The 288358-nt window shown below is 39.8% G+C and overlaps 20 protein-coding genes across 27 annotated transcripts in view; 11 read left to right on the top strand and 9 right to left on the bottom strand.

Annotated features, from left to right (window-relative positions):
- The window catches only part of med1 (mediator complex subunit 1), a 10241-nt gene extending 6086 nt beyond the window's left edge, over positions 1-4155 (top strand). The window contains exon 16 of the mRNA XM_046854275.1: positions 1-4155. This exon is cut by the window's left edge and continues 282 nt beyond it. Within this exon, the coding sequence (XP_046710231.1) occupies positions 1-3445 (3445 nt within the window). The 3' untranslated portion in view covers positions 3446-4155.
- Positions 4156-14026: 9871 nt separating this feature from the next.
- On the top strand, positions 14027-59852 carry LOC124389422 (SH3 and cysteine-rich domain-containing protein 2-like). Its single transcript, XM_046854866.1, has 11 exons — positions 14027-14450; positions 29780-30137; positions 32359-32453; positions 39679-39763; positions 39847-39959; positions 40074-40143; positions 40340-40395; positions 42621-42709; positions 43050-43101; positions 53029-53166; positions 57408-59852. Exons 1-11 carry the CDS (start codon positions 14361-14363, stop codon positions 57504-57506), a joined length of 1245 nt encoding a protein of 414 aa, XP_046710822.1. The 5' UTR covers positions 14027-14360; the 3' UTR covers positions 57507-59852.
- A 16973-nt stretch (positions 59853-76825) lies between these two features.
- On the bottom strand, positions 76826-79680 carry LOC124388344 (60S ribosomal protein L19-like). Its single transcript, XM_046852878.1, is given in 6 exon segments — positions 76826-76993; positions 77565-77675; positions 78249-78368; positions 78450-78576; positions 78672-78778; positions 79573-79680. Coding segments are annotated over 6 exon segments (627 nt in total). The 5' UTR covers positions 79611-79680; the 3' UTR covers positions 76826-76869.
- A 2128-nt stretch (positions 79681-81808) lies between these two features.
- Positions 81809-83797, bottom strand: LOC124388389 (zinc finger protein 500-like). Its single transcript, XM_046852954.1, has 2 exons — positions 83123-83797; positions 81809-83047 (listed from the first exon to the last, which is right to left on the bottom strand). Exons 1-2 carry the CDS (start codon positions 83301-83303, stop codon positions 82212-82214), a joined length of 1017 nt encoding a protein of 338 aa, XP_046708910.1. The 5' UTR covers positions 83304-83797; the 3' UTR covers positions 81809-82211.
- A 4338-nt stretch (positions 83798-88135) lies between these two features.
- Positions 88136-94740, bottom strand: pkmyt1 (protein kinase, membrane associated tyrosine/threonine 1). The gene is given in 9 exon segments (XM_046854575.1): positions 88136-88625; positions 88749-88975; positions 90124-90296; positions 90492-90598; positions 91074-91177; positions 91180-91358; positions 91465-91702; positions 93077-93443; positions 94387-94740. Coding segments are annotated over 8 exon segments (1629 nt in total). The 5' UTR covers positions 93440-93443; positions 94387-94740; the 3' UTR covers positions 88136-88387.
- A 3475-nt stretch (positions 94741-98215) lies between these two features.
- On the top strand, positions 98216-103041 carry LOC124389241 (elongin-B). The gene is made up of 4 exons (XM_046854576.1): positions 98216-98314; positions 100560-100694; positions 102491-102599; positions 102759-103041. Exons 1-4 carry the CDS (start codon positions 98312-98314, stop codon positions 102869-102871), a joined length of 360 nt encoding a protein of 119 aa, XP_046710532.1. The 5' UTR covers positions 98216-98311; the 3' UTR covers positions 102872-103041.
- Positions 103042-107251: 4210 nt separating this feature from the next.
- On the top strand, positions 107252-119924 carry LOC124389066 (transforming growth factor beta-1-induced transcript 1 protein-like). Of its 2 annotated transcripts, XM_046854292.1 has the most exons (12): positions 107252-108025; positions 110777-110827; positions 111739-111896; positions 113061-113116; positions 113214-113347; positions 114065-114146; positions 115218-115302; positions 115386-115562; positions 116029-116202; positions 116285-116366; positions 116485-116633; positions 118043-119924. In XM_046854292.1, the coding sequence occupies exons 1-12, from the start codon at positions 108013-108015 to the stop codon at positions 118307-118309; spliced, it is 1428 nt and encodes a 475-aa protein (XP_046710248.1). In that variant the 5' UTR covers positions 107252-108012; the 3' UTR covers positions 118310-119924. The 2 variants fall into 2 exon arrangements, with proteins under 2 accessions (XP_046710248.1, XP_046710249.1); XM_046854293.1 differs by lacking the exon at positions 110777-110827 and having other exon boundaries at positions 107821-108025.
- A 1813-nt stretch (positions 119925-121737) lies between these two features.
- On the top strand, positions 121738-132639 carry patl2 (PAT1 homolog 2). The gene is made up of 18 exons (XM_046853234.1): positions 121738-121877; positions 125165-125327; positions 125449-125714; positions 127596-127661; positions 127818-127865; positions 127938-128117; positions 128209-128342; positions 128753-128827; positions 128953-129076; positions 130292-130412; positions 130498-130592; positions 130679-130732; positions 131005-131147; positions 131238-131394; positions 131698-131838; positions 132076-132173; positions 132301-132441; positions 132590-132639. Exons 1-18 carry the CDS (start codon positions 121857-121859, stop codon positions 132621-132623), a joined length of 2061 nt encoding a protein of 686 aa, XP_046709190.1. The 5' UTR covers positions 121738-121856; the 3' UTR covers positions 132624-132639.
- Positions 132640-145377: 12738 nt separating this feature from the next.
- Positions 145378-159913, top strand: cmn (calymmin). The gene is made up of 30 exons (XM_046853816.1): positions 145378-145381; positions 146301-146351; positions 146445-146501; positions 147390-147428; positions 147520-147570; positions 147863-147913; positions 148193-148240; positions 148333-148374; positions 148469-148513; positions 148692-148730; positions 149116-149874; positions 150356-150403; positions 150498-150554; positions 151095-151127; positions 151222-151260; positions 152989-153045; positions 153150-153215; positions 153302-153364; positions 153446-153511; positions 154445-154540; positions 154617-154676; positions 154749-154799; positions 154964-155035; positions 155770-155835; positions 156304-156357; positions 156515-156571; positions 156743-156781; positions 158640-158804; positions 159050-159103; positions 159411-159913. The coding sequence occupies exons 1-29, from the start codon at positions 145378-145380 to the stop codon at positions 159094-159096; spliced, it is 2322 nt and encodes a 773-aa protein (XP_046709772.1). The 3' UTR covers positions 159097-159103; positions 159411-159913.
- A 1325-nt stretch (positions 159914-161238) lies between these two features.
- Positions 161239-166906, top strand: paqr4b (progestin and adipoQ receptor family member IVb). Of its 2 annotated transcripts, XM_046854467.1 has the most exons (4): positions 161239-161655; positions 161755-161852; positions 163806-164024; positions 165267-166906. In XM_046854467.1, exons 1-4 carry the CDS (start codon positions 161606-161608, stop codon positions 165698-165700), a joined length of 801 nt encoding a protein of 266 aa, XP_046710423.1. In that variant the 5' UTR covers positions 161239-161605; the 3' UTR covers positions 165701-166906. The 2 variants fall into 2 exon arrangements, with proteins under 2 accessions (XP_046710423.1, XP_046710422.1); XM_046854466.1 differs by having other exon boundaries at positions 161241-161852.
- On the bottom strand, positions 166829-173532 carry pelo (pelota mRNA surveillance and ribosome rescue factor). The gene is made up of 13 exons (XM_046854464.1): positions 173032-173532; positions 171687-171779; positions 171458-171608; positions 170629-170719; positions 170372-170535; positions 169413-169473; positions 169135-169296; positions 168267-168313; positions 168097-168170; positions 167926-167997; positions 167738-167812; positions 167435-167466; positions 166829-167304 (listed from the first exon to the last, which is right to left on the bottom strand). Exons 1-13 carry the CDS (start codon positions 173070-173072, stop codon positions 167210-167212), a joined length of 1158 nt encoding a protein of 385 aa, XP_046710420.1. The 5' UTR covers positions 173073-173532; the 3' UTR covers positions 166829-167209.
- A 2406-nt stretch (positions 173533-175938) lies between these two features.
- ppp1cab (protein phosphatase 1, catalytic subunit, alpha isozyme b) lies at positions 175939-181497 on the top strand. Its single transcript, XM_046854323.1, has 7 exons — positions 175939-176301; positions 177288-177419; positions 177753-177983; positions 178723-178827; positions 179629-179852; positions 179977-180111; positions 180650-181497. The coding sequence occupies exons 1-7, from the start codon at positions 176247-176249 to the stop codon at positions 180764-180766; spliced, it is 999 nt and encodes a 332-aa protein (XP_046710279.1). The 5' UTR covers positions 175939-176246; the 3' UTR covers positions 180767-181497.
- A 10779-nt stretch (positions 181498-192276) lies between these two features.
- Positions 192277-205049, top strand: atp2a1l (ATPase sarcoplasmic/endoplasmic reticulum Ca2+ transporting 1, like). Of its 2 annotated transcripts, XM_046853699.1 has the most exons (24): positions 192277-192558; positions 193476-193493; positions 193705-193787; positions 195277-195381; positions 195471-195609; positions 196443-196523; positions 196646-196731; positions 197060-197357; positions 198067-198233; positions 198509-198597; positions 198894-198996; positions 199204-199335; positions 199436-199552; positions 199641-199859; positions 200487-200598; positions 201200-201423; positions 201503-201723; positions 201838-202040; positions 202445-202530; positions 202645-202778; positions 203420-203537; positions 203675-203792; positions 203986-204028; positions 204731-205049. In XM_046853699.1, exons 1-23 carry the CDS (start codon positions 192441-192443, stop codon positions 203988-203990), a joined length of 2976 nt encoding a protein of 991 aa, XP_046709655.1. In that variant the 5' UTR covers positions 192277-192440; the 3' UTR covers positions 203991-204028; positions 204731-205049. The 2 variants fall into 2 exon arrangements, with proteins under 2 accessions (XP_046709655.1, XP_046709654.1); XM_046853698.1 differs by lacking the exon at positions 203986-204028.
- Positions 205050-207189: 2140 nt separating this feature from the next.
- On the bottom strand, positions 207190-221372 carry sult1st6 (sulfotransferase family 1, cytosolic sulfotransferase 6). 2 transcript variants are annotated; one of them, XM_046853701.1, is made up of 7 exons: positions 221127-221372; positions 210912-211040; positions 209672-209769; positions 209335-209461; positions 209145-209239; positions 207655-207835; positions 207190-207568 (listed from the first exon to the last, which is right to left on the bottom strand). In XM_046853701.1, the coding sequence occupies exons 1-7, from the start codon at positions 221314-221316 to the stop codon at positions 207456-207458; spliced, it is 933 nt and encodes a 310-aa protein (XP_046709657.1). In that variant the 5' UTR covers positions 221317-221372; the 3' UTR covers positions 207190-207455. The 2 variants fall into 2 exon arrangements, with proteins under 2 accessions (XP_046709657.1, XP_046709656.1); XM_046853700.1 differs by lacking the exon at positions 221127-221372 and adding an exon at positions 217144-217476.
- A 16672-nt stretch (positions 221373-238044) lies between these two features.
- LOC124389030 (dynein assembly factor with WDR repeat domains 1-like) lies at positions 238045-244986 on the bottom strand. 2 transcript variants are annotated; one of them, XM_046854228.1, is made up of 12 exons: positions 244891-244986; positions 244066-244346; positions 243317-243401; positions 243058-243187; positions 242016-242241; positions 241762-241870; positions 241496-241527; positions 240320-240419; positions 239954-240019; positions 239781-239873; positions 238292-238436; positions 238045-238064 (listed from the first exon to the last, which is right to left on the bottom strand). In XM_046854228.1, exons 1-11 carry the CDS (start codon positions 244900-244902, stop codon positions 238308-238310), a joined length of 1263 nt encoding a protein of 420 aa, XP_046710184.1. In that variant the 5' UTR covers positions 244903-244986; the 3' UTR covers positions 238045-238064; positions 238292-238307. The 2 variants fall into 2 exon arrangements, with proteins under 2 accessions (XP_046710184.1, XP_046710183.1); XM_046854227.1 differs by lacking the exon at positions 238045-238064 and having other exon boundaries at positions 238085-238436.
- A 1536-nt stretch (positions 244987-246522) lies between these two features.
- Positions 246523-254625, top strand: LOC124388359 (tectonic-3-like). Its single transcript, XM_046852906.1, has 14 exons — positions 246523-247034; positions 247488-247602; positions 247723-247823; positions 249269-249384; positions 251256-251364; positions 251474-251586; positions 251701-251739; positions 251845-251919; positions 252066-252185; positions 252663-252758; positions 253276-253370; positions 253469-253616; positions 254062-254199; positions 254283-254625. Exons 1-14 carry the CDS (start codon positions 246725-246727, stop codon positions 254433-254435), a joined length of 1728 nt encoding a protein of 575 aa, XP_046708862.1. The 5' UTR covers positions 246523-246724; the 3' UTR covers positions 254436-254625.
- A 225-nt stretch (positions 254626-254850) lies between these two features.
- On the bottom strand, positions 254851-259257 carry mto1 (mitochondrial tRNA translation optimization 1). The gene is made up of 13 exons (XM_046853970.1): positions 259135-259257; positions 258746-258975; positions 258424-258623; positions 258194-258311; positions 257811-258109; positions 257607-257719; positions 257336-257526; positions 257075-257205; positions 256770-256974; positions 255744-255915; positions 255528-255637; positions 255170-255327; positions 254851-255065 (listed from the first exon to the last, which is right to left on the bottom strand). The coding sequence occupies exons 2-13, from the start codon at positions 258939-258941 to the stop codon at positions 254940-254942; spliced, it is 2019 nt and encodes a 672-aa protein (XP_046709926.1). The 5' UTR covers positions 258942-258975; positions 259135-259257; the 3' UTR covers positions 254851-254939.
- A 386-nt stretch (positions 259258-259643) lies between these two features.
- LOC124388884 (protein ADP-ribosylarginine hydrolase-like) lies at positions 259644-263822 on the bottom strand. Its single transcript, XM_046853975.1, is given in 9 exon segments — positions 259644-260212; positions 260620-260834; positions 261037-261172; positions 261175-261302; positions 261381-261486; positions 261568-261666; positions 261778-261886; positions 262163-262277; positions 263435-263822. Coding segments are annotated over 9 exon segments (1065 nt in total). The 5' UTR covers positions 263443-263822; the 3' UTR covers positions 259644-260063.
- Positions 263823-264635: 813 nt separating this feature from the next.
- Positions 264636-274536, bottom strand: LOC124388883 (protein ADP-ribosylarginine hydrolase-like). 3 transcript variants are annotated; one of them, XM_046853971.1, is made up of 8 exons: positions 274359-274536; positions 271050-271155; positions 268866-268974; positions 268687-268785; positions 268503-268608; positions 268149-268415; positions 267844-268058; positions 264636-264949 (listed from the first exon to the last, which is right to left on the bottom strand). In XM_046853971.1, the coding sequence occupies exons 1-8, from the start codon at positions 274394-274396 to the stop codon at positions 264801-264803; spliced, it is 1089 nt and encodes a 362-aa protein (XP_046709927.1). In that variant the 5' UTR covers positions 274397-274536; the 3' UTR covers positions 264636-264800. The 3 variants fall into 3 exon arrangements, with proteins under 3 accessions (XP_046709927.1, XP_046709928.1, XP_046709930.1); XM_046853972.1 differs by lacking the exon at positions 274359-274536 and adding an exon at positions 271703-271760; XM_046853974.1 differs by lacking the exons at positions 267844-268058; positions 268149-268415; positions 268503-268608; ... (2 more) ...; positions 271050-271155; positions 274359-274536 and adding exons at positions 266070-266284; positions 266375-266641; positions 266724-266829; positions 266908-267006; positions 267087-267385.
- A 7777-nt stretch (positions 274537-282313) lies between these two features.
- LOC124389183 (double C2-like domain-containing protein alpha) overlaps positions 282314-288358 on the top strand; it is a 43485-nt gene continuing 37440 nt past the window's right edge. The window contains exon 1 of the mRNA XM_046854496.1: positions 282314-282764. The gene's annotated coding sequence lies outside the window, so the exon portion shown is untranslated. The remainder of the gene's footprint in view (positions 282765-288358) is intronic.

The following is a 288358-nucleotide window of genomic DNA, read 5'->3' as shown; positions in this document are numbered from 1 at the left end:
TTTCAACATGAGCCACCAAGGAGGTTCAGTTGGGGACACTATGGGACAGCAACAGCAGCAGCTCCCACCACAGCACGGCCACGGTTCAGATGACTTTAGCAAAGTGACTCAGAACCCAATACTCACCAGCCTTCTTAAAATAACAGGTAGTGTAGGTTCTAGCCCCACTACTCAGAGCTCTGCTGGCTCACAGCCACACCAGACCCCTCCACCGACCACCTCGCCTGCCAGCAATACCAAAAACCATCCCATGCTAATGAACTTGTTGAAGGACAACCCCTCGCAGGACTTTGCTGCTTTATATGGGAGCAGCCCTCTGGAGAGACAAAACTCTTCTGGTTCTCCTCGCACAGACAGCCAAGGTCAGCCGTGTCCCGGAGGAGGCACCAAAGGCAAGAAGAAGCGACCAAGGGGCACCGATAAGGGTGTTATGGGACCCGGGGGAGGTATGGGAATGAAACCGCAATCCCAGCAACAGCAAATGGGGAGCCTAATCCAGCAGCACCATCACACACACCCTCCCACTGAAGACGACTTTCATCGTGAGCTCTTTTCTATGGATGTTGACACGTCTCAAAATCCTATATTTGATGTCAATCTTCCAGGTGATGGGTTGGACACTCCTCACAGTATCACCCCAGCTCCAAGCCAATGTGGAACCCCACCATCAGGCCCCGGAATGTCGTACCACCCCCAATCACACGTCCAGTCTCAGAGTCAAGCTCAGTCACAGCCATCAGGCTCTTTACCTCGGATGGTGCGCCTCTCGAGCTCTGAAAGTATTGGTCCTGACATTAATGACATTCTGTCTGATATTCCTGATCCAGCCACCAAAGGGTGTGGGCAGCATCACATGGGTGGGGAAGAAGGAGGTTCTCTAGACACTCCATTAAGGGATTCCTCTAGCTCAGGCCAGGGTAGTGCCGTATTCGAAGCTGATCTGTTTAATGCCAACAGCAATGAAAACACCTACACTGATCCAGCAGATCTGTTAGCAGAGGCCACTACTGCAGCTACACCAAATAGTGATGCCTCCTCAAGTAATTTCTTTCCAGACACAGACTTCAATCCTGAGTTACTGCCTGGTCAGGGCACCTTCTCACATACGAGCTATTTTGACAGTTCACCCAGTCCAGAGCAGGATCTTGACCTGGTGAAGAGTTTCAGTGGGGGAAGTCAGCAGAATACACCGTCGGGAACGCCTCAGAATCCAACTTCGCACGGCAGGAACACACCCGATGCCTCCCTAAAGGACCCTTTTGATGTTAGCATGGTTTTTAGTGGAGGAGGGAAACCTTTGCTGGGCCCAGGGCCAGATTTGAGTGATTCACATGGAGGTGGTGGACAGAGTCCACTGACGATGGGTATCGCAGGACTTGGCAGTGACTTTAAAAGTAGTGAAGTAAAGGTCAAACAGCAGCAGATGAGACCGAAGGAAGATAACAGTGGAGGTAACTCTGGAATGGGGATAGGAGGATCAGGCTCTTCCGAAGGAAAGCAGATGAAGCGTAGTCGTACACCTTCTAGTGAGGGAAAATCAAAAGAAAAACCACCTAAGCGTAAAAAGCTCGATCCAGAAGGCAAGTCTCCTTCACACAGCTCTGGGGGTCGGCCCTATACCCCTCCAAGTGGGAGTGTCAGTTCTGGTGGTTCAATGAGCGGAGGTGGATCCAAATCTCCGGGTAGCTCAGGTCGTTCTCAGACTCCACCAGGAGGTGCTACCCCACCTATACCTAAAATCACAATACAAATACCAAAAACCTTAACTGGTGGCAAAACGTCTTCTCATGGTGGTTATACTTCAAGCAGTTCAGCAGCTGGAAGTACTGGTGGTACCGGTGGCTCGAGCAGCAGTAAAAGCCACCATTCCCACTCCTCTTCATCTTCAGGAAAAATAAAGACTAGCAAGATGGAAGGCTCCATGGGTCAAGGTAACAGTTCTAAGCCACCAGGTGCAGGAGGAAGTGGGAGTGGCATGAACCCACAGTCCAAGAGCTCTTCTCTCGGCATGGGTTCAGGCAAACCAGGCTCTTCTCCAATCACTAAACATGGTATGTCAGGTTCAGGTAGCAGTGGCAGCAGTGGAGCAGTCAGTGGGAATAAAATGAGGCCCCAAGGAGGTAAGCCTCCTGGATCACTGATAAATCCTAGCATTAAGCCAAACATTTCTCCTTCACACTCTCGGGCTGGGAGTTCTGACAAACTTTCCTCTCCGATGAAACATCAGCAAGGAACGGTTCCAGGAACGCCACCATCCTCAAAAGCTAAGTCACCAATTGGTTCTGGAAGTGGGAGTTCAGGGGGGTCAAAATCTTCTGGTGGTGGGATGAGTTCCCAGAAACAGTTAGGAAGTGGTTCTTCTTCTGGTTCTTCCTCTTCTTCCACTTCATCTGCCAGCTCCGCTTCATCAGGCTCTATGTCATTTTCTTCTGGTGGTCAATCACAATATGGGGGTAGTGGGGGTGGTGGAGGAGGAGGTGGAGGGGGTGGAGGGAACAACCCTAATGCCAAAGGAAAGTCTCCTAGCCGAAACAAAAAACCTTCCCTGACAGCAGTCATAGACAAGCTTAAGAGTGTGGGAAGCGGTGGCGTCGGTGGAGAGGAGTGTGAAGGCGGAGGAGGTGGTGGTGGTCCTGGTAGCAATACAGCGAGTGGAGGTGGGGGGGTACCTCCAAATGTTGGTCCTCCAAAACGAGACAAGGTTGAAAAAGAAGGAAAATCCAAGGGAACTCTTTCATCTGGAAATTCGGGCGATAAAAAGATGATGGATCCTAAAAGTAGTGGAGTGAGCAGCACTGGTGTGGCTAAGATTATCATAAGCAAACCTGATGGTGGTTCTCCAAGCATCAAGTCCAAAGTAACTCTTCAGAAGCCTGGTGACGGATCAGCAGAAGCTTCAATGCGCCCCCAGCTTTCAGGCTTGAAAGCGTCACCTCTTTTCAGTGGCTCAACACCAAAGCATGACCGCAGTTCCCCCAGCCACAGCCGCTCGCCCGGATACACCCCTCTCTTTCAGGACAGTGAGAGCGAGTCGGGTAGCAGTTCAGTGGCAGAGAAATCGCATCAGAACAGCACCAGCTCCGACGACGATCAGAGCATGAGGCCAATCCAGCCACCACAGGACTACATGTCGGTCAGCCTGGGTGAGAAACACAAGAAGCACAAAAAAGAAAAGAAAAAGCAGAAAGAACGGGAGAGGGAGCGGGAGCGGGAAAGGGACCGGGATCGAGAGAAGGAGAAGAAGAAATCAACAATGTCCTGTGGTCCCTCTTCACATCCAATAAAGGCAGACAGCTGGTCCAGGTCTCCTCTGTCTTCAGAACCCTCCATGTCTTTGCTCAGCTCTGAACGTGTCTCTCGACCGAGTCCTGTGTACATGCACACTGAGGATGACGACCTCATGGACTCTGCTCTGACAGGCTCCAACTTAGAACCGTTCAAATAGAAGGAACCCACGGGTATTTTTTACCTTTTTTCTTTTTTTTTCGCATGATGTTTTGGCACCTGAAGGTTCTGCAGTTTAAATGTTGAATTTTTTAAAGACTTTTAATGAAGTCAGATGGTGACACTCCATCTGTCCACACATGCAAAATAATACATTATGCATTATTGAATTGCCGCTGATTACGAATGCAAAAATAATCCCCCCCCTCCCAACCCCACCTTCCAAACAGTGGCGGTAAAAGTCCAGCATATCTATTATCTAAATTATTTCTCCTGATAGATCGCATTTTAATTTTTCTGCCGTATGATGACAGTGTAAAAAAAAAAAAAAAAAAAAAAGTGTCTTCATCCTTTGTTACGCCTTTTTATAAGCGCTTTTATTTTATTGGACATTTTAATAGTGTTTATTCAGTTTTATCCTGTAGTTTTAGACTTCGTAGAGGAGTGTAAGAAGCAGATTTCCTTATTCATGTGTAAATACTTAGTCATTTTACACGATCGAAATAAACTCCGTGAATTAAACTTACATTTTTATGTATGAGAAGTGTGGCGTTTTTGAAAGCGTTTACAAATATCACCAACAGGGGTCACTACTGAGCTATATTTGTATTATTTGTTAAATATATAAAGTACACAAGCATAAAAACCTGAAAAATCTCTACAGCGTTTATAATCTCTTTTTAATAAATAAATAAATTATAATTGTCACTATTTTGGTCAATTCCATTTTCATAGAGCCTGATGCATGTTCATCCTGCAATTATTTATATATTTTAATTTCATACAAATAAAAGAATTGTACTTATTGAAAACCTCTACAAGGCATATCTTTATATCATTATCACCTTCCAGGAATTAACAATTTCTTTGTGCCTCTGTATCCCCCCCACACACACACACACACACAGCCTCATCTGTGTGTTATTAAATGTTTATTGCACATTATTTCATTGCTGAATGACCCCCTGAAGATGAAAACTTCTTTAATGCTGTAATTAAAATAACTCTGCTCTCTGAGGGGTTTTATTTTCCGGTCCTGCCTTCATCCTCGTGTATGAAAGCACACGCCACATAGAGACATTTGAAGTGTGTTGGTGAGGATAAGTGCTGCACGATATTGACGCACTCAATTGTACAACTTTAGATAATAAAATAACACAATTTTGCATTTATTTGAAAACACAAAACCTGTTCCAGCATGGCGATGCCCCTGTGCACAAAGTTGAGCTCCTTGAAGATCTGGTATACATGTTTTGGAGAGGAAGGTCTTGCTGCTATAGAGCTCTAAACTCATCTCTACTGAACACCTTTGGGATGAATGTGAACGCTGACTGCACCTCAGGTCTCCTCACCTTCATCAGTACCTGCCTTTCATAACACTCTTGTGGCTGATAAACACAAATATCCATAAGCATAGTCTACTACATCTTTCCAGAAGAGTGGAGGGAATTATAAGAGAGAAGTGGGACTAAATGTGGAATGTGATGCTCAAAAATCACATGCTATACTAATGACCAGGTGACCCAATACTTTTTAAGTTTACACAGCAAAGGAAACATTCAATTCTGTTCAATTCCATAATTATATAAACTATAAAGTTGGAAAGTATAGGTTTAGTGCATATTATTTTGTACCTCACAAGTTTATCCCTAATAATGAAGTCAGCGGTAAGAAAAAAATAGAATGAGAAAGAAACCTTGAGAGGAACCAGACTCTAAAGAAAACCCGTCCTCATCTGGGTGGTCATCATTGTTGAGGTGCAGTTCAGTGATGGTTGCTGGATACCTGAACTGAACAACAATAATGTACACATTAAATTAATTTACGAATTCTTGCTAACATTTATATTGTGTTGGGGTCCAATTTGACTTTATGATGTGTAGATCTAAATTTCAGTAAATTCTAAAATTTGAATGGGGGGGGGGGATTTTGGAGGTATGTTCTAATATCAGTCTATTATATGCAGATAACAAATACCCATTGTCTTTACTAGAACAAATATAATGAGTGAATTTAAACAGTTTTAAATGGTAAACAAGTGATATATTTATTTAAAAAACATGTTTACTTGGTTATCAATGCATTAGTTAGCTATGAGGTGAAAATCAATATTTGATGATAATCATTGCTCTTAGAGCATTTCGGGCTGAATTAAATCACAGGGTCCAATTTGACCTGCTAATATATATATATATATATATATATACATTTTTGTTACTCGCGAGGGTCATTGAACGCAACCCCCCGAGTATCAAGGTTGCACTGTATATATATAATATTCTTAGCAAGCAAATTTAAGCGAACATTGCTAGCGATACAAATCGATTCCACATCTATCACAACTCGAGCAGATAAATACAGAAGTCCTAAGAAGCCACGAAATTACGAAACTCACAACCTCCTTCTCGAGTAGCGGACACTTACGCATGAGTTACTCAGTTTACAGAAAATACACAGAAAAATGAAGTACTGATTACGAGAAAATCGTCATGATGAGGAGAAAACTACTTTTGTTATGGTGAGAAAATGAGAAAATAAAAATGAGGAAAATAAAATAAATAATAATAATAATAAATAATTATAATAATTATTATTATTATTAATAATAATAATAATAATAATAATAATAATAATAATAATCATAATAATAATAAATAAAAAAGAGAAAATGTTTTGGTGAGAAAATGACGTTGCGATCATGAGAACACAGCTCTTGTTATGTCCAGATCGTGAGAAAATTAGCTCGTGATCACGAGAAAACAAGAGAATGATCTTTAACGATCGTCGCATGGCCTCTTAGGACTTCTGTAAATAAGAGATCTGAGTGACTGAGGGAGTCAAATGAGTGGCAGGAATTCAGTCAAGTTGAAAAGTTTACATGAAGAAATAAACACAAGCGTAACACAATAAAAGTCTATATTCTTAGCATCATACATCATTTCCTGTTTGTACTTTTTTAAATCAAGCAGCAACATATACACTGTTCCAAAGCAAATTTTCACCTGTAGAATAAACCTGTGTGTGTCATGAGGCCTTACTGGATGGGATTTAGTTTGTTTTCTATCTCCCACACACACACACTTGAACGTCAGGGAGTTGATCAGCTTAGCAAAAGAAGCAGTCTTGTGTTAAGTCACACACAATCAGTTGTGTGTGTGTGTGTGTGTGTGTGTGTGTGTGTGTGTGTGAGCAGGCGGGTGGTGGATTAGGCTCTTAGCTCAGCACTGAAATCACCTGATCTCCACTTTTCTGTCAAATTTGCATAAATCTTTTATTCCCTCTCTCTCTCTCTCTCTCTCTCTCACACACAATCACACACTCACACTCTTTGTCTACTCTTTTCTTTTTTTCTCTTAGCTTGTTAGTCTCTCCGTCAATCTTCCTTTGTCTTTATTCTCTCTGTCAGAAAGTGAGGGCATGTGAAGGAGGAATATTTTGCTCTGCCGCGTTCGATTGTGTACCTACGAAAAGCCTCGAATGTGCCGGAGAGGAACAAAGTGGTTAAAGCGGTAATCAGCTCGTCCCGATCACCGAGTGGACTCGCTTTAACACCGCGCTGGATTAATTCTGACATTTCCCTCCAAACCGCTTTTTAACACGAGCCCCAGGGTCTGATTCGCGATGATGTGCGTGCGCTGAAAATAAACGCTGATTAGCGTGACCCGTATCCGAAATGTCCAATTAATCAGATGGCATGAGAACAAACAAAGAGCAAAAGTGGTGCTCGTTTCAAAAGGCTCTCTCCTCTCAGCCGCACAAACCCAAATCACAATTTACATTTTAAACGAACGTGTGCCATGAACAGCTTGTATCATTCGCTTTGTGTTCATTCCTTCGGGTTTTTTCACTCATTGTAACCCCATGGTTACTGTTTACTCATTTCAATAATCTATTATATCGTATGCTTATACATTCCTAGATTCTTCTCTTCACCTTATACAGCGATCAGGTATAACATTATGTCCGCGATCCAAGTCCAGGAATGGACATAAATCCAGGAATGTATAAGCATAAGACATAAAAGATCATGAAATGAATCTTTCTTAGTTTGTAAACAAGAACTTTAAGCCCTTATGTATAATTGCGTACTAAATCAGTGCAACTCTCACCAATTTCTGCTCAGTCCAACGTGATCATCTGCCCGGCTACTTTCATTCAACATCGGCTAACCGGCTCCAACTCACACTTCCTCAGGTACACATCAAGCCCTCCAACCACATCTGTTTTAAATCTGCACTTGCTTTCTGCCTTCTTCTGCACACATGAACTTTAATGAACTCATTCTGGTCTGCTTCTGGATAGTGTTCTTTTCATTTGGAGGCCACTTTGTGCAGCTTGGGACGGTTTCTCATCAACGCCTTGGGTGATTCCATGAAATTCCGGAGTAAGAACGGGCGCTTTGAGGATGGATTTGGACTGTAGTTAATTTTAACAGTCTCCTACACTGACTCAGGACTTCATTTTGCTTCTGATCATCATCACTGCACCTCAACATCGTATATCTGTAATAAATGGACTTTCAGTGCCACCCAGATGAGGATAGGTTTCCTCTTGAGTCTGGTTCCTCTCAAGGTTTCTTCCTTATGCCGTCTCGGGGAGTTTTTCCTTCACCACAGTTGCCACCGGCTCGTTCATCAGGGACAAACTTACACTTCTAAAGAACATATTCATTTTTATCACCACATTATCTGTGTAAAGCTGTTTTGAGACAATGTTCATTGTTAAAAGCGCTATACAAATAAACATGAATTGAATTAAACTCTAATAATTGCCGGGTGTTGCTTTGCTTGACAGGGACAGAAAGTATGCACCTGCCACCCAATGCCATTAATCCATCCTTAACTATCTGCCATTAGTATGGTTGATTTACTGATATCCTGCCTCGCTGAAATGATAGAGCCTAATCAACTAAGAGCTGTGACATGGGTATCAGTCTTGTGAGAAGATATTAAACACAAATATATGCGATATTCAATGCATTTGGGATGATTATGAAATCATTTCTTTCTACTTGCGTCATGTACTTCAAAGTAACTTTCCAAATTCCTAATGAATGTGTGCGTGAAGGTTTTATGAAGAAAAGTATATGTAACCTATATGCCTGAGAAGACAGCAGTGAAATTACCCACCGCATCTTGTGGTCTTATAATAGCTCATGCGAGAGTAATTGGTATAATCACACACTCAAAGGGTTTTTTTTGTTTTCGCCATGTGATATCTGAATAAGGGTAATGATACACTGCTTTTCTGCATCCAATCCAAAAGCGACTGGACAGGGAAAGAATATACGAGAAAATACAGAGAATAAAAACAGAACCGTTTCCTTTTTTCCAAATAATTACTAACAAGACTCTTTTATTAGATGTTTCTTGGGATTACTTGAATGAACGCTTTCTAAAACGTCTTTAAACACGACTTAACAGATGAATATTCTGGGCTTCTTTAGTGGTGTATTGAGTATTAGTGCTGTATTAGCAGTTTATAATTGCACTGTTGAATTCTGGTTGCTGATTGGTCCGAGTTTTCTCTAACAGCTGCTCACAGGTTTATATGAATGTGCTCGTTCTGATACTTTATAACAAAGAATCGTCTCCAGAAGAAAGGTCTTTGTGCTTCTTTGCAACATGACACACTTTTTGTCATTTTAAATTTGAGAGAGCAAAATACTAGTAATACTAATAAAACTATTGAACGTTGTTTTAAGAAACTAATACAACATTGAATGGAATTATAATTGGGTAAAAAGCATGTGTTTTTTTGGAGGTGGAGGTGAGAGCTGGTGATCTTGCCTGCTGGATTTTGCTGCAAAAAGCAGATCAGTATATATATAAAAATAATAATAATTTATATATACATTTATACATATATTTATACATTTAAGCAAGGTGGTGGTAGCATCAGGTCTGGGGCTGCATGAGTGCTGCTGGTTCTAGGGAGCTGCGAGTCATTGAGGGAAACATGTACTGTGACGTTCTAAAGCAGAACATGATGCCATCTCTTCAGAAACCGGACCGAACTGCAGTTTTCCAACATGACAACAACACCAAACGCCAAGAGGACCACTGCCCTGCTGAAGCTGAAGATGAAGCTGAAGAAGTGGCCAAGTATGTCTCCAGACCTGCACCCTATTGAGCACCTGTGGGGATCCTCAAGCGGAAAGTGGAGAAGCACCATGTGTCTAACATCCAGCAGCTCAGAGATGTCATTATAAAGGAGTGGAAGAGGATCCCAGCAACAACCTGTGAATTCCATGTCCAGGAGGATTAAGGCAGTGCTACATAACAATGGTGTTCAAACACAATATTCACACTTTGGACACACTTTTTCTACATGTTCACTTACTGTGTACTCACTTTTGTTGCCAGATATTTTGATAAAAATGTCTGTATGTTGGGTTATTTTTAGAGGACAGTAAATCAGTACCGCTATAGTACCGAAGAAATAATAAAATGGTTGCTGAAATGTGAGGGATGTGTAAAACATATAATTGCCCCATATTGTCCCACAGACAGACAGACAGACAGACAGACAGACAGACAGACAGACAGACAGACAGACAGATAGACAGATAGATAGATAGATAGATAGATAGATAGATAGATAGATAGATAGATAGATAGATAGATAGATAGATAGATAGATAGATAGATAGATAAATACAGTGAGAAAAATAATTATTTGAACACCCTGCTATTTTGCAAGTTCTCCCACTTAGAAATCATGGAGGGGTCTGTCTACGTTGTCATCGTAGGTGCATGTCCACTGTGAGAGACATAATCTAAGAAAAAAAATCCAGAAATCACAATATATGATTTTTAAACTATTTATTTGTATGATACAGCTGCAAATAAGTATTTGAACACCTGTCTATCAGCTAGAATTCTGACCCTCAAAGACCTGTTAGTCTGCCTTTAAAATGTCCACCTCCACTACATTTATTATCCTAAATTAGATGCACCTGTTTGAGGTCGTTAGCTGCATAAAGACACCTGTCCACCCCATACAATCAGTAAGAATCCAACTACTAACATGGCCAAGACCAAAGAGCTGTCCAAAGACACTAGAGACAAAATTGTACACCTCCACAAGGCTGGAAAGGGCTACGGGAAATTGCCAAGCAGCTTGGTGAAAAAGGTCCACTGTTGGAGCAATCATTAGAAAATGGAAGAAGCTAAACATGACTGTCAATCTCCTCGGACTGGGGCTCCATGCAAGATCTCACCGTGGGGTCTCAATGATCCTAAGGAAGGTGAGAAATCAGCCCAGAACTACACGGGAGGAGCTGGTCAATGACCTGAAAAGAGCTGGGACCACCGCTTCCAAGGTTACTGTTGGTAATACACTAAGACGTCATGGTTTGAAATCATGCATGGCACGGAAGGTTCCCCTGCTTAAACCAGCACATGTCCAGGCACGTCTTAAGTTTGCCAATGACCATTTGGATGATCCAGAGGAGTCATGGGAGAAAGTCATGTGGTCAGATGAGACCAAAATAGAACTTTTGGGTCATAATTCCACTAAACGTGTTTGGAGGAAGAAGAATGATGAGTACCATCCCAAGAACACCATCCCTACTGTGAAGCATGGGGTGGTAGCATCATGCTTTGGGGTGTTTTTCTGCACATGGGACAGGGCGACTGCACTGTATTAAGGAGAGGATGACCGGGGCCATGTATTGCGAGATTTTGGGAACAACCTCCTTCCCTCAGTTAGAGCATTGAAGATGGGTCGAGGCTGGGTCTTCCAACATGACAATGACCAAGCACACAGCCAGGATAACCAAGGAGTGGCTCGGTAAGAAGCATATCAAGGTTCTGGCGTGGCCTAGCCAGTCTCCAGACCTAAACCCAATAGAGAATCTTTGGAGGGAGCTCAAACTCCGTGTTTCTCAGCGACAGGCCAGAAACCTGACTGATCTAGAGAAGATCTGTGTGGAGGAGTGGGCCAAAATCCCTCCTGCAGTGTGTGCAAACCTGGTGAAAACTACAGGAAACGTTTGACCTCTGTAATTGCAAACAAAGGCTACTGTACCAAATATTAACATTGACTTTCTCAGGTGTTCAAATACTTATTTGCAGCTGTATCATACAAATAAATAGTTACAAAATCATACAGTGTGATTTCTGGATTTTTTTTTTTTAGATTATGTCTCTCACAGTGGACATGCACCTACGATGACAATTTCAGACCCCTCCATGAGTTCTAAGTGGAAGAACTTGCAAAATAGCAGGGTGTTCAAATACTTATTTTCCTCACTGTAGATAGATAGATAGATGGATGGATGGAAATTGTTTTCTTTTAATCTTCACCCCTAATCTACAAAGAAAACAAACCTGTTCTTCTGACTTCATCGCTTTTTTTTTATTATTATTTTACCTGTGAGGCCTTGTGGGTGTAGAAACATCTCAGCTACAATCAAGAGAAATTGGAGGCACCTGAGCTGCTGTAATTATTATGTGTTTATAATACTTATTTACATATGATATGTACAGACATTTCTCGAATGCAGTTTTTACCTGGTCACTATGGGGTACTGAGTGTAGATTGAGGAGAAAAAAATGATTGTAGCATCGGGATTCTATCAGACAACAAAATTGAAAACAACAAAACATTTATACCTATATTTCTACATTTAAGCATGGTGGTGGTAGCATCACGGTCTGGGGCTGAATGAGTGCTGCTGGTTCTGGGGAGCTGCGAGTCATTGAGGGAAACATGGATTCCAACATGTACTGTGATGTTCTGAAGCAGAACATGATGCCATCTCTTCAGAAACCAGGCAGAACTGCAGTTTTCCAACATGACAACGACCCCAAACACACTGCCCTGCTGAAGCTGAAGATGAAGATGAGGGATTGGCCAAATATGTCTTATTAATAATAAACGTAGCATCAGGATTCTATCAGACATAAAATGAAAACAACAAAACATTCAAAGTGATGGGGGTCTGACTACTTTCTGAAGAGAGAGAGAGAGAGAGAGAGAGAGTAAAATCTCAGACGAACACATCACGGCATTACACCCCATGACATATTACACCTTTTCAGTGACGTCACCACGCCCCTGCTGATTGCGTCCAATTACCGGTGAGGCTGCGAGCTGAAAGTTCTGAGAGATGCAGAAGAGCGCGTGCGTGTGTGTGTGTGTGTGTGTGTGTGTGTGTGTGTGTGTGTGTGTGTGTGTGTGTGTGTGTGTGTGTTTTAACCGTAAAAGATTTTGGCCTTTCGTCTCCCGTGAAAAGATGGAATATTAAAGAAAAAGGAGAACAGGGAAACGTCGTCCTCGCGTGCCCACACCGAAGCATTTAAGAGACACGTTTGTCTTTCTTGCGTTCAGAGTGACTTTTTTTTTCTTATTACGGACTTCACGGATCTTGAAACGAGGCTCGCGCGCACGGCACGGTGACGTTAGGGAGGGCGCGTCAGAGAGCGCGCGCGCGGGTCTGTCTGCTGCACGCCTCCGAAGAGGAGGACTGCACTCACGGGTCGCGTGCTGAGCAGGGAGGAGGACGGAAGGAAGGAAGGATGACGGAAAATGGCGAGAAGGAGAACGAACCGCATCAGCGGGACTTGCAGCGCTCACCGGGTTCCGGTACGATCCGGCCCGAGTCCAAGGTTAGCAGAGCGCGAGCTTCCATTCACGCATGCACACGCACACGCGCGCGCACATACTCAGACGTGTGGATGCGCGCGCGGTGCCAAAACGCGACAGGTTCTCAGTGTGTTTATTGCAGAACAAGGTGGTGATTTTTTTCATCTAGTTCACTGAAGGTGTGGCTGATTTGATCATTCAGGATCAGAATATTATCGATATCAATATGATCAATATTGTAGCAAAGACTAGAACAAATCAGAATTCATTAATAATTTCCCAAAGCAGCTTTCCAGGGAAAACATATATCAAAATGTATAACTTTGGTGTCTATAAGTTTGTTTCTTATAAGTGCATCCCTTTATGAGCAGCTGTGGCATGGAAAGAAGAACTCTTTGAGATGGTATGAGAAAGAAACCTTAAGAGGAACCAGACTCAAAAGGGAATCCATCCTTATCTTGGTGCCTCCGAACGACAAGTCATTACAGTTCCAGCGTTGTTGAGATGTACGGATCAGTGATGGGCGCTTACATGCAAAACTGTTCATGGAAACTGCGGTCCTGAGCAGATCAGTGTGGAGCTTCACAGAATCAGATGTGTGTGAGCTCTGCTTTTGTGTAGTGTAAATGCATGCACCTCTTGACTTGATCTCAAACATCTTCGTTGTATAAAAAAAACAACAACCTAAAAATTGCCCATCCTGCTTTCACACACTTTGTGCAGACATTGTGAGATAATCGTGTGTATGTGGTGTATTTTAATGAATAGACTGTGTGGTTTGGGACACGCCCACATCAGAGGAGCATCACATAGTGAATAGGCTGTGTGTTTGTGTTTGTGTGTGTGTGTGTGTGTGTGTGTGTGTGTGTGTGTGTGTGTGTGTGTGTGTGTGTGTGTGTGTTTGTGTGTGCTTGAGTACGCACATCGTATTGTTTTGTGCAGCATCGTGTTTCATGTGTGTTTGTGTTTGTGTGTGTGTGTGTGTGTGTGTGTGTGTGTTTTAACCGTAAAAGATTTTGGCCTTTCGTCTCCCGTGAAAAGATGGAATATTAAAGAAAAAGGAGAACAGGGAAACGTCGTCCTCGCGTGCCCACACCGAAGCATTTAAGAGACACGTTTGTCTTTCTTGCGTTCAGAGTGACTTTTTTTTTTCTTATTACGGACTTCACGGATCTTGAAACGAGGCTCGCGCGCACGGCACGGTGACGTTAGGGAGGGCGCGTCAGAGAGCGCGCGCGCGGGTCTGTCTGCTGCACGCCTCCGAAGAGGAGGACTGCACTCACGGGTCGCGTGCTGAGCAGGGAGGAGGACGGAAGGAAGGAAGGATGACGGAAAATGGCGAGAAGGAGAACGAACCGCATCAGCGGGACTTGCAGCGCTCACCGGGTTCCGGTACGATCCGGCCCGAGTCCAAGGTTAGCAGAGCGCGAGCTTCCATTCACGCATGCACACGCACACGCGCGCGCACATACTCAGACGTGTGGATGCGCGCGCGGTGCCAAAACGCGACAGGTTCTCAGTGTGTTTATTGCAGAACAAGGTGGTGATTTTTTTCATCTAGTTCACTGAAGGTGTGGCTGATTTGATCATTCAGGATCAGAATATTATCGATATCAATATGATCAATATTGTAGCAAAGACTAGAACAAATCAGAATTCATTAATAATTTCCCAAAGCAGCTTTCCAGGGAAAACATATATCAAAATGTATAACTTTGGTGTCTATAAGTTTGTTTCTTATAAGTGCATCCCTTTATGAGCAGCTGTGGCATGGAAAGAAGAACTCTTTGAGATGGTATGAGAAAGAAACCTTAAGAGGAACCAGACTCAAAAGGGAATCCATCCTTATCTTGGTGCCTCCGAACGACAAGTCATTACAGTTCCAGCGTTGTTGAGATGTACGGATCAGTGATGGGCGCTTACATGCAAAACTGTTCATGGAAACTGCGGTCCTGAGCAGATCAGTGTGGAGCTTCACAGAATCAGCTCTGCTTTTGTGTAGTGTAAATGCATGCACCTCTTGACTTGATCTCAAACATCTTCGTTGTATAAAAAAAACAACAACCTAAAAATTGCCCATCCTGCTTTCACACACTTTGTGCAGACATTGTGAGATAATCGTGTGTATGTGGTGTATTTTAATGAATAGACTGTGTGGTTTGGGACACGCCCACATCAGAGGAGCATCACATAGTGAATAGGCTGTGTGTTTGTGTTTGTGTGTGTGTGTGTGTGTGTGTGTGTGTGTGTGTGTGTGTGTGTGTGTGTGTGTGTGTGTGTGTGTGTGTGTGTGTGTGTTTGTGTGTGCTTGAGTACGCACATCGTATTGTTTTGTGCAGCATCGTGTTTCATGTGTGTGTTTGTGTTTGTGTGTGTGTGTGTGTGTGTGTGTGTGTGTGGGTGTTTGTGTGTGCGAGAGAGAGAGAGAGAGAGAGAGAGAGAGAACCAAAGTGTGTGTGTATCAGTGGTAAAATGGATGACCCCATCAGATAACACATGTCGCGGTTTGATTCAATACATCTGCGCTGCACACTTTGTGACATTTACACACACACACACACACACACACACACACACACACACACACACACACATTATTCATGAATCAGTTGTGCCTGATTCGTGTGTTTATTTATTCTACACACAAGTTTAATGAATCATCAACTCATTTGGCACAATGCAGGAGGCTTTTAGAAAAGAAAAAAAACGTGTAAAAGATGGAATAATTGTCATGATTCTCCAGTTTGTGTAGATGGTACATGTGGTACATTTGTTATATTTTATTTACCACATTTTTACAATTTAATCAATGTTGTCATTGAATGAAGTAAAAGGTTCCACAAGCGCTCCTCCACATCTCCAGCTCCTGATATTTAAAACGTCTTTATCATCTATTCCCAGATTCTAATGCGACTTCAAATGAGAGCTTTAGTAAAGGCTAGTTTTTGTGCTAGCATAAAGGCTAATATTGACCTAGCAAGGTACTACAAGCTGTGATTTTTCTGGAAAAGCGGAACTTTAAGATTCCTCCTTCTTCATTTTTCTACTTTAAAGCACCAATTCAACTGAGAGCAAAACAGCCCCAGAGCATAATACAACCACCACCATGCTTGACAGTAGGTACAGTACAGTGTTCTTAGGTGTAAAGGCTTCACCAAACCTTTAGTAGTGTACAAACATTTTTATCAAGTGTGAAGAAATTCTGTGAGTGAGAATGCTTTTAAAAAATATGTTTTTTATTGTTTTTTTTTTTATTGTTCAATTGTTTATTTTTTATCAATTTACAAAATGCAAAGTGAGTGAACAGGAGAACGGGTGTGACCACTTTTTGGCTTTCAGTTCTTACAGTTGTGCACTTTGTACACTTGCATACAAGCCAGGGATTTTGTAGGATCAGCGTCAGGTGTGGTCTAGTGGTTAGGATGTGACGCTCTCACCGCTGTGGCCCGGGTTCGATCCCCGGTCAGGGAACCAACCCCAGCCATTAGGGTTGCACAAGCCAGTGCACTCTTAGTGCCGGTCCCAAGCCCGGATAAATGGGGAGGGTTGCGTTAGGAAGGGCATCCAGCGTAAAAACATGTGCCAAATGATCCGCTGTGGCGAGCCCTAATGGGAGAAGCCGAAAGAAAGAAAGTTTTTTTAGAGTCAGGTGAATGAACAACCATTCATACCAAGCCGTTAAAACACAGTCATTAACTGAAACAGAAACAGCTGTGTAGGAGTTCAAGTTCAAACTGGGTAAGGAGCAGCCAAACTCTACAGAGGTGAGTTTGTGGAAGAGAGTTTCATGTCACAGGTCCTACACCAGGGCAAGACGGCGCACAACTGCGCACAGCTGCAAGCTGCAAGACTTTGCATCACCAAAGTGTCTCTCAGGCAAAGATTTCAAAGCAGACTGGGGTTTCAGGATGTGCTGATCAAGTTCTATAAAGAAGGACAAATTTCCAGCAGTGCCATTAGCAAAGAACTGGCAGAAACCAGTGAGACCCAGATACACCAATTTACTGTTTGGAGAAGTCTGGCAAGAAGTGGTCTTCATGGAAGATTTTGGCCAAAAAGCCATACATCCGACATGGAGACAAGGCTGTGAATGAAAACGTTGGAACTGAGGTGCAGAAAAAAGGCAGCAGGTTCTCTAGACTGATGAGTTGAAATCTGAAATATGTGTTTGTAGCAGGAGGCAGTTTGTTTGCCAAAGTACTGCGGCACAATAATGAATATCTGCCCGAAACAGTGAAGCATGGTGGAGGTTTCCTACATGTTTGGGGCTGCAAATGGAGTTGGAGATTTAGTCAGAATGAATGGTGTCCGGCTGAGAAATGCCGGCAGATACATATACATCATGCAGTAGAATCATACAATCATTCCACCAGGGACCAAACATACAGCCAAGGTCATCACCAACAATCTTAAGCATAGAGTCTGAGCACCTCTAAAACATTATAGAGGAGACAATTGTAAGGCTATTCTATGCCAAACAAGGTCCTACTTATTTCCATGTTTCTAACTATGTGAACCCTGTAGGACCTTGTTTAGCATAGAATGGCCATACAATTATCTCCTCTATAATGTTTTGGAGGTGTTCAGATGTGTGCACATATAAGAGAAAAATGTAAATATGTGTGTATGTCTACAGTTGGGTTTATAACATTGCTTCCAGATTGTAAGGAATTGTATGTTTTCAAAGGGTTCACATTGTGATTATTAGCATCTTCTCGCACATAAGATGGTAGCCACCAGGGTAGCCTTGTTTTTCAGTCTCAAGTTCATCGTCTGACTTTGTTAGGAACATTAGGATGCTTGGCTTTTATCCCTCCATAATGGCACTTTTTTTGCTATAAGTGATTAATAACTACGACAAAACGTGCACATTTTTACACACCTCGACCTTCTGATTGGTTGAGATATGGCTAGTTCTTGACTCTGCTCGATCTACCAGGTCTATAGATGCTGGACTGATGTGAAACTGGCATGCACATATCTCTCCCCAAGTGTCTTGGATGCCCAACAGCCGCTATCAGTTCAAATCACACAGCTGGCAAATTACCACCCTAACACTACCATCCCAACACTCCTATCATTATTCTGGGTGATTTCAACTACACAACTTCTCCAAGGTACTTCCAACTGGAGATCACTTCTAGCGTACAATAAAAGATGTTTATAATGTTGTAGCTATATCAGAGTATCAGTGTATATATTGTGGATATGTTAATCTAATGTAAACCTACCTAAACCAATCCACCTCCTAATACCATCATTACGAGTCCATAGCTAAAGAAACCATCAATATAATACAATTCTCATACAGTGAGAATAAATGCCATTACTATACAACTTTATAAACTCTTTATCTCTACTAAAGCAAGAATCTCAATGAACACAATTCGCAGAGTCTCCTTTCACTGCAGCCACGTTGTTGCTAGCAGAAGCCTCGTAAAATGATCCCTGCATTTTTTTTGTGCATTTTTTCAGTGCATTACGGTTCTCCTGGGGACCTCACGATGTCGTGTAAACGTCCTTGTAAGCGTATCTGCAACCAAATCAATATTTTTTTATCTCACTGTCAGCCACGGTGGAATGAAAAAAACAGACCATCCAAAGGGAGCGAAAAAGCCGACGTGTTCGGACTCCTTTTGGTGACCAAATCTCAGACTGACTGGTTAAATCCACAGCTTCAAGCAGTATAAATTTTAATCTAACAACAGCCTGCGCTGTTGATTTCTGCTGGACTTAACCGCGATACGTGATGTGACGGCTACAATCTAATTGGATAGAAACTGTAACTGAAACTGAAAATTGGTGGGGACAGAAGCAGTGCCCAAATTTCCTGAAAAATGCCGCAAATTCCTAAGAGAAATGCACTGAAATGAAGACTACTGGGGATAATGAACACATAATAATGAATAAAAATACATTAAAACGTAAGTTAGTGATTTTGATAGAGTTCAGGCCGGCAAAGAAGGCATTGTTGACCCACCACTGCTTAACTATCAGCCTTCCAATCGATCAGCAAAGGTGCCCCCAGAAAACGACATGCTTTCTGCTCTATTATTCTCGATTTCTACTCCCAATTGCAATGGTCCCATTATAAAACTACAGAAAAGTTGGCACCACCATAGCATTTTACAACATGTAAGTAATTTCCCAGAGAAACTCGTTGGCCATTGATTACACCACTCTAGAGGAGTAAACGTGGATCGGTACGCGATAGCTATCCATGGCTCTATACCCTACACACATCACGCATAGAGGATCAGCTGCAGTGATTGCTAGCAAGAAGAGATTTTTGAGAGAGAACGATTTCAGTGCAGCATCCTGTGGACTCACAATGAATGGACTTAACTCGAGATTGAGGTCCCATGCTGGGATCTCGGAGAAGCACAGTGGGTGAAGGCACTATGCAGAAATGCTGTGACACCTTGATAGTGAGTGCCTAGTGAGACGCCATGCATAGTGCTATAATGCAACAATGACTCCTAGACAGATGTTGCAGAGGAGTAAGGTATCATCGCTGAAATCTGTCCAGTGTCCCATCAACGGTGGAGAAAGAAATATGCACAGTAGAACATGAGGCCAGCTACTAGAGCAGAGGCGTGTCTATCGATTATTTTAGTAATCAAATATTCTACCGATTTTTCTTTATTAAAAGCACAGTAGTAAATAAGTGCATTTAATTGCAATATTACATTAAATTGCAAATACAAATATATAAATAATAAAAAAATTCATAAATATAAAAATACATTTCAGATTACTCCTCCCCCCAAAAAAGTGAACGCACTATACTGAGTTTTTTCTCATGTTTACGCTTGAAATGATCCCAAACTATGGAAATCTTTGTCGTTTTCTCTGGCCTGAAAAAAAAAAAAATTAGCCAAAATTTTGACTATTTTTCTCGCAGTTCTCGAGTTTATTTCTTCTGAAACATTATGAAACAACATGTTGTCGGCCTGAAGTTGGAAGCTGTTGGAGTATGAACATGAACCTCTGCTTCCTCTGTCATGTTCCGTCTCCTCCAGAGTTCTTTCAAGGGATTTCAGCTCGGAATTGCGAGAAATAAAGTCGGAATTGCGAGAAAAAAAATCCTCTCAGAATTCCACGAAAAAAGTCATAATTAGGCTAATTTTTTATGTGCCGGAAACGAGCTTCCATACAAACATCTCCCTTTTCCAGAGCGCTCCAGAGTTTAGTGGGTGGTGCGTCAGTAATTAGGGTCCGTCGGGAAACAGGCTCAGCCCTTAGAGCCGTTAGAGACGAGAGAAAGATAGTCAACTGTAAGTTGTTTTAGGACACCACTTCGAGGTGTGAACACTACAGGACAAATTCACAGTCTTTACATTTCCACTGCATTATTGTGAATTAATCTTAGCGACTGCCGATTTGACCATCATATCTTTAGTTAAGTGAACTAGAAGATGGCAGTGTCTCAGACCAGGTAGGAATAATTTGAGGGCTAGACAGAGTGTCCTCATTTCCAGCTGATTGATGTGTTCTATCGTCACACTGGGGCTTCAATTGCCTTTTGTGCCTGAAGCACACAACATCACACTACAGAGTACTCTCTCTGATGGGGTTCCAGGTGGACCAATTTATGGAGAAAATCCTCGCTTTTACTATTCAGAGGTGATCGAGCTGCGTACATACAAGATCAGGCTAACATTTTGAGCGGTGAAGTAAATAACACTGATTATCCCTTTATAATGGCACCTGTTAGTGGGATGTATTAGGCAGCAAGTGAGCATTTCCTCAAAGTCAATATATTAAAAGAAGGAAAAATTGGCAAGTGCTATGATTTCTACATGGGCTAGACGACTGGGTCCAAAACTGCAGATGTTGACGCACCTAGGGAGCGAAGATTTGCTGAAAGCATTCGTGTTCTGGAGCAATCCAACAGCAATAGATCCAGTGTAATAGAATGTTTTTGTCAGTGGACTACTTAAAGGTGATTGAGTTCTATTTTCTGGGATTTTTCTGGCTGAAGAGCAGCAATTTCTACACCACAATCAGACTGAACTCGATGACACAAACCAAATAGACACTTCAACTAATCAGACTGCACTTTAAAGTGATACTGCAACGTAAAAAGGATATTTTCATTCAAACTAAAGCCTAACACCGTTTTCCATTCGAAACACATGTATGGTGGAAATGCAATTTCAGCGCAACACATTTTCACATAAACCCTGCATTCCAAACTTTCAAGATTGGTGGACTCCTGCGATTTTGTATTGCGTATAAAGACCGATAGGAGATCGAAACGTTCGGTTTTATGGAAAACAAAAAAAACAAAAAAAACCCAGTGTTGCATAAACAAATACAGTACATAAACAAATTGTATATTATACAATATATTATAGAATATTATATATTTTGACATTCACATCCACTGCTTATTTTCCACCAGGTATTTGAAAAAGTTTTGAATATGGAAAGTGTGAAAGTCTAGTTTGTTAAATGGCACAGTTTCTAAAAAAATTATTTTGGAAGAATATAATTCATTTACATTCAAAGGTTCAGAGATTGTACATAAAAAAAATGTTTCCTATTAATATTAATACGATTCAATATGACGGAGTATAAAATAATCATTGAATTCACAATATGCAGTGAGTCAGTATGATAATGGATGTTCTCCAGGCTTCACCAGTTTATTAATTATTGTTAATGTGATAAAACAGTCGTCACGGTCGCTATCGTGCAGTGATGAAACCACGGCGAGCGTTTTTTTGTTTTGTTCGCATCGCAGTTTTTGGAGACTGAATGACAGCAGAAAGACAGAGAGAGAGCGATTGGAGTGATATTCTCTGTTCCCCTGCGACTGGGTGACATTTCATGTCCTTTATTAAGCTTTTCTTTTCTTCCCTGATGTTTTCCTCCATGTTGCAGCATATCTTTTTTTTTTTCATGAATCTGGTGACAGTGATGATGAAGAAATCCGACTGTAGCTCCAGGGAAAATAAATCTAAACTAATCAAATCAGATGTCTCTCCATGAGGGTGGGGGGTGGTGGTGTGGGGGGTTTGCAGGCTTGATGGGAGATTTTATTGTCTGGTTTATGACAAACATTTACATTTAACATTTTGGAAACTAAACTCAGTTCTCTCTTATTCTATGGTCTTTTCTCCACATGCAGGTTGTGTGTTTTCGGTGGAATTACTAAATCTCTAAAACTACTTTCCATATTTAATTCCTCACTTATCTTTTTTTTCCTACACAAGCCTTAATCAAAAAATACACAAATACGAAAATACTTACAGAAAAAACACAATCCTTAATGGAAAATAATGAAAGAAATAAAATTTTTAGCTTGAGAATGACAACATGAGGCCGTCACATACAGAAATTTGGGTGATTTCTTTATTTTTGTTCCCGGTATGCAAAAAAACATGGTGTACATTTAACCTTTTATTAAAACAAATTATGTTATACAATTACAAAGATTTTTATCAATGGACATTGTCCACAAAGCAGCTTCATAGAAATATGATTACAATAAACCAGTGGCAGGTTGTGAATTTGGTACCTGGGCCTTCAGTGGGGACGTACCCGACCTAATCCCACCCTCTTAATACCCCCACTATCATGTCGCAATTATAGAAACCATCAATACAATACAAAAACGCAATATAACAACACATGGCATTACAGAGAGAGAGGCATTTCACATATGGAGGGTGAATACCATTTTACTAAAGCAAGAAACCCAGTTAAGACTCCAAACCTCTACGCTACAACCACAACTGTGCACCTACAACATCTGGAGCAGTTCAGAATCAATATTTGTCTAATAACCTGACAAAAACATTTAAAATGTAAATAAAATTCAATCTACTCCCCAGAAATGAAGACTCATAATGTGCAGCGCCCCTCAGAGGCTGTAATCCAGTGGTACCGCTCGTATTCACTGGTCTGGAAGTGGAGAACAAACCCTTTCCCGGGCTAGCTTTGAGGTTCGCCTATGTCCGAGACCAATCTAGGGGTAAAAAAAAGTCTAACTCTGATGTATTAATGTGTGCAGATCGCTATGATTCCTACTGACCAAAAAATCAGAGGACGGAAAAATGCTGACGCTATACTGGCCCAGCTAGCTGCCCTGTGAGGCGAATTTGAAATCTGATTGGTTAAAGAAACAGAGCTATTTCTTATAAAGACTAAGGTAAAAAGGCCAGCAGTACAGACTTTGAAGGCCCTGGGCAGATGACGTGGCAGCACATAGAGGCTGAAATCTGATTGGACAAAAAAATCTAACATCCACATACACGTACTGGAAGCAGTGCAGCCAAGAGAAATGCTACAAAATAAAGAGAATAAACTGTTAATAATAATTAGAAATTAGAAATTAATACAATTTCATGAAACAAATATTAGAATTTAGGTTGTAAATGTAGGTCAGTGCTTCTGATAGTGTTTAGGTCAGCAGAGAAGGCTTTGCAGGCCCTGACTGCCCACCACTGCAATAAACTACTTTTACTGCTACTACATTTTATATTTAGAAATGTATCCCTATAAGTTTTAACCCTAATGAGCAAGCCTGGGGCAATGGTGGGAAGGAAAACCTCTCGGATTTCGGATGAGGAGAAAACCTCTCGAAAGCATATATTTATGGAACTAATATCATTGTAACTCCATTCCCATTCTTTAGTCATCCAAAAATCGGTTCGAAGATGCCGACCCCACATCGATCCCAGGGCATCTAGATGTTGTGTCCCACCTCATGAAGATTTCGGACATCGGACTTTAAGGATAAACATCCTCTTAATCAATACTCAGAAATAGCGTTCTACATCATCAAACATGTAAAGGCTCTGGCATGGACGAGTTGGTGTTGAATCTATAATGATCTCAGATGTTGAGCTAATGTATGGGTTGCTCAGGAGCTCTCGGTTCCACAACTTCAACTGTAGAAAGGTCATTACTCATAATCCCACACTCTCTCCAGTTTTTGATGTCACCCACATGAGAATGGGTTTTTTTAAGGTTTCTTCCTCGTTCTTTCTAAGTACGTGTTTCCTTGCCACAGACAAACCTTTAAATATCGGTAAATTTTGTTCTATAATTCTTTCATGCTGTAAATCTGATCTGTAAAGTCTATTGTGAAAAGCGCTATAGAAATAAAATGTAATTAAATTCTATTGAATTCTATTCCAAATTACAATCCTAGTCTAGTTTATTTGTTCAAAAAAGTTGTTGATGCGTTTTTGTTAATAAAAATAAAAATATATATTTTCCCACAGGAAAGTGAAAAATGCTAAGTGATTTATTGCTAACTAAAACATATCAGCTCCCTGTTGTGTTGTTTTTTTAACACGGTGCTCTGGGCACACAGTGACGAGTCTGATGTTGGTAGATGAGTTTGAGGATGGACATGTTGAGGACAAAGATCTCTCTCTCTCTTTCTCCTTCTGTCTCTCTCTTTCACACACACACACACACACACACACACACACACACACACACACACACACACCTGTCAGCCCAGATTACTGTAACTGATGGTGATGTTTCAACTGAGATAGATGTAACCAGCACTGACAGAGACACAGAGCGTGATGACGTCCATTACACACTGATATTAATGTTCACCTGCCACACAGGTCATTTTACAGGTGTACACTTATAGACTTTAGCCCATTTGTTACGCTCACAAACTGTAAAGGGAGCGCCACCAGCGCTGTCGCTGATCCACGCCACCCTTCACATGCAGGAATTTACACATGATGTTGGTCTGTATAGTAAGTAGATGAAGGTAATAAAACTAGGACCAGGATTAAGGTTAGGGTTCTACTTAGGGTTGGGTTAGGGATATGACTAGGGTTTTAGGTGTTCGTTTAGGTCGGGGTTAGGATTTTGGTTAGGGTTAAGGTTTGGTTAGGAGTTGGGTTTTTGGGTTAGGATTTAGTGCTAGGATTGGGGTTAGGTACGGTGGCCGAGAACTTATCATTGGACAAGACACCTGTCAGTCAAGATATACAGGTGAGTGACAGGTGTCTCGTCCAATGATCTGTAAGTTTCCAATCACAAACTACCTCCCTTTTCCGGTTTGTCTGAATCGTTGCACAAAACACATTAACAAATCCAAAAACACAACGACAAATCCGACAAACCGGAAAAGGTAGGTAGTTTGTGAATGAAAACTCACAGATCATTGTGTTTTTGGATTTGTTAGTGTTTTCTAATTTGTTAATTTGTTTTTGGATTTGTTGATGTGTTTTTGGATTTGTTAATGTGTTTTGCACTTCTCGGCCACCTTAATTAGGGGTTAGGAGCCGTATTAGGGGTTGGGTTAGGGGTTTTGAGTTAGGATTTGGGTTTGGGTTAAGGGTTAAGGAAGGGATTAGAGGTTGGGGTGGGGTTAAGGAGTTGGGATTAGGATTGGGTTAGAGGTTGTATTTGAGTTAGGAGAGGGATTAGAGGTTGGGGTGGGGTTAAGGGGTTTGGATTCGGATTTGATTCGAGGTTTGAGGTTGGATTTGGGTTAGGATTATGGGTTAGAAAAGGATTAGAGGTTGGGGTGGGGTTAAGGGGTTGAGTTAGGGGTTGGATTAAGTTTAGGAGTAGGATTAAAGTTTGGGTTGGGGTTGTGGGTTGAGTTCGGGGTTTGGAGTTAGGGTTTGGGTTAGGAGTAGGATTAAGGGTTGGGTTGGGGTTGTGGGTTGAGTTCAGGGTTTGGAGTTAGGTTTTGTGTTAGGAGTAGGATTAAGGGTTGGGGTTAGGGGTTGAGTTAGGGCTTAGAATTTGGGTTAGAGTTATGGGTTAGGAGTGGGATTAGGAGTTGGGTTGGGGATAAAGTTGAGTTAGAGGTTGGGGTTAGGATTTGGTTTAGGGTAAAGGTTTAAAAGTGGGATTAGGAGTTGGGTTGGGTTTAGTTTTGGGTTAGGGGTTTGGAGTTAGGATTTGGATTAGGTTTATGGATTAGAAGCAGAACTAGGGCTTGGGTTGGGGTTAGAGGTTGAGTTAGGGCTTTGGGGTTAGAGGTTGGTTAGAGTTAGGAGTAGGATTAGGAGTTGGGTTTGGTTTAGGTTTAAATTAGGGGTTGAGTTTGGATTAGGATTAGTATTTCGGTTAGGGTTATTGTTTAGTTGGGGTTCAGTTTAGGGTCAAGGTGCTTTCCTTCTTAGTTTTGAAGTTTCTTTCATGCGTCTTATCTAAACCTAAATGATCATTATGCTAATAAGGTAAATTTGAATATGTTTTTTAGCTCTTATATTAGCTCATGGCTGTTTTACTTTCATTTCCATGAGGAGAGTAAGTGTAATGTCAGTGCTCTACCCCTGCTCGTTCCCTTCACTGCTCCACTGTGTAAAGACTTTGAATAGATTTACATAAGCTCTATCTTAATTATTCATTGTGTCTTTTTAGTGCAGAACTACAAACAACACGTTTGGGACTTTTAACTTATTTGGATTGCGTTTAAAATAATTTTGGTGATCTTAACTTAGCTGGCTACCTTGAGTGGGATCGAATTTGCTCATCAAAGTTCCACGGCGTAAGTAATGTGCTCATATTAGAAATTCTCAGCGGAGACATCGGCGCGTGGTTGTGTCTCAGCTGTGAGAAATCGCAAGTCAGCCACTTTGGTTTGTGTGCACACGCTGAAGGATTCTTACATTCGTCCTACTTTTAGTTTCTCCTCATCAAAATGCGAAGGCTTGTTTAAGGTGGAACCATAGGAATCGTAGACCCCTTAATTATACAAAGAAAAGCACAATTAGTGAATTTTTCGGCCATATGCATTTTAGCCATCTGGGTGATGATGTCAGTTTTTTAACATTGGTGTCTGAGATATAAAGAGAGAGAGAGAGAGAGAGAGAGTGTGTGTGTGTGTTTGTGTGTGTGTGTGTGTGTGTGTGTGTGTGTGTGTGTGTGTGTGCACGCCCATTAAACCAACAGTCTGAAATTCCAGGTGCTGCATTGACTTTACGCTAAAAACCTCCCGCTGTTTTAATATTACAGGATCGGATTAAAGTGGATTAAACCTTCAGTTTATTACGACACTCTTCACACCCTCTTCTATGTGTGTGTGTGTATGTGTGTGTGTGTGTGTGTGTGTGTGTGTGTGTGTATGTGTATGTCCATGTATTTGTGATTTAAAAAGCTCGCCACAGAATCCATAATTTATCTGTGCATCTCCAATGCTATTTTTAGAGTCTCTGCTTCAAAAGCAGCTGCAACAAGAGTGAGTGTGTGTGTGTGTGTGTGTGCATGGGCATATGAGCTTGGAATAATTGTTCTGGTTTTAAAATAACAGTAATGGAATTATGCTTTGCAACTCGTTTTCAGTTTGCTTTCCGTCTCACGCTGTCACTATATAAGACGAATTAGTGCCCAGGGTGCACTGGACACACACACACACACACACACACACACACACACACACACACACACAACACACAACACATTCATCAAATGATATGTACAGTGCAGCACAAGTGTGTCAGAATAAGCCTAAAAATAGTTTTTCACCAGGTTACACCATGTTCGTTCTAATAATTTCACCCAGTGGTAGTATACATAAAGCAGGAGTTTTTTCTCTGAGATAAATTTTTCCTTTAAATGTATTTTTGATGCCTCCTAATGCTAGATTAGTTTATTCTTTTGTTTCTGCATCATACAGACAAAATATGCATTGCTTCTGAAAGAGATATATCGTCTATTAAAAGAGCATTTCTACTATCATGAGATTTTCACACATTCATTGCTATTGAAATCAAAATATTTACTTAGTTATGCATATGCATTTGGTTGCTGGGTGAAACTAACAAATAATTAGGCTCCATTAATAACTAGAGGTTCACCGATAGTGGATTTTACCAACACTGATAGTTGGGTTGGAGCGTACTTGCCAATAAGCAATTAATCAACAGATAGTTTTTAAAATGAATATTGGATAAAAAAATGTTTAAATAACACCCTGTGTAAAGTAGTATTGAACTTTATTACAAAAAAAAGTACTGAATCATGAAAATGTGCTAAAATATATTCATTAATGAATATATTAATTATTAAATATCATTATATAATATCAAGATCTAGTATAATTTATAATATCAATCTAATTATATATAATTAGCAAATTATAAATAATAAATATAATATAAAGCTCTCCTTGCAGCACGCAGTCTCACATGTAAAAACAAACAGAATGTGGCATCTGTGGTTCGCCTCTAGAGGCTCGTGTAATGACAGCGGTATGGATTTTTGCAGATAGCCGATAGTTCCAGCGGTGAGAAATTTTTGTTTGAAAGCCAAACTTAATTATGAAATACAGATATGATATGAGTAAAAAATATATATTTACAATCACAGTTTTAAAATACTTCTCTGACATTGTTAAGAAAGCCGTTCCAAACTTGTGGGGGGTGGTGGTGGGGGCATAGTTCAGGGACATAGAGAAAGAAAGAGCAGGCCTGGAACAGAGCCATGTAGAACCGTTAAACTTGATTTTTGAAGGCACTGTTAACATCTGCAAACACATAGCAATTAGACAGATAAGACCTGAGCCAGAAAAAGCTATTCCCTTAAGCATGGGGGTCCAACTCTGTAAAAATGTCCAGCAGCTGGTCATTTACTACTTTAACCACACACAGAAAAATCTATGTACATTTGAACATTTGTACCTACTTGTTTGTACCAGTAAAAGAACATTTATGCACCACTAGTGGTTTAAAATTGCATCCTGTTCATACATCCATTGACGCAAACCATCAGCGAAATGCTATGGAAAAATTTCAGGATGTAATTTTAAACTATACCAGGACAAGTGTGTTCGTAAAGCATGTTTTTTATGATAAGAAAAGTCGAGAGAAAGTGTAATTACATGGTTTTGGTTCACTATGGATGGGAATATAATCCATCATTGAATCAGCACATAAAACTCAACAATGGTGACTATTAACAAACAAACGTTCATGCCGCAATGCATGCTGGGCACCAGAATAGTACAAAACACCCAGCATGCATTGCAGCACGAGTGAATTATGCAGCAGAACGTTCTTACTATTATCTTTATTCGCTTTTATTTGGGTTTTTGTTTGTTTTGTTGTGATTTTTTTATTAGATGTTTTTTGTGATGTTCAGATCTGGTTTTTGTTTTCTGTTTTTTGATCGTCATCGTCCCTCAAACTCTGATTGCTGATGTCTGTTTAGTTCTGCCACAGTTCAAAGTTTTTATTGTGCTTGGTGTTATTATAACTAATTACAACGACCAAAGAAAAAAACGTTCTTGAAACTTGAAAAAGCTTGAAACGTTCAAGGTTCAAGTGAATATTAGCTTTTAAACAAATGGCATTTGGCCAATTTAAGTGCAGTCGGTTTCTACAAATAATGAGTTAATTCGAATTCAGTTTTGCTGTATTTTTACAGTAAAATGCCGTCAGGTAGATAACGGTAAATAACTATAAAATTAATAAACAGTAAATTACTGGCAACTGCAGCTGCCAGTGTTTTTCCGTTAATTTACAGGACATTTTTTTTCACAGTGGGGTCGCATACATGTTTTTTTAGAACAAGAAACCAACAAGAAGATACAAAAATGTACCAATGTTCGGAGGTACATTGCTGTACCCTGGAGTGAGAAAGCTTTTGTACTTTTTTTTAGCTACAATCCTGTACCTTGATATTTTTTTTCTGTGTCATTACTGTGATGAGGTCCGAACACTAACTGAAAGATTTCATGAATGCGATTTCTATTCTCTCTCTCTTTCTCTCCCTGTGTCCTTCTCTTTCTTTGTCTCTTCTGCAGCTCCAGAGACTGAAGCGCTCACTATCATTGAAGTCAATGATGAGGAGCAAAAGCGTTGAGAACTTCTTCCAACGATCAAACATCGAGACCCCACTCCCAGAGAGTATCTTCACTACTGAGGCTCCACCCTCCATCATTGAGACTCCCTTTTGTGACTGCTCTTTGACCCTCGACAGGTCCCCGTCCATCAGTCCGAACCTATCCCTCTCTTCGCGTTCACCTTCGTCAAGTCCATCGCTGTCAATTAACTCCAACACTCCTCCCCCTCCTCAGCCTCGCTCACAGAAGACGCACTGTTTCTTGGAATACATGTTTCGCCGACCGACTGTCTGCCAGCAGTGCAAGCTAATGATAACAGGTATTTGCTAAATATATTCCTTTGAGTCTTTGCAGTCAGCAATTAGTCATTAAATGTCATCATGAAAATCGATACAAATTTTACACTATGATCTCACTGAGTGATATACAATTCAACTTTACTTTCAGTAAAATTAGCTTTTGGGATATTTAACAATACAACAAATGTATCACCCATACATGATATTATCACAATATTTGATGTTCGTTCAAATTATATTACCAGACCAAGATTTTCTTCTGTGTTTAGCTTTTCATTTCCTATTATTTACAACAAGAAATGTTCAACTTTTGATTCAACTTCAACTTGAAATTCAACTTGATTTCTGTAAAGCTGCTTTGAAACAATGTCTGTTGTGAAAAGCGCTATAGAAATGAACTTGACTTGACTTGAAACTTGACTTGAACTTTGAACATGGGACCTTTTAATTGACCCACCGATTGTCAGTGATCTTGCAACGTGTGACTGCCAGGTATTTATTGTTTTTAAATCCACATGAAAATTATAAAGCTGTCTATGGGAGGAACGCAAATCATTTTAAAAGTGGGAAAGTTAATCGGAGTAGTTGCACAAGCATTACCTATACAACAGTTTTGAACATCCTGAAATAAGAAACCACTGGTGTACTAGTAATCAGACCACTAAAAGATCAACCAACATTATGGTCACTGTGAAGAAAAACCCAGAAAACAGCCATCAGTGGTTTGCCAACAACCTCCACAGGACAGGGGTGAAGGTTTCACAAACCACAATTGGACTTCAAGAGCAAAAATATAAAGGCCATACCACAAGATTTAATAAAAAGGGCAGATTGGAAATACAGAGAAAGGTCACAGTGGAACTAAGATCAATCTGTACCGAAGTATTGGAAAGGCCAAAGTGTGGAGAGGGAAAGGATCTGCTCATGATCCGAAACAAACAACACCATGTTTGAAGCATGGTGGAGGTAGTGTCATGGCTTGAGCTTGCATGGCTGTTTCTGGAACAGATATACTTATCTTTATTAATGATGAAAGCCATAATCGTATCTGCAGAATGAATTCAGAGGTTTACAGAAACATTGCAGCCGGCGAATGACCCATGACTTTTATCAGGTGAAAAAAGTGGAAGGTTTGGGACTGGCTAGGTCAATCACTAGACCTGAACTCAATTAAGCAACATTCCACTTTCTAAAGAGGAGAACGAAGAGAGAACGTAAAAAAACGTGCGCTCGCTTTTTTTTTATTATCATCATGTCCATTGTCATAATAAAGCTTATTGACAGCTCAATTGTCTATTGCAATTTTGTATTAAATAAAGAGGTTGGGTTGCAAGTAGGGGAAAAAGATCTTTACTGCACAATCTTATGTAAAACATTTTTATTATGAAATTGTACATACATTTTCTTATGAATTTCACTTCTGAGGAGACTGTCAGAGGTGAGAAAATCAAAAAAACACTTCTAGCGATGACGTTTTTACCGGACTATAAGCCGCTACTTTTTTGAACCCCGCAGCTTAAACAACGAAGCGGCTTATTTATGAATTTTTCCTGGGTTTTTTCCGGTTTCACAAACTTCAAGCCAAAAAAACTGAGAGACATAACATTAGACCAATGAAATTTCCGAACGGAAACGAAAAAACGCACCTCACCTGTGTTCTGAGCTGCACAGCATCGGGAGAAAAAACGTTTTTTTTTAAACGCACGACGATGCCAAAAGAAAAACTCCAGAGAGAAATAGTTGTGAAAGTTCAACAGCAGGCAAAACATTTAGAGAGGAATAAATGATGAAGAAACTCCAGACTCACCACAACACAACACACGTGACCTCATTTGTGCGATTTTTTTTGAAGTAGTTGAAAAGAAGGTTTTGGATTCATGATCATTGTAATAGAAATCAATCAGTGTTTGAGTCATTAATATCATTCTATTAATAGATCAGTGTGCTGAGAGTCACATTCGAGTCTTTTCATATCAACTGAGGTGATTAAAGAGTCGTGTCAAAAATGATAATAGAAACATTACAGCCGTAATAAATCAGTACTTTGGATAATTAAGTAAAAGTAAAATTTGAAGGCAAATACTTTTACTTAAGTGAAAGTTTAAAGGGAAACTTTTACTGTTACTGGAGTCAACACACATCTCTCTCTCTCTCTCTCTCTCTCTCTCTCTCTCTCTCTCTCTCTCTCTCTTTCACTCTATTTTTTTTTCAATTCTATTTTCTCTTTCGGTCTTCCTCTAGGGAACTCAAAGCAGGGTTTGCGCTGCAAGACGTGTAAAATAGCAGCCCATCTGTGGTGCTTATCTGAACTTTCACAGCAGGTGTGCAATGGAAAGGTGGGTTTTTATCTTTCTTTCTTTCTTTCTTTCTTTCTTTCTTTCTTTCTTTCTTTCTTTCTTTCTTTCTTTCTTTCTTTCTTTCTTTCTTTCTTTCTTTCCATCGCATTTACTAAAGTCTTATTAGTTCCTCGTGGACCAGAAGCACCAGGATGATGTGATGTGTTTTATCTAATAGTTATTTATATATCTATTATATAAATATCTATTAAATAAATATATATGTGTGTGTCTGTGTGTGTGTGTGTGTGTGTGTGTGTGTGTGTGTGTGTGTGTGTGTGTGTGTAATTTATTTCAGTAGCTCAGTGTATTGTTAAAAATGTATATAAATGTATTTTCCAGCGTTTATAGAAACCCAAAAACAAGCAGGCACTTCAATTTTCTGCTTAACATTTATTAAACGTGTCTTGTGGGGAATTGATGAACACACACACACACACACACACACACACACACACACACACACACACACACACACACACACACACACACACACACACACACACACACACACACTGACCTTATCAGCATCTTCAGTTCTGTGCTTTGACAGTGAATCATCCTCCAAAGTGGTTTACTCCACTCTCTCTTTCTCTCTCTCTCTCTCTCTCTCTCTCTCTCTCTCTCTCTCTCTCTCTCTCTCTCTCTCTCTCTCTCTCACACACACACACACACACACACACACACACACACACACACACACACCAGTCATGCATAAAAGAGTCTATTTTTCTGTCTCTTTTGCATTGATACCCCCATCCCCAAGTGCAATTAATAACAGCATTCTGCTTCCAAATCACACTCCTTTTCCAGACTACACCAGTGTTTTATTTGTCTTCGGGAATCCCAGTTTAGACTGCAGCAACCAATGTGTGTGTGTGCGTGTGTCCTCGAAGACTTATCAGACTTCATTAGGAGTCAGAGGACAAATGCTAACAGACAAACTTGGTTAACAAACGGAATCCAGTTTTCAATGCACGGACTTTTGTTTCGCGTGTCAGAGAACACCTTCTGCCCAAACTGTGTCCCGAATCAACAATCTGGGATTAAAGAATAACATTGATACGAATATATTTGAGTGATTCAAGGGTAAAAATAATAAATAAAGACTACCCCAGTGTGGCAAAGGGCCTTGCTCAAGAGCCCAACAGTGGCAGATTTACAATTCTGAAGCCCCCAGTAACCCAGAGCCTTAATCCAGGGGTCCACAAACTATGGACCGTGAGGTGAATACGGCCCACACACACATTTAGAGCATATCCCTGTGAACAAAAAAATGTTTTAAAAAATTTGAAATATATATATTTTACTCATATCATATTTGTATTTGATAATAAAGGCTAATAATGACTTTCAAACAAAAATCTAGAGGCAAATTTTGACCAAAATAATATATACCGATAGTTTTTCCGGGTTCAGGTCTGCTGTAGTTACAAGATCGACCTTTAGAGACGAATCACTGATGCTACATGCTGTTTTTAAACGTAGGACTGCGCGCTGCACGGAGAGCGTTCTTATTATAATTCTATGAATATATTCATATTTATTTTCTTTAGCACATGTTTTTTCTGGTAATAAACGTCAGTACTATTTTACATGGAGTGATATGTTGTTTTTTTTTGTCCAGATCAGTTGATTACCATCAGCAAGTACGATCCAAACTTGCTATCAGTAAAATCCACTATTGGTCGACGGCTAGTTATTGACATAATAATTTATTAGATTCACCCACCAACCACATGCATATGCATAAATAATTAAATGTTTGGATTTCAATAACAATGAATATAAATCATTTTTATTTTATAGTAATAACACTCTTTTAAAAGGTAATAAATCTCTTGAGAAGTAACGTTCATTTGTCTGTACGGTGCAAAACAAGATAAAAAAACCAAACCAGTATAATACTGGAAGTCACTCTGGCCCTTGTCAACAATTTTTGGGGACCCCTGCCTTAAAAATTGACCTATCACTTACCCATAATGCTCTGGGCTCTGATGTGATTTCCTGGTTGGATTTACATAAAGCTGTTTAAGTGAACTGCGTTTTTTTTTTTTCTCTCATTTGAATGTTTTCTTGTCCAGTTTGCCAAATTCATCTTGCAGTGTAACAGCTTCCAGGGCGCTTGCAGACATGAACACGGAGCGATTCACTTTCAACCAAGAATCACCGCATAAAAAGTACTCAGCTAACCCATAATCTTTTAAACGAACGAGAAGAAGTGAGCGAAAGAGTGGTGGGGAAAAAAGGAATAACATTATGGTGCGAGCTTGTGCTTGAGAACGACAGACAGGTTCAGGATGGACGGCTGATAATGAGGCTCTTTTTATCCTGTTTTTTTTTTCCCCCTTCGAGCAGTTTGTCCACTCTTTATCTCTCTCCCTCTCTCTTTCTCTCTCTCTCTTTCTCTCTCTCTGTCTGTCCTTTCTCTCCTTGTCTCATTATCAGCACAGAGTGTCTCCAGTATCGCTTGTAATTCACAGATGGCCCACATTCATAAATTAACATGTCCGATTGTATCAAATTAAAGAAATGTGTTTATTCCCCGGGAGGCAATTAGTTGTGAAACTGCAGAAGTGCAGAGGGGGAAGAAATATACAGTTGCACACATCTGTCCATATTCATGACAAGAAAGATACATAGACACATACATGGGCGTAAATGTCATTTAACAGTTGGGGGGGGGGACAATAAATATTACATTTCTCATGAGCAATTTTTAAAGGGGGACACAAAAAATACAGTCAAATTGTACTTCCAATATAAAGACACAGTGTCCCCACAGTGAAAAACTTTGTTTCTATCATTATTATTGTAGCATGGAGACAGCGTCAATTACAATGGTAATTCAAACTGCTTTACATAAATAAAGTAAAACTATCATAAAAAATAATCACAACAATAAAAACAAGGAATTAAAAAAATGTTTAACAGTTTATTTTAAATTAATTAAGACACTTAAGAACAGAATAGAAATTGATTATACAAAAAAAATACAGTGGGGTCAGTTCGGACGTAGCACAGTGCTCATTTAGTAAATGCACAGATAAACAATATGCTAATTGTGTGTTAATGTTAAATTAACATTATACCAAGTGACTCAAAATAAAACACTGCATGTGAAACGGCTTTGGTGTGTTAGTGTCAGTGCACTATGCTACAAGCTATTGTAAACAAGCTAACGTTCACTAGATAAGTCATATTTTAATCGCTAATAGAGCAGATTCATGGAAAATTACATCGCTAATCAGCATTTTTGCTGCAACTAATTTATGAATGAGTCTGCATCAACTAGATTAAAGAGAATAAAATCCCCTAGTTAATGTAGTTGAACATTAATTGGGCCGCAGACACACACCTGACTCGTGTGTGTAGAGCAGGTGAGATGAACTGAGAAAGCAGGCAGTGGGTCATACCACTGTGAGGAAGGGGAGGGGGGAACTCAACTGTTTATAAATGCATTTTTTGCGTTTTCTTTCTACTTACACAATTATTTTAGGTATACATAAATATATTTACATATAATAGAGAATACATATAATGGAGAGTGCGATTTTTTTAAATATTCTTTTTGGGGGGGGACAACCCTCGACATGTCCCCTCCTCCCCCCCGGGATTTACGCCCATGGACACATATACATATCCCATTATTCACTGTCACTTTACACACACATACACACACTGACAATTTTCTTTCTATCGAATCGCCAGTTGCACTCGTTTTTTTTTTTTTTTTTATGTAGCATCATCTTTCAGTTGTATTTATTTATGTGCGTTGCAATTATTTAATTTTATTCAGGTTTTTTTTTTATTTGGTTGTATTTCCGTCACAGGATCAATAAATATATCCTACATTTTTCTTCTTAAAATGTGTAAAATACAAAGAAAAATAAATAAATACATAAATAAATAAATAAATAAGTGAAATGCTGGTAGTTTCGGTGGTTTTCAATCTGTCCAATCAGAATCTGGAATTCGACAATACGATATGGACAAATGTTTGTGGACACCTGACCTCCATCTACATCTGAGATGATGTTCCACAACTTTTTTAGTGCGTTTGTGGAGATTACAGGGGTGTAAATAAATTTAGGTAGTGATGTAGAGAAGTTCAGGAGGTCTGGGGGTGCAGTCAGCGTTCACCTTCTATCCTATATATCAGGAGATCTTCCACTCATATGTTCATGGAACAGGTTTGGATCTCCAAGTCCAAATTGTACAGCATCCACAGACATTTGTTGAAGATGTTTCTGCATGAGGATTATAATGAGCTCAGACCTTCTAGAAACATCTCTCTCACAGTATTTTTCGCTCCCAAGCTTCTGCACTTTTTTTTCTGGCTGTCTCAGCACTTACACACTATTGCTGACCTCATGGCTTTTTTTTTCTCTGCGCTTCATCCCTCATGGATGTTATTTTAAACAAGAGACACCGAACCCTACAGCTGCCTTCCATTTTAACTCACTGACGTTTGGACTTTTTGCTTCTCTCTCTTTTTCTCTCTTCCCCCACTTTTTTTTTTTACACCAAATAATTTCACACTGTTTATAAAAGCTGCTGAGTAAGCATGTGGTTGTGCCGAAAATCCAGTGTGTGAGTGTTTCTGCATGAGTGGACACTGCTGTCGCTTCTCACCACAGGTTTATTTATTTCATTTATTTCATTGTATGTTTTTTTGTATTATTAGTGTGGTGTTTTTGATGGTCAAGGCTTTTGTGAACTTCGTCATTACCCGTATATACGGTACACGTTTAATCCTTTGGGGGTAGAGAGCTTAAGGGGCGGGGCCTCAGGGAACAAATGACTGGAGATAAAAATGTCCATGTTGAGTTGGTCATTCCAAGTAAAGTGCTGAGGGGAAAAATATACGGTTGCACACATCTGTCCATATTCAGGACAAGAAAGATACATATACACATATACATATCCCATTATTCACTGTCACTTTACACACACATACACACACTGACAATTTTCTTTTTTATTTTTACGTTTAGTCCTTTGGGGGTGGAGCCTAAGGGCGGGATTCAGGGAACAAATGACTGGGGGAAAAAATGTCCATGTTGAGCTGGTAATTCCAATTAAAGTGCAGAGTGGGGAAAAATATAGGATTGCACACATCTGTCCATTTTCATGACTGTCCATATTCGAGGAAATTTCTTTCTTTTTCTTTACACTAAAATCCTTTGGGGGGTGGAGCCTAAGGGGCGGGGCCTTAGGGAACAAATGACTGGGGGAAAAATGTCCGTGTTGAGTTGGTAATTCCAAGTAAAAAACAATGGACATGGTCCCAAAGCAGCTTTACTTAAAGATAAAAAGGTTATAAAATGTATACGTTTAGTGCCTAAGTTTATCTCTAATGAATGAGCCAGTGGTGACTGGTGAGAAGAAAACTTCCTGAGATGGTATGAGGAAGAAACCTTGAGAGGAACCAGACTCTATAAGGGAACCCATCTTCAACTGGGTGGCTCCGAATGTCCATTACAGTTTTTATTTTAGAGCTTAAATTTCGGCCCTTAACATTTGTAACAGACTGTTGATATTAAATACAAACCAAATACCTCCTCATAGTTTTTGAGTTGCTCAGTAACTCAAAAACGATGAGGTACTATGAATTATTTACAAGAAAGTAAGTGAATGTAATTCTACTTAAGTAGCTTTTTCACGTATCTGTACTTTGCTTAAGTATTTCTATTTGGGGAGACTTTTACTTTAACTTTATTCCATTTCAAAGTCAAATATTTGACTTTTTACTTCACTACATTTTGTGAAATTAGTCGTTCCTTTTTATTTATGAGGATAAAAACGTAACTGGTCAAACACGCAACAATCCACCAATCAGGGATTTTTTGTAATTGTTTTGATTGGCGCTTGGTGCATCTACTGACCTTATATGTCATTATGTGACCTTATTTACGTCATTTTTGAAGTAGTTGAAAGAAGGTTTTGGGCTCATGCTCATTGTAATAAAAACCAATCAGTGTTTGAGTCATTAATATCATTCTAATAATAGATCAGTGTGCTGAGAGTCACATTAGAGTCAACTGAGTTGATGAAGCAAAGAGTCTTGTGACAATAATAATTATTGAAACATTACAGCCGTAATAAATCATAGCGCTTTGGATACTTAAGTACATTTGATGGCAAATACTATGGTTCTGTTACATAAGTGAAAGTTTAAAGAAGCACTTGTTATAAGCACGATTGCAAAAAAGTTGGGACACTTTACAAATTGTGAATAAAAAAAACAATGCAATAATTTACAAATCTCATAAACTTATATTTTATTCACAATAGAATATAGAAACATATCAAATGTTAAAAGTGAGACATTTTGAAATGTCATGCCAAATATTGGCTCATTTTAGATTTAATGAGAGCTACACATTCCAAAAAAAGTTGGGACAGGTAGCAATAAGAGGTTAAATGTACATATAAGGAACAGCTGGAGGACCAATTTGCAATTTATTAGGTCAATTGGCAACATGATTGGGTATAAAAAGAGCCTCTCAGAGTGGCAGTGTCTCTTAGAAGTCAAGATGGGAAGAAGATCACCAACTCTGATGGTATGAGGTTGCATGAGTGTGTGTGGCATGGGCAGCTTACACATCTGGGAAGGCACCATCAATGCTGAAAGGTATATCCAATTTCTAGAACCACATATGCTCCCATCCAGACGTCGTTTCTTTCAGGGAAGACCTTGCATTTTCCAACATGACAATGCCAGACCACATACTGCTTCAATTACAACATAATAGAAGAAGGATCCGAGTACTGAAATGGCCAGCCTGCAGTCCAGATCTTTCACCCATAGAAAACATGTGGAGCATCTAAAAGAGGAAGATGCGAAGACCTAAGACAGTTAAGCAACGACAAGCCTGTATTAGACAATAATGGGACAACATTCCTATTCCTAAACTTGAGCAACTTGTCATGTTTAATTCGACAGAGAGAGAGAGAGAGAGAGAGAGAGAGAGAGAGAAGGATTATTAAGTATCCTTAGATAAGTACAGTATACGTAAGTATTATCTGGCAGCTATCAAACCCCTAAATAAAACATGAAAGTATACAATTTTCAACATATATTAATGTATTCATTATGCTGCCAAACATCGACACACTGAGATCCCGCATTTATTATTGATTTTTTTCTCTTTCTTCATCATTCTGTCACTTCTCATCCCTCAACGCTTCTCTCCGTTATCTGTTTGTTTTTTTTTGTCAGTCGGGGGCGTTCAAGCGGAACTTCAGCTCTCCGCTGCTCACTAACGAGATGTTTACCGTCGTTAAGGAAGCCCCGCCCACTCAAGGTGAGAGCTGTCCGCCTCCTGATGCCCCTTTCTTCTCGACTGATCTCTTGTGCACAGTAACACGTTATTATGTATGTGTGTAGAACAGGGAAAAGGCACAGTGGATCCAGTGTATGAAGCCCTGCGCTACGGGACGTCTCTCGCACAACTGAGCCGGTCAACTTTCACCAGCATCGCTGAGTCGCCATTTCAACAGGTCAGGCTCCTCTTCAAACCCAGCATGAGGGAGCAATAAGAGTTTTATAGTGTTGTTGATATAATTTTTTTAAATAAAGCATTCTCGGTGTAATGTCTGTCTCTCGGGTTCCAGACTGAAGAAGAACAGGAGAAGCTGGACAGTGAATCCGTTGCTGAAGAAGAGTGCACTGCTGAATCGGAGGGTACGGCGATGATGTGTGTTAGTCACTTAGGGCTACTTTTACACAGAGAAAACTTTTACCACATTGAAATTTGTCTCTTTCTATTTACTGTCTCTCCCGCTTTCTCTCTCTCTCTCTCTCTCTCTCTCTCTCTCTCTCTCTGTCTGAGTCTCCATCTCTGTCTTTCCTGTCTTCATTTTTTTCTCTTACTTTGTAGTGGTGTCTTTGGCTGAGAGTGAGAAGAGTGAAACAGAGGACAAGCAGAGTTTACAGGTAACACATTTTTTCTGTTTACAGTCTTTTATTTACAGTGGTGTGAAAAAGTGTTTGCCCTCTTCCTGAGTTCCCTTTTTTTTGCATGTTTGTCACACTTTAATGCATCAGATCATCAAACTAATTTAAATATTAGTCAAGGAGAACACACGTAAACACAACATGCAGTTTTTAAATGCAGGTTTTTATTATTGATGGAAAACAAAATCCAAAACTACATGGCCTTGTGTGAAAAAGTGTTTGCCCCCTAAACATAACTGGTTGGGCCACACTTAGCAGCAACAACCGCAATCAAGCGTTTGTGATAACTTGCACTGAGTCTGTTACTGCGCTGTGGAGGAGTTTTGCTCCACTCATCTATGCAGAATTGTAATTCAGACTCATCGGTGGGTTTTCGAGCATGAACCGCCTTTTTAAGGTCACGCCACAAGTGCAACAAACCTGCAAATAAAAAAGAACTCAGGAAGGGGTGCAAACACTTTTTCACACCACTGAACAAAAGTATTAGGACACCTGACTTTTCCAGTCATATGTGGTTTTCTTCTCCAACTGTTACCACAAAGGCACCCAATTGTACACAATGTCTCTGAATGCTGTAGCATTAAATGTTTCCCTGAACAAGGAGACTCAAACATGTTCCAGCGTCACAATGCCTCTGTGCACAAATCCAGCTGCTTTACATATTTGAAGTGGATCAAGATCTTGCAGCTATGACTTCAGTCCTATTGAACGACTTTGGGATCCATTGGATCGCTGGCTGCACCCCAGTCCTCCTCACCTACATTAATACCTGCCTTTACTAAGGCCTTGGTAGCTAAATATAACCACAGTCTTTATGTCACCCAAATGAGGATGGGTTCCCCTTTCGAGTCTGGTTCCTCTCAAGGTTTCTTCCTTATAACATAAAGGAGTTTGTCCTTGCCACAGTCTGCTGCTCATCATGGATAAATACACACCATTCACCTTAACTGTTAAATTCTGTAAAGCTGCTTTGATACAATGTCTGTTGTGAAAAGCGCTATAGAAATAAACTTGACTTGACTAAACGAATAACATGCAAATCTCCACAAGCATACTTCAAAATCTAGTTGAGGAGGTTATGATAACTGCAAAAAGTGACTAAACGTGGAATGATGTGATCAAAAAGCACATTCCAACATTCCAAGCTTATATTCAGGTGTCACCTTTTGGCAATACAGTGTATATACAGTGTACATTCAATCAATTCATTCTTTTTTCTTTGCATTTAATATATTTTTCATTGACCGTTAAAATGTATTCTGGTGTTTTACAAAACCATGCAAAATATTCTGAAGTATTTACTATACTTGCTATTAGTTGCTATTACATTTATGGAACCATTGTCTTTTTTTTTCAGTCGTATCAGTTTCAGAGAGTGCCAAATGCCTTTTGATGCGTGTTTAATCGGGAACACTTGAGCAACAGTATTGTACAGTATTTTTAGAACACCAGAACAGTGACGGGTTTAATGTAATAAAAACAGCACTGGACAGCGTTTTGATAAGTAAAGGTGTGTTGTTGGATTTACAAAGAGCTGTCAATCAAACACGCTGAACAGCAGGACTATGAAGCCACGTCGAGCTGATCGTTCTCAGATAAGATTAGATAGATAGATAGATAGATAGATAGATAGATAGATAGATAGATAGATAGATAGATAGATAGATAGATAGATAGATAGATAGATAGATTAGAGACTCTAAGAAAAGGTTTGTTTGGAGAGAGCACGCAGTCAGGATTGTCTGTTCTACAAAGAAAACATGGACGTACAGGGGAAAAAAAGGAAGGAAGCTCTTGAAATCTTGTGCATCACCAGGAATCAACAGTCCTATCAATTCTTCTCAGAGCATTACTTTTGGGTAAAATTTTGTCCATCTTCTCCAACACCACCCGCCGGATGATAAACTGGATTCAGGACCTGCTGCGCACGAAGGCGTCAAATTCGATTTCGGACTTTCCTCAGCTGTTACTCATCGGCCCGCTGAATTTGTTGCTTGTCGTATTCTTTGTGGCTGCACGATTCATCACGGAGAACATCAAACATGCTGAAAAAAATCGGAGCGTCTAAGAAAATGGCGTCATTGACCCACAACGCGAGCGAGATGTAGGGAGTGTCGCAGATCAGGGCTGAAATCTTGTAGTGTGCATACAAGCAAATATATATATGTATGTGTGTGTGTTTGTGTTTGTGTTTGTGTTTGCAGCCCCCCAGGCGACTTGGGCTTCGCGCCATTCACACCTATGTGGTGTTGTACAAGTTCCTGCCTCAGGAGAAAAACGACCTTGAGCTCCAGTAAGTAACGAGTGTGTGTTTGCGCTTGTGCGGATTTGTTTTTTCCACTCTCGGTTACATAAACACACAAACACACACATTCTCATTATCAAGTCTCACTGCAGTATGAAATATTGATGAGCGAATAAAAAAGTGACTAAAGCAAAAATTGCTTGATTCTTTTATTTATTCTTTTTAAATACCATCCACAGTTAGGTCCATATGTATTCGGACAGCGAAAAATGCCGTAATTGTTGCTGAGTACACCACCACAATTGTTTTTCGTGGTGTCCAGAGGCATTGTTTTAGTTTTTCTACATTTTATTTATTTGTTTGTTTTCCTCTCTGTGTTTGTCTAAAGGCCGGGCGATCGGGTTCAAGTAATCGATGACTCGAACGAGGACTGGTGGAAGGTGAGAGCAGCTCGTTAGCGCACAAACGATACCGAAATACAACACATACAGTGCGGAAGAAGGTCTTCTGGTAGAGACAAAAAAATACATCACATTTGGCTTCAGTTTGTTGCATATAAACAGAGTCCGATAACAATAGAAGACCAGCTGTTTCCACACTTTTAGCAAGCACCGTATAGAAACGTATAGAACGTGTCAATCTGAAATTGATTGTTATTTAAGTTTATTAAGTACATAAACATGGATTTATTTGTTCATTAATGAACAGTATCATCCCTATAAAGTTCTTAAATAATTTTGTGCTGAGTCAGCTTATGTTGAAATTTTGTTCAGGTTTTCTCCAAATCGAATTCGCACCGTTTATTAACTCGAAAAATGGGTTTTAATAATCAAATCAGTCAGAATTTTTTTCAAGATTTAATCATAAAAGGAAATAGAATTAAGGATAAAAAAGAAAGGTAGATAAATAAAAAGTATAAACTGTTTAAAATATATGAATATAAATAAATAATTATATATATATATATATATATATATATATACACATGAATGAGTATGGCAGATATTGGAAGTACAAATTAAAGTGATTTAGTGATTGTCCATGTGCAGTGTGGTGTGATATAATGTGGCACTGTCCTGTTTAAGTCCAGAGTTAAAGTGTCATAGTGCAAAAAAAGTTGTGCGGAAATGACTGACGATGGAGAAAGAGGTCCACTACTAGATCCTGGGTGTTTCCTGGTTTAAACTCAGATTGGCCTGTGGGAAGAAGCTCCTCTTCATTCTCTCTGTGTTTGCTTTCAAGGAGCGGAAGCGATTCCCTGAACGCAACAAATAAAATAGTCCTTTGTTGGGATGTTTTAATAATTAAAAATTGTGATAATTCACCCATGATGGTGATTTATTCATGTAATGAAAATACTAAGATGCTTTACAAAGAAGCTTTTAAATAGGATTGCCGTGTGTTCCTATGAATAAGACTTTAGAACTGGAAAATCCTTAAACTTACAAACTCTTGGCATTCCGCAGTGTGACGTGAGCATGACGTGAGCATGACGTGAGGATTTACGCCGTATCTCTAGGGGCGTAAATGGATTAAAGCAAAGACAATAGGCCACTTGGCCTCGCTCCCTGAGCTCGATTCATTTCCTCAACTCACTCGTTGAGAATCTTTTCAAATCATTTCCATATTCGCCTCAATTCAAGTAACACTCATGATCATGTGACTGAAATAAGTTTCATGATATCATGGGTCTAACTCATATTTTCACTTTGAGTCCATTCTGTGAGATTTTTGGGTTGTTGTGTATCAGTGTACTGGACTGGGATCCTTAAAAGCAGCAAAAGTAGTGACTAAACTCCTAACTGTCAAAAGAGGGTCTTGTACACCAGCAGGGGCAACAAGAAACCAAATGGGATGCTATACTGGAGAATTCAAGCTTTAAATGTAGACTTGAGGTGAATCAATGGCCAGGTAATATATCTCGCTAACCCTGGTACCTGAGTAATTTCAGTTCTTAGCATGTGGTTTAGTCTATAAGGAGGTTAGTGGCTTTTCTTTCCTCTTTTTATATATGTTGGTTTCCAAACCATAGTCAATAACTCTTTGATGTAGCTTCATGGATTCCATCTTCATGTCCTCAATGTAGAATTAGGTCATCTTCTTGCTAGCAGGCAGCCTTTGTTGTTCACATGTTTTGCCTGGATCTGATGTCTGTGCCTTCTCAGAGGTTCTCAGTAATGTGAAGTGACTTCAAGTCTGGCTCTATCATGTTTCTGCAGATCTTCCCGAATAACTATGTTCTCTTTGTATCCATCCAGCTTGAGTGCTCATCCGAGACACGTTCATGGTCGTTTTCTTGGTGGTCACCTGTCTTGCCACTGAATATAAATATGTCAGCATGCTGCTAAAATCCGAGCCTCTGTTTTTCACTCATATTCCATCACTGCTGCACTTCGAGTCCTTCCCAGGATGAAAGAGCATAATGGACTAAAACAGCACTTTATGAAAAAGGAATGAATGGTTTTTTCCTCTTTAATGGAAGAAAAACATCGAAGTGCTGAGTCTCACTGAAACAAACAACACACTGAGTTATTTCCTCCCACGGCTTCCTTCTTCTCGCATAATCTCCCTATAAAACAATATCTGACACAGTTTCATTCTATGAGGCGTTTTTTAAAATAGGTAGACTCGCAACAGATTTGCTGATTAGGCAGTTATCTGTTTTACTGATATGTTTGGGTTTGTTATGCATGTGAGGTCTATTTCTGTTTCTTTTTTTCTTTTTTTTTAGCTCAATGTATGAAAGAAAACACGCAGAATACGTCCTCTAACCCAAACCTTACTAATGTAATATAGAGGAAAGGGGTGTGGCTTCTGGTACCAGGGGTGGTGGAGATTCTGTTATCAGAATCAGAATCAGAATCAGAATCAGAATCAGGTTTATTGGCCAAGTGTGTTGACACACACAAGGAATTTGGTTCCAGCTGTTTGTTACTCTCAAAAGTACAGACATAAATAAAAACCTATACATGACAAAACAGACACAACAAGACAAAAACAGACTATACAAGACAATACAGACAATACAGACAATATGAGACAGTATAGACAGTGTGGGTAATAAATAGGGATACAGACCAGTAATGTACATAAAGTGTGGGAGTGCATGGTAGTGCAAATGACAGTATTGTGTGCCAGGTATGATGAGAGAGGTTACTATAAAACTTTGTACAGTATATAGAAGCAATAGTGTGTGCAACATATACAGATAATGTGATGAGTGACAGTTCTGTGACAGTTCTGTGCAGTACTCATAGATATGAGCATGGAATTTAATTATGGTCAGTTGTTAGTGAGGGTGATTGCTTGGGGAAAGAAACTGTTCCTGTGTCTGGCAGTCTTAGTGAACAAAGTTCTGTAGCGCCTGCCAGAAGGGAGGAGCTGAAAGATGTTGTGTCCAGGGTGTGAAGGGTCATTAATGATTTTTCCTGCCCGGTTTCTGGTTCTTGTATGGTACAAGTCCTGGAGAGTGGGCAGGGGGCACCAATGATTTTTCAGCTGTTTTAACAGTTTTCTGCAGTCTGTTTCTGTCCTGTTTTGTTGCTGCTCCAAACCAGATGGTGATTGATGAGCACAGGACAGATTCAATGACTGCAGTGTAGAACTGTATCAACAGCTCCTGTGGCAGACTGTACTTCCTTAATTGCCTTAGAAAGTACATCCTCTGCTGGGCCTTTTTCAGAATTGAGTTTATGTTTGATTCCCATTTCAGGTCTTGGGAAATGGTAGTGCCCAGAAACTTGAAGTTCTCCACAGGTGACACAGGAATGTTGGATATTGTGAGGGGGAGTAGTGTTGAAGGATGTTTCCTAAAGTCCACTATCATCTCCACAGTTTTGAGTGTGTTTAGCTCAAGGTTGTTCTGACTGCACCATAGCACCAGCTGCTTCACCTCCTGCTTATATGCAGACTCGTCACCATCTTGGATTAGTCCAATGAGCGTGGTGTCATCTGCAAATTTCAGGAGTTTGACAGTTGGGTCACTTGATATGCAGTCATTCGTATAAAGGGAGAATAGCAGTGGGGAAAGGACACACCCCTGAGGAGCACCAGTGCTGACTGTCTGAATACCGGAGGTAACACCTCCCAGTCTCACCTGTTGTTTCCTGCCTGTCAGGAAGCTGGTGATCCATTGACAGATGGCAGGGGGTATAGTAAGGTTTATTTAATGTCCTTCCCTGCCATTCATCTGCCTTTTTATTTAGGGGGGAAAAGACTTTCTGCTTGCATATTGCTGAGTGTTAACTTATTAATACTACTATTAATAATAATAATAATCAAAATAATGTTCATATGTTTAATAAAAATGTGTTTATACTGTATGTTTAGTGTATATAGCAGAGTCAGTTTGATTGACCAGGGAAAGTGGTTGCTCACTGGTTAACGCTCTGGTTTACTGATTCAAAGGTCGGAGTTTAAGCCCCAGTACCGCTGAGGTGCGACCCTTGGGGCCCCTGAGCAAGGCCCTTAACCCTCAGTGCTCTTACTTTTTTTCTTTTTGGGCATTTTTTTGAATGAGGATAGAAAAAGAGGAAATTGTATTGAGTATAGTGTACATTATATATATACAGCTCTGGAAAAAAATTAGAGACCACTGCAAAATAATCAGTTTCTTATGTTTTTTTTCTTACAGGTTCATGTGTTGTTGAGAGGAACAATTTTGTTTAATTTTTTAACTGCTGACAAGATTTTTCCAAAATTCAAAATATAACTATTGTTATTTAAAGTGTACATTTAATGGAAATGACAACACATCAAAATAACCCAGGTCGTGTCTCCGTCTAACCGGGATCAGAGAAGATGACCATACTCTAATCTGCTACAGTTCAATTCCTGTGGTCTTTTGCAAACTTCAGCATTGCTGTACTTTGCTTTTCACTGATGAAGGTTTTTTCAGGTTTTGTATGACTGCAGCCCTGCGTGTAGACGCCTGTTTTGAACCATTGCTGTGCACTTCACCCCAGTCTCAGTTTGCCACTGTTGTTGAAGGTCACTCGAGGTCAGCCTACGGTTCTTGATCGACATTCGAATAGGTTTGCGGTCATCTCACCTTGTTTTCGGCCTCTTCCAGGCTGTAGATTTGTTGTTCTCAGTGTCTGTTGCTTGATCTTGTTTTTGTGAATTGGCGCCATTGAAATATGAAGGATAGAAGCTACTTGATGCTCACTGAATCGTTGTGCCAGTGAAGCTAGCCTTTTTTTTTTTCACGCAAAATTTTTCTTTTTACTGTTTTTGGCAGGTTCAGTGGTTATTTCTACATTTCTAATTACCTGTGAAAGACTTCTAGCACTTTTTGACCATCCAATTGGTCACATTGCAAGAGGAGAGTGTTGATTACAGCAGTGTTTTTTTGATACTTTTCCCCCATTAAATAGGATTAGATTCAGGTGATCACCAAATCAATACCTCATTAAGTAGAATGAGGTGTGCTTGTGTAGAAATCAAACAAAGGTCGACATGGAATGCTTGTCCTACTGATGAGAAGTGCTAAATTGCCGTGGTCTTTTTTTTTTTTTTTTTCAGATGTGTGTATATATATATATATATATATATATACACACACATACAATATTTCCAAAAATGTTGGGTCACCTGACCTTTTCTGCTATATGTGGTTCTTTTCCTAATTGTTACCACAAATCTGTAGGCATTCAATTGTACAGGACGTCTTTATATGTGCTATAATAAAATTTCCACCTTACTTGAACTTGGAAACCCAAAACCTGTTCCAGCATGGCGATGCCCCTGTGCACAAAGTGAGCTCCTTGAAGATCTGGTTTACATGTTTTGGAGAGGAAGATCTCCTGCTATAGAGCTCTGATCTCATCTCTACTGAACACCTTTGGGATGAATGTGAACGCTGACTGCACCTCAGGTCTCCTCACCTACATCAGTACCTGCCTTCATAACACCCTTGTGGCTGATGAACACCAATATCCATAAGCAAAATTTGGTGGAACATCTTCCAGAAGAGTGGAGGGAATTATAAGAGAGAATTGGGACTAAATGTGAAATGCGATGCTCAAAAATCACATGCTATACTAATGACCAGGTGACCCAATACTTTTGACGATATAGTGTGTATATATATATATATATATAATATATATATATATATATATATATATATATATATATATATATATATATATATATATATATATATATATATATATATTATAATCTTTAATAGAGGTTACATCCTGTTTTCATTTCGGCACCTTTTGCTATTGTTTCAGACCGGATTCGAATACTGTCTGAAGTAACGTGAAATGGATTTTCACATACATGTGGAATTAGCATGGTCTGGTTAGCATAGACATTCGAAATAAAGTCCACCACACTGGCAAAAAATTGAGACAGAGGAGTGAACGAATATTACTTTGTTTTCCAAATGCTGTTTTTTCTTTTCTCGCTCAACCCTCAGACATCATTCGCCGCATGCTGTGTAAAGAACAGTTTTCCTTTTATTTCTCTCTCTCTCACACACTCTCTCTCTCTCTCTCTTCTTCTTCTAGCACTCTCTCTCCCCCATTTCCTTTCTTGCTCCATCTTTCTCTATCATTCGTTGGCCACATGATGGGAGATTGAAAAAAAGGACAAATAAAGTGTTCTGCCAGCAATAGACTTCACATACAAACTCACACACACACACACACACACACACACACACATACACAAGAACAGAAAGTAGCAACCCCCGATGAAGAGCTGGAGCAGAAGATAGAAGAAGAACACAGAAAAATGAAATGGTTAGTAAAAATATCACAGGAAGGCTCAAGAATTTCTCATCAGCACCCAAATTACCAACATCAAAGAGATGGAAGTTACAACCTACGTAGTACCAGAATTGTCAATCCGACGCTGAACCTTAGACGACCTGAGGAACAATAACCAGAATGTCTGCTGAAACCTGAGAGAGGTTGCAGTAGACCGTGTGCCTGCATGCAAAATAATAGGCAATATTTTTCTTGTATGAGGTTGGAGAAAGTTGGGGAAGGAATCAGTGTGTGATGGAACACTAAAGAAGAACTTGGTCCTGTCAGAAAACAGAAAGAAGATCAGCTCCCACTTGAATAAATAACAACAATCGAGAGAACTGCTTTAACTATCAGAAGACTTTTTAGTGGTGTACAACAGACTTTAATACTTTGCGATCTTTCTCGCTAACAGAACACTGTTTGTGAGGTAACAGGGTCGGAGAGCGGTGTCACAGCACCACAGTCGGCATGGGCTCTGCCAGAACTGTGCCAGAAGGAGGAGAAAACTGGACAACAACAATGTGTTGACCTCGATGCTGTGACAGTTCACAGGTCTAGGAGAAAAAATCACCAAACAGAGAGATCCACATTAGAACGGTGGATTTCTGTCTGGGATGGACATGAGCCAGTGTTTTCGTTTGACCAGTTATTTATTCTCATAAATAAAAAGGAACAATGCCAGGGCCATTAGCAGACATGATTGAAAAAAGCTACAGGAATCCATTAGTATTGATCACAGCAGGTGTAAACACTGCTTGCTACACATATACACAGTTCTAGGTCTTTTGATTTCCGTTTGAACGTTGAATTCAGACTACTGCCACCTGCTGGGAGAGTTATGTTCTCTCGTTCAAACGCAAACAGGCTAGTTCTAGTGAATTATTAGCTAGATTTTTTTTGCCCTGAGGAGGCGACACGAGGCGACTTTCCTCAGAGCTAGTTTGGATCGAAGGACCACTTGCACTATGGATATGGCATCACCTTTAGGCTAATGGTAGCTTAGTGGTTTAAACTCTGGGTTACTGATAGTAAGGTTGAGGTTCAAGCCCATGTATAGCTAAGCAGCCACTATTCTGAAGAAGAAAGAAGAAAGAACTTCACTGTGCTGTAAGGTAAACCCCCTATTCCCCTTCCCTATTCAGTTGGAGTGTTTACAGAGGTGACTACCTCCAGGATTTGGGGAGGTTATAGATCAGATATGTCTGGAGCAGACCAACAGAGTTTTTCTTCACTCTCCATCTCTGCAATAGTTTTTTTTTTATTCAATAATCTTTCAGAACCCCAAAGCTGACAGACAAAACACCTCGGAAAAGGCTTTGTTTTCTCTCCGTGTTAAGGTCAGCTATTCAAGCTGGTGGCCTTCTATCTGGTGCCAGGTTCTTCCCCAGGAGTCTGCTGGAAGTCTTTGTAGAAACCTCCCGATAGAGAAATGATCATCGGATAAGTCGAGCATGAGGCCGTAAGAGAAGTGTAGCTATAACACGTCTGTTCTCTGCTCACTTATTCCTAGGATGTGATCGACCAGCATGATATTCATGACAGCATGGGTGACGAAATTGAGAGAAATTCGGATAAATAGGCTTGTTCAGTTTTACGGGCCAAAATGTTCAGCTGCTCGGAATAAAGCACACGTAATTTTCTACCAAACCAGGCCTAACTAGCCACCTGGCCCACACGGAGAAATCAATTGAAAGGCAGTGGGATGCTGAATCCTAAACTAATGCTTAGAACCTTCTCTTTTATTTAAAGGAAACACTCATTAGTTTTTTTTTTGTGCAATTTCATCTTGAGCATTTCAATAAGGAAAGTATTCGCTTCCCCAAATGGCACTTCAAGGACTTTTCCACACACTCGTTTTGTTTGCGCTGATGATGAAGGGCAGAGTTTTATTTATCTCCTGACTCAGACCGGAATGAAATTTTCGCACAGGCTTTTCAGTTTAATCACGTATTTTCTTTCCTCGCACACTATTTCCCGATATTATATACGCAACAGGGCAGTGACAGATATGAACACATGGAATAAAAACAACACGATCCAATTAAATGCAAACACAAATATAAATAGGAGGTGCAACATGTGTTGTTTTGTTTTACTTCATGTGATGTAGGTTTGGTTCTGTTCTACTCTGTGGTGTTCTACTCTGTGGTGTTTTATTCTGTGGTGTTTTATTCTGTTGTGTTTTTTTTCTGTTCCGTTATTTTCTGTTCTGTTTTGCTCTCTTCACTTATGCTCTGTTCTGTTCTGTTGTGTTTTATTCTATTCTACTTTCAGTTTGAGCCATTCCCATATAAACTTTCCCAGAATGCTTTTAAAAGATCATTCTCCGTCATCTCCGACAAAAAAATAGATCTTTCTGGAAATTCATAAATGAATAAGCTGATAAAACCTTACCTCCATTTTGACTTTTTGAATTTCTTCTGAGCTTTTGGAAATCAAATTAACCCCAAAACTGAAGTGAATCTGATAAAAACCTGCGTATTAGGTGTCTATATTTGTTGTCTCTAAGCAACAGTTTGTTTATTTGGGAATAATGTACATTATTAGCTTGTTGGGGGTATTAATGGTTATGATGGTGTGCTTTAAACCCCCAGTATTAAAGCCGCTGTGCTTGAATTAAACACAACGTTAAAATCAGCACTTCATTCTGATGATTTCTAAATCTTATAATATCGTATTTTATTGCGTGGCGATGCACGTAGGAAAAGCTAGAATCATAAACAAAGTACAAAAAAAAAAAAGGGTTGGCAAACGACAAAGAAAATAGCTTTCAAACTAATACTTTGCAGTGAGTGAGTTTGTTATTGGAAACAGGTGCGACTAATTAATACAAGGGTGTATGTTGGGAGTCCGGTAGTTTTGACCTCACAGTTTTGTATCAAGAAAAAAAAATTTAGTAATGACAAAGTCAAAAGAAATATAATTTTAGAAGGTTAAACCAAAATATGAATTTACATTTCCTGCAGTGATTTCAGGTCGATGGTCCCTGACCCACCCAGCATGCTGAGTTTCCCATTAACAACCCAATTTGGGTCACATTGATTCGACTTTTTGGGCCAGCAAGCGAAACCCAGCACCTGTAACAATAAAAAAAAATCTGATTCCTTTGATTAATTTTAACGCACAATTTCTTTTTAAACATTCTCTGAATTCTTAAATACAGTTACGCTTGAATATGTTTTTTCATGATGTTTTCCTCCGTGCTTTACAAAACCTCCAGACGTTTTTTTGGCCGTTCCGAAAAGCCGCACACGCACGTCTTGAAAATCCCGAATATACTTAACATGCATTTTAAACTCGGTGCGACTTCGCACTGTTTCTCTCCTGCGTGTCTGTTGCTCGATGGCAACCGATAAACACAGGAGAATTTCACCTGCCTGCATGTTTTGCCCGTTCCGAAAGAAAAAAAAAAATTCTCAAAATAATCCTAGTGAATGGAAATAAAAGATCAAACTGATCTTTTGACCTTGTGTGATGCATATTTAATTTGTGTTGTGACTCATACAATGTAGAGAACAAAAAAAATCTCTGAACCTTGGTGGTGGAGGTTGCTATGGTGACTGTTTCACTTGATCCTGTGTGTGTGTGTGTGTGTGTGTGTGTCAGGGGAAGAGTCGAGACAAAGTCGGATTTTTCCCCGCTAACTTTGTGCAGCGGGTGCGTCCTGGAGAACGAGTATGGAAGGTCATGGAGGGTTTCCATGGCGACCGCGAAAAAGGTCAGATGACCGTCAAAGAGTTACAGGTGAGTTGTGTTTCTTTTAGCCTCTGCACTTTTCTTCATTGCACATGATTTATTTTGGTTGGTGACTAAAACAACACATTCAAACACCTGGCCGTAACATTTGTGTTTTTTTTAGTTCCTGTTTGCTATTATAATAAGCTCCACTCTTCTGGGAAGATGTTTCACCAGATTTTATATTCAGAGCTCTATAGCAGGAGATCTTCCACTACAGCCCATGTATAGCATATCTTTATGGAGCTGGCTTTGTGCACAGGTGCATGGTCATGCTAGGTTTGGGTCTCCAAGTTCAGTTGAAGTGGAAATTGCGTGCTAATACATTCTAAGATGTTTAATACAATCGGGTGACGCAGCATGACCTTCGAGATAACAGTTTGGGGAAGAACCACATATTACTGGAAAAATCAGGTGTCCCAATACTTTTGTCCACAGAGTCTAAATAGAACATTTGGCATATTTGTAAAATAGTGACACTTAAGAAACTAACAGCTCAGAAAATCTGCTGGTCCCAGAGATACAGATTCGCTGGTTGAGACGAAATCAAACAATAGATTTTAAAGAATCGAATGCAATCGAATTATTTCTACACTTGTTTTTCTTTCTTTTTGTGTGTTCTATCTTGTAAGCACACATCAGTATCATGCTGCCATTACAGCTCTGTGGTTAATGACACACTCTCATATATGGGCATTGAGACAGTAATTGCATCCTATTTTCGAAGATCAACATTTGTCTTGTGAGATGCAAAGCGTTTAGGCAGAATCTCACAGACATCATGTGATTATCATGGAGACGTTCCAGTCTGTCAGAATGGCTTACAGTGAAACTGACCACCAGTCCAATATCAGTGATGTGTCCATTTGTGTACAGTAATGAACAATCATTAAAAAAAAATGTCCAATACTGACAACCATACAGCTGAACAGATGGATGGATGGATGGATGGATGGATGGATGGATGGATGGATAATATATAAATTAATGGATAATTAATAAATAGCTACATGGATGGATGAATAAATAAATGGATGATGGATAGATAAATGGATAAATGGATGGATGGATGGATGGATGGTTCATAGATAGATAGATAGATAGATAGATAGATAGATGGATGGATGGATGGATGGATGGATGGATGGATGGATGGATGGATGGATGGATGGATCATAAATAGATAGATATATAGATATGGATGGATGGATGGATGGATGGATGGATCATAAATAGATAGATATATAGATATATAGATATGGATGGATGGATGGATCATAAATAGATAGATATATAGAGATGGATGGATGGATGGATGGATGGTTCATAAATAGATAAATAGGATGGATGGATGGTTCATAAATAGATAGATAAATAAATATGGATGGATGGATGGATGGATGGATGGATGGATGGATGGATGGATGGATGGATCATAAATAGATAGATATATAGAGATGGATGGATGGATGGATGGATGGATGGATGGATGGATGGATGGTTCATAAATAGATAAATAGGATGGATGGATGGCTTATAAATAGATAGATAAATAGATATGGATGGATGGATGGATGGATGGATGGATGATAAATAGATAAATAGGATGGATGGATGGTTTATAAATAGATAGATAAATAGATATGGATGGATGGATGGATGGATGGATGGATGGATGGATGGATGGATGGATGGTTCATAAATAGATAGATAGATAGATAGATAGATGATAGATAGATAGATAGATAGATAGATAGATAGATAGATAGATAGATGATAGATAGATAGATGGATGGATAGATAGATAGATGATAGATAGATAGATAGATAGATAGATAGATAGATAGATAGATAGATAGATGGATAGATGGATAGATGGATGGTTGATAAATAGATAACAAATAAATTGAGACGATGTTAATTGTGAAAAACGCTGTATCCTTGAACTTGAAAAATAAAATAGGTTGGACGAATGGACATGAGTAGATGGATGAATAAATGGATGGATGAACATCTGATGGATGGACTTTATTGATCTTAAAGAGGAAAAAATAGTATCAATCACGTATCACTATGCTGGTCATTTTCTCCTATATCACCCCTGATCCATGTTAGTGTGTATTTCTGATCATGAATCTCGACATCCTGAGATTTTCTATTTGTGCAGTTCAATTTAAAGCTGCAGAATTCAGGATTTGAAAATGTCACACTCTCACGAAGTAAAAATGTTATTGCCAGTCCCGACATGTCTCCACAAGGCAGAGTAATCTTACAGACATGGTTTCTGCGTAACATACATTCAGGGAGATGTCTCGGCTGTATGTCTGTAGCCTTCCTAAACAATAATGATGCCAGTGGTGAGCATGGTTTCATTCTTAGTATACAAACTCCAACATAATCTTTAGATAAATTGTATAATTGTGTAACAGTTGTTTTTCTGCCCACCTCAGGTTACATCATCTTTCTTTGATTTCCATTCCCACAATCCTTCCTTGAACCTGCTCTATAGTTTTTCCACAGTTGCTTTGTAGCGTTTCTCGGATCATCCGCAATCTTGGGAAAGTGCATTTCTCAAAACAGTTTGTACACACAGCAAAACACAACGGACCACTCGCCTGCGCTTTTTGCAAAATCCTTCAAAGTCTCTCTCAAAGTACATATTTGTGTCAATGAACATCTCATTGCCACCAGAACAACAAGTCTCTTTGTTGTACACGAGATACAGTCCAAGGACAGAAAATGCACAAGGCTGAATTTCTTCTTTGTGGCATCCATGAATTTCAAGTCAAGTCAAGTTTATTTCTATTGCGATTTTTACAACAGACATTGTCTCAAAGCAGCTTTACAGAAATCAACAGTGAAGGTGAATGGTGTGTATTTATCCCTGATGAGCAGCCGTGGAGACTGCGGCAAGGAAAACTCCCTTAGATGTAATGAGGAAGAAACCTTGAGAGGAACCAGACTTAAAAGGGGAACCCATCCTCATTTGGGTGACATCAAGTGTGTGATTATAGTCTTTAAACAATACAGAACACTGGAGAGTGAGAACTAACATGAGCACTGGAGTGTGTGATTATGAGTGATATTCTTTCTACAGTTTTATACAGACAGTTGAGATTATGGAACCAGGAACTTCTGAGCAACTCATAAAATAGCTCAACATTTGCGATCATCAAAGATTTCAACAGTACAAATGTACACACACTTTAAGTGCACTGTACTAGGGTTCGTACGTTTCTTGGTTGTATATCCATTTGCAGAAATTGTAGTTCAGTGTTTTGCTGTCTGCATGAGAGTCATGAGATTAACCCTTGACCTAATTTAGAGAACCTGTTGATCATTGGTTGATTTGATGCCTTACACTCGCCTTCATTAGTGACAACTGGTTCAACCCTTTTGCGTTCAATGACTTATGCGATGAACTGAAGTTTTGGGGGTTAAAACTATTCAGGTGAGAACCAGTATAATATTTTGTGATCAACAGGAACATAAACTACTGATCATGTAGGAAACAGCAGGAAACAGTACACGATCAATTGTGTGAGCATTCGCAATTTGAACAAAAACGACGAGAAACCGTTTTTATTTCGACTAGTGACATTTTCGACTCTGTGGAGGCCTCAGCCGTCTTCTATGGTGTGGTCTGTTGGTGCAGCAGCATCGCAACTGCAGACAGGAAGAGACTGGAAAAGCTAATTAGGAATTCCAGCTCAGTCCTGGGGTTTCCCCTGGACACTGTACAAGAGGTGAGAGAAATGAGGATGGTAGATAAACGATCATCATTACTGCAGAACGACTCTCACCCCCTGAATGAAACAGTTTCATCTTTAAGCAGCTTCTTCAGTGACATACTGTTACATCCTAAGTGTCTGAATGAGCGATAAAGAAGGTCTTTTCTCCCTGCTGCTATCTTATCTTATCTTACTACACGTTGTAGTTTTTCGAATTTCACTTCTGATCTAAGAAACGCTCGAGAACATCTGTAAGAGAATAAAACACCCAACAGCAACAGACACGTTTATTTTTATTTTTTTTCCACCTACTTCATGTGCTTGGCCCAAATCCTAGACAAAACAAATCCAGTTTGTTGTACACAAATGCCACAACCCCTCCAGCAAGACATTCCTGATGAATTCTACACTGTTGAGCGAATACAGAGAGATTACGATCACAAAAAGGTCTTATCTGAAGTAAGAAAGAGAATGAAGGAGGTCAAGTGTTTGATGAAATCTGCACTTGTTCTGTTGCAGATCTGCGTGGGGAAAGCAGAGGAAACAGACGGCTTTTTCAAACTGACCAGCGGGAAGAAGAGAGGACTCGTATCTTCGAAGTGTGTAGTGGAGATATGAACAACACACACACAAATACAACGACGGCAGGGACACACTCTCACACACCAGCAAGCATCTCGAAATGGGAAGGGAATCTGCTTCTATCACTTCTTTTCACACACCTTTGAGAACGAGACTTAATGGAAACCACGTCTGACCTCTGATCTCAGACACACCGGTGGACCAGTGGAACTGTTTCGGTTTGGATGATGTTGTACATGTCTGCTGTGTGTGTGTGTGTGTGTGTGTGTGTGTGTGTGTGTGTGTGTGTGTGTGTGTGTGTTCCTTTAAACATTATAGTAGCAAACAGGATCCGTGGAGGTTGGAGAAGCTTGTTTTTTACTATTCTAAAGTTAATTGGAGGAAAAAAATGGAAAGAAATGGATTAGTTTTAAGCCACGCCCACTTGGATTAGAACCGTTTCGCGTGCCGTGCCGTGTGTTACTTCACGAGGTACTAATACGAAACACGCGAGGCATAAATCCTGAGAAGTGACGTATTTCCATGTGTAGTTTATTAGAGACAGTATAAGTGCTATCACTCTGAGACACACCATCGATGCGCCTGCTGCTAACGTTTTAACGCCATGCCTGCTTAACTTTTGTGTTTGCATTTTTCTACATGGTGAACACTTTCTCATATTGGATCACAGTGTGATTTGAGACACGGTGTGATATTGAACTAAAAACGGGAGAATAAACTTTGCACGAACGTTGAAATATGGCAGCATGAGCTTAATTTCCATATAAACACATTTGGAGGATTGTTGGATTCAAATTTAATGCTAGTAGCTTGAGTTCAGTTATTAGCAGTAAGGCAGTAAGTGGTCAAAATAATCTAGTTTTCTAAGTGAAAATGGCTCCTTTTCCATTCAGAAAATCGATTTTATAGCCCATTTAACAGAGCATGACAGCTGGCCTCAGGTAGATTTTTCTAGAATTGAAGTCATTTACAAGTTGTAGAGTATGTTAGGGTTATTTGTTGTTAGTTTTTGAGGTTCTTATTTTATAGTTCATTTTGTTTGCTAACTGCAAAATTGCAAAAAGTGGATTACGAATAGAAGAGCAAAATCTCGGTTTGGGCAAAACTCCCATACAAAGCATGTAACTAGGTTCAATGAAACAACAATGTAGTAGAGCTAGCTAGTTTTGCACGCTAGCTGCATAGTTCGTAGCTTCGCAAAATACATTCGCAATACCGTCTTCCTGAATACTATAACGGCATGGCATGAAATGTTTTCTTGCTGTCGCTGCGAATTTTTTGAGTTCGAACACATCAGTCCCTCCACCCATTTCACATAGCTATTACCCAGCTCCACCCACTTCAGGCTGCTAAAAGCTACTCTATTCACTTTTGGCTGCCACAAACTGCTCCACCCACTTTTGGCTGCCACAAACTGCTCCACCCACTTCAGGCTGCCACCAACTGCTCCACCCACTTTTGGCTGCCACAAACTGCTCCACCCACTTCAGGCTGCCACCAACTGCTCCACCCACTTTAGGCTGCCAAAAACTGCTATATTCACTTTTGGCTGCCACAAACTGCTCTACCCACTTCAGGCTGCCACAATGTGCTCCACCCACTTTAGGCTGCCACCAAATGTTCCCACATTACACACCCATTTCCAAGCTCCGCACAGCCACATGGGACATTCGCAAAATACTTTTGCTCTTTCTAATATTTAAGCAGCGATGCAATAAACACATTTTCTCCTTCAATTTTTCTCTTGAAGGTAACAATTATGTTAACTCATAACTACTCAAAACTACTACTTAGTTAATCTACCCCAACTTATGAAAAAGAAAAAATTCATAGCTATTTAACTACTTAAAAACTCATAGTGACTCACCCCATTTGAATTAGAGCTGTTCAAGAAAATTGATCAACACCTTACGACCAATCAGAATTCAGCAGTGATGTGGTGTTACGTTTGAGAAATGATGATATTCTTGGTTTGATTTGGATTTTTTTGGATGTTCACCTTTAAGAATTTGAAGTTTGATATGTCACTTTTTGTTTTTTTTCTCTCTTGATTACTGTTTCAACAATTATCACTGTACCTTGAATGGAAAACCTGCAGAACTGAAGAAGAAACCATCACACTAAATGTCCCTTGGTTGTACGAATTGTGGGGTTTTTTATACACACTGTCTCTGACTCATTCCTGTAGTTCTTACTCCTCCTTCTTTTCTTTTTAAACAGTTCAGGCAGAAAGGACACTCTGATCCACGCCAATACAAAAACAATGACCGGGTGTCTATACTCTGTTCTATATAATGTATATATGTAGTTATATGTATATTTCATCCTGATTTCCTGAATGTCTGTTCTCTACACTATTAAAGAAAAATGCAAGAAAAGAAATACACCAGCGATGCTATTATTTCCCATCAGCATTGTGTGTTTAATGCAAGTAAATCATTTATTAATTTATTCATCTCTCCATGTCTTACTGTGGGAGTCCCAGATGATCAGTTGTTACCCTTGGAAAGGTGCACAGATGGTTTGTAGTGATTCCCAGGGGCAGCTGATTTATTCCGACACACTTCCAGATTGCTGAGCTCCTCACCCTGTGACAGCAAGGAAATCCAGCAATCCTGTGGAGGATCTTCATTTCTGTGTCTGTGTATGCACTGACACTTACACAGCCATATGTACACCTATATTATTTCTGTGCTTCGTGATGTATAAATTCCTAGGCATGGAAAGGGCACGTCAGACCGAGGCAGTGGTGCATGGCCAGAAAACGCTCCAAATTTAGACGAACAGAGCGGCACTCATGCACAACATTAGCATTAGAGATGATGGAAAAATTCTCATTTTCATATTGATAGTATGAACATGATAATGGACAAGTTTTAATCAGTATTGTTCATAGTCAATGTATTCATGAGATGTTGAAAAAGGGAAAGCACATTTTCATCTGCTTCTGCCACTTTACTCAGCCACCAGTTAATCTGCATACTTCACTCAGACATTAGTTGCTCCACCTAGCGACCAGTTTCTCCACCTTCTCCACCCTGTTTCTAGTTGCTCCACCCACTTTACTAATCTACCAGTTGCTTTTTTACGGATTTCCGCTTCACCCAGACATCTCACAGCTCAGACCCCTTCATTAAGACACCAGTTACTCCACCAATTTCTTTCAGTCACCCGGTTCTCCATCCACTTCATACAGTCACCAGATGCTCCATCCGATTCACCCAGCCACCGTTTTCTCCATCCACTAAATTCAGGATACAGTTGCTCCATCCACTTCATGTAGTCACCAGTTACTCAACCCACTTCTCTGAGCCATCTCCCAGCTCAGACCCCTTAACTCAACCACCAGTTGCACCACCAACTTCTCTCATCCACCAGTTGCTCCATCCACTTCATCCAGCCATCTCCCAGCTCAGACCCCTTCACTGAGCTACCAGTTGCACCATCTGCTTCACTCAACCACCAGTTGCTCCATCCACTTTAGTTGACCACCAGTTGCTCTACCTACTTCATTCAGCCAACAGTTTCTCCATCCAATTTAGCCAACCACCAGTTACTCCACCTATTACACTCAGCTGCCGGTTTCTCCATCCACCTTACTCAACTACCAGTAACTCAGTACCCACTTCACCAGCCATCTCCCATCTCAGACTTCACTCAGCCACCAAAGGCTTCACCTGCTTCACTCAACCTTCAGTTGCTCTGCCCTCTTTAAACTATTGACTGAGCTCACTTCAGTCATCCATTGGCTAACTCCACCTACTTTATTTAGCCATATTTAGGCCCCACCCACTTCACATACATTACTAGGCCCTGCCCACTTAGCTACTGGTTGCTGTACCCTCTGGTCTTAATTATTTTCTGCATGCTGTTGAATCACTGTGCATTTTAATGTTCTGAAAGATCAGTTGAACATGCGCGCACACACACACACACACACACACACACACACACACAGATTTATTAGTGTGAATCTTCACATCAAACCTGGGCTCACATCTTCACACACACTATTCTTATAACACAACCTTCTGATATCACACATTGCAACTAGAAAACAACTGTCCATTTTGAATTCCTCTCAAACTAAACATCTGGCTGCCATAAAACCTCGGCCACACAGAAGGACACACACACACACACACACACACACACATGCTCACACACCGATTCATAAATAACACCATTTCCATCAAGAATTTATTCTGGAAACAAAAAAAGTATTCATTACACTCAATCTTGGACCTGATGTGATGAGCAACACCATAAACACCTTAAACTCATTTCTGGTGTGATGTGAGTGGTGTGTGAGTGTGTGATGTTGGCAATCACAGTTTGCCTCTTCATTAGCTAAATGTAGCGGTGACCTTAATTACACTATTAGTCCTTTAATTAGATTCAAGTTCTGATTCAGACTTCACTTGGGAGGTTTCTCCTCTTTGTGCTTGTCAGTAATTCATCATTGTGTATGTGTGTGTGTGTGTGCTATAAAGACAGAAACGTTTTTCCCTTCTGTTGCTTTATTTTCCTTCGGCATCGCATCTGAACAATGAGATAAATATCTAACAAAAATAATGGATAACAAGGTAATTGACACAGTACAGGTGCACACAGTAAGGAAGAAATCAATGACGAGACAGGAGAAAAGACAAGACTGGAACCAAAAACTGTTCATAAATATGTATTAAATAACTTCCTGTAGTCTCTTTTCTTCATTTCATAGCATTTATTTTGGGTGCATGGCTGTAAGTAGTGTCTATTTACATGGAAATTTCCATCCAATCAGATTTCAGCCATAAGATCAGGTGTTGCTGAGGTCAAAGGAATCTGCTTGAAGGCCTTCAATATGATTTCGACCATCTAGAAGGCATCCAGAAACGTCCTTTGTTTGGATGGTCAAAGAGCGCACCAGTCAGACTCGCAACTTGCATCCGTAGCAAACTGCACAAGCTCAAAAATATTCATGTGGATTCAATAGTGGAGGAGAAATTGATTTAGTCACAAGGACATTAAAAAGACGGACTTTTCAAGAAAAGATGGACATCGTGAGGAAAGGTCGGCCCAAAACAGTTAAGCTTTTGCAAAAATTGCTTTTATTTCAAATCCCTAGGAAAACCGTAACGCACAGAAAACCCATCATGACGTATGCATGCGGTACAGCTGCTGCAGTAAATGGAGACTTGTTGAATTGTGTTCATTGGGTTTCTCAATAGCAACAGCATTCATTCTACGTGCATAAGATTCCTCTGTTATACTGCATTTCTGTGTAGTATTGATGGTTTTTAAGGCCATGTCATCGTAATGATGGCATCACTAGGTGTTCAATTTTTAGCCTGGTGCTGTATATACTGTATATTTAGCTAATTACTCTAATTAGCCATTTGCATTACTAACTCGTAATTAGCTACTAGTATTTCTAACTATTGTAACTAACTAGCTATTGGACAGCCTCCAACACTCCAGTCCAGTTGGTGGCAGTGAGACACAATTTAGCAGTTTGTCAAGATACATTTTTATTATGAGTGTTTTTTTGTTTTGTTTCAGTTCCACTTTATTTTCCTTGAATGGAGGATGGAGTCTAGGTTTGGGTGGTTCCATGAAATTCCGGAGTAAGAACGAGAGCTTTGAGGATGGATTAGATTGTAGTTAATGTCAACAGTCTGCTACACTGACTCAGGACTACAGTTTGCTTTTGATCACATCACTGCACCCCGCAACATCGTATATCTGCAATAAATGGACATTCAGTGCAACCCAAATGAGGATGAGGTATGCTTTACATGGGTTGGAGTGGAAGATCCCCTGCTATAGAGCTCTGACTTCAACCCTGTTGAACATACCTGACTTTACTAACACTCTTGTGGCAGAATGAGCACAAAAAAAGTATGAGTCACTTTTAGGTGGAGTTTTCTGAGTACCAATAACACACTGGGTTACAAAGGTAGCCTGATAAACCTCCTTGTTATTTTCCAGACAGCCTGAGTGACCCAGGTGGCCCTGTCTGTCTTCCACTTAAGCAGAAACACAGCTACATATGTAACCTTCTGTTTTACTTCCTGTTGTTTCAGACTTCAGGGGAAGTATCACTGATGAGGAACGGCATTGTCCTCACCACGTCTGCAGCTCACTGTGGCTATAGCACACATATAGTTCTTGTTTTTGACCTTTAGGCTGTTCATGTGAAACCATCCCCATCTAGGAGAGTGGTCTCCAAGAAATGAGAACTCCATCTAGATCCAGGTAGATCCGAAAAAGAAGAGGAAAGGGAAAGGTTGCTGGTACCTCAGGACTATGTTTAAGTGTAACTGTCACCCAGCTACTGGCCATATCTGAATATAAGTGCACATTTCAAGTCAAGTCAAGAGGCTTTTATTGTCATTTGTACTATACACAGTTGTACACGGTACACAGTAAAAACTAGACAACGTTCCTCCGGAACCCTAAACAACATGGAGCTACAACACAACACAAAGCTACATAAAGTGCATCGAGTGCAACCTAGTGCAAACAGTGCAGACAAAAAACAGTACAGACAGACAGTGCAGACAGACAACACAAGACAAGACAAAAAATAAATAAATATATATATATATATATATATATATATATATATATATATATATATATATATATATATATATATATATATATATAGCGCCGACCAGTAAACCTAAAAACTATACCCGGGAGTGAGTATACCATAACAATGTAGTGCAAAAACAGCAGCAGTCAAGAGGTGCAAAGACAGCATGTAAACAGTATAATAAAGTGAAAGGTGCAAAAACAGCAGTAAGAGAGTGGTACGGTCAAGTATGAATAATAATAAATAAATAAATAAATGGTGGTGGAATGGATTGAGATGGGTAATGAGTGTGTGTTAAGTGTTTAGTCCAGGTTGTACAGTTTGGTAACACACATTTGAGTGAGTGTGTGTGTGAGTGAGTGTGTGTGAGTTCCATTTCAGTTCTGTGTGTTGAGAAGCCTGATGGCTTGAGGAAAGAAACTGTTGCACAGTCTTGTTGTGAAGGCCGAATGCTTGAACCGTTTTCCTGATGGTAGGAGTGTAAAAGTGTGTGTGAGGTGTGTGTGATCGTCCACAATGCTGTTTGCTTTGCGGATGCAGCGTGTGGTGTAAATGTCCATGATAGAGGGGAGAGAGACTCCGATGATCTTCTCAGCTGTTCTTATCCTCTGTAGGGTCTTGCGATCCAAGACGGTGCAGTTCCCAAACCAGGCAGTGATGCAGCTGCTCAAGATGCTCTCAATGGTCCCTCTGTAGAACATGGTCAGGATGGGGGGAGGGAGATGGGCTTTTCTCAGCCTTCTCAGGAAGTAGAGACGCTGCTGGGCTTTCTTCGTGATGGAGCTGGTGCTGAGTGACCAGGTGAGGTTGTCTGCCAGATGAACACCAAGGAATTTGGTGCTCTTGACGATCTCCACTGAGGAGATCATCACATCAATAATCAGTGGAGATTGGTCGCTCTGTGCTCTCCTGAAGTCCACAACCATCTCTTTGGTTTTGTCAACGTTCAGAGACAGGTTGTTAGCTCCACACCAGGCTGTTAACTGTTGCACCTTCTCTCTGTATGCTGACTCGTCGTTCTTGCTGATTAGACCCACCACGCTCATGTCATCTGCAAACTTGACGATGTGATTCGAGCTGTGCATTGCTACACAGTCATGAGTCAGCAAAGTGAACAGCAGTGGACTGAGCACACAGCCCTGGGGGGCCCCAGTGCTCAGTGTGGTAGTGCTGGAGATGCTGTTCCCGATCCGGACTGACTGAGGTCTCCCAGTCAGGAAGTCCAGGATCCAGTTACAGAGGGAGGTGTTCAGGCCCAGTAGGCTTAACTTCTCAATCAGGTGCTGAAGAATGATTGTGTTGAATGCTGAGCTGAAGTCAATAAACAGCATTTGTACATATGAGTCCTTGTTGTCCAGGTGGGTGAGGGCCAGATGGAGGGTTGTGGAGATGGCATCGTCCGTGGAACGGTTCGGACGATACGCAAACTGCATGGGGTCCAGGGAGGGTGGAAGCTGGATCTTAATGTGCCTCATGACGAGCCTCTCGAAGCACTTCATCACAATGGGTGTGAGCGCGACGGGACGATAGTCATTGAGGCAGGAGACAGTAGATTTCTTCGGCACGGGAACAATGGTCGTTGTCTTGAAGCATGTGGGAACCACGTTACTGCTCAGGAGATGTTGAAGATGTCAGTAAAGACACCCGCTAGCTGTTCTGCACATTCCCTGAGCACTCTGCCAGGAATGTTGTCTGGTTCAGCAGACTTCCGTGGGTTAATTCTGCATAAAGTTTTCCTCACTTCAGCTGTGGTTAGGCAGAGCACCTGGTCAGTGGGAGGAGGGGTGGTCTTCCTTGCCTTCACGTTGTTCTGTACCTCAAACCGGGCATTGGTTGCAGCCTCTGTAAACATGTCCCAGTCAGTGCACTGACTAAAATGGTCTACACATAACAGTCACAAACTCCACTAGCGATGAGCAATAGCATGGGACAAGCACAGAGTTCTTACACCATTCCGTGTTGATATAAACAAACACGCCACCACCGCGAGTCTTACCGCACAGAGCTGCGTTTCTGTCGGCTCGAAACACGGTTAGCCCGTCTAGCTGGATGGCGGCTTCCGGAACTCTGTCGCTAAGCCACGTCTCCGTGAAAACAAAGACGCAGCAGTCTCTAAACTCTCGCCATGTGGTTCGCTGGAGTCGGATGTAATCCAGTTTATTGTCCAGGGAGCAGACATTTGAAAGAAAAATGGACGGGAGAGCCAGCCGGCTAGGGTTAGCATTTAGCCTAGCACGGACACCCGCCCGCTTGCACCGCTTCCGCGTCCTCGAGCAGCGCTTCCGACGTCCCCTCTCCTGGCCACCGGCACCAGGTGACACCAAGGTCTGGGGGCCTGGCTTTTGTGGCGGAGGTCGCAGCAAGCTAAGGTCGCGAAGGTTATTGATAACATAATCATGCAGATTATTGGTTGCATGATGCCTGTACCGTAGTAGTGTCTGGTGTTCGTACATATGAACACAGCTGACTCTGGTGTCCATGTATTGTGGAAGGTCGAGCTAAATATGGGGAAAGCACTATTTTTGGATCCGGAGAGGCCGCTGCGAGCTACTGCCGCGCCGCCATCTTGGATCAACCAAGATCATCCAAACTCATCCAAACTCATCCAAACTCATCGATGTTGAGTATATTTTTTAGAACAATTTTAACAACATCTATAGAACCCAGAGCAGTAAACATCTATGAATGCGAACAAATGTCACGCCATGCCTTTCTTACCATAAAACCTTTGTAAAATTTCTTAAAAGTATGTGTGCAGTTTCCCAGAAGACCAACCCTTTTTTATAACCCGACCACCCCCCCCCCACACCACCACCACCCACCCAGCTTATGTTGCTCTTCTTTTTTGTGAGAAAAACAAACAAACATCTGTTCGTCTCTTGTCTCCAAAGCCTAAAGTGTCACATGGGAAATAATAGTTAAATTTTTTTGTTCACGGCAAAAAAAAGAAGGAAAAGCCATGACCCCATTTTTTTGTTGTTGTGTTCTGTTTTCTTTGGAGTCAGTAACCTAGGATTCATCGAATCAACGTGCGTACAGCTTTAAAAAGAATTAGCGTTTTATACTTACAGCAGCTGGTTTCCATTTAATAGGCGTTTTGTGAGAAAACGGCATCGATTACTTCAGAGGCATTATCATAAAGCCTGCCTGATGTCACCAAATAGTGAAGTTTTCACTGTTTTGTCTACCGAATTTCCACAGTGAACAACCTCCAGATGTCACATGAAAGTACAAAGACTGTGAGTCTGTAACATGCGTAATTAAACCATGGCATTTGTCTAAACTTATGGAGAAGTTGGTGAGTTTTTCCTGTCAGAAACCTTTGGGAGATCTTTGGAAGTTTGAATCCTGATGCATAATTGGCCACAACTAGCCAGTAGAGGCAGGATTCAAGTGCGTATAGCATGTGTTTTACCAAAAACAATGGACAACAGAGTAATTGACACAGTACAGGTGCAAACAGTAAGGATGAAATGGATGACAAGACGGGCAAAGACAGGACTAAAGCGATTCGCTAAGAATTATATAATGACATCATACGTTTTGATGTTTACATTAAAGTTGTGGGTGTGTTTTAGCACATGTATGTGGAAGACACTAGATCCTCAAACCGAGCAGTTTCACATGCCTCAGAAAAAGTCAAATCTGTTAGCTTTTCACCACCTGTTTGTTTGATGGGTGGGGATTGGGTTAAAAACAGGGAAAAATTTTAAATGTAATACTTACATTTTTAGAACCATTGCAGGAAAGTAATAAAAAATGACAATGAAACCTGGTGAAATTCAATTATAAACTGTAGTGATGTAGTTGTGGTTGAGATTGGTTCTGGGTTTCCCAGGGTTCTTGGGGAGGTCAGGCTTTGGGTTACTTAAAAAACAAACAACTTGGGTTTAAAACAAATCCAGATAATAAAGATATATAGGGTATTAAAACAGATACAGGTAGAGCGGCACTGTGTGACTTCCCACAGATATAAATCAGTTTTGCTTCGCTGTTATTATCGGTCGCCCTTGACTTATTAAAAAAGTCTACCTTTATAACTGTAATCCTTAGAAATGTCGAAATAACAGCCTGTGTACAGTTGCTGTTACTCATCATGACTCAATAAATGTAATGAATGGCTGATTGTCGCTTCCTTTTTTTTATTACCTCGCAACCTTTTTCCTCTTCGTCCTCTTCATCATGACTTGATGTGGTTTCCTTCCCTCTTTACCTCCTGCTGTTTTCCATTAAAGGTAAATATTTCCCAGAAGAGGAGCGGGCTCTGGGTGGAAGCGTCTCATTGCAGTATGAATTTTTTATATCTATATGGAGTTGCAGCATTAAAACTGGCACACGCTTGAAAGGCTGAGAAGAAATATATATATATATATATTTATATACATATTTAAAACAGATATTCAACTCCAATCCATGTAAAGCAGATTTTCATGGAGCTGGTTTTGTGTACAGAGGCATTGCCATGCTGGAACAGGTTTGGGTCTCCTTGCTGGATGAAGTTATTTGATGCTTCCACATCCAAAGGCATCCTTGTTTGCCTTTAATGTTGAAGTAACAGTTTGGGGAAGAACCACATTAGTCAGGTGTCCCAACACTTTTGTCCATAAAGTGTATATTTTTTATATATACTGTATATATAATTTTTTATAAAAACGCATATTTGCGTAAACGATGTATTTCGAAGACTACATAAAAGCTACATGAACGATGCTACATTAACATTTAAAAACCTAATCCGATATGAATAGGGCTTAAGACCCTTTAAATCAAAAAGTACAGTATATACTTTAAAATGCCAAGTCTGAAGCTGACGGACGTTCAAATCATTCTCGTGGAGGAACGTGAAGATTGAACGCTAACAGTTCAGCAAGAGCATCTTTTAGCTCGTTATTTTCAAGGGTTATTATGCAAATTAATTCAAAGTGCAGAAACCCCGCCGTGTATCTCCGCAGTGTAGTGAGCGCACACTCCTCCAAGATGTGGTTCAGCTCTTTAAAATAGAAACGCAGAAATATCAAAGTGTTAAAGCTGTGAGAACTGCTTCAGCACACGCAAAGTAGAACGAAGGTTTCGCACGTTCTGATTGGTTTAAGCTGAAAGCTTAAATATGACCTTATAGTCCGTCCACATCAAGCTTTAATGTGTCCTGAGTGGGGTTGCAAAGGGAAATTTCCGGGAAATTTTCAGAATCTTTCTGGGAACTTTCCATGGCAACTTCATCTGGGAAATTTTGGAAATATTCCAAGTTCCGAAAAATTCCAACAGGAATCTATGGGAATTTATAGGAATTAATTAGAAATTTTGGGTAAATGTATATAAAATCTATCATATACAAAATATAAATATACACATTGCATTAGAGCTCACACACAACACAAAAACGGTTTCAACATAAATGTATGTAATATTTAATTTATATCAAATTTACACGAATATTTACCAAGATGGACATTTTTTTGCATCAATTTATTCATTAATTCCCAGATAGTCCCGTTAATTCCCATGGAAAGTTTCCATGATTATTCTGACCATTTATGGCCATTCTTATTTGAGTGCTCAGGTTTATTCTTACAGAATTGATTGTTGCTTGAGGATTCTTGTGTAACACTGAGAGATTTTGTGGGTTACATTCACACAATATCATTCAATATTCAAACCTTCCATCATCCAAGTCACTTAGAGGACATTTTGTTTCTCTTCATGATATTTTGAAGAACACTGAAACTGAAGCTCTTGACCCGTATCTGCATGATTAAATGCATCGCTCCGCTGTGTCACGAGGACTAATTGGATACTTGCATGAATGTGCAGGTGTTCCTAATCACGTGCATTGGCTCTGGGCTTGAGTTACGTGTCAGCAATGAGCTAGTGGAGTTATTACACGCTGGACGTTTTCATTTCTGCATTTGATTGTATTCAGCGGAAAAAATAGGGAGCGCATTCCCTCGAGTGATGTTTCGTCTGTTTAACTGTTTACTATTAATGAAATCCCCAGGAGATGGACTCTCTCTCTCTCTCTTTCTCTCTTTCTCTCTTTACCTCTCTCCTCTCTCTTTTTACGTAATTCCCACAGGATCTTTCTTGGCTTTCATGTGCATTTCCAGTAAAGCAAACACACACACTCCCAGCTGTTTACTGAAGTCTCACTGCTCTTTCTGGAGAAAGGTTGGGGGGAATCTTCTTAGCTGGGGGGAAGTCAAGGTCAGTTAGCGTTCTAAAATCAGATTCAGCATCTGCGATGAAGCCGAGACGGGCCTCTCGGCGTATTTGCATCTTTATGACGCAGTTAATAGCGCGAGCGCCCCAAACACAGAGACAGTAATATTATTGTCTGCAAATCATCCCCTGAAAGCCCTGACGCAATAAACCTAGAGAGACGTATGAAGCTTTAATGACCTCGAGAGCTCTGTTATATGTGCAGACAGAATTGTGATGAATAAAAAATAATGTTACCCAAAACTACACTGTTTTCCCCCTTTTTCCTTCAGCCCTTCAGAAGAGCTATCAAAGACTCCTGTGAAAATCTGTGAATCTGTGAAAAGACTGTGTCTACAAATTGTGGAACAATTTAGAAGAATGTTTCTATATCATCATTTACATCATTTACAGTACAAAATATTATCAAAAGCCTGGAGAAATTTCTCCAAGGGACAAGGGTGAAAGTCAATATTGGATTCTGCATTTAAATCCATCATGATTCCGTGAGGAATATCACTGCATGGGCTCGTTAACAACACCAGAAATCAATGTCTGCGTTTGCCGTGCCATCCACAAATGCAGGTTAGAGCTCCATCATGCAAAGAAGGCGGCATGCGTGAATATTTTCCAGAAACGGCACCACTTTTTTTGGGCCAAAGTTCATTTAAAATGTATTGAAACAAAGTAGAAAACTGTTCTGTGGTCAGACGAATCAAGTTTTCATTTCCTTTGGAAACCATGAACACCAAGTTCTCCAGACTAAAGAGAAGAGGACCGTCTGGCTTTTTATCAGCCGCATCCCTGGTGGTATTGGAATGCATTAGTGCCTGTGGAATGGGCAGCAAGACTTTATCAATGATAAATGGTAAATACTGGTTTTAGACCTTGCATATTTGAGCAAAATAATGCTAACCACGTACTGCATCTATTACAACAGCATGACTTTGTAGTAGTAGAGTCTGCTGGCTGAAATGGTCTGTCTGCAGTCTGGATTTTTCACTATTTAAAAACATTTGGCACATCATAAAACAAAAAACACAGCAAAGGACACCCATAACTGTTGAGCAGCTGGAATCCTGTATCAGACACATATGGGACAAGGTTTCTCTCCCTAAAAATGTTTACCATTGGCCAAGGGCTATGTTTTATAATTGTGTAGAATCTATAATTGTGTTGTTTTCTGTCTTTATATATATGGGAACTTAGAGACCAGTTTTTTTGAGACCTGTTACAGCCATCAAATTTAAAATGACCTTATTTTTTTATTAAAATGGTATTTATTCTCAGTTCAAACATTTAATATGTTTATGAGATTTTTAATAAAGTAGAATTTTTTGATAGAGACTGCAGAGAGCACCCCCTTTCTCTTTTCTTTGTTTTACAAAAGCACAGTTTGTTGTTATTGAGTTTAAACAAATAAATGTAGACCCTTTACAGATTTGCATAATGTATTGCTCTCATCTGTACGATCCAAAAAGTCGTTTCGGCGTTATGAGGAAAAATGCTACAAAACGCGCTGGTGAGTTTGTCGACCCCAGAGGGTTAATTGTGTGAATCAGAACAGATTTTGGTGCTGATTTAAGACCCGGCGCATCAGTAAAACAAGTGTTTACTGATTAAAAATAATTTTTCGGTGGAGTTTATTTAATTGTTCACATCTAAGTAAAGTAAGGACTAAACGTGTGTTGCGCTTTTAATTTCGCCTCTTCTATATTTATTTATATCTTTAATAGAAAATAATCAAGCAGAAATTTTTATAAATTAGTGGCGTTAAAATAAATTTGCGTTATTGACTTGTTAATTTTGACAGCCCTAATTAATATATTAATACAAAACAAATTTAAAACTTTGTTACCTAATAAATGTATCCAGTCTGAACATCCACCATAAAGAACACAAGCAGCGAAAAGATGATCTGGAATCAAAATACTGATACCAGAAAAATCTACTTAAGTAGAGTAACAAAGTAATTCAATTCAATTCAATTCATTTTTATTTGTATAGCGCTTTTAACAATGAACATTGTCTCAAAGCAGCTTTACACAGATAATGTGGTGATTAAAAGTAAATATGTTCTTTGTAAGTATGTTTGTCCCTGATGAGCAACTGTGGCAAGGAAAAACTCCCCGAGATGGCATAAGGAAGAAACCTTGAGAGGAACCAGACTCAAGAGGGAACCCATCCTCATCTGGGTTGCACCAAATGTCCATTTGAAGCAGATATACAATGTTGCGGGGTACAGTGATGATGATCAGAAGCAAACTGTATTCCTGAGTCAGTGTAGCAGACTGTTGACATTAACTACAGTCCAATCCGTCCTCAAAGCACCCGTTCTACTCCGGAATTACATGGAACCACCCAAGGTGTTGATGAGAGACCGTCCCAAGCTGCACAGAAGTGTGAAGATCCACGGAGGGGAGAGGGGCAGGAACAGTGGTCACTGGAGCCTCAGGAGCATGTTTAACTCGACCGAGAGAGAGAGAGAGAGAGAGAGAAGAGGGTGACAGGAAGAGAAGGATATGGATTATTAAGTGTCCCTATTGGTGTATGAAAGTTAATGTCACTGTGCAGTTTGGACTCCGGCAAGACTCGCTATGGCAGCAAAACTAAAAGGGAGAACCAGAAAGTAACACAGACATGAGGGATCTCTGGGATAAGAGACGACCCACCACACCACCGTCAACAAACCTGAGTGAGCGTGTGAATGTGAGGGGCGACAGCATACAAATATCCCAGTTCACCAAACACTTTATATCCATGTTCCCTCCAGATCTGAGCCTTTAAAAAGTCTACTGATAAAAGGTTTGACTAAATAAATAAGTTTTCAACCTCGACTTGAACACTGAGACTGTCTGAGTCCCGAACACTGGTTGGAAGGCTGTTCCATAACTGTGGGGCTTTATAAGAAAGATCTGCCCCTGCTGTAGTCTTCATTATTTGAGGAACCAACAGATAGCCAGCACCTTTTGATCTAAGTAGGCGTGGAGGATCATACTGGTACAGAAGTTCACTCAGATACTGTGGTGCGAGACCGTTAAGTGCTTTATACGTCAGTAGTAATATTTTATAATCAATGCGCGATTTGATTGGGAGCCAGTGTAGACTGATTAAAACAGGGGTGATGTGGTCATATTTCCTAGATCTAGTGAGGACTCTTGCTGCTGCATTCTGAACTAACTGAAGCTTATTTCTGCACTTACTCCATCACCCAGACAGTAAAGCGTTACAGTAGTCTAATCTAGAAGTAACAAAAGCATTAACTAGTTTTTCTGCATCCTGTAACGACATCATATTTCTAATTTTAGCAATATTTCTGAGGTGAAAGAAGGTATTTGTACTTCATTACTTCCCACCTCTGCCGATCTTCACTATCGTGAGTTACTGTATATATACATAGAATATGGATAATGTGGATATAATTATCCGCCATAAAAATGGTGAAAGAGAGAGACAGTGACTCAAACCATGTCCACACTAATACATTTTTGTTTAAAAACACATCTTTTTCTCTTCATTTTGGCCTTCAACCCACCAGGATGGCGTTTTTTTATTCAGCGAAAACGTAGCTTTTTTGTAAAACACTTTAAAATAAATTTTAAAAGCTGTTTTCTTGTCACATTGCAGACTGTGAAAATGGAGGCTTTCTTAGTAAAAGGTGCCTTCCAATGGCGTTGCCACAGAGCTTCAAAGAAATGGAATATTAAATAAAAAGCAGGCGGAAATGATTTTACGTTTTAGATAAAAACGCCATTCTCAAAATTCGGCGTTACGAAAGAAAAAGAAAAAAAAGGTGCTTTATTCTTCTCACATGTACTTTCACAGTACAGTCAAATTCTTTCTTCGCATATTTCAGAGATGTTAAGAATCTGGGGTCAGAGCGTAGTCAGGTATGATACAGCGCCCCAGGAGAACTGAGGGTTAAGGGTTTTGCTGAGGGGCCCAAAAGTGCCATCTTGGCAATACCAGGGATTGAAACTCGCCCCTTCCGATCAGTAATCCAAAGCTTTAACCACTGAGCAACCACATCAACTTAAAGGTGATTTATTCAAATCTGGTCGTGAGACTCGAGAATTATAGAGGAACATTCCTGACTATATTCCATTCATATATAAATGTTTTGCTTAATATTATTAATACATTTGAATAAGAAAATCATTTATTTATATATCATGCTGCAGAGGTACCGGGCCAGTGATCCTGTCCCTTTCTTTATCTGCCTAAATCATCTCAAAACCCCACCTATGGATGCAGTTCTCTTCATTTAAAGACCACATTGAATAGCTGAGGAGGGTTCCACAAGGATGAATTTGGACTGTAATTAATATAAAGTCTGCTACAATGGATTGGGACCAGAGGTTGCAGTTAATTGCGTACCACCGCACGTCTTAACAGTGATGGAACTGTACTGAACAGATATTTGGTGCCACCCAGATGAGGATGAACCTAGTCTGGTTCCTCTCAAGGTTTCTTCATCATGCCATCTCAGGGAGTTTTTCCCCTGCCAGTCACCACTGGGTCTCTCATTAGGGATTAACTTATAAGCACAATACTTACAGTATACATTTCAACTTTTTAACATATTATCTATGTGAAGCTTTGGGATGATGTCCACTATTAAAAGCCCATACAAAGAAAATTGAACTGAATAGTTTTGCTGCCCACTAGTGGCTTCACTGTGTAACTACCGCTTGTGTTAAACTCCACATTAAAATTTGCATCGATTCTCTTTTAAATACATTTATCAAATACCTTTTCCTCGACAAAATTTACAATTTACAGTCGTGTGTTTTCCCTTGTTGTATTTTTTTTTTTTGCTTAGGTCTTGACATTTGTCTTGATTTAATTTTCTTTTTTACTTTTAAGACAAAACAGTATGTGACTGTGTATACTGTTTTGTCTTAGAAGTAAAAAAATAAAATTGAATCAGGATAAATGTCAAGACCTAAGCAGAAATTATAAAACCGTAACCTTTTGTCACTAAATGATCTGCTATTGGCCTCTGATCAGGGTTTTGTCTCTTTACTTGTTTTGCTCGACCTTAGTACAGCTTTTAACACCATTGATCATCATTTTCTCTTTGTTAGACTTGAAAATGTTGTTGGAACAAAGGGAACAGATCTCTCTTGGCTCAGGTCTTATTTGATTGATCGCAGAGTTCTCCACACTCTCTGATGTGAAGTTTGGTGTTCTGCAAGAATCTGTCTTGGGCCCACTGCTTTTCTCTTTATATATGCTGCCTCTTGGTGAAATTATACATAAACATGGTATTCTTTACCATTGCTATGCTGATGATACACAGTTGTAAGTTTCGGCAAAGCCAGATGAAAGAGATCAGCTTTAAAATGTGTGTAAAGGACATTAGACAGTAGATGCTTGACACCTTTCTTCTGTTCAACTTTTACTAGGACCACATGCAGCTAGAAGTAAACTTTCCAATTATGTAACGTCTCTGGATGGTGTTTCTGTCTCAGTGTGTACAGCACTCAAAGACCTTGGTGTGATTATTGACTCGAGTGTTTCCTTTGAGGCTCATGTGAATAATATTACTATTATTACTATTAATACTATTAGATCAAGGATCACCTTCTTTCACCTAAAATTAGAAATAGGTTTGTACAGGATGCAGAAAAACTAGTTGATGCTTTTGTTACATCGAGATTAGACTACTGTAAAGACCGGGCCGTCTCATATCCCAGAGATCCTTCATGCCAGTGTCCTCAACTTTTATACAATAAGGATATGTAATAATCCTTTTGCTTCTATCGGGTTGAGTTAACCATGCTCCTGAGGTACCAGTGACTACTGATCCTGCCCGCTTTGTCCCGGCCTGTTGAAGTTTCTCATCAACAGCCTGGAGATCTATGAAATTACGGAGTAAGAACGGGAGCTTTGAGGATGGATTTGGACTGTAGTTATTGTGATGTCTGCTACACTTACTCAAGACTGCAGTTTGCATCTAATCATAGACATTCAGCACCACCCAGATGAGGATTAGGTTAACTCTATAAAGTCTGGTTCCTCTCAAGGTTTCTTTAATATGAGTATTTCCTTGTACAGTCACCAACAGCTTGTTCATTAGGGACAAACTTAGACTGAATAAGATGTTCATGTGCATCACATCATCTGCGCAAAGGCACTTTGAGACAATGTTCGTTGTTAAACACGCAATAGAAATAAAAATGAATCGAATTTCCACAGCAAGACTAAATTTGTTCTAACTTTCTAAACCAATTATGTTCGAAAACTGGTTACACATCCATTCACTCCAATATATTTTACATGAATATTCTATTCCACCATTTCAATCAAAATATTTACCAACCAATCAAAGGGTAATTTTTAATTGGCTGATCTGCTACATGATCAGTTTGTAGCAAAACAAAGGCCCTAGTTGATGTAATGACCAGGTCATTTTAACAGCCATTAATTGCACTACACTTTCAAGACATGATCCGAGACCTTACCCTGTTTCTACATCAAACATGGAAAAAACATTCATTATCCACACTCATGACAAAAGATAAATGTAGGAGGTTTGGATTTGATAAATAAATGAAGGTCAGACAGAAAGGTGTTACTTTTCTGAGGGGTTTATTAGCATGAACAATGTATGGAGGTTTATTTCTTTGCCTCCTCATCCTTGGACAGGTTCTTGATGATCTCTTCCTTCTTGGCCTGCAGTCGCTCTTCACGGCGCTTACGTGCCTCGCGAGTCTTTGAGCGACGAGCCTCGGCCTGGTCACTACACAGAGATGGGAAAAAACATTAACATGTGTTCGAAACATTTCCTAACATTTAATTTCCCCCCCAAGAGACAAAGAGCCTCACGTCTCAGCCCTCATCTTACTGTGGATCACGTGACAGTTTTTACTACTTACACTGTTACAATACTACAGGTTACAGAAACCAGGGCAAGACAGTCACTTGAGTGACAAATGGACAGAACACAACCATAATAATGAGTTAAGGAGGCTCCAAGAAACAGACTGATCAGATCTTTTCTGATTGGTAAATAATAAATAAAAAAAAAACTATAAATCCAGGCTGTGCACGGCGTAGACACAATGGCATTACTGCTAAAACACAGCTCACTGATTTACACACAGGTGGAGGTGAAATTTAAAGATCTCAAACATCAAGAAAATTTGCACACTGACTGTCATTATATAAAGAAACTATTTGATAAACCCGACACGTTTTGTTAGATCAGCAGGTCTGATGTGAACAGTGAAGGGGTGAAAATTGTTGTCCAAGTCATTTTAATACTCGTTCTTGTGACACAGCCTGAGATTGGACAGTACGGCGCTACTTACGAGAGAAGCTTCTTGCGGGCTCGGTCAGCCTTCAGCTTGTGGATGTGCTCCATGAGGATGCGCTTGTTCTTGAACACATTACCCTTAGCCCTCAGGTACAGGCTGTGGTACCTGCACACAGGAGACATTTACATTAACAAACATGGACAGAGGCTTAGGCAGCAACACGGTGCTTTAAAAAAAAAAATCCTGCTTCAAATTAACAATCCCAAAGTCCCATTAGATCAAAGCAACGGGTTTTTCCTCGACTTGGCGGCACAATTGATATTCATCACAGCAAAGATCTTCCAATAAGAACAAAGTGCAGCAGTAAAGAACAGAAATGCTGTTTATGATTCAGTACAGAAACAAAAGGACTGTCTGCTGTAACTTGTATAATGTAAAGAGGATGTAATTTGTTCGGTTACACTGTTCTGAAACACTTCTGGTTTTGCCACATTATTTTATAGTACTGCGAGTTGTTTTATTTGCAGGCATATCAAAATACATATTTCTTCGCTTAGCCGTGCATCGCAACACAACCTTTAATACGCAGAAAAAATATTTACGCCGACTTCAACCAATCACGGGTACAACCTTAGTCTGGAAAGAAAAATAAAGCTGTAAATTATAACCTGAAATAAGGATTTTAGACACACGTAAACCCAAAACGGCCTCAACGTGAGCGTAAAAACAAATCCGTACATGTGCCTGTCGATCTTCTTGGACTCCCTGTAGCGACGCAGCAGACGGCGCAGGATTCTCATACGCCGCATCCAGCAAAGCTTCTCAGGCATACGAGCGTTCGCTGTACCCTTCTCTTACCTGCAGAAAAACAAACGTCTCGGTTACAGAACATTCCACGTAAAGCGGTCACACGTTCGTCCTACTAATCAGCGAAAGGACGCACCGATGCCCATGTGGCGACCCTTGCGTCTCGCCAGGGTGTTTTTGCGGCAGCGGGCGCGAGAGTGGACCGTGACGGGCTTCTTGATGATGAGACCATCTTTTACCAGTTTCCTGATCGCCTGACCTGCAACACACACACACACACACACGCACATTACAGGAAAACTTGTCACTCCTCTGCTCTATAGATCTAGATCCAACAACCGAAACCCGACTCACGAGAGTTGGCGTTGGCGATCTCATTGGTTTCGTTGGGATCGAGCCAGACCTTCTTTTTGCCACAGCGCAAGACGCTGGAGGCCAAGCGCTTCTGGAGCCTGAGCATGCTGAGAAACACACACACACACACACACACAGAGGGGTGTATTAGAAAAGGCAAATCACGTTTATTTATATAATCTGAACAACAACAAATATAATGAAGAAAATAAAGCAGGCAATTGACACGTCCAATGACTTTCCTAAACACCCTGTTTCTCATCATGACCATTAAGAAACATTATAATGCTTCATATAGTCAGTAATACTAGAATAAGTGTTTATTTCTAATACGTGCGGTTACTGTGGTTAATTCTGGTGTAAGATTTTCAAAATAATATACAATAGACATTACGTGCAATTTACTCTTTATATTGGAGTTTTTGAGCACATTTAAGACTTTCAGGTGAACGTGGGGGAAAACACTTTCCTCGCACGGCTAAGCGTCATGACTTCATGCTAGCTAGCAAACAGAAGCTAACGTGGCTAGTTCCAAAAAAATACGTTTCTAAATGTGGACGCTGTTCAGGTTTATTAAATGATAAAATGCTTTAAATGAATCTCAAAACCACTTCACAAGTCGATTTTTAAAGCAAATTTCGCCTCAGGAAACACCGCCAGGTCTCTGACAGGAATGCCGCTAGTTGGCGTTCAGCTCGAGCCACGATACAACTCGAGGCCTGCGGGTGCGAACCACCATTTTTTTATTATTTAAACCCTTTTTCCGGGCAAAACTCTGTTCGGTGTCAGAATCAATACACAATGAATCTAACCTTCATATTTTACACCAACTTCTGTGTTAAAGTGCCGTTTTGAACGTATTTGTGAAGGTTTTGAGCGGGAGCGGGTCGCAGCTCCTTACCTCATGGCTGCAGATCTTAGAGAGAAAGGAAGGAGCATGGGCTCCGGAGCCTACCATTATAACAGACAGGCACACTCATGAGAAGGGGAACGACACTGGAAATCATGCGGAAAGATCAAAACGCGAAAAGAATTGTATTAATGATTTCGTTTGAGGTTATTAAAGAGTAAAATGTGTCGATATGTTGGATAACATTACGTAATATGTTGCATTTTGGACCGCAATTCAATAGTCGTACCCCCTATTTTCGGTTATAGTGGTACGTTCTGAAAAGTCTCGCGAGGGGACCGGATGAAGAAAGTTATTGCCGACAGGGGGCGCTTTGTGCTGGAGCTCATCAGTACACAGCTAATAAATAATAATATAATAAATTAAAATAAATTATAGAATTAGAAATATGCGACTATGCATTACTGTCTATCAATTCGATCATACTTCTAAAGTTTTAATGTAATGTTACTAATGTAAGGATTCTAGAATACAGCTATATAAGATTACATTTATCTCAAAATGTTCTTTGGGGACCAATAAATTCCATCCATCCATCCATCCATCCATCCATCCATCCATCCATCCATCTATCCATCGATCTATTCAATCTATCTAGACAGACAGATAGATAGATAGATAGATAGATAGATAGATAGATAGATAGATAGATAGATAGATATCTACAGTATCTATCTATCTATCTATCTATCTATCTATCTATCTATCTATCTATCTATCTGTCTATCTGTCTGTCTGTCTGTCTGTCTGTCTGTCTAAAAATCATGTGAGGAACTGTAGCCTCAGGTTGTTTCTCTATTTTTTTATGAGTAAAAAGAAGATTTGAAAAAAAGTGATCCATTAAAATCTTTTCCTGCTTTTTCGAACATGGAAGCTCATGGAAGGTCTGTCTGTCTGTTTATCTATCTATCTATCTATCTATCTATCTATCTATCTATCTATCTATCTATCTATCTATCTGTCTGTCTGTCTGTCTGTCTGTCTGTCTGTCTGTCTGTCTATCTATCTATCTATCTGTCTGTCTGTCTGTGTGAATGCGAGAAGAAAAGTCCTATTCAGTCTCAACACCAGACTCAGTTTTACAGCATCATGTGATCTGAACATGTAAAGTTTCGGTGTCTTTAGCTGAAGATAAAAAATCATGTGAGGAACCGTTGGCTTCGTGAGGAACATTTGCCTCAGGTTGTTTCTCTATTTTTTTATGGGTAAAAAGAAGATTAGAAAAAAATTATCCATTAAAATCTTTTCCTGCTTTTTGGAACAATGTTAGAAGCTCATGGAAGGTCAATATCTTGGCTGGTGTGCTGGTGGTGGTTTGTCTTCATCTGCAACAAACAAGGAAGTCTATAGAGTCTATAGAGAGACTGATTTCATTTTAAAACCCTGTATCCCCAGCAGGAATCCATCCCCATCAAGCATTAACAGCATGAACTTCTTCAGCAGTTTGAGCTACAGGGGGTCGTCTGTTGGATCGGACCACACGGACCAGCCTTCGATCCACACGTGCATCGACGAGCCACGATCCTGGCGCCGGTTCACCACTGTTCCTTCCTTGGAGCACTTTTGATACACACAGAGCGCTGCAGACCAGGAACATCTCACAAGAGCTGCAGTTTTAGAGACGCTCTGACCCAGACGTCTAGACGTCACGATTTGCCTAATACACAGCATCCCACCCACTAACAAGTTCCATGATGAGGAGATCTCATAATGTTGTGATCATCGTTCAGCACTTCAATGACTTCCTCATGGTTTTGCTCTGTTTGTCCTGAGAGCTTCATAGATGCTGATAAATACAGTGGATATAAAAAGTCTACACACCCTGAGAAAAATTGGAGGTTTTTAAAAAATATAAAGACAGAAAGAACAACTGTTGTTACACCTTTAATGAAGAGCTTCCAACAAACAGAAATCCAGATGTTTATTGAAAATATTGGAAATACATAAAAACCTACAACACATTGATTGCATTAGGCCTGTATTCAAATGGCATTCAGCTGCCATCACTTAAAGTGCAAGCGATCTCATGTTTTGAAGTCCACGCATTAGGGGCCTTGCTCAAGGGCCCCACAGCGGCAGCTTGGTTATGCCTTACCTACCTGATCACCTGCTCCGACCCTTAATAAAACGTCATCAGATTATCGTGGTGTTGAGGAGTAAAAAACTGAGAGTCACAGAATACAGATTGACATGGCAGAGGTAGAGCTGTAACTTCCTGGAGACTGAACAGGAAAAGAACATCTGGCTTTATTTCAGCTTTTTCCGCACTGAAAATACACGCATTAGCATCATATTTTTTTCCCATCGGCAGCCGATTCATACACATTTTGCGAAAGCAATCCCACCGGTTATTGTAAGAATCTCCTCAGCCGCCATACTGAAACGTGAGCGTTCTAATATCTGTGAGGGTACGGCGGTGTATCGTGTAAAATCACCCACATTCCGTTTTTTGTTTGTGAAAACAAAAATTTATTATTAAATCACTATATATTTATATAAAAACAAAGAAACATTTCTTTTTCTTTCATGATGTGGTTGTGATCTGAAGGAAAGAAAAACAAAACATACGTCGTGCATCTCGTGTCATGATCAGGTACAGTTTTAGGTCCAAATATAAAAGCGCCTCGATTCTAGATTAAATTAGCCCCCAGACTCTGAGCGATGTGGGTCTGCTGGTGTTTTCTGTAATTGCTCGAGTGACTGAAGCGTTTCCCGCAAGTGGCGCAAGCGTACGGTTTCTCTCCCGTGTGGTAGCGCTGATGGATCTTCAGGTACCCGGATTGACTGAAGCGTTTCCCACACAGGGTGCACAGGTACGGCTTCTCGCCCGTGTGCACGCGCTTGTGCTTCTTAAAGTCCCCGGCGTGGCTGAAGGTGCGGCCGCAGAGCCCGCAGCAGAATCGCTTCTCCGCCCGCCGCATTCGGAAACCACACCCAGTCCGGCGGTACGACAAACCATTCAGCAGCTCGTCGTGTCTCGTATCGGCGCCATCCAAAACCGCGCCGAGCTGCTCCATGTCCTCCGTCATTAGTCTCTGTAAGGAACCGTTCAGCACGAACGGGGCGATGGAGCAGGACGGTGCCGCGCTCTGCGTCATCGACGTCTGGTCCGTTTGGAAAACGAACGTCTGGGAGGCGTAATCGTGATAACGATCACTATCGTCTTCAGTTTTAATCGCGCTCGGTAGGAAATCCAGAGGTCCCTGCTTTGGCGATGGGGCGTCCTGGGTGATGTAATCCGACACCGAAAATTCGGCTTGGGCCCCGAAATGCGCCGGAGCGGCCTGGAGTTTCGGCTCCGGCGCTTCTGGCTGAGACGAACGCGCAATCTGAGAAACCGCAGGACTCGAGTCGGGTCCGTGTCGGTCCCGTAGCGCCTCCTTCTGAGGGACGTCGTCCCGCCCGTTAAACAAAGAATCCGATTCGGTCCACTTCGCTACGTTGTGACTAACGACTTCCTCTGCGCCTGTAAAAGAGTAAAATAAAAGGACGCTCAGAACTTATCACTTGCCAATGGGATATTTCTGTCACTCGTTCTCACCTAAAGGCCTCGCGGACGTGAGCTCCTGCAGCCTTCGCCTCAGTCTCTCGTTCTCCCTCTGTGTCCGAGCCGTTTTCTCCTGATACTCGGACACCGTCTCCCTCACGGCCTCCAGCACCTCCTGCACCGCCGCCGTCAGTAGCTTGCTGACCCGAGCGTTCAGACGCTCCACCTTCGACATGGCCGGAAAAAAAGCGAAACTCACACGGCGATAACAATAATTCACGATTTCACACGGTACCGGCGATGACGTCACTGGATCAGCGATTTTTTTATCGAATCGAAACTCGTCTGACGGGTTTGCTTTCCTGAGTGATCTATTAGGTAACAATTAATCGTTAATATTTTATAGCATAAATCTTCTCACATTTATATTACAAAATTACCGAAGCTCTCTGGAGGTCCAAACGAGTCTAAATCCGGCTATTGTTGCGAGCTAGCAACTAACAAGCTAGCTAGCGTTTTCTGGCTAAATTGATATCGAATCTAAATTATTAAAATATCTAGGAGTTATTTTAGCTTCTCCAGACACCCATGGTGCTAATTCTCTTTTTATTTTAGTAATATATTTCTCTAAACTTTCATCCAAATCACCGTACTAAATTGTCTTCCAGCTAAAACACCATCTCCGGCTAAAGTCAACAGCCCACAGGCCGTATTCTAAAAAGGTCCGCTTTAAATATGTAGTGAACTACTATATAATTGTTTTAGTGCCCCACAGTGCGCATGCTTGAGGATTAACGACTGCCATTTGGGATACGGCCTCTCTCTGGTCGCGTTCAACAGGACTCCGTGTTGCCTCTAAAGCCGGCGCGGGTTGCCAGATCGTTCCGAATGCAATTGTTTCTGAAACGAGTTGCCAGCGCATGCAATACGGTTATACCAACAATCACCGAGTGTTTTATTCTGCTTATACCACAGCGATTGTTTACGAATTACAATTATGTTTCATTTGTTAATGAACGATAAGTCATACCTTTTCATACCTGCCTTATATGGTTGGAATGACAATAAAAGTTGACTTGACCTGATATTTACGATGCTATCGCAACAATATCCGATCACCGAAATCTCTCTTTCTCTTTGGAAAAAGTGTGAACTTGTAATAACTTCTAATTCCTGCTGAAAAAAAAAAAAGAAAATGTCTTTCAACCTGCCACCGATCTCTCGAAATAATTTTAAGACAACTTACAGCTATGGGGTTAAGGGTCTTGCTCAGGGTCCCAGGAGTGGCAGCTTGGTGTGGCTGGGAATCGAACTCACAACCTTCCGATCCAAAGTTCACAACCATTACTCTTCCTCGGTTTGGTCTAACCACCAAACTAGACATTAGAATACTATAGAGAATAGTCTGGGGTGCTGAGAAGATTCCTAGTGCTCTTCTGCTTGCTCTTCACAATATCACAGTGGACGTCATACACCAAGCTCACCACATCTTTGAGCAGCAAAACCCCTTCTACCCCACCAGTCAATCCACGTCATGGACATGTAACTTATTTGATTGAAACTGATCATGTACATTCAGGTGCAATATAACTTGTACATCAATATTCTTTTTTCTATTATATTACATCACATACACTTCCACAATTTCTCAGATCTTCCACTAGATACTAAAAGTTTTCTCTCCCAAAAGTTTTTAAGTCCGGTTTTTCAGATATACCAGTACCATTGAAACGTTTGGACTCGTCTTTTCCTTCAGTGCTTTTTCTTTATTTTGTAATATTTTCAACATTAATACTGAAAACATCCAAACTATGAAAAAAAAATGTAGGAAAACTATGTGGTAAATAACTTGCATCCATTCATCAAGTTCATAATTCAGTCACCTGGAATGGTTTTCAGTTTACAGGTGTGCTTTAGACCATCAGTTGTCTTATGCAGAGGAAAGGGTGAGTACACAGTCAATAGTCCTATCAGTGCTACTACAACTACTGTAGAAAGCCATGTTATGGCAAGAAACACTCGGTAAAGAGAAAAGACAGTTTTATTAATGAAGGTTGTAAAAAAAAAAAATCAAGAACTTTAAATGTGTCCCCAAGTGCAGTCTCACGAGGAGACAGTCTCTCAAAGACCGGAAAGGAAGTACCAGGAAAGGAAGATTAACAAAAGGTAGCAAAATTAACAGGGAATAAAAGCACTGTGCTAACATGCACACCATCATTAGGTAGTAATGATTTCATGAACTTTTTTAATAATAAAATTAAAAACATCAGGCAAGAAATCCAGACAATTAATATAAATCCAAATTATTTTACAAGTAACCCTGTAGACAGCAGCGTAATTAAAGCAGACAATCAACTACAAAGCTTCACTACTATTCATGTGAATGACTTATTTTCATTAATTTCCTCATCAAATTTATCAACCTGCATTCTCGATCCCTTGCCTACAAGTTTCTTTAAACAGATAGCTCCACAAATAATTGAACCTGTTTTAAAAATAATAAACTCTTCCATTAGCACTGGTTATGTACCAAAATCCTTCAAACTGGCAGTTATCCACCCCCTTATTAAGAAACCTGACCTTGACCCATGTCAGCTGTCCAACTACAGACCAATATCAAATCTCTCCTTTATATCCAAAATTTTAGAAAAGGTTGTAGCACAGCAGTTATGCTCACACCTGCTTACGAATAACATTTTTGAAATATATCAGTCAGGATTTCAGAGTCATCCGTAAATGGTGAGTTCTCCACACTCTATGAGGTAAAGTTTGGTGTTCCTCAAGGATCTGTCTTAGGCCCACTGCTTTTCACTTTATATATGCTGCCTCTTCGTGAAATTATTCATAAAAAATGGGATTCGCTTCCATTGCTATGCTGATGATACACAGCTGTATATTTCAGCAAAGCCAGATAAGAGAGATCAGCTTAACAATGTTGAGAAGTGTGTAAAGGAAATTAGACAGTGGATGCTTAATAACTTTCTTCTGCTCAACTCAGATAAGACGGATGTACTTTTACTAGGACCACATGCAGCTAGAAGTAAACTTTCCGATTACGTAGCATCTCTGGATGGTGTTTCTGTTTCAGCATGTACGGCTGTCAAAGACCTTGGTGTTATTATTGACCCGAGTCTTTCCTTTGAGTCTCACTTGAATAATATCACCAGGATCGCCTTCTTTCACCTTAGAAATATTGCTAAAATTAGAAATATGATGTCGTTACAGGATGCAGAAAACTAGTTCATGCTTTTGTTACTTCCAGATTAGACTACTGTAACGCTTTACTGTCTGGGTGTTCGAGTAAGTGCATAAATAAGCTTCAGTTAGTCCAGAATGCAGCAGCAAGGGTCCTCACTAGATCTAGGAAATATGAGCACATCACCCCTGTTTTAATCAGTCTACACTGCTCCCAATCAAATCTCGCATTGATTATAAAATACTACTACTGACCTATAAAGCACTTAACGGTCTCGCACCACAGTATCTGAGTGAACTTCTGTACCAGTATGATCCTCCACGCCTACTTAGATCAAAAGGGGCAGGCTATCTGTTGGTTCCTCAAATAATGAAGACTACAGCAGGGGGCAGATCTTTCTCTTATAAAGCCCCACAGTTATGGAACAGCCTTCCAACCAGTGTTCGGGACTCGGACACAGTCTCAGTGTTCAAGTCGAGGTTGAAAATGTATTTATTTAGTCAAGCCTTTTATCAGTAGATTTTTTAAAGGCTCAGATCTGGAGGAACATGGATATAAAGTGTTTGGTGAACTGGGATATTTGTATGCTGTCGTCCCCTCACATTCACACGTTCACTCAGGTTTGTTGACGGTGGTGTGGTGGGTCGTCTCTTATCCCAGAGATCCCTCATGTCTGTGTTACTTTCTGGTTCTCCCTTTTAGTTATGCTGCCATAGCGAGTCTTGCCGGTGTCCAAACTGCACAGTGACATTAACTTTCATACAACAATAAGGACACTTAATAATCCATATCCTTCTCTTCCTGTCACCCTCTTCTCTCTCTCTCTCTCTCGGTCGAGTTTAACATGTTCCTGAGGCTCCAGTGATCACTGCTCCTGCCCCTCTCCCCTCCGTGGATCTTCCCACTTCATCCAGGCCTGCCTCTGGATAGTGTTCTCTTCTGAGTGACTGGAGGCCACTCTGTGCAGCTTGGGACGGTTTCTCATCAACGCCTTGGGTGGTTCCATGTAATTCCGGAGTAGAACGGGCGCTTTAAGGATGGATTGGACTGTAGTTAATGTCAACTGTCTCCTACACTGACTCAGAATACAGTTTCGTCTCTGATCATCATCGCTGTACCCCACAACATTGTATATCTGCTTCAAATGGACATTCGGTGCAACCCAGATGAGGATGGGTTCCCTCGAGTCTGGTTCATCTCAAGGTTTCTTCCTTATGCCACATTGGGGAGTTTTTCCTTGCCACAGTTGCTCATCAGGGACAAACTTACTTACAAAGAACATATTTACTTTTAATCACCACATTATCTGTGTAAAGCTGCTTTGAGACAATGTTCATTGTTAAAAGCGCTATACATATAAAAATGAATTGAATTGAAGACCAAGAGCTACCTCTGCTGCAGAATATAATTATTAGAATAGTCTCAGAAACCAATTTTGGGTTTAATATATAATTCTTTAAGTGTTCTTTTATAGTTTGGATGTCTTTACTATTAATGTACAATGTTAAAAATAATTAACACTGAAGTTGTGTCCAAACTGGTACTGTACATTAATTTCTATACCTTCATTTTAACAAACATTTTATTTGTTTTAATAAACAATTATAGGGTCCTGGGTTTACTCCTGAATAACGTGAGCAAGAGAGAATAATGAAAGAATAAAAAATGAGGGTTGTCAAGTTGCTTTCGCTTCAATCATACACAGGGTCTTATATTTAGGGCTAATTGGACGACTCCTTTGATAATTACCATAAAGACTTACATAAAGTGAAGCTGCTTCTGTTGATGGTTGTGTATTGTGTTCCAGAATTGCCTGAGTGTGTGTTTTGTTGTTTTGGTAAAGCAGGGGTTAAAAAAAAAAAAAGCACACATGAGCACAATTTGATCTTTAGTCATCAACAGCTCCACAAAAGATATACAAGTTTTAACACAATCATTACACATTAACAGAATAATAATAATAAAAAAAAATCAGAGCAACATTAAATGCATTGCACTATTCTGACATGTTATACAACACAATCTTAATTTCTTAAAGTCTTAAAAAAATAGAAAACACAAAGTCTAAAATGCCACAACGGAAATGTTTGTAGTTTTTAGAACTTAATACAACAGGTGTTTTTTTACGGCTCGCTCTCAAGTGAAGATTCGTCAAAGAGCGTGAGCAGGTTTTTGGGCTCGAAGCTGCGTTCCGAGTGTTTAGTGGAACTCAGGTAGATGGGACTGAGCCGGGGCGAGTGTGTGTTTAAGGAGGAGGTTTTTGAGGGAGTGTGTAAGGAGGAGGTGTGCGAGGGTGTGTGTGCGGGGCTGAAGGTCGGGAGCGGTGTGGAGGTGCTTCCTGCTGAGAATGTGGCCTGAAGTCTGATGAGACCGAAAAAGAAAAACCAGAATTGAACATAATGATCATGTTTTATTACTTTAAATTAGCTTCAGTGAGAAATCAGTACTGGAGGTATTAATTCTTTAATTCTGTGCATTCCATACCTGTGTGTGTGTGATGAAGGTGAGTGTTCCAGCCCCTGGGGTCCTGACAGTAACACTGGGTCATCACTGGCTGAGTCAAACAAAGAGTTGCTGTGTTGCAGGACGCTGAGGTCACCGTCTACGTCCAAGGGATCCCGAGGCGGCGTATGGGGTGCAGGAGGGTCACAACGAGGAATCAGGGGAAGATTGAGGGAAGAGAGCAGGCCGAAGAGTGCAGAGAAAACAAACTGAAAGAGAGACAGAAAAAAATTACTATGGAGCTGATGATAATCAGGAATTATCTAATAATCATCGTCTCTATACGTGGAAAGAATGTACGACATGGGTCTTCACCCGGGGGTTCTGCGGTGGTACTGCAGGGGTCCGTTAATTAATGTTAAATCTCAAATAATATTTTGTAAAAAAAATTTGCGTAAAAACAAAGATAAAATATTTAATTAAATATTTTTGTTGTTGTTTTGAAAACGTTGCAGACCCCTGATGTGAGACTCTGATGTACTGCTGGAAACAAAGAGATTAAAAGAAAAAAAAATAGTACATGTACACAGACACACAGAAAAATAAACTTGGAATTAAATAGATGACAGTCAGACACTATATGGACAAACATAATGGAACATCTGACTTTTCCAGCCATATGTGGTTCCAAACTGTTGCAACAATAAAAATAAAGGAGGGACACAATTGTATAGGATGTCTGTCTTCAACTAGGAGACCCAAAGCTGCTCCAGCATGATGATGCCCCATTGCAAAAAGCTAACTCTGTTAAGACACTAATGACAAAATGCTTTGCAGGATTTGGAGTGAAGCTCTCTTGATATAAAGCACTGACCTGGACCCCAGGCCTTCTCACCTCACCTACATCAGTACCTGAATTTACCCTGGTACCAGTATCACCCTGGTACCTGGTTGAGCACAAATCTCCACAAACACACTCTAAAATCTAGTGCAACATACCATTCTAAGGGTCAGGTGTCCACAAACATTTGTCTACATAGTGTATAAATAAAAATTATAGATTATTAATAAATTTGAGAAAAAGCGCAAAAAATAAAAATAAACGCAAACAACAAGGGCGTGAAGAGGGAATGTACACACACTGGTCATTATTGCTGAAGAAAGCTATATGAATCTGTCAGTAATGATCGCGACAGGTGTAAACGCTGCTCGCTTTATATGTTCACACTTCTAGCTCTTCCGGCTTCCAGCTGTCAGATATAGACTACTGCCACCTGCTGGTATGGGGAGTTCTGTTCTCTCTCCAAGGCCAAAATTGGTCGACCTCTTGAGAAAAATAAATAAATAAATACTCTTGTGTTGTCTGAGTGATAAAAGCTCCTAGTATGAGACAGAAAGAGATAGGAAGCAAACGCACCTGGCTGAGGGTAAGAAGAGACAGCCAGCTCTCTTTTAGACAGAGGGATAGTTGGCGTCTCCACCTGTGTTTGCGGATAGAAGGCAGAGACAGAAGCTGCTCCACTGTCGCTCTGTCTCTGGGCTCTGGAGCCAACATTAGCCTGAGGACACACTGCAGCTCTGGGGACAGAGCTAAACACACACACAAACACAGACACACACACACACACACAAACACGACCCGTTGTTAACATTTGACATATTAACTAAAAGTGCCACAGAAAATGTCTACCATAGTACAATAAAAATTTCAATTTAAACCATTTCTGAAAAAAAATCAAGTATTAGTTATGTATTGTTTCATGTGCGAGGAAAAACCAGACAAACCATTAGTGAATTCTGAGGGTAAGTAGCCTTTTCTGAGTTGCTGCCACCCCTCTCCTCCTTTTGGAACCTCTAGATCACACGCCAGCTCCAGGATGGACACGCCCAGGCTAATGAGAAAATAAACACATTCATTTATAAAAATAAAAAAAGAATCAATTTAATTAATGCAATCCACTTTCTTTTTTTTTTTATATAAAATAGGCACAAATTAAATTGATTCAATAAAAAAGAACAAATGGGAAAAAATGGGACCCCAATTAAAGATAAAGATATGTTCTCCTTATTTCAGCATACTTTAACAAATGTGTTCATTCCTTCCATCCTTAAGTTCTGTAAAGCTGCTTTGAGACCATGTCCGTTGTGAAAAGCTCTATAGGAATAAACTTGAACTTTTATTCATTCACTCACTGAATATGTGGAAGTGTCAGGAATTTTGTCAGATGTCAGATTTGAACTGTCACACACGTAAACAGGATTGCATTCGGTAGATGTCACCGAACCGAAAGCCCTGTACCCAAATGGTTGGGTATGAAGACGTGTATCGTTACACCCCTATCACATATGTGGAAGTGAGAAACTGACCTGAAGATGTCCGCTGCAGCTCCGTATTCTCCCCTGAGCAACTCCGGAGCCATGTAGCATGGATCTCCTTCCTGTGCATCCACCTTCTCCCTCGTGCCATCACTCGATCCTTCCCCGTCTCTCTGTCCAGCTCCAGCAGCAAACCGAAGTCACCCAGTTTGAGTCGTCCAGAGCGCGTGAGGAACACGTTAGCCGGTTTCAGGTCGAGGTGGGCAAACCCTTGTGAGTGGAGGTGACTCAGAGCAGACAGCAGGTCACAGAGGTAATCCCACGCACACAGCTCACCTACACACAGATGCACCAACAAAGATGAAGAATCACGAGATGATTTCTATTACTGAATTAACACTGGTCAATGGCAGGATGTTTGGGGTCACAGTTAGTGAGTAACCTGCTGTCGTGGTCTGTGTTTCGGCATGCAGCAGCAGACTTGTGCAGCACAGCTCAGTCTGGATGTAGAGCCGCTCCGCCTCCTCCCAGGCAGCGCAGAAGCACAGCACGAAAGGATGAGGATGCAGACGTTCGTGATTCAGGGCCTCCCGGACGCAACGTGCTCGCTCGGTATCACCACGGAAACGCTGGGCTGAACGCTTCACTGCATACTCGCGCCCATCGATGACGCTACGCACCTGAAGCACAAACCAACACCGACCAGGTAGTCAATAAGCCTCAATGATCTAACAGTGAGAAGGTTAATAAAAAAAAGTGCACATCGTAAACCCGATCAGCCAAAAGTGTTCTGATATCAGTGCATCACAAGGCAAATTGTCCAAAATATATAATTTATTAATGGCACACTGCGTACTATTGACTCAGTCTTGCAATTAGTGTTTGGGACTCAGACACAGTCTCAGCATTCAAGCCTATGTTTAAAACATATTTATTGTTTTTTGTCAATAGGTTTTATTGAAGGTAAAAGAAACAGATCTGAAGAGATCCTGGTTGAGTATTTTGGTGTGATATTTGGATGCTGCCCCCCATGTCAACTGGACATCACTCTGTGCAGCCGAGGATGGTTACACATGAACATGATTATAAGATCATAACATAATTAATATTAACAGTTTACTACTATGGCTGAGGAACTGCAGTTTCCATAAACAGTTCTGCATTTAAGAGCCCATCACTGAACAGTACACCTCAGCAAAGAACTAAAATTCCCTCTATTACGGACATTTATACCACACACTGCATCTGCAAAGCAAGTTGCATTGTGGACGACCCCAAACACCCCTCTCACTCACACACACACACACACACACACACACACACACACACACACACACACACACTCACCTCACTCACTCACCTCACTCACTCACCTGTGTTATTGAGCTGCTTCAAACCTGAACTCAAACACATTCATTTTAATTTACACACATCCATGTCTTGAGCAACACCCATTTTATATATTTTTTAAATTATAACTGTTTACATGCTGTTTTGCACATAAACTTGATTGTTTATTTATTTATTCATTATATAATTCTCTTAAGCACATTGTACTGTATAACACATTATACAGTAGGTTTACAGGTGGCGCTATTTTTTGTTTTGTGTGTCTGTCCTACACAGTGTTGTCTGCACTGATTTCACACGGTGCTCTATGTTGTGTGATGTAGCTTTATGCTGCTTTATGAAGCACAAGGGTTCTGGAGGAACGTTGTCTCATTTCACTGTGTACTACATCAGAAATATATGATTGAAATGACAAAAAAAGCTTCTTGACTTGACTAATGAACGGACAATTTGTGTCACCCAGATGAGGATGGGTTCCCTTTTGTGTCTGGATCCTCTACGAATTTCTCAAGGTGTTTTTCATGCCCGAGGTCACCACTGAATCACTCGTTAGGGATAAACTTGCGTATAAATAAAAATATTTATAGCCTTTTTTTTCCTCTGTAAAGCTGCTTGGTCCACTGTTAAAAGCTAAATGCTATAAATGTAAAAGTGCTCCACAAATCAACCTGAAGTTAGAAGGGAGACACCGCACAATCTTTTACCTTGTAAACCTCGCCGAATGAACCGTGCCCGATGAGGCCGAGGTTGACGAAGCATTGGCTGAAAAAGGACTGGGGCTTGCTCGGGTCGTAGACGGAAACAGGCGGTGGATTTTCAATCAGAGCGCGAGACAGGGGCGCCCAGGGGGACCGGCGCTGGGGGAAGACTCTGCTCAGGGGTGGACAGCCTTTAGACGGCGGCCGAGGAGGAAGTTGTCGAGAGGGAGAGTTGGATGACGAGGAGTGAGAGGACGAGGAGAACGGGAGACGACGCTTCTTCAGGGAGAAAGACTGCTCGGCGTGGGAGAAGTGGACAGGAAGTGGGAGCGGCGTGCCCAGTGGTTTGGCTTCCTCACCCAGAGCCATGGATCTGAAACATCACAGCAGATTTATAGTTAGGAATTCAATGCCATGCAAAATAAAATAGATTATAAATGTAGACTTGGGATAAAAGTTTTTGATCTTTGGTCATTATTTTATAGTTTATATATATATTTTTAAATAATAGTCATCCGTGGGGGGCCACCAGGGCCAGAACGGCCTTCTCTTCTTTCTCTGGCCTAAACTCAGAATCAAAATCACTGACTGACTTATTATTTCCAATAATCTTCTAATTTTATAACATATCTCTCTCCTGCAAGTCTATTTAAGTTCTATCCAAGGCCATGAGTCCTTTAGAATCAACAGTGCAGGTGCCTGTGGCTAAAGTACATGTTGAAGCTTAACCAATCAGATTTGGAGTTTGTGACTCTGGGCCCATTTAACATCTACATATTCTTGCCTTTGATTGGATGATCAAAAACCGCACGTGGGAATTTAACAGCTTAGTTTTTTATTCCACAATGGCTGACAGTGGAGAAGAAAGTGACACTTATATGATGGACTTTTAAAAAAATAATCACTGGACATCGTGAGAAAAGGTCATCCAGAGGTTTTCAGAACAGTTGTTAGGCTTTCTTTATGGACCATTTATACTTTTGCATTTTCAGCCTTGTAGATGTCATGAGGTTCATCTTGATGCTTCAGCTACAGATGATGCATGTAGGTGGTGCAGTTGTGGCTGCAGTAAAATGAGACTTGTTGAATTGTGTTCGTCATAATGATGGTATTAAATAAGCGGATCGATTCAAAAATTGATTTAGTGTGAACTCCACTGATATTAACACAATTTATCAACACATGAGAAACCAGGTCACGTGACCCGCCCAGTGACCCAAACGTCAAATAGAGTCAAGGGACTCTTTCAACAGCATCTGTTTCAAAGGTTAACATTATAATATCGTGTAAAAAACATTTACAAATCAAACACTTACCACAACACAGGGAGAAAACACTGTTAGTAGTTCTCGTTATCGCCACCGCAGCTAGCTAGCTAAGCGTCCAAGAGTCCTCAAAGCTGCTCGTCATCCATGTCCACAACCCAGCTGACAAAACGCTCATTCTGACTAACACACACGGCTATTAGCCATTCATTACACCTCATTTAATAACAGTCATAATGCGTTATTTAATAGACGGCTTAGAGACGCTGCTTAGCTTAGCGTTACCTCAAATAAACATAACTCAAATGCTAACTTGCTAATTTTCCGGTCTGTTTTTTTCTCCGCGCTCGCGCCCCAAACAAGTTTCGAAATTCTCCACCACGCGCCCAAAAACAGGCGGTGACGCAACACTTCCGGGAGGACGAACGGGTTGGACTGGAAAATCGGGTTGCCAGATTGGGAGCTTTAAATACTCAGTGTGTGAAACAAATTTTTCAAACAAAATAAAATACGATTTTATTTGTAAAATGTTATATTGTTTACAACGTATCTGCTGATAGGGATGATTAAAAACATTACTATTGTTATTATTGTTGTTGTTATTAAGCATTTAAAATAAAAACCTTTATTGAGTTATTGGCCAATTAAAAGCAACATAGACTAAATACAGGTTAAATATCTGGCAACCCTGTCAATTACACAACAGAGTGAGAGAAATCTGGAACATACAGTATTTTTAATATTTTGTGTTTAGTATTTGTAATATAAGTATCTATTTAGACATTATAACATATCTTCTTCTTCTTTCGGCTGCTCACATTAGGGGTCGCCACAGCGGATCATCCGTCTCCATACCCCCCTTTCCTCTACATCTGCCTTTTTCACACCAACTACCTGCATGTATTCCCTCACCACATCCATGCACCTCCTCCTTGGCCTTCCTCTTTTCCTTATTCCTGGTGGCACCATACTCAGCATTCTTCTACCAATATAATTTATGTCCCTCCTCTGCACATGTCCAAACCATCTCAATCTCGTCTCCCTCACCTTTTCACCAAAACGTCCAACATGTGCTGTCCCTCTAATAAACTCATTTCTAATCCTGTCTCTCGTCACTCCCAAAACCTCAACATCTTCAGCTCTGCTACCTCCAGCTCCACCTCCTGTCTTCTACTCAATGCCACTGTCTCTAATCCATACATCTCAGGTCTCACTACAGTCCTATAAACTTTCCCTTTCACTCTCACAGATACTCTTCTATCACAAATCACTCCTATCACACTTCTCCACCTACTCCACCCTGCCTGCACTCTTTTCCTTACTTCTCTAACACACTCTCTATTATTTTACACTGTTGACCCCAGGTACCTGAACTCCTCCACCTTCTCCACCTCTTCTCCCTGCAACCGCACCACTCCACTGCCCTCCCTCTCATTCACACACATTTACTCTGTCTTACTCCTACTGACTTTCATTCCCTTCTCTCCAGCACATATCTCCACCTCTCCAGGCTCTTCTCAACCTGCTCACTACTCTCACCACTAATCAAAATATCAAGACATTATAACATTTATTTTTTTAATAAAACAAATGTGTATATATATATATATATATATATATATATATATATATATATATATATATATATTCAACATATAATAATAATAATAATAATAATTATTATTATTATTCATTTAATAATTTATTAATTTATATATAAATGTATATATACAGTGCCATTGAAAAGAGTGAAAACTCATGATGAAACTTATGGTTTCTGAGACACACATGCATGTTCCATTTGTTTAAATGCAACACCTTAAGTAACCTAGTTTGACCAAATGTATACAGATCTTCTTCCTATTCCTCTTCTTCCTCTTTCGGCTTCTCCCATTAAGGGTCTCCACAGCGGCTCATCCGTCTCCAGCACGTACCTCCACTTCTCTCCAGCACGTACCTCCACCTCCCCAGCCTCTTCTCAACCTGCTTCCTTCTCTCACCACAAATCACAATATCATCCGCAAACATCATAGTCCACGGAGACCCCTGTCTGACCTCGTCTGTTAACCTGTCCATCACCACTGCAAACAGAAAAGGGCTCAGAGCCGATCCTTAATGCAGTCCAATCTCCACCTCGATCTTACTGCACACTTTAATGCTGTCACACTGTCCTCATACATGTCCTGCACCACCCTCACATACTTCTCTGACACACCTGCCTTCCTCATACAATACCACAATTCCTCTCTCCACCCTGTCGTACGCTTTCTCTAAATCCATGTAACTCCTTCTGACCTTCTCTATACTTCTCCATCAACATTCTCAAAGCAAATAATGCATCTGTGGTGCTTTTCCTCTGCATGAAACCATACTGTTGCTCACAGATGGTCACCTCTTCTCTCAGCCTGGCTTCCAGTACTCTTTCTCATAACTTCATGGTATGACTGATTAACTTAATTCCACTGTAGTTACTGCGGGTCTCCGCATCTCCTTTTAAACAAATAATGTGGTGATAAAGATTGAATAAAATTATAAGTGTATGTTTGTCCCTGATGAACAAGTCGGTGGCGACAGTGGTGAAGGAAAAACTCCCAGAGATGGCATAAGGAAGAAACCTTGAGAGGAACCGGACTCAAGAGGAAACCCATCCTCATCTTTGTTACACCAAATGTCCATTTATTACAGATAAACGATGTTGAGGTGCAGTGATGGTGATCAGATGCGAACTGTATTCCTGAGTCAGTGTAGCAGACTGTTGACATTAATTACAGTCCAAATCCAAAGAGTTCCTGTTCTTACTCTGTAATTTTATGGATCCCCATGGTGTTGATGAAAAACCATCACCAGCTGCACAGGGGGCAAGAACAGTGGTCACTGGAACCTCAGGAGCATGTTTAACTCGACCAAGAGAGAGAGAGAGAGAGAGAGAGAGAGAGAGATGACAGGAAGAGAAGAATATGGATTATTTTGTGTCTTTATTGGTGTATGAAAGTTAATATCACTGTGCAGTGAGACTCCAGCAAGACTCGCTATGGCAGCAGAACTAAAAGGGAGAACCAGAAGGTAACACAGACATAAAGATCTCTGGGATAAGATACGACCCACCACACCACCGTCAACAAACCTGAGTGAACGTGTAAAAGTGAGGGGACGACAGCATACAAATATCCCAGTTCACCAAACACTCTATATCCATGCGCTCTCCAGATCTGAGCCTTTACCTCAGAAAAATCTACTGCTAAAAGACTTGACCAAATAAATACGTTTTCAACCTCGACTTGAACACTGAGACTGTGTCTGAGTCCCGAACACTGATTGGAAGGTTGTTCCATAACTGTGGGGTTTATAAGAGAAAGATTTGCCCCCTGCTGTAGTCTTCATTATTTGAGGTACCAACTAATAGCCTGCACCTTTTGATCTAAGTAGGCGTAAAGGATCATACTGGTACAGAAGTTCACTCAGATACCGCTAAGTTTCTTTATACGTCAGTAGTAGTATTTTATAAACATTGCAAGATTTAATTGGGAGCAGTGTAGATGATTAAAATAGGGGTGATGTTAAAAGCGCTATATAATTCAAACTGAATTGAATTGAATTGAATATATTGTGTAAAAGTATCGACAGATTTCTGAGTGAAGTGAGCACACAGCCATTTTCTCTTGTGTCTCTGATACAACTGAAATCTACATTATTCTATTTATGAAACGTCAGAATGCATGACGTCATTACTCCGAACATAGAATATTCCTGGCACTTTTGTAAGATGACACTTTACAGAAAAAAAATCATAAATGCTTATTTGGTCTAATTTACTGTAAATTTTATTATTGTTTATTTCCGTATAAATGACCATAAACAGACAAAAATTAATCGATTTCAGAATCCAGGGGACGCGCGTAAATAACGTCATGCAGCCGCGGTGCATTGTGGGATTGCGGAGGAGTGGGGCGGTGAATGGTACAACACAACTTCAGAAATGGTAAGTAAAAACGTAACGTGAAGCAAAATATATTATCAAAACGAACTCTGGTTTGGATTTATATCTTTTTTAGATGTCGTTTTTAAGTATTCATGGACCTTAAAAAATCAAATAAATAAATCTTACCCGTTCATATAAATCACAAAGATTGGCGTTTGTTGCTTTCACGATGGGCCGTATCCTAAATTCCGTGGTAATCCCTACACTGTGTTGCTTAATAGGGCTGTTAAAGCTATGGCCTTCTCTTTTTATGTAGTGCACTAAATGTCGAGTAAAGAGCGATTTGGGATGTAGCCACACGGAGATGGCTGAAAGGCTACAGGCTCATTAGCTTTCTGTGTTTTCTGGTGTTCATAGAAACGCGGTTTGGATTTGAAACACCGACATTTTGAATAAAATAAAATAGTTTCCTTTATTTATGTTTTTATTGCCGATAAACGACTTATTGTATTTGTATTTGTAGTGTTTCTTGATCATCGCCAGGGCCGCTTTAGCCTAAAGCTAACGGGGGGCTTTTCCTACAATACTGAGGCTTCTGAATAAAATTTAATAAATTAATTAATAACAATAATAATAATAATAATAATAATAATAATAATTGCACCTAAAAAGTTTTACATGGTTAATTGTAGGTCATTGCTGTCAGGCTTTTTTTTAATGATTTATAAAAGCACAATGTAAGTAATATTTATAAATAGAAATTAATTACAGAAAAATAAGTGGCAAACTTTAAAAGAAATCATGAATAATAAAGTTTAAAAATATATAGTAATTAAAAAAGAAGCATTAACAGGCTTGTCTTGAAAGAAGACATTAAAACGTTGATGAAGTTAATAAAATCCAGTGGTTTTTGTTTTCTAGAATGTTCCTGATCTTCTCCAGAACAATGAACAATGTTCCTTAAAAAACCAGAGGTGATTATGGGGGTCAAAAGTTCACACCTTCTCCTTCGGTGGTCTTTCTATAATTCTGATTTCCAACATTGTACGTTAATACGTACGACATCCAAGAGCACGTTTTGAGTTATATAGTCAATAAAAGTGTTAAATAACACAGCGTATATTTTATGTTTTCAGTTCTCCAAAGTTCCACCTTTTAAATGGACACATTTGACATGTTCTTGGCATTCTCTGATTTAGTCACCCAAAATGGTTTTCCATCAATCTTGAGCGAATTCCCAGAGGTGTTGAGTACTTGTTGGCTGCTTTTCTTTCGATCTTCGGTCCAGCTTATCCCATCCATCTCGGTTGGATTTAGACCAGATGATCATGGGGCCAGGTCATCTGTTGCAGCACTCAATCACTCTCCATCTTGAACAAATAGCGCTTAGATACCTTGGAGCTCTGTCCGGGCTCATTGTCCTGGTGGGAAAACATAATGAAGGTCCCACTAAGTGCAAATGTACCTACAAAATGCTCCTCAATTTTGACTCAATCACCAACAGTGTTGCAATCAAAGCCCCCTTACATCCTCACACTTCATTCTCCATGGATCACAGAGGGAACCACACATTCGGGAACCAACCGCTGACAAACAGCCAGTGGTTTGGAACAAAGAAAATCTAATTTGTTCTCATCAGACCAAAGGGCAGTTTTACACTGGTCTAATGTCAATTACTTGTGTTTCTTGGCCCAAGCAAGTCTCTTCTGCATGTTGTTCTTCCAAAGTACCCCTGTGATCAATTAAACTCTAACAAGCATTTATGTAAATTGGTTGTTTCTGGGGTTGGTCATTTGAATGAACGTATTTCTTGCAGAGGTAGCTCTTGGTTGGTTTTGTTTCCTGTTTCGAGTTTTAATTCTTATAGTAATAAGTCTCTTTTCTATTTTCTTAACCGAGTGCCATAATATGGATTTGTACAGCAGTTGTAGTAGTAGCACTAATGCACTCTAGTACCACTATTGACTAGTTACAGTTTCTACTTCACACGACAAATGGCACATGAAGCAGGTAAGAAATCTTTGCAACAGGGAATTTGGAAATTGTCAGAGCACCAGATGTTTAATTTACCATCTGCACCACAGGGCTCTTGTCATGCACTTCACTGACCCCTAGCTAAGATTACTGAGCTGCTGTAGTTCAGATGGACCGGGGTAAGATGTTTCTCGAATGTAGCTTGTTTGAATCAGTCCAGATCTCGCTGCTTAGAAGCTGTTCCATGGGAATGTTCAAGTGTTTTTACCAAAAACCTGTGATTGTTTCCCTGTGTAGCTTGCCTAATTGAATCAGGATTATTTCTTCACAGGACGTGTTTTTGATGATCCGGCGTCATAAGACGACCATCTTCACCGACGCCAAGGAGTCCACAACTGTTTATGAGCTCAAGCGCATCGTCGAAGGCATCCTGAAGAGACCGCCTGAGGACCAGAGGCTTTACAAGGTATATTTACTTTTTAATGCTTTTTAATCCGGCTGTGAGATGGCGGAGAAGGAAAGATTCTGGAGTGAGTTAGATGAAGTGGTAGAAGGTGTACCTAGAAATGAACGATTGGTGATTAGGGCAGACTTTAATGGGCATGTAGGTGAAGGGAACAGAGGTGATGAGGAGGTGATGGGTAGGTATGGTTTTAAGGAGAGGAATGTGGAAGGGCAGATTTTGGTAAAAGGATGGAAATGGCAGTGGTGAAATACGTATTTTAAGAAGAATCATCATGGAGTATTAGAGTGGAGGAAGGTGCTATGTTCTATGCAGGAGATGCAACCTGGAGGAGATTAGAGACTGTAAGGTGTTGGCGGGGGACAGTGTAGCTAGACAGCATTGGATAGTGGTCTGTAGGATGGTTTTGGAGGTGAAGAAGAAGAGTAGGACAGTGAGGACTAAGAGAGGTGGAAACTGAAGGAGGAAAAGTGTAGTGTGAGATTCAGGGAAGAGGTCAGACAGGGGCTTGTTGGTGGTGAAGAGGTGCTGGATGATTGGGGAACTACTGCAAATGTGATAAGGGAGACAGAAAGGTACTTGTTGTCACATCTGGAAATAGAAAGGAAGAGAGAGAGACGTGGTGGAATGAGGAAGTGCAGGAGAGCATACCTTTTTTACATTTATACTGATTGTCCAGGCAGAGGGACCGAGCTGGGAAGGATGTGCTGCAAGTTAGAGCAATAAAGGATGGAAATGGAAATGTGTTGAGTAGTGAGGAGAGTGTGTTGAGAAGATGGAGGGAGTATTTTGAGCAGCTGATGAATGAGGAAAATGAGAGAGAGAGAGAGAGAGAGAGAAGCTTGGATGATGTGGAGATGGTAAAGCAGGAAGTGTATTAAATTAGTAAGGAGGAAGTGAGTGCAGCGATTAAGAGGATGAAGAATGGAAAGTCGGTTGGACCAGATGACATACCGGTTGAAGCATGGAGATGGCAGTGGAGTTTTTAACCAGATTGTTTAACAAGATTCTGGAAAGTGAGAAGATGCCTGAGGAATGGAGAAGGAGTGTGCTGGTACTGATCTTTAAGAATAAGGGAGATGTGCAGACCTGCAGTAACTACAGGGGAATTAAGTTGATCAGTCACACCATGAAGTTATGGGAAAGAGTAGTGGAAGCCAGGCTGAGAGAAGAGGTGACCATCTGTGAGCAACAGTATGGTTTCATGCCAAGAAAGAGCACCACAGACGCATTATTTGCTTTGAGAATGTTGATTGAGAAGTATAGAGAAGGTCAGAAGAGGTGGAGAAGGTGGAGGAGCTCAGGTACCTGGGATCAACAGTGCAAAGTAATGGAGAGTGTGTTAGAGAAGTGAAGAAAAGAGTGCAGGCAGAGTGGAGTGGGTGGAGAAGAGTGAGAGCAGGAGTGATTTGTGATAGAAGAGTATCTGCGAGAGTGAAAGGGAATATGGACGATTATGGGGCAGATCTTTACACGCCCCTTAATATTTGCCCCCGTTCTCTAATATTTGCCTCACACTTGTTAAAATTAGCCACACACATATTAGCAATGGCAGTACTTTCATTATTATCAGTATACTCATGACTATTCAGTATTGGGTCTTTTTAATATTCAATGCACACTCATTAATATTCAATGCACAATGATATACCGTTTAAAAACGTGTTGGGTTTAAGACGTGGTCCTGTGTGGGATTGGGACTTAATAATAACGGAAAAAGACAATCCGCCTGTTGGTAAATAATTAGTTTTAACTGTGTGTGTGTGTGTGTGTGTGTGTGTGTGTGTGTGTGTTTACAGGATGATCAGCTGCTAGATGACGGTAAAACACTGGGAGATTGTGGTTTCACTAATCAGACGGCCAGACCTCAGGCTCCTGCTACAGTCGGACTCGCCTTTCGAATTAATGGTGGGTGTCATTCAGCACGACGTTACCCCTTGTTCTGTATCTAGACAATGAAAGATAATGAGCTCATGTACAATGCTGAAGCTAAACAAAAAACACTGTGTGTGTGTGTGTGTGTGTGTGTGTGTGTGTGTGTGTGTGTGTGTGTGTGCGCGCACGCAGACGATGCATTCGAGCAGCTCCAAGTGGATCCTTTCTCGAATCCTCCTGAGCTTCCTGACGTGATGAAGCCTCAGGACTCGGGCAGCACGGCCAACGAGCAGTCGGTGCAGTAAAACATGAAAGAAAGAGAAAAAAAAAACGCCAGAGGAGAAGGAGAAATCTGCCGCTCCGCTACCAGGGAGTTCCACCCAGACTGAACACTCAGAAGGGGTTAGGGGTTTCAGAAACCAAAAACAGGACACAGTCGACACCCCTCAACACACTCCCACCTCCCCTATTCCACCCCCCAAAAACACACACACACACACACACACACACACACACACACACACACACACACAAACACAAACATGATTATCATTAGCTTATTAAATTTCCTTGTTAACTCTGGACTGACTCTCATTTCCACCTCACTTGTTTTTGCAGGTTTTGACGTTTGCGTTGTTAGTGTTCATAAAAAAAAAAAAAAAAGAAAGCGGCTCTTGTGTTTTGCAGTAAGACAGATCGTCACGTTCGAGGGAGACGCATGCAGGAATTGCAGCATATTTGTTACTCGAGCCTGCATCCATAGTGCATTATGTAATTTATCTTCTTTTTTTTTTTTCTTTCTTTTTTTTTTTTTTATTATGAATTAAGCAACCCTTTTAGGCACTGATATTAAAGATCTGAATTTTACATCTTTTCGAGTATTCCCTTTATTTTTCCTGTTGAATATTTGTTTGATAAATATTTCGTTTTGTGATTCAATATAGTGTGGATTCATTAATAATCCATATAAACCAGGTGAGTTCCTGAACACTAATCCATACCTCTTTAATTCCTGGAGTTTCTGACAGCAATCAAATCCCTTATATGATTACTGATCGGTGAAATCTCTACAGAAGACTTTAAGCACGGAGCGTTGATGAGACGCTCAGCCGCAGGAAGACATTTGAACGCTGTAAATGTCTCCAATATGGCCGTATGTCCATCAGCAACAATCTCGATTCCTGTGAACATTCCTGAAACCACAATATTTGCCATTTAAATCATATAAATAAACGGGATGGTGTCAAAAATGCAGCTTCCACTCCTTTTTGTTCTTTTATAACCTCAAAGTAATGGTTTGACTTAAACACCCGTTTATATCTAGAAAAGACTAATAAATGTTGGAATAAAGAGAACAGCTGTCTCCTGATCAGGCTCAGGTCTGACGATACTATTAGTGATGATACAGTTGTATATTTCAGCAAAGCCAGATGAGAGAGAGATCATCTTAAAAATGTTGTGTGTGAAGAACATTAGACAGTGGATGCTTGATAACTTCTTTCTGCTCAACTCCGATAAGACGGAAATGCCTTTACCAGGACCACATGCAGCCTGAAGTAAACTTTCCAATTATGTAGCATCTCTGGATGGTCTTTTTGTCTTGGTGTGTACGACAGTCAAAGACCTTGGTGTGATTATTGACCCGAGTCTTTTCTTTGAGGCTCATGTAAATAATATTTCTTTCACCTTAGAAATATTGCAAAAATTTGAAATATGATGATCCAGGATGCAGAAAAATTAGTTCATGCTTTTGTTTCTTCTAGATTAGACTACTGTAACGCTTTACTGTCTGGGTGATGGAGTAAGTGCATTAATAATCTTCAGTTAGTTCAGAATGCAGCAACAAGAGTCCTCACTAGATCTAGAAAATCTGACCACATCACCCCTGTTTTAATCATTTAATCATTACCGAAAGGGTGCAGGCTATTTGTTGGTACCTCAAAAATGAAGACTACAGCAGAGGGCAGATCTTCCTCTCATAAATCTCAGTCTCGGTGTTCAAGTCGAGGCTAAAAATGTTTTTTTTTAATTAAGCCTTTTATCAGAAGGTTTTTTAGGCAAAGATCAGAAGGGATCATTGATATATAGTGTTTGGTGAAGTGCATTTGATCACTGCAGATCTCAACGTTGTTTATCTGTAATAAATATACAATCGGTGCCACCCAGATGAGGATGAGTTCCCTCTTGGGTCTTAGTTCCTCTCAAGGTTTCTTCCTTATGTCATCTCGGGGGAACATGGACAAACACACCTATAAAGAAGAATCTTATTCTTTCATTCTTTCCACTCTATGAAGTTTAATTTGCTCTGCTCAGATTTCTGCAGAAGTTCTGAAATGATTCTTTTCCATACTTCTCACCAAATGCTTTGCGCTTCCTTTGGACATGTCGTTCGACATTTTTTATTGTTGTTTGCCAATTTCTTACCACATATCAAACATCCCCGCTGGCCAGCATCGTTGTTCGTGAAAGTTCCTATTTATTTATGCACAGTTAGTTTGTGAGAGCAGAGGTCTGTACCTCGGTATCAGCAGGTCAAGGTGTGGGGGGTACGTAACATTAAAATAAAATAAAATTAATATATTTAAAAAATTTTGTTGGCTACCAGTTTATTTGTTGGAATGGAATTTGTTTATGAATTTTCTTAGGGCACAGTAGAGGCATCCCGACTGCTAACACTGACACCTAATTGACTATTTAAATGAAGTAGCAAAAGACCAGCAAAGTGAAACAACACTGTGTCTGGCTAAAGATGCTGAGGGTAGAGATGAGTTTTGATGAATTCTGACTGAAAAGCTTTTGGAAAGTTGAATAAATTGTAGACAAAAGCATGTAAAGTGGTTTGACTTGAATTCTGAGATTGTATTCAGCTTGCTAGACAATATGCATAAAGTCCACAGGGCAACCCCAATCCAGACACTGACCTTCATGGAGGTGTAAGTTCCCTGGTAGGTTAGTAAAACAAGGAATGATCTCTCTGCCCTTGAATATATAGTCAAGAGAAGATCAACCACTCCAAAGTTTTCAACACTGTGAACAGGAAGCTCTTAAGAAATATGCTAAAGGCACATCATTGTGTGTGAACATGGTTTGCTATTCACAAATGCACTTCAAAACTCTATCATACAAAGAAGAAGCCATATGTGAACATGATCCAAAAACGCTGTCGTCTTTTTAACTGAGCCGCAATGGAAAACTTTTATAGTCAGACGATTGAAGATTTGAAATTCTTTTTGAAAACCATGTGCCACCGCATCCTCTGGACTAAAGGGGTGAAGGACCACCTGGCTTGTTATTAGTGCTCAGTTCAAAAGCCTGCATCTCTGATAGTATGGGGCATTCATTATTGCCTATAGAAGGGCAGCTTCAGCATGGTAGAAAAGTCCGGGGGTTGAACTGGCCTGCCTGTTGTCCAGATCTTTAACCAACTGAAAACATTTGACACATTGTAAAATGACAAATATAACAAAGAAGACCCAGGACTGTTGAGCAGCTAGAATCCTGTAATAGGCACAAATGGGACCATTTCTCTCCTGAAACTCTAACAACTGGTCTCCTGCAGTTCTGTCTTTATTTAGTATCCCAACTTTTTATTAGAATTGTAATTACTGAACAAATAATTTGATTAATTGAAAAAAAGATATTTCCATACATTTGTTCAGTAAGAGTGAGCTGAGCTGTAGTCTATTCCATGAACACTGGGTGTGAAGGTGAATATTTTACCACCACTGTCTCCAGCTGATGTTTTATATCCAAACACTGTCACCCAGTAAAACATTCCAAACTCCACACCAACATTTACCTGACTTTTTTGGGGCCACTGTGGTCAAATTCGAGCCACTGAATAAAAGCGTCTTAGTTGAGCACCCCCATGTTAGGGATTACCAGGCACCCTTGAGCTAACATAATGTTTCATAATGTTATATTAAGATAAGTTAACATATGATGGGTTTAAGATCTGTTTTTATTTTAATTAACCACAGGAGCCTCCACATCTGGCGACAATGCAGCCACATCATTTTGCTCTTCGAGTCCAAATCTTAAAATTGGAGGAAGAGGGAAAAGAAGAAGAAGAAGAAGAAGGATAGAAAAAGATGCAGACAATGAAGGAGTAGAAGAAGAGAAGAAGAAGATGTAGATGAATAGAAAGAAAAGAAGAATGAGAGGAAGAAGAAGAGGATGTAGAAGAGGAAGAAGAGGAAGAAGGTTAAGAGAAAGAAAAGGAGAAAGAAAATTAAGACACTTAAGAAGGGTTAAGAAAAAGAGAAGAAGAACAAATGGACGAAAAGGACAAAGAAGAAGAGGAAGGAGAAAATGAGAAGGATGAGAAAGAGGAAAAAAGAGGAAGAAGGATAGGAAGATGCAGACGATGAAAGAGTAGAAGAAGAGAAAGAAAAGAAGAATGAGTGGAAGAAGAAGGGATGTAGAAGAGTAAGAAGTTTAAGGGAAGAAAAGAGGAAGAAATAAAGACACTATGAAGGGTTAAGAAAGAAGAGAAGAAGAAAAAATGGATGAAGAGGACAAAGAAGAAGAGGAAAAAGAAGAGTATAAAGGAAAGGAAGATAAAGAAGGGGATGAATATGAAGAAGAGGAGGAAGAAGATGAAGAGGGAAAATCCGGATGATGAAGAAGAAAAGAAGAAGAGGATGAAGAAATAGAGAAAGAAGAAGAAGAGGAAGCCTTTCACACTTTAGACTGATCTTCACGCTTTATAATGGAAACACAATGCTATTAAGGAAACGCCATTTTCCTGCAGCTGCATGCTAATTTAATGATCTTCTCATGATGATCTGAATATATTTCAGGTTATTGTTTAGAGATCTTCGCTTTATTTACAGACTGAAGCCAGTTTTCTGATCTAATATTCATTTCTGCAGTACAGGCGGTGACTGAGGCACTTTTTCTGCCCCAAATATGGGCTTGGAATGTGCGCCATGACGTAGCCAGACAAAGGGGCGGGGCCACATGTCATTAGACCACGCCCTCTACCTCCGTCTCCCCGCCCCCGTCCGGAGGCTCCGCAAAGGGACCCTAGAAACCGGAAGTGGTCGCATTTTTGTCTTTAATTAGGAAATGTACAGGCGCAGTTAAATTGTCAGTTTGTTTCTACGTACTCATGGTAATATTTTCTGTGAGTTTTGAGTAAATCTCTAACATCCCTCGGTTCTGTTTAATGGAGTGGACGTGGATGTGTATTAGAGCGCAGCCTCATTCCCCTGCTGGAGCCCTTGCAACAGGATAAAAGGGCGGGGATTCAACAGGGGGAGGGGAAACAGACCACGCCCACCGTGTCCACAGCAGCCGCGCGTGCCGCCTGGGAATAACGGTACAAAGCCGTAGGAGTCGCGCGCGCGCGATCCGTCATAGGATTTAACGTTGGGGGAAAAAAAAGCGGAAATACGCCATTTTTAATTTTTTATCATTTTATTTTTGACTCTAAAGAGGGAAGATGGATGATCTGGGTACGTACTCGCGTTTTTTAATTCATTCATTAGTTTAATTGTTATTTTTATTCCCGCAGTCGGGTTTGGCATCCAGAATGATGATGAAGAAGGGAGGAAGGAGTGAAAAGAAAGAAAGAGAGAAATAGAGAGAGAGAGAGAGAGAGAGAGAGAGAGAGACAGAACAATAATTATATGTTTAGGAATCCGGGTCGTGTCTCATTTCATTCTTTTCTTATCCCATATAAACACGAGAGGACGCGGTGCGCGCCCCCGTCCTGCCTGCGTACGCGCGCCTCAAAGAACCGTCCGGGGACACCGTCGTGCGCGCGCCGGGCCAGGACGGTGGTCCACCGCGTCCACTCGACTCCTGGGAAGTTTCGTGCACTATGTAGGGTGTGACATCCCTTTACAACTCTACACACTGTACATGATGGACCTGTCCCAAACCACGCTAGCCTTTTATAGGCAACGTACAGTACATCATTAATCAACTCCAGATGGGCTTGTCCCAAATCACACATTTTGTTCACTAGCTGTTCTGGGATTTTTCATGTACTTGATGTCAGAGTGCATTATGTAGGAGACAGGGTGACATTTTGGACATGATGTCCACTAATATAATGTGCACTACATCCCTGGACCTGGTTATTCGATTCTGCTCCTTACTTATTCTGCTCACTATGTAGTGTACTACAAATTCATTTACTTTTGTGTAGTGCACTATTTCTGAACGAAGCATCCTAGGAAGTGTGTATGTTGAGTGCACAGATATTTATGGCCCTATGTAGACCCCTAAATCTACCGTTAGGAAGTTTCATACATGCTGCTATTTGTGGTTCAGCCTCAGAAGTGCCCTAACAAGGGCCCCTATGTCCTCAATAGTGCACTTTATAGTGCATTTTCTCTGTAGTACGCAGAAGGGAGAAGCTTTTATTTTATATGCTATGTAATGTTTAAAGGTTTAGTAGGAAGTGATTTGGGACACAGCCTTGTGTATGTGGTAATTACAGCTCTAGGTTTGGAATGTGTGTGTGTGTGTGTGTGTGTGTGTGTGTGTGTGTACAAGGGGAAGCAGGAGGGTGGAGGGACACGCCACATCGCCTGTGTGCCCTTCTGAGCTACATGACCACACACACACACACACACACACACACACAGAAAGAGATGGAGGTTTTACAGCCACATGGTGATGAGGTCATTTTAGAGATTAAGAGTAGAAACCTATTGCTGTTTATATGTGTGTGTGTGTGTGTGTGTGTGTGTGTGTGTGTGTGTGTGTGTGTGTGAGTGTTTTGAGAGAGACAGGAAAAAATGCTTACTAAGCACGGTGAGTCGTGAACCACACACATCTGGTTTAGATTGGGACTGAGTTTGCTTTTTTTTTACTCTATGTGTGTGTGTGTGTATGTGTGTGTGTGTGTGTGTGTGTGTGTGTGTGTGTGTGTGTGTGTGTATCACGCCAGCGGAGTACGCAGCTCTAAATATGGTCAAGTCCTACGGACAAGAATTTTAGCTCCTTATATGAGCACATTAGTGAGTGGTGTTAGTGTGTGTGTGTGTGTGTGTGTGTGTGTGTGTGTGTGTGTGTGTGTGTGTGTGTGAATCATCACACGGCTTGATGCCAAACACACTTGAGTTAACTGCGTTTGCTGTCTGTGGATGTCACACAACTGGACAAAACATCCAAACTGCAGTGTCTAATTCAATGGTCATTGGTTCCTACTCCCTATCTAGTGAACTCACATTGAGAACTGATTTGTGATTGTCCATCCAATCCTTTTCCATTTTGTCTGGACGTATCCCGATCCATGCAGATGATTTACTGTACAGGGCACACAAACATCATCAGTTCAGCATGGTTCTGTTCCAATCCACACAAAATATTCACCACATTATGCAGAAAGACACCATCATTAGTCCAGTTTGGGTGTGTTCCAATCCACATGACCAATTCACCTCTAGGGCACAAAGACACCATCATTAGTCCAGTTTGGGTGTGTTCCAATCCACATGACCAATTCACCTCTAGGGCACAAAGACACCATCATTAGTCCAGTTTGTGTGTTCCAATCCACATGACCAATTCACCTCTAGGGCACAAAGACACCATCATTAGTCCAGTTTGGGTGTGTTCCAATTCACATGACCAATTTGCCACATAGGGCACAAAGACACCATCATTATTCCAGTTTGGGTGTGTTCCAATTCACATAACCAGTTCACCACATAGGGCACAAAGACCATCATCAGTCCAGTGTGGTTCTGTTCCAATCCACAGAAAATATTCACCACAATATGCAGAAAGACACCATAATTAGTCCAGTTTGGGTGTGTTCCAATCCACATGACCAATTTACCACACAGGGAACAAAGACACCATCATTAGTCAAGTGTGGGTGTGTTCCAATCCACACAACTAATTCACCTCTAGAGCACAAAGACACTATCATCTGTCCACCATCATCGGTCACATCCACATGACCACACCAGTCCACTGGGGACATGTTCCAAACCACTAACCCAATTCACTATATAGGCATCATCATTAGGCCTCTCTTGATTAGATGTGTCCCAATCCATCCACACCATCATCCACACAATGGTCGGTTTGGGAGCAGACTCTTACTGCTCAGTTCCCATCACCACATTAGAGAAAGTTGCATAGGAAGCAATTCTGCACTATCAGGCATCCGCCACTCTTTTCCTTCTGCCTGCTGCTTTCGGTTTGATTCTCCTCTCTGTGTGTGTGTGTGTGTGTGTGTGTCGTAGGGGAGCCTGACTCGTCTAACTACCCTCTCAGCCCTCGTATTGTCGTGTTTGGTATGTAACTGTCAACCTGTCAATCTTTCTCCTTTTTGATGTGCATCTGCTTCTTCCATTTCTCTCTTTTCTATCTCCCAGCATGCACCGCTTCGTCGACTCCAGCAGCGGCTTGTCTGTAGCGTGGACGAGTTGAACGTCCTGCTTTTAATAAAACTGGGACGGAATTGAGTCCGATTTTTTAATCAGAAACGTCTCTAATTGTAAAATATGTCGCAAAGATTGGAAAGGGGAAAGGGGGAGTTTCTGGAGATTTGGATGACGTACACATGTCAGAAATGCGTGTGCACCACGGTGACAGTTTTCCCGCACAAAGGCATTCACCTTTTCAATCTGGCAACCCTGGCTGCTGTCTGAGAGCTGGATTGATCCTCAAGTGCATAAGGCATATGGCAATAATGATGTGTCATGTGACACCAAAACCTACGGCCACGAGTCGCTGCTTGGAAAAACACTTTATTTCACAAAACAACAACAACAATAATAACAATAATATCTCACGAACACCGAGCTTCTCTCCACTTATTCTCACAAACACCGTTCTAGCAGCTTTATATCAATTGTGTTTCGTCCATGTGTCAGTCATTTCCACTGGAAAGCCTGGACTGTTCAAAAATGTTTACACTTTATTTTTAATCTCACTCTTTTCTCACAAAATATCACAATCTTTGAGGATTTCTAATCATTTCTGTTCTAGAAAACAGAAGGTTTCAGGTTGCACCTTCAGGCATCTCCGATTCATTTCATCTTTTATTGTTTCACCTTTATTTTGTGTCCACTAGAGGGCGCCATTGCTCATTGGAACTAATTCCTAATTGAAGTAAAGAAAACTTTTTAGAATTTTTTTTTCTTTCTCTCACTGTGTGTGTGTGTGTGTGTGTGTGTGTGTGTGTGTGTGTGTGTGTTTGTAGATGCTCTCCTGGCAGATCTGGAGAGCTCGGCTTCTCCTCTCGCACGCTGCCCAGTCCTGTTGACCTCTGAGCCCCCGGTGAACTCTGACCCCTCACCCACGTGCAATCAAGACTCCGCTCAGAAACGACCTCCTCCACCTGCATACACACCTCAACAGGTCAGAGACGGACACACACACACACACACACACACACACAAAATAACACAGACAAACACACACACATGCACACAGAACCACACACATACATGCATTAACACACACACACACACACACACACACACACACAAACACATACACAAACACAAAACCAAATAGACACACACACACACATACACACACACACACACACACTAAACCACACACAAAACCACACACATACATGCATTAACACACACACACACAATAACACACACGCACACACACAATAACACACGCACAAAACAACACATATAACCACATACACACACACACACACACACACACACACACACACACACACACACACACACACACACACAAAACCACACACATACATGCATTAACACACACAAACACACACAAAACAACACATACACAAACACAAAACCAAATAGACACACACACACACACACACACACACAAAACAACACATACACAAACACAAGACAACATAGACACACACATGCACACAAAACCACACACATACATGCATTCACACAAACACACACATAATAACACACATGCACAAAACAACACATAACCACATACACACACACACACACACACACACACACACACACACACACACAAACACACACACAAAACAACACATAACCACATACACACACACACACACACTAAACCACACACAAAACCACACATACATGCATTAACACACACACATACACACACACACACACACACACACACACACACACACACACACAAAACAACACATTCACACACATATACACAAAACAACACTGCAGACCGACCGACAGACAGACAGACACACACACGCATATATGCACACAAAACCACAAACACAAAACATGCACAGACACAAACAACCACACACACATACCCAAAATCATGCAAAACCATACACACACACACACGCATGCATAAAAAAAACACACAAAACAACACTTACCCACACAACCACACGTGCATACAAAACCAGACACACACACACACACACACACACACACACACACACACACACACACACACACATTTTATGATCTTTTGTATTTTTAATGAATATCTCAGCACCTGTTTGTTTGTTTGTAGTTGACTGTGTGTGTGTGTGTGTGTGTGTGTGTGTGTGTGTGTGTGTAGACAGTCTCAGCTGCGATGAAGTCGAACGGCTCTCAGACCCCTGACAAGCTTTACAGGTGGGGTGATGTGAGCATCTGGAGCACATCGTGATACATTTCACATGAACTTCGGAGTTTCACTCTGTGACTTTGTTCTCGGTGTTTTGTCCCTCAGCACGGTGTGTAAACCTCGTTCTACTCGCTCTCCTGATCCGCCTGCGTTTTCCTCCTCATCAGTGTTGGGGGGAGGACTGAGCGAACTGGACCACCTGCTGCAGGAGCTCAATGCCACCCAGTTTAACATCACCGGTGTGTGTGTGTGTGTGTGTGTGTGTGTGTGTGTGTGTGCATGTTTGTGTGTGTGCGCATTAATGTGTTGTGTGTGGTTTGATGTTGTGTGTGTGTTTGTAGTTTTTATTTGTGCATGTGGATATGTTTTGTGTGCATATGGGTGTGCATGAATGTGTTTTTTGTGTGTGTGTATGTAGTTTTGTCTGTTAGTGCATTTGTTTTGTTTGTGTGTATATGTGTGTATGTGTGTTTGTGTGTGTGTCTTTGTGTGTGGTTCAGTGTTCACTGTGTGTGGTTTGGGGTGTGTTGTTTTGGGTGCATGTATGGGTTTCGGTATGTGTGAAAGTAGGTGTCAATGGTTTAAGTGTGTTTTTGTTCATATGTTGTTTCGGTGTGTGTGTGTGTGTGTTTATTTTGTGTGTTGTTCCATGTTGTGTGTAAATTGTTGTTTGTGTGGTTTTGTATGCATGGTTTTGTGTGTGTGTTGTGTTGTTTTCTGTGTGAGTGTGAGTGTGTGTGCGTTGTGTTGTGTTGTTTTCTGTGTGTGCAAACAAACAGCGTCATTTTTATCCGTTTAGAGTTACTTTTATTGTTATCAGGGATTTAAGTTGAGGTTGCGTTCATCCTATTGAAACCTCAAGTTTGGGATATTACACTGTGTGTGTGTGTGTGTGTGTGTGTGTGTGTGTGTGTGTGTGTGTGTGTCCTGTCCCACACTGATTGTCTGTCTCTTAGATGAAATTCTGGCTCAGTTCCCAACGAGTAAGAAGGAGAACAAGGACAAGGAGAAATCCGGAAAGTCTCCTCCCACCACTGGGTGTGTTCTCTTCTCTTTCTTCTACCGTCTCACAGACTTTAAATTACAGCTCTAAAGCAGTGAACATTCATACTTCAGCCATCTTGTTTTGTAAAACACACTCGGGAACAGAAGAATAAAGGGGGGGTTGTGACATCACAAACAAGATGGCTGACATTTTATAAATAAGATAATTGTGAATCGCTCTGGATAAGTACCATAAATATAAATGTAAACATAAGCATTATGGCTGATGTCGAAATATAGCGTGTAGCAAGGGTTCAAAAAAAGAACTATCGCAGCATTGTAGCACGTTGCACACTTAGAACGTAACCCCCAGTTCTAAAAATCCGCCAATTTTGTACGCACCCCCCGCAGCCCCAATGGTACCATAGTGAATTAATCTAAAAATTGCCACTTTACATGCGTATTGTCAACAATTATTTATTCAAATCAAGACTGTCTTGTAAAACAAAGTAATAATGCAAAAAACAAAAATCGTTATTTTTCTGCTTCTCAAAATACTTGTTGCACCAAAAAACCTTATTGACTGGATTTCGTCATCACTGAACACTGAAAGATAGTCAACATCAGAAATGGAAATTAAACATATACAAAAAAAAAGGCATAAATACTTTGTATAAAAAAATAATAATGATACTGGATGAAAAAAGCGTACCGACTTTATACTGCAGTCTTATTATTTGTTATTAGGTTGTAAATAAACGTGTTGGCGTTGATGTAAAACAAGCATTTAGAATAAATACTACCGAAGTCCTTTAGTGTGATTATTAAGCATTTTTTAACTCGCTAACCTCAAAACGTAAGCGAATTACAGCTAAAATAAAGTCTCGAAAGATACAAGTCCACAAATGATGTCTCTAAAAGAAATTAAGCTCAATTTGCAGGAAAAAGAACTTTACTAAGTAAAAAAGATCAATTATCTAAAAACTTTGAAATTCTAAAAATCTTCTTTAAATAAGATCGATAAGATTTTTATGGCTAGAAATAAGATTAGTCTTGATAAGTCTTGACCGGGTGAGAAGTTTCACAGTGTAATCAGCAACATTTCTGCTTCGAATATGTGTTTAGGTCCGGGAAACCCTCCGCAACCTCAGCCACCTTGGAACTGGACAAACTGATGGCATCTCTGTCGGATTTCCGCGTGCAGAGCGTGGTGCGTAGCTCAGTGACCGTATCGTAAGCGTATCAGTTAAAGCATGACGTTATGCCCTGACTCTGCCCATCCTCTATTACTAGCCGGCAGCTCAGGCCAATCCCGCGCCTCTGCAGCAACCCGTGTCCCCGCCCCCGGCGTCCTCCGGAGGTTCCCTGGACAGCATGCTGGGCCTCCTCCAGTCAGATCTGAGCAGGCAGGGAGTGTCCACTTCATCCAAGGGAAACTGCTCTGCCTGCCAGAAACTGATCGTGGGACAGGTGAAGTTATGCTCACGTCCACGCTAATGCTAGAATGATTTTTGCTCATGCTAAGTGCTTTATAAGATAATATACACATATGCTCTGGGGGAAGGAATACCTTATTGTCGGACTTTTGCTCAAAAGTTCACCACTAAGCTGCCACTGCTGGGCCCCTGAGACAGACCCTTAAGGCCTCAAATGCACAGTCGTATGAATATGTGTAAATAAATGTAAATGTAAATTGGCTCAAAACAGGTAGTCTTTGGTTGATTTGGTGTTTTAAGAACAATTTTACTAAAACAGAGTAAAAGACTCCTGAGTAGGCTTGGCCATGTCTGGACGATATTTTCAAGTTACGATGGTGTCATTGTGGCGCATCTCCATCGTAAGTCGGGGACTAGCTGTAAAATATTCCAAATTAGCTTGCATGTGGTGACTATCAAACTAAATACAGACATTAACCTGCTTAATCTGTGCCCTGTAGGTGGTGACGGCACTGGGGAGGGTGTGGCACCCCGAACACTTCGTGTGTTACGAGTGTGAATGTGAACTGGGCAACCGCAACTTCTTTGAGAAGGACGGGCATCCGTACTGCGAGCCGGATTACTTCAGCCTGTACTCGCCTCACTGTGCGCACTGCAACAAACCCATTCTGAACGTGAGGCAACCTCTTGCTTCTCTTTCATCTAAAACATAAAACACGTTTACAAGTGTTCACGAGGTTTGTTTTCGGTGTGTAGAAAATGGTCACTGCGCTGGATAAGAACTGGCATCCTGAGTGCTTCTGCTGTGTCAAGTGCAGCCGGACGTTCGGAGACGAAGGTATTTACAATTCTCAAAATAATCCTGTGTCCTGATTGGCTGAAAGCATTTGTTAGCGAGTGCAGGTTTTTTAGTACAATTGTAAAATCTTCAAACATTCCCTGTGTCCTCCTCTCAGGCTTCCATGACCGTGAGGGACAGCAGTACTGTCAGCAGTGTTTCCTGGCCATGTTTGCGTCACGCTGTGAAGGCTGCTCTCAGCCCATCGTGGAGAATTACATCTCCGCTCTCAACGCCCTCTGGCACCCTCAGTGCTTCGTCTGCAGGGTGAGCTGTGTTGAGTCATGCACATTATCCAAAAGTGGATCTAGTCTTTTCACTTTGAAGGCGTTCTTACACAAATTCTAAACAGACCCTTTAAAGCTTTTGCATTTAAACCTCAGGCAACGTCATGCTTTAACCAGTATTATAATGATCAAATAAATATGCATTGTCTTCATTTATTATACAAATATTTGATTTGATGTTGTAAAACAGTTTTTCTTATCAAGCGGATCGCATTTTGGTTTATTTTACCTGATCTACATAATGGAATGTAATATAATGTAAAGTAATTAAAAATAAAAAGGCTAAATATTTGTTAAATTTTTTATTGTTTGAAATAGATTTACAAAAGAAATCCCTGCCCCCTTTATGTTATATATAAAAATAAATAAAGAATTCTTTTATAATTTTCATTCTTTTATCACTTTATAATTCATTTATTGAAGGAATTTCTTTTAAATTCGTCTTTCTTTTCTTTCCTTTTAATTGGTAAAATAGTTGATTATTAGAGTAGAGATGCACAAACGTGGGCCAAACCTGTGACGAGCTCTGACTTGGCCCACCCTGTCAAAAAAAAGAAGGTTAAAAATGCAACAAAAAAAGTTTTTCAGCCTGACGAACTTGAATAAGTTTGTACCTGAGAAGTAAACTGACTCTGATCCACATAATATCCTGAATTTGTCAGTTAATCAGCTTCAGCCCAATTTGAATAAAGAAAAACCTTCTGAACGGTGAGGAGCAGCTCTCGTTAGCGGTCACTTATATTATAATTATAATCCTGTATTGTATTATAGCTCAAAGAACTGTTAGAAATTGAATTGTACTGTGAATGGGATTTTTCATTGACTATAAATCTTATTAAACAAGAAAACTTTGGAAAGAAACCTTCGTTAGTTACGCGGATTACAGTCATGTTTTCAAAGAAATTATTTTTAATAATAAAATTATTAATGAGGGGAAACATGGCAGGTTTCATTCTAATGTTACGTATACTAGAATTCATAATTTTGCCCCAAACCCCTTTTTTTTTGGCCTTTCCTACATCCTGAACCAGAAAACAGTGAATTCAATAAAAGGAACTATAAATCTAAAATAAGATAAAATTAACTCAATCAAATGAAAGTGGTAGAAACAAATGTTTTTATTTTCAATAACAAAAAGTCACTTTTGAAGCAGGTGCTTAAGTTTTAAAAGATAAACGTTGTAACGTAATAAACGTTGTTTGGGGACAGTTTCATGTTAAATGTTCAAAGATGTCAAACGTTTATTCTTCAATTGCTGACATTTTATTGGGTAAAACTGTAGGTTTGTATGCTATTAATTTTAAATAATTTCAACATCCTTTCATAATAAATTATTTCATTTAAAAAAAACATCAACAATGTAATTTTTTTCTTCTCCGTTTTCTTCAGGAGTGTTTCAGCCCTTTTGTGAACGGAAGCTTCTTCGAGCACGAGGGTCAGCCGCTGTGTGAGGCGCACTATCACCAGTCTCGCGGCAGCGTGTGTCAGGCGTGTCAGCAGCCCATCGTCGGACGCTGCGTCACCGCCATGGGCGCCAAGTTCCACCCGCAGCACCTGGTGTGTCAGTTCTGCCTTAAACCTCTGAGCAAAGGCTGCTTCAAGGAGCAGGACAACAAGCCGTACTGCCACCCGTGTTTCCTCAAGCTCTTCGGCTGAACTTGGACCGGAGGGGGGGTGTCCAGTACATTCCACAAAAACACAGGAGGCTTTACAGAATCAATATACTTATCTCGCATCTTTTGTCCTTATTTAAAATAAGTTGTGCAAAAGAACCAAAAAAATAAGTGCAGTTTTATAAAGTGTTGTGCTATCCACGTTTTTTTTTTGTACGATAAAGAACTCATTCAGAAAGAAGCAATCTATATTTCCACGCTCCAGACAGAATGAAGACATTCACATGCAACAGCTCGAAGCAACAACATATTGCTGCCCGTGGACTAAATTTCTTTAGTGTTTGATGATAATTTGAGTCATTTTGGGATTTTAGCCCAATTTTTTTTTCCTTGTAGAATTTACCAACACATCTGATTGTTCTGCCAGGTTCTTCCCATTTTCAGCAACATTGTGCCTTTACATTAATAGCCAATGTCGAGCATGCGGCCGGTAACGTATCGGTAACGTATCAGTAACGTTTAATGTCCCGTCAATGTCCCGCATGATTTATTTCCATTTTTTTCACACTATCATGTTGAACTATTGGCGTGCCTGTAGATTTTCATTTAAAAATTAGGGAATGTAGGATTTAACCCCCATAAACACACACACACACACACACACACACACACACACACACACACACATTTTATTCAATACAGGGAACATTCCTGATATGGACAGAGGACTAAGCCAGGAAGCATGTGGCCGAGGTTACATTGTGCGGCATTTTTTACGGCAGCGGTTCACCCGTTAAATCACCATTACCTGATTAGCCTTGATTCAAAAGCATGACAACACTGTGACCTCATAAGCTAACCTACTTAGCTAGCTGTTTATTAAAGCTAAATGGATAGATCAATAGATACATACAAATTTATCATCATTGCCTACTTCAGGTACACAAATACAGTATGCAGTTTAGCATCTACCTGAAACGCAAATAATAGCACTTCTGGTAGATGCTAAACTGCGTTTTGTTATGAGCTAACCTGCCCAGCTAGCTAGCTAGAAGAAATCTAGCTTCATAGAAATAGCGAAATTAAATCAGATGAAGTTTACTAACGCCAGGTCTTGCCTCAAATGACGTTAACTTTTCCTCGAGACGAACGACATTCTCGGCACATATCTACCCTCAAGGCCAAAGTGTTTTCTTTTCCTTGAAAGAGCAAATAAGTCACTAATCGGTCGCTGACAATCACCAGCTCTCTCGTTCCGCCTTTTACAGAATAAAAAAAAGCTCGTTTGCATAAATAATTTCCAAAGATCCTTTATTATTATTATTATTTTAATTATTATTATTATTTTTTTTTACTATTTGGATCAAAGTTTCATTCGGTTTCTGAAAGTAAAAAAAATCCGAGAAACAATAAATGATTTTAGTTTAATATATTTGCTTTAAGTAGCTTACAGTCACTGCTATCGCATATGTGGTTACACATATTTGTATGTATTTTTTATCCAAAAAAAAAATTGTCATTACTGCCAAAGATTTATTGTAAAAGATGTTTACACTTATGCAGTCTTCATAATCAGATAAGCTGTTGGTGTATTTGTGTGTCTCTGCTCTTCCTGCCACACAATGAAGACGACAATAAACACTTTCCTTTGTAATGAACTAGTCTCTGTACAATCCTTTCATTGTTCAACCATCATGAGTTCTCAGAAAACCCAGGTTTCATTTTTATATCATTTATTGATTGTTTTTAAAATTATGATTTATTTTATGTAGCTTACAGTCACTGCTATTCCATATGTGGTTATACATCTATATTTCACACCTATCTTAGATAAAATGAATAGATTTATATACCAAATATCATATTTACTAAGGATTTATTGTAAAAGATGGTATGCATCTTCTTAATCAGATAAGCGCAACATTTTCCTTTGTAATGAGCTTATGTACAATAAAGTTCAATCATCTTTATTTTGTAGAAAATTCCAGGTTTTACATAAATATAAATGTTTTATGTGGTTAGGGATTCGCATCTTGATGCATAGCCGACGCGATGACGCGTTAAAGATACGTACAGTACGACGCAGCTACCAATGCAATGCGATACGATTCACTCCTATGACACAATGCGATTTACTGCAGTAAGATGCGGTGGAAAAATGATGATGCTCTGCAATTCAATATGGTACTGATCAGTGTTGTGCTCCTTACTAAGAAATAGTAACCAGTTACAGTTACTTGTTACTTCCTTTAAAAAGTAACTCAGTTACTTTGTTGATTACTTACACCAAAAAAATAATGCGTTTCTGTTAAAAGTAACTTTTTAGTAACTTTTTAAAAAGAACGTTCTTTAATGTTCTCATTAATGCCCTTTTATGCGTTATGGTCTACAAACACAAAACTGACTTAAACACAGTCATTTTTAAACACTATTTTATTAAAGTCAGACCAACACAAACTGAATATATCACAAGGATTTCTGAAATAAATAACAAAACAAGCTGAATAATATATTCACAATCAAAAACTAAAGTGGCTTCTGCTGTTGTGTTGAGCTCCTAAAAATGTTCCTTTCACAGCTGAAGTATGAAAACTATCAACAATGTAGAACAGAACACCAGGTTAGCTTCTAGCTTCTAGCTCCTCAGGCATGGAGTTTCTGGAGGAGCTTCAACAGATTGGAGTTGCTGTTTATCGCAGTAGATACGAGCTTCGAACCAGAAAGACACAGCTTACATTTGACTAAAACGTTTTTGTCTTTATGCTCAATTAAAGTGAAATAATGAGCATATTTCCACTTTGAGAAACTCGTCTTGCTCTTGCCTCGTCATTACTGCCGCACAGACCTGAATAAACGGAGACACGCCCACAGCGGGTCTTCCTTGTGTTTACAGTGGTTCATCCAGCAACCCTACAATGCGACGCTGCTGTAAACAGGTCAGACTGTAGTCTACACTTCAGCCCAAATTCATTCATTTATAAAAGTAACAGGTAACGCACCATACGGTAACAAAGTTACTTTATTTAAAAAGTAACGCATTACAGTATTAGTTACTGTCAAAAGTAAATGTTACTGCCCAACACTGGTACCAATAGTTCGCTTTGATTTTTGTGGTTCAGTCAGACAGAAAATCATCAATTTACTTAAGTGCCTTCTGCCTTCTAACTCATGACCCCTTTCACAAACAGGACTTTATAATGCAAATAAATTATGAAAATAAAACCAAACGTTTTTTCCATGTTCAGTCTGCAGGAAGACACAGATCTACCTCTGCCATGTTAATCTGCATTCTAAGTGACTCTTAGGACACGCCTCCTCTCCATACGTCATATTCACGTAGAGAAACCCGCTCGAGAGCAGTTTAGCAACGAGAAATCGATCTACACATCAAAATATTGGTCACGTTTTCAATAATAAAGCTATAGCGCATCTACTAATAACTATGTATAAATAAATCGTTGTTTTACATATGCAAATATGTGGTCTGGCGATAAGCCCCGCCCCTCCAGGTGTCCGCGTTTATAAGGGCGTTAATGAGCTCGCGAACATGTCGGAGAATTTAGCAGCGTGGATTCACATATTTAAGGCAAATGAGTGACTCGGAGAAACCGGTAAGCAGATTCTGGTTTATTTCCACACTGCACCAAGACTAATCCGCTTTATTTGATCACTTCCGGTCGCGTTTGAGTCGACTAATCAGGGAGTCTCGGCTCCTTTCAATGAGTCGGCTCAATTGTCACCCCAAGGAGTCGACTCTTTCCATTCCAACTCGACTCCCTATTTTGTGGGACGCACGTTTTTTCGAATAACCGTAAACATGTTTTTTTTCCTATTAACCAATCATACAACATGTTGATCCAAAACACCGAAAAGACGCCCTGAAAATAGTTTGCAGGGATGGTCTCCATACACGTGTGACATGTTTGGTCACGTGACTTTCCGGTGTCCAGCGCAGAGACCAGGTGAAGGCAGATGCCGAGAAGACCGACACTGAACTGGTAGCTGAAAAAAACTCTTAAAAGATCTCACTGGTTTCTCTTAGAAGAAAGAGACGACAAGCGATGGTCCAACAGACAGTTTTCTTTTATTTTCCGTTCACTTTTGCACGCCGCTTTCCTTTTCCTCGTACCCGCGCCGGGACACGCGCACACTCGCGGTAACGCGCATCTCTCCTCGAGTGTGCGCGCCTTCACACACTATAATTTCTTACAAATTTTGGATGCACTCCCGCAACCCTTATGGTACCTTTTTAGTGAATTCATCTAGACATTGTTACTTTAATACAATGTGTGTTTTTTAAAAATGTATGAAATTTGTAAGTGAAAAGTTTAAAATGTTATTCCTAACGTTCCCGAAGATAATCCACAACTTGGTCAGTTAGGTTCCATGATGAGAACCTGCAAATCTTTCCGAACTGCGAGTTATCGGGGGTTGACTGTACCGAAATATCGACCTCAATAATCGCAACATTTTCCCCAAATCGTGCAACCCTATTTTGAAAGAATTGAAAATGTATGATGAGGCAACTTTATAGTTCTTATTGTCTTAATATAATATAACTGGTGTATGATTGGTTTCTATTAATATCAATGGCTACATTTGACACATTTTGTATCAGCGTGCATGAGTGAACAATGAATAAGTCCAATACACTAGACAAAACCTCAATATCTCAGTCTCACCTCCCTCACCTTGTCTCCAAAACGTCCTACATGCGATGTCCCTCTAATAAACTCATTTCTAATCCTGTCCATCATCACTCCCAATGAAAACCTCAACATCTTCAGCTCTGCTACCTCCAGCTCCACCTCCTGTCTTTTACTCAATGCCACTGTCTCTAATCCATACAACATCTCAGGCCTCACCACAGTCCTATAAACTTTCCCTTTCACTCTCACAGATACTCTTCTATCACATTTACACACATGTACTCTGTCTCACTCCTACTGACTTTCATTCCCCTTCTCTCCAGCGCATGCCTCCACCTCTCCAGGCTCTTCTCCACCTGCTCCCTACTCTCACCACAAATCACAATATTATACACAAACATCATAGTCCAAGGAGACTCCTGTCTGACCTCATCTGTCAACCTGTCCATTACCCCCTACAAACAGCAAAGGGCTTCAAGCTGATCCTTGATGCAGACCAACCTCCACCTTAAACCAGTATGTTGTTCCTACTGCACACTTCACTGCTGTCACACTGTCCTCATACATGTCCTGCACCACCCTCCCATACTTCTGACACACCTGACTTCCTCATACAATACCACAACTCCTCTCTCCACCCTGTCGTACGCTTTCTCTAAATCCACAAAAAATGCAACTCCTTCTGACCTTCTCTATACTTCTCAATCAACATTCATAAAGCAAATAATGTGTCTGTGGTGCTCTTCAGCATGAATCCATACTGTTTAACAGATGGTCACCTCTTCTCTCAGCCTGGCTTCCACTACTGTTTCCCATAACTTCATGGTGTGACTGATCAACTTTATTCCCCTGTAGTTACTGCAGGTCTGCACATCTCCCTTATTCTTAAAGATCAGTACCAGCTCACTCCTTCTCCATTCCTCAGGCATCTTCTCACCTGCCAAAATTTTGTTTAACAATCTGGTTAAAAACTCCACTGCATCTCTCCTAAACATCTCCATGCATCTACCGGTATGTCATCTGGTCCAACCGACTTTCCATTCTTCATCCTATTAATCGCTGCACTCACTTCCTTCTTACTAATTGTATCCACTTCCTGCTTCACCAACTCCACATCATCCAACCTTCTCTCCCATTTTGCTCATTCAGCAGCTGCTCAAAATACTTTTACACATAAATACAACACACTCTCCTCACTACTCAACACATTTCCATCTCCATCCTTTATTGCTTTAACTTGCAGCACATCCTTCCCAGCTCGGTCCCTCTGCCTGGCCAATCGCTACAAATCCTTTTCTCCTTCCTTAGTGCCCAACATCTCATACGGCTCCTCATGGCTTTCCCTTGGCTTTCGCCACATCCCTCTTTACCTGCTGCCGCATCTCCTTGTACTCCTTCCTACTTTTCTTATCACTCTGTCGATCCTCCTTCTTACCTCCAAAACCATCCTACAGATGACCATTAGATGTTGTCTATCTACACTGTCCCCTGCCAACACCTTACAGTCTCCAATCTCCTTCAGGTTGCCTCTCCCACATGGAACATACCTGTGTGCACCTTCCTCCACTCTTATACGTCACCCTATGATCCTCCTTCTTCTTAAAATACATGTTCGTCACTGCCATGTCCATCCTTTTATCAAAATCTACCATCTGCCCTTCCATGTTCCTCTCCTTAAAGCCATGCATCCTCATCACCTCTGTTTCCATCACCTACATGCCCATTTGAAGTCTGCCACAATTCCTTCAGGATCACCCCTACACCATTTCTCTTTCCATCCACACCATGACAAAACGGTTTAAATACCTCCAATGTTCCTGCTCTTACTCCCTTTTTACTTAGTCTCCTGCGCAAACAACATATCTACCTTTTTCCTCTTCATCATATCGGCTACCTCTCTCCTTTTACCAGTCATAGTACCAACATTTAAAATGCCAACTCTAACCTCCACTCTCCTACACGTCTCCTTTCCCTGCTGTCTCTGTGGACGTCTTCCTCCTTCGGGCAACAGTAGCCCAATTTCCACCCAACCTTCCCTATTTATCCGGGCTTGGGACCAGCACTAAGAGTGCACTAGATTGTGCAAGCCTAATGGCTTGTTATGAAGATGCTGGATGTAAACTAGCTCATGTCTAAAACATTTGTGCTTCAAATTTCACTGAAACAGTGTTGTTTGGATCAAAACTTCATTGTAGGTTTAGGTTATTCTTCAGTTCTTGATTAAGGTGCAGATATCGTTTGCTTTTCAGGAGGAGAAAGGGGACTTTGTCCCTGAGCCCAGCTGGCCCGAAAATGGAGATCAGTGGAGCGATGCAGAAGATGCAGGTGACCTGGAGGAATCTGGACTTATTCAAGACATGGTGGAAGAGGACGAGGAGATCGACTTGTACAATGAAGAGACCTTTGGATTAGGTCGAGTGCCATCACTTGTGTGTTGTGCTCCAAAGCAGAGCGATGCACTTTTCTCTTAAATAGTGCCTACGGTTGGATGTGAAATATACATAACATTTTAACTTTTCTGACTTTTCTGTAGACCTAAATGCTGAAGATCTGGAGACTGATCCTGTTGATCTTCTTTTAATGAATGGAAACCAACCCTCCTCACCTCATCCACCATCACCACATGAGACTACCCCAATCCATCAATCATCTCCTCCCAGCCCTCAAGTCAAAATCGAACGACAGATTCCCACAATCCTGAGTGAGAACTTCCGCAGCCGAAGGGAGCGTGTTTGTAAGGGGCAGCTGCTGGATGACCCGGCAGTGATGAGGACCGTGGAAGGTCCACCCAGTCTCAAGGTTTGGCTTGGTTTTTGTTCTGTTAGAAGGAAGTTTTCCTGTCAGTGTTGTGTGTCTGGGTCAAGACTTTAAACCGGATTGTTTTTAAGTTTTGCGAAAGACAAATAATTTGTTTTGTCTGTTAGTATCGTACACTGAGGTATAATTACAAGCATTTTATACGCGTAAAGGCTTTTCTTGACCCAGACATTAAGTTTATGCAAAGAGTCAATATTTGCACTCTTTGACTCTTCTTTTTCAAGACCTGCAATTTCACCCTGGCATGCTGTCAACTTCTGGGCAACATCATGACTGATTCTTGCATAATCAATGCTTTAATTTAGTCAGAAGGGCTTTTTGGTCCACCTGCCTCTTGAGGATTGACAAAGTTCTTAATTAGAAGGTCTGGGGAGTTTCCTCACCATGGACTCAGTTTCAATTACTTATTTTTTGTTCCCTGAGCCACTTGTCACTTTTGCCTTCTTGCAAGGTGTACCATCATGCTGGAAATATCACTGAGGTTTTTAATCACTTGGCTTCTTTGCTGCTCTCTCGACACCAGGCCGTCCTCCAAAAGTCTTTGCCTCAATGCCTGCTGCCATTCCTGAGCAAGATCTGCACTGGTGGTGCACTGATATCGCAGCTGAATCAACTGTGGGTGACGGTCCTGGCACTTGCTGGACCTGTGCAAAGCATTGATGACTGCATGCGTTTCCTTTTAGGTAACCATGGTTAACAGAGGGAAAAACCAACGATTTAAAGCACCACCCTCTCAAAGTTTCCAGTCTGTTATTCTAACTCATTCAGCATGACACTGATCTCCAGCCTTGTCCTCATCAACACTCTCACCTGAAATGCAGTAGAAATTTGCATTTTTTTTTAATACATTTATTTTTATAGCAAAGGGAGACTTTGCATTTGCCTACATAAAAAGTGCAGATTTTGTAAACAAAAAAAATCGCTCAAAACTATTGGCCACAGCGGTACATCTCATGGAAGTAGTGCACAGATAACCAGCTACACCATATTGCCAAAGGTTTGAAGACACCTGACCTTTCCTGCCATATGTGGTTCTTTTCAAAATTCTTACCACAAAGCTGTGTGAAAAAAGTGAGCTGCATGAAGATCTGGTTTACATGCTTTGTAGAGGAAGATCTTCCTGCTATGTTGACCTGATCTCAACCTTGCTGAACACATTTGGGATGAATGTGAACACTGACTGCACCCTAGGCTTTCTCACCTTCATCAGTACCAGACTTTACTAACACCCTTGTGGCCGATGAACACGCATGTCCTCAAGCACACTTTAAAATCTGAGTGGACGAAAATATGGAATGCGAAGCTCAAAAAGCACACCATACTTGGGGCCAGATGCCCGTAAACTTTTGGCAAGTGTACACCAAATCAACCCAACTATTAACAAGCCCATTCCTCGACTTCCAGTTTGAATCCAGACACGACCAGATCATATATACAAGATGCGGTGTTGGACGCTCCCCCCCCACATGTCATCACTGCAAAACAAACATGACCACAAAACACACATTAATGGATGGCGAAGTACATTTTGTAGGAATCTTTCAAAATGTATTACCAAAGAAAACACTAGAATATTTACACAACATTAAACTGAAGAACTTTGTATAACCACTGAACTTTGCTGTAGTCAAAACTCTGCAAGGCTATATCATACCCACCTTGATCCTGCCATGAATAAGGGGCACCGATGCCAGCATGGCTTTAAAAACAAACCAACAAACAAACATGCCGAAGCTTCCATGATTTTTACAGTGCTTTATAAGGACTTCTGTTTTCCATGATGTAGTATTTTAATGCTTTTGGAGTTTGAATATTGAAGGTCCTGAAATACAGATTTATACTGTGTTATTGTTTATGGTTCAGAGTTTGGACAGCGCTATCGTGGACTGTGGACGAAGTTCAGGCTGGGGGGATCTCAACGCAAACACGGTTAGCTGCTTCCTTTTCCCATTTTTTTTAAATTTGTGATGTTTCCAGCCCTATGTATTCCCATAATCGCAAAAAACTTTTTCTTTGAAAATATTGGCAACATAAAAAAAATTGAAGTCTGGTCCTGTCTCATTTATTTATTTATTTTAAACACAGTGGATGATGTCACCTTACGGCCCAACGAGACAGACGCCGCTCTTACAAGTAGGAATGTTAAATGCCCCTCTATGAATTGCCCACCTTCTATTCCCGTTCTGAATGTATTACTCCGAATAGGACAAAGCCATTGTGCGAGTGATCGACAGGTCGTCCCGTGGCAGGATGCCGTTCACGTCACCTGCTTTGCGGTCCCCATTGCAGAGGCCTCTCCCTCAGCAGGTGCCCATGTGCCCGGTAATGCCCAGAACTCCATTACACCCTCAGAGTCCATTCTCCATTAAACAGCACTTCAACCAGGTGAACAAAATCGCCCATGTTTTGTATCCTCGCTACAGTAGCTGTGTATGTTGAGTGATTTTGTTCTACTCCTATTGTTTTCTTCTTTCAGCCAGCTATTTATCTCTCACCATCCACGCCACGCTTCCATTCACCCAAAATGATGCCACTCCAGTTTGGACCAAACTCTCCTCGGCCTGGCCCCTGTTTCAGCCCTTTACCCAGTCCGCTCCCTCAGAGATTCAGGTTTGATGTCTGCGCTGGTTCGTTTTTACACAAATTGGCTAATGTATACACACCGATCAGGCATAACATTCTGACATTTATGCATTTATTTTTGTAATCATGGCACCTGTTAGTAAGTGGGATTTATTACTGTAATGACGACAGTCAGAGCGTCTCCAAAACTGCAGCTCTTGTTGGTTGTTCCTGGTCTGCAGCCGTCAGTATCCATCAAAATCACTCCAAGGAAGGAACAGTGGTGAACGGGCGACAGGGTTGAAGGCCTACTGAAGAATTTAATTGAATCAGGACTGTTTTTAGCAGCAAACGGGGGACCACCACAATATTAGTCGGGTGGTCATAATGTTATGCCTAAACGAGAATATTTGAATTACAATCAATTGATGCAATCGAGTGCGCTCTTCGACCTTTAGATTCCCAGTCCTGGCGACGCAGCTCCATCCACAGCACAAGAGATTGCTGAGTCGGCGTCCGCAAGGCTTTCGGCGGTAGGATGCTCTCTTTACACTCAGCAGAACACATCGTTTAACTACTACTGTCGTCAGTATTGATGGTAAAGATTAAATGCTAATTGCAAGCAAAAAAAGTGTTTTGCTAAATCTGACTTGAACAGAAAGCCAAAAGACTGGGATCATTACGCTGAGCTTATGTCCACCAAAGAGAAGGAGTGGATCATTAAGCTGCAGATGATCCAGCTACAAAGTGAGAACCCACATCAGGATGATTATTACTACCAGGTATGTTCCCCCCCTAACCCAGGGGTCTTCAACATTTTTCAGGTCTTTAGGCGATAGAGACATGGGGCAGGGACCCCTGATACAAAATGTGTCAAATGTAGAGCTAATATTAATAGAAACCACTCATATTATGCCAGTTGTATTATGTTACGACAATTAGCAAGCATAAGCATATATATTTTGCAATTAAAATCTATTAAGGTTTTTTTTTTTTTTTTTTTTTTTTAAATAAATTTGCATTTTCACTTTCCTTTCACCATCAGGTGCGCTGTTATACATTTTATATAAATTCTAGCTTTAATTTGAATAGTTATGTAATTATATATTTAAAATAAACGTGTTATAACTACAGGTCGACCTATTGCAGATTTTACAGATGGCCAGATTGGCTCGTACTTGCCGATAACTGATTAATCAAGGTTTTTAAACTGGATTAAAAAAAGATATAAATCCATGTAAAAAATTAAAAATAAAGCACTGAATCATGAGTGTGCTAAATGAAATAAATATGAATATAATTTATATATTATAGGACTGTTTATTAATGAATACAATCAAGAAATATAGTATAGGGCACTTTATGCATCTGAGAGTCTCGCATGTAAAAACAAACAGCATGTATTGTCGGTGATTCGCCTCTAGAGGCCGCTGTAGTAACGACGCCGGGAGAAACTACCGGTACGGATTTTTGACGCTGGCCAATAGTTCCAGCGATCAACCATCGGTGCCTCGACCTCTGATAACTAAGGGAAATGTTAGCTTGAAAGCCAAACTTTTTCAAATACAGATATTATCTGAGTCAAACGTATTAAAAAATTCAATTTTCAAAATACGGCCCGGCGTTGTTTAGAGGGCCGATCCAAATGTGGGGGACCCCTGCTCTAATTGGTCATGTCTGGAATTGGTTAAGTGCTAACCAGTGGGTGTGTGTATACATATGAGGTGACTGCTCCTGTGCCCTTGCTTAGATAAATCTTTGACTAAAGCACCTTACAAATCCTGAAAACTTCTTTAGTGTTGGAAGTGTGACTTGTTTTTGGATCATGCTTGCCCTTCATGAGTTGTTGGTGTGTGTGTTCTGGCACAAGATCAGTTTGGTTAAGTGATTCTAGTGGAAAAGGCTCTCATGTTGAGGATTCTTCTGGAGAAGATGGTCCTTAAAGGGGTGGGTGTGTGTGTGTGTGTGTGTGTGTGTGTGTGTGTGTGTGTGTGTAGGAGTACTACCGGAGACTGGAGGCCAAATTGGCCGAGGAAGAAATGCTGGGTGATCGCGCCAAGAGGGAACCACCTAAACTCACTACGCCATATGTCAACAAAACCGTATCATACACTCCAGGTTTGTGCTTAAGAATTAGCATGCTAATACAGCGCAAGCGTGAAGCTAATCTATAGACGCGGTTTCCATGTTCTGCACGTCCTAGTGGTTCACATCGAAGGCTCGCTCGGTCAAGTCGCCGTTTCTACGTGTTACTCACCTCGTCGGGCCATTGACGCAGTCCATGGGCACACGGGGGAGGTGAGGGGGAAGACCTCCATAAAGGGTTGAATGTACCAATTGTAACGTTTCTGAATCACGTCATCTTTATTTTATTCGTTTACTAGGAACAGAAGGACACCAGACAACAGAGACTCGAGGTGCTGAACACCATTGAGAAGGTGAAGTGTAATTGTGTTTATCTGATTTGGCCATAAATGAGCCGCATGCGAAATTTCTGGACAACTTGCTCCAGAAGAATCCTTGGATCATCTTGATTTACTGCTAGACCCTTTTACAAGCCTGCTGTTTTTCTGATTAAATTCTGGTGTAATTCCCTGAACCTGCGGAGGTCTGCTGGATGCAGATCTCCTCCAGGTTGTGGTTGGGAGGTGGATGACTAGCTCAGCAGCTTTGTCATGTGTAATTCTGCTCTTTCATGTGTCCTGCTCAGTGCTACATCATTTTATTGGGGGTGGAGGAAGCCCAGAGGATGAAGGCTAGTGTTTCGGACGAGGCCGAGAGGCAGAGAAGGCTGAAGACCGTTCAGAGGGGTGTGGAGCAGATCAGCAGCCAGCTACGCAACCCCAACTCTTTGTACGAGTCGCATGTTTGCCTTGTTTCCTTTGTAAAAAATAAAAACACAAAATTGATCTCTATGTAGTTTACTCTCAATTTTTTTTAAAGGGAGTCTGCAGAAGAGTTTCTTCCATGTCTCTTGGTTTCCAAAGGAAAAAAACTGTTGGCAAGGCTCCTTCCATTTCTATCCCACGATGCATCTCTGCAGGTTCTAAGAGCGATCACGACACACCTGCCGGCACTGATGAGCCGAGACGTCGATGAGGTCTGAAGCTTTCAGTTAATCATCTAGTTTAACGAGTTCTCCAGTGATGTAACCTTTCTATAGTGCGCTTTTCGAGCCGGATGCACTTTCACGTACTGTATAAAGTGTGTTACTCATCACACACTCCAGGGCTCATGATATTTCTCACTCTCCAGTGTGGTTTTATGATTATGAGGACTGGTTTCCTTTAGGACCTTGAGAGGAACAAGACTTCTTCCTCATACCATTTAAGGGACCCTTGCCACAGTCTCCCTACGCTTGGTCATGGATTTTTTGTTTTAATTTAAAATGTTTTTTCCTCAGGCCCTTCCTGTCCTCTATCCGTCTCTCCGAGCCGTGATCGGAACGTTGACCTTCACCCAGCTGGTCGGCATTCTCCGTGACTTCACCGCAGCTATACCTGACTCGAAAGACTCTCGCTTAACGCTGGCCTGCCAAAACAAGGTGTATATGTTTCCTTTCATCTTTATTTTTATTTTCTTTCTTTAAAATCTCCCTTTTCAGCAGGAGTCCTTTCAGCCTGCTCTGGGTTGATGTGCTTTTACACTCTAGTTCCTATAGAACCAATCATACGTTCGAAAAAGTGCATCAAAATAAACGTTTGGACCTGCTGTGACACAATGAAGATATTAAAACCTTTGCAAAAAAACAAAGTTGATTTTATTTATTTTTCCCCCCAAGTTTGGTCTGTCGTTGCTGTACGTGCTGCTATCACAAGGCGAGCGACTCCTGACCTCAGACGTTCCGATGGAACCAAGCATTGGCGATTTTGAGACCTGGTAAGGCTTTGGGAGAGTTTTTGGGACGGTCCATATATACTCCAAATATGGGTTGGGTCAATTACGGTCAATTAATTAAAGACTTTGACAGTTCAGCCTTGTGTTGACTTATGTTCCTCTTTGTTAGGACTGACACCGTTTTTCACGTGGCACGGCAGCTCTCGCACTCGTCCCTCATCGAGCCGCTCTGCTTACCCTCCAATCTGCTCACGCTGTTCTGTCGCTATTTGGACAAACGCACCGTACAGCAGCTCAAGAACAACATGGAGTAAGTTCATTCCTGGATGATGCACGCTTGCTCAATACATTTCATCGGAGACCCCTTCCTAGTTTTTTTTTATATGATGTTCAGAAAAGCAATAAACCTTTACTGATTTTTATTTTTTTTTGTTTGTTTGTTTTTTTTCCCATCCCAGGTCTTCAACTGGATATCTGGCTGTGGGTTCCTGAGAGGAAATGTCCTTATGACTTGTTTCTTTTCTCTTTTTGTTTTCAATTTCTTTTTCTCATGATCCTTTTTTTTTTTTTTTTTTTTTTAAGCCCCTTTGTAGAGAAACTCCTCACATTCCTCATCAGTTACATCTGCTGCCAGCAGATGGCGATCTTCTACTTACATTTTCTGCATTTTCCCCACACTTGCATGAGGTTAAAAAAAAAAGAAAGGAAAGATTCTGCTTTTTTTTTTTTTTTTTTTTTCTTTCCCCAGTGAAAATTATCTGGATGAATTTAAGTTTCACAACTTTGGGTTCTTTCTTAAAGGGGAAAAAAAAGTTTCTTTAATTTAGGAGAGATTCATTTTCACATTTTGTAATGTACGTTTCCAGCACTGTGCAGTTAATTTTATTTATTGTATCTTTATTTCATCATTTAACGTGATGTTTAAGCACTGTTGTATAGCATCTACAAAATGCAAAAAAAGAATAAATGCAATTCTGAAAAATGGACTCCTTTTTAAAACGCATATTTATTTGTAACACACTTTTCAATTTAAACAATTGAGCAAGTGCTTGGACTAAAGTTTTCGGCTGGCGGGATGTAATTTGATGGAGAATCCCTTGTTCATTTCGACTCCATTTGCCCTGTGAGTGTCAAAGTAGACACAATGTCGATGAGGTTTATCCACTCCTATTCTTAAAATTGTTTTTAAATAAATGCTGACAACTTTTTTTTTTTTTTTTTTTCTTCTTCTTCTATAAAATTTGATTGTGCGTCATAGGTGATTTCCAATCAGAGGTGTTTAATTAAGGCTTACAAGGCATTGTATTTTGATTAGAAGTCTAATTTTTAAAGTTCAACAAAAATTTGAGGCGAAATCTCAGACTGCCCTTTGATTGTGGTCTAAACATTTGTTACGCTAGAACTCCTGAGGCTTCTTATGGCCCCCATATGAATGCCTGGTGTTCTGGTTTGGACTCCACATTCCTGGAGTGATGGAAATGGAAGAATCTGCTTCATTCGTTCATTAAGTCTGTGAATAATCGGTCAGCATTCACCTTCTTGTACTAAAATAAATTTTATATATATATATATATATATATATATATATATATATATATATATATATATATATATATATATAACTATAGTGTCAGAACATTAGGACCAGGCCATGGAACATTTCTAGTTGTGTGTCTTCATAAACTTTATCATCACTAAGGTCTTACGTAGTGATGGGGCTTCAGACTCTATCCTGGGACCATTGGTATGAATTGGGAATACAAAGTGACTATGATCTAGGATTCCAACCAGGGTAGCGCTCCCTGGATTATACTCCGGGCTGATCTATAACATGCGAGACCCAAACACACCATGTGCAAGGGAGTAGCAATTTAATCAAGTATGTAGATCTGGACATCTTGTCAGGGGACTGGAAAGTAGCTTGATGTGCAGCAGTTTAACCAAACCACCTTAAATGCTCCCCAACCATCCCTATTCCATTCCATCATTCGTCTCTTTTACAATGTTCTGCCTGTGTATGTGTGTGTGCTTCTCCAGATGGTACGTATAGATTGTACAGTTGGCAGACAGAACCAATATTGTCTCCTGAGATGAGTAAAGATGCCAGAATGGACTCTTGCAACAAGTTATGTGGGGAATGTTTAACTAGAAGGGGGCCGAGAGTATGGAATTCAGACACTAAATCTAAAGCAAAGTCTCCGTTTTAAGAATAAATGCGTAATTCTATACCCCACGTGTTCGTATTGCGTTCATGGATTTTTAACATGTATGTAAACCATCACTAACGTTCTGAAAGAACCCATCTATTATTTCTCTCTGTACTTCTTTGTGACCAGTTGTAGCGAATAATGTTTGTTTGTAGCCTGATGTTAACAGCGGCCACTACATTAGAGTTTGTGTTACAGGCGAGGAATTTATGTTCTGTGGTTTCTCAGGAACATGACAAGCTGTTCTTTTGTTTTATTAACTTGGAGAGGGGGGAAGCAGACATGAGGTAAATAGAATAAACAAGACTAGTTAAGAATTAATTGCAAGAGGGTAAAATGGTACTTAGCGTTCTTAATATGTTTATTAGCAATAGAGTGGGGAAAAAGGGTCAAATTTTAAGTTAAATATGGGTTACTTTAGTTATGGAACAATAGATATATTGTTTGTGATGTTACATATGTATCGGTATAAAATACCAGCAGTGTTTGCCTTCCTACACACAACACATAAGCAAGGTAGCCTAGACTAACATGCTGAACTAGCATATGGCTAACATGCTGAATTAGCATAGGCTCTCTCGAGATGTACAAATTACCATAGATTTGTATATCTAAAGTTGAAGGAAACCTGACTAAGATCCGTATGTATTTTGTAAACATCCCAATTCACATTTAGCCCCTGTTAGCATTCATTATAACCTCCACTCTTCCTGAAACATGTTCCACTTGAGTTTTGGATTGTTCCTGAGGCGATTTGTGCTCGTTTAACCACAACAGCATTAGTAAAGTCAGGTACTGATGGAGGAATTGGGTGTAGTCAGGATTTTCATCTTTTCACAATAGGGTGCTCTATAGCAGGAGCTCTTCATGAAACTGGCTTTGTGCCACAGGAGAATCATCATGCTGGCATAGATTTGGGCCTCCCAGTTCAAGTAATGGGAAAATTTCATGCTACTGCATCCAAATACAATCGCGTGCCTCCAATTTTGTGGCAACAGCTTGGGAAAGAACCACATATTGTGGAAAAGGCAGGTGTCCCAATACTTTAGTTTATAGAGGGAGGGGGTGTGTGGTTTTATATATGTATATAAATTGGTCAGCTGTGTTGGGGAATGTGGAGTAAGTTCTACAGCGTTGGTGCGAGGCTGGTAAAAATACCTAGCCACCAGCATCTTGGTACGAAAGTGTTTGCAGGGGCCAAGAGAAGGAAAGGAAAGAAGGATGTTTACACTGTGGTGATGTTGTTGAAGTGTAGAATAAAGATGTGACCTCATTTTTCTTTTCTTTCCGCTACCTGGAAAAACTATGTAGCCAAACATAACTGTCAGGAAAACTAGGAACTGAGACTAGCTTGTGGTGAAAATGCTAATTGAGCTTTAAATTCCCCCTCCACCAAGAACCTGTTAGCTGACAGAGCTAGGCATTAAATAAATGAATAAATAAATGATATAAATATAAATTAAACAAATGATTGATATTTGGTATCAATAAAGCTCCAATTGAGTACAGCTGTCAAGATAGAAATGCTAGCTGAGCTTGTGGATTTAGCGACTAGTTTGATTTCTGTACTGTACCATTTTTGTGTTCAAACGCTAAGCTAACATCCCGTCAACCATGTTCAAATGTACTTCTCGTGCAGTTGGTTTTGGAAATTTTTTGTTTATACATTCACAGCTAGTGAATAGCATGCTAGTTTAGTCAGAAAAAAATGGGGGAAAAAAAAAGAATTTTTTTTACTTCAGAATATTGGAGTAAAAAATATAACATTTTAAAGCAGTAAAATATCACCAATTTTTGCTCACAAAGGAAATAAAAATGACAGCTATGTGAAAAAAAATGTTTGTTTCAAATGTGACTTAATAGGTTATTTGCTAGCTTTATTTGTGGATTGGATTAGCAAAGAAAGCTGACTTTGTTGGTCGAGGAATTGCGTTTGCCACATAACTAACCTGGCTGATTTCTCTCGGGGATAGAACGATAGACCAAATAAAATTAGAATTGTTATTTATGGAGTTTTATGTTGAAATAATGAAATGTATTAATGAAAATATAATGATTAATTATAAAATGAAGTAAAATGTTAATACAGTACAGTACTGTATACATAGGCATTTTAGTAAAATACAGTAATCCCCCGTTTATCGCGGTTTTTCGTTTTTCGCGGGCGGTTTTGGAACGCACCCACCGCGATAAACGGGGGATTACTGTATTTCACTATTTTTGAAAGGTGTATATGACAGGATTTAAAGGAACTGCAGTATAAATTATACTGAAGTAGCCGTTTTTGCTTATTCAAATACTAGATCTCGCCACAAAATATCACTTACGTTCTCGACGTCGTCTTTTACCTAAAAAAAAAAGAATAAAGTTTTGCTTTTTTGAGTGTCAGTTGAATCTTATTGGCCGAATCATATCTGAATTGCTGATTAAAAAAAAAAAATTCTGCAGACATTGAGTAGAAAATATTGAGCTCTACCTAGACCGACTTCCGTTTATTTTTTTTGACTGTGCTTGGCATTTCACAGGATTACAGAATGTGTGTGTGTGTGTGTGTGTGTGTGTGTGGGAGGTCTGCATGCATGATAAATGTTCACATACACATGTTCGTGTGTCGTCATCTTTTTTTTTTTTTTTGTGCTCGGATGTATATGTGTGTTTAAACGCAAAATACACTTCGGGGAGAAACCTTACTCTGTGGTAACAATTTGGTGACCAGTGTTGTGTGATGGGGGGCTTTCGGAGAGTTAGATAATTATATCGAGATGCTTTTTAAGGCACTAATGAGGAATATGGTGGAAAAAAACCTCCTGAATGCTGCTGTAGTCATCTCATTTAATCTCATTTGCAAAAGTATCCACCAGCTCGGCCGTTTAAATGCGATTTGGTACAATCTGAAACAATATGATATTTATATAGATATATAATACTTTTCTATTAACCGTGGACTACAATGATTCAAACTGTTACATGTTTTCTGCGATATCCTGAAGCCCAACTCAAATCGAGCGCCAGGCCTCAGGGAGGTCAAAGGGGTCGCTCTTAACTCCCCTTGACCTCGCTTTACTTCGCAGGTTTGGTTGCAGGATGTGGAATGTCAGTCCAAAGTGAGATGTCTTCCTCTTTCACGTCAGCTTGAATAAGTTCATGGAAACACGACTGTTGGACTTTAAAAAAAAATTTTTTTGCATTTATTTATGTGAAACGACACATTTGCTTGATTTATTCATTGGTGGCGCATATGAATCGTTTCTATTTGTTTACTGATTTCTTTGCATGTAGCTTAAAACGATGCTCATTTTCAGTTAAAGACCCACTTCAGGCCACTTCATTGATGACCTCTGGGTGTTTGCACGGTTTAACAAAGCTATTAGCGTGCGAGTGATGTATGTTCGCGTTGACCTAGTGTCTGTCTGCGAGGTGGCTTTTCAAAGAAATTCCGGTGTCTGGCTTTGCTTCCATTTATCTTTTTGATTCATGAAAAGATACCAAAAAATGTCATAGCTTTACCTTCAAGTACCGACACTGGAGACTCCTTCCATAACTGCTAAATAATCTCTTTACTGAATATCAATAAAGGAATGAAAGAGATGCTACTATTAAATACTGGTTCAGACATCGAATCCAACCTTCAGACCAATCGGAATTCTGAATTCGTGTGTGTGTTGAGTGCAACGGTGAAGAGAAGTGAGGAGGAGCTTATGACTGTGATCAGGATCGGTTATAAAGGTGCCGAGGAGCTCGTCTCGGTCTCTGTCTCTCCGTCTCTGTGCTCTGTAAGGATGCTGGGAGGAGCGCTTCTCAGAACGGCGCTACTGGTTTGGTTGGCTGAGCCGACGCTTCAGGGGGGAACAGGTAGGTCAAACGCGTGCACACACTCATACTGTAAGTAACTACACAATACTATTGTTATTCTGCTTGACATTTGAGTTTAGAAGATGCAGACATTTAGGAGAAGTTGTAGTATGAAGTACTTTTTCAGTGACTGCCACCTGATACACTTATAAGAAGAATCCTTGGAGCAATGAGAGTTAAGGGCCTTGCTCAAGGGCCCAACAGTGGCAGATTGGTGGTGCAGGAGCCTAAACCCCTGACATTTCGATCAGTAACCGAGAGCCTTAACTAATGATCTTCCACTTCCTATTAACACACATTATTGAGTCTGCAGTGTGTGTGTTATTGAGTCACATAAGTGTGTGTTTTCATTGTTCATTTATATGCATGTTTATATATAACCTTTCTTTAATTCCATTTCATACATATCGGTTTGGAAATTAGTTTTGGTTCTATGCGCGTACTTTTACACTCTTGATCAAAAAAAGATCGAAAATGTTCTGAAATTCCTGTTGAAAGTGAAATTTTTATTCTGAAAATTTACAGGCGACAAACTACAGCATTTCAGGATTTGAAAATGCTGCATTCTGATTTCGGAAGTAAATTTTGAAGCAGAATTTGTTTCGAAACTTAAAGTCTAATAATGAAAATATTATCCTGAATTCAACCTTGCAATATTTGTGTTTTAATACAGTTCTCATCTCAGGGATTATTGTTTTAAGACGAAATAATAAAAATTTATTTACTTTGGCTTCTATTATCCAGAATGAGAATTTGAAACCTTATGAAATACCATTTAATGAAATTTGGGCTAGATTGAAAAAGTGTCAGTGAATCAGGATTGAAAAATTTTGCCTTTTGGATCTACCAATAAAGTCCTGCAGTCTAAATTGATTAAACACACACTTGGGTGCAATCATTTAAATAACAGATTATTCTGGATTAAACATGTTCTCTGTCTGAGATATCGATCTACCTCTCGAATCTTAGGTTTTGAAGTCTGAATTTTAATAGTGGTTTGTGAAACAAGCTCTCCTTCCATGTCTTTCTTTGCTGAAGGTTTCCCAGTGCCTGTCCAAATCTGACATTCAACTGTGAGAATGAAATTTTATTGCTTGTACACAGTCGCTCCATTGATGAACTTTTCCTCCTCCGTCTCAAACCCCGTGTGTGCCAGTGAGCATCCAGGACTAGACAGAAACGCAGCACCATGTGTCTGTTGTTGCATAATTAACCCATGATTGCAAATTAGTGTCCCGCAGTGCAATAAACCCAGGACTGTTTTGTGAATCGGGTTCCTGTTCGAAGCAGTCGTTCATTTAAGAGAAGTGTAGCTGGAAATTTACACATCTGACAAGAAAATTGCTCTTATTTCCGAAGAAATCTTCTTAATGGAGTTCTTTTTATTGTTGACTTGAAAACCACTCTTTTCTAAGGTCCAGTAATCAGTTAGATTCCACTGAAAGATTCTAAACAAGTGAAGGGTTTAGTTTCAAATCTTATGGAAAGTTTTACATTAGGAATAAAACACCTGTCTTTGGATGCGGTAGCATTACATTTCCCTTTACCCAGACCTGTTCCAGAATGACCATTCCCCTGTGCCCAAAGCTCTGAAGATCTGCTTTACATGGTTTTGAGTTGAAGATCAATGTTGTACTGCTCAGACCTCAATCCTATTGGGAAGAATTGGAACACTGACTGCACTGCAGGTCTTTTCACCTTACCTACATTAGTACCTGACTTTTCTAATGCACTTGTTGTTGAATGAATCTCAATAAGCACATTCCAAAGTCTAGTGGAACATCTTCCAAAAAGAGTGGAGATTATATATAATTACATACCAATCTTATGGTCAACTTTTGTCCATATTGTCTATGTCATATAATTTACGTTTGGATGGTACTGTCTTGTTCTTGCTAAATTGGTCCATGAAACATGAACCCTATAGGATGAATAATACCTATAAGTGTTATAGATCCTTCTATCTATTAATAAATAAACATGATCATATTGCAACCAGTTTTCTTCTGGTCTTTGGGATTCAAACTTACACTTTACAAATGATTGCGTCAACATTTATTGGTTGCACCACTCTGTGGAGATCCTGCACAAATAAAATCACACAAGTGATGCTTTTAGATTTATAAGTGGTGGGAAAACATTTATTATAAAGCAGATTTCAACAACAACCCCAAGTACAATGAAAAAACTCCACATAAAAACGTGACTATACTTAAAAGTGTAGGATGTGGATAAAGGCATTTATTGTGCATTGTGCAGGCATCATATATCGTTTCTAAAAAAATAACGAATTTCCAAATTAAATACTGAGTATGCACTTGTGTAATGATAATCTCCTTCATTATTAACTGGAAATATTCCAGGAAAATCAAATGACCGGCATTTTCACTTGCAGCTTCATATTAGATTTTTGTTGTGTTCAATTAGCTTTCCAAACAAAACCAGTAATAAATCTTAAATATTATCATCAATAGATGGCCATTGATAGATATAATGTTATTTTGATCTGTAACATATACTGAGCACAGTAAATAAATGTATTGTGATTTTTGAAAAATAATTTTATCTTTAATAATTATCATCTGCTGTATTTTAGGTTACAACACTCAAAATGGTGCTTTCGGCCAAATGTTAATGCAATCCAAAGGTAACATCAACCTCTTTAAAAGCAAAACTTAAAATCAAAACCATGTACAGTATGAAAAAAAAGGATCTTATGTAAAAAGAAAAAGTTATTTTTTGCTTTAGGATATGGTCTCGGTGTGCAGAATGCCAAAGCTTACCAACCCAACATTAAAGCACAAGGTAAGAAACAAAACCCTCCCCCTTATTTATAACAAAGTACAACATTTTTCATCTAGCTTTTATCACATAAAATAATTAAAATAAAACTATTGCTAGCTAGAAAGTTCTACATGCTGCATAATAGCTTAAGTTAAATTAGCTAGCTAATTCAAGCCGCAGTAACAGCTTCAAATACAGCTATGATTTTAATCCAAATAGTAAAGGAATTTTTTTAGCTTACTATTGTTAAAGTATTCCTAATTCTTAAACCTGTTTTGTCTGGCAAATTATATACATATTTGAAATATACTAAACAGGATTAGCTTTTTATTTTCAAGAACAAATATATAAATTAGGAAATATCTGTTCATTCATAAAAAATCTGTTCTATTATTAAAATTTCTTATTTTTGGTGCATTTTTTATTTATTTATATCAATATAATTTAGTTCACTTTCTGGAATTTAATGAGATTTTTATCAATTGTTTTCATTTTGATGTTTATTTTAGGTATATTTCTTGAATAATTTATGAAATGAAAAAAGCATCTTATAAAATAAAAATAGGTTACTAAAAATGTAAAAGCTAAAATAAGCATATAAAAGCTAAAATAAGCATAAAATAAGCATTTTTGTGTTTTTCTTCTTTATCAGGTTATGGACCTGCAGCTCTGCAGCCCAATGGAAATGGAGACAAAGGTCAATTTATGTTAATTCGGAAGTTTATACTGATGTGTTTTTGTCTGAAAGATCTCTTTGAATGTATTTTTAAAGATTATGATGCTAAAAAAGGCAGAAAACCCATCTCGATTAGTTCAGTTCAATTTTAGTTTGCTATTTTTTATAGCATTTTTAACAAATGAAAATTTTTAGAAACAAATATCTTTTCTGAGAGTTTAGGGCTTTTGTGAATTTGTGCCAAAAATGTAAGTAATGAAATTGTATTTAGCAGGTCCTCATAAAGGGTATGGTGCTGGGAATGGAAATGCTGCTCTCGGGAATGGAAATGGTGCCAAACTAATGGTAAATCTAAACATGGCCGAATACAAAACACTGAACCAGAAAGAAAATAGAAATTAAAATGTAACATAGAATTTTGAAACTATAAGTAAACGAGACTTATAGCTCTAATTTAGAAAATCTCATATTTAAAGGTAGTATTCAAGATTCACATTTATTTCTATAGCATTTTGCACAATAAGTCAAAACAGTTTATATACCTTATATAGAACAACATTTTTTTTAATATAAGTGAATAGTGTGTTTTTATCCCTGATGAGCAGCCATGGCGACTGTGGCAGGAAAAAAACTCCCTTAGATGTTATGAGGAAGAAACCTTGAGAGGAACCAGACTCAAAAGGGGAACCCATCCTCATTTGGGGTGATATCAAGAGTGTGATTATAAATCTTAAAACACTGGAGAGTGACAACTAACATGAGCACTGGAGTGTGAGATTATGAGTGATGTCCACTCTACAGTCTTATACAGTCAGTTGAATTTATGGAACCAGGAACTACTAAACAACTCATAAAATAGCTCAACATGTGAGATATAAGTCTCATGCCAAAACCTTCAAACGTTCAAAGAGGTCCAATGTCCAAACTCTACATGAAGTGGGATCCAAATGGCGCTGGTACAGATGGTCTGGATGGTTCGGGATGTTTGCGGGGTCGCCATCTACTTATTTGAAGGTCATGAGGTGGGACGCTTCTAGTGGACTTTACTATTCTAGGAACTACTAGAAGTCCAGAGTTTTGAGATCTCAAAGAGCGTGATGGATTGTAGCGTGTTATAAGACTAAATAGATACATGGGAGATAAACCATTTAGAGCTTTGAGATTAAGAAGCAATAGAAAATAATAGAATATATAAAACAAACTGGTTTTATTTTGGGATTTTGACACTTTTTGCTGGAAGATTTGAAGTAATAAAACAAATGTATTCGTCAGGTCCATTTAAAGGGTACGGTGCTGGGAATGGAAATGCTGCTCTCGGAAATGGAGCCAAACCTAATGGTGAATATAAACACAATTCTTTTTTTGTTTTGTTCGGTTTAAATTCTTTCTTGTTTAGTTTTATTCGATTTTCAACAGATTTCCATTTGAAAATAGATTTCTATGAGTTAATTTCAACATTTTTGATTGTAATGTAGTGTATGCATGTCTATGTTTACACTATATGGACAAAAGTTTCTGGACACCTAGTCGTGTGTGCTCGTTAAACATTCCGTTCCACATTTAGTCCCCGTTTGCTGTTACCTACACTTTGAGATGACGTTCCACTCTGTGTATCCGGAAAGTATTCACAGCGCTTCACTTTTTCCACATCCAACTTGATGGAGCTTGAAAGGTTCTGCAATGAAGAATGGGAGAATCTGCCCAAAAAATAGGTGTACCAAGCATCGTAGCATCAAACTGTAAAAGAATTGAGGCTGTGATTGGTGCTAAAGGAGCTTCATCAAAGTAGAGGCTGTGAGAACTTATGTACATGTGATTAATACATATGCAAAGATTTCACACAAACTTCTTTCACCTTGTCATTATGGGGTATTGTTTGTCAAATTTCGAGGAAAATAATGAATTAAATCCATTTTAGAATAAGTCTGTAACAAAATGTGAATAAATTAAAGCTTTTACCACTTTATGGATGCACTGGAGGTGAGGAGGTGACGAGGCCTGGGGTGCCGTCAGTGTTCACGTTCATCTCAAAGGTGTTCAGTAGGTTTGAGTTCAGAGCTTTGTAGCAGAAGATCTTCCACTTCAACCTTCCACTTCAACCTAGTTCAACTCCTAGTTCAACTAAAGGGATAATTAAATGCTATCGAAGACGTCCTACAATTATGTGCCTGTAACTTTGTGGTTACTGTTTGGTAAAGAACCACATACGGCTGAAAATCAGATGTCCAAATACTTTTGTCCCTATAGTTTATATGTGATATGTTTTATTAACATATGCATGAGTGTAAAATATTAAATAGTTCATATTTTTATTTAACTTGATCAGAAGTCTTCATACTAAACAATAAAATGATGTTTATCAGGTAAATATAAAGGCTATGGCGTGAGACCTGCTTCTCTCGGAAATGGAAACGGAGTCAAACTGAATGGTAAAATATAAAAATGTTTAAAATTCATACCCATTCTGGGGATAGAAATTGAAATGGGAATGTAGATGTATTTTCTGTACCCGTTCCTACATTAAGTGGGCATGATGATACCACGTGGCTGCTACGTTTTAGCATTTTTTTTTTTTCAAATTGTAGTATTTTGTGTATCGTGTGTTTGCTTTACATAATAATTCATATGTACATGAATAATAAATGAGATGGCTCGATATTGTGTGGTTTTAAGGCATAGCTTCATATTCAGTGCAAGTTGTACGTATTCGACCTAATGCAAATTTCTAAAGCCCCGAGTGTCTACTTTAATATATTCACTTTCAAACTCTACTGTGGTGTGTAATCAATATATATATATTTTTTAAATTGAATTAAAAAAATCCTATTTTTTTTCTAAACTTTGTCAAAAAATGGGGCTGATTATAAAACGTACAAATTTGTCAGTTAAAAAAAAAAAAGAGAAATTATTGAATTATATGTTAAGAAGCTGATTTTCTATTTTCAGGCTTTGGTACATATCTAGGAAATGGAGGTAATTAACGTTTTAATTATTAATCTTAATATAATGAACTCAATAAAGGTCACCATTTTTTATTTCATTATTTTTTATTTTCACCAGGCTATGGAGCTTCACCCTTTACATCCAATGGCCAGCAAGCCAAGCCAATGCCAAACGGTAGCACTGTCCCATTACATCACATTTCCTCACGCTGTAAGATGTATGATTACGCTACACTTGAACACCATTCAACAACTTTGTTTATAATTTGTTTGTACAGGATACAGACCTGCGCCTGCATCTTCTAAAGGACAGGGGTCCAAACCCAATGGTAAATTACAACTGTATTTATTAAACATAATATTTTTATATATATATATATATATATATATATATATATTAGACTTTTTAAATGGAAAACAAGTGGAGACAATGTTAGGGCCTGCTTTTCTGCCCAACACCGCATCAATTCATCTCAGGAAAACCAGTTACAATCCTGCCCAGTTGCCAGAGGGATTTTGAGCGATTCCTCTTGCAGAACAATGATCAGGTCAATATGTGTTGCTGCGGGGTGGAACATGTTTCTCCCTCCTCTAGAACACCAACTGGTGACTATGCAGGCCATGGGAATTATCTTTTTGTTCACTCTATCACCTTTCTTGCTGTGAGTATTGGTGCAGTATCATGGCACCGCCTTCAGGGTACAATATTTAAACCATTGGATGAAAATGGTCCTCCAAAATAGTTTTGTAGCCTTTGGTAGTGATGAGCCCATCTAGCATAAGCCATGGGTAAAGGGAATACTATAACATTGTCCACAGTACAAGATTAGCAAGTCTGATACCCATGAATCCAACGAGTGACCAAATGATTGGCTATTGCATCCTGACCATGAATATTGGCCTTGTGAAGCTCCTGATGAACAGGATTGGTGGAAACAGGGAAGTGGTATGCCAACATTACCCTAGATACCCTGGCTGTCGATACACTACAAATACTTGCTGTTGTGGTCACAGAAAAGTCAACAAGACGTCCACCAACAAACTGAACTCTGATGTCTCTTATTATGTGGTGTGGATTGCAATATTTTCTGTACAGCTGAGCTATTGCTCTGCTAATTCAACCTTCACACCCTGCTCTTACTTTGTACTACATTGGCCAATGTTTCAGATTTATTGTCCAACTCCTGTGTTTGTGTGTGTGTTTGTTTTTATTTAATATTTTTTTTTAAATTAGCACCAGGCTATGGAGCATCACCTTTTACATCCAATGGCCAGCAAGCAAAGCCAATGGCAAAAGGTAAAACTTCTGTCTATTTTGTGTGTGTGTGTGTGTATATATATATATATATATATATATATATATATATATATAATTCTTAACCTTATTTTCATACTTCATAGTTATACTTATATTTTATATTCTTTTTAAATGTTGGACAAATTTCACGACACTCTGTATGAATGTGTATGTGACATAAAATTTGAAGGTGAATTTTTTAACACTGTCCCATTACATCCCCCTTTCTCATATTACATCATCATGTAGCATAATGTGGCATTACATTACAATGTTCGACATTTAACAAAAGTCCTCAACTTTGAAACTCTCATTTTAGTGCCGAGCTAATAATTCAATATTACCTAAACAAATTGAAAATAGAAGATTTTTGAAAAATGCTCTAACAATTCTATCTTTATATGACCGCAGGTTATGGATCCAAGCCAAATAAGCCTGGATATGGAGCACAACCTTCCTATGGTATGTTGGGTATTAATTATATATATTATTCGACTAAATAAAATAAAATAAATTGTTACAATAAACATCAGGTTGCCTTGTTCACGTTTTTAGGTGGACTTGGAGCAGGGATGAGAATGTCACCTCAACTGGCCAACACAGGAAGAGCAGGTGAACAAAGTAGCCTGTTAAACATCAGGGGTCTTCAACATTTTTCAGGTCAAAGACCACTTAGTTGATGGAGACATGGGGCAGGGACCACCCCCCAAATACAAAATGTGTCAAACGTAGCCACTGATATTAATAGCAACCAATTGTATTACACCAGTTATATAATGTTAAGACAATGTTGTACAAGCACCATTGTCTATATATTTACATATATTTAAATATATATAAATATATTTCAAAAGATTTGTGCATCATAACAAACATCTATTTAGCAATTTAAATCACAATTGATGAAGTTGTTCACAGATGTTTTTAATACTTTCTTTTACTATCAGGTGGACTGTTCTACATTTACATGAGCATCAGCTTTAAGTTGCAGTAATAAAGCTCTGCAGTAATTAGAATATTTACACATTTAAATATTTTGTCTTTGATGTTTTTTAAGATTTGTAAAAAACAAATGTGTGATTCAACATTAATTAGCGAACACCTTAAAATATATTACACTAAAATGATAGTAATTGATTTTAATTGTAAATAAAGGTAATTACATAGAATTGATTTGCAGGCTATGTGAAAGGCAATGGATTTGGCCAAGCAGATTCGTCATTCTCAGGTGAGTTTAAATCTTTTGTGTTAAAAAATATATATAGAATTGTACAGATTCGATGCAATTATGCGATCACATTTCCCCATGTCAACTCACTGTGTAGATATAAATCCAAATTAATATAATATTGGAATATTAACAATGTGCCCAGGTTACAGAAACAGACCTGCTGCTTATCCCCAAGCTGGAGCCTATGGCGGTATGCCACATTTTAGCTTTATGGAATATAAACGCATGCTGTAAAATGTCCTGAAAGTTATTCTAATTATCTGTTGTAGGTGGAGGATACAAGGACGGAGCAAAAGCTACTAAAACCGGTAAAGACTTTTAGTCTAATATCTATTAAAAAAACTTATACTCTATAATAAACAGTGTGTCACTTCCTGCGTTTTATCAATATTGTTTCAGGGTATGGTGGTGGAAAATTGGTACAGAGTGGCCAACCAGCCAAGCCTAATGGTACAAAGGTTTTATTCTAATAGTAATATATATATATACTTTAAAAAAGTAGTCCTTTTCCTTTCATACTTCTTATCCATTCATTATTCATAACTCGGAATGCAACTGACAAGCTTATTTGATTCAATTTCAGTTACATTATATTTGTATAAGCATTTTGAACAATGTATATTATACATAGTATATAGAATTGATTTCCTGTAGTAAGAAGCATACGTTTTATTTAAAAAAAACAGAATATTTTATATTTCATTTTTTTATTTTATTGCTTATTTTTGATTTGATTTTAAAGGCTATGGTCCAGGCATCGGTGGTCAGAACGGACAGGGAGCAAAACCCGCAGGTAAAGCTGGAACAATATTTACTTTAAATTTCATGAATATTTCTATGTGTAAAATAAGGACAAAAATGTGGGTTCCTATTGCATTGTTAATCTGTAAAGTAATTCAGACACATTTATCCATATCGTCTTCTCAACATCTTGTTCTCAGGATACGGAGGCATGACGGGACCAAAGCAGGTAAATTACACCCAAATTCGGCAAAAGTTTCTGGAATTCACAACTGTAATATAACGTAATTTTCATCTTGTCACTGATGCGATTGGATGTTTGGGTTAACAGGGTATGGGGGATATCCCAACGGAGGTGGATTTAAGGGGCTGAAACCAGGTAAAAGAAAAAGTCTCTATCCCCATTTAAAAATATTGTTTTCTTGGAGCAGTTTTCATATTCGATCTTGTCTTATTTTATCATTACGCTAGCTTACAGCAGTTTGCCTACAGGGTACCGACAAAGACCCAATGGTAAATGTCACATTGACAATTTTTTTACAAAAAATAAATTGTACTGACTTTTAATACTAGTAGAACAGACTGATCTAATCTGGTATCTTCACAGGGTATGGAGGTTATCCCAATGGGGGTGCTAAACCACCTAAACCAGGTAACCTGGATATGAAAGGTTCCAATTAATTTGAAAAGCTCTGGTGGGAAACACTACGGAGGTCTCCCAAATAAAAAAAAATAATAAAAGAAGTGTGCACTTGTTTAAGAAAATTTTCTCAAATAATCAAAATTGAGTATTTCCAATCTACATTATGCATTCTTATTGTGTTTCCCAGGTTATGGTGTTCCTGCTGGTGTCCTGAACATTAAAGCTGGTAATTTATAATTCATGTATTTATTGTTATTGGACATTGTTGGGTCTGTGAGTTTAAGAAATACTAATTATGATAAGAGAGTCTGTTTATGTCAACCATGTTGTATTGCATGTGTGGTTTCATAAATGATGAATTCTTGTATTCCCTATGGTATAGTAGCATATATGTTCTACTACTCCCAACACGTTCGGTCTAAACCATGTTAAGGATAAGTTACTTCATAGTAACCAGCCTTTTTGTTCATTTATTTATAGCTGCATTATTGTCAAAGCTCATGTATAGAGAATTCCAACATTGTAAAACACCATAAGTTACCCAAGAACTTGGAAAACACTTTATAGATATCTTTTAAGTTTGTGGTATTGTGGTCTATTTGAACTTCTAGGAAATGGTCATATAACCAATGGAAATGAAAAAGGACCCAAAGGGAAAAGCCTTGGCTCCGAAGTCCACGGTCTTCCACTAGTGTCAGGGTACAACAAAGGAGTTGTCCAGCCTGCTGAACCTGAGCCTACTGTTGGAGTCCCTACCGCATTGCAACCAACCAATGGAAATCCATTCCAAAGATGGAAAGGCCCAAAACCTCATGTTCCCCAAGGCTACCCTTCTAATCCAATAATGCCTGAGCAGGTTCCAGTGATTCCACAGAATAAAGCACCAAAACCTGCACAATATATCGGACAAGGACAAGTTCCCATCCAAGAGCTTAGCCTCATTCCTCAGGTTAAAGGCCCAAAGCCATTTGGCCAATTAGGTCAAGAAATTCTTCAAGGAAATCCTCAGACACCAATTAATCCAGCTTTACTTCCAATTGTTCAACAAGAGAAAACCCCAAAGCCAATTGCCCAAGTTCCGCAGCCTGTTGCACCAGCATATCCACAAAATAATGGACCAAAGCCAGTTGCTGTACAACCAGCTGTTCCACAAGCTAATGCTCCAAAACCGACTGCTCCAGTGCAGCTTCCAGTGATCACTCAAGCCAAAGGCCCCAAACCTGTTGCTCCATTTTCGGAGATTCTACAAACAAAAGGTCCTAAACCTGTAGCACCAGAACCAGTAGCACCACAAACAGTGGTTCCTTCACTTGCCCTTGAACCAACCCCTGCTATGCCTCAGATGAAGGGTCCAAATGTTGCAAATCCTGGTATGTTCTGCATGTTAAAGGTCTAAAAAAAATGGTTCTTTAAGAGTATTTCAAAGTTAGATACAAACCAATTAAATCACAGAGGCCATTCTTTTGCTAGCGTTTAAATTATACTAATTACTTTTTTTTCTACATTTAGACTCTTGCAAGGTTTTTACTCTTGGGTTACTTACTTGCTCTATCTGTATCTTCAGTTCTGGTCAGGTTTTGAGCGTACATCTTTGCTCACAACATAAATTGAAATATGATAAACACTTATATTGATTGCACATAGTCTGTTAGCTGGTTGTGGGTTATATTGGACATTTTTGGTGCCTAACTGGTGATGTTCAAGTGCATGGGGTTGATCCACGCTGTATATTCAAAACCTGATCAATCCATATTTAAGCTCAGAATTTCGAATGATACATTTTATACAAATTCACAATAATGAAAGAGAAACAGATTATTAATGCTACCCGATTTGAATGAATGAATGTAGATTGTGGACTTGGCGTATCTGGACAGTGGACTAAGCTGCCCAGTCCTGGTAAAACACTGTTCTTTATATATATTTTGTTTGTACTTGTATTTCATTGCAGTAAACTTTGTATTTTTCTCTAACTAAATATGATTATCTACAGGATATGGACCTGTACCATGGATCTCAAACAATGAAGGAGCAAAGGCATCCAAACCAGGTCATCTTCATTACTATGTGTGGATACATTTCTAGTCAAATTCAGTAACGATTTCGCTTCGAAATGTAGTGGTGGTTGTAACAGTACTAAACACTAGTGTGTTGCAAAATGTATTTTATTTACTAACTTACTTGATTTTGGACCAACGAAGAAAACGGCTAAACAAATTACCAACACACTAGCAGCGTTCTCCAAAATGTACCCTCGTACCTGCGCAAACATACATAAAAATCTAAAATTTGTATATAGATGATGATCAATTGTTGAATTTATTCATTTAATTTAACTACTAACAAAAAGTATTATTTAAAAATAATAATACAAAAATTTGTTTTATAATGTTTTTCAACAATTATATACACAAAAATGAAAGGTCTCTAAGAGTAATTTGTCTCTGATTAAAGATGTCTCCTCCGAAGGGGGAAAACTCAGTTGTATAATAAAATTCCTTATAAAAAATTTAGAATTCATCAATTATGACCTGATATTTATGACAGAATAACTCAAGTTCTTTTCCTTTGCTTCTTCTCGATTATTCAGGCCCTAAACATGGCTCTCAATCCAAACAGCCAGGTAAGATGGCTTTTTCCACCTACACACTTTACTGAGCATGTTGTTAATTATCTTGGATTATAAATAAAATCATTAAATACTCCCTGGTATCCAGGCTATGTTAATCCAGGAGCAGGATACGGATATGGCAATGGTAAGATCACAATCTTTAATTACATTTGTTTAAAATCAAAATGATCCATATATTTAGAGGTATTACTGTTAAATATTTATTTACATTATGGCCCCGATAATACATTATTTTTTTAACAGTTGTTGCGCTCTTTCCCAATGTGTGTATTCAACATATCTGAATCTTAATATTAAATCAAATACACAGTTTTTTCTTTTAGGAATTTTTCAACCAATGATGATATTCTAGATATTTTAATCTTTTTTCCCAATGTCACTATTCATTTACATTGTGTGCGTACTAGCTTAATGTTTATTTAAATCATACGGGTTCCTAAGATCTGTTTCTTAAGAATTTATCAGGATGTCTGAAGGAAAGAATGTTCCTGCTTTCTCTGGTTTATTTCCTGACTTTGACTGTGGTATAAAATATTAAAAAAGCTTCCTAGATCAAATGTTTTTCCTTAGTAATTTCATGCTAAGTGACATCCCTGTGATATCTCAGTTGCCTAGCAAATGTTGTGAAGATATTTAATCTTTAGTTTAACTCTTATACTCTAATTCTTACTCTTAACTCTTATCTCTTAGTTCAAAACGTATTTTTTACAACAATGAGTAATTATACAGGTTACAAAATGTTTGTTAGCATAAACAAAACAATTAGCTAACCACTTAACCTTAAGTGGCACTAAGTGTTGTAAATTCACTAGTTAGCTAGTTAAGGTTTATTTCCATTGCTAGTGTGTTAATGTTGAATCGATTATATAAGTATATATTTTATGAATGTGATACTTAAAATATATGAAATTTGAGCTGCTCTACATTTTCGGTGCGGATTAGAGACGTATCTCATAGGCGAGCCGTTACACAGAAGGCCACCAATACCGAGGAGAGAACGGAAAAAATAAATATTCGACATCTGACTGAAGGTTTTTCCTCAGTGCCTAATACCATCAGTTATACTATTTTTGATATTTGAACCAGCTCAAATGGAAGTTTTGGCAAAATAGTTTTTTTTACACGTAACAAAACAGAGATCAGACACTTTGTTGGATGTTGGCGCTGAACAGAGCATCCATGCATAATGTTAATTTCTATTGAATGGTGAATCTTTTTGATCTACTGTATATCAATTTGTGAACACTATATTGCCAAAGGTTTGCAGACACCTGACTTTTCCTGCCATACGTGGTTCTTCTCAAAACTGTTACCACAAAGCTGGAGGCACCCACTTGTACAGGACGTCTTTAAAGTTGGTATAATAGAATTTTGCATTTACTTGAACTTGGAAACCCAAACCTGTGAGCTGCATGAAAATCTGGTTTACATAGTTTGTAGAGGAAGATTTCCTGCTAAGGATACCTTACTGAACACCTTTGGAATGAATGTAAATGCTGACTGCACCCCAGGCCTCCTAACCTTCTGACCTACATCAGTACCTGACTTTACTAACACCCTTGTGGCTGATGAACACAAATGTCTACAAAATCTTTTCCAAGAAGAGTGGAGGAAAATACAAGAGCAAATCCGGGACTAAATGTGGAATGCGATGCCCAAAAAGCACATACCATACTTATGGTCTGGTGTTCGCAAACATTTGGCAATATAGTGTATCAGCCTCTGGTTTGCTGTATATCAAAATTAAATGCACCAAAAATATTGAAAGGAGTTGAATCTTGTAGAATTGCATTTACCAAAATAATACTGCTCAGTTTTTTATTTGAATGTTGAAATGAGACTTTTTGTTTAGGCGGAGCAGGACAGCTGCTGTATAACGGTGCCCCCATCATCCCCGCTCGACTAGATGGTAAAATATATGGTTTACACTGTCTGTATGTATATGCATGCATTTTATATACATGTCTGTGTGTTATGGTTTAGAACATGAGTGCGAGTCTTGTTTTGAAGCAGGAAGCAGTCCTATTGAAGCGCAGACGGCTGAACTTGGACCTGAGGTGAAATCTGGATTTGCTTATGGTACGTATATGCTAAAGGTCCAAAGCTCCCTTTTACAGATGTTCACAGCTTTATTTAATGCAGCTGTGTGTATTTGGCTTTGACAGGTGGGCCGTATGGAGCTCAGTCGATCGGATTAGGTTCTGAGGGAAAGCCTCAAGTCAGATTTGGTAAAATGTGTAGAAAACGTCATTTTGAAACTTATTTTCCCTTACATTTTGTTCAAGATCATTGTTTTTGTTCTCACCTAGGTATTGGTGGCCTTCTGTTTGGTGGCTCGCCCACGGGATACGGCTCCAATCCATATGGAAAATACGGTGTGGCTCAAAGTCCACATATTTTAAATATCATATACATAAGTTATATACGTATACAATAATTCAGCATTTGCACGCGAGCAATGGAAATAGAACGTAACTAGCTAGCAAGTTGAACTAGCGAATTTACAAAATGTATCCAGCTAGTTTAATTTAACAGTTTAAATTGAACTTATTTGCAAAAAATTAGCTAGCTAGCTAGTTTATTAAACAAATTTTCCACATTAATGCTACTAATTTATAGATCTTCACAGACAAGCTCATTTACACAATCTTTCTCCATTTTACAAGCTAATTAATTAAACCTAATTAGACTGCTACTTTATAAAATTTAGCTAACTAGTTGATTTAACTTGCAAATTTGTACAAGTTAGGTAGCTAGCTCATTTTACAAGCCAAGTAAGAAAATTAGGGACAGTGTTGTTTCAGCTGTTAAGATTCTGGGCTACTAATCAAGCGGTTGAGTGTTTAAGCCCGAGCACCGTTAAGCTGCCACTGGTTAGGGCTCTGTGATTTAAGGGGTTCAACCTGAGCTCAGACAATGTTGGGCCCTTGAGCAAGGCCCTTAACCCTCTTTGATTCAGGGGTGCTGTATCATGGCTGACCCTCCACTATGACCCCAGCTTCCTAAAAAGTTGGAATATGCAAAGAAAGTGCTGTAGTGTATAGACTTGTTGTAGTGTATAAACTAGGTAACAGGTAAAAACCTCCCACTAAAAATAAAACTAGCTCATTTGACATGCTAATTGACACAGCTTAACTAGCTGATTTAACAACCATAACTCCAACATAATGCCATTAAAATGTTTTTAACTTTACCTCAGATTTTTACATTACACCGACAATAGAAACTCATTTCATGAATGTTAAATAAACTCACGCAGCTTCATACCCATATTTATGCAACTTAACGATTTTGTTTTTCCCGCTTAGGTAATCCCTACGCTGCACAGCCTTACGCTTCCAAAGCGGCCGGAAACTTCAACCCGTTCGGATATAACGCCAGTCCCAAATCTTCTGCACAATACAGTGAGTTCACGTGACATTTACCTCATCACTACTGTGAGCTCAAGTAACAATGTTTACCTCATTTTTCTTTCCTCAGAGACGGAAGGCTCTCTGTATACTGCAGGTGCTACTGGCGCTAAAGCCTCAGGAAAATATGGTACTTAAATTTACAAGGTTTAGCTACATTTTTTCTCTCAGTATTTGTCTAACATTTGATCGATAATTTTAGGACCTTATGGTGGCCAGCTTGGTTTGCCTGCTGGGAATTTTGGGATATATGGTAAGGAATAGCACTTTTGCAATAGCAGAAAAATGTATTTAAAAAACCAATACATTTTTTTTTGTGTCTGTCTCTGTGTATCTTTCTCTCTCTTTCTGAATCTGTTTCTTCATGTGTATCTTACATTCTTTTTGTTCTTTTTCTGTATCTGTTTCTCTCTTTAGGTCAGAATGTAGGACCATATGCCCCAGAGCCCCTTAGTCTCAGTGGTGATGCTAAATCATCTGGAAAATATGGTAATTTTATCACATCCACCATAGCTGTCTTTCTTCCAAAGCTCTGTAGAATTCTGGATCCTGATTGGTCAGTCAGTGAAACTGATGTTAACGAGGTGGTATCAAAAAGTTTAAAGACTCGCTCTGTTTACACGAAAGTACTTTATTTATCTACGTTTACAAACTATCACCTTCAAAACAGTCCACTTGCACAGCAATACAGTGCCCCCAGCGATCTTAACTAGCAATCTTAACTCCTGGAAGTCTTCTTTTCGAAGCATGTCAAGCACCGTGTGCGATTTGCGCTGGATCTTTTCAATGGTGTCAAAATGCCGACCTTTGAGCCGGATCTACGTCTTGAGGAAGAGGATGAAGTCCGCAGGAGCCGAATCTAGTAGGTCGGGTGCGGAAGTGGGATCATGTGGATTGTTTTCCGACGATCATCATGCACAAGTTGCTGAATAGTTTAGACATTTTCGGAGGTTAAGCTTGTCGAAGGTCTTCCTGATCTCTGGTTATTTTCCTCGACTGTCTTTGTGGCAGATTTGCCCAGTTTCACACAGTATTTCACGTTTGCTCTTAGTTCCAACTTGCTGTCCATTATAAAATCGCTGACATGGTAACACACCTGGGTCAGAATAGCACCAGTTACTATTAGTCTCGAAACTTTTGATACCACCTTGTAAATTATAAAACTATAAATGATTACAAATGTATAATAATCAATTAAAAATTCCATATGCTCTGTTTTCCAGGAAGTCCATCACTTCCTTTTGAAACTTTGGGTCCAGTCACTGACGGACAGTCCATCGATCAGCCCGGTACGACACACACCTAAGCCATAACTTCTACACCTTATGAAAATTCCTATAACTTGTTCCACATCTGTTTGGGTTACAATCTGTTAAATATTCCCAAACCACTTACCCTATTCCCTATATAGCCCACATTAAGACTATCATCAGTCCACTATTGGGGCGTGTCCCAAATCACTTAACCTATTCACATTGTAGGTCATATTAACACTCGTCATTCCACTATGACGGCATTTTCCAAAATACACACCCAATTCACCGTCTAGTTTGAATGAAAATCATCAGTCCATTGTGGGGGCAAGTGTTTAACCACATGCCCTTTTCACTGTATGGATCACATGACCACTGTAGAGGTGTGTCCCAAACCGCTCACTCTATTCACGGTTCATGGTTTCCATACGAGTTCGAGGAAAAATTTTGCAGGCTTTAATATGATGCCTTCATATCCCATAATCCTTTACTATCTTTGTGTAGCACTGCAGTATGAAGCACCTGCTATCGATGGGGTGAAGTCTGTCGATCAGTTCGGTGAGTCCTGATTCATAAGTTGCTATTTTAAACTTAATGCTAATGAATGTCACACCTTGCTTATTAAGTGTGTGTGTGTGTGTGTGTGTGTGTGTGTGTGTGTGTGTGTGTGTGTGTGTGTGTGTGTGTGTGTATGGTGTGTGTATGGTGTGTTTAGGAGATGGAGAGGTGCAACCCCAGCCTATTGCTTCTTTGCTAGATGGAGTTGGAGCAGGTAATTATAAATAACTGTACCAGGAATGAGTTGTTAAACATTTATCTACTTTGAATTAAAATGATTTATCTATATTAAAGCCTTGCACAAAGAAAAGATTATGGCAAAAAAAGTGCTATAGAAATAAACTTGAATTGAATTAAACTGCACACAATTTTTTTTTTTCAACAGAACCCGCCTCTTACGTCAAGGGAGCAGTCCGAGCTGAAGGTAAACACACAAATACAACATCATGTTACACTTCCATAATTAAAAATGAAAATGAAAACACATTGTTCACAAACTATTTGAAGATATTATGTAGCTTTAGTAGCATGTGAATTTTGGAGACCTCTGTGGTGGAAACATGTTATTGCATTATAGGATTTGCTTCATCAATCTTCTGTAGTGAGGGTGTGTCCCAAACCACTCTCTATACACTATATCAGTCACGTTAACACTATGATTATTTCACTATAGACTATTGTCCAAACACAGACAACCCATACACTATATATACACTAAACCGACAATAGTATTAGGACAATAATTTTCCAGCCATATGTGGTTCTTCCCAATCTGTTACCACAAAGTTGGAGAAACACAATTGTGTTGGATGTCTTTTGATGCAGTAGCAATACATTTTCTCTTCACTTGAACTAGGAGACCCAAACCTGTTCCAGGATGACAATGCCCCTGTCCACATGGAGTGGAAGTCAAACTTGAGTATCCTACGATTGACCTATTGAACCCTTATTGAATCCTATTGGGATAAATTGGAATTCTGATTCCCATCCCCTTCACCTAAATCAGTACTTTACTTTACTAAAACATTTGTGGCTGAATGAGCACAAATCTCCACAACCACAGTCCAGAATTTACATATATGGCATTTGGCCATTTGGCCCTTATCCAGAGCGACAAAAGTCTCCATCAATAAATCTATTTTAATTCTGGTTCATTGGCCTTTAGAAGAGGTAGGTCTTTAAATGATGTTTGATAACTGATAGTAACCCTGCTGTTTGGTGGTCAAGTGGAGATGGTGGGACCAGTTAAGCAGTGGTAGCTGATGGAGGTAGAAGGCAGAATGCTGGTCCATTTTTGAGTTTGAAGGCACAAGTGGTTTGAATCTGATGCAGGCAGTTGCCGTAAAGCCAGGAGAGGGAGCATAGCAGTGGGGCATTTTGGAAGAACCTATGGAGGTTGAAAACATTTAATGTGGCTTTGTAGCACAGTCCTGCACAAGGTTACCAATTAAACCAATTTGTAATCTCTAAATGCATCTGATTGTCTTTAGGAATACTATTAAGCTGCCACTGTTGGGTCCTTCAGCAAGGCCCTCAACCCTCAATTCCTCAGGTGTAAAAATAAAATGATTGTATATCACTTTGAATAAAGGCATCTGCCAAATTCTGTAAATGTAAATATTGAGGCTTGTGCAGCTTCATTCTGGATCAGGATTTCCAGAAGAGTGGAGGTTATTATAACAGCAAATGAAAATTAAACGTAGAATGGGATGTTAAAACAACAAATATGAATCTTATGAGTAGGTGTCCCAATACTTTTGTTTAAATAGTGTAGGTCACATTAACACTTCTCATCATTCCATTGTGAAGGGCGTGTCTCAAATCAATCTGATAAATTTTGATTACAATTTTTTATCGCTTTTAACATTGCGAGACATTGTCTCAATGCAGCTTTAAAGAGATCAAGTGTTTATAAAGTTGTTTAAAAGATAGTATACGTTTAGCGTAGTATAAGTTTGTTCCTTATAATTGTAAGTTTATTCCTAATATATATATATATATATATATATATATATATATATATATATATATATATATATATATATATATATATATATATATATATTAAAACAAGTGAATTAAAAATTATTACACACAGTATGCAAGTCTTGGATTATGTGAATTTTGGAGACATCTCTGGCGGAATTGTGTTATTGCAGTTCTTACAGGAAAAAGGAAGAAAATTGTATTAGTTGTTAATCGTGTAAACAATTACAGTTTTTATTGTCAAATTATTTCTAGATCATTTTGTTAATCTGTCTATCTATCTATTTGTTCCTCAGCCGTCTCCTTGCCCGCTGTCCCCACTGACAACCCCTTCACTGGATCAGCAGTGTCCTTAGGAAACCCCGCCCACTCTCCAGTGGACACGCCCACTGCAGCTGTAACACAACAACACGTTTCCGCTCAGCAAAACCTCAAAGGCCCACAGGCCCAGTTCTGGACAGGTATAAAAACACCTACTTATCTCTAAACACAGCTTACTATCTTTAATAATACTTTGCATTTAATATTTTAGGTGGTAAGATCTTGAACTTCTGATTGAAAGGTCATTAGTTTAAATCCCAGCACCACCAAGCTGGAACTGCTTGATCAAACCCCATAACCCTCAACTGCACATGAATAAATAAGATAACTGTAAGTCACTCGGCCTTCCTAATGGCGTATATATGTACATATTTTCTGTGTTTAGGAGGCAAGGAGCTGAAACACAACCTGAAGGGATTCTTTGGCAACTGATATCATAGTAAGATCTCTTAAATGCCACATCCAGCTTGCTTGTTTACGTCAAATAGAAAAAAAAAAATATTTATTTTTAAGCGAAATTTAAATATGCGGTTTGTAACTTATAAAGACCCGCCTGGCACAAGTTTCCTATTGCACCCTATCCACTCACTTCCTCAGCTGATTTCTTTTCCTTTAATGATGCTATTATAATAAACTTTTAAAACAAATCAAGTTACATACAGCAGCTTTAATTTGTCCCTAACAACATCCCAGAATCTAAATCATGATCATAATTTTGTCTTTTCTCTTGTTCTTTTTTTTTCCAGGTTGATCCTGAAAAACATAAATGAAGAAAAAATGTGTGACATGTTGATTTTTGTAAATTCATTATCATCCTAACCTATATTTCCCTTTTCCCCCAACATACAGATCAAACTAAACATTTATGTTAAAAAATAATAATATAAATGTCTCTTGAAATTAGTGATATTGCAGAATTTTATGTAAAAAAAAAAAAAAATCATATAAAAAGAATTAAATATAATCTAAAAGAAAAATTTTGTTCTTGTACTTCTTAAAAAAATTCAAATAAACAGCTGATGATTTCTACCCCATACAGTATTCAATAAACATAAATGTTTTTTTAATCCCTTATAGTTTCTTTCTGCTTTTTAAACCTTTCTCTCTTTTCGAATGTGCATGTTTACCTGATTGGCATGTATTATTTTGTAACTAAGCACAGGATAATTAATTGTACTGATTTCTTTCTGTGACGAGGAGCTGTCTGATATTTATAAACTTCAGTTTTTAATAAAAAGAATAAGAAAAATTGAGGGATATTGAAGACTGCACTTGGTTATGAATGCTTTATTGTTTGTACGTTGGCAAAAATCTATTAGTACAATTACTAGAATGACTAAAACCAGTTAAATATACTATATTGCTACGTGAACAGTCCAATTAGTAACGATCACATCACTCACAGAAAATCTGGTGTAATTGTACAATATGGCTTCTGAAATAGCACTTGATCCAGTTCTTCCTAATTATATACCTATTTCACTTATGGTGAATTTAATTATTTTCCTAGGATAGCATATCCTAAAGTTTTCCTGATATACCACACCAATTTACTCCACAAAACATTTATATTAAGACCAGAATTTCCTCAGGAAATTTCTCCTTTTTCCATTTTTTTCTTTCTTCCAGCCTGAAGATACATACGAAGCTACACCAAGCTATTCAAAGCTTATAAAGTTTCCATACTATGAAGAAACATCAGAATGGAATATTACAGTTTTGCGGTTAAACACTGACACTGGAGACTCCTTTCAAAAATGTTTGCAACAATGACTCAAAAACTTGTAGTTGTTGGAATGGCAACGTTGGTTCTTTTGTTTTTGCTATATATACTGAAGACATTTGGGTTTGAGGTCAAGAAATGAATGAGATGATAAAACAAGATTTCTTGATATTGATATAAGAAATGTGTAAATCTAAATTCAGAAACCATCCATTTATGAAATGATCAAACATCCTGGAACATATTGGACTGCCCAGATATGCCCTGTTAGATTGACTGTTTGAATAGTTAATATATTTTGAATCTGAAACCTGGGTTTCACCTGTAAAGACTGAATTTGTTGTTAAAAAAACAATAAACCAACATGAAAATCGAAGAGCTATTTATGGGAAAAGGCAAGATGAGCCAGAAACATTCTGGAACCAAGTTAACCTTGACCAGAATGATGGTAAGGCCAAAAACGTGGAAAAGGAAAGGATCTGCTCATGATCCAAAGCATACAATCTCAGATATGGCTTGAGGTGGCTTTGCTACTTGTGTAACACCCTCAGTAATAATTTTTGATGTGACTCATCATTGAAGTCGTGTATAAAATTGACATTTTAGAGCAGAATGCATCGTCAAATTGGATTGAAAGTCCACAATGCCAACACAAAAATTAACTTAATTATAGGGGGAAAAGCAGCATTTCATGTTTTTAAAGGAAATTAACCTTAAAAAGCAACCAAAAGCCTGAAAAATAGATCTGGAATCATCTCAAAACCTTGCGTCTTCAGTGTGTCATAAAGGCAATAGAGGTTGCCAATAGAGGGACTTGTGGAGCTGCATATGAATTCAGCATTGTATTGCATTGGTATAACACTAATGAAATGCTGGAGTATGATTTGTGATCATTTAATAAGTGTAGGAAAGCAAAAGATGCATGAAGATCATCCTGCAGAATAAATGAAGTGGTAGCTCGGTGGTTAAGACATGCCGGAATAGGGCGTCTGCCATTGCCGTAAATGTAAATATACATGTAAATGAGAGCCTGGATTCAGACTAAGGAGGCTAGTATGGAAAGGTCAGTGTGTGAAGCACTCTAAGCCTTATCCACACTAAATACAGGTGGAGGACAGGGATTGAAATTCTCCCGGACGTCCCCACTGTAAAGTCCCGAGTGCTAGATCTAGAGAACTGTTCTACTAAAAGTGCACAAATGGAGAGTCGAGCATATAGATGAGTAACAAATGGTTGACTTGCTGCATGACTACTAGTTGGTGTACTTGGTAAGGGATCAAAAATTGCCCCAGAAACACAATGGTGTTTTTCCCTGTGCCAAAATTGTTGGACTTTAAGAACTCTCCGCCACACCTTCAATTCAACAAGTACGTTTTGACCGGATATCGCCCAGTGTCCACCTGCACAGGATGCTTACAAAGTCTCTTTTACCTCCACAACGAATTTGGAAACATCTACACGCATGGTAAGAATTTCAGTCAAAACGTTGTGTGTAAACTTTCAAATTTTTGAGTGCATTCCAGAATACAATGTATTCATTCACGGTTTACAGATCGTAGAGTTTACTCGTGGCTCATTCTTTTTCTCAAGAATGTTTGCTAACGCACTGGTTGTGTGTAAATGGCATTAGTTTGGCTTAGCAGTAAATCTGTGTGTGTGGGGAATCTAATTAGGGTGTAATCGCAGGGCCGACTTCAGCATACAGTTGGTGCACACAGAATAAAACAATGAAATGCTAGCGTTGGTTAATTTGATAGGATTAAAACACTAAAAAAGGAGGTTGCTTTGAAGTAAAAGGTTTATGTGTACAATTTAAAATCAGGGCTTGAGTTCAGGTCACAACCTGTAGCTAGCTATGTTCTCCTTTCGGTGATTACAGAATGATGTAACAGATTTACTATGCAAACATTTCGAATGTTAAAAAGATAATTGTCAGAAAATATACAAGGGCACAAACCAAACCTTTCCCCTGACTTCCATTGTTTAATTTGTCAGAGTTCAAAAATGATGACTCGTGCTCAGGTTGGGTAACTGGTCATTGCTAAGTAAAATTGCTAAATAATCGAGACTTTTGCGAAATAATATACTGACATATATTTACATTTACATTTACATTTACATTTGCTGCATTTGGCAGACACCCTTATCCAGAGCGACGTACAAAAGTGCTTTGAGTCTCTAGTAATGAATAAATCTACACTGGTACACAAGATTACAAACTCAATATAAATATAACTCTTGATTTCTACAAAGCAAACTTGGAAAGTGCTAATTTAAGTGTTTCAGCAAGAGTTAGGTCTTAAATTGTCGCTTGAAGATAGTCAGGGACTCTGCTGTACGGACATCTAGGGGAAGTTCATTCTACCACCTCAGTGCCAGAACAGAGAAGAGCCTTGAAGTGTACTTACCTCTCATTCTGAGAGAAGGTGGCACAATTTTTTGCCTTGTAGGCAAGCATCAGTGTTTTGAATCTGATACGTGCAGCTACTGGAAGCCAGTGAAGGGAGCGCAGCAGTGGGGTGGTGTGGGAGAACTTGGGCAGATTGAACACAAGCCGTGCAGCTGCGTTTTGGATCATTTGCAGCGGACGAATAGCGTTCAGGGGGAAGACCTGCCAGCAGAGAGTTGCGGTAGTCCAGTTTTGAAATGACTAGAGACTGAATGAGCACCTGGCCAGCCTGTGTGGACAGAAATGGTCAAATCCTTTGGATGTGGTAGAGAAGAAGTCAACAAGAACAAGCCATATTAGCAACATGTGGGAAAAAGGACAGTTTATTGTCCATAGTTACCCCAAGGTTACGAGCAGTGGCTGAAGGGGAGAGCAGAGGGTCATGAAGTGTTACTTGGAGATAACACTTATATGAGGTAAATGTTGACGTTCTTGATTGTTCTAAAATGTTTTCACAGTTGCTTCACCACTGAATTGTATTTAAAAACAAATCCACACCAATGTGCTTGGTGTCTATGCAGCTCTTCTCCAATCACAGTTGCAAAGGCACACAGTATATACACAGGAAGCCTGAGGTAAAGCCTGGTTATCACCTAGCAAAGCAATGTTAGCATTTCATCATTGATTTGCATACTTCTTTCCAATTGCCTCCATGCTAGCTCATTGATAGTGCTAGGATCCCAGTTCACATGGTCAACCTTGAGCTGGACATCTCTGTTTAAGCACATTACAGTGATTAACATCATTAAGCCTCCACACAGGAGAAGGATTACGTCCTATATGTCTATGACATACACATCTATGGTCACTTTACTGTGAGCTTTGCTTTTATGTACTCGAATGAATCAGGGATCCAAACCTCTTCCATCAGTTCAATTTAATATTCAATGGTCTTCAACCACATGGCAGATTTTCTTTCCATATTCAGATGCTACAGATTTAAGAGTTTCCTTCTGGTCTTTCCTACAGGTGTCCCATTCGTGTGCTTGCTGCTGCTCCTGCCTCTCAGCATTCCCTGGTCTGACGTGGATGAGCAGTGGCTTTGCATCATACACTACCTAGCCTGCCTCTCTCCCACTGTCGGGTCCGTCCTCTATCACATCTTTATGAACCATGAAGGCGGCGCTCGAGTCTACGACGCCCTGCTCTGCTTTGACATGTTCGGCGTCTGTCTAGTCAACACTCTGGGTGAGGACGTTTGTACTCACCTTAAAAGAGCTCAGTGAACCTGGAAAGGGTTACATAATTACCCTAGTGCTTTAGTGCTTTGCATATGGTGGTATATGGCAACTGCGAGACTACAAGGATGTGGTGGGAGTTAAGTGTTTAAGATGTTCGACTTCTGATCAGAAGGGCATGAGTTCATATCCCAGCACTACCAAGCCGCCCTTGAGCAAGACCCTTAACCCTTAAATGCTCAGGTGTAGGAATGAGATAATTGTAAGGTGACGACATCAATGTAAATGTAAATGTATATGCAAATCCCCTTCCACGATGACAAAAAGATGTGTACCTCCACCGCACAAAATGGTCAGAGTCAATCACAGAAAAATCACATCCACAAACAAATTGCTCTTGCGATTTGCAGTTGAAAAAAAAAGAAAATTCTCTGACATTCATACAAATGTCATTGTGCCAGACAGAATGCTTTTTCGCAACTGGTCTTAAATCTCTGACCCAGCGGCAGTGTTGCAGTTGCACAAAATGCATTCAGGCAAAAGGTCTCTAATATTTAGACTCTACTTGCGTTCATGAAAAACCTGAAACAATCCCAAAAATTTGTCCACAAACCTCACGATTACAGAAAGACATTGGCACAAAACGTAAAAATAACACACAGCACTCTCACTCGTACAAAGTGCATTCTCACAACATGTTCTCACGTTCATACGAAGGGTTTTTTAGATCTCTTTTAGCTGCACACTTACCTTTACACAAAATCTTACATTCTCACATATTCACACAAAACACACTTTTAACATACAACTCTGGCATTCGCACAAAAAAGCCCTCAACGTTCACTTTCACACAAAATCGTAAATTTTCTTTACAATCGCACTTCGTCTGAACTAAACACTCTGGCATTCGCACAAAATGCTCTCCCATTTCTACACATAACATACCTAGCTTTGAAAATACAACTCTGGCATTCGCACAAAAAAGCCGCCAACATTCACTTTCGCACGAAATCTCACATTCTCACTTCGCTCTGAACTAAACTTTGGCATTCACACAAAAAGCTCTTACATTTCCATACAATGCTTTAACATTCACACACCCACACACACACACAAAATGCAAAACCCCTCACAATTCGCTAAGCAAATTAAAATTTTACATAGACTTCTCTTGCATTTGGGTGCTCAGAATAAACACTTTCACAGACTCCGGACCTCACAGCCCTCTCTTTTCCCCTTTATTTCTCTGCAGGTGCTTTGCCAATCGTGCACATCACTCTGCTGTGCCAGCCCTTGGCACGCCACGCTGCCATGTTCGGCTATGTGCTCTTCTCCTGCCGCGGCGTCCGTGATGCTTTAACTGCTCAGAGCGGCGCACGCCGTCTGCGCTCCTTCGGCCTCCAAGCCTTGTTCCGCGCTTTCCTCTTTTTCCTGCGCTGGTTCGAATTCGCCACCGGAAATCCAGAGTCGCTCCATCATTATGTCATCATGGATGCGTTGGCACTGATGGGCGGCTTGGTGAACGTGTACCGCGTACCTGAGCGCTTCAGCCCCGGCCGCTTCGATTACTGGTTCAACAGTCACCAGATCATGCATGTAGCTGTTGTTCTGGCCATAATATTCCTGCACTGGGGCACCATGGAGGACCTGGCATGGCTAAAGAACTACCAGTGCCCCCCAAAATGAACAAAGGACTGGAAAATACTTATCATCTCCACTAGGTGGTGAAGACACACTATAAGAGTGGACCAGAAGAACTTGATAAAAAAAAAAAGCCACCCAGACTGTTTGTGGCTGAGATGAAATTCACTAATGCCTCTATCTAAAATTTGCTGCCTTATTTGTTAAAGCTATGAATCCTCATCTGTCCTACCTGTCCCACGAATATATCCTCCACTCACTGAGGAAGCAGTTCCTGTATAAATCTACATTATAATGAATAGTTTCGACCAAAGATTTTACTACTTCTACCTCAGAGAAGCCTAATATACTAAACCATATCACATTTTTTTTCCTAGCTAGCTAATATGAGCTAATTTAGCAGAATTCGTTTGAAAGAATTGTCTTATCATTTTTATTTTCACTTCTAAAGAATGTCTGTATGTTGGATAAATAAGCTCACCTGACTTTCTGAGATTTGCTGTTATAAATGCCGTGCTAATTGCTAGTCAGTTAGCACAACCTGCTAATTTGACAGGAATCTCTAATGCTTTCGATCATCCCTTCTACTCATCGCTAGCTGGTTAAAGCCAAATGAATTTGACAGATTTGTAATTTACAGAAAGAGTAAATGTACATAAAAAAAATAATCCTTCTGGGCTGCTGTCAGGCAATCATCGATTAGCCAAAGTGCAAATTTGGTGGAACTTCTAAGTCATCTTCTTGATTTGTTCTGATCCTCACTTCTGTCAGTAGATAGCTGGAAAAAAAGTTTCTTTCTGCTCATTTATAGCCGGCTATAATGAGCAAACAGGATTTCTGGGTTCATGAATGCAGTCGTTCCACACAGCTAATTGCTATCCAGTTAGCTAACATTAGCTAGTTCGCTAGCATCCAAGTGAACACTAAGACTGTTGTATTGTTTTTATATTCACTTCTTATTGTAGTATGCTAAAAGTAAAAAAAACCCAACAAACTTTCAGAATTGATGTTTTTAGGTTTATATACATCATCATTCCTCAGTGCTGGTTTCTAGCGAACACGGGCTAACACGACTGGATTCAGAATGCTCTTCGTGTATATTCTATACATGTTCTTGTGAGCTTGTATTGCTTTCTGAAGGCTTAAATCAGACACTACACCCATGTACTGTGATGCTTTTCAAATGCAGCTGTTTTTAATGAAAGTAACTTATCTTATATACAATCGAAATTAAAAACAAACGCTACATTTGCTGTTTGTTCTGTCCGTTTCGTTGGCGCCCGAACAGAGAAAAAAAGATCCCTCTTATTAGCAAGGTGACAAATAGTCAAATGACAAAGTTATTTCGTTTAAATGATTCCAAAATCTCCATTTCGTGTTACTATGAAACAAAAGAAATCGTCTTTGAATCCGAAGTTATACTGCGGATCACGTGAACATGTTAAAGGCACGTTGCTTGGAGCCGTTAGAATGAAGGATAGTTATGTTTAAATATATTAATGAGGGGTTTTAGGGTTTCGATGTCATGCTGGATGGCCTGCGAGTTTCCCTCCATCAGTCTTCGTCAGAGCTGCTGTTTTCCTCGGCGTCGGAGAGATCGGCGATGGGGAAGCGCAAGATGGCTGCTACGCCGCTGAGCTGATTCAGTTCTGGAAGAGATCGAGATATACAGAGCGAGAGAGCGAGAGAGAGAGAGAGAGGTGATATAGAGAACATGAAGTTATCAGAGTTATTTCCAGGTTTGAGTCAACGTGAAGTGTGGAAACGCGATAAACTTACGTTCTCCGGAGACGTGCAAGCTTGAAAATATCCTTTAGAAAAAAGAAAAAAAAAGAGAAAAGAATTTAGAAAACAAAAACAAAATCGTCTTCACAACAACCATGGCAACAAGTTACGAATACGTTTTCTGAATTTCCACATTTGTTGATTTTGAAGCATTTCAGCAAAGGAATGGGATTCGTTCCAAAAAAAACAAAAAAAACAAATCAGATGAAAAAGACCGTAACCGTAGCAACGGATCACAGTGCTCTCTGATGGATCTGGAGATGTGCCCACATATCTGTTAGCAATCATTTTTGTTACCTGACGGTTCCCCCGTTGTCCCTCACGTTATCCACAAGCCGGACGTATCGACTCCGGGTAGCTACTTCTTGATGCCTATTACATAAAGGCCACACAAATGAAAACCGTGATGACATCATAACGGCAAAACTCCACCATTTATTAATGAAATCCTTGATGGATGTTTTTCATGCTAACAGGCTCATCACCTGAACAGCTGATCGCTGATGAGCAGGATGTCGATGCCCAGTGCTTCGCTCGCTTTCTCCACGTGTGCCAGTCTGCGCATGGAAAACTCATTTCATCTTCATGATAATGAACATTAAATAGCTTCTCTTACATCACGCACAGGATTTTCAGCGAATAAAATGGCGACTGACCCGTAAAAAGCTCGGTCGGGTTCATGTTGCAGCATCTTGTAAAAGTCTTCCAAGGCTTTCACTTCACCTGCAGCCTATTATTCATGCATATGTTAATATGAAACTGAATATGTAAATGATGTTACAGAATATTTATAAATTATACAAATCCAAGATGATGATGATGATACCTTCGTATCAGCCAGACGGCACGTGACAGCCGGATCAGACAGAACCTCTGAGGAAACAAAATCTAAATTTTACTCTCCATCCATCCATCCATCCATCCATCCATCCATCCATCCATCCATCCATTTAATCTAATCCATCTATACATCCATCCATCTACTCCTCCATCTATCCATCCATCCATTCATCCATCCATCCATCCATCCATCTATACATCCATCCATCTACTCCTCCATCTATCTATCCATCCATTCATCCATCCATCCATCTATCTATCTATCCATCTATCCATCCATCTATCTATTCATCCATCTACTCATCCATCTACTCATCCATCCATCCATGGATACATACATTTGGGCTGTCAAAATGAATGCGTTAACGCAAATGAATTTCAACGGTACTAATTTTATTAACGCGCACCGCTCAATCATTTTTGTTTGACATTTTTATAAAAAAAAAAAAGTAATAAAAAAAGAATACAAAAAAATACAATAAAAAAATTGAACAATAAAAAAAAATAAAACAATTAAAAAAATAAAACAATTAAAAAAATAAAACAATTTAAAATATAAACTCCACCGAAAAATCATTTGAACAGTCTCAAATCAGCACTAAAATCTGCCACGCTGCACATATCCGGCAATTAAAACCGTCCGTGCGGATACGTAACGAAAGTTCCGTTTGGTGTCTGTGTGATTTACATAATTTAAAACGCCATCATTACTTTAAAATGCTTCATATGTTATCTTCATTCATCAAATGTAGGATTAAATTGCGATTAAATATTTTAATAGATTGACAGCTCTATATATATATATATATATATATAAAATAAGCTTTTTTTTAATAAAACATGCTGATACAGACCTTTGAGAGAATACTTGTGTCCGGACGACGCATGCACGGGCATGAATTTTGACCTGTTCTCCAGCAGAACCTTGCACTCCTGCCTCACTGCTTCTTTAAAGAGGTACGAGATGAACTGATCCTTAACGAAACCCGGACTCGCCACCAGTATACACTTCACCACTGAGAGAGAGAGAGAGAGAGAGAGAGAGAGAGAGAGAGAGGGAGAGGGAGATTGAAGGATAGATGAACACGATGAACACAGGTTTGCTTAAAGCTTCAACACACTTGAGCCTCACCGTCGAAGTTGAAGTGCCTCAGGATTCCCTGCATGACGGCTTCATAGAATCGCTCGAGCGCCTGAAAGGAGGGAAAACATTTTTGTTGAATTATGGATTAGTTAAGATTTTTTTTAAACGAAGCTACAAATCGCAAAGTTTAATTAAAAACTCTTATTTTTGCTAAAAATCATCATTTCAATGAACATCATAATGACCCACGTTATATGACACTTTTTTATATTGGCTTTAAAAAACAAACAACAACAAATTCCTAAAAGTAAAGCTGCGATTAAGGGGGCCAAGCACTTTTTTTTTTTAGCCCCACACCTTAGCGACTTAGCGGAAGTCTAGAAGAAACTCGTTTACATGTTTAACATGGTTTTGTTTTGGTGTCAATACATACAAGGCTCACCGAGATACCCAGTCATTTCCTGTTTGCCGCCTTTTTATCTGAAACACTAGCATAGCTAGTCCCTGTTATACGATGGAGATGCGTTACAATGACACGTAACATCACAACTTGAAAATATGGTCACTCAAGACTCAATTGCCGACCAAGGAGTCTTAAAGAATGGTAATCAGAATGGGGTAGTATAATTAAGGTTGAACAAATGACAGTACATAATTGATCAAAACAGAGCTTTTACACTACCGTAAACACCGCAAAGAACTCGCACTCGAACACACACTCTGTGAGAGATGTGTACATCCTGGCAGCGTCGCAACGTATTGTACGAAAAAATTAAATTTGTTGTTTTGTTTTTTTACAATTTTGTATCACTACGAAGTAGTAAATTAATGTCAAACTCCCCCTAGAGGTTAATTTTGGTTATAACATCTCAACCTCCTCCATGTCCTCGGGTCAGGTAGAAATTTTTGGTCTGAAGAATAATAAGAAGTAGGAATAGGTAGAATACCAATAGATCTTGATCTTAAAAGTTGTAAATAATAAATAAAAATTAAAACACCCCACTGACCTTCTCATGCTGAGTGCAGCTGCCTCTCCTCTTGCGTGGGATGGTGACCTCGATTTTAGCTCGTAGCAGCGTCATGGCCGGAGTCACCAGCACCAGGTTGGCCAGACCCTCCTGCATCACCACAGCCGCCACATCTGCCTTCTGCGCCGGGTCACACGCCTGCTCTGTGGGGTCGATTATGATGGTAGTAATCAAAATACAGTAACTCCTCGATACGTCACAACTTTACTTCAGAAAAATCCTCATTTAAAAGGTACCGATGCGGTCGAGCACCACGCTGTCCCACATTTTCTTGGCCAGGGTGAACTTCCTGTTGAGCTCCAGCTCGATCGTGTGGTAGGCGCCCATCTGACCAATGAGAGCAAAAAGTTGATGAGGAGACACAGGGCGTCAAATCGTACGAAACAGCAATTCGGGGGTCAAATGGATGGATTCTGGATTCTGATTGGTCAAAAGGTGATGGTTTATATCAACAAGTGCGCTGAAGGGACTCGTACTGAGACGCTACTCGTCTAGCGCTATGGATGATTTAGCTGCGAGAATTTCTCTTAAAAGGAGAAACTTCTGACAATTCCGCATATCGAGTGAGTGAATGAATGAAGGGCGGAAGGAATGAAGACATTTACTGCCCATTAAATTTACAACAAATTTGTTTTTCCATTTCATCTCATTTTATTTAAGCAATTTATTTCATGCCAATTGAATCGATAACTTAATTGAATCAATTTCTTTCTTTTTTTTCCAGCGTTTTTTTATTGTATTTTTTTTATAGAATAAATTTTTTTTATTTGAATTAAGCAGGTATTTTATTTAAAATGATTTTAAAAAATTTTAATGTTCGAAAATGTTAGTGATAAAAATAAACTGTGTTAATAATAATAATAAACAAATACTAATTGACAAGAAAATGTGAATTTCTTCCCCCTGAATGTACCGAAATATAACAAAAGGAAAATATTTTTTGAGGAAAAAAATAAAATAAACTAAAATAAAAGTACCGAATTGTGAATTTTGTGACCCCCCATGATTTTGGATTGCTTTCAGATTTTTAGAAGGGTGCCATTATTAATAGATCCGACGCCTGACCTTGACGTACTGGTTCTCCTCGAGGTTGGTGCCTTTGACCCTCAGCTGACACGCCTGGGTGTCGAAGTCGATGGTCTCGACGCAGATCGTGAGCATGGTGCGCACTCGCGAGCTTCCCACGCTGCCTGTGGACGACTCGGTCTGCACCTTCCTGTTCGGGGACACGAGCTGCGTTTTAAACCGCGCCCTTCGCTAAAGCATGCGAGAAACCAAGTGAAAGCCACCATACCTGATAGTGGAGGCTCTCAGACTGTCACCAACTTGTACTAAATTGTAAGTGTGCCACATGTCCTCTGCCTCCTCGGGGATCAGCGTCACCTGCCTGATGAACACAGTTACACCGACACGTGAAGTGAAATAAGGTACGTTTTGGGTTATCGAGCTCCGTTTACTGGGTCGGTCCACTACATAGGACACCAATCGCATATACAGTACAGGTTTGTTTGGAGGTTTTGATGCCGGCTTGGCAAACTCATGGCATTCTCTCATCAAATTCACACTACACAGGTGCAGAGGAAAGAGTCAGGACAGCATCAATATTTTATATAGTATCATATATAAAAAAAAAGAAAGAAAAAAAGAAAGGACGATCAGTCTATCCGAAAAATCTCAAGCACATTAAATGTATCCCTAAGTACATTTTACAAATCCATCAAAAGCACTGATGAAACAGGCTCTAACGAGGACTGATTCAGGAAAACTAAGACCAAGAGCTACCTCTGCTGCAGAGGATAACTTAGAATGACCAGATTCAGAAATCACAGATTTGAGCCATATTTCAACATCCAGTCACGTCTTCATGGTCGAATCGCAGCATTTGAAAGAACAACAAGCAGCTAAGACCTTGCGTAGGCCATGAAAAAAGTCAAGAAATTGACAAAAGGGCCAAGATTAACACTGTCCTTTGGTCTCATACGTCCACGTTTGAGACTTTTTAGTTCTAACTGCGTTGTCTTCGGTAGACAGACAGACAGAGGATAAACAGACGGGTACTGAACGTTTGGTTCCAACTGTGAAGCATGGAGGATGAAACTGGACATGAGAGTGAAGGAAAAGCAGCCAACAAGCACTTAACAGCTCTGGGAACTCCCTAAATATGGTTTGGTTTCAGGTGACTGACTGAGAGAATGACACGAGTGCCAAAACTGTCATCAAAACAGAAGGAGGAACTTTGAAGGATCTGAATGATCAAAATTGTTCTGGTTTGTTTTGTATTTTTAGCCCCAAATATTTCACTATCCCTCCTCAAGGGCACAATATAAGAGTACTATAGTATTTCTACATTCTGGATTGCACTATATTCTTTCCAGGCACCAAAAATTACCCATATTTATTTGGGATTGGGCTCGAACACACTCCTTAGTGCACTTATCCAAACCGAAAGTGATCTGGAAACAGCTGGATTTGAATTATCCGCGTTTCCAAGTGCACTACATGGCAACCCACACACTATGTACTGTACTAAGATATACCCATATATATATATATATATGCCTCGATCACTGTCGCTTTGACCCTCTATGTAGTGCACGGTGTATATTTGGGACACGGAGCGCACACGCGCGTGCACTTACCCGGCATTGTCCTTCTCGATGTCCTTATGAATCAGCTTCATGCTCGCTCGATCTTCCTGTTAGCCAATAAAAAAAACGCTGTTAGTGATTTGTATTTTTGTGTGTTAATCCATGAAGTTTGTTCATTTCGATCGTTTTGCTTGACACATCCTGGCCATCGCTCCGGAATGAATCACCGAATGATCGAGCTGTCGCGTGGTGTTTGCGTCACAGGACGCGACGCCACGCCGAGTCTCAAACAGGAAGTTATTTTAGCTGCTTTGGTTTAATCGTAATACGTAAACACCAGGGATATTCGCAGTTTAAAGGGTTTAAACTTGCTCTCATTCCATTCTAACATAACAAGCACTGGCAGGAAATAAATGGAGAAAAAAATATAATACATGAAATATAGATATAAAGAAATAAAGATCCCCGCCCTATACAAATCTACTACTGGTAAACAGATAAAGGGGGATAGATAGAGAGAGGGAGACAGAATATTAGAAAGAGAAGACAGAGAAGGCGAGACAGAGGGGAAGAGGAGAAGACAAAAGGATAGAAACAGAGAGAGAGAGAGAGAAGGATAGACAGACAAAGAGGGAGACAAAAAGAAGTATATACAGAGAGGAGACAGAGAAGGATAGACAGAAGGGAGAGGAGACAGAGAGAAGGATAGACTGAGATAGGGGGCAGAGAAGGATAGACAGAAGGGGAGAGGGAGACAGAGAGAAGGATAGATGGAGACAGAGGGGGGAAGAAGACAGAGAGATGGATAGAGGGAGACAGGAGGAAAGGGCGACAGAGAGAAGGATAGACAGAGATAGAGGAGGAGAGGGAGACAGAGGAGGAGAGGGAGACAAAGAGAAGGATAGACAAAGACAGAGGGAGAGTGGGAGACAGAGAGAAGGATACACAAAGACAGAGGGAGAGTGGGAGACAGAGGAGAGGGAGAGTGGGAGACAGAGAGAAGGATAGACGGAGATAGAGGAGGACTTTATCTCCGTCTATCCTTCTCTCTGTCTCCCTCTGTCTTTGTGTATCCTTCTCTCTGTCTAATGGAGTTTCATTATCTGGTGTGCGCTGATCAGGAGATTGTACTCGCCCCAGCGTGTCAGTAAAAATACGGTACAGGATTCAGAACACTCAAATTTACTGGGTTCAGAATTGATCGTGTGTGATTCTTGCTGTCAGTTGCTAGCTGCTGTTCGATAGGTTGCGTGATGGTGACTGACCTACTGTTTGGTAGGTTGCGTGCTGTCGACTGACCTACTGTTTGGTAGGTTGCGTGATGCTGAACGACGAATCTTGCTCAGTGTTCTGGCCTTTTACACTCCTGATGGAGAACAGTGCACTGTGATGTCAGAAAAACTTATCTAAACTGTATGTCTGCCTCTAGTGGTAAAGCATGGAAACACAACTGAATGGGAATCCTTTCCTACTCTGCTGCCCTCAAATATGCATGGCATATTTATCCCCTATTCCAAGTTAAAAGTTTGTCGGTTTGATCTTGCAGCTATCTCTGGAAGATTAATGAGAGGGGTAACAGGCCCTGTGTTTAATCGACCCTTAACGTGGACCTCTGCAGACCTTACTTGTCCATGTGAACCCTGAGTAGGATATTGCACCTCATAGTTTCTAAGATGGGGTGGGGGCTGAGTTCTGGAAGGTTGCTCTGACATCCTATTTCTGTGGTAAGCACACTTATCCGGCTCGAAGGACCGGATAGACAGAGGATAGACAGAGAAGGAGAGGGAGACAGAGAGAAGGATAGACAGATGGGGGAGACAGAGAGAAGGATAGACAGAGATAGAGGAGGAGAAACAGACAGAGAGAATTATAGACAGCGATAGAGAAGGAAAGGGAGACAGAGAGAAGGATAGACAGAGACAGAGAAAGACAGAGAGAAGGATAGACAGATGGGGGAGACAGAGAGAAGGATAGACAGAGATAGAGGAGGAGAAACAGACAGAGAGAATTATAGACAGCGATAGAGAAGGAAAGGGAGACAGAGAGAAGGATAGACAAAGACAGAGGAAGACAGAGAGAAGAATAGACAGAGATAGAGGGAGACAGAGAAGGATGGACAGACATAGAGGAGGAAAGGGAGACAGAGAGAAGGATAGACAGAGACAGAGAAAGACAAAGAGAAGGATAGACAGAGATAGAGGTGGAAAGGGAGACAGAGAGAAGGATAGACAGAGACAGAGGAGGACAGAGAGAAGGATAGACAGCGATAGAGAAGGAAAGGGAGACAGAGAGAAGGATAGACAGAGATAGAGGAGGAAAGGAGACAGAGAGAAAGATAGACAAAGACAGAGGAAGACAGAGGGAAGGATAGGCAGCGATAGAGAGGAAAGGGAGACAGAGAGAAGGATAGACAGAGACAGAGGAAGACAGAGAGAAGAATAGACAAAGATAGAGGAAGACAGAGAGAATGATAGACAGAGATAGAGGAGGAAAAGAAACATAAAGAAGAATAGACAGCGATAGAAGAGGAAAGGGAGACCGAGAGAAGGATAGACAGAGACAGAGGAAGACATAGAGAAGGATAGACAGAGACACTTCATTTTTAAAAAGTCTTTAATGAGACTCAGAAGAAGAAATCAGAGGTGTTTATTATGATTATCTGCATTCTCATATTTTCATTATTGGAACTTTAGTTAAAGTTGGTGAATTTTGACTTTTTGAGAATCTGCTTATTGTGAAAGTGACATTTTATTTTATTACAGATAAAAAGAACAAAACGAACTGAATAACTGAAAAAAAAATTAATTTTAAAGAATGAGTTTCAAAAACCAAGTCACTGAAATGATCCGATCTTCCACACTAACGGATAAAAGCGGTTTCATTATTTATTTATATTGAGAGAGAGAGAGAGTGAGAGAGTCACGGTGACGCAACCGGAAGTGACGCAGGCACAAAGCCTCTCAAAGCGGTAGGTGAGACCGGAAGAAGGTTTGACGCGCTGGTTGTGCAGACGGCGCTCTGGGTTTTCTTCACACGGACAAACTCGTGAAACCGTTGGGACTTCGATCGTGAACCGAACACCGGTTTGTTTCCGCTCTAAAGAAAAATAAATATAATCAATTTAAACGTGTGTCTTTAACCGCGTGAGAGTCCAAGAGCCGCCAGCGCGAGGCCGGGTGTGCGCGAGCTTCTTCCTGTTGCTCGCAGGTTAGCTTGCTGGAGAAAACCCTGAGCTAATTTTTTATATAAAGGGAAAAAACACAAAAATGACCGAATCGGACAAATTAAACATCGATTCTATTATCCAGCGTCTCTTGGAAGGTGAGTAACTAAGTAACTCGTTAGCCTTTAGTTTGTTCTCCATATTCCCTCTGTTCTTTATTAGTTTTGTATATGTAGGTTTAGCCTTGTTACGAGCGGTGTCTCAAATACAACCACGCGCACTACGTCGGCGTGCTACTGTGGCGGTGAGTGTGCGGCCTACCTAGTGCACTATGTTAAATAGTGAAGTGAATTTGGGACTCGCCCCGGGCCGCCTAGTGAGTGCAATGGCGGACGCAAAGCGCTTCAACCCTGACTTACATTTCCCTTTTGTTTTAATTACATTTTTTAGTTTATTTTAATTTAGTTCATTACAAACACTAGTTTTGTTTAACTAGTTTAATACACTTTAACCTAAATAAATAATAAAAATGACTTTAGTCTTCCCAATCTTACTTTCTCCCCCATATTTACACGATCCCTCTGTCTGCCTGCCTCTTTCTGCCTGCCTGCCTGCCTCTTTCTGTCTGCCTGCCTGCCTCTTTCTGCCTGCCTGCCTGCCTCTTTCTGGCTGCCTGCCTCTTTCTGGCTGCCTGCCTGCCTCTTTCTGGCTGCCGGCCTGCCTCTTTCTGGCTGCCGGCCTGCCTCTTTCTGTCTGTCTGCCTGCCTGCCTGCCTCTGTCTGTCTGCCTCTGTCTGTCTGCCTCTGTCTGTCTGCCTCTTTCTGTCTGCCTGCCTTCCTCTTGCCTGCCTCTGTCTGTCTGCTCTCAGATCTCCCTCTCTGTGTTTCTATCTACCTATTTGTTTGCCTCTGTCTTTTTCTGTCTGTCTCTGTTGGCTTCTCTATCTATCTGTATATTTGTCTATCAATTTTCTGTCTATATATCTGCCTGCCTGTCTTTCTATCTATCTCTCATCATGTTATATATTGAATATCATGAGATACATCACTGTCATATACCATTTTGTATGTGTGACTATTAATTGGATTGATGTACACTCGTGTTATCTGTATCAATTCTCATGGTGTTTTTGTTTTTGATCTAGTGAAAGGCTCCAGACCTGGTAAGAACGTGCAGCTGACGGAGAACGAGATCCGTGGCCTGTGTCTGAAATCCAGGGAGATTTTCCTCAGCCAGCCCATCCTTCTCGAGCTTGAAGCACCCCTGAAAGTTTGCGGTAACTTCTCTTCCTAATCTCTCATTTACACCAGAAGCGATGTTAAAGCAAATCGTGCAATGATCTCTTCAAAAAGAGCTCCTGATTATGACTAATACATCTTTGTGAATACCTGTATAATTGAGTCAGGAATATTGGGCAGCCTTCTTGAAATGAGTTTAACGCTGCGCAATACGGGCTCCACCCTCTCACTTTGTAATTGCAGCCTCGGCGTGGTCGGTTTTCCAGTTTTGTTTTTATCCATGTTAATCGCAGCTTTAGATTGCAGCCTAGAGCAACTTATTCCAAAATGACGTTTCTCTGTCCCCCTTTTTCCCTTTTCTCTGCCCGTAGGTGATGTTCATGGTCAGTACTACGATTTGCTCCGGCTGTTTGAGTATGGCGGATACCCCCCGGAGAGTAACTACCTGTTCTTGGGAGACTACGTAGACAGAGGGAAGCAGTCTTTAGAGACCATCTGCTTGCTTTTGGCCTACAAGATTAAATACCCCGAGAACTTTTTCCTGCTGCGAGGGAACCATGAGTGCGCCTCCATCAACCGGATATACGGCTTCTATGACGAGTGTGAGTCACATTTGCTTGGTTGTATCCTGCTCAACATGAACAAACATGTGAGACGACGAGCTTGTCTTCATCATGCCCTCTTTCAGGACTTTTTTCTTCAGGTCTTAATTTTCTGATATCCATGTAACTCTCATTGAAATGCTCCGGCAGCACTTTAGAATGTTTGTTTGTATTGTTGTAGTTCCTTACTTTCGCTAATCCCAATATAATTCGCTGTATTACGACTACAAACGAAAATGTAAAAGTTTGCCTATGCGGAAAGAGTGAGGTGAGCGATACTTGGTGTGAAAAAAGAAAACCAAACTTGGAGCTCGGTCATTTGCTTACAACGTATTTGTGTGTTTTTGAGGTCTTAAATTTTGTTCATACCGGTCTTATATTTCATGCTACAGATTCCAGAAGTCCAGTCAGATCCAGTCACAGACGGTGTGTGACTCAGGAGTATTTAGGATGAAAATGTGGAAATTTTTAACCAGATTTAATAAACTGTTAAATCTATTAACGCTGACATCGATAATTTTTGCGTTATTCCTGTACAAGAAGCGAAATGCAAGTGGTAAAAGAGTCATTGATGCCTGATTACATCACCTCAGTGTAACTATGGAAACATGGTTCATGACTCGGCTAATTCTTTTAGGTGAACACTCTGGAGGCGGAGTTTTTGTGTGACCTGACAGTCAAGGCGTAACTTTTAGAGATGTTTTTCACATGAGAATCGCGTTTTTGTTTCTGATTGCAGGCAAACGGCGCTACAACATCAAACTGTGGAAGACGTTTACAGACTGCTTTAACTGCTTGCCCGTCGCAGCCATCGTCGACGAGAAGATTTTCTGCTGCCATGGAGGTAACGTGCAAAACCTAGCAACATGCCAGGTGCCTTATTAATCCTCTTTCTGCTGCCTGCAAGATTCGACAGCGTCTCCGACCGAACTTTGCAAACTTTCTCCTCACTCCTACCTCATGCTTTACATGTGAGCTTTCCCGAAAACCAGCGTTGGGACTCATAAAAGTGAGGGCACCCCTTTACATTTCAGCAACCATTTCATTATATGTTTAATGCTATAGAAAGGATACTTGGATTTATTTTAGTCAGCGTGCAGCAGTTAGGATATATGTACTCAACATTCAGCCATTAATGTCTAAATAACTGGCAACAAAATTTAAACACCCACATTGACTTCTTCTAAAATATACCACGTTTAATTTCTATAGTGTTGTCCCTTCAGAAGATTAATGTCGGGGGTGCACTCCCATTACTCACAGGTTTAAATAAAACCAGACGTTCTTTTCCTGTTGTGTCTCCAGCAAGATGCCGCTCTACCTCTGCCATGTCAATCTGTATTCTGTGTGACTCTCAGGGCACTCCATAGCGCTGCAACAAGTCATATTCATGTAGCAGCAGCGAGAACGCGCTCGAGAAACGGTTCAGCGAGGAGATCGAACTATCAGATATCAGTCGTATTTTGGAGTGTAAACTGCCCATCTCGCGATTCCTTTCTAAAAAGTTTATTCGGCAGTTTTTTGTTTTGTTTTGTGTGCTATTAAAGTAAAACTTGTTCAACCGAACACAAGCCAAGAGCTTTCTGCGATGAAGTGATCGGAGTTAAAGTTTTTTCCCTCTCTCGTCCCTCATGCTTTATTTCAGGCCTTTCTCCAGACCTTCAGTCGATGGAGCAGATCCGGCGTGTGATGAGACCCACGGACGTGCCGGATCAGGGGCTGCTGTGTGACCTGCTGTGGGCCGACCCTGATAAAGACGTGATGGGCTGGGGCGAAAACGACCGCGGAGTCTCCTTCACCTTCGGCTCTGATGTTGTCGCCAAGTTCCTGAACAAGCACGACATGGACCTCATTTGCAGAGCGCATCAGGTCTGACTCAAATAGAGCCCGAGTTGCCAAGTAGGACTTAAAACAGTGCTTCATATGACTGTGTGTGTGTGTGTGTGTGTGTGTGTGTGTGTGTGTGTGTGTGTGTGTGTGTGTGTGTGTTCAGGTGGTGGAGGACGGATATGAATTCTTTGCGAAGCGGCAGCTCGTGACTCTCTTCTCTGCCCCGAACTACTGTGGCGAGTTCGACAACGCCGGTGCTATGATGAGCGTCGACGAGACGCTCATGTGCTCCTTCCAGGTATTTTCACACCATTGAATGAAACGATTTTATCCAGCATGAGTGCATTTGTTCTAAGGAGAAATCCTGCATTCACGCCTCAACAAGCAGCACTCGAAGCTTTAACATTTCTCAATTAAATAGTTAAATTCATTGTGTGGCTTTAAGTAAACTTTTATACATGAATACTCTGAATTAGGGTTTTATACAGTTATAATAGGCAACACGGCTTATTGAAAATTTAAAATAAGATGAAAAAAAACCTTTCATTTAATTATCAAATAATCGTTGGTTGCAGCCCTAATGGTGATGTGAAACAGTTGCCAGTGTGACTCTAGAGCTCTACACTGACACCCAGTGGTCATAGAGGAGCATCTTTTGGTTCTTTGGGTCTGTGGAACTGCCTTCTTTATCTCTATGAGGTTGGGGGACGTATGTCTTCATAACAGAGGGCGTTTTCTATACGCCCTCTGTTTGACAGTCTGACAGAAACCTTTTAGTTCACATTGGTTCAGCCCCAGTCATTGCTCACCCCTCCTCTTCTCTTCCTTCCTCTCAGATCTTGAAACCCGCCGACAAGAAGATGTTGGCGTACAGCAGCGCCGGAGCGTTCGGGACCGGCCGACCCGTCACACCTCCGAGAAACGCTCCCAAGGGAGGGAAAGCCAAAAAATAACGTGCCCTCACATAACGCACTCACACACACTATTACTTCCTGTCCTCCTTCCTTCAGTCTACCTCTCCTTTTATTCTCTGTCTTTCATGTTTGGTTTTTTCTCTTTCCGTGAATGTTTTGTTTTATTTGACCAATTATGAGAAACGTTTTAGATCGTGTGTGTGTGCAGGGATGGGAGTTTACAGTCCCGTTTTTCCTGAACTTTGATCACTTTTCATTATAGTTGTATAGAAATAATCCCTTTTAAGGATTAAAAAAACAAACAAACTGGACCTTAGCAATTATTTACCTTCTCAAGTCTCAGGGTCCGACACACACCTTTATCTCCTGAAGCAATCACTATAATTGTGTGCGTGTGTGCGTTAGGGTTCATCACTGACACTCTCAAATGTGAAGTGTGTACGTGTCCCGCGTCATCAGCAGATGGATTTGTCGCACCCGCGTGTTTTTTATTTTTAATTTTTTTATTCATCGGTTTAGTACTCGCGTCGGCCGACTGGGCCAAAATCCTCCCATTTGTACAAAATATCTCTGGCATTCTCGCTTTTCTCTTCACATTCACTTCCTTTACTGAGGTGAGCGATCAGATGTGGAGTCTCTTTCAGTAAGTCTCGTTTTATGTTTTTTATTTTGTTCGTTTAACATCATACATTTAGATTTGTACAGAAAAAGCTCTTGTTTTGTAGTTATTCATGAACTTGGACAATAAAGTGAGAAGCTTCTAGACATAATTCGGGAATACGTTTTTTTTTTTTATTATTTGTGCAATTTATAATGGAACATATGATGATGGTGGTGGTGATAATGGCATTTTTTTATATATTAAGAAATAAAATGCATTTCACTTAAGTACAGTTTACAATCATTCGTTTGAAATTTTTTTTATTGATTATCGATCGTTAATAAACCTAATTGAATCATTGGGTGGTGATTGGGTTGGAATCAAAACACACATACTGCCTCGTGCATAGACATGTCTGTTCTGGACAAAACCTGGCTGTAGAGTTCTTATTTTTTAACTGCCCTGTTTGTCCTGTGCCCACTGTGATCTTAGATTTCTGTTCTTGACCGACGTGGCAGTTGAAAAAACCTCCTGCTTTGGCCTGGTGTGCATTCTGAAATGTTGATCTCTTGTTTTTCTCAGATCTTTTCTCCTGGCACAAACAACCTTTCCTTTGGTCATCATCATCTTTCAGCTGTTGCCGTTAGGGGGCGCCACAGTGCATCATTTTGCATGTCTTCCTTCACCACATCCATAAACCGCCTTCTTGGTCTTCCCCTTTTTCTCTTCCCTGGTGGCTCCATCCTCAGCACTCTTTACTTAAAAAAACAACAACAAAAAAAGTTCCTTTGGTTTATATTCTATTTACTTTAGACGTGTTTTTTTCCAAAAAGAATTCAAATTTGTAGTTCGAACAGTCAATTTGGAACGAGTTTTGACCCAGAAATGGTGGGCTTTCTGGATCATGCTCACGTATGGCTTCTTCTGCGGTGTTCATAGATAATGATTTCTGGTGGGTGTTTCTGAGCCCATGCAGTGATTTATTTATTTTTTTTTTTTCCATTAGAGGGCCTGATGATCATGAACATCCAGTGTTGATTTTCTTTCTTGTCCCTTTTAAATTTTCAGAATATTTTTCGCAGTTTGATGTTGCGGAACTTTTTTTACTGACCCGTTTCCAATTGGACTCGGATGAATGAATTTTCATGACTTACTTTTCAGCCTTTTTTTGAGATCTGCTGCAGCTTTGAATTCAAAACGACCCTATTTTTAATAAAATGTAGTTTTTATGAGATTTACAAGTCGTCATTCTGTCCCAATTTATTGTTTTCATTCATTCATTAATTGCTTCACACGTTTTAAATCAATTTCGTATTGTTCTTAAAGCAGTGAATAATATATACTCTACCTTTCAGAAATGGAAAAATAAACAAACTATCACAATACAGTGGCCAGAAGAAAAGGGTGTAGATTCCAAATAAAACCATATTTACATTTGGTAGTTTGAAAACTCTGTAAATAATGAAACGATCACAATAAACTATGATCATAACGGAGCAGTCCAGAAATGTTACATTTCCAAACATCTTGCCACCACAGCAGAGGATCTTCTAAAGTACCTGGTGCCTCTTCCTGTAGGTACCGTGGCAGTTCAGGATCAGCAGTAGATCACACGGCCTCTTCCTTTTTTGGTGCAGGAGGTTTTGTATCCACATCCTCAACATCTCCGACCACTGCTTTGTTAGACACTGTAAAGGCCATATACGCCTTACATTTTTCTATTTGCTTGCTAACAAAATTACACCTTTATATTAAATTGAAACAAAAACATGAGCCTATTAAAAAAAAATGATTTTTTAAGAGGAGAGCTGGTTTGGGGCTTTTTAAATTTTTTTTCCTGCGAAAGAAAACTTCCTGCTAAACGATTTCTTTTTCCTGAACCAATAAGGAAAGTGAACGATGAACACGGAGGAAGAGTTTCAAGAAAGATGGACGTTGCAGTATTTTTTTGTGGGGACTTTTACAGGAAATGCTACGTGTCCGATATGCAAAGAAATATAATCTCAAGTGTCATTACTCGACCAAACACGGAGAACAATATGAGAAGTACCAGGAAGCCACTCGGTTGCTGAGAGAGCGATGGTCCCAGAAAGACCTTTTCCATAATGCCAAAAAGGATGCTGATGCAGTCAAATATATATATATATATATATATATATATATATATATATATATATATATATATATATATATATATATATATATATAATATATGGTATAGATTGGATTTGAAGTAAATATAAGCTAATATCTTAACAAATAAAGTACATTTTTAGAAATACGGTGGTGTGAAAAAGTGCCCTGATTTCTCATTTTTTTGCATGTTTGTCCCACTACAATGTTTTAGATCATCAAACTAATTTATATATTAGTAAAAGATAACATGCAGTTTTTAAATGTAGGTTTTTATTATTGAGGGAAAACATTAGCTGCTATTTGATTGCGAACTGGCAGTAATCAGGCCTGGGTGTGGCTAAACCTCAAGTGTGATAAACCACAGTTTTAACAAGGGGGGGGCGCGCAAACACTTTTTCACACCGGGCCATGTAGTTATCGGTGCGTCTCTAAGATTTATGGTGTTGGCACCTTTCGCTGGTATTTCTCTTTTACATATTCGACACACGGCGGTGCCGATGTCTTTCGGCCGTCCTTTTTTCGTCAGGTATAAAACCAAAATGTGCCCAGACGTGCTGATCGTTTACAAGTTTCGATATTAAATCTAGCTTTGCTGTTTTATAGTTACATTTGCGCCATTTAGCGGACAGGACTAAACTGTTCGGATGTCTAGGGAAAGTTATTCCACCACCTCAGTGCCAGAACAGAGAAAAGCCTTGAAGTATACTTACCTACTTACTTAAGTGGTACCAGTCGAGTATTATTGCGCTGACATGGCTAAGTGACACAAAACTCAGCAGAACAGTGTAATTCGGACTTATTTGCTTAGCGTAATGCGTGGAGAGCGAGCATGTTGGCAGTAGGGTGCTGCAGTTACTACAAGCTCCCCCTTGTGGCTAATAAAAGTGTGCAATAATTGCAGTTGGATACAAACAGATGCCGCGGTTATGTCAAAAAAATTTATTTTTAGATTATACGGTTATTAAATAATCGTGACAGGCTTAATAATAAAGATATTTATCGTGCGTAATATTTATATAATGTTCTCTAAAGTACAGATGCTCCCCCACATTACGAACGATTTACGTTCGGAACCACGGTTAGTAGCGTGAATTAGTTCGTAAGTTGTTTTTGTGTTCGTTATTGACTACGCATATCTCCTAATGATGTAAGAGCTATAAATACTATCAAATAAACAATAAAATATACTAAAACTAATTGAAATACTGTATACAATATTTTGTATTAAGTAATAAAAAAATAATAAAAATTAATTAAAGAAGAAAATTCACAAATTAATGCGCATCATTTAGACGTTACAGAGTCTAAAACTAGCGGCGGCTCCCCTCTGGGTTGAATTTATACAACTCCGAACAACACTTTAAGGACGGGTTTGTTCGTATCAGTGTAAGTTGATAAAGCGAAAGTTCGTAAAGTGAATGTTCGAGTCTGTGCATCAAAAACCGAGACCAAAAGCTTGTCCTATAGAAAAAGCGCTAATGCCTGATATGGCGTCATAATCCGTTTTAAAAAACACAGACCAAATGTAAAGATTTTTCGACAGGTGCGGATAATTAAAAATCCAAATATCACCCAATATATCAATCTCTGCGATATATCGGTCAACCAGTACACTCTACATAAAAGACTTTCAAAGGTGGATTTTTAGTAATGTAAGACAATGGTATTGTAGGTTATGTAAACATGCTGGCTAAAGTCCTGCCAAATCTGATAATGTCTGCAGCCTGGGCCAGGAACAGTGTGAGCAGGGCAGGAATACACTCTGATTAGGTTGCCAGTCCATCTTAAGGCATCATTCCCACACACAAACTTATACACTCTCGCTTAGTGGCAATTTAGAATGACCAATTTTGGGAGGTCGGAGGAAACCCATACAGACACATGTTAAACACATGAAACGCCACACAGACAGTAACCTGAGCTCAGGATCAAACTGGGGTCCCTGCAGCTGTGAATTGACAAAGATAAATGAAGTATGGGAGAAAGTCCATGCCTGATGTGCCACTTTCCGCTTTAGAATTTGATGAGAGTATGGTCAAGTTCTCCCCTGTATTACAGTTCCTCAATTATTCTTCATGTGACTCGGTTTCTTTGTAAAGAACTATAAAACAAGGTTTCTCTTGCAGGAAGCACTATTTCCATCAAACCATATTAATTTATTTTAAAACAAATTTAATGGCAGAATTAATTATTTAAATGATGACCTGGGTCTGAGGCTTGATAAGTTGGCCACAGGTTTTTTTTTTTTATCTTGTCAGGGTGTAGAATGCCAAAACAAAATGGATTTGTGGGATAGGCCTACATGCCATCTGGTATTCTGGTAGTTTGAGGTTCTTTCGGAGGACACATGGGTCCAAAGTCTGCCTTATTTTGGTCTTTAGGTCAAAAGGTTCTTCCTTTAGGCCTAATAAGTCCATGATGTTGCATGTGAAATTGAATATTGGATCGAATATCACTTAGTGGAGAAGTTTTATCGATTCTACCCATAGACAATGTGTCCTTCATAAGTGGGCAAACACTCAAAAAGCCAGCTTGATTTGTTTAAATGATTCTTCTGCTAAAGTGGGATTCGTCACTGCCATGGCTTTATGCAGGAAACCAACTTAGTGTACTCTCAGTGATTGTCCCCAAGTTGAAAAAGTCGGGAGGTTGCCTTAGGAAGGGAAATCAGGTATAAACCACATACAGTGTTGTGAACACTATTGAAAGAAAGCAGCTGAGGGGGAAAAATGTATGTAATGCTAATGCTAATGCTAACCCTAGTTTGCCTATGCCTGGAAACGGTGCTGATGTGCATGTACACAGCTGAACTGCTATCAAGTGTCATCAACATAAAATCAAGTCCAGCTGTCTGTCAACAACTAATAAATCCTTGATCTTTACACTTCTAGTCTGAAAACAATCCTACACAACAACACTACACAACTAAGATTTTGTTCAGTATTAAGTGAAAATAGTTTGATACAAAGTGGAAATCTAAGTACATTTTTTCAGTTGCAGCTTCAGTCTGAATCTAAGGTATGATAACACTTGGACAGGACAGGAAGCTGCTTAGTGAACACTGGGTTCCAAATTTGGTCCTACCTTCGCAGAATCCCACTTCTCTGTGAGGGCTTGTCGTTATATTTCAGAGCAGGGTTGTTGAAATTTGTGCCCATTCAGTGACAAAAGCACTGAAGGCACTAATGTTTGGACAAAGATTTCGTGTGTTCCTGTGGGGTTGCGCTCAGGGCTCTGTGTTGGAGCTTGTCTGTTGAACCGGGCCACACGGACCAGCCTTCGATCCCCACGTGCATCAACGAACCTCAGCCACCCATGGCCTTGTCACCTGTTCCTTCCTTGGACCACTTTTGATAAATACTGACCACTGCAGACCAGGAACATCCCACAAGAGCAGCAGCTTTGGAGATACTCTGACCCAGTCGTCTTCTTTTTCTTCTTTTTGCTTCTCCTATTAGGGGTCGCCACAGCGGATCATCTGTCTTCATACCCCCCCCTGTCCTCTACATCTGCCTCTTTCAACCCAACTACCTGCATGTCTTCCCTCACCACATCCATAAACCGCCTCCTTGGCCTTCCTCTTTTCCTCCTTCCTGGTGGCTCCATCCTCAGCATTCTTCTACCGATATACCCCATGTCCCTCCTCTGCACATGTCCAAACCATCTCAGTCTCGCCTCCCTCAACTAGTCTCAGTCGTCTAGCCAGCACAATTTGTCAAACTGGCTGAAATGCTTACCAATGCTCGCCAATTTTTCCTGCTTCTAACACTGACCTTGAGGGCAATATGTTCACTTGCTGCCTAATATTTCTCACTAACAGGTGTCATGATGAAGAGATAATCAATGTTATTCAATTCAACATCTTTATAGTCACTTTGGACTCTCACAGTATGAGCACAAAGTAAACATGGGCATTGTCATGCTTGAATAAGTTTGCTTTTCTTGTAGCTCTTGCTACAGTAAACAAACAAAATTCATATTCACGTGTGCTTTCAATTTGTGGCAGCTTGGAGTAGCTTACTAGGCCCAGGTGCCACATGCTTTAGTCTGTACAGTGGATTTCCTTAAGTATATACTCCACCTGTCTAATATTGTCCCCCTTGTGTCAGCAAAATAGTTTTGACTTTTCTGACTCCACAAGACCTCTCAAGACAGGCTGTGGTATCTGGAATCAAGGGTGGCAGTCTGGTATGGCCAGGACTCTAACCCACAATCCCTGGAACCAAAGTCTAATGCTAAACCACTAGGCTACTACCTCGCTCAATTGCTGCATAGCAAAAACAAAAGAATGAACAAAAAACCTTGCTTTTCCAACAAGTCCAGAGAAAACGTCCCTTTATATCCACTTGAACACTTTGTTGTCTCTCTACTCACTATTTATTGCCAATTGTAACAATAAAGAATTTCCTCAGAAACAGGTACTGGATTACAAGCTCAGGCTTGTAATATGGAATACTAAGTGGGTGGTACTTTGTGCGGGTGGGGGTTTGTCCCTGTGGATTTGATTGGCTTGTAAAAAAAACATGATGAAGACACTAGGCTAAGGTCGATTGTAGACATCCTTTACATCTTTTAAATCCTTTACATTTCATATAGTCTAAATGTGAACATACAATAGCAAATGTGGTTCATCCAGATTGACTTGAGCCAAAGACTAAAATAGAAACGTTCACTCACTTATAAAATAGAACTCAGTTTCGAGTGTATATTCCCTGTATTAGAAGTATAAGGATGGTCCCAGAGTTACGATTGCTCAACTTTTTTTATCTTACGATAAGGTTGGGGTTCGTACATTCTTACGAAGGTTGGTGCCGCAGGCAAATGTCCACTTGCCTCTTGCCACATACATATAGACCAGGGGTGTCCCTGCGGCCCGCCATCTGTTTTTAATTGGCCCGTATTAAGTCTAAAAATATAATGGTCTATGGACCTCACATAATATTTGCGTTTAAATGTATTGTACTTCTTAGTTTCAACACTAGGTGGAGTACTGTCTTGAACAATGCAGCGTCTCCACAAAGCAAAAACCAAAAGAACAAGTGGCTCAATTCTTTCCTATATTTTTCTGTATGTGGCTTTCAGGAAAAAACGTTTGGACACCCCTGATATAGACTTTATAGTTTGTATTAGGGGTGTAACATTACACGTATTAGTACGAACCATTTAGGTATCCGGTTTTAGTGCGCATGTGTACTAAATGCAATCTTTTTTGAATGCAGAACATAGTTCGAATCTTGAGTTCCCTTAAACGTGAAACCACACATCAATGCCAGGGGTATAAAAAACAAACTAGAGTTAGCGCAGTGTCACTGTGGCTGCTCACTCCGTACCGGAAATACGGTTTGTAGTGCATTGTAAAACTTCCTTGACACTTTCATTTGCAAAGTTTTTCTGAAAGTTTAGCGCTATGGATTCTTTAACGTTTTATGTACAGTTTTCTTAAAAGAAAACAATCCTGACAATTAAACTTATTACTAAATGTAATTAATATACTAAAAAAAGTGTATTGCAGAAATTTAAAGTATTGTATTTAATTTTTATGTATAAAAAAAAAAATTGTTGATGTTCACAAATGTTAATAATAATAAACTGGGTTAATAATAATAATAATAATAATAATAAAACGACAAGCAATTTTATGTTTTGAATTTCTTCCCACTAACTAACCCCACCGAATTCAAACAGAAACGTGACTTTAAACCCGAGGTACGTACCGAAGTGTGAATTCTGTGTAATGTTTCACCCATAGTTTATACAATACGGTACTGTAAATTGCTCAGTTTTGCTAAATGATGTACCGTTATGTGTTAAATTCTTAACAAATTACAGTACACATAGTACAAATTACAACCCTATACTGATCACCATTTATTAAGATATCTGGGTAGGCTAGGCTTACGATGTTTTCAAGTTACGATGGGGTCATCGGAACGCATCTCTGTAAGTAGGGGACTACTTGTACAAAAAGGACGGTTAATGTAAACTCAAACTGTATGAGCAGCAGTTTCTTCATGTGTCTTCATGTGTCTCAGTGAAACCTGTTAGCCTTTGCCCTCTTGAAGTCACTAACTGTCTGTATATATAACTAAAGCCAGACAAATCTTCAGATCTCCATAGAAGAGTGACCCACATGTCCGCAGAGTCCTTGTAAGACACTTGCTTTCTGCATGTCTTCTCCTACTGAACATAGTACGGCATTGAGTGCGAGGGAAGGCGTGAACATCTGCGCCAAGTAGGAATCATGTTCACTAATAAATCTATTAAGAAATATAATTAGAACCCGGTGTTCAACATTCAGCTAATAAAAAAATTCACAGCTGAGTGAAGTATTTTATTTCTTTTTTTTCTATTCGAACAGTGTTGTTTTTTTTTTTTTTTTTTTTAGTTTGCTATAATTAGCATATGTGAATCCATAGTGTGTATGCCATCGCCCGGCTCGTCTTGGGTTATTTTTAACTTTGCCATGGGCACAAGTGTCGCAAAAACAGCTGCTGCCTGCGTACACTCCGATCCTGAGCCTAGAATTAGCGGCCTCGGTTATACAATACTGCAAAAGAAACAGAAATAAGACACGCATTTAATACCACACACAAACATATGTAATGGCAAAATTACAGTTGGGAAAAAAAGCAGATCCACTCTGTATCTCTGAGGAACCCAGTTCTTTTTATAAATACATGTAATTACTGCGATATAAATAAAGCATTTTACAAATTTTTGTGACGTTATGTTAATAATTACCCTTTTTTTTCCCTCTGGTATACCCACTAGTTCAGGGATTGGTTAACATCCTGTCATTCATATCATGTGTTTTAATAAAAGGGATCTTGGAAAAATGCTAATTCTTGACAGAAATGTTTAAGCCTTGATGGATAAAAGCAGGAAAGAAAAAGATAGATGAAAGCTTTGTTTCCTTACAAACTACTTAACGCAAGGCTAAAAATCAGCCAAATCGCAATTATTAGATCAATTTATCCATCATCTTGTAACTGGTCACCCTTGTGGTAGACGTGTAATTTATCCCTGGAACACTGGGTGCAAAGCAGGGAATACGCTACGTATGTACCAGGGTGGATATGTAAGAACATTATATACACCTTCACACACTCATTCACTCCTATCCTTTCTTTTTTTACTTTGGGGGGGTGGGGGGTGGGTGTGGGGGTGGAGGGGGTGTTGGGTGAGAAGGAATTGGAGAACCTGAGGAAACCCACTCAGACAGGAGTGAAACTGTACAAATGGTAACCGGAGCTCAGGTTTAACCTTCGGATCTTGTGGTAAGGATATTAGTTGCCGCACCGCTGAGAAGTACACGGTTAAAGCGTCCATGACACGAAATAAGTTCCAGTTCAGACAGATGATAAGCTGTTTTCGGGATTGAACAACACAGTAAATTCTGACCTAATATATAAATAGACTTGCTAATGGAAGATGCATAAAATGAGAGACTTGTCATACATAAGATTATCAAGTCAGGATAGAAGCCTTTTTGCAAACCAAATCTTCAAGTGAATTTCCTGGAATTCTTGAACAACTGGCAAACGGAACCACTGGGATTCCCATAGGACAGTCTAATGAATTTAAGAAATCCCTTAACTGGTGGGAGCTGAAAAAACATCCACTAAACAGTTGACCTCTTATCATACTAAGAGGGTTGTACGTGCCTGCACTAAAGCAATTAAAGTCTGCATTGTTGTTCTGATGCTCGGTAATAAAATCATCGAAAGGTAGTTTATTAACGGTTTGTTCGCTTGCTATATTTTACTGTTACGATTTTCCAATCAGTAGACTATATCGACTAGAAAATGTGGGCATGCTAATCACAATGGCATTCATTCATCTTTTTTCTTTTTGTTTATTAGCAATGAGAACGCTTAGTTTTTTCGATCGCTAAACATTGAATTTACTCATCTTTCGGCTCCAGCGCAAGTGCAAACTCCAGACATTTACTATTAAAAGCTTCGCGCGCACACGAGCTAATTGAGCATCAGCATACCACTTTGCTATGTGCTGCACATGGATATGCCACATGTGTGTGTACATGTAAGCGCTATCCATAGTGGCGTTGAAATGTGTATTAGCTGCTTTAGGGTCCACCTCCGAAAGCACTGTATATCACGTCTTAGTCCTTTGCCCTGTCCCCCCACCCTCCCTGTAAAAAAATAGAAATAAAACATGATCCCCTTCTTCCTTATGTAGGCTCCCATATTGAGTGACAGGCCTGCTTGCTTATGTCTGTTAATTTCTGCTTTCTGTCTTGTTTTATTCTTATTTCAAAGTGACTGGCCACTTTGGCAACCTTGAACACTTTCGTTCCCTATTTCTTCTTTTTATTCCACTATTCGTTTGTAATCTTTTTTGCTGACTGACCTGATCTTGGAGGTTTTTATGCAGTGGAATGTAAAGCATTTAAACCAGTTTGCCCCTTGAATTGTAATTAATGAAACTTCTAGCACCTTTCTACCAGCTAGCACTTTCCCTATTTCCCCTTTGACCTCGTGAGGGGCCAGTTGAGCCATCACTCATGCCCCCTTCCTCCATTACCCCGTCTTCTGTCTCACTCTCTCACCTTCTCCTTTCTCCTTATTCCACTGACCATGCATGTTCCAAAAACAGCTCTCCTTTTCATTTCAGTGCAACCCATCAGCCCCCGAAGTTCTTGGGGTTCCTGTCCAAGTCTGAATCCTTGGCTGTAACCACGCCCCGCAAAGCCATAAACGAAGAGCCGGAATTCAGGGGCATGACCACAGGCGAGCTTGACCAATAGGAAGGATTGCGGTGGTATAAAACACTACACACGTTTGCATTTGTTCGCTCTTTCTGTCAGTCCAGCACTCCTGTAAGGACGGGGGTCAAAGTAACAGGGACAGACTTCTTGGTCCAAAAGAGCATCACGAGCAAAAGAAGCACAAACGGATAGACAAACACTTTCAGCTACACTTATTTTGCTCCTGAAGATCCTTCAGCCCTAGCAGGATGGAGGACGCCCACGCCAAATCCCCCGCAGAGGTTATATCCTTCTTCGGGGTGAGCGAGACAACCGGGCTTACACCGGACCAGGTCAAGAGGAACATGGCCAAGTATGGCCCCAATGGTGAGAAACAGAGAATGGGGAAATGCAATGAATTCAACCAGGTCATTACTAGGTTGCGAATAGAATGAGAATAGAAATTAGATTGATTTTGCGATTGATTGATTTGGTTGGCAGATGCAAGTGTTGTCTTGATTTCCCCACCTTGCAGAATTTTTTATGTGCAACCCGGTACAATAATGCCAACAATAAGACATGCGGCCTAAATTCTTGGGTGAAGTTTAAAGTGACACTGACAGGTTGTTCACCAGAAGTTGAGAAGCAGTGCTTTAAAATAGCTCAAGAGGAAAGCAAAAGGAGACAGGTGATGGCGCAAGGGCCTAGCTTCGGTGATTCGAGAAGGCTGATTTCATGAGCGGTATTTCTGCTCAAGGGGAGGAGGGAGCTTCTTATAGAGTCGGTCGGTTTGCATTTAAAAAAATGCAGCTGGCATTGCGAAGCCATGATTTACACAACAGCGCAAGGAGGAAAACACTTGCTTCTTTACATGTGTTCGGTTTAAAAATTAGATTGTGAAGGCATGGCTCTGTGAATGAGCTTCGTTTATGTACATTCTACAAATGTTTTCCAAGTCCAAGTCTTGAAATAAATGTGTGCCTGCCAAAACATGTTCAATCTACCATCTTTTATACCACAATTTACCACAGAAAAGCTAATAAAAAAATTTAAAAACATATGTACTTCCTGTAGGATTCATTTTCAATTGCCATTCAAACTCAAAATTTGATTTGTAAGTCTAAATGAAGGTCTTCTTCAAGCTAAATTGCTGAAAGTGATAGTAATTGTTGTTTTAGATGGCGATTATTAAAGGTTTTTACAAATTGCAGGGAAGTAATCAATAAAAATGTACGCCATCATTTTGCATATTAATCTACCTGTTTTCTTTCTTTCTCTCTGTTTCTTGTTAACCTGATCTCCAGAGCTGCCAGCTGAGGAGGGTAGGTATACACACTTGATTGTGTTTCCATACTCTAGCCTTAATAATAGCTAATTAACCATGGGGTTACGATCTGTAATTAAGTAACAGCTAAACAACTCTTTGGTCTTCCATCTATTAGTCCACTGGGTCCGTTAGCCAATTGTAGCAAATGCCAATACATTTAATGTTTATTGAATTCGCCTCTGACAATCTCACCCAATGTCTTAAAGGAAAGACCATCTGGGAACTGGTCATTGAGCAGTTTGAGGATCTGCTTGTCCGAATTCTGCTGCTTGCTGCCTGCATCTCTTTCGTAAGTGACCAAAACATTGAGCGTACCTACGTTACGTGTTTGAGGGGTGAAAAAAACAAAGCTGAAACTGAGAGCAAAAACTGGTGTTTAATCATCACTCACAAGTGCAAAACTAGGAAATCAATGTGTCTTCGATGAAGCAACTCAGGGGATCCAAGAAATCAAAGTGATGCACCGGCCACTTGAGCTAAGTTAGTTTAGTTTTTAGCCAAGGTTTACCTAATAACAATTACACACATGTGGTTATGAGTGAGATATAGCAACTAATTAGCAACAGGTCTTATAGTACGATCATACCCTTGATATAATCAGATGTTCGGAAACAACATGCATCTTTATTGATCAGCCACTGAGTGTGGCAAACACGATCTTAAGACCTTTCGTGCAATCCGATTAAATGTCAAGGTCACAATTGACGGTCAAGTCAAGGCGTTAAGCATTTAGCGTTTAACCCCCTCATTTATCACACTGTTACTGCATCCTGCACACTGATACCATCTATGGTGATACATTCATGCTTTGCTTGCCAAATTGGCATGCAGTCAAAGGAGTTATGTTTGTCCGCTTGCCAATTTGCAGATGAATGACAGCTGTGCGTCACGCAACATAAGACCCTCCAAGATGGCGCAGATTCTCCGCCGTGCACCTGAAATAGTTTCCTTAAAGAGCTTATCGATGCCATTTGGTGGTTATGTCATCTATCTTCTTGTTCACTCTTCTTTCGAAGTCGTCCATGATTCGACAAGGGTGCTTCTTTTAGGGAATGGGGGGTTACGGTGTGGTAGGTTATGTTAGGGGTGTTAAGAAGTAAGGGTTGGTATCGATTGCTTCTGCCCTCCTCCCCATGCCTTGGCCAGCTGTCGCAATGGCCTTAGAAGGAGAATATTGAAGAGCAAAGGAGATGGGCAAGAGGTGTTTATTTTAAGAAAAGCCTTGAGCTGGGCAGAGAAACTTAATATCTTAGCAAAGGTCAGGACCAAGGGAAGACGCAATTCAGCGTGTCAGAATTGGGGTACAAGGAAGGGAGGGTCAGTGTTATGCATAGACTCTGAGACATCGAATCTGACAATGTTATGCAACAAGATACTATAAAATATAGTTGTATTTTTGTCTGCATTTCACAAGACCAGTGTCGATCACTATGAACACTCAGGAATCCAGATTTGGCCCTGGATCTGGGGATCACGATTACAAAATAAACATCTATAGTAAACATATATAGTCTACTATAGGGGGTCATATCTTATAGTGCCAGTTGAAGTTTGTTTTTGTCCTGTCATGAAGCACTTGTGAATAACAGTGAAATCATGTATGTGTAAGAATTATGAAGCTAGTACATCCAAATTTCCTCTCTGGTGCATATCAAGATGCCATCATCGATATGACAAACCAATAAAATCACTTTTATAGATGCACATTTTTCACAAACTTTCTGAAACAAGTGTATGGGTTGCTCTTGAAGCCTAATCCAACCTCTCTTTCTCTGCAGGTGCTTGCTTGGTTTGAGGAAGGTGAGGAGACCGTCACAGCCTTTGTTGAGCCATTTGTTATTCTGCTTATCCTCATTGCCAATGCAGTTGTTGGTGTATGGCAGGTAAGAGCAATGGTTTTCAAATCAGAGTTTATGATCTCAAGACCTGTGTCATATGACTGAGGACTTAAATGAAGTGTTAACTGTGACAGGAGCGTAACGCTGAGAGCGCCATTGAGGCTCTGAAGGAGTACGAGCCCGAGATGGGCAAAGTCTACCGATCTGACAGAAAGAGTGTGCAGAGGATCAAGGCCAGAGAGATTGTCCCTGGTGACATCGTTGAGGTTTCTGGTGAGGCATCTTTGCCCTTCTTTTGTCTCCTTATCCATCCCTGTCTGACTGGTATAATCGCAGAATATAATCAAATTGGCACATTAAAGGGAGGCCCTGCAGGTCTTGCCCAATGAGTTAGCATCCTAGCAGAGGGCTGTAAGAACCATGTAAAATCCTAGCTTGCTAATAAAGCATGTGTCATGACATGATCAGGTTATTTAGGGTGCTATGGAAAAGGGAGGGAGCAAGAGAACTGTGGAGGCATGAGGGATGACTTTAAAAACATGCTGAGAGAAGGAAAACAAAATCTTGGGTATAAATACTTCCCTGACACCTGCTAGTTGCACCACTTGCCTCTTTCTTTAGGCCTTCCTGCTTCTTCCCTGTTCAATCTATTGGATATGAAACCTGATTTTATTTCCCCCCCAAAAAACTCGAAGTTACTGGAGAAACCTCCAGATCAGATTTAGAATGGTGGCATTCAAATAGCACCAAAAAAAAAAAAGAAGAAGAAAAAAAAAAACTAAATAAATAAATATACACACATACATATTATATATATATATATATATATATATATATATATATATATATATATATATATATATATATATATATATATATATATATATATATATATATATATATATATATATATATATATATATATATATATATATATATATATATGTGTGTGTGTGTGTATATATAATTATGTGTAGTTCTAGATTCCAGTTACCATTTTGTTTAAAGAACCAGGATTCTTTTTTGACAAATCCACCCCCCTGTAAACACCTATAAACTATAATAACTGTAAAGAGTGACTTTTAGAACTTGTGTCTTTACTCCAGTTGGTGACAAAGTCCCTGCTGACATCAGAATTACCGCTATCCGTTCTACCACCCTGCGTGTTGACCAGTCCATCCTTACTGGTAGGTTATAATTTTAAGATTCTTCTCCTTACCCTCGGAATTTATAATATTGGTCGATTGATTATTCATTAATTGGATCACTATGCTCTCTCTCTCTCTCTCTCTCTCTCTCTCTCTCTCAGGTGAGTCTGTCAGTGTGATCAAGCATACTGAGGCCGTCCCTGACCTCAGAGCCGTCAACCAGGACAAGAAGAACATGCTTTTCTCAGTGAGTTGGTGATAACTTACCTGTCCATCCATGCTCGTTATTTAGTTGTCTCTTGTCTCGTTCTCCAAACATTAATTGAGCAAGCCAATTTCAGCTTTGGTCCTGGAGAACCTTAGGGTAGACTTGCATCATACATTTTTAACAAGTGTAAGAGCAGTAAAAGATGGCAAGGGGTTCTGCAGAACCAACATTGAGAACCCATCCATTCTCTATCCCCCCTGTTATTTGATTAGCTCCCCAATGTGTCCACTCAGTCAATTAAAGCTTGCATCATTTCATCTTTTTTCTCACTGTTCATCATACTCATCCTTTGTCTCCTCCCATCCAGGGCACCAACATTGCTGCTGGCAAGGCTGTTGGTGTTTGCATCGCCACTGGTGTTTCCACCGAGATCGGCAAGATCCGTGACCAGATGGCTGCCACCGAGCAGGAGAAGACCCCTCTGCAGCAGAAGCTGGATGAGTTTGGCGAGCAGCTCTCCAAAGTTATCTCTCTGATTTGCGTTGCCGTCTGGATGATCAACATCGGCCACTTCAATGATCCCGTCCATGGTGGCTCCTGGATCCGCGGTGCTGTTTACTACTTCAAGATTGCCGTCGCCCTGGCTGTCGCTGCCATCCCTGAGGGTAAGGATTTGGAGATCATTTCGGTGGAGAAAACTTCTTGCAATCCTAAACTTGGTTTCTGGGTTACTGGATAGTCTCAACAAGTCAGAGGCTTTAAGGAGTAAGACTTGTTTTTTTGTTTTGTTTAGTTTTTTTGAACAAAGGAGGATGGGGGCGATACTATTGACAGTGGCTTCAAAATTCCTACTTGTATTGGACAACTTGATTTACAAGGAACAAATAACAGAAAGCCTAGCTAGTCATTAACTAGCATTTCATTAAAATACAATTGATCAACTAGCAATGGGATTGAAGGACAAACATTTTTTTAGTCAATGGATGGTGGCTTGGGAAAATTAAAAAGTACACATGAAGGGTTATATTTGTTTAGTATGACAACTACCTTGTAAGCGACACAACAAATATTTTTGCTAGATATTTTAAAGGCTAAGCACAATTTCTTGCTCCCAAATCACAAAGCAAAGAATTATAAACTAAAACTCAGAAATGTGTTGCTAAGCTTAATATACTTTGCATTCCACCTTGCTAGTAAACCTATTGTACTTGGATAGCATAATCCTAAATTAGAATCTCCACTCTAGTGGAGTAAAAAAAAAAAACCTGTTATTACCTGAGGCTGTTATTAAACTAGCAAGCTAACAGTTCTTGCTAGCTGTCTTTGAGTTCACTCTGTTCTGTATGTAGTAAGATGGCTATATATTTTTTGCAGGTCTGCCCGCCGTTATCACTACCTGCCTGGCTCTCGGTACCCGTCGTATGGCCAAGAAAAACGCCATTGTCCGTTCCCTGCCCTCCGTGGAGACTCTGGGGTGCACCTCTGTCATCTGCTCAGACAAAACCGGCACCCTCACCACCAACCAGATGTGTGTCACAAAGGTGTGTAGGACATTTTGATTTCAAGTCAACTTTCTGTTGAAGTACTTGGCTACAAGTTATCAGTATTTTAATAGAGTATAGGGTGTATAGAGTGTAAAGAGTGTTTTTTGAAGCCAAAATATTGGCACACCACAAGAACTTACTGCTTATTAAGACCATATTTATTGACTTTTATCAAATCATTGTGCAGAATGACACATTTCGGATGTTCCCCAATAATCAGCCGAATCATTTCCGATTATTCTGATTGCACTTGATTCAATTTTACTCGACAGATGTTCGTCATCGACAGAGTGGATGGTGATCACGTGTCCCTGGATTGCTTCGATATCTCCGGCTCTAAATACACTCCAGAGGGCGAGGTGTAAGTAGCGACGGAACTGATTAGTTAAATAGAACAGCATGTCCTCACCGCACATGTTTAATTCCTCTTATATAACATCAAGTTACCAACATTTGTACCAACAATAATAACTACATTTATACATTTAATAATAATCATAGTTACACTTAATGATTGTTGTCTGAAAAGGGGAAATAAAAATAATAATTTTTTTGGATTTTAAAAACGTACACGTACACAAGTAAAATAATCTACTCAATTGCAGTAAACGTAATTTACTTTCCAGTCTAAGTTTGTGTGAATGTTTTGCTGTTTAGGACCAGAGGAGGTGCTAAAGTTGACTGCAGTCAGTACGATGGCCTGGTGGAGCTCGCCACCATCTGCGCCCTGTGCAACGACTCCTCTCTGGATTTCAACGAGGTGAGAAACACCCCCTTTTTATACCTATATATTATCATTTAACAGCTGAATACCTGCTCATTATTGCAAAAAACACTGGAAATTATAATAAAACTTACACAAGAGTCAAAACATAAGACCAGAGCAAATACAATACAACACAATATGATATGTTTCATTGAGAGTTGTGTGTGTTTATTTGTAACGCTGTTTCGTATGTAATCACAGTCTAAGAAGATCTATGAGAAGGTTGGTGAGGCCACTGAAACCGCTCTGTGCTGCCTGGTAGAAAAAATGAACGTGTTCAAGACCAGCGTTAACAACCTGTCCTGTGTGGAGAGAGCCAATGCCTGCTGCAGCGTAAGTCTCACCAGTCTACAGTGGACTAACGCTGTGCTTCATTTCCATTTCAAAATGAGAAACCCTCCCACTGATGAATGTCCTTCTCCTTTTCCTGCAGGTTGTGAAGCAGCTGATGAAGAAAAACTTCACCCTGGAGTTCTCCCGTGACAGGAAGTCCATGTCTGTGTACTGCACCCCAACCAGAGGAGAGAGCGGCAGCAAGATGTTTGTGAAGGTAAGCTCTTGCTTCTGTTTCTCCCTTTTAATGAACACTTTACAAGGTCTTTCGCTTGAATAATTATTTTCCCCACTCTAAACAATAGGGTGCCCCAGAGGGTGTGATTGACAGGTGCACCTATGTGCGTGTTGGCTCTGCCCGTGTGCCTCTGACTGGCCCCATTAAGGAGAAGATCTTGACTATTATTAAGGAGTGGGGTACTGGCCGTGACACACTGCGTTGCCTTGCCCTCGCCACTCGTGACAGTCCACTGAAGGTCGAGGAGATGAAACTTGACGACGCCACCAAGTTTGTTGACTATGAGGTATTCAACAATATGGGCATGTCCCAACCACACACAATATTCACTATCAATGCCATTTAAACCTTATCATCAGTCCAGTTTGGGAATGCCCCAAACCACACACCTTATTCACTAAATGTATGCCATTTAAACACCACTATCAGTCCACTTTGGGCATGTCCCAAACCACACACCATATTCACTATCTAGACCATGGAAACACCACAATCTCCAATAGGCATGCTTTCTAATCACACAACTTATTAACTGGCTTTTATCATGTTAGTTCTCTGTAGGCATGCCCCCAACCCCTCAATATAAACACCATAATTCACATTTACATTTATAATTATCTCATTTATACAACTTGGTAGTTGGGGCCAGCAGTGGCAGCTTCTTTTTGCTGGGATTTAAACTCATAACCTTTGGTCCAAAGTCCTTTAACCTACCACTTTTCCATCATCATTCTAACGAGGGCATGTCCCAAAGCACACACCATATTGCCTAAATGGACCACATAAATACCATTATCAGTACCCAAGCATTATTCACTTAATCCCTAGTCTCCATATTGGTCACATTTATTAGTCCACCATGGTCATATACATGATACAGAAAATAATTTTTTTTTTTGTGTTCATCCCTCAGACTGACCTGACCTTCGTCGGCTGTGTCGGCATGCTGGATCCCCCTCGTAAAGAGGTCAGCGGCTCCATTCAGCTCTGCAGAGATGCTGGTATCCGTGTCATCATGATCACTGGTGTGTATTTCAGATCCCTTTGATTGTCATCTGTTCCATTTAAACATACACCGATCAGGCATAATATTAAGACATAAAGACATTATCTCTTCGTCATGGCACTTGTATGTGGGTGGGATACAAAGGGCAGAAGAGAACATGTCCTCAAAGTTAATGCGTTAGAAGTAGGAAAAATGGGCATGGGCAAGGATTTGAGCGAGTTTGACATATTGTGACGGCTAGACGACTGGGTCAGAGCCTCTTTAAAAGTGCAGCTCTTGTGAAATGTTCTCAGTCTGCAGTGGTCAGTATTTATCAAAAGTGGTCCAAGGAAGGAACAATGATGGACCGGTGACAGGGTTCCGATGCACATAGGAAGCGAAGTCCAACAGATGAGCTCCTGTAGCTCAAATTACTGAAGAAATTTATGCTGCTTATCCTTGATGTGTCAGAACTGGCAGCAAAAGGGGAACCAACACAATATTAGGCTGATTGGTGGCCATAAAGTTATGCCTGATCGGTGTATCATTCATACGCCTCATAAAAGAAATTAGAAAAAGAACATGACAAAATGTGTGAACAGGACCTAGCTTGTCTAACGGATTAAACCTTTTCTCCTTAGGTGACAACAAGGGAACAGCTGTGGCTATTTGCCGTCGCATTGGCATCTTCAGTGAGGACGAGGATGTGACTGGAAAAGCCTACACTGGCCGTGAGTTTGATGATCTGCCTCGTGCTGAGCAGAGCGAAGCTGTAACCAGGGCCTGCTGCTTTGCCCGTGTCGAGCCTTCCCACAAATCCAAGATTGTTGAGTACCTGCAAGGCTACGATGAGATCACTGCCATGGTGAGCAACAAATCTGCATTCAGAAAGTCTGTTACTTGATTTCAGTTACATTAACATATTTTTGTGCTCTTCTACCCAGACTGGTGATGGTGTGAATGATGCCCCTGCCCTGAAGAAGGCCGAGATTGGCATTGCCATGGGCTCTGGCACTGCTGTTGCCAAGTCAGCCTCTGAGATGGTCCTGGCTGATGACAACTTCTCTTCCATTGTGGCTGCTGTTGAGGAGGGCAGAGCTATCTACAACAACATGAAGCAGTTCATCCGCTACCTGATCTCCTCCAACGTCGGAGAGGTCGTCTGGTGAGAGCACACGAAGGGCTTGCAAAGATTGGCTGGGCCAATGAAAACATAAAAGAAGGTTAAAACATTTTCACAGTGTTGCTAACTAGTGCTTCTTCTCTTGAACTTCTCTAGTATCTTCCTCACTGCTGCCCTCGGTCTTCCTGAGGCTCTGATTCCAGTACAGCTGTTGTGGGTGAACCTGGTCACTGATGGTCTCCCTGCCACTGCTTTGGGCTTCAACCCCCCTGATCTGGACATCATGGGCAAAGCTCCCCGTTCCCCCAAAGAGCCCCTCATTTCTGGCTGGCTCTTCTTCAGATACCTGGCCATTGGTGGTAAGTTCATATATGACACATGGTGAAAAACTTATGTTAATATTGAAAACACAATTAGCATCAGTATTTTCTAAAATTATCATCCCTTGGAGCTTTACAACCATCTCTGTTTGAGGATCTTGTCTTTTTAGTTTGGAAGAAAATAAGCATAATGTTCCATGCCCAATTCATGGAAGGAGTTGGATCCATATTTAAAATTCCAATCATTTCCGAGTTATTTATGGGGAGACCTTTGTAAATAGGTTCAGATACATAAGGACACCCTTGTTCTTCTTAATTCTAGTTTATAAACTCAAATGAAAACCAGTCAGATGTACCGATTAGTTTGTGCCCAAAAAACAACAACTAACTGGTGGTCTATGTTTTTGAAACACGATTGAAAAGCGTTTTCTTTTCACCTTTAGGATACGTCGGTGCTGCCACTGTTGGTGCTGCTGCTTACTGGTTCCTGTATGATGATGAGGGCCCCAAAGTGACCTACTATCAGCTGGTAAATCCTTCTCATCGTGGCTTCCATTTGTCTGCTTGACTCAATTTTGCTAAATAAAGATCACCGAAAACTAACATTCTTCCAGAATTTAAGCCATATCCCTTTGTTGTCTAGTCCCACTTCATGCAGTGCCATGATGAAAATGAGGACTTTACTGGAATTGAATGTGAGGTATTTGAGGCGGCTCCTCCCATGACCATGGCCCTGTCTGTGCTGGTCACCATTGAGATGTGCAATGCTCTTAACAGGTGAGAACCTTTCTCTTTGAAATGGTTTTGGGGTAAAATTTAAGATTTGCAAAGCTTTTATATTGAGACACTCACATGTTCTAAATCAGAAACTGCTAGAATTTCCCAGACTATGGAGTTAGGACCTTAACTGCTTAACTACTGCAAGCACAAATTCTCCAGGAGTAGGTGATAAGGGTTAGCATACCAGGAGTAGGTGGTAAGGGTTAGGAAAGGTTTTCTTCCTAATTGCTGTTTTAAACAGTTCTGGTCTGAGTGCCGGCTCTCATTCCAACCAACCAGAAGCCACTCCTAAAAGTAGCCATTGAAAGAGATGATCCATTAATTGAAACAGGTGGATTCAGGTGTGGCTCTTGCTTGTTTGGAATAATAAAAAAAGGCCTTTCCAGATACTACTGGACTAGTTCCAGCCAGGCTGAAGAGCTTATGATATATTTTGTAACTGGACACAAACTTCTGGATTTTAAAAGTTTCAATATAAACTTGCAGGACTAAGTAGAGAATTTCCAGGAAGTTGTTAAACATCCTAAAACCTGTTCCAGTTTTACCGACCATATAAATAAATACCGTTTTTACAAATGTCAGACTTATGTCACTATATTTAATATTTAATTTCAAACTCTGTATCTACATTTCTCCAGCTTGTCTGAGAACCAGTCACTTATTCGCATGCCTCCATGGAGCAACTTCTGGCTGTTGGCCGCCATGACCCTCTCCATGTCCCTGCACTTCATGATCATCTACGTGGACCCCCTGCCCGTAAGTCTATCATGCCATTAGGGCTGCATCTATCCTCCAACACCACCACTTTTATCAACACTAAATTCATCCTGAAATCCCGGGACTCAGTGACAAGGAGCTGATGTAAACATTTCTCTCATTTTCACAAACTTCAGATGGTCTTCAAGCTGACCCACTTGAATGTAGAACAGTGGCTGGTGGTGCTGAAACTGTCCTTCCCCGTCATCCTCATTGACGAGGTGTTGAAGTTCGTTGCTCGCAACTACCTGGAGGGTAAGAACAACCACGTGACCTTAATTTTGGTTAATGATTAAAATTAATTTACTAATCAACTGATATATGGTTATAGCCGATCGTGAAACTAAAATCTACCAATCTAATCCCTAAATATATTCCATTCATCTTTCCATGTTTAACTCTCTCACTCTATTCATCATCATTCACTAATTCTTCTATTCACTTACAGCCTAAACCAGTTCCCTCCCTCAGTTACCAAGTAACAAAACAAGGTACCTAAAAACATGTCTCTGTTGTCTGTCTGTATTTGTGTGTGTGAACAGAGAAAGAGAAAAAGAAAGAGATGCCTGGATGCAATTCAGTTTATTTTGCTTGACATTTGTTGCAGTTCAGCTATTTTCCTAAACCTATTTTCCTCTAAATGCCGCGTCATACATTATCAATTGACGATACTGTTGCTGTTGTGTTTTTGTCGTGTAGTGATGTGATCAGTGTGAAAAACCAACAATTTTTTTTTTGATGGGGTGGAGGATAAGGAGGGTGGGGTATGATGTCCTCAGTCCAATCTAACATTGAATACAGCTTAACTTTATGTAGTTTCACACTGATTATGAGTGATGAAGATGCTTATGTGTCGGCATCTGTGCGCTGTTTTATGCAAAAAAAAGATAGAGGTTAGTGCTCCAAGGACATTTGCATGAGTGACAAAAAAAATATAAAATGCTTCACCTTGCTTGAACTGTCGCTCAGCAGACGCTTGCAGCTTTTCACGCAGTGGTAGAAAATTAGCAATAATTAGCAAGCAAAATTTCAATTAAAAAAAATGTCATTCGTGGCTGCATGAAAATGCATTGGTGGTACTTTACAGGTTCGGGTAAACATTTCAGGCTGTAGTACTGGCTTGCTTTTTGTGTGAATGAATGAATGATATTGACAGAATGAAAAACTTACGTTCACTACCCCCCAATTTCCAGTGAGGAGTGAACACTTGTGAAAGAGTGAAAGAGAAGGAGATGACAAAAAATTAAAAAACTACACGGGAAGGATGACATCAAGCCGGAGAGGAACCTTTTAATGAGCCCTCCACCAGGGAAGAGAGAGAACAAAAGAGGAAAAAATGTATGAAAAAAAAAATCAATAAAAAAAATGACAAAAATTTATTTAAAAACTGTTTATGGAAAAGATTACATTAATATATAGGGAATCGGTTCCGAATTAGTGTTTGACTGATGATTCGTTTTATTCTTCAATCTAATAATAAATGTATTAAAGCTACATTTTTTGTTAAACTTGTACACTCTCCTCTTCGTATTTTTTCTTTCACACGTCATCTTGCTGGCTTTAGAGTTCATATAAATTATAATCACCTTGGAAACATTGTTATTCTGGTCGTTTTGTCTACACGAATTCAGCAGTTTTATCTGTAATGTACTCAATGTACAAAAAGGACTTAAATTCTGGAATTTGGAGTTAATGCAAAACACAAGTTTATATTAATGTGCTCATTTTGTTTAAACAATATTTTACTTTTTTAAAATTTTTTTTTACATTTACATAGAAGGAATCTCCAGTGTTAGCATTTTGTCAAGCAGACGTAAAGTTGTAGCTTTAGGGAGGTCTAAAGCTGTCTAAAAACTGTCACATGTTGAAAACAAGAACAAATACAGGAAATTCAGAGAAATCAAGCTGAGTCAAAGTAAAAAACGAAAAAAAAAAAAAAACAGAAGATTTATGAGGCGGTATAAAAAAATTTCAATGGTGCTAACTGGTGCTCTTCTGACCAAAGAGTTGGACCAAAGAGCAAACATGAGACGTTTGATGTGACATACCACGATGCTGCGATGAGTCCTTCGAAGGGTTTCAAGTGGCATGTGCGCTTCAAGAGCGGAAGTACATCCCTGGAAGACCACGAGAAAACAGGAAGAGCTCAACCCCGGAAAATATTGAAACCGTTCAGCAAACGTTCGCGATGATCGTTGGAGAACGATCCACATGACCTCACGTCACGCCCAACCTACTTGCCAGATTTGGCTCCTGTTTTGGTCGCTGTTTTGACATAGTTGCGGAGATCCGGCACAAATCGCAGAAGGTACTCGACACGCTTTGAAAAGGAGTCTTCCAGGACATGTTCCAGGAGAATGCTGGGGGTGCTGTATTGCTGTGCAAGTGGACTATTTTAAAGGTGATAGTGTGTAAACGTAGATAAATAAAGTACTTTCTAGTAAACAGAGCCAGTCTCGATTTTAATACTAACTCGTCCAAGCAGGAAACACTAGGCTTAGCATGAATCGAGAACCCAAACAGGACAAGATCAAAAAGTACACCATGCACACAAAGTGGTGGTATAATCAAACAGCAAAAAAGGCAAGAACTTTTGCGTACACTTTGCAAATTTGCAAACAAACCAGAGTGTCTATTTTATAGCACGTGCCATATCATCATGAATTAGAGCTCATAAAGCTAAAACTCAATCCCAGCAAAACTGAACTGTTGGCCATCTTAGGTGATTTATCTCCAGGTAGGTCTACATCGAGGCTCTTTTCTGTTCTGGCAGTGAGCTTTTGGAATAAAGTTCCTCTACATGGCCGAACAGCTGAATCACTGCAAAATGGCACGTGAAGACCTACCGCTTCCATAAACACATAAACTAGCACCGATCAGGCATAACATTATGACATTATAAAATTTTGAATGGTGAAGTGGCACCTGTTAGTGGGAGGGATACATTGGGCAGCAAGAGAACAGGAAAAATGGGTGAGAGTAAGGATTTGAGCGAGTTTGACAAATTGAGACATCTAGACGACTGGGTCAGAGCATCTCCAAAACTATAGCTCTTGTGGGATTTTCCCAGTCTGCAGTGGTCAGTATCTATCAAAAGCAGTCTAAGGGAGGAACAGTGGTAAACTGGGGACAGGGTCATTGGTGTCCAAGGCTCGTTGATTAATGTGTGGAGCAAAGGCTGGTCCGTGTGGTCTGATCGAACAGACGAGCTCCTGTAGCTAAAACTGCTGAACAAGTAAATGTTAGATGGGTCAGAACTGTTTTGGCAGCAAAAGGGGGACCGGTGGTCATGAAGTTATGTCTGATCAGTGTATTTGTCCTGTTTATTTTGTCTTTACAGTAAAAAAAAGTGCTGTAATTCCTCCCCACAGAGTGTTAGGCTGATTCTATCCTAACCCTAACCCTGTTTGCTGTATTGTGGGGGAAATGTGCGAGAAGTGGTATCTGTTGCGGCCATGTTTGAAGGCTGTGGTGTTTTCTGCTGTGACTATGCTGTAACGGGACACTAAAAGACGTATGTAAGACTTCCTCTCTAACAAGGCAAGCTGCTGTCTTAGTAACTTCACAAGAGAGAAAAACGTGAGACCGGCGAGGAAACAAATGCAATTATGAAACTCACCACATTTACATATTAACAGAAAAATAATCAAGGTGCACAAAAACATCCTGTTTATTACTTAGGTGTTAATTTTTTGGGTCAAAACGCTTAAAAAATATGTCGGCAACATTTAAAAAGAAACGGTCAGAAATTGCTGTTTTTGGTTGTCTTTAGATTTCTGTCATTTATATATAGTAATCACAGTACAATCTTTGAGATCTTTTCATCTTACAAATCCTTCATAAAAATATGAGTTGTCACATTTTATTTGGTGTATCAATGGTTAGTGTTTATCCCAGCGCAGGTTCTCAATGACGCCTTCAAATGCTGGTACGAAAGGGAATATCTACATCAGCCATTTGTCTGGTGTAGTCTTCATCAAACATCTGGGACTGAGCTGGTGTAAAGTAGTTGGTCCAATCTCCAACCTCTCCTGTAGAGAAGAAACACACTGATCATACATTGGTCATTGATTATACATCTTGGTAAGGAAATGTTATTAACGTCGTGCTTACAGACCTTTCCTCATAAAAGCAGAGATGGACTGGTCGAACACTATCTTTGGGATGAACGTGTAGTTGGCCATTGGGTTGTCTTTCATGACATTGAAGGATGTCAACTCCACGATCTTGTCGATGATGTCGTCGGGGAGCGACAGGTCCAGGTACTGCATGATTCTCACTATTTCTCGACGAGGGTCCTGGATTCGAAATGGAAACCGAAACACATCGTATACAAGGACTTCCCGAACTGGGGGTTATGATTCCAACTGGGGGTTCACCAGTGGTGGACAGTAATAAAGTATTTTCATTTGAGGAGACTTTTACTTTAACTTCAATACATTTCATAAATCTCTTACATTTTACTCAACTACATTTTGGGAAATCATTCCTTTTATTTATGAGGATAAAAACTTGGTCAAACACGCATCAAGCCACCAATCGGGGTCAAGCGCTCGCTCAGTTTTGAACTTGTTTTGATTGGCGCTTGGTGGTTTCTACTTATCACTAACATACAGTTCAGCGTTAGTTCGACAGCAAGCAGAACATTCTGAGACGAATAAACGACACCGGTGGCCGTATTTTATTTGAAGTAGTTGAAATGAAGGTTTTGGGCTCATGATAAATGTAATAAATCGGTGTGTTAAGAGTCTTAGAGTCTTTATTTAATCAAGAATCTTGTGACAAAAATGATAATAGGAACATTATAGCCGTAATAAATCATAGTACATTTACTCAAGTGAAAGTCCAATAGGAGCAATTTTACTTTTACTGCATTAATACTACATGGTTTGTGTGTCTTCGTCCACCACTGCAAGTCACCTTCATCTCAACATACCTGGTCACGTGTTTGCTTGCACATCTGATTCGTATGCAAATGAATCAACCCACGTTTAATGTTTTGTCATTTAATGCCTTTCTCTGTGCATTTAAAATTGTAAAAATTTTGCCATTTGAAACGAAAGACTTTTGTCCACACTTTCGTTTTCAAACGTTTCCCAAAAGTTGCTCATTCACACCGCACGTGAGAAAAACATAAGGCGCTTCGACCGGCGCCATTTATTTACTTTCCATCTCTTTAAATGGCGTGAAAATGAGAGCGTTTTCTTCATTTTTGTTGATTAAAAACGTCTCAGTGTGGACGGAAGGCCAAAAAAACGAAAAGAAAACCGAAAATGTATTAATGTGGAAATCGACTGAGCTGAATTTCGAACGGCCTCAGCGAATGGTCTGAATGCTTATGTCTATGTGATATATATTCTTTTTTTCTTTTTTCTTTTGAATACATTCTTCAAATATGGTCAAGGAAAGCCCACTATGATTGCCATATATCTAAATTTCTAAAAAATAAAAAATAAATAAATATTTATATTAAATAACCGTTTTGTGAAATTATGGTTACTTTTTTGTCAATAAATATAGTACGAAGGCTTCAGCTTGTAGGCTACTATGTTATTTTATAAACTACATGATATAAATGGCTGAGAAACATTTAAAAACATCTCATACCTCTTTCATGTCCTCATAAAAGAGGTAAAGGATATTTCTCTTCTCTCTTTCTCTCCAGTAACCTTTCACATGGTCATACCACGATCCCCAGGCCACTGTGGACATAATAGTGAAGAGCGGCAGTTTTCAGGTACTGCAAAAGCAATGTATGAAAGCAGATCTTTAAACGTTTTTTTTTTGGTTATCTTACATTTTCCCTTAATGAACTTCTGAATATATTCTTCCCATGGACCCGGTTCTGGCTGAGTCTGGTTCATTCGATCAAAGTGGTAATAGCTGACCAGGTTGTCTTTAGCATTTCGAGCCACATAAATAACCTGGAAAAACAATAGGTGTACATAGAAAGGTGAATATTCTGGCTGATAATTGCTATTATATAATAGCAATTATTATTATTAAAAAACATTTTTGAATTTGTTGGTTATTTACAGTGGACTGGTACAAAGCACTGACATTCCATTATATCACAAAATTCCATACAATTTTCTGCTCTTGGTGTAAAATGAAATGAAGTTTTTAATACTCACCTTGCATTTCTTTTCCCAGAATCCTTCAGGCACCAGCTGTATGGGTAAATGTGTCTTGATGAATCTGGGCGGTTTCATTTTTTTTATTAGTTCCAGCCCTGAAGAACAGGTGGACAAAAAAATCTACTTTTAGCCATACAGTGTATAGTTACATGGGGTTTCTTTCTTTAATGGGGGGCAGGAAATGACGTGGGCTGTGAATACAAGTGTTATTGTAGAGATTTTATTATAATTTTTAAATGTATTTATTATGCCTCCTAATGCCAGATGCTTTCAAAAGTCTATTAAAAGAGCATTATCACTGTCATAATGTCATTTTTCATATTCACTGCTATTAAAATGAAAACATTTACTTACTTATGCATATGCATGTGGTTGGTGGGTGAATCCAACAAATAATTAGGCTCCGTTAATAACTACAGGTTACATACTTGCCGATAACCGATGAATCAACCATACATTTTTAAATGAATACGCTTATACTCCATGTAAAATTGTACTACACTTTATAAAAAAAACCCTAAATTATAATAATGTGCTAAATGAAATAAATATGAATATATATTTATTAATGAATATAATTATATAAATCATAAATAATATTATATAACGCTTTCCATGCAGCGCACAGTCTCGTGTAAAATGAATGAAACAAACAACGATCAAACAAGTCGCTCAACAAACAAGACAAAGTAGTAAAGCAATCTTTCAAAAACGGATCTTCATTTAACAAATAAAATGACACGTCATGTCACAAAGAACCGTTAGTATTCAATGGACAAATAAATCGAAGTAAATCATTCAGAACTGGCTGGGTTTTGATGCATCTCTCAGTCTCACTATTAATTTTTAATAAAAAAAAAGCTGATTCTCAAAGGTTTTGGACTTTGGCTCTTTTTGGACTGAAAATGTGGCCAGTGGTGCTAAAAAGGAGCGTTAAACTTTAATGACATCTTCAACAGAGGTGCAACAAACGGTCATTGTCAGTTAAAATACGGCGGAGTAAAAAGTGCATTTATCAAATCATAAATGTAGTTGAGTAGAGAGTCAAAATTGCTTATATCTTTAATCCAAAGTAAAACTAGAAAGTTTTGGAAACAAACCAAAAATGACTTAAGTACAGAGATGAATTACATTTTGCCCAAAAACTTGAGTACATTTCAGAAGAAACACATATCCAATAAGTAATACCGGTTTTAGTAAGTAAAGCAAGCGAATGAGTTAGAGTTTGTGTTTTTACCTGATGGAATTGGAGGAGGGGAAAAGATCTCCAGAAATGGGATTCGTTCGGAGGTTGGAGCTCTCCTGCAAATTTCGGCATCTCCATTATTCAGCAGCAGATCTACTATTTCCTGGGTCCATGTGGTACCTATTTCAAGAATAGACACATATTTGAGAAAGGTATGTGTGTAAAGGTGGATGGTAGGGAGGACTTAGGAATGATGCACACTTGGGGGCTCACTTGATATTTTTAAATAGTATGCACTGTTTAGTATACTTTTAAGAACTCGAAGAAAAAAAAGGTCCACAGTTAATATTTCTGGCCTTTTGCCTCATTCAAGTTTGCCAACAAGTTCCAAGCTCCTGCTCCAGGATGTGTGTTTGTATGCCTTAGATACAACGTCTAAAACTAGTTCTTCCCCTTGAAATATCTTCTTCTTCTTCTTTCGGCTGCTCACATTAGGGGTCACCACAGCGGATCATCCGTCTCCATACCCCCCTGTCCTCTACATCTGCCTCTTTCACACCAACTACCTGCATGTCTTCCCTCACCACATCCATGAACCTCCTCCTTGGCCTTCCTCTTTTCCTCCTACCTGGTGGCTCCATACTCAGCATTCTTCTACCAATATAATTCATGTCCATCCTCTGCACATGTCCAAACCATCTCAATCTCACCTCTCTCACCTTGTCACCAAAACGTCCTACATGCGCTGTCCCTCTAATAAACTCATTTCTAAACCTGTCCCTCGTCGTCACTCCCAACGAAAACCTCTCATCTACAGCTCTGCTACCTCCAGCTCCACCTCCTGTCTTCTACTCAATGCCACTGTCTCTAATCCATACAACATCTCAGGTCTCACCACAGTCCTATAAACTTTCCCTTTCACTCTCACAGATACTCTTCTATCACAAATCACTCCTGCTATCGCTCTTCTCCACCCACTCCCCCCTGCCTGCACTCTCTTCTTTTCTTCTCTAACACACTCCTCATTACTTTGCACTTCCCCTTGAAATATAATGTGTTTATATCAAAGAAGAGTTTCTACTAGATTGTTACGTATAAACTGCTGCTACTCTCTATTTAAAAGTCAGGGCCAGCAAAGCTTCCTCTGCTAGCCTAAACATTATTAGAAGCACTGACCTACATATGCAATGTAAATTCTAATATACCATTAAATTGTATTAATTTATTCCCAACAGTTTATTCTCTTCATTTCATATCGTTTCTCTCGGCTGCACTACTTCCAGTACGTGTATGTGGATGTTAGATTTTTTTTTTTTGTCCAATCAGATTTTAGCCCCTATGTGCTGCCATGGCAATCTAATCTGCCCAGGGCCTTCAAAATCAGTAGTGCTGGCCGATGTTCATTAGACTATATGAGCAATGGGTCTGTTTCTTTAACCAATCAGATTTCAAATTTGCCTCACAGGACCAGCTAGCTGGCCAAGAATAGCGTCAGCATCACTACATAGTAGTGTAGAGGTTTGGAGCTTGCTTTAGTAAAATGGTATTCACCCTCCATATGTGAAATGCCTCTCTCTCTGTAATGCCATGTGTTGTTATATTGTGTTTTTGTATGGTATTGATGGTTTCTATATGTTGTGTATGCTGGCAGATGGATGATACACAGCAGCCAATTGAGTCATGTTAACTTGTTTTTTCTCTGAAATATTAACTTCAATACATCACTATATGAGTCACCACTAGAGGGCAGGCCTATCACAGAATGCTGATACCTGTAATAGTCACATCTTATTTATCATTGTGCGTTTTAGGATGGTTCATGTGTCTTAACAGCATCATTGACCTTGTCATTAAAATTAGGGACATTGTCAGGTGAATCAGGAACAGATAACAGCGACGATCCACCAGCTGATCTGCATGCCGTCTCCATGTGTTGTCTCCAACCTTTACTGTGTACATCAAGGGTCCAGTTCTGGTGGTGATGGTACCTGGCTGCCATCATGCTAAGTCTTCTTGTCCTACTTGGAAGTTTTTTTGTTTGTCTATTGTTCATGTGCACAAATTGTTTGTTTTCCACATCTCGTCAAACATGTTTGATGAGATCCAAGCAAAATCTTGAATTCCTGAAGATTAATTTAAGATCTCGCTTGGATCTTATCAAACCTGATGGTATGGTGTGGAAGTAATGTGCTTGACTCTATTCAGCTTCATGAATTTCTAAAACTCGTCTCAGACAAACTGCCGTCCATTATTCGTGCATATCTGTTCTGGCAGCCCGTTTCTGAAGATTATTGTTCTTAGCACAGAAACAGTCTTTTCGGATGTGGTTGTCTTCATTTGAACAACTTCAGGGCACTTGGAATGCGCATCCACGGCGATCAAGAACATGGAGTCCTTGAATGGTCCAGCAAAGTCGACATGCACTCTTTGCCATGGTGTTGACAGCCATTCCCAGGATGCAGGGGAGCTAATGGTGGAGAGTTCTGGGTCCTTTGACATCCTGGACAAGCCTTTGCCAGATCCTCGGGCAAGGTTTTTCATTTTTACAGTGGCCAAATGTTCTTCATGCAGTGTGTCCAACATCTTACTGCGCAAAATGTCAATTTTTTCCAAATTATCCAGCTCTGCCTCCACCTTGGGATGAATTGCGTACGGGACTGGGCGAGCTTTAACAGATTTGGGAGAAGTGTCTCTTCGAAATCCAAATTCGCTTTTATTCCCTTAAGTGTTCCTATTCCTTTCTGAAACACAGGTTTTCACATTTTTTGTCATTTGCACTAGGGTCTTTTGTGTCTCTTTGTTTGTGACCTGTTGGGACACATCCAGGTTTATTAATTGTGTGCCAGTCCAGAGGTATTTTCCTCAGCCACTCACGTCCGAACAATGCAAGCCCTCTGTTTTTCAACACATACAAGTTCAATTGCTGCTGATTTGACCTCCTTGAGTGTTTAAAGGTTTTGGCATGGAGAAGGTGCTGTTGGATCTGTGATGATCGCAAATGTAGAGCTATTTTATGAGTGAAATTTTAGAAAAAACATCACTCATAATCTTACATTTCAGTGCTCATGTTAGTTCTCACTCTCCAGTGTTCTGTATTGTTTAAAGACTATAATCACACTCTTGATGTCACCCAAATGCGAATGAGTTTCCCTTTTGAGTCTGGTTTCCTTGCTTTCTCCTTTTGCTTGGTTACGCTTATGGAATCTTTCCGCAATTTATAGGGGTTTGGGGTTCAAATTTTCATTTAGAATGTCCACTATTTGTTAAAACGTTTTATCAACTGGCTTTTCAGGGGTTAACAAACTACAAAGCAGTCCATACATCTTTGCTCCCATCATGCTCAGCAAAACAGCCACTTTCTTTCCATCTGCAACGCCATTAGCCCCACAGTATATTTCCACTCTTTCCACATAAGTCCCCCAATGCTCAGCATTACTAACGAATGTGGTGATTGTTCCAATCATTGACATTTTTGCTCGTTTGCAGTTTAGCTTTACACTTTAATTAGCTTCTCTCTCTTTCATGTGACTCACACTGTCTTTTCACGATCCTTCTCTTCCTGTTTTATGTCCATTAAAGTCTTGTTGACGCGTCTGTAGTTGTTGATCCAGACCTCGTCGCCAATTTTGTTGTGTATACTGGCAGATGTTTGATACACAGAAGACAATTGAGTCGTGTTAACTCACATTGTTTTTACTCTGAACTATTACCATTAATCACCTTCAAGGCTTATCACAGAATGCTGATACCCAATAGTACATACATTATATACACTATAATTGTGACATGGTGGTATTAAGTGGTGGATTAAGTGTTACCCAAAAGACTGGCTTGCTCAAGTGACCTCAGGAAAAAGGTTTGTGTACATATGTGTGTAATCAATCAATCAATGAATCCATTAATCGATTAGAAAAAAAAAAACCCGGTTCTATTGTTTTTGAGCAAAAATATTTAATTACTAAGAACTGAATATTAGATGCATTATAATGAACCACATTTGTTTGTTCAAAACAAGAGGTAAAAAAATCTAAAAGCTACAGAAATAGGAAAGAGGTTCAAACTGAGCTGAGGCTAAGAATCATCACTGGTGTTACAGATGAAAAATACAGATGAAAAAAAATTGCAATGAAATATAACAGATTCTATAAAACCGCTGTGTTGACTGGAAGTCAGGAATCAGTTTTTCACTGCTTGTGATTGTTCTGAAGTATGCAGATAAGTCAGGATCATTGGCAAGAGCAAAGGTCAATATCAGTGAACTAGAAAACCAAACAAGACGTATCGCCAACGTGAACCCAGTAGATTTTTATTTGCATTGTGTACTTTCTGCATTTTAAAATATATATGGACAAAAGTATTGAGACACCTGACTTTTCCAGCCATATGTGGTTCTTCCCCACAACGTTACCACAAAGATGTAGGCACACAATTGTATTGAATCCCTCATGGTAGCATTATATAAGATATGAGATATGAGATTTCAACCATGACAATGCCCCTGTGCACAAAGCCAGCTCCATGAAGATATAATTTTTATGGGTTGGAGTGGAAGATCTCCTGTTATAGAGCTCCAACTCTATCAAACACCTTTAAGATGAATGTAAATGGTGACAGCATTCCAGGAACCGCCTCCTCCTCCCACCTCACCTACATCAGTGCCTGACTTTACCATCACCCTTGTGGCTGAGTAAGCACAAATCTCCACAATCACACTCCAACATCAAATGGAACATCTTCCTAAAAGAGTAGAGGTTCGAGTTCATAGAGTTTATTTTTGTCATAAAACCTCAATATTAGACGTTTTATAAGATTTTTTTAAATTCCTGTGTCGATTACTACTAAAATGAATTAACAGTGAAAGCTATATATCACATTCCCGATTTGTAATATATAGTTTGTCAGACAGTCAGGAATTTATTCCTGAGTCTGTTGACTTCCGAGTTAAACATTAATACAAATTATATTCAAAGCAAACAAAGCTTGGTGGCAAATGTCTGTTTCCAAAAAAAGTGTCTTAACCACTGAATATTTGAGATTTAAAGACTAAAAATGAAACAATACAGATGTTATTGTTTGAATGCAATCATCCAGGAATGCTTTTACACTTCAGTTCCATTTGTGGCCTCTGAAAAAAGGGTTACAGATTGATCGCTAATATTTTGAGGAAATCTTGTAAATCAAGCGCCTAGTAAACGTCAGGTTTATATCGAATGCTTGGCTTTTAATACAGTATTGTTTCTATAGTAACAGTTTAGGGACTTTTGCTTAGGAATGAAAGTCATAAACAATTAAAAATAAAAATTACAGATGTATAACTGTTGATATTGTGAAGATTTCTGTATTCTAACATTTACTGAACCAATGATCGTATTACATTATATTATTTAGGAAAGTAGTCTCCAGTGTTTGTTTGTTTTTTTCCACAGTATAACTAAAGTCAGGGGCGGATCTACCGGGGTGGCATGGGGTGGTAACTGGCACCCTAAGAAAAAGCATTGCCACCCTATCTGCCACCCCAGCGCTGGTATCCTAATATATAAAATATAAATTGAATCAGTTTTCTCGACCGATTTACAGCAGCGGCATTGCAATGTAGTGATATAAAAAAAAAAAAATAAAAACATACCAGTAAATAACGACTCATAAAACGACTCTTATAAACTGCTTTGTTTTAGCGAATCAAACACATTCAATGCAACCAGCCTGATCACAACAAACAAACGACTCTTTTGACGAATCAAAGCATAATAAAATAAAATAAATATTTTATATTATTATACTTGATGACATCGTCATGTGCATTAATGACTAACAATGTAACTCGAAACAATTTTCAAAAGTACGTTGTGCCATAGCTTGCAAACTTTTTGACGTGACGTCACATGACAACATCACGTTTGAATGTGGTTTCTGTGTATTTCTTCCGTGTTTTCGAACCAATTTTAAGTAAAACGATACTTGATTCATTAAAGCTTTGTGTCTATATATAATGTCATGCTTAGTAAATTAAACTTGCCATATTGATTAAACTCAATAAAGGTTGGTGTAGACCTCAAGAAACTGAAGTTAAATATACCTTATCATCTTATTTAATGTGCCTTTTTCCAGTCCAGATATCAGGTTGAGGTAAAGTCAATTACACATTATTTTTGAACCCCCAAGAACCATGCTTCTTGGGGGGTTTGGAAACTTTTGTGGATTATTTCATATGTCTTCCAGACATATGAAATAATCCACAAATGCTTCCAAATGGTTCTCAATAGAGACTTTGTGAGGTTTTTACCTGCTTTAGGGTAAGTGGAGATGAGCAAATCGGACGGATCTGGACAGAAATCCCAGACCGAGCTCCAGTTCTCAGCAATCAAGTTCATGAGAGGAATGCCTCGCACCTCGACCAGAGGGAAACGCTGGAGCACGTTCGCTGCCTTCTTTATGGCTTCTCCATAACTCATGGGTTTTTCCTCCTTGTCCATTTCGAATCTCCCTAGTGGTTCTGTATGCAGACCCGAACCAAACACAGTCCTTAACCTTTCAAATCTTATATGTCCATTAAGGGAATGGAGTTCCAGATGCAGTGCTGATCTTCTCTCCTCTTCAAATATCTACAAGTGCTGATATCAGTGCATGCTCTCGTTCCCTCCCACTTCCCCCACCTTTTTCTGTCCCGTTATGGGGGTTTCTGAAGTGCAAAACTGTTACATAAACACTCAGGCAACAGCGGGAAAAAAATTCCAGGAGTGAAGTGCACACCATCTCAGTTTTTGCTTTGGGAACATCTGCTGTATTGGCATTAGTAGAAAAATGTAGAGACAGCCAAATTCATGCATGGGATAAATGGGTGAAGCTGTGGCCAATTTTTAAGAACAAATCTTTCCCTGTAGGTGTGTGTGGAAGTTCATGTAATGCAAACAAAAGCTCTCGAAATACATTCAGAGGACATGACAAAATAATTTGTAATATCTTAGTGACCAGTGTATTTGGTACTTTAGGACCATTAGATTACCGAACTGATTTTCACAGCAGTTTCCGAGTTTTGTTTCTACTGTTTAAAATCAGATATTTCCAGACCATCCCTGGTGCAAGTTCAGCTCTAGTTAAACTTTGAACTGCAATGAAATTCTGTTTCGTGTGCACCATTTCCAGACACTTGGCAGAGATTCAACAATTCCCCTGACAGGAACTGGGCTTGATTTCAGATGGGTGTATACCATTTTACACACCGCACACAATCCACATAATGTTGAAGATGGAATGCTCAGGCTTTACTTTATGCTGCTTTACAACTAAACAAATAGTAAGGGGTGAAATTCACGCCATACGAATCGAAGCCCCTTCGATAATCTTTGGATTTATTTAAAAATATTCTATAACAAGTCACAATTACGCGGCTTGTCAAATTCCCCTGTGACCCCATGCCCTTGTCTGATGAACCACTAGTGAAGAACCAATTCCTTGAATAATACAAATATCATGAAACAGAAAGAAAATGTAATAAAATGCAGTTCAATTAAATTGGTTTTGAGGAAAACATTCAACGTCTAAGTAGCGGTTAATAGGTTTAATATCAGGAATCCAGATGGCTTTTAAAAATCTCCTGTGACCTTGTGACTATAGGATTCCATAGGAACCCTGAAAAATGGGTGGGACTAAAATATGCATCTCCCAAAAAACTAGTGGGTGGAGTTAGAAATTCTCCCAACACTTAAAGGGTTGGGCTAAAATGTCTCCCTAAAGCTTAGTGGGTAGACTAACAAAATGTCTCCCAATACTTAAAGGGTGGGGTTAAAATTTATTTTAAAAGCTTTGTGGGTGGAGCTAAAAATGTCTCCCAATGTTTAAAATTTGAGTCTAAAATGTCTCCCAAAAGCTTAGTGGGTGGAGCCAATATTATGTCTTTTAAAAGCTTTTTAAAAAAAAATTTAGGGGGAGGGGCAAATATGCGGTCTTTCAAAACCTTTGTGGTGGGGCGTTTCCTAAAAGCTTACGGAATGGGGCTAAAATATTGGCTCCCAGAAACTTACAGAACTTTAGTATTGTCCCTAAAAGCTTAGGAGGCTTAGTGAGTGGAGGTGAAATGTGTTTCCCAAAACCTAGTGGGTGGAGCTTAAATGTTGTCTCCCGTAAGCTTAGTGAGTTGAACTAAAATATTGTCTGCCAATACTTAAAGCATGGGTTAAAATGTCTCCCAAAAGATTAGTGGGTGGAGCTAAAAATGTCTCACAATACTTTAAGGGTGCGACTGAAATGTTGTCTCTTGAAAGCATAGTGGGTGGAGGTCAAATAATTGTGCCTCAAAGCATAGATATTGTCTCCCAAAAGCTTAAAGGATATCTTTTGAAAGCTCATAGCTCCCGAAATCATTGGAGGGGTGAAGCTAAACTAAATACTCTTTGATTTTGGTGATAATTTATTGTACTCATTCCTCCAGGAAAAAGAACATCCCGTGGCCTGGGTGTCTGCCTTGTTTTGATAGTTGTCCTTAAAACCCATCATAGGTATGTGTTTTGATAATTATCCTTAAAACCCATCATAGGTATGTTTTTTTCATAATTGTCCTTAAAACCCATCATAGGTATGTGTTGTGATAATTGTCCTTAAAACCCATCACCACAACGGATCATTCATCTCAATACTTATTTATCTTGGTCATACTTACTTAAGACCAAAAAATAAAGATTTTAACACAGAAATGTTGGGCTGCTGAAAAATATGAACATGTACAGAACTCAATATTTGGTCGGGGCTCCCTTTGCATGAATTACAGTGAAACCCTGTTTCACGAGCAAATTTTGAAGGCACGAGCAAACTCACACTGCCGGTTCCCCGTTTTCGGCGGAGGGTCGCATCAGTCGCTTAGTTGATGACGTATCACTCAGTCGCACTCATTGTTCAGTGCAACAAAAACGTAACTGTGGCAGTGTGTGTGTGAGTGTGTGTGTGTGTGTGCGAAACGTGCTGCGTGGGACACTTAGCAGATCGACACAAAAAAACCCAAATAAAAGTGGCTCCCGTATTCATACGCTCTCCCATAGTAACTTTTTTTAGTTTTATATTTTTATTTCCCTGGAAATCTTGAAAAATGTCTCCCAAGAAAATCAGTGATGGTGCTGTGAAAACGAAAGTAAATAGAATTACCATGGAAACCGAGGAGGTTATGAGCATGGTGCGCGTCTCACACTCGCAATCAACCACTACCACATGAGTAAGTGTTAAATTATGTTTATATTACGGTAATTTGCGGTGTATTTGTTTTTAAAAATAGGCTACAAATACTTTTTAAGTGAAGAAATAAGCGATCGAATGAGGTCTCGGAACGGATTAAATCACTTTTACATTCATTCTTATGGGGAAAATCAGTTCGAACATACGAGCAAATGGACACACAAGCAATTTTCAAGAACGAATTATGCTCGTACAACGGGGTTCCACTGTACTGCAGTGGCAAGCAAGGCGATTGGTCTGTGATGCTGCTGACGTGTTAGGGAAGCCCAGGTTGCTCTGATAGTGGCCTTCAGTTCTTTTACATTGTTGGTCTGGTGTCTCATATCTTCCTCTTTACAATACCCCATATATTCTTCTTGGATAAAACACAGTGGACCAACACCAGCAGATCACACGACTCCCCAAACCACCACTAACTTTGAAACATTACACTGGACCGCAAGCAACTTGGATTCTGTGCCTCTCCTGTCTTCTTCCAGACTCTGGGACCCTGATTTCCAAATGAAATGAAAATACAACTTTGGCCCACTAAGCAACAGTCCTTTTTGTCCTTTGCCCAGGTAAGACACCTCTGACATTGACTCTGGTTAAGGAGCTGCTTGACACAAGGAATGCGTCAGTTGTAGCCCATGGATATAATGGAACTTTCCATTAATGTGCTTGGATACAGCACTCTATGAACAGCAGCTTCTTTAGCGATGACCTTTTGTCTTACCCTCCATGATCGTCTTCTGGACAACTGTCAAGTCAACAGTCTTCCCCCATGGTTGAGTAGACTGAACCAGACTGAGACACCATTTAAAGGCTCAGGAAACCTTTGCAGGTGTTTGGATTTAATGAGCTGATTAGAGTGAGACACCACGAGTCTCCAATATAGAACTTTTTCACAAAATTCTAGTTTTCTAAGATATTAACTTTTTTGGGTAAGCTGTAAGCCAAAATCATCATAATTTAAAGAAATAAACACTTGAAATATATAAGTCTGTGTGTGATGAATTACTCAAATAAATCAACTTTTTAATGATATTCTAATTGTGTGTTTACCTGCTTTTGGATAGGTGGAGATCAGCAAATCAGATGCATCCGGGCAGAAAGCGCAAATAGAGCTCCAGTTTTGAGCAATCAAGCTTCTGAGAGGAACACCCTGCACCTGAATCAGAGGAAAACGATAAATCGCACTGCTTGCCTTGCTTACAGCATCTTCATAACTCATGCGGTCTTCCTTCTTGTCCATTTTTGATGTGTGATTCTTCACATCGCTTCTATGTTTTTGTGAAGGTTCAAATGGTTTTCAGGCCAACCTGTCAGGCCTGTTTGCTTACTCTACTCTGACATAATCTGCCCTCTCTCACAGTGATCAGGTGGCACTGGTTGAAATTCAACAGCAAAGTGAAAATGCCAAACAAATGATCCAAACTAAGTTCAGAAGGTTGTCACGCCTTCAGACTAGGTTTTCTTCCAATATAATTAATATATACTAGAACAAATCAACATATTCCAATTGATGTAATATTTAATGCTATTACTTTTAGGTTTGCTTTGACTACTTAACCGAACATGTGGTGAATACATTAAATCCTGAGTCATTCTAGTATAGATGTACTTCTGTCCAGCATGTATAAAAGCAATTAACTGTCCACTTTTGTCTACATAGCTAAAAAAAGGAGAGCAGAGATCAATATCAGTAAAATATTTGGTGTCATGTTTTATCAGTGACGTGTGGATTAGAAATCTCTGCCTGCAAATGTTCAACTGAAGCATTAACAGCTCTTCTGCCGGGACACGTACGATTTTTATCGTCCTTTGCGATTGTTACAAACATGATCCCCATCTCACACTGTAGGAACTCAGTTGATGTAAAGTCAAACTGTAGATGAAACACAAGAAAAAGACCCGTGCAAAGTTTTTACTTTGTCAATTCTCTCGCTAAAAATAGCTAGCAGCAAACGAAACAACCTGTAGCATTGATATCGTTTATGACACGCCTTGATAACGGAAAACGTAGTACAAAGTCTTTTCACTACACGACCCCCCTGCGACACCTGCTCAGCAAGGGTCATTCCCATCTTAAAGAAACTTGCTCTTGACCCATCAGACATCAACAACTACAGACTGGTATCACTTCTTTTCTTTTTTTCTAAATCTCTGGGACGCACTGTTTTTAACCAACTGTCTGTCTATCTCTTACAGAACAACCTCCATGATTCAAACCAGTCTGGTTTCAAAGCAGCACATTCCACAGAGACGGCCATTTTGGCTGTTTCTGAGAAACTGCATGCTGCTCGATCAGCCAAGCTGTCATCAGTACTTATCTTTCTGGACCTTTCAGCAGCATTTGACACAGTCATCCACAAGACTCTCTTGTCCACTCTCAAGAGCCTCTGTATCTACGGAACAGCATGATAATGGTTTGCTTCCTACCTGGAAGGTCGCTCATACCAGGTAACATGGAGGGGATCCACATCTGCCCCATGCAAACTCACTACTGGTGTCCCACAAGGCTTGGTACTTGCTCCCCTCCTTTTCTCCCTCTATACCCACTCTATTGGTGAAGTCATATCCTCACATGGGTTTTCTTACCACTGCTATGCAGTTGACAATCAACTAATCTTTTCTTTCCCTCCATCAGATAGCACAGCTTTTACTCAGATCTCAGCATGCTTGACAGACATATCTTGATGGATGAGTGGTCACCAACTAAAACTCAACCCCAGCAAAACAGAACTGCTGGTCATCCCAGGTGATTCATCTCCAGGTCAAGATCTCAGAAAAACACTTCATGACTCTCTGCTCTCCCCTTCAGCCACTGCTCATAACCTTGGGGTAACTATGGACAATCAACTGTCCTTCTTCTCACATGTCGCTAATGTGGCTCGTTCCTGTTGATTTCTTCACAGGCTGCCCAGGTGCTGGCCCATAATGGTTACTGGCTTCCAGTAGCTGCATGTATCAGATTCAAAACACTGATGCTTGCCTACAAGGCCGAAAATGGACCAGCACCATCTTACCTCAGTGACCTCATCACATCTTGCACTGCACCACTCTCTTTTTGAGATCCTCCAGCACTGCTCGACTGGTACCACCGTCTCTCAGAATGAGAGGTAAGTATACTTCAAGAGTTATATTTACATTAAGTTTATATTAATCTTGTGTACCAAAGCAATTTTTACATCGCTCTGGACAAGGGCGTCTGCTAAATGCCGAAAATGTAAATGTAAATGTAAATGTACATGACGTTTTGGCATCATCCTATCAGTTCTTGGTTTTATAGGGTCGTCGTAGGAAAGTCAAACAGCAGGTAAGCGGAATTTTCTGACACTGCCAGAGTTTCGTCAGATCGGTGAACAAACCAGTGATCAAAGACGACAGATTTTCGCCTACGATTATAGGAATCTTATGATTTTTAAAAATATGTCTTAGTGTGTAATTTTTATTTAACTAGGAATTTTGAAAAATGTCTCCCGAAAAAATCATTGATGGTGCTGGGAAAAAGAAAGTAAATAGAATTACCATTGACACCAAGAAGGAAATAGTGGAAAAGTACAAGCGTAGTGCGTGTCTCACACTCGCAATCAACCACTACCACATGGAAAAGTATTAAATTCTGTTTACATTACGGTAATTTGTGGTGGTTTAGTGGTTAGGATGCGGCGCTCTCTCACCACTGCGGTGTAATCCCAGGTTCGATCCCCGGTCAGGGAACCGACCCCAGCCACTCTCATTGCCGTTCCAAGCCCGGATAAATAGGGAGGGTTGCGTTAGGAAGGGCATCCAGCGTAAAACATGTGCCAAATCAAACATGCGGAGGATCCTCTGTAGCGACCCCTAACGGGAGAAGCTGAAAGAAGACATTACAGTAATTTGTGGTATATTCATTTGTTAAAATAGGCTACAAATACTTTTTAAATGCATAAATAAGCAATCGAATGAGGTATCGGAACGGATTGAATCGCTTTTACATTCATTCTTATGAGAAATATTAGTTCGAACGTACGAGCAAATGAACCTATGAGCAATTTTCATGAATGAATTATGCTCGTCCGACAGGGTTTTACTGTACAATGTTCTGTATTAGAACATAATGGTTACTGTAATTTATGACGTTAATAGATTTTAATTCTAATTGGATTAGCTGACTTCACTAGACACACACAATAGAGGCCATAGTTTAGCAGGCACTTTGCTCTCCACCTCTAAGAGCAATGTAACATGTCTAGTTTCACATCCAGTTTGCATTTCTTTATTATCCATGAGTTCTACCTCCTAGGGCGGTACTACACAAAATTTTAATAAAAGCCTTATCCTGTGAATAAAAAATGTAGGTTTTATAATGGATTTGTAATGCAAACTTCATTATAAGATCTTTTGATTCCCAAACTTTACTTACATACAAATGAATAAGTGGGACTGAATTAGCCATTTTAAACCAAGCGTGATTATCTTCCTGCATAACTGCACCTTGTTTCCATATGATTATATATTGGGACATCAAAGGCACTTTTAATTGCATAGTTTTTCACTGCTGTGTATGTTCTATTTCTGGATGTCATGTACAATTAAACATATCGTAGTACTGTAATGCTACGATAGATTATGGCTGTCTCTCTCCAAGACATTTTGCTTTAATGCATTTAGCCCAGTTGCTCACTGAATTTTAACGTCATCCCCTACCTGCCTTAATTACAAACCATTTACATTCATAATAACGCCATTTAGCAGGGTCTTTAGCAGGCCCTTAGCGCTGTACAAAAGTGCTTTGAATCAGTGAATAAATCAACATTGGTTCACTAAATTATTTAAAATACCGTCAGCCATAAAATCTGTTGAGAGGAATTATAGCCCATTAAAAAAAAAAAGATTTTCAGAAAGAGGAGAAGGTCTTGTTAGGTAGAAATAGGTAGTGATTTAGCTGTTATTAAGCACTCTTCCATGATGATATGTCCACCAGAAATGCTGAGATCTGAGCTGTAGTATCTAAGGAATCAATATAGAAGATGAGTCAAGTGTCGTTGGCATAGCAGTTTAAGAAAACTCATTTAATGAAATGACTTAACTAAGAGAGTAAGTATAAAGGAAGTAAAGAAGAGGACCAAGTACTGAGCTTTGTGGGACACCAGTGGACCTACCTTCTAGGTAGGATGGAAACCATTCAATGTCGCTCCATGAATTCCAAGGCTCTAAAAGTCGACAACAGAGTCTTATGACTATGTTTACTATGCCAAATGCTTCTAAGAGCATTTTAGGTTTACAGAAAGCATCTCTTTCTATAAAATTTATTTATTTAACTAAATACTAAAATAGGTAATGTTGCGGCTTTGACTGAAGTGTTAAGGCAAACTAGACAGTCATGGAAGAAACTCTTTTTGTTTAGAGAATCCGAGTTACTTGATAAATTTCCCAGATATGGGAAGGGGTTTAGCATAATATGAGCTTACACATCTTCTGCAGTATGAGTTACAGGAGCTCGTCTGTTGGATCGGACCACATGGACCAGCCTTCGATCCACACGTCCATCAATGATGCTTAACTGCCCATGACCCTGTCACCGGTTCCCCACTGTTCCTTCCCTGGAGCACTTTTGATACACACTGACACTGCAGACCGGGAACATCCCACAAGAGCTGCAGTTTTGGAGATGCGTACCAGTGTAGATTTATTCATTGTTAGAGACTCAAAGCACTTTTCTACGTTGCTCTGGAAAAGGGCGTCTGCTAAATGTCGCAAATGCAAATGTAAATATAAATATACATGACGTTTTGGCATCATTCTATCAGTTCTTGGTTTTATAGGGTCGTCGTGGGAAAGTCACACAGCAGGTAAGCGGAATTTTCGGACACTGCCAGAGTTTCGTCAGATCGGTGAACAAACCAGTGATCAAAGACGACAGATTTTCGCCTACGATTATAGGAATCTTATGATTTTTAAAAATATGTCTTAGTGTGTAATTTTTATTTAACTAGGAATTTTGAAAAATGTCTCCCGAAAAAATCATTGATGGTGCTGGGAAAAAGAAAGTAAATAGAATTACCATTGACACCAAGAAGGAAATAGTGGAAAAGTACAAGCGTGGTGCACGTCTCACGCTCGCAATCAACCACTACCACATGGAAAAGTGTTAAATTCTGTTTACATTACGGTAATTTGTGGTGGTCCAGTGGTTAGGATGCGGCGCTCTCTCACCACTGCGGTGTAATCCCGGGTTCGATCCCCGGTCAGGGAACCGACACCAGCCACTCTCATTGCCGTTCCAAGCCCGGATAAATAGGGAGGGTTGCGTTAGGAAGGGCATCCAGCGTAAAACATGTGCCAAATCAAACATGCGGAGGATCCTCTGTGGCGACCCCTAACGGGAGAAGCTGAAAGAAGACATTACAGTAATTTGTGGTGTATTCATTTGTTAAAATAGGCTACAAATACTTTTTAAATGCATAAATAAGCGATCGAATGAGATATCGGAACGGATTGAATCGCTTTTACATTCATTCTTATGAGAAATATTAGTTCGAACGTACGAGCAAATGAACCTATGAGCAATTTTCATGAATGAATTATGCTCGTCCGACGGGGTTTTACTGTACAATGTTCTGTATTAGAACATAATAGTTACTGTAATTTATGACGTTTATAGATTTTAATTCTAATTGGATTAGCTGACTTCACTAGACACACACAATAGAGGCCATAGTTTAGCAGGCACTTTGCTCTCCACCTCTAAGAGCAATGTAACATGTCTGGTTTCACATCCAGTTTGCATTTCTTTATTATTCATGAGTTCTACCTCCTAGGGCGGTACTACACAAAATTTTAATAAAAGCCTTATCCTGTGAATAAAAAATGTAGGTTTTATAATGGATTTGTAATGCAAACTTCATTATAAGATCTTTTGATTCCCAAACTTTACTTACATACAAATGAATAAGTGGGACTGAATTAGCCATTTTATACCAAGCGCGATTATCTTCCTGCATAACTGCACCTTGTTTCTATATGATTATATATTGGGACATCAAAGGCACTTTTAATTGCATAGTTTTTCACTGCTGTGTATGTTCTATTTCTGGATGCCATGTACAATTAAAAATATCGTAGTACTGTAATGCTACGATAGATCGTGGCTGTCTCTCTCAAGACATTTTGCTTTAATGCATTTAGCCCAGTTGCTCACTGAATTTTAACGTCATCCCCTACCTGCCTTAATTACAAACCATTTACATTCATAATAACGCCATTTAGCAGACGCCCTTAGCGCTGTACAAAAGTGCTTTGAATCAGTGAATAAATCAAAATTGGTTCACTAAATTATTTAAAATACCGTCAGCCATAAAATATGTTGAGAGGAATTATAGCCCATTAAAAAAAAGATTTTCAGAAAGAGAAGAAAGGTCTTGTTAGGTAGAAATAGGTAGTGACTCAGCTGTTATTAAGCACTCTTCCATGATGATATATCCGCCAGAAATGCTGAGATCTGAGCTGTAGTATCTAAGGAATCAATGAAGAAGATGAGTCAAGTGTCGTTGGCATAGCAGTGGTAAGAAAACTAATTTAATGAAATGACTTAACTAAGAGAGTAAGTATAAAGGAAGTAAAGAAGAGGACCAAGTACTGAGCTTTGTGGGACACCAGTGGACCTACCTTCTAGGTAGGATGGAAACCATTCCAATGTCGCTCCACGAATTCCAAGGCTCCTAAAAGTCCACAACAGAGTTTTATGACTATGTTTACTATGCCAAATGCTTCTAAGAGCATTTGAGTTTTACAGAAAGCATCTCTTTCTATAAAATGTATTTATTTAACCAAATACTAAAATAGGTAATGTTGCGGCTTTGACTGAAGTGTTAAGGCAAACTAGACAGTCATGGAAGAAACTCTTTTTGTTTAGAGAATCCGAGTTACTTGATAAATTTCCCAGATATGGGAAGGGGTTTAGCATAATATGAGCTTACACATCTTCTGCAGTATGAGTTACAGGAGCTCGTCTGTTGGATCGGACCACATGGACCAGCCTTCGATCCACACGTCCATCGATGATGCTTAACTGCCCATGACCCTGTCACCGGTTCCCCACTGTTCCTTCCCTGGAGCACTTTTGATACACACTGACACTGCAGACCGGAACATCCCACAAGAGCTGCAGTTTTGGAGATGCGTACCAGTGTAGATTTATTCATTGTTAGAGACTCAAAGCACTTTTGTACGTTGCTCTGGAAAAGGGGGTCTGCTAAATGTCGCAAATGCAAATGTAAATATAAATATACATGACGTTTTGGCATCATCCTATCAGTTCTTGGTTTTATAGGGTCGTCGTAGGAAAGTCACACAGCAGGTAAGCGGAATTTTCGGACACTGCCAGAGTTTCGTCAGATCGGTAAACAAACCAGTGATCAAAGACGACAGATTTTCGCCTATGATTATAGGAATCTTATGATTTTTAAAAATATGTCTTAGTGTGTAATTTTTATTTAACTAGGAATTTTGAAAAATGTCTCCCGAAAAAATCATTGATGGTGCTGGGAAAAAGAAAGTAAATAGAATTACCATTGACACCAAGAAGGAAATAGTGGAAAAGTACAAGCGTGGTGCGCGTCTCACACTCGCAATCAACCACTACCACATGGGAAAGTGTTAAATTCTGTTTACATTACCGTAATTTGTGGTGGTCCAGTGGTTAGGATGCGGCGCTCTCTCACCACTGCGGTGTAATCCCGGGTTCGATCCCCGGTCAGGGAACCGACACCAGCCACTCTCATTGCCGTTCCAAGCCCGGATAAATGGGGAGGGTTGCGTTAGGAAGGGCATCCAGCGTAAAAACATGTGCCAAATCAAACATGCGGAGGATCCTCTGTGGCGACCCCTAACGGGAGAAGCCGAAAGAAGACATTACAGTAATTTGTGGTGTATTCATTTGTTAAAATAGGCTACAAATACTTTTTAAATGCATAAATAAGCGATCGAATGAGGTATCGGAACGGATTGAATTGCTTTTACATTCATTCTTATGAGAAATATTAGTTCGAACGTATGAGCAAATGGACCTATGAGCAATTTTCATGAATGAATTATGCTCGTCCGACAGGGTTTTACTGTACAATGTTCTGTATTAGAACATAATGGTTACTGTAATTTATGACGTTAATAGATTTTAATTTTAATTGGATTAGCTGACTTCACTAGACACACACAATAGAGGCCATAGTTTAGCAGGCACTTTGCTCTCCACCTCTAAGAGCAATGTAACATGTCTGGTTTCACATCCAGTTTGCATTTCTTTATTATCCATGAGTTCTACCTCCTAGGGCGGTACTACACAAAATTTTAATAAAAGCCTTATCCTGTGAATAAAAAATGTAGGTTTTATAATGGATTTGTAATGCAAACTTCATTATAAGATCTTTTGATTCCCAAACTTTACTTACATACAAATGAATAAGTGGGACTGAATTAGCCATTTTAAACCAAGCATGATTATCTTCCTGCATAACTGCACCTTGTTTCCATATGATTATATATTGGGACATCAAAGGCACTTTTAATTGCATAGTTTTTCACTGCTGTGTATGTTCTATTTCTGGATGTCATGTACAATTAAAAATATCGTAGTACTGTAATGCTACGATAGATTATGGCTGTCTCTCTCCAAGACATTTTGCTTTAATGCATTTAGCCCAGTTGCTCACTGAATTTTAACGTCATCCCCTACCTGCCTTAATTACAAACCATTTACATTCATAATAACGCCATTTAGCAGGGTCTTTAGCAGGCCCTTAGCGCTGTACAAAAGTGCTTTGAATCAGTGAATAAATCAAAATTGGTTCAATAAATTATTTAAAATACCGTCAGCCATAAAATCTGGTGAGAGGAATTATAGCCCATTAAAAAAAAAAGATTTTCAGAAAGAGGAGGAAGGTCTTGTTAGGTAGAAATAGGTAGTGATTTAGCTGTTATTAAGCACTCTTCCATGATGATATGTCCACCAAAAATGCTGAGATCTGAGCTGTAGTATCTAAGGAATCAATATAGAAGATGAGTCAAGTGTCGTTGGCATAGCAGTTTAAGAAAACTCATTTAATGAAATGACTTAACTAAGAGAGTAAGTATAAAGGAAGTAAAGAAGAGGACCAAGTACTGAGCTTTGTGGGACACCAGTGGACCTACCTTCTAGGTAGGATGGAAACCATTTCAATGTCGCTCCACGAATTCCAAGGCTCCTAAAAGTCGACAACAGAGTCTTATGACTATGTTTACTATGCCAAATGCTTCTAAGAGCATTTTAGGTTTACAGAAAGCATCTCTTTCTATAAAATGTATTTATTTAACCAAATACTAAAATAGGTAATGTTGTGGCTTTGACTGAAGTGTTAAGGCAAACTAGACAGTCATGGAAGAAACTCTTTTTGTTTAGAGAATCCGAGTTACTTGATAAATTTCCCAGATATGGGGAGGGGTTTAGCATAATATGAGCTTACACATCTTCTGCAGTATGAGTTACAGGAGCTCGTCTGTTGGATCGGACCACATGGACCAGCCTTCGATCCACACGTCCATCAATGATGCTTAACTGCCCATGACCCTGTCACCGGTTCCCCACTGTTCCTTCCCTGGAGCACTTTTGATACACACTGACACTGCAGACCGGGAACATCCCACAAGAGCTGCAGTTTTGGAGATGCGTACCAGTGTAGATTTATTCATTGTTAGAGACTCAAAGCACTTTTCTACGTTGCTCTGGAAAAGGGCGTCTGCTAAATGTCGCAAATGCAAATGTAAATATAAATATACATGACGTTTTGGCATCATCCTATCAGTTCTTGGTTTTATAGGGTCGTCGTAGGAAAGTCACATAGCAGGTAAGCGGAATTTTCGGACACTGCCAGAGTTTCGTCAGATCGGTGAACAAACCAGTGATCAAAGACGACAGATTTTCGCCTACGATTACAGGAATCTTATGATTTTTAAAAATATGTCTTAGTGTGTAATTTTTATTTAACTAGGAATTTTGAAAAATGTCTCCCGAAAAAATCATTGATGGTGCTGGGAAAAAGAAAGTAAATAGAATTACCATTGACACCAAGAAGGAAATAGTGGAAAAGTACAAGCGTGGTGCACGTCTCACACTCGCAATCAACCACTACCACATGGAAAAGTGTTAAATTCTGTTTACATTACGGTAATTTGTGGTGGTCCAGTGGTTAGGATGCGGCGCTCTCTCACCACTGCGGTGTAATCCCAGGTTCGATCCCCGGTCAGGGAACCGACCCCAGCCACTCTCATTGCCGTTCCAAGCCCGGATAAATGGGGAGGGTTGCGTTAGGAAGGGCATCCAGCGTAAAACGTGCCAAATCAAACATGCGGAGGATCCTCTGTGGCGACCCCTAACGGGAGAAGCCGAAAGAAGACATTACAGTAATTTGTGGTGTATTCATTTGTTAAAATAGGCTACAAATACTTTTTAAATGCATAAATAAGCGATCGAATGAGGTATCGAAATGGATTGAATTGCTTTTACATTCATTCTTATGAGAAATATTAGTTCGAACGTACGAGCAAATAGACCTATGAGCAATTTTCATGAATGAATTATGCTCGTCCGACAGGGTTTTACTGTACAATGTTCTGTATTAGAACATAATGGTTACTGTAATTTATGACGTTAATAGATTTTAATTCTAATTGGATTAGCTGACTTCACTAGACACACACAATAGAAGCCATAGTTTAGCAGGCACTTTGCTCTCCACCTCTAAGAGCAATGTAACATGTCTGGTTTCACATCGAGTTTGCATTTCTTTATTATCCATGAGTTCTACCTCCTAGGGCGGTACTACACAAAATTTTAATAAAAGCCTTATCCAGTGAATAAAAAATGTAGGTTTTATAATGGATTTGTAATGCAAACTTCATTATAAGATCTTTTGATTCCCAAACTTTACTTACATACAAATTAATATGTGCCATAGCACGAAAAGTGTGATTGTGCAGGGGAAAAAAGGGTGATGATGGAGAGAGTGGGCCAGTTTTTAGATCCTGGGTGTTTCCTGCACCTTGTTTCCATATGATTATATATTGGGACATCAAAGGCACTTTTAATTCTATAGTTACAGCTAGTTATAGTTGTACATGTTGTATTTCTGGAGGCCATTTACAATTAAAAATTTCATAGTACTGTAATACTACAATCGATCGTGGCTGTCTCTCTCCAAGACATTTTGCTTTAATGCATTTAGCCCAGTTGCTCACTGTATTTAAACATCATCCCCTACCTGCCTTAACCAACCATTTACATTCACATTATTGCCATTTAGCAGACGCCCTTATCCAGAGCAAAAGTACTTTGAATCAGTCAATAAATCAACATTGGTTCACTAAATAATTTAAAATACGGTCAGCCTTAAAATCTGTTGAGAGGCATAGCAGTGGTAAGAAAACTCATTTAATGAAATGACTTCAAATCAAATCAAATCAAATCAAATTTTATTTGTCACATACACATACATACAGGGTACGACATGCAGTGAAATGCTTTTAACGACGGTCCGGCATGAGGGAATAAAATTGGGTAAAAAGGAGAATAAAAATATAAATATAATAACAAAATTTAAAGAAAAATATAATAAGAAAAAGAAGGCAGATAAATAAAGATATAAAGATATATAAATATATATGTATATATACATACATATACATATATACATATATATACACATACACAGAAAATGTACACAGAAAATGTTTATGGCAGTGTGCAGTTAACCAGTAAACAACAGTAAACAGTAAACAGTAAACAAGTTAGGCATGGTTTTTGATTGTCCATGAGTGTCTGTGTGCAGTAAGGTGTGGTGTAAAGTGTCTTTGTGCGGAATGGTGTGGTATAAAAATAAGAATATAAAAAAAAATATGAAATAAATATGAAAAAGAAAATATGAAATGTAAAGTGCACTGTGCTGTGCAAGTCCAGTGTATAATGTGCCATAGCACGAAAAGTGTGATTGTGCAGGGGAAAAAAGGATGATGATGGAGAGAGTGGGCCAGTTTTTAGATCCTGGGTGTTTCCTGGTTTAAACACCGAATGGCCTGCGGGAAGAAGCTCCTCCTCATTCTCTCTGTGTTCGCCTTCAGGGAGCGGAAGCGTTTCCCCGAACGCAACAGAGAAATGAGTCCATTGTTGGGAGGGCTGAGGTCCTTCACAATTTTCATGGCTCTGGTCCTGCACCGCGTGCTGTAAATGTCCTGCAGGTCAGGGAGCTCGGTGTGGATGGTACGTTCAGCTGAACGCACCACCCTCTGGAGGGCTCGCCTGTCCTGCATGGTGCTGTTCCCAAACCAGGAAGTGATGCTACCCCTCAGAACACTCTCAATGGTGCAAGTGTAAAAAGTCTTAAGCACCTGAGAGGGTAGTTTAAAGTCCCTTAAGCGTCTCAGATGGTACAGACGCTGCCGGGCCTTCTTCACCAGGGTGTTGATGTGACAGGACCAAGACAGGTCCTGTGTGATGTGAACACCCAGGTACCGGAAACTGTCCACTCTTTCCACTGGAGTCCCGCAGATGTTTAGCGGTTGGTATGACCGCTCCTGCTTCGTGCTGAAGTCCACGATCAACTCCTTAGTCTTGCTGACGTTCAGGAGAAGGTTGTTCTCCTGGCACCATCTCTCCAGGTTTTTAACCTCCTGTAGGTAGGCCATCTCGTCGTTGTTGGAGATCAGGCCCACCACAACGGTGTCGTCAGCAAACTTGATGATGGTTGTGGAGTTGGAAGTGGCCACACAGTCATATGTGTACAGTGAGTACAGCAGGGGGCTCAGAACAGACTCAGGTTCAGACTTTACAAAGAGAGTGAGTATAAAGGAGAGGACCAAGTACTGAGCTTTGTGGGACACCAGTGGACCTACCTTCCAGGTAGGAGGGAAACCATTCCATTGCCGCTCCACGAATTCCAAGGCTCCTGAGAGTCGACAAGAGCGTCTAATGCAGTGTTGTGCTAGTTACTAAGAAATAGTAACTAGTTACAGTTACTTGTTACTTCCTTTAAAAAGTAACTCATTTACTTTGTTGATTACTTACACCAAAAAGTAATGCGTTACTGTTAAAAGTAACTTTTTAGTTACTTTTTTTAAAGAACCTTCTTTAAAGTTCCCATTAATGCCCTTTTATGTTTTATGGTCTACAAACACAAAACTGACTTAAACACAAAGTCATTTTTAAACACTATTTTATTAAAGTCAGAGCAGCACAAACTGAATATATCACAAGGATTTCTGAAATAAATAACAAACAAGCTGAATAATATATATACTGGCTTCTGCTGTTGTGTTGAGCTCTTAAAAATGTTCCTTTCACAGCTGAAGTATAAAAACTATCAACAATGTAGAACAGAACACCGGGTTAGCTTCTAGCTTCTAGCTCCTCAGGCATGGAGGTCCTGGAGGAGGTTCGACAGATTGGAGTTGCTGTTTATCGCAGTAGATAGGACCTTCGAAACAGAAAGACACAGCTTACATTTGCCTTAAAAGTTTTTGTCTTTATACTCAACTAAAGTGAAATAATGAGCATATTTCCACTTTGAGAAACTCGTCTTGCTCTCGCCTCGACTCGCCATTACTGCCGCACAGACCTGAATAAATGGAGACACGCCCACAGTGCTCCTTCTTCGTGTATACAGTGGTTCATCCACCAATCCTACAGCCCGTCTTCTTCGTGTTTACAGTGGTTCATCCACCAATCCTACAATGTGACGCTGCTGTAAGCAGGTTAGACTGTAGTCTACACTTCAGCCCAAATTAATTCATTTAAAAAAGTAACGGGTAACAGTATTAGTTACTGTCAAAAGTAATGCGTTACTGCCCAACACTGGTCTTATGACTATGTTGACTATGCCAAATGCCTCTAAGAGCATTTAAGTTTTACAGAAAGCATCTCTTTCTATAAAATTTATTAATTTAGTCAAATACTAAAATAGGTAATGTTGCGGCTTTGACTGGAGTTTTAAGGCAAACTAGACAGTCATGGTAGAAACTCTTTTTGTTCAGAGAATCCGAGTTACTTTTAAATTTCCCAGATATGGGGAGGGATTTAGCAAAATATGAGCTTACACATTTGTAAGTAGTCTTAGTGTCTACCAGTACACATACTTTTTTCTTCTATATTAACCTCTAACATAGGTTCATGATCAGCTTCAGTTGAAAATAGATTTCCTGGGCATCCCCAGTACCTCTGGTTTGGACTTCCTTAGGGTTTAACTGGGCTAGGCTGCGTTTTAATGCTAATCATGCTGGGTCTGCTGCCAACCGTCCAACTATACACAGGGGGCTGTTGCCACGGACTGGTGGGAAAATAACACTGGCTGTGTTCTGGCTGACCGCACCTCTACCATACTCCTGGCAAACCATAAGATGGCTTGTTCCTACCCTGTCCTCCTTGTGGTGGTTTTTCTATTCCACACAGCAGAATTTGCATTGTTTGTATATACATTAATAACTGCCATGGGCTGTGATGGTTTTGCATTTGTTTTGATGGTTTTGTTACAATTAATCCCTCATTATAATATTTTCTCTGGTTTACTGTTTCTCCCTTCTTCCCTTTTTATTTGTCACAAACAGTTACCAGTTATCAAGCATAATAACATTATGAGTGGTGAACTAAATAACACTGATTATCTGGGTGGATATATTTATTAGGCAGCAAGTGAACATTTTGTCCTCAAAGTTGACATGTTAGAAGCAGGAGTTTGACATATTGTGATGTCTAGACGTCTGAGACAGAGCATCTCCAAAACTGCAGCTCTGCAGGGATGTTCAGGGTCTGCAGTGTCAGTGTGTATCAAAAGTGCTCCAAGGAAGGAACAGTGTGAAACCGGCGACAGGGTCATGAGCGGTTAAGCATCATTGATGGACGTGTGGAGCGAAGGCTGGTCGTTGTGGTCCGATCCAACAGACGAGCTCCTGTAGCTCAAACTGCTGAAGACGTTCATGCTGTTAATGATCGACGGGTCACGTTTTGGCAGCAAAAGGGGGACCAACACAATATTAGACAGGTGGTCATAATGTTTGTAAAGATTATATAATGATTTATGATGATTAAATTTAAACTATTCTTTAAAAAAAAAATTTTCTACATAGATTTCCACGTAATAGATAGATAGATAGATAGATAGATAGATAGATAGATAGATAGATAGATAGATAGATAGATAGATAGATAGATTGATAAAACTTTATTAATCCCGAAGGAAATTATTTTACTTTCTATTCTTTTACTGCTTAAGATTCCAAGGAAAAAAAAATTATTAAATCCAATATCAGTGAAAAATGTAGTAATTATTCTATATATACAAAATGTGTGCTAAGGAATTAAGGACATATTTCATATAATATGATATTGCAATCTTATATTGTGATATATTGCACATGGTATATTAATTGTTGTTATTGTAAATTTTTGCATAAAATGGCACAATATGTTCCTTGTGTCAGCTCTGCTCATTAATGAAAGAGGAGAAGTTATAGACTTTGATGGCCACTGGTAGGAAAGGCCTTCTGTGTGGGTCTCTTCGGCAGTCTCAGTCTACTGGTCTTAGTTAGTGTGATGCGTTATCAAGGATGCCTAGACGTTTTCTCAGCATTCTTCTCTCAGACACCACAACCAGAGACTCCAGCTCTACTCCCATGACAAAACCTGCTTCACACTGCTACACAGCAAACTACAGCGCAGAAGATGACGCTGGTGGAACCCGAGTGGTAGAACATCTGCAGCATGGTTCTGCAGACATTAAAGAACCTGTGTCTCCTTACTAATGCAAGCTACAAACCTCTACACTACAACCGCAACGGTGCACCTACATCATCAGGAGCAGTTCAGAATCAATATTGCACTAATAACATGACAAAAACATAAAAATTGTAATGAAATACAACCTACTCACCAGAGATGCAGACTCATAATTTGCACTACTCCTCAGAGGCTGTAATCCAGAGGTACCGCTCGTATTCACTGGTCCGGAAGTGGCAAACAAACTCTTTCCTGGGCTGAGACATGCTAGCTAGCTTCAGGGTTGGCCAACCTCCTCACGATGTCTAGCTTTTCTTGAAAATGGATTTTTATGTATGTCCAAAACCAAATTAATTTCTGTTCCTCCGTAGGTATAAAAAAGTCTAACTCTGATGTATTAATGTGTGCAGAGCTACACAGGTGTTTTGGCAGTCGAACTTAGCTGTAACAGTTTCCCTCTGACCAACCAATCAGAGAATGGAAAAATGCTGACGCTACTCTGGGCCAGCGAGCTGCCCTGTGAGGCGAATATGAAATCTGATTGGTTAAAGAAATAGAGCTATTTCCTAAGGAGACTAAGGTAAAAAGGCCAGCAGTACAGACTCTGAAGGCTCTGGGCAGATTAGATTGACATGGCAGCAAATAGAGACTGAAATCTGATTGGACAAAAAAATCTAACATCCAGTGTTTAGGCCAGCAGGGCTGACTGCCCACCACTGCCTAATACAATCTACAACGACATCAGAGAACTTCGGCAGATGGCAGGACTGCGAGCAAGTCTGATGTGTGAAGTGAGAAAAGTAAAAAAAAAAAAAAAAAAAAAAGAAGGCTGGTGAGGCAATAGAACGTTTATTGCTTCTATAATGTGAACTCGCTTGGTTCATAAAGGTCAAACAACATTCAATCCTACTATAAAAAGTTAAACAAACATTTAGCATCAGACGACAGAAATGCCCGGGTTAAAGTTGAGTTGTTTTTCAGTTTTATTTGGGGAAATAATTATAATAATAATTTTAATAATTCTATTTGGAAAACAAGTTTGTTACAATTAATAATAAGAATAAGAAGACATGTCTGAACAGGTCACACTGTGGGCTACAGGTAAAGAGTCTGGTGCAGAGAATCAGTAATGTCACTGAATGAATGAAGGAACAAATGAATGAATAGTACATTTTTTTTATTAAATAGTTATAAAAAAACTTTTTTCAGGGAGTACTGGTTTCCTGAAAAGAAATGAAAGTCTTTAAAAAAAAGATTGAATATTTCTATTAATTTTTATTACCACACTGATATTATTGGACACATTGGAATGATTACTGTAAAAACAATGTTTGGCAAAATGTCCCACATCAAACCATTTGTTTCCATTTTACTTTGACTGTTTTGTTGGACAGCTACAGCTATGGATTTAAATGCTATACAAAATACAGAAACGCATTTCTGCTCTTACTCAGTTAGGCTTTTTCTCACTGGCCCATGATTAAAAGAAACACTCTGTCTCCAGAGGTGGCCGCTATAAGCCACTCCCCCTTTCCAGACCGACAGGCGGAGGAACTGAACACGGCATAGGGCAAGTCATAGAGGCGTGACTTCACCTGAGAAAAATACAGAGAGACAGAGAGAGAGAGAGAGAGTCAGAAAAAATAAACTCTACATTTCACTTTGAAACTAACCCCTTTGCAAAAACACTAACCTCTGCCACTAATCCCTAACCTTAACTCTAACATTAATCTCAAACTCTAAACAAAAGCCTAAACCCCTAAACCTAAATATAAAGCCTAACCTCTAACACTAACCCCAACCCTATGCCATAAACATAAACCCTAACCTCTTAAAAATCCCTAACCTCTAACCTTATCTCAAACTCTAAACAAAGCTCAAACCATTAACCTTAAGCCCTAAACAAAACCCCATAAACTCTAACACTAACCCTAAACCCAAGCCCTAACCCTAAATTCTAACACTATACCCAACCCTAACCTTAGCCCTAAACCCAAGCCTTAACCCATTACAAGTAACCCCTAACCATTAACTCTACCCCTATACCCTAACCCCTAGCAATAACCATAACCCTAACCTTAACGCTAACCCCTAAACATAAACACTAACCCCAAACCCCAATCCAACACTTTACTCTAGCCCTAACCCTAAACCCAAGCCTTAACCTCTAACACTAACCCTAAACATAAACCCTACCCCATAACACAAACCCCAACCCTACCCTGAACACAAACCCTAAACTCTAACACTAAGCCCTAACCTCTAACACAAACCCCAACCCTACCCTGAACACAAACCCTAAACTCTAACACTAAGCCCTAACTTCTAACACAAACCCCAACCCTACCCTGAACACAAACCCTAAACTCTAACACTAAGCCCTAACTTAACACAAACCCCAACCCTACCCTGAACACAAACCCTAAACTCTAACACTAAGCCCTAACTTAACACAAACCCCAACCCTACCCCTAGCCTTAACCCTTAACCCAAGCCTTAACCTCTAACACTAACCATAACCCCAACCTCTAACAACAACGCTTAACCATTAACTCTCCCCTAAACCCAAACCCATAAACACAAAGCCTCCCCTAAACTCAAACTCCTAAACCCTAACCACTTACAATACCCCCTAAACCCAAATTCTAAACACTAACCCCATTTCTAACATTCCCCCTAACCCTAAACCCCAACACTACCCCAAACCCTAGAGGTGGCTGCTTTAAAAGCCCTAGGGACATGCTGTAGTAGAAAAATAATCAATATTGGCATAATTGGACTTTCGAAGAATTACAACTGAATTACAATAGAATTTTGCCATAGAAGCCGATTTTTTATCTCACCCGCAATACACACACACACAAACACACACACACAATGCCGGGGTGCCAATAGTTCTAGATGCCCACAAGAAAACGTTTTATTTCACTGACACACACCTTGAAACTGTGGCGATCGATGACCCTCAGTGTGTTCGCTTTACTTCCGGCTGCTATGATGTGATCTCCACCCAGCCACTGGCACGTGTACATCTGTGATCCGGGAAAAAAAGAATTGTATTAATCACTCGTGATGTATGTGTGTGTGTGTGTGTGTGTGTGTTTACACTTACCCTGCTGTCTCCTTCTGGATCAGCAGGAATACTGGTCACTTTTTTGCATGAGATGTAATCCCACACCTACATATAAGGAAGAATGCATTTAAAATAAATAGTTTTTTAAAAATAAGTGTTTAAAATTTTAGTTCAAATTGCAAAATAGGTCATGTGACCTCACAACAACATTGTGTTAGCTAGAGTTCTGATGACTCAATAGTTATGCTAGTTTAACGTTAGCTAGTCAGTTTATTCAGCACTCTTAAACTCAATATATTAACGGAAAAATATTAACAATTGTGGTAAATAGAAGTCATTAGAACGAAAGCCTTTCTCACTGCATGGAGTCTGTAATCAGTAAACTATCCTGCTTGTTTTTTTTACCTCCAGGGTGTTTTCTTTCCTCCAGGAACCGGACAGGACCTGATTGGTCAATGGGTCAATGTGAAGGGCTTCGCCACACACATGAGGACCGTAGAGCATTCTGGGAGGAGTTAAAACAAAACACTTTGAGCGAAGATTGTCAGAACCCGAGTTACGATAGAGATGCGTTCCGATGAGCCCGTAAAAATATCGAGACATGGCCTAGTCTACTCAGGAGTCTTAAAGAACTATGATCAGTATGCGGTAGGATACTGTAATTTTTTTAACAAATTACTGTACATAATTTAGAAGAACAGAGCAATTTACAGTACCGTACCGTATAAACTTTGTAATATGTATGTATGTGGCAGCGTTTCATTCCACTGACTCTGATCTTTCGATTCTGTTCACCAAAATGATTTGTTCAGCAGCAATCATTAGAAATTCGCAAATTGGGATTTTCTCCTCATGCGCAGATAGAGAACGTCTCCAAAATGCTAGGACGGCTGGGTCTAAATAACCGTTTGTTCACTTGATTTATTTATGAGTAAAACATGCAAACAAATTTTTGCTCTGTTACAAAGGAGGCACTGGAGACTCCTTTCATAAATGACTCCTTACAGAAACCCATGTATTACGGATTCTCGCTTTGTATCACGCTTATATTTGTCTGTTAAGTAACCAGGCGGTGGGCTGTCACGCCAATAAGGCCTTCTCTGCTGGCTTAAACTCTATCAGAATCACCGACGTTTGAATATATTTTTCCATGAATATGCATTCAAGTATTCCTAATAGTCGACATTTCATAGTCTTCCTCTAGGGTGCGCTGCTGCTGCTTGGTGAAAGTTTTTATCCGGTCGGATTTCAGCCTGTTGCTTTAACAAATCAGACTGCGATTTGGTCACCCCAAGGCCCGTTAGCAGGCTCCCAAACACTTCGGCATTTTCACGTCCTTTGATTGGACGGTCAGAAACCGCACTAGCCGGAGCTCACAACCTGCATCTGTAGCAAACTGCACAAGCTAAAATATATCATAATATATGGATTTAATAGCTGCATTTTTTTATTCCACAATGTCAGAAGATACAATGGTCGCAGATACACGTACAAGGACATTTACAAGACAAACTTTTCGAAAAAAGCTGCAGTTTTCTCTATAATATTAATGACATGTTGAATCGAATAGAAACACTGTACCTGACTGCATGTTGTTGCCTGGTATCCCAGAACTGAAAAAAAAGCACACAATGATAAATATGATAGCGTTATTGCTATTATATAACTCAATTAAATAGGTTTTTATTTGTGTAGCACTTTTAACACTAGACAATGTCTCAGAGCAGCTTTATGGAGGTAACGCGTTGATAAAGAATTAATGAAATTGTTTTTTAGAATTGTACATTTGTCCCACAATAACGCTAACATGTGGGAGCGAACGCATCGTGTAAACATCGCTAATTCACTTGAACTGTGTTGTCCCATCCTCCAGAAATGAACTGCGTCTCAGTCAGGGGGTGAAACATGACGGCGAAAACGCGTGAGCTGTGGCCGTCCATGATCGTCCTTAGCATGCTGAGAAGAAGAAGAAGAGAAAAAAAACAAAACAGTTCAAAACGATTGATTGATAAAAAAAAGCAAGACAATCAAGCCTGAGAAGACGAGGAGATTATGGAATTATCGATAGAAAGTAACAGAAAACTGAGCTGTCGTGTTCTACCTGGGCCTGCAAATCTGTTTTTCTCGTTGCGTGTGGATATCATACAGATGGACGGTCGAATCGGAGCCACCGGTCACCGCTTGATCGCCGGAACGAGAGACGGAAAGACAGAGGGTCTGCCTCTGCATTACTTCTTCTTCACCTATTTTAGTCGTGCTTTTTTCCGCCAGCTGCCAAACACACTCCCGGCCAGACACGTACCAGCACTTTACACACCCGCTAGCATCTGAAATACATCGAGAACATAGAGACAGTGATGTTCACTTGTTAGACATACAGACAGACGACAGACAGACAGACAGACAGACAGACAGACAGACAGATAGATATTAGGCAGGATATACGTAAGGTATATATACTGTATCTCACAAAAGTGAGTACACAAGTCGGTTTGTGTGGCCGTCATCCCAGAAGGAATCCCCTTTTCCAAAGCTGGCTCACAAGAAAGCTCACAAACAGTTAGCGGAAGACGACCTGTCCAAGATTTACCGGAACCATGTCCTGTGGTCTGACGAGACTACGATAAACTTGTTTGTCTGGGGCTGCATGAGTGCTGCTGGTACTGGTGAGCTGCAAGTCATTGAGGGTAACATGGATTCCAACATATACTGTGACTTTCTGAAGCAGCACATGATGCCGTCTCTTCAGAAACCGGGCAGAACTGCAGGTTTCGACATGATAACGACACCAAACACACCGTCAAGATGACAACCGCCTTGCTGAAGCTGAAGGTGAAGAAGTTGCCAAGTATGACTCCAAACCTACACCATATTGAGCACCTGTGGGGATCCTCAAGCGGAAGGTGGAGAAGCTCCATGTGTCTAACGTCCAGCAGCTCAGTTATTTAGACAATAATGGCTGTATGTTGAGTTCTTTTAGAGGGCAGTAAATCTGTACTGCTGTACAACCTGCATATTGACTAAAGTATATCCCGGTTTCATTTCCAGCAAACCCCCAGAGAACTTGTTTAATCAGGATTTTGTGTGTGTGTGTGTGTGTGTGTGTGTGTGTGTGTGTGTGTGTGTGTGTGTGATGTTCTCACAGGTAGCCAGCAGGACATTGTCTGTTCGGCTGGTGTGTGTGAAGTACAGACTGGTGACAGGTAGAGAGGAGACAATGGTTTCGTGGTCTTTAAGAGTGTTAAGCTGTTCTCCAGTGTCAGTTTTGTAGACCTTTAAAGACATAAACAACATCTCACAATGAATCTCTCTCTCTCTCTCTCTCTCTCTCTCTCTCTCACACACACACACACACACACACACACACACACACATATACACTGTCTAAGGTCATGAATGAACCTTAATGGAGCCATTACTGAGTCCAACTGCCAGCAGAGTCCCGTCTTCATTGAACTTACAGGACATGGCCTCACAGCCGCACTCTCTGGAACAGAAAAGAGGAACAGAGGAGCGTCCTAGATTCATCACCGTACACTTTTAGAACCAGTAAATGTGTGTGCTGAAGAAATAAAAAAATCATCAAAGCTGCACTATTGTCAAGGCTGCTGTTATAGGAAATGCCCCAACACATGAAGTTTGAAGATGGAAGTTTGTAATGAGAATAAATTTATATCGGCAGTTCGTAATGAGAATAAATTAAAGCAGCAGTTCGTAATGAGAATAAATTAAAGCAGCAGTTCGTAATGAGAATAAATTTAAAGCAGCAGTTCGTAATGAGAATAAATTAAAGCAGCAGTTCGTAATGAGAATAAATTTAAAGCGGCAGTTTGTAATTACTCTGTTGAAATGACTTCCCTCCACTGGCCCCAACATTCCAAACTGCACCTTTTAAACACTACAATCTGCACTATTGCATCACAAACTGCCTCTTTAAAGTGAAGTAAAGTTACAGACTGCCACTTTAATACAACATTCTAAACCGGACTTTTAATGTACTACAATCTGCACTATTGTGTTGCAAACTACTTCTTTAAAGCAAAATTACAGACTAACACTCCAAACTGCACTTTTAAAATACACACTGCAAGAAATATTAGATGCAGGGCATTAAACTAGTCTTTGGGGTTCTTTAAAGCACATGTACCCACAGGACAGCGTGTATGTGGAGGTCTCCTTTTGTTTTGGGTTGAGAACGAGAGAATGAGTTCTTCCTGTGGGTAGAAACAGAACTGGGTTCCTGAAGGGACTGAAACATGTCCTGCTCAGTTTCAGACTCGCTCTCACCCCCACTCTCCCTCTTTCCCAACTTGTCCATGGGGTCTGCATCAGAGTCAAGCATGCTGCTCAAACCTGGACCAGGGCTTTTGTCCTCTGTCGTTTGCAGTTCCTCATCATCAGCTCCAGAGGGGGCTGGTCTGCTGTCAGATAACTGGACAGATATAAAGACAAATCAAATTCGTTATATATATATATTTATTCATGTTATATTCATGTTTATATATATTATACATATAAACATGAATACACAATCGCAAGTCATGAAATCTCAACATCTTGCAGCAACGTGCAAAAATGTCCACATAATCTAATCTAATCAAATCAAACATCTGTGCTCAGTCTTACAGATGTTTATTGCTTCATTAATACTGGATATGGATGAATGGATTTTTCTCACCAAGTAGATAGATAGATAGATAGATAGATAGATAGATAGATAGATAGATAGATAGATAGATAGATAGATAGATAGATTGATTGATTCTACCAGAAGTGCAAAAAGTAGCTATCGTACAAATAGTGCAGATAAATAAGTAGCATATTTACAGCATGTAATATTTATATAAACATATGAACAGTAAATAAATATAAAGTCTATCGCAGTGCAGACATTTGGACATCATTAAGTACAGATAAAAGTAATGTATATTATAAATAAAAGTAATGTATATTATAAATAAATGATTTTTTTTTACCTGTAAATCCATCGCTATTCGCAACTTTCCGCTATTCACTTTATTCACGTGATTAACGACGCCGACAACAAACGTTGCTTAGCAACCACGTCACGTGCTTCTGAAATCCGGAAGTACCGAAAAAAATTTTTTTTTTTTAAATACCAGCTAATTCTTTCAAATTATTGAGAAACGCAACAAATCAACACGAGCATTAAACGTCACATATTTCGATAATAATAATAATAATAATTTTTAATAATAATAATACATATAAATATAACTTTAACCAAATAAAATGCACGGTTTTAATACGTAATGAAGGTGTAAATGTTATTAGACACATATGTATTTATTGTTAAATATATATCCTAGGGTACTTTATTTATATTAAATACGTATATTTGTAGCTATTTGTATTTATAGGTAATATATTTTGTTCAATAGGTTTGAATGCGCTTGACTTTGTTATTTCTGTCAATATTTTTAGGTTGAACTGGATTAAATATTATATTTCAAATAAAGATAAGATATGGAAAATAATTCCAAATCTTATGTTTGAAAAAAAAGGTATAGAGACATTGGATCTGCAGGTCATGAGTTCAAATCCCAGCCCCACCAAGCTGCTATGAGCTCATGAGCCCCTGAGTAAGGCCCTTAATCTCTGTGCAGTTGTATGAATGAGATAAATGTAAGTATTGGATTTTATACACAAACAATTTTCTCCCCATAAGCAACTTATATGGACTAATAAATATGAATCAATTGTAATAATTGGGTTTAAAAATATATTCTGATGATCTTAAGGATAATTTCTTACATTTACTGAATTTTTTGAGACATTCTTTTTTTTAGTATAACATGAATATAGCATTGTAGTTTGTGAGGCTTTTGCAGTGTATCCGAATTTTACCAATCATCATAATAAAAAAGAAATCTTAATTAAAGAATGTTAAAAGAAAACTGATTTGGACTTATAATAACAAATATTCTGTCACTAATAAAGTTCATAAAATGTGGTATCAAATTATACAAATAGTTTATCCAACTAACCAGTTTCTAAAGAGATACAAAGCTGATCTTTAATTTAATTTAATTTTTTTTGTGTGGAATGGATGTTGAGACCGTTCTGCAATTATTTTTTTTCCGAATGTATGCATACATTTTTTTTTTTTTTGGATTGAGGTTGAATGGTTATTTACTATGTTGATTTTGATATAAGAAAAAAAAGGTTATATTCTATTCTGATTTGTTTTACATAGGCAAATGTAAATGTTATTGTATTGTTAATTATATATATATATATATATGTGTGTGTGTATACCCATATTATTATTCTTTCTTTCTTTCTTTCTTTCTTTCTTTCTTTCTTTCTTTCTTTCTTTCTTTCTTTCTTCCTTTCTTTCTTTCTTTCTTTGCTTTTACTTTCATAAAATGTGAATATTATGTTTGTTGTGTTAGATGGTTTGGTATACACACACACACACAAACACACACACACACACACACACACACACACACACACAAATAAATAAATAAATAAAAAATTAATAAGTAATAATAAATTATAAATAAAAGAATTGGCGCTAAAAATGCGGATACGTCGTGACGTATGTTCTGCCGGCGCTGTGATTGGCTGAGCGACCAGGAACACGGAAGTGCTTTAACATGAGGGACTTCCTTAGTAACCGTAATGGCGCCGTAGCGACGCGTGTTGTTGGTTTATTTTTTAATTATACGAAAATAGTTCAACAATTTTTTATTTAGACAATAAAACACGCCGTTTAACGAAATAACGCGTACAAATGGCGCTCTGACTCGCCGGGTAAAGTTATCGGATGCGCCGCTCTTGGGAATGAAACAGTTGTGGAGGGACATGCCGATACCGATGCGGATGCCGATACCGATGCGGATGCCGAGCCTCGTGCAGCTCGTCGTGGCCGTCGGTGTGCTTTGGCCGTTGTGTTCACATTCCCAAAGCTTTACACAGCAGCCGCAGGAGGACTTGAGCGCTTCCCCTTCCACAGACGGCGTGAATTCAACAGCAGACTCTACAATGGACGCGAACGCAACCCGTTCCCCAGACATCAACAAACCCAGAGGAACCACTGAGGAACCAGTCGCGTCTACGGTCCAAACCCTGATCACTACACAGGTTTCTGATGGTACTCACACTGTTCGTCTTTTCTCTACCGCCGAAAAAATGTTGACAATTTAATTTGTAAAAGTTTTAAAAGTACCACTAATCTAAAGCTTTAATTTATTTCCTCAAAAAATAAATAAACAAATAAATAAATAAATATTTTATTTATAATATTAATTTCTTACTATTTAAAATCTTAAAATATTGTCTTTTACTCTCTCCTTTTTTATTTTTATTTTATTATTTTTTTACGTATTAACAAATTCGGATAGATTTGTGATTTATGATATCTTGATAATTTGCGTAAAAGTTATGATTTTTTTAAACAGCATGTCACATTTATTCTCATAATTATTATTGAGTTTAAATGCCTGATGTGATCAACTATGCGAAGTAATTGGCGAACCACCTATGGCAGGTGTCCCAATACTTTTGATCGTTTTAATGCATCACTGTGCTGTTCGTTGTTCTTCAGCTTGCACCTGCAACCTCGCTCCTGATTTCTGCGACATCGGCTGCTGCTGCGACGTTGTGGACTGCGGCGTCGCCGATCTGAGTTCTGTGTTCGAGAACTGTAGGCGAGAAACAAGGTGAGTGTATATTCCGGTTCCTGTGAGTCAATTGTTCTGATATATCATTATAATTTATCGGTCCATGCCCAGATTATGTGTAAGCCGAGCGTTCACTGTTGCGTCTTGTCCGGGTTTAAGGGCCGGATCATGCGTCGAGAGCTGGCTGATGTTCCGGGCCAATGTGGATCCTCAGCTGGTGACGGACAACGGTTCCATGTTCTGTGTCCAAAGTGGGAACGGTAACACTCGTCTTCTCTTATTCCGTCTCTCTACATCTCCTCTCTTCTCTACCTACTATTAAAGCCTGCGGTATGGAACGGCGCAGTGTTAAAGCCTGCGGTATGAAACAATGCGGTGTTATGGAACGGTGCAGTGTTAAAGCCTGCGGTATGGAACAATGCGGTGTTATGGAACGGTGCAGTGTCAAAGCCTGCGGTATGGAACGGTGCGGTGTTATGGAACAGCGCAGTGTTAAAGCCTGCGGTATGGAACAGCGCAGTGTTAAAGCCTGCGGTATGGAACAGCGCAGTGTTAAAGCCTGCGGTATGGAACGGTGCAGTGTTATGGAACGGCACAGTGTTAAAGCCTGCGGTATGGAACGGTGCAGTGTTATGGAACGGCACAGTGTTAAAGCCTGCGGTATGGAACGGTGCGGTGTAATGAAGCGGTGCAGTGTTAAAGCCTGGGGTATGGAACAGCGCAGTGTTAAAGCCTGCGGTATGGAACGGTGCAGTGTTGAAGCCTGCGGTATGGAACGGTGCAGTGTTGAAGCCTGCGGTATGGAACGGTGCAGTGTTATGGAACGGTGCAGTGTTGAAGCCTGCGGTATGGAACGGTGCTGTACAACCGGAGCCGCTTTGTTTTCTCTGTAATTCATCTGCTGTAATGTTCTACAGTAAACACGCAGAAAACTTTATTTCAATAGTCCTCACATTTACAACCTTTATTTTAACGCATAAATAATACAAAAGTGGCCTTTAACCAAAGCGTACAACACACAACGTAAACAATACACAACATGTAAACCATACAATATACAATACACAAAGTACACAGTACATGAAGTATACAATACACAATATGTAATGCATAATGTAAACAATGCACAAAGCATACAATACACAATATGTAACGTATACAGTAGACTTGATGTATTGTGTACTGTACACTTTACACATTGTGTATTGTATACTTTACGTATTGTATATTGTATACCTTACATATTTTGTACTGTATACTTTACATGTGTATTGTTTACTTACCATGTTTTGTATTGTGTACTTTACATGTAGTGTATTGTTTACTGTGCGTTTCATGTATAGTTTACGTATCGCGTATTGTATACTTTACATACTATGTATTGTTTGCTTTACATAGTGTATTGTATACCATACATGTGTCTTGTGTACTTTACATATGTATACAATACACAATGCATAAATAATACAGTACACTATATGTATACAATAGATAATATATCAAGTATTCAATACGACATATGTAGAGCATGCAAAACATCAAAGTATAAAATGCACATAATACTTCTACAGCATGATACTTCTTGTGCACTCCAATGTATATTACTGTGAACAATTTTAAACTGCACTTTTATATAAATATTCTTTATTTAACATTTGTTTGTCTTTATAAATATATCTATCATCTCTTATATATTTTTTTTCAGGTCCAGAGAGCACAGCACAGATTGCACCTGCTGCCTCTGAAGGGCCTTTCTCCATCTTATCTCCTCACTTCTCACCAGCAGGGGTCACCAGTACTCAGAATTCGAGTGTGTATAAGGTTGGTGATTTTAGATAAGAGGGAATAGTAACAACAGAGTATAGTAAGAGGAATCTAATCCAGTGTGAATGAATGCCATTACTAAAACAACAACAAAATGATAAACACAATTCAACAAGTCTCCTTTCACTGTAGCCACAACTGCACTGCCCACATACATCATCTCTAGCAAAAGCATCATATTAACTTCATTATCGTATTAACCTGGGCTACTGTTGGCCGAAGTAGGAGAAGGAGAGGAAGAAGACGTCTACAGAGACAAGAGGAAAAGTAGAAGTGGAGGAGAGTGGAGGTAGATATGTCGTGTGTTTAGGAGACAAAATTAAAAAGGAGTAAGTAGAAGTACCAGTAGAACTGTGGAGATGATTAGGAGAGATGGCAGTGGAGTTTTTAACCAGGTTGTTCAACAAGATTTTGGAAGCAGTGTGCTGGTGCAGATCTGCAGTAACTACAGGGGAATAAGGTTGATCAGTCACACCATAAAGTTATGGGAAAGAGTAGTGGAAGCCAGACTGAGAGAAGAGGTGACCATCTGTAAGCAGCAGTATGGAATTATGCCAAGGAAGAGCACCACAGACACATTATTTGCTTTGAGAATGTTGATGGAGAAGTATAGAGAAGGACAGAAGAGGTGGAGAAGGTGGAGGAGTTCAGGTACCTGGGGTCTACAGTGCAAAGTAATGGAGAGTATGTTAGAGAAGTGAAGAAAAGGGTCAGGCAGGGTGGAGTGGGTGGAGAAGAGTGATAGCAGGAGTGATTTGTGATAGAAGAGTATCTGTGAGAGTGAAAGGGAAAGTTTATAGGACTGTGGTGAGACCTGCGATGTTGTATGGATTAGAGACAGTGGCATTGAGTAAAAGACATGAGGTGGAGCTGAAGGTAGCAGAGCTGAAGATGTTGAGGTTTTCGTTGGGAGTGACGACGATGGACAGGATTAGAGATGAGTTTATTAGAGGAACAGCGCATGTAGGACGTTTTGGAGACAAGGTGAGGGAGGCGAGGTTGAGATGGTTTGGACATGTGCAGAGGTGGGACATAGGGGATATCAGTAGGAGAATGCTGAGGATGGAGCCACCAGGAAGGAGGAAAAGGAAGACCAGAGAGGAGGTTTATGGATGAGGTGATGGAAGACATGCAGGTTTGAAAGAAGCACATGTAGAGAACTGAGTAATATGAAGACGGATGATTCTTTGTGGCGAAGAAGAAGATATGAATTATATAAATAAACATGTGGGTAAACATGCATTCAAACTGAAATGAAAAAGTAGCACTCCAAATAAATAAAAACATTTATCCAAAATGAAGAAAAAAAAAAGACACTTTAAATAAGCAGCATGTGGCATCCGTGAGTTGCCTCTTGAGGCTGCCTTTCTGCTGTATAACGCAACCCGGAAAAACTATCGGTCTGTATTTTTGCCGATAATTACAGCATTTCAACCATCAGTGCCGCGACATCTGTTTAAAAGTATATTTATTAACAAATAAATGTCTTTCTTCTCTGTCAGCAATTAAATCTACACGCATATATTGTGCAGTTTGCTACATATGCGGTTTGTGAGCTCCGACCATTGCGGTTTCTGATCCTGATGGTCCATCACTAAATAATCATTTAGTAAGAGTTGAATATCCTAACCAAAGAGTGTAGTACAGTATAGTTACAGCAACACTGGAGTAAAATCAGCGTTATTACGAATAAGTGATTTCATAAAAATAGCAGCAATTATTGATTAAATTAATGAACGGATGTATGACTTCATGATGTCCAGCTACATGAGCGTAAATCAATGTTACAATGGAAACCATAAAATGATCAGGAACGACATTTCGTCTTTGGAATGATGTAGCATCAACTTTAAGTCCCGCTGTTGCAGGTTGATGATGTCATTCTGACCTACTACAACACCACATCTGTAGTGAGCGTGCTCAGACAGCCGTCATCGGGCATGGGGTCTTCCACCTGTGTCGAGCGCAATCCCGCAAGTACGTTACTGTCTGCTTCCTCTAATTACAATCTGATGATTTAATAAAGTCTAAAAAAGTTTTTATTATTTTTGAAAAAAAAAATTCTTTCTTTTTTTTTTTTTTTAAGAGTTCCTGCGCTCCGGCTCGTTGACGTGTTCACGAGTTGTGAGCGCTCAGTCGTGCAGAACAGACAGCAGCCTAAGTTTTCCTTCGTATTTCACAGGATTCAGTCTTCTGAGGGTAAGTGCGTGGAAGACGTCCGAGAATGTTTTGAAGTACTTGTAGCAAACTTGGCAATTTTTTTATATCCATCGTAGAGCATATTCGCCTGACATCAAATCTCCAACGTTACAGGTTCCACGTCCGTCAGACAAGGACGTTTCGAAGATGATGGTAATTTCGTTTGCATTCGTTCGCCATAATTGGTCCGTACAATGATTTATTTATAATGATGCATATCTGTAAACATCTACGCACATCCATTGCCCAAAACTGTAGATTCCCATCATCCCGTTGGCCAACCAGCCCGAACTCACTGAGCACGAAACGTCCTGTATGAATGTGGTGACAAAGGTCAGTGTTTGGAGTTTTGCCAATACCAGCTATGTAGTAGTTTCAAGGATCTACAGTATGTAAGAGATATGCTGAGGAATCGTGAGGAAGAGACAAGAGTACTTGCTTGGTTTTGACATACTTCCTTTCCATTTCTTCGCATTCAGGTGGAATACGTGATCACGTACAGTAGCACAGGAGAAATCACAGCCGCGACGGTGAGCGGCAGCATGACGAATGCTAGTTTCGGCACGCAGATACTGCAAGAACACGCTGTGCAGTTTCAGGTTTGGATGCGTCCACTGTTCTGTTTCTTTTCAGTTTATAATACAAGCTAGTAAAAGTACGACTATAAGAACAGCAAAAGGCGAATATCTAACCGACAAGCGCCCTTTCGCCTTCAAATCCTTAACAACGTCGCTTTAACCAATCAGATTTCGAGTTGCAGACTCCAGGGCCACCCAGCAGGCGTCCAGTAATGTGGATTTAATAGCCGTTTAAAAAAAATCCATTTGGTCGCAGATACAGCTTCTTTTTTTTCCAAGACCATTTCCGAGACGGACTTTTAAGGTACAGCTGTTTAGAAAAGAGACTCTACGATAGTGATGGTTTCTGTAGCCACTTCAGGCTACCTGATTCAGGTAGGGCACCACTAGAGGACTGTGTGTGAAATGTATAGAAACGGCTCTGTGGGGTCGCAGTTGATGTTAGTGCATAATCTGGAAATTAGTCAGAAGTAAGTAAATGAATGAACTGGGTTACAGTTGGCCACGCCCTCATTATCGCCTCCAGAAGTGCCAATGGTCGGTTTGGAGGTCGGGACTCCAGTGATTGGCTGGTTTGGTGGAAAACCTGGGCCTGTATCCTTTCATTTTGGTTTTCTCTTTTCTTTTATTTATTTTTTTTTATAAATATGATTGACATGGTCTACATCTTAACTAGATCAGACGAGTGGTTGCGTCTGTGTAGGTCTTCCTTGTGCCACCAAACCAGCTCTGATCCATCACACAATCTCTTGGCAGGAGATCCTTGAGCAAGTTGTCTTCAATCAACCAGACTTGTCTGTCCAGCAGAAACAATTCGATCGAATTGAGACGTAGGGATTTGAGATTTTCGAACAATGTCTGCATCACCCGCCTCGAGTGTCCGCGATCCTGCTGCGGGTTCGCTGGTTGTCCATCTTTGCTAGGAATTTATTGTGTCGCTACTACAAGACCTGATGTTTTTGAAGCTGACCCAGATGCTTTCCGAAAGGAATAACAAACACATTTTTTGTGTATTTATTCCCTCATGTCAACGAGAAAAAAAGTGCCTCGTATATGGCAGAATATTGTATAATTACTGTTGAGCTCGATATACACTTTAACCGAACATTAGCTGACGATCCCTGGGCTTTCCGTCGGAGAATGCGACCTCACCAACCAAGCCCCAGTCCTCTTCACCCATAACACCTTCACCGGCTGCACCTTCAGGTATTGACCATGCAAAATTACATTTTACAGTGCAGCAACATAATTGGCTCTATGATACGCAAAAAAAATCATTTATTCACAGCAAGGTCTTTTTGTAGGTCGATGCCGGACCACTGCGCATCACTGAGAGCTCGGATCTACAGCGTGCTTCGCGGCACGGCGACCCCGGATACAGTCGCCATGACGGCGGGATCGCAGCCGCAGCAAAGCCGGGTCGTCGTGCAAAACTGTCCGGAAACTTCTCCGGTAATGTGTTCTTTTTTTTTCCTTCTCATTTTATTTCCATTTTATTGGTTTTGTTCTGTTTGTTCGTTGGTTCATTTTATTTATTATAATAAGTTTTTTTTAAGGGTGTGTTTTTTTTTTGTCTCGTGTGGAACTGATGCAAAGAAGGTTTTAGACGAAAGAACTGATAACAGAGACTCCTTACACAAACGCTAACTATTAAAAGAAAACCTTATATGAACCATCAGAACCCCATTAAAGAACCATGTGCATCTCTACAACTGAGGCCGAAGTGATTTGCATCTCGATCATAGCCAACGATACGATACAATAAAGATACATACGAAGCAGTATAGTAATAATTCGATATACATTGTTGCTATATCCCAGTGAATTAACTGTTACTATAGCAACCGTTACCTATCAAAAGCGTTGTATAGCGTTTTCCTGCTTGTGCACTTTACAGGACGAGGCGTGCGAGACAGGATGTCTGGTACCCGTCTCCCTATCACTGAGGATTCTCTGGGCTCGGACCGGAACGTTGGCTCTGCCCCAGAATCACATCCTGGGTGCCAAATACGTCTTCAGCTGCAAAATCCTGAAGGTGAGGCACGTGCGGAATTCAGAGAACGTGTCTGTGTGGGTGCGCATGACGTGTTATAATCCCAAACGTGACTCTTGTTCCAGTGTCCCGTCTTTTCCCATCTTCCTCTGAGCACCGAGGTGATTTTCTCTGATGCTACCATTTACCCAGAACCTCCCCGAGCCGAACCGCGGCCCGAGTGGAAGTTCCCATTCGGGTTCTTCACCAGAGGGGCGGAAGAACTAGACCGTGGGTAGAGCACGAGAAAGCGGAGGACAATTACTATTTATTATTAGTGCTGATATGGTTCAGCATTGAAACTGCGGATTAATTTATTGCTTTTTTTTGTTTCATGTACAAAAATCTTTTAATTATTTTAATTATTTTTACTTTTTTTATTTAATAAAAACTTTTTTTTAGGATTCTTTTTTTTTGGCATTTAAATTACTTTTTTGAGTATTACATTTATTTATTGTTTTTTTCGTTTCATGTACAAAAAACTTTTATTCAGTGTATTTTTTTTTTATAAAAACTTTTTTAAACATTCAAAAAAAATTTTTTTTAATTACTTTTTTGAGGATGAAATTAATTTATTGCTCTTTTTTGTTTGATGTACAAAAATATTTTGTGGATTTTGACAATTTTTTTTTATTTAATAAAAACATTTTTAGTTAGCATTCAAATAAATCTTTTTTTTTTTTTTGCATTTAAATAAATTCTTTCTTTTATTTGCATTAAAAATTTTTTTTATTCCTTTACTGTCAGTTCATGTCTCTAAGTCCACGTTCTCTTGCTCGCTCTGTTTTGCGCTCCGTCTTGGTGACGTAGTTGAGCAGGTGGACGACGGCGGCCGGAGTGACGCCTGGCAGACGGGTTGCCGCTCCCAGCTGAAAAAACAGGGCAGACAAAATAGCTGTTGTGCTCGAGACGAAATTACTGGTGGTGATGGGAAAATCGGAAACGAATGTATTTGAATGTGTTGTGCACTCACGGTGTCGGGCCGCGCTCGATCCAGCACCTCCCGCACCTCGTCAGAGAGAGATACGGGAAGCGAGAGGTAGTCGATGTCCGGAGGAAGCGTGAGACTTTCTTCCTCCTGGATCCTCACCATCTCTCTCTTCTGATTCTCGCAGTGTGGACGGTACACCGCTAACGTGGAGAAAAGCAGATCAAAAATCAGACACGTATAAATATAGCATATAAGATCTGAAGCATGGTGGCGGAAGAAACACGGATTAATCTTTTCCCTCTGGAAATAAAAACAGGAAATCGGTCATTGCAAGTACCACACATAAATTGCTTACACATTACAGGCACCCGGTCTTCAATTAATTTGATTATATACTCGCCTTCGATTTTAATCCGCTGGGAAAATTCGAGGTATGGTGCTAAAATCTCAGGGAAGATGGAGGCCAGCATTTCAAATGAGACCTCTTTATGCTGCAGCATCTCCTCTCCGCTGAAAAAGATGTAGTAACAGTATAAAATAGAAAGCTTGAATAATTATTCTTTCTATCAAGCGACGCTATTCGTTTTAGAGAACGACTCGCAGCGAACCTGTTTACCTGACGAGCGTGCTTTTCGCCTCGCTGATCCCGACGCCTCTCAGTTTCTCTCTCCAGCGAGGGGAGGACAATGTGACCGAGCGCAGGGCGAAGAGAGCTTCGCTCAGAGCACAGCTCGTTCGCGATGCCTCGCTGTAGCGCTGTGACGACACGCAACCCACCTCTTCAAAACCTAAATGAAACCGGTATATTGTACTGCTGCACATGAATTTGTTTTCACAATTTAATAAAGAGACATTGTTTTAAAACTAAATGAGCTTATAGTGGTCTATTATTTACATTTATTTATTTTAATCTGACACTTTATTCTGTTAAATTAGCACATACTTGAAAAATTATCTTTTTATTTTTATGGTTTAAAAAAATTACCTTTTTTTTTTTTAATCCGACCCCTTTATTATGTTTTCTCAAACTAAATAAGCACATACTAGTATATTTTTAAATTATTATTATTATTTTTTATATGGCCCATATTTTTTCTCAAACTAAATAAGCACGTACTGGTGTATTAGTTAAAAATTACACCCTTTTTATTCATTTTTTTATTATTTTTTATTTAAATCTGACCCTTTATTCTGTTTTCTCTGACTAAATAGGTATTTACTAGTATATTATTAAAAAAATAATTTATTACATTTTTTAAATATGACCCTTTATGTTTTCTCAAACTAAATAAGCACATATTGGTTTAATATTTAGATTGTATTTTAAAAAAAAATTTTTTATTTATTTTTTTTTTACCCTGGGTAAGTGTGGGTAAGTGATGGCATTCTCTCTTTATTAATCAGTGTGCTCATGTATGCAGAAGAAGGCAGACAGCGCTTTCCAGAGCATTCCTATGTTATGAGATTTTTGTAAAGTGGCTGAAGCTTTCAGGGGGGCCAGAAAAAAATGGTTTTTATTTTTTGCATGATCAGAGATATCATTCATGCAACTCATATATATATTTAAGATTAGATAAATATGAAATCGTGCTTGACTGCTATAAAATTAAAATCATAAACTCGGTACGGAAGCCTACGGTACCTCTGAGCGTGAGGCGCAGGTCGGCGTTATCGGGCCGGAGCGAGGTCCTGAACTCGGCGCGGCTGGTGAACATGCGGTACGGTTCAGTAACTCCGCGACTCACCAGGTCGTCGATCATCACGCCAATGTAGCTCTCGGTACGAGACAGGGACAGCGGTGGGAGTGAGAGGGCGGTCCTTCCGGCGTTCACACCCGCCCACAAACCCTGATATGAGACGAGCAGGACGGTGTACAGCAGGTAAGTACAATCCAGAAGTTCTAAGAACATTCACACCACGGAGCTGCTGGATTCTATGCTGTTGTACCTGTGCTGCTGCTTCCTCGTAGCCCGTCGTCCCATTAATCTGCCCTGCCAGGAAAAGCCCCTGAACGCGCTTCACCTGCAGCCATGGAAAGAGCTGCATGGGGCAAATGAAGTCATACTGCACCCCGTAACCTACACGAATAGCCACACTGTGAGAACCTTGCAAATCTCGAGGAAACCGTGTCACTTAATATATAGGGCATGAAATCTGTAACCAGTAGTGAGTTCTACGCTAATTTCTACCAATATAAAAGACATCTACCCGGTGTTCTAATCTCCGCCCGATGCAGAGGAGGAATTTCCCTGAGGAGCCGAAGCTGCAGCTCGGGGGTCATCGTCATGGACAAGCCCTGAGGGTACACGAGGTCGGACGTCAAGCCTTCCGGTTCCAACCACACCTGATGCTGTCGCCCTGGGAAACGCAGAACCCGAGACTCGATGGACGGACAGTACCTGTGGGAAGGAAATTAACCGTTGACTAGACCTTTAACGGGACATTCCAGAACGATGATATCCATGTCTGCATTGGGTACCTGGGTCCTTTGGTGTCCTGCTGTATGTGCGAGTTCACATGCAAACTCTCTCGCACCACTCGATCCACACCCGGTGTCGTGTACGTCAGGTGACAAGGGAGCTGATCCTCAGGCTACCGAACCAACAAAACAACAGGTACATGTGAAATATGTTTCATAGTCCAGATTAATTTTCACCTCGACTTTACTGCCGGATGCCGTCACCTTGCAATGTGTGCGTTTGTTGACAAAGCTAAACGGAGTCGGCTGCGGGTCTGGAAGGTGAAGTTCGGCGAGGGAGAAATCAATTGTGTCTTTCACGATCCGAGGCGGCGTCCCGGTCCTCAGGCGGCCGAGTTTTAACCCGAGGACTTCTCTCAGACTGTAGGAGATACTGGCGCAGGACGGGGGTTCGCCCATCCTCCCTCCCGGAGAGGTGGTCTGGCCCATAAAGAGGGAACCGGAAAGGAAAGTGCCGGTGGTGATGACGACGGAACTGGCGAGGATTTCCCCAACGCCATTGGCTAAGACGAACGCAGAGGGCATGCATCAAACGGACGGCGGGTATGCATCAAAGAAATAGGAACAAAACGACTATCGGTCCTTACCTATGCGAACGCCAGTCACTCTACTTTTTCCTGGTTTTCCCGGGTCGGCCGGTGACACGATGAAATCCTCGACAGATCCCTCGATTACAGTCAGATTGGGCGTACTGAGCAACTCCGACTGGGGGGAAAAATATCACACGGAAATTACCGGCCTGGATCAACACTGTGAGAGAAATAGTATGTAATAGTTATGGAGATGCACATCCCTACTCCGGGGGGCATCCCGATACCTGAATGAACTCCTTGTAGCGTTCTCGGTCTAGCTGTGCCCTCGGGCCCCACACTGCAGGTCCTTTACTACGATTGAGGATGGAGAAGTGAACGCCGGCGTAGTCGCCAGCTCGACCCATCAGGCCATCCAGAGCATCCACCTCCTTCACCAGCTGACCTTTTCCTACTCCTCCCAGTGAGGGGTTACAAGACAGCGCCCCTGGAACAAAACGGTAGAAGATTTGAGATACCTGTAATAGCAATCGGACACCACTAAAGGTCTGGGGGTGAAATGCACAGCCCTCCACTTTCTTCTTACATATCGGATGCACCATGACCTACCGATCGTTTCGAACTTCTGCGTCACCAGAAGCGTTTTGGCTCCGATCCTGGTTGCCGCAGCGGCTGCCTCCGTTCCAGCATGGCCACCACCCACCACTATGACGTCATAATTGTGGTGGGTAACGTCGGTGATGGTCCGATTGTGACACCCGGACAGGAAATGATGTCGGACCACCAGCCTCCGTAGTTGCCACATGGGAAATGTTAAAGGGTCAGCATAAGGAAATGATCTTAAGAAAGAAAGAAAGAAAATAATCATTTACAGATACTGTGCTCAATTATTTCATGCTATTTTTTTTTTCTTATATGGAGGTATTACAATGTCTTAAAAAATTATCATGAGTTATTTTTTCGATACACAATATTTGATCGTGTATCGTGTCCTTTACCTATAACATGCATCTTTTCTAGACGAAATCTCACCGGGTGCGTCCCAATTGTGTCCCGCTTCGCCGTCAAGTACAATATGCAGGACTTAAAAGCCTGTCATTTCAATACCCGCTGAAGTGCACTTTGTAGGAAGAACAGCGACGATTGGGACGCAACCGATCCACCGGCGCGAGCAGGGGGCCGCCATTACTGCGCCTGATAACCGTAATACCGGCTGTAGGCGCGACTACAAAAATAATAATACTACAAAAATGTATAATAAAATAATGTAATGAATATTAATAAAAAAAAAAAAATAAATAAATAAAAATTCAAGGAAAAACATTAAAAAAAAATCTCTACTTTGTTCTTAATGTAAAAAAAAGACAAGTTTACCTCAAAAACGAAAACTAAAGTTCTCAGAAAAACCTACCAACTGTCTTTTTTCCAAAGTCTAGAAGAATAAAATGTAAAACAGTGGACAAGTTGTATATTTTTTATTTTTTAACGTCATACTAGTTTTTGATCAAACTAAGACAAAAATCATGTGCAATGTGTTAGATTTAGCTTTATAATTACCAACAGTCCAGAAATTACTAATATAATACATTAGTAGTTATTCGATTTCGCCAGCTTGATTCTACAACAATATCCAACCAATAGTAACTTGCTAGCTTAGCGTTCACTAGTTGGAGTTAGCTAGCTACCAATATAAAGGATTGCTAATCTATTCATATATATTCTTTTTTTTTGAGAGGCCATGTGGGTAATTAATGTAGCTGGCTGGTTCGATTTCGATGTGATGATCCAAATCGACACTGAACCATACATTGATGTGGAGCAGATTTCAGAATTGATCTAAGACACTGTTTCGCCTTTCAGTCGCTTGAGATTTTTCTTCTAATCACTGGCAACCATTTCTCGATTAGCCGTTTCGATTGCAATGGTTTCAGTGGGATAATGTGTAAAGTTTCTCGGCACTGTTCTCCAGCCGGTCCCTGTACTCCAGGTTGGCGTAGTTACACTTGGGCACTCCCTCCAGTCCGTACATCAGACCCCAACAGCAACACGCGATGACCGCCGTGCTGTCGCTGTCTCCTGTACAGAACCAAAAGAACAAACTGACCAAGAAGGGACACGCACTTATGGCTGAAAAATGCAAACGTTAATGTTACATTGGGAAAAAAAAACAGTAGAAAGATTCGTGAAGTCCAAGAATAAGGCCTTCTGAATCTGAAGGAACATAGCAAGGACGTCCTAATTAAAGGTACAGTTAAATGTAGCTAACTTGTGTAACGTAACCTGACAGGCAGCCTGTATAACCTTCTAGCTAAATAAATTTGATATTCTAGATCTATTACACACTATTAAAACTGGTCAGTAGATCCAGAAAGAGCTCGGTACAGATTCTTCACATGGAAGAATGCTAGTTTCTCCTCCTTCTTCTCCTAAAGAAGTGAATTCGGTTCACGTTTAATCGACTTCGTATGAAGGACATTGCTGACCTCCGTGGAAACCTGCACGGCTCAATAACTCCTCCCAGTTTGACCCCGCGGCCAGAAGCGCATCCAGGGCTATCATCGGTGCATCGTGACCGCTTCGGCCCGCCCATCCGGAGAGGCTGAAGCTCTTATACGCCTCATCCCGTTCGGCCGGTCCGTATCGGTCAGGAAAATGCGCCGGACCGGTTCCTAACGACAAACCCCTCAATTCAAGATACCTGAGAGAAAGAAAATTTGTTTTTTTTTTGGTTACATTTAGCTAGCTAGTAAGATTGACATGTTTAGCAGCTGTGCTACACAATGTTGTTAGTAAGTGAGTAGCAATAACGTACCGAAATTGAATCCAGGACCCGAGGTACGTACTGAACCGTGAATTTCTTACAAAACTATATAGTAATCACGTTGCCGCAGGATTCTCACCATTCCCATTTCTCGGTGAAGTATCCCCAGTCTCTCTCCGTCTCAGGAACGGCGTATCCCGACGATCTCGCGAGCTCTTTCGCTATTGGGCACGCCTCCTTCACTAGACCCAATCCCCAGGTGCTTATTGGACGCGTTGGACGGCGTACGCTGCGAACAGCGCAGAAGCAACAGCGCCGAGGAATCCGGTCGGATGAGGGTGGGTCATCCTTCCGGTCTCCACGGCAACGGTGACCAAAGAATCGAGCTGCTCCGGCCGAGGGTATCTGATGTTATGAAATGGTGTTAGCTGAGGTGTTTTTCACAATTTCAACATCATTCTTTGGGGAAATGACTTTCCTCACCTCAATCCGATGCACATGGACCTCATAGCAGCGCCACATCCTGTACCTTCTGGATTGTAAGCTATTCGATAGCCCCCTTCAGTACCTGGTCTTAACTGAGACACACCTACGAAGAAACCCATAGTTTCTCTTTAACAATGTTCTGGCAGCTCCTCTAAAATTATGCCAAGCTTCATTACTCATTTACCCAGGATGCTCGAAGGTCCAGGTTTCCTCCCCTCCATGTCTTTCATCCCTTTCACGTAATGAGACGCCACCTCTTGCAGTAGGTCTTCTCCTTCTTTTCCTACAGGCAGTAATTGATTGATTTTCGCTCAGGCTTTCGTGCAAAATTATAAACCAGAATTTTTTTATTTTTTATTTTTTTTAGGGAATCAACCCTTCCTCAAAGTCAAACCTGTGACTAAAGCTTCAGCAGTGGCCAGGTGGAGGACCGTATCATCGCTCACTGGCCAGTCAGGAAGTTCAACAGTGATGTTCTTTAGTCCTCCAAGCTCCTGTAGTTCCTACAAAAAGAAAATAAATAAAACTGGTTCATGAAAGTGCATGAAATGGGCTTCTTCTTACCATCTACAGGCCATGCAGAACTCCTGCTGTCATGATCACTGTGCATGTATTTTGTATGTAGTTTGCATTTAGGAATGATCTTTTGTATGTGTATATATAAAATTACTGGTTAGCACGCTAAATGTATTGTACACTGAGGGAAATCATGGCTCAAAGAGCAAAAAAAACTAATAATTTAATTATTTTTCTACTCCTTTTATTTACCTATTACAGACCTGATGAATGTTGGGGCCAGACTCGTTGTATTCCCAGAGCTGATTCCTGTAACCCAGAGCATCTCCAACTCCGCTCAGCAACATGCCGGCCTTATAGTGCTCGAGAGAAGCCGGACTGGACAGACGGACAAACAGAGACTCAAATTATATGTTACGGTATAACTTGATTAGACCATGTATGGATCTATGATGTGGATAATGGATAAATTAGACACATTTTCATACTCAAAACACGGTCAGGGTCAGTGCCAACCGTTGATGTCAGGCTTCCTTATGTGATTCTGCTTTAATTTGCTTAAGTCCGATGTAAAAAAGGTCCTCTTTATTAATGAGCCCCTACTTCCCAGCGTCCCTACTTGCACCATGATCTCATCAGTACAATGTCTTTAACTTTAATGTAACTATAAGGATCCCTAATAATCCTTATTTCTTAGATCTGCCTGATTCATCCTAACACCTTCCTCTGGGTTGAGACCTTAAATGGAGATCACTCTGTGCAGCTAAGGACAATTTGACATGGCCAGCCTAAAGATCCATGAAGTTACTAAACAACTCAAGAACTATGAGACTGGATTTGGACTGTAATTAATACAAACGGTCTACTAAAATATTTCAAATAAACAGTTCTGCATTTAGATGCCCATCACAGATCAACAATAATGGAATTTTAATGATTTGGTGCCACCCAGATGTGCACATGTATTTTGAGTCTGGTTCCTCTCAACGTTTCTCGGGAAGCTTTTGCCACTGGCTCACTCAATAGGAAAAACGTATCCAATAGTATTTTTTAAACCTGTTTATCACGGTTAATCTGCTTTGGAAGAATGTCCATTGTTAAAAGTGCTATACAATAAAAAAAAAAAATCACCAACTTGAGCAGAAATCAGGGTTTATTCATTAGTTATTTAGAGGCAGAAAAAACGGTGACGTCAGAGTTTGGGGTGGCCACTGGGGGTGAAAAACTTTATAAGGGTGGCACCTGCCCACAAATAATATTTATATATAATAACATAAGCTATTACTGTACCACTATAGTATAAAAGTACATTTGATAAGCATTAATTATATAGATTTGAACTGAAACAAGTCGACTTAACAGAAATTAATCTTGAATTAATAAATACAGAAAAAGTTGGTAAAAAGTAAAAAATGTTAATATAATAGTACACATACTTTAATTACTACACTATATTGTTTGCATCAAATTTATAGTCATCTCACATTGGTTTAATTTTTATTTTTGTTGTTTGTTTCGCTCACTCTCTAACCTACCGGGTCATGCCTGTATTCCTCTGCGGGTTCGGTGAGCCGCCGGTCGGTTAAGTCGCGCAGGCGACACCGTGGATCCAAACTTTTCTCCGGTGCGGCCTTCTTGTCCTTTTCCTACACGCGTTGTTATTTTTTTGGTGATTTTTGCCACCCTGTATTACGGCGCTTTCGGAAATAAAATTGTTTTTTCGATAGAATAAAAAACAAACAAACTCCTGAGTGTTTTTTCCTGAGAGAATTTTTAGTCTTACTAAAATGAGCAGCTGTAAGAAGAGGAGAAAGCTGGTGGCTATTTTAGGATTAGTTCAAGTTCATTGAAATGAAAAGCCACTGAGGTGAAAAGACACTAGGGAATGTTCAGAAAGTCCAAAATCACTACAAATTAATTGTTTTAGTTTAAATATATATATATATATATATATAACTTATAAAGACTGTTTTAATTGCAATAAAACATCCTATTTGTATGGTATAGTATTGAGTTTCATCCTAACTGGTGTAATGCACTATATGCTTTAATTACACTAAATAAAACGACGGAAATTATTACTCTAAAAACTAGTGCAGGTTTTTTTTGTTGTTTGTTGTTTTACATTTTCCTAACTGGTGTAAAGCACTGTATGTAATTTATACATAATAACTGTAAATCTTCTGAAATTCCAAAAATATTTCGCCAGTTTGTTATTATATACGTAAGCATCCTGCATCTTTCTACCCTGTAACAAGGGCAAAAAATAAATAAAAATCACACTTAATTGAAGACCATGGACCGAAATTGAATGTTGCATTGTACCAAACATCACAATAAAAATAAAGTTGCTATGGTTCCCCTCAATTATACAATATTAAATCATACAATTTAACTGTTCGACTAAATTTTCTGGGACACCTGGAAGATTTGCCTTCATTTGTAAACAATTTTTTTCACAGCATATTGGTGAGTTAAAAATGGTTTGGTGATGGCCTTATAACCCTTCCTAGATCGATGTGCGGCAGCAATTGCTTCTCCGAGGTCATGGCTGGTGTCCTTTCTTCTTGGAAACCTGGCAAGTTCAGCTGTTACAGTATAGAGGAGTCCCATTTTTTATGTTGATCTGATTTTGTGTATTTTATAATTGACACAAACACTTATTAATATTTTTTGACAATAGGCATTGCATAACATTACCTTTGACAACCTGGTTAAACCCTAATAGCATCTTGCTTAGTGTGATTCAAAATCTCTTTATTTTTCCATAGTAAGCAACAGTCACTTATTATATTCTAGAACCAGTGTTTTATCACTATTATAATTAAAAGAATAATTATCATCATGAATAGATTGGAATACTGAATTAAAGTATGCATGCAAAATTATGACGTGGTGAATTTAGTGTGACAGAGCATAAAGTTTCTCAGCACTCTTCTCCAGCCGGTCCCTGTACTCCAGGTTGGCGTAGTTACACTTGGGCACTCCCTTCATACCGTACAACAGACCCCAACAGCAACATGCGATGACCGCCGTGCTGTCGCTGTCTCCTGTATGGAACCAAAAAAAGAAACAAATGTACGTTTCACCTTAGCAGTTACATTCTGTGATTCCACACACATATCTAAAAGAAACTTCTTCTTCTTCTTTCGGGTTCTGCTCCCATTAGGGGTCGCCACAGCGGATCATCCGTCTCCATACCACCCTGTCCTCTACATCTGCCTCTTTCACACCAACTACCTGCATGTCTTCCCCCACCACATCCATGAACCTCCTCCTTGGCCTTCCTCTTTTCCTCCTTCCGGGTGGCTCCATACTCAGCATTCTTCTACCAATATAATTCATGTCCCTCCTCTGCACATGTCCAAACCATCTCAATCTCGCCTCCCTCACCTTGTCACCAAAACATCCTACATGCGCTGTCCCTCTAATAAACTCATTTCTAATCTTGTCCATCCTCGTCACTCCCAACGAAAACCTTAACATCTTCAGCTCTGCTACCTCCAGCTCCACCTCCTGTCTTTTACCCAATGCCACTGTCTCTAATCCATACAACATCGCAGGTCTCACCACAGTCCTATAAACTTTCCCTTTCATTCTTGCAGATACTCTTCTATCACAAATCACTCCTGCCACTCTTCTCCACCCACTCCACCCTGCCTGCAGTGGGTGGAGAAGAGTGGCAGGAGTGATTTGTGATAGTAGGGTAATACTAGACATACCTAAAAGAAACTAATCTACACTAAACAGTCTATAGGTTTTGTTTATTTACACTTTACATTTATGGCTTTTTAGCTGATGCCCCCAACCAAGAGCGACTTACAACAGAGCAGTTGAGTTTTAAGGGCCTTGCTCAAGGGCCCAGCAGTGGCAGTTTGGTGGTCCTGGGATTGCACCACTTATGACCTTCCAATCCTCAGTCTAATACCTTAACCAGTAAGCTACCCCCTTATTAGCAAATGTTTACACTGTAAATTTTATTTTGCCCATCTGGATTTTTCCCCCCGAAATGCCTTCTTAAACGCTGGTTTCAAACCATCTGCTTTTCCGTTTTTATCATGTTTGATTGTATTCATTAATCAAGCAAAAGCTGTTAAATAAGTACAAATGCATATTCCATGTATATATTTTCTATATATTCTATAGTCGAGCACAAGAGAAGTTCCTGACCTCCATGGAATCCTGCTCGGCTCATTAGCTCCTCCCAGTTTGATCCCGCCCCCAGGAGGGCATCCAGCGCTATCATCGGGGCATCATGACCACTGCTACCACCCCATCCGGACCAGCTGAAACTTTTGTATGCCTCGTCACGTTCTTCAGGTCCGTACGGCTCAGGAAAGATCGCTGGACCAGTTCCTGATGACAAACCCCTTTTCTCAAGATAACTGATGAAAGAATGTAAGAATTCTTGAATTGACATTAATTTATATCATGTTGGTTTAAATATTTGAAATCCTTTAGGCAAGGAATCTTACTCTGTCCACTTTCTAGTAAAGTATTCCCAGTCTCTTTCAGTCTCATTAACGGCGTATCCGGCTGACCTCACAAAATCCTTTGCAATTGGACAAGCCTCCTTCAGTAAGCCCATCCCCCAAGTCGTGATTGGACGTCGCTGAATGGCATAGGCTGCAAACAATGCAGAAGCCACACCCCCAAGGAATCCAGTTGGATGAGTGTGGGTCATTCTTCCAGTCTCGATAGCAACAGTGACCAATGAGGACAGCTGGTCTGGTCGTGGGTATCTGGTGCAAAGAAATTTTGGTTTTCTTTTTTCTAATGAAAATGTTTTTTCACAGTATGCAGTATATTATTATTGATTCAAACCTCAGACCAATACACATTGCCCTCATGGCAGCTCCACAACCTCCACTTGTTCGATCGTAAGGTATTCTGTAGCCTTCTGGAGATCCTGGCTTTAAGCAGTCCACACCTATAATGGAGCATCAGAAGTATTACGGAAAAAGAATTGTTGTGAACTTTATAGAACAAATCCATGCCTTATCTTTACCATGGATGGTCGACATTCCTGGAGCCCTCTCATACATATCCTTCATAGCCTTTTTGTAATGGGAAGCCACCTCATGCAGCAGCTCCACGTCTTCCTTACCTATGAGACAACAACAGAACATGTTGGCTTCAGGCATATCTTTGGAAAAAAAAAGTTGATGCGGTACCAAAAGGAAGAACCTGTGATTAAAGCTTCAGCAGTTGCCAAGTGCAGCACGGTGTCATCGCTGACCCGCCAATCAGGAAGACTAACATTGATGTTCTCCAATCCACCAAGACTCTGAACCTCCTACAAAATCGAAAGATGGGAATGTGTTATTCTTTGGCAGCGTACTTGATAAACAAGAAATCATGGTTTATCACGACTTTCACAAACGTCATTTGAGGAGCACCTCAGGTCCAAGAACGGCTTCGATATACACTACACGGCCGAAGGTAAAAGGACCATCACTCATACTCATATCACAAGAACACTAGTCAGGAACTGATGTTTGGTGAGGAGGTTTGGGGATCAGTCAGTAGGTATAAAAGTTTCTTCCAAAGATGTCAGTTTGAGGACGTCAGCTGATGCCCCAACCAAGAGCGACTTACAACAGAGCAGTTGAGTTTTAAGGGCCTTGCTCAAGGGCCCAGCAGTGGCAGTTTGGTGGTCCTGGGATTGCACCACTTATGACCTTCCAATCCTCAGTCTAATACCTTAACCAGTAAGCTACCCCTTATTAGCAAATGTTTACACTGTAAATTTTATTTTGCCCATCTGGATTTTTCCCCCCGAAATGCCTTCTTAAACGCTGGTTTCAAACCATCTGCTTTTCCGTTTTTATCATGTTTGATTGTATTCATTAATCAAGCAAAAGCTGTTAAATAAGTACAAATGCATATTCCATGTATATATTTTCTATATATTCTATAGTCGAGCACAAGAGAAGTTCCTGACCTCCATGGAATCCTGCTCGGCTCATTAGCTCCTCCCAGTTTGATCCCGCCCCCAGGAGGGCATCCAGCGCTATCATCGGGGCATCATGACCACTGCTACCACCCCATCCGGACCAGCTGAAACTTTTGTATGCCTCGTCACGTTCTTCAGGTCCGTACGGCTCAGGAAAGATCGCTGGACCAGTTCCTGATGACAAACCCCTTTTCTCAAGATAACTGATGAAAGAATGTAAGAATTCTTGAATTGACATTAATTTATATCATGTTGGTTTAAATATTTGAAATCCTTTAGGCGAGGAATCTTACTCTGTCCACTTTCTAGTAAAGTATTCCCAGTCTCTTTCAGTCTCATTAACGGCGTATCCGGCTGACCTCACAAAATCCTTTGCAATTGGACAAGCCTCCTTCAGTAAGCCCATCCCCCAAGTCGTGATTGGACGTCGCTGAATGGCATAGGCTGCAAACAATGCAGAAGCCACACCCCCAAGGAATCCAGTTGGATGAGTGTGGGTCATTCTTCCAGTCTCGATAGCAACAGTGACCAATGAGGACAGCTGGTCTGGTCGTGGGTATCTGGTGCAAAGAAATTTTGGTTTTCTTTTTTTCTAATGAAAAATGTTTTTTTTTCACAGTATGCAGTATATTATTATTGATTCAAACCTCAGTCCAATACACATTGCCCTCATGGCAGCTCCACAACCTCCACTTGTTCGATCGTAAGGTATTCTGTAGCCTTCTGGAGATCCTGGCTTTAAGCAGTCCACACCTATAATGGAGCATCAGAAGTATTACGGAAAAAGAATTGTTGTGAACTTTATAGAAGAAATCCATGCCTTATCTTTACCATGGATGGTCGACATTCCTGGAGCCCTCTCATACATATCCTTCATAGCCTTTTTGTAATGGGAAGCCACCTCATGCAGCAGCTCCACGTCTTCCTTACCTATGAGACAACAACAGAACATGTTGGCTTCAGGCATATCTTTGGAAAAAAAAAGTTGATGCGGTACCAAAAGGAAGAACCTGTGATTAAAGCTTCAGCAGTTGCCAAGTGCAGCACGGTGTCATCGCTGACCCGCCAATCAGGAAGACTAACATTGATGTTCTCCAATCCACCAAGACTCTGAACCTCCTACAAAATCGAAAGATGGGAATGTGTTATTCTTTGGCAGCGTACTTGATAAACAAGAAATCATGGTTTATCACGACTTTCACAAACGTCATTTAAAGAGCACCTCAGGTCCAAGAACGGCTTCGATATACACTACACGGCCGAAGGTAAAAGGACCATCACTCATACTCATATCACAAGAACACTAGTCAGGAACTGATGTTTGGTGAGGAGGTTTGGGGATCAGTCAGTAGGTATAAAAGTTTCTTCCAAAGATGTCAGTTTGAGGACGTCAGTTCAAACCTTCCCTTCCACACCGTAACCAGCTAACATTTACAACCTTTCAACTTCTACACAAAATATGAAAATAGGGTCACAGGTGTTGTGGCGAGTTCGAGTCTGGAGTTTCTTTTATCATTTATTCCTTAAAAAAGTCATTAGTGAAAATTAGTGGATTTTTTTTATTTAAATTTTTTTTATGAACACTTTAATGCTGAAATTGCATACAGGAATATCTGTGAAAATTTATTAGTGCATTTAATTTTTATATTACATCAAAATTCACATACATATATATATATATATATATATATATATATATATATATATATATATATATATATATATATAAAATACATTTCAGATTACTTTTTTTTTAAAAGTACAATGTTTTCTTTACGTTTTAGGAAACTTTTCGTCGTTTTCTTTGGCCTGAATTGTATGAAAGCCATATATATATATACGTTGGAGATTGAAAATAAAATGGGCTACAGTCAGAATCACATCAAACGAAGCCTCACATTCCTGGAAAGTCTCTCTAATAACCAAGTCTACGGTAAATATAGTCAGAGTAAAAAAAAAGTCAGAATTGCGAGAAAAAAACAACGGTAAACTTTATATTATATATATATATATATATACAGTACAGACCAAAAGTTTGGACACACCTTCTCATTCAAAGAGTATTCTTTATTTTCATGACTATGAAAATTGTAGATTCACACTGAAGGCATCAAAACTATGAATTAACACATGTGGAATTATATACATAACAAAAAAGTGTGAAACAACTGAAAAATGTCATATTCTAGGTTCTTCAAAGTAGCCACCTTTTGCTTTGATTACTGCTTTGCACACTCTTGGCATTCTCTTGATGAGCTTCAAGAGGTAGTCACCCGAAATGGTCTTCCAACAGTCTTGAAGGAGTTCCCTGAGAGATGCTTGGCACTTGTTGGCCCTTTTGCCTTCACTCTGCGGTCCAGCTCACCCTAAACCATCTCGATTGGGTTCAGGTCCGGTGACTGTGGAGGCCAGGTCATCTGGCGCAGCACCCCATCACTCTCCTTCTTGCTCAAATAGCCCTTGATGCCTTCAGTGTGACTCTACAATTTTCATAGTCATGAAAATAAAGAAAACTCTTTGAATGAGAAGGTGTGTCCAAACTTTTGGTCTGTATATATATATATATATATATATATATATATATATATATATATATATATATATATATATATATATATATATATATTTTATAAAGTTTACCGTTGTTTTTTTCTCGCAATTCTGACTTTTTTTTTACTCTGACTATATTTACCGTAGACTTGGTTATTAGAGAGTCTTTCCAGGAATGTGAGGCTTCGTTTGATGTGATTCTGACTGTAGCCCATTTCATTTTCAATCTCCAACGCTTTCTGGCACTACAGAGGAGCTGCCAGATTGGCTATAAACAAGTCAGGATTGCGATAAAAAAGAAGGTGAAATTAGGCAAACTTTATGTGGTGGAAACGGGTTTCGATATGAATCTTCTTCTCACCCCTCCATTTCTTCATTCTGCAGCGTGTTTTTACCTGTACAGAACGCTCCAGAGTTTAGCGGGTGGTGCGTCGGTAATAATGGTCCGTGGGGAAACACAGTTCTCTGTGTGTAGTTAAAGTCTCCCCGAATGGAAATACTTCAGTAAAGATACGCAAAAAAGTACTTAAGTACAGTAATGAATTATATTTACTGGGAATAATCCTAGTATACAAGTAATATTTTATAGACTATATAACGAATTTAAGAAGCAGGACATTAGTAGTAATCATATATACAAATACCTTTTGGATTCGTGGTCCGGAATAAACAAACTCCCAGCGGAAACCGAGGGCATCCCCCACGCCGCTCAGCACCATGCCGGCCTTGTAGTGAGCGACAGTCGCAGGACTGGAAAAGAGAGCTATAATTAATATAATTCTGAGTAATAATTTATACTGAGACCCCAGTGAATGGCATTAAAAATAACCGTGTCCATGAAAATAGCGAACACAACCGATCGATTTTACTGTTCCTTGAGTTCGTAATGAATTCTGTCTCTGTTCTGAATGTTTAATTTCAGTCTTTCCTCATAAGTACAAGCATTGAAAGACCTTTTCCACCCTAAAATCAGGTCAACATTCTCAGTGTCTGCCATTTCACATGAGAAAGTGTCTAAGCAGCTAGCTAAATGTATAAATTATTCGCCGGTCACGGGGTCCAACAGTCTCCAAGCCGTGCTGATTGTTTAACTCCAACATTGCGACATAATTTGCAAATGCAAGGTGCTTAAAAATTATAATTATATATATATATATATATATATATATATATATATATATATATATATATATATATATATATATATATTCTGGTTCTTCAAAGTAGCCACCTTTTGCTTTGATTACTGCTTTGCACACTCTTGGCATTCTCTTGATGAGCTTCAAGAGGTAGTCACCTGAAATGGTCTTCCAACAGTCTTGAAGGAGTTCCCCGAGAGATGCTTGGCACTTGTTGGCCCTTTTGCCTTCACTCTGCGGTCCAGCTCACCCCTAAACCATCTCGATTGGGTTCAGGTCCGGTGACTGTGGAGGCCAGGTCATCCACATCACTCTCCTTCTTGGTCAAATAGCCCTTGATGCCTTCAGTGTGATTCTACAATTTTCATAGTCATGAAAATAAAGAAAACTCTGAACTCTATGAGAAGGTGTGTCCAAACTTTTGGTCTGTACTGTATATATATATATATATATATATATATATATATATATATATATATATATATATATATATATACACTGCCTATTAGTGTTTATTCAAAACAAAAAAACATATGTTAAATCATACATTTTATCTTTTTGCTAATCATTGTTTCTAAAAGTCTCTACTTCCAGGAGCTAACAATCCAAATTTCGATCCACTAGCCAATGAGAGAAAAGGTGCTGTAATAAGTCCCTCCCCCACTTGATGTTTGCACCGGATGTTTGTATATCGTAAGGGAGACAATGTGTAACATTTTTGAGATTGTTACATTATTGGGAAATGTTTGAGACGGTCAATCAAGTAAAAGAAGGCGGGGCTTTTTATCGTTCGCTGAGTTTAGGATGAGTGGCTTACGAATAACATTTGACACGGCTTTCTAATAGAAACGTAGTAACACGCAATGTTACTGTTAACGTGAAGAATAAAAAAGAATTTTATGAATTCATTTCCTTTGAGTATATTTGTTGGTCGGAAACTGAAATTAAGGAACTCCGTTGCAACAGTGTGTTTATATTAAGATAGAGTAAAATAATTATTCCGGCACGATCCTCTAGTGGGGGCAGGGCTTATACCAGTTATATACAGTCATTGCTTACAAACTAAACAAAAATTATTCGAGTTGTTAATTAACATATAACGTTTCAATATTCTCATATGACTTAATACTTGATGTTCCGCTTCCAGAAGGCAAAATGAATGCAAACGTGCAGATTGTGAATAAAAAAAACTTGAAATTTACTTAAAATACATACCAGAGAATGTTGCTAGTTTTAAGATCACATTGAACTGTTGCTCTCTGAACTCATTATTCTCAGTATCAGACTGATTTTCTTCTCTCATTGTATATATATTTTTTTACTTGTATGTAAAATAATGATAGCTCTACATTCCTTCCTTCCTTCCTTCCTTCCCTCTTTTCTTTCTACCAACCTACCTTCTTTTCAAGCTACCTACCTTCCTTTCTTCCTTACTTCCTTCCTAACTACCTTCCTTTATTCCTTCATACCTACTTAATTTTTCCCATCCCTTCTACCTACAGTACCTACTTTCATTCCTACCTTATTCTCATCCTTCTTTCCTACCTACCTACTCTCTTTCTTTTCTTCCTTCCTTCCTACCTACCTACCTACCCTCCTCCTTTTCTACCTACCTACCCCTTTCCTTCCTTCTTTCCTACCTACCTACATACCCAACCCCTTTTGCTCCTACCCTCCTTCCTTCCTTCCTTCCTTGGTACCCCTCTTTTCTTTCCATCCTACCCACCCTTCTTCCTTCCTACCCCTCTCTTTTTTATCCTACCTACTTTCCTTCCTTCCTACCCCTCTCTTCTTTTTATCTTACCTACTTTCCTTCCTTCCTTCCTTCCTTCCTACCCCTCTCTCTTCTTTCCATCCTACCTACCTTCCTACCCCTCTCTTCTTTTCATCCTACATACCCTTCTTCCTTCCTTCCTACCCCCTCTTTACTTTTCATCCTACATACCCTTCATTCTTACTTCCCACTCTCTTCTTTCTATCCTAACTACCCTCCTTCCTTCCTTCCTTCCTTTCTACCTACCCATTGTCCTTCCTTCTTTCATACCTACCCTCCTCCTTCTTACCTTCCCCTTTCCTACCTACCTTCCTCCTTCCTTCTTTCGTACCTACCCACGGTCTTCTTTTTCTACCTAAATGTAATCCTTTTTTCCTACCTACCCTCCTTTCCTTCCTTCATACATTTATACCCACTGTCCTTCCATCTTTCCTACCTATCTACATAATTTCTTTCCTACTCTCCTTCCTTTCTTCCTTTCTATCTAGCTACTTTTATTCCTACCTTCCGTACTCCATTCCTTTCTACCAACTTAACTTCATTTCTTCCTTTTCTTTTCCCCCTACCTGCCTATGAAGGATTGTTTCTTTCTTTTGTTTCTTTCTTTATTTTTACTAGGAAGTCCCACTGAGCTCACTGATCTCTTGCACATGGGAGAGTCGATCAGGGTAGTAGCCATTTTTTTTTGGAACACCACCAAAAACAAGAGAACAGGAAGAGGCTCATAGTGAGCAGTTTCTAACCACTGGAGGTTCTGTCATTCACACTGGTCCTGTACAAAACAAATGTGGAGCTCAATTACATGTACATAAACAAGAAATATTATATTTCTGACTACTATTTAGGGAAAAGTTGTTTCGCAGGAGATCCAACCAATCACATGCCAGCAAATCAGTCACGCGCTTTACATTGGAAATACGATTTTGGGTTTTAACGAGTACGATTCGATAAAAAAAAAACAACAAATAAATAAACAAATAAATCAACCGATTTGTTCAGGATTGAATCAGCATCAGTAGTTGAAGAGGGAGAAGCCTCACCTTTTCATGTTGACACTCTCTTCCGGGTTTTTTGCCATCTCTTTTCCTTCGTATTAATCACACAAACTCTTCCTCTTTAATAGATTTCAGGAAATGTCAATCTCACTCACACACACCCCACACACACACACACACACACACACACACCCAGACCCAGATCTAGGAAGTCTACAGGAAAACGAAAGTAAAGCCATTCTACGTCATTACCACACACGCCCACTAGATGGCGATGTGTCCTTAATAAATAAAAAATAAAAAGTCCAATAAACAGCCCAGAACTGGAGAGAGCTACACGTGCACTCTAAATAAACATGAGTCATTGTGTGTGTGTGTGTGTGTGTGTGTGTGTGTGTGTGTGTGTGTGTGTGTTTGTAAGATTCACATTTCCTGAAATCAATCCAGGAGTGCGATTTTGTGCGATTAATACGAAATAAAAACCTTCAACACAACACATGTTTAGTCACAACGTCCTGTCTTTGCTCGGATAAAACAAAAAAGTTTAAAATTGAGCACCTGAATCCGCCACGATGTGCACATCCGGCAATTAAAACCGTCCGTGTGGAAACATAGCAAAAGTTCCGTTTGGTGTCCTGATGATTTACGTCATTTAAAACACCATCATGACTTTGGTTTCACTGTAAATTAACATACATTTGCATAAAGCTCCATATTTGTCAGTGGACATGTTAATTAGAGTATTAAAAACTTCTTCATTTAAGTTGCATTTAGAACATATTTAAAAAAATATAGCGTCCTTATGTCCGATTCCAAACACGCCAAAGCGAGCGTGAGGTAATATCACTGTAACACCTTTGTGCCCCACGATTGGTCGGTTTCATTCCAAACATGACCTTAGTCTACTTAACACTTAGGGTAGTTTTGTTACCAGTGGCAATTTCTGGTGACGAGATAAAAAAATGGGTAAAAATTAAATGGCTTGCTCTGATGTCACAAGTCTGCGATTGGCCGGTTGAACGGAATGTAAGCTCCACCCCTTTGCCGTTTAAATTTTTCCCATTTATTGCGAGGATTTACATTTCTTTTGTTCATTTCTCCCCAGAAATGTTCCCCTTAAATTCATTTTATGTAAAGTTTTTTTTATGATCCTTTGAAAATTACAGATGATCCATGTATACACGTATTCACATACATGTGATATTTATGATTCTGCATGATTCATACTTTTTAATTTTTTTTTTTTACATCTGCTACATTTATTTTCACAGTATTTCTTTTTTTTTTTTTTAAATGGTCCATTTAGGTTTACATCTTACATCTTTTACACGATTCATCTTTTCCACATCTGATTCCTGCATTTTTACATCTGAATTTTATTCCTGTATTATTATTTGTTAATAAGAATTTTAGCAAAAAGTTTAGGAGAAAAATTCTAAATGATCTTTAAATTTAGTCTGCAAATAATTTTTTTCCCTTTATATTTGTGCTATTTGGCTTTTATCCAGAGCGACTTACATTTATCTGAGTTATACAGTAGATAGATTAATGGTGACCTTCCAGTCATAAGTCCAAAATCTTATTCGCTGAGCTCCCACTTTCCTACTTTATATGTAAATTGAGCTAGCTTGCTAGTAGCCTGAACCGCTAGTTAACACGGTTAGCTCTGTGTTTACATTTACATTTTGTCAGACGCCCGTATCCAGAGCGACTTCCACATGAGAAGTTAAGGGTTAAGGGCCTTGATCAAAGGGCCCCAGCAATGGCGGGTTCATGGTGGGGGATTTGGTGGTGGGGGATTTGAACTTGTGACCTTTCTAAACTACTATTGTATGGTTAAGATTTATGCAAAACAGGCACGTTCTGACGTCACAAGTACAAGTCAGGCGGTTGAAGCCATCGTAAGCTCCACCCCTTTGGCGTATTCAAAACGATCACGTTAGGGCCTGGAAATAAAAAAAAAAACTGGAATCGGCTTTTAGCTCATTACAGAGCGGTCACCTGAGAACAATTCCAAAGAGACGTGAGGTGAATGAACAAGACGTGATTCGTTGGACGTCCTGCAGGTTCCTCGTTTCACACTGTGAAGATGATGAATGAATAATTTAGCCAGCCAAAAGATTTCCACCGAGACTGCTCTTCCCCCTGCCAGCCGATCGCCCCCACAGCAGATGCCGAGAAGATGCACTCCGATTAACAGTTACTACGATTACATCAGGGGAATAAAACAAACCAAATAAACTGCTCTCAGGATTTTTCTTTCAGGTCCACTGCCAGGTCACATGATTCTACACCGTCAGAGGTTCAGTATGTGATGGTTTATTGGCCGATCGAATGGAACTTGTTGAAGCAGCACGGCTCTTTGTCGTTTTCAGGCACTTTACGTCTCGTGTTTTTAAACGTTTTTTTACATTTATTGCGAGAATTTTTTTTTCCAGTTCATTTTTTCCCACAGAAATGTTTCCTCAGATCTTTTTTTGTAAACGTTTCTTATGATTCTTTGAAATGTACAGATGTTCCATGTATTTTTACGTGATATTTATGACATAATTCTTTAACATATTCATTCATTTACACGTGATTTTCTTTTTTCTTTTTATAATTTTTTTTTTACATCTGATACATTTATTTCCACAGCACTTCTTTCTTTCTTTCTTTCTTTCTTTCTTTCTTTCTTTCTTTCTTTCTTTCTTTCTTTCTTTCTTTCTTTGTTTCTTTTTTTTTTTTTTTTTACATCTGATTCATGTGTTTTCTCATCTGAATTTTATGGATTTAATTATTTTTCCATGTGATTTTACATTTGACTAATTTATTTCCATATTTGATCTTTTATTCTTTAATTCTTTTTTTTTTACAATTTTTTTTACATCTGATACATTTATTTTCACAGCACTTCTTTCTTTCTTTCTTTCTTTCTTTCTTTCTTTCTTTCTTTCTTTCTTTCTTTCTTTCTTTCTTTCTTTCTTTCTATCTTTCTTTCTTTCTTTCTTCCTTTTTTTTTTTTTTTTACATCTGATTCATGTTTTTCATCTGAATTTTATGGATTTATTTATTTTTTCATGTGCTTTTACATTTGACTAATTTATTTCCATATTTGATCTTTTATTCTTTAATTCTTTTTTTTTTTACAATTTTTTTTACATCTGATACATTTATTTTCACAGCACTTCTTTCTTTCTTTCTTTCTTTCTTTCTTTCTTTCTTTCTTTCTTTCTTTCTTTCTTTCTATCTTTCTTTCTTTCTTTCTTTCTTTCTTTATTTCTTTCCTTTTACTTTCTCTCTTTCTTTCTTTCTTTCTTTCTTTTACAAATTATTCATTTCTATTTTCCTTTCTTTCTTTCTTTCTTTCTTTTTTTTTTTTTTTACATCTGATTCATGTGTTTTCATCTGAATTTTATGGATTTAATTATTTTTCCATGTGATTTTACATTTGACTAATTTATTTCCATATTTGATCTTTTATTCTTTAATTCTTTTTTTTTTACAATTTTTTTTTACATCTGATACATTTATTTTCACAGCACTTCTTTCTTTCTTTCTTTCTTTCTTTCTTTCTTTCTTTCTTTCTTTCTTTCTTTCTTTCTTTCTTTCTTTCTTTCTTTCTTTCTTCTTTCTTTCTTTCTTTCTTTCTTCCTTTTACTTTCTCTCTTTCTTTCTTTCTTTCTTTCTTTCTTATTCATTTCTATTTTCCTTTCTTTCTTTCTTTCTTCCTTTTTTTTTTTTTTACATCTGATTCATGTTTTTCATCTGAATTTTATGGATTTAATTATTTTTCCATGTGCTTTTACATTTGACTAATTTATTTCCATATTTGATCTTTTATTCTTTAATTCTTTTTTTTTTTTACAATTTTTTTTACATCTGATACATTTATTTTCACAGCACTTCTTTCTTTCTTTCTTTCTTTCTTTCTTTCTTTCTTTCTTTCTTTCTTTCTTTCTTTCTATCTTTCTTTCTTTCTTTCTTTCTTTCTTCCTTTTACTTTCTCTCTTTCTTTCTTTCTTTCTTTTACAAATTATTCATTTCTATTTTCCTTTCTTTCTTTCTTTTTTTTTTTTTTTTTTTTTTTTACATCTGATTCATGTTTTTCATCTGAATTTTATGGATTTATTTATTTTTTCATGTGCTTTTACATTTGACTAATTTATTTCCATATTTGATCTTTTATTCTTTAATTCTTTTTTTATTTTTAATTTTTTTTACATGTGATACATTATTTCCACATTTTTTTCTTACTTTTTTTTTGTCAAATTATTTATTAATGTTCAAATTAACTATTATATATTTATTAATTAATTATTTCTTTCTTTTCTTTTTTTTTTTTTACAAATGTTTTCTAAAAACTAAACATGCAATTTCTAAAAAAAACATTTATTTATTTTTTAATTATTATTACATGTGATTTTTTTAATGTTCACCTCATTTAATGTATGATTTATTTTCACTTGATTTATACGTATGAATGAATTTTTTCCCTCTTCAGAAGCTTCATGAAACTGAAAGGAATGTTTATATATATATATATATATATATATATATATATATATATATATATATATATATATATATATATATATATATATATATATATAATCAATCAAATATTTATGAATTTATCAGCTAAGACAGGGACGTCTACTTAATTGTTAGAACTTAAACAAAGATGCATCTCTTTGTATATCTTGGATTGTTTACCCTTCAGTGATTACCTGAAAAGTACTTGGATTGGCCTGGCCATAAAATAAAACACCAGCAATCTGCCTTCATTATGAGCTCCTCCATTAGCCGAGCAGTGAACCCACTCAGCGCCGCTAACTGTTCTCGAGCCCATTTTAGAAGAATCATGGGTCGGCCTGTGCGGGAGAAACCGATTCTGCTTTTTGTAAATGTCAAGAGATTTGTAACATAAAATTACATTTTCAAGCACAGAAAAGCAAGGACCAATATTGTGCTGCAAGTGTCTTGATGAGGGACTGTGTAAAATGTAAATTTCGTTTGGAATCTGGATAACCTCATAGTAGATATATACAATCTTAAATGGAAATTAAGAACGTTTTAAATTTGATGGCAGCAACACTTCTAAAAAACATCAGTACTGGATACCTGCGATCTTCAGATCACCCTTGTCCTGAAATCTGATTTGTCCAGATTTGTAGAATATTTGTACGATATTATGTACAGTCTTTTTGCAATTTGAGGATAAGGAACATTACTCTTAAACTGACATTTTGAAAAACTATGTTTTCTGTGTTCTATTGTGAATGAAATACGAGGTTTGCAAACCAGCAGTTTCTATTTAAATTTTTACTCGCCGTTGTTACTCTCTTCTCCTCACCCATAAGGTTTGCGACAGCTATGGATTTCCACCTGTTTTCGGATCAAAATTCTAGAAATCGACGATCCGATTCCGTCCTAGAGAGCAGGATTTGACTGTGCAATCACCCGAGCTTTAGCACAGAGGAAAACAGATCTCAGGCCTGAATGATGCCTACCAAACTTGTAGAAAGACTTCCAGGACCCAGAGCCCCGTCTTCTGCTTGCCTTCATCGGTCTGAGTCAGATTGAGTGATTGCTTCTTGATGACTTTCGACACGCTCGAGCTAAGAAAAAACTGTTTGAGATGTGAGATTGCAGCTCTTTTCATCGCTGATGCTGTTGCTTTTATTTCATCAGGGGACGCTGTTAATGTCGCTCCGCATAGCACCTGCAAAAAAGAAAAAAAAACAATCGAAGCACTGCAGTCATGATCTGGATGGGTTTTCCAGGTCCCTCTCTGTTGCCTAGCAACTGGGCTAGTGTGGGGGACTATAGTGCGGAATCCTGTATATAAGACACATGTTATATCCTGTTATATAGTGTTTGGATCAGTGCTGTAACTGTTGAAACGAGACAGTGTTATATCCAGAAAAAATTAAAATAAGAAACTTTTATGGTTTTTGAGCCACAAGGGCATGAGTAAAGTCAGCTATTGATGTAGGTAAGGTGAGGAGGCCTGGGGTGCAGTCAGCATTCACATTCATCCCAAATGTGTTCAGTAGGTTTGGACTAGTTTGGTATAGCAGGAGACATCCTCATGGAGATGGCTTTGTGCACAGGTTTGGGTCTCATCGTTCAAGTGAATGAGAAATTTAATGCTACAGCATCCAAAAACGTCCTGTACAACTGCGTGCCTCCAACTTATGGTAACAGTTTGGGGAAGAACCACATTAAACCCACGGAAGATGACGAGAGATCAGGAAGACCTTCGACGAGGGCAACGGCGAAAATTTAGAAAATATTCGGCAACTTGTGCATAACGATCGCGGGAGAATAGTCCCGCACCCACCCTACTCTCCAGATTTGGCTCCTGCAGACTCGTCCCGAAGATGTAGCTCCAGCTCAAAGGTCGATGTTTTTGACACCAATCACACCCCTATTGGTCCACTAGCAGTTCTGTGATTTTTCAGGAACTCAAATGGTCACTGGCTGAGATCGAACAAGTTGACGATGACTAAATCGAGGAAGAAAAGACATCTGAACACATATTATTGCTGTTCTATCTCCCCATGTGATGAGGTGAATATCGATGCTTCCCCTAGAGATGATGCATGTAGGCAGTGCAGTTGTGGCTACAGTGAAAGGAGACCTATTGAATTGTATTCATTGGGTTTCTTGCGTTAGTAATGGCGTACATTCTCACTGTATGAGATTGCTGTGATGTAGCGCTCTGTTTACTGCATTTCTCTACAGTATTGATGGTTTCTATCACATCTCACTGACACATTATTAATGTATGATTATATATGTATTAATCACGAGTTAACTCATGACAATCGCGCGATTAATCGCGATTAATTCTTTCAATCGATTGACAGCCCCTTGTTTTAATATGTGGTTTTAACACACGATTCATGTGTTATACGTGAGTTCTAACTTATAATTAACGTGTATTGCATGCGATTCCAAAATAAATCGTGGGTTTTAAAACAGGTTAAAAAAGAATGTGCGTTTAAGTTGCGATTAATCGAGCTGAAATATTTAAAACAATTCACAGCCCTAGTTTTTATATGTGGTTTTAACACATGATTCATGTGTATTACGTGCGATTATAACACATTATTAACGTGTATTGCGTGTGATTTCAACACTAATCATGGGTTTTAGAACAGGTTAAAAAAATGTGCGTTTAAACTGCGATTAATCATGAGTTGACTCACGCCAATCGTGCGATTAACTGTGGCGAAATCTTTCAATCGATTGACAGCCCTAGTTTTTATATATGTTTTAACACATGATTCATGTGTATTACATGTAATTATGACACGTTTGTATATAACATAAGATTATGACATTTGAATGCATTTTTACATGGGATTATGACACATTCATGTGTATTACATTGGATTATGACACATTATTAATGTATCCACATGATGTATTACATGATTCAAGTACATGATTCGTTTGTTTTTACATGGCATTTTAACATTTTTGAGTTGCGATTAATCGCGAGTTGACTCACGACAATCGCACGATTAATCGCGACGAAATCTTTCAAACGATCGACAGCCCTAGTTTTTATATGTGGATTTATGGGTATTACATGTGATTATGACACATGTATGTATATTACATTGGATTATGACACATTATGCGTGGTCTCGTTTGAATAGTCCTAGAATCAGAGGAAACCTTTTTCCCGTAGTAAAAAACACAACATTTTTTATTTACAGCATAATCCGAGTAAATAAGGCAAGGTGTTTATTATTCTTCATATCTGTTTAGCCCTAGTGGACAAGAATGGAGAGAGTGGTCTTTACTGCTAGACCCTCGAATTGTGTGCATGAGATAAGGAATGGAATGTGGGAAAGGTATCCCGAACCAAAAAGAAAAAAAAAACACCACTGAAACTGTAGATTGCAAAAAATAGCACAGAGTCTGTCACTTAGACTGAGGTGCCATTATTGTAACTACAATTAGTGACAACTAGAGTGAGAGAGGAGAGAGAGAGAGAGAGAGAGAGAGAGAGAGATGAAACCTTGCTCTGAGGCTCAGCATCTCACGATACTGCAGATCGAGTGAAGAGGGGTGAGAGAAAACCGAAGGAGGGGGAGGAAGAAAAAGATAGAGGGAGATTAGAAATAGTCTCACACATACAACACAACACAAGACCACACACTCTTCAGGAATTTCTCTTTCTTTCTCTCTCTCTCTCTCTCGCTGTCTCTCTCTCGTCCTTTATTTCTCCCTGCCGTTTCTTTTCAACGCACTTTTGAATTCCTCTCGTTCCCTTTTTTTCTCTCTCTCTCTCTCTCTCTCTCTCTCTCTCTCTCTCTCTCTCTCTCTTTTTCTATTGTAACTCGGTTGCTGAGGCTGAATCCGGATGAAGGCTGAATAGACGCATCATCCCTCGTATCTCTCGTTCTTTTGCCACCTGTGCGCCGGAGTTCAGAAGTTTCACACTTTAAAGAGGTAAGAACGAAGCATCGCGTGTTTTTAAGCACGTTTTTTTAAGAATTCTATGACATGAAAGTAGGAAATAATGATTTGGTATTACAGCTATGAAAAAAAAAGGCAGACCAGAGAGTCACGACTGAATTATTTTTAATTAATTTTCGACAAGATTAACGTATTTTATATTTCGACACGAATTGTTTGTGTGCTCACATAATTCAAATAATACGGTCATTTATTTTCACTTACTGGTTTGATCCAATTCTTTTATCACGTTATGATGACACATTATTCATTCATTTTTATTTATTAGATTTTTATTTTTTTTTCATTTACTTTCAATTATAATTTTGACACGTGGTTCAATCATTGTCATTGTGATTTTCACACGTGATTATGATACGCAATTCATTTTTTTTTTTTTTACCAGGTTGAGATTTCAATTAAATCCAGTTTGATTTGCAGAGAGTTTTTTTAACAATCAACATTGTCCCAAAGCAGCTTTACAGAGATAAAGAGATTATAAAGTTAGAATGTATAAGTTTACTGCATATAAGTTTATGGATATGCGGTGGTTTAAAAAAGTTTCAAGACTAACGGCATAACTGGTGACCAGACGTGTGTTCCCACGTCTGCGATTTAATTACAAAGTTAGAACAGAAATCAAACGTGAAATTCTGTGTGAAACCGGGCGACGTCGGAGACGTTTGACATGACGTACGTTAGACGTGTCTCGACTAGTCATTCGAGGTGTTTCGATCAAAGCCGGAAGACGATGAGAGATCAGGAAGACCTCCGATGGGCTCGAACCCCTGGCAACTCATGCATAATGATCGCCGGAGAACATGGAACAGGAAATGTGAAATATTCGTCACGCTGAAAACAACCGGGCATGAAAACACACACTTCACCTGTGTTCTGAGCTGCAAGGCATCGGGAGAAAAGCTTCACCGATGGTGATTTTTAAACGCACGACGATGACAAAAGAAAAACTCTCGAGAGAAATAGTTGTGAAAGGAAGGAGGAAGACAGTGAACAATGACTTTCTTGGTAGGCTACTGTTTAGATACAAGCCGTGTAACAGACACTGTCTTTCATTAAAGCCTGTGTAAAGTTCATTAGTTTCAGTGTAGGAACCTGTGGCTTATAGACAGGTGCGGCGTTTTTATGTTCAAAATAAACATCTTTGTCAAATTCAGTGGATGCGGCTTATATATGGGTGCGCTTGATAGTCCGGAAATTACGGTAGTACTTTCTTGTAAACAGAGCCAGTCTCGAAACGTTCTGATACCACCTCGTACAAATCCCTGAGATTGTATGAGGAAGAAACCTTGAGATTAATCGGTCTCTGAGGGAAACCCATCCTCATCCTCGACACCGAATATCCCCCAGTGATGGCTCTTAAATGCAAACTATAATCCTAAGCCTTTGTTGTAGACTGTATGTATTAATTACATTTCGATTTCAAAGTTCGTTGCTCAGTAACTTCATAACTTCATTGAACTCCATCCAGACGCAGTGATAAATCAGGCAGTTCACATGGTTTCTATTAGACCAATGATATAACTGTAGTGAATATGACCATCGTTATGCATTATTATCAATTACGGTGGAGTATCAAGTCCTCGTCTTCGCTTCGCACTTCTCCCTCATCTCACGCTTAGCGTGTCCCGGTGCGCTAACTGCTGCTTCTCTCCTGGAGTTTGTCATTTTTTGTGTTTTTTTTTCCCATCCTTTCATCCTGCAGCCGAGCCTGGACTAATGAGCTGTTGCGCTTTTTTTGAGTGCTCTTCAGACCAGAAAAGCATGAATAAATTACCTTCTCACACACACACACACATATTGAAGTCATGCATATAATTAGGCCTCGTCACAAATAATCGCAATGCTGTTTATTCCTCCCGTTCTTTGTGGGCTTCTCGAAACCCAAGTTGTCGTAATGCTCCATAAATAAGGTCATGTGGTGACTCAGAATCAGGGTATGTGTGTGTGTGTGTGTGTGTGTGTGTGTGTGTGTGTGTGTGTGTGTGTATGAGGTGGCAATGAGAATTCACGTGCGTTCTGAAAAAAAACAATCCTCCCGTGATCTGACAAAATAACAAAAACAAAGAATATCATCAAGTTGTGACTTCATCATCGTTCGAGACGAATATAAATAAATAAATAAATAAAAATAAATAAATAAATAGGAAATCTATAATTGGATCTCATGCCGAGACTTGCGTGCTTCAGAGCATCACGTGAAAACAATCCCCCGGGATTTGACACACCCACGAACACGTCCTGCAAGTACCACTGTTTAAATCTGTCACAATAAAGATCAGACAGATGTGTGTGTGTGTGAGTGTGTGTGATGCTGCTGTTGTTGTAGCTGTCTGCTTTATTCCGCTTTACGGACTTACGGAAGTTTATGGCTTGTGCTTTTTGAACGTCCCGTTCCGTAGTATTTGGTGTCCATTTACTCTTATAATAACCTCCACTCTTCCGGGAAGACACTCCAGTTGATTTCTGTGGAGATCCGTTTAGCCACTAGGGGGTTCCGTAAACTCAGGGACTGACGTAGGTGAGGTGAGGAAACCTGGGGTGCGTGAAAAAAACTAAAAATCCATCCCTTAGACATTCAATAGGGTTGAGATCTGAAGCAGGCAGATTCCTTCCACGTCTTATCTTCATGATTCAGATCTTCAGATTTCTTTTGACGCATATCTTCATGGAGCTGGCTTTGTGCTCATGCTGGAGCAGGTTTTGGGTCTCAGAGTTTGTGCGATGGGAGAATTTCATTGTAGGTCTCTCAGAGTTTAGAGAAGAAGCACATACGGTTGGAAAAGTCAGGGGTCCCAGAAGCATGTTCGTCCTGTGAGATTGTCAAAATGTAACTTGCTATATAAAGTTATTACTCGTTAAAAATAAACCCCCGATTTCAGATCATCAGATGAGCGGTGAGGGACTGCGTGTCCCATAAGCCTCTGTACTGTCACATTACAGGTCACGTGACTTTCTACAGCGGATGTAAGTTGGCTTGTAATTAGCTCTCGTTATAAACACCCAGCGTGTCTCGTTTGTCCTTCTGTGATGTGTTTTCCTTTATCTTTGGTGCGTTTTTGTGTTCCTTTCATTGTTTTTGCACTTTCATAATCGTTCGCTTGAACGACATCGAGATCAATGAGAACAACAAGTGGAACAAAAAAACCCCCAAAAAACGAGGGTTAAAAAAAAAGCAGAAATTCATCAAAGACAGCAGATGAAAAGTTTGCGTGATGGAGAAATTGCCCTCTCCCTCTCTCTCTCTCTCTCTCTCTCTCTCTCTCTCTCTCTCTCTTTCTCTCTCTCATTCTTTCTCATTCTCTCATAATCCCTTGCTCTGTTTATTTTCTCTCTTGTTCTCTTTCTTTCTCTTTCTCTCTCTCTCTCTCTCTCTCTCTCTCATTCTTTCTCTTTCTCTCATAATCCTTTGCTCTGTTTATTTTCTCTTTTGTTCTCTCTCTCTCTCTCTCTCTCTCTCTCTCTCTCTCTCTCTGTATCTGGTTCTCCATCGTTTTCTCTTGTTGTCAATCTCCTTCTCTCTCTTGTTTTCTCTTTTTCTCTCCTTCTCTCTCACTCTCGTTTGGTCTCTCTTCCTCCTTCTCTTTCATTTGCTCTCATTTTCTCTTGTTCTTGTTGTCTCTCACTCATTCTGCCTCTTGTTTTCCTTCTCTCTCGTTTTTCTCTCTCACTCGTACTTCCACTAGGTTTCTCTTTTGTTCTTGTTCTCGTTTTTCTCTCACTCATGTTCTCATACGTTTTCACATCCCCTCATCGCGCTCTCGCTCTGCTTATTTTCTTTCCTGTTCTCTTCCTCTTTCCCATTCTCTGTCATGCTCTCTTGTTTTGTTGTTTTCGTTCTCATTCTTTGTTCTTTTATTCTTTTCATCTCTTTCCTCCTCCTCATTCATTTTCTCTGATTCTCTCTCATGTTCTCTTTTGTTCTCTCGTAGTCTCCCTTTTTCCTGTTTTCTCTCTCACATTCTCATCCTTTCTGTCTTGTTCTCGTTATCACTCTTCATTCTGTCTCTTGTTCTGTTTTATTCACTCATCCTCTCTCTCTTGTTCTTGTTCGCTCTATCCTTTCTCTCTTTCTCTCTCTCGTTCTCTGTCATTGTGTACCTCCATCGCTTTTAATTACACTCATCATTCCCGATCCATCATTTCCTCCTCGGATCTGTTCATCCTCCGACGCTCGCTCGTGTCTGTTAGATCTCATTCAGCGACGTGCAATCAGCCTCGGATGGGTCGTGCGTCACGTGAAATTGTACGAAAGACTGTTTTCATTCCTTTCCTCCATCTGCTTATTCACGGCCCTGTGTGTTTGTGCCCACTCGTAAAATTTCCTAATGAACTAAACAGAAGTGTGTGTGTGTGTGTGTGTGTGTGTGTGTGTGTGTGTGTGTGTGGGTGGGTTGCTGTTCCAGTGAAACGCTAGTAAGATGACTTCGTAAGTGATTTTTAGATCAGAGCAGTGAAGGATAACATTACTAATGTGAGTAATAGGGGGCATTGGTAGAAAGCAGGGGTTCCAATTGGTCGGATAAAATGGTAACGTTCAAAATACTTACCCAGTTGTCAATCATTCCAGACTCATACATCAAATGTATTTTTCGAGACAAGTTTTGGAACATGCCAACAGAGGCAGCACAAGGCTGCACATGCAGTCGCAGGGAGCACTGAGATTTATACGTCATTGTGCCAAAAGACATTGGAAGCTGTGTAGCTTGTGCAATTCTGAACATTACCAAGTCTGCAATTTCAACATAAACAGAAGTTAGAAGAAAGTGCAAATGTGAAACTGGGCAAAACTGCCACAAAGACGTTCGGGAAGTTTACGGCAATGCTGCAAATAGTTGTTTGAAGTGTTTTGAGCGGGAGAACTTCACTGGAAAACGATGAGAGATCAGTAAGACTTTCAACAAGCTTGTCGGAGAACGATCCACGATCCTCCTGTCGGATTTGAACATGCAATGTGTTGCTGCCAAGGTTGTTTCCAGGCTGCTAACATAAGAGCAGAAGTAACACTGCGTTGATGTCTGCCAAGAACTCCGTCAGTGTAGTGTGGACGACCCATCCTTCATGTTGAGGATCATTACCGATGACAAAACTTGAATGTACAAATGTTACACAGTCTTCACAGTGCCCATAATCTCCAAGTTCCACCAGCTCGAGCAAGAGCATGCTCATCGTCTTTTTTGAAATTCGCTGCATTGTGCATCGAAAATTTGTCACCAGCACCCAGACCGCCGAGATAGCGATTTATAGTGCCAAGGTGTCCAAGAGAGGATGCTTTGTCTCGAAACCTTTTGATACCACATCATATTTATTTTCAAATGTGTTGTCCCTGTAAAGAACACCTAATTTCCCTTCACCATTCCCTGCTGAGGTACCAGTGTCCCTTTCTTCAAGATAGAAAGGTGTTTTTTATAGTCATATTTACTTTACAACACAGTAAAATTTTATCTTGAAATATCCCAGTGATGTTAGGAAAGTGGGATCAGAGCACAGGGTCAGCCATGATACAGCCCCCCTGGAGAGGGTTTAGTGGCTTGCTCAAGGGACTCCAAGAGTGGCAGCTTGGCGGTACC

This window comes from Silurus meridionalis, chromosome 7 (genome assembly GCF_014805685.1).
Source record: "Silurus meridionalis isolate SWU-2019-XX chromosome 7, ASM1480568v1, whole genome shotgun sequence".
NCBI lineage: Eukaryota > Metazoa > Chordata > Actinopteri > Siluriformes > Siluridae > Silurus > Silurus meridionalis.
This window is presented reverse-complemented; position numbering and strand designations above follow the sequence as displayed.

Bases quoted from the DNA above. Each gene is read 5' to 3' on its own strand.
- cmn (XM_046853816.1), top strand. The intron at 148,731-149,115 runs GTAATTTATAAT...TTGAACTTCTAG, and splicing joins TGTCCTGAACATTAAAGCTG to GAAATGGTCATATAACCAAT. The intron at 154,541-154,616 runs GTGAGTTCACGT...TTCTTTCCTCAG, and splicing joins CAAATCTTCTGCACAATACA to AGACGGAAGGCTCTCTGTAT.
- pelo (XM_046854464.1), bottom strand. From the start codon at position 173,072: ATGAAGCTGATTCATAAGGACATCGAGAAGGACAATGCCGG. The intron at 168,171-168,266 runs GTATCATCATCA...CATGAATAATAG, and splicing joins GCCGTCTGGCTGATACGAAG to GCTGCAGGTGAAGTGAAAGC. The intron at 167,467-167,737 runs GTAACAAAAATG...TTTTTTCTAAAG, and splicing joins GACAACGGGGGAACCGTCAG to GATATTTTCAAGCTTGCACG.
- LOC124389241 (XM_046854576.1), top strand. The intron at 100,695-102,490 runs GTATATTTACTT...GTGTGTTTACAG, and splicing joins AGGACCAGAGGCTTTACAAG to GATGATCAGCTGCTAGATGA. The intron at 102,600-102,758 runs GTGGGTGTCATT...GCGCGCACGCAG, and splicing joins ACTCGCCTTTCGAATTAATG to ACGATGCATTCGAGCAGCTC.
- atp2a1l (XM_046853698.1), top strand. From the start codon at position 192,441: ATGGAGGACGCCCACGCCAAATCCCCCGCAGAGGTTATATCCTTCTTC. The intron at 198,598-198,893 runs GTAAGTAGCGAC...TTTGCTGTTTAG, and splicing joins TACACTCCAGAGGGCGAGGT to GACCAGAGGAGGTGCTAAAG. The intron at 202,531-202,644 runs GTAAATCCTTCT...TTTGTTGTCTAG, and splicing joins AAGTGACCTACTATCAGCTG to TCCCACTTCATGCAGTGCCA.
- mto1 (XM_046853970.1), bottom strand. From the start codon at position 258,941: ATGTGGCAACTACGGAGGCTGGTGGTCCGACATCATTTCCTGTCCGGG. The intron at 258,110-258,193 runs GTAAGGACCGAT...CGTTCGTCTTAG, and splicing joins AGTGACTGGCGTTCGCATAG to CCAATGGCGTTGGGGAAATC. The intron at 257,206-257,335 runs GTAGATGTCTTT...CTATTCGTGTAG, and splicing joins GGCGGAGATTAGAACACCGG to GTTACGGGGTGCAGTATGAC.
- LOC124388883 (XM_046853971.1), bottom strand. From the start codon at position 274,396: ATGGCAAAAAACCCGGAAGAGAGTGTCAACATGAAAAG. The intron at 268,609-268,686 runs GTAAAGATAAGG...GCTCCATTATAG, and splicing joins AGGAATGTCGACCATCCATG to GTGTGGACTGCTTAAAGCCA. The intron at 268,416-268,502 runs GTTTGAATCAAT...TCTTTGCACCAG, and splicing joins GCAATGTGTATTGGACTGAG to ATACCCACGACCAGACCAGC.
- LOC124388359 (XM_046852906.1), top strand. From the start codon at position 246,725: ATGAAACAGTTGTGGAGGGACATGCCGATACCGATGCGGATGCCGATA. The intron at 249,385-251,255 runs GTTGGTGATTTT...CCGCTGTTGCAG, and splicing joins AGAATTCGAGTGTGTATAAG to GTTGATGATGTCATTCTGAC. The intron at 251,740-251,844 runs GTAATTTCGTTT...CCAAAACTGTAG, and splicing joins AGGACGTTTCGAAGATGATG to ATTCCCATCATCCCGTTGGC.
- LOC124389030 (XM_046854228.1), bottom strand. The intron at 243,188-243,316 runs GTTCATTCATGA...ATGTCTTTAAAG, and splicing joins TCAGTAATGGCTCCATTAAG to GTCTACAAAACTGACACTGG. The intron at 242,242-243,057 runs GTGAGAACATCA...GATGTATTTCAG, and splicing joins CAATGTCCTGCTGGCTACCT to ATGCTAGCGGGTGTGTAAAG.
- paqr4b (XM_046854466.1), top strand. From the start codon at position 161,687: ATGGTGTTTTTCCCTGTGCCAAAATTGTTGGACTTTAAGAACTCTCCG. The intron at 161,853-163,805 runs GTAAGAATTTCA...TCTTTCCTACAG, and splicing joins TGGAAACATCTACACGCATG to GTGTCCCATTCGTGTGCTTG. The intron at 164,025-165,266 runs GTGAGGACGTTT...ATTTCTCTGCAG, and splicing joins CTGTCTAGTCAACACTCTGG to GTGCTTTGCCAATCGTGCAC.
- patl2 (XM_046853234.1), top strand. From the start codon at position 121,857: ATGAGTGACTCGGAGAAACCG. The intron at 121,878-125,164 runs GTAAGCAGATTC...TTTGCTTTTCAG, and splicing joins TGAGTGACTCGGAGAAACCG to GAGGAGAAAGGGGACTTTGT. The intron at 131,395-131,697 runs GTCTGAAGCTTT...TTTTTTCCTCAG, and splicing joins TGAGCCGAGACGTCGATGAG to GCCCTTCCTGTCCTCTATCC.
- LOC124389066 (XM_046854292.1), top strand. The intron at 114,147-115,217 runs GTGTGTTCTCTT...ATATGTGTTTAG, and splicing joins AAGTCTCCTCCCACCACTGG to GTCCGGGAAACCCTCCGCAA. The intron at 116,634-118,042 runs GTGAGCTGTGTT...CGTTTTCTTCAG, and splicing joins CTCAGTGCTTCGTCTGCAGG to GAGTGTTTCAGCCCTTTTGT.
- ppp1cab (XM_046854323.1), top strand. From the start codon at position 176,247: ATGACCGAATCGGACAAATTAAACATCGATTCTATTATCCAGCGTCTC. The intron at 177,984-178,722 runs GTGAGTCACATT...TTCTGATTGCAG, and splicing joins ATACGGCTTCTATGACGAGT to GCAAACGGCGCTACAACATC. The intron at 179,853-179,976 runs GTCTGACTCAAA...GTGTGTGTTCAG, and splicing joins TCATTTGCAGAGCGCATCAG to GTGGTGGAGGACGGATATGA.
- sult1st6 (XM_046853701.1), bottom strand. From the start codon at position 221,316: ATGGACAAGAAGGAAGACCGCATGAGTTATGAAGATGCTGTAAGCAAG. The intron at 211,041-221,126 runs GTAAACACACAA...TTCTTGAAATAG, and splicing joins CTCCACCTATCCAAAAGCAG to GTACCACATGGACCCAGGAA. The intron at 207,836-209,144 runs GTATGAGATGTT...TTTCGAATCCAG, and splicing joins TTTATGAGGACATGAAAGAG to GACCCTCGTCGAGAAATAGT.
- LOC124388389 (XM_046852954.1), bottom strand. From the start codon at position 83,303: ATGTCGAAGGTGGAGCGTCTGAACGCTCGGGTCAGCAAGCTACTGACG. The intron at 83,048-83,122 runs GTGAGAACGAGT...ACTCTTTTACAG, and splicing joins CACGTCCGCGAGGCCTTTAG to GCGCAGAGGAAGTCGTTAGT.
- LOC124389422 (XM_046854866.1), top strand. From the start codon at position 14,361: ATGACGGAAAATGGCGAGAAGGAGAACGAACCGCATCAGCGGGACTTG. The intron at 14,451-29,779 runs GTTAGCAGAGCG...TCTCTTCTGCAG, and splicing joins CGATCCGGCCCGAGTCCAAG to CTCCAGAGACTGAAGCGCTC. The intron at 30,138-32,358 runs GTATTTGCTAAA...GTCTTCCTCTAG, and splicing joins GTGCAAGCTAATGATAACAG to GGAACTCAAAGCAGGGTTTG.